The sequence below is a fragment of the Dysidea avara genome, chromosome 10, assembly GCF_963678975.1.
Source record: "Dysidea avara chromosome 10, odDysAvar1.4, whole genome shotgun sequence".
Lineage (NCBI taxonomy): Eukaryota > Metazoa > Porifera > Demospongiae > Dictyoceratida > Dysideidae > Dysidea > Dysidea avara.
The window spans coordinates 1-288,358 of NC_089281.1; the positions used below are offsets into that span (position 1 = coordinate 1).

Sequence of the window (288,358 nt, forward strand, 5' to 3'; positions counted from 1 at the left end):
CCATCTTCTCAGCATAGAAAGTGAGTTAATGGATGCATGAGCTTCGGATGCATCCGACACATCCATGAGTTCATATGATAGTGAGACAAATGCCAACGGGAAATGCCCTGATGTGTGAGACAAATGCCAACGACAAATGCCCTGATAGTGAGACAAATGCTACCCAAACTTGAAGACCCAAATGAGTTTTTGGAGCATGAAACGGTATGTGTGCATGCATTTCATATTTTGGATTTTTAATAATGTCTGGTCTACAGGTAAAGGAAAGACTCGCAGATGCCTTCACAGATGTTACCAACGGGATCATAACAAAAACCACTGTCAACATCATTACTGCATATGCAGCAGCGGCTGTTCTATATGGAAATGGGCAAAGATCGGGGGTAATAACTAACCTAGCGATAGAGGAATACAACATGCGAGAAGAAGGTGATGATGATTTAATCATCATTCCATGTCTACACCACAAAACAGCTGCACACAAACTAGCTTTGTTGGCCATCACACAAGATGTCGAAGATGTGCTGGAATACTACTATGAAAACATAAGATCAATGATTACACCAGAGGATCCCTCGTTCCAACACAATTTTTTTTGACGTACAATGGTGGAGAATATATACAGGTGTATAGACATATCAAATTGTCTCTAGCTCCAAGTGATTGTGTGCCACCACAACCAGGCTTGTATAGGATTCTAGTGTCATCTGAAGCAAGGCGCCACTTGGATGCAAGAAAACACCAGAACATAGTAAAGCATCTGAGCCACTCTATGCAGACCAGCAAAACGTATTATGAACTCATGGATGTGTCGGATGCATCCGAAGCTCATGCACCATTAACTCACTTTCTATGCTGAGAAGATGGGGCCGTGATGAAATAGCCAAGATTACAGAGAAGTGGCCGTTGTCTTTGGATACGCCTCCAAACAGCCGGGAATGCAGGGACTTCATTAAAACATCTGGTTTGAAAAGAAACAGTAGAGAAATCATTCTTAAATGGCAACAACTTAAAACGTTTATAAAGATGTATGTACACTTGTATGATATTAATGACCTAATCTGATATGGTATTAGAATGAAATACACTCAACATACTTATCTGAATGTTTCGTTCCAAAAAACTTTGAGCATCATCAATCTAAAGCAAGATAACATTTGTTACAACTGAAAAAATAAACAAGTTTAACATAAATTGTAGTACGGAATTCTAAATAATAATTATCAAAATCACTTTTAGTATTCTACTTCATACGCTTCCACCGAGTACTATACTTTGTGTGTGTGGTATACAAGCAGCAACTATGCAGCCAAATACTACACAAGTGAAACACACATACCTTTAGAACACTAATCGGTCACTAGACAAAAGATATGCACATACTCGCAAGGTGTCATCCGATAAGGTTCACTATGATTCAGTCCTTTCCGATATTCCTGCCCAGGCTTAGCTACTATTCATTCTATGAGGAAATATATCAATTTATACAAACAATGTAATTAAGTTGCATCACTTTATTTCATCGTGACCCCTCTATTAGAGTACTTAATTCTCTTAGATGCACTAGTCTACTGATGTGCCACAACTGAACAGAGGTCCAAAGACTAGGGTGTACATTGAATGAAAGGAATTTTACTAATGGCTGATACCTGAATTAACAAATTTAAATGGGTTCACTCTCTACTATGTCACACTCATACATACGATTTCACTACAAAATGCATGGTCACAAATGGTCAGTGCACAAAAATGTACTTACTTGCATGGTGTCATCCAATAAGGTCCTCTTTTCAAATGACGTTATCTCCATGATCCAGTCCTTTCCAATACTCCTTCCCAGGCTTAGCTACTATTCATTCTATCAATTTATACAAACAATGTAATTACGTTGCATCACTTTATTTCATCATGACACCTCTATTAGAGTACTTAATTCTCTTAGATGCACTAGTCTACTGACGTACCACGACTGAACAGAGGTCCAAAGACTAGGGTGTACATTGAATGAATGGAATTTTACTAGTGGGGGAATTAACAAATTTAAATGGGTTTACTCTCTACTATGTCACACTCATACATACGATTTCACTACAAAATGCATGGTCACAAATGGTCAGTGCACAAAAATGTACTTACTCGCACGGTGTCATCCAATAAGGTCCTCTTTTCAAATGATGTTATCTCCATGATCCAGTCCTTTCCAATATTCCTGCCCAGGCTTAGCTACTATTCATTCTATGAGGAAATATATCAATTTATACAAACAATGTAATTAAGTTGCATCACTTTATTTCATCATGACCCCTCTATTAGAGTACTTAATTCTCTTAAATGCACTAGTCTACTGACGTACCACGACTGAACAGAGGTCCAAAGACTAGGGTGTACATTGAATGGAAGGAATTTTACTAGTGGCTTATACCTGAATTAACAAATTTAAATGGGTTTACTCTCTACTATGTTACACTCATACATACGATTACACTACAAAATGCATGGTCACAAATGGTCAGTGCACAAAAATGTACTTACTCGCACGGTGTCATCCAATAAGGTCCTCTTTTCAAATGACGTTATCTCCATGATCCAGTCCTTTCCAATACTCCTTCCCAGGCTTAGCTACTATTCATTCTATGAGGAAATATATCAATTTATACAAACAATGTAATTAAGTTACATCACTTTATTTCATCGTGACCCCTCTATTAGAGTACTTAATTCTCTTAGATGCACTAGTCTATTGACGTACCACGACTGAACAGAGGTCCAACGGCTAGGGTGTACATTGAATGAAAGGATTTAACTAGTGGCTTATACCTGAATTAACAAATTTAAATGGGTTTACTCTCCACTGTGCGCTGGAATATAAGGGGTAGTGTGTTTATACAATCACGTTCAGTGTGTATGTGAAACCGTACCTTCGTGTACATTTTTATGCAGCTGTGACGTTTTTTGGTTGTTTATCCCAGTGCGTTATTAACAGGAACCTAAACAAAGCGATTTTCACCCATCCGTAACTTTGTGCTGCCTGCTCCAAATGAAACGATTTTTATAGTGCAACTGTCAGCCTGTTTGTTTATTTTTTTATTATTAACACTTTACAGTGACCAGCACTGAAGGTCTACAACAACATGTGCTGCAGCCTTAGGATTACCTAACCTAGTTTCAAGGACTTAGACTTAATGACTTATACAGAGCTGGAAAGGTGTAACAGAAAAGGGGCCAAAGTAAGGAAAAAAATCCCTCCAACCCCAGGAATCGAACTGCAGGTCACCCAATGTCTTTGGGCAGGCTATATACCAAATTTGAGCAAAACCACCCCAACTATTTCTGAGATATTTGTGATCGACCACGAATCAGTACAGCCAACTCCGAGGCCAACTCAACAGCAATACTCAACGTTGATATTTGTAGCCAACTCCGAATCCCAGAAACTACAATCCTGCCTGCCAACACAGTAAGAAAACTTCTGGTCCTGTAGCTGCTGTGTTGTACACAATCACGCATCTCTGTATGTATTCTGGAGCTCAACCATGATGCCCAAAACATCATACGTATTAGAGTGATCGCCACATAACTACGGCCATATTATGCCATACAGTGGTGTACGGCCGACATTAAAAATGTTACTTATGTACTCACTTGTCTTTCCAACAGTAGAAGACCAAACGTTCTTCACGTTTTGAAATTATATCAACAGCTGGGGGGGGGGGGGGGGGCACGTGCTTTCTGTTCATGTCGCATCGTGTGACGTCATTGAGAACGCGTGATACATAATAGTACGCTATCTGCTACATAGCTACGCGTGCCGCATTCTGCTCATTTTGTTCACCTATTGGAGTTCGTTATTAGTCCTAGTTACTTTTAAAGCCGTCAAATCAACTCATCTCTGCTTCTAAAACCGTAAGGATCACAAATTGTGGGAAGTCTCCTTGCCATATCAAAACTCATGTCAAATTAACCCATACATTACAATTTTCCGTAAAATATTATTATGCGTAAAATCAATGTACAGCAGCCATGGAGGTAAGTTAGTTTTAAGTTACATTATTCATCATAACTCTGGTTCTGAAGGCGGTATCAAAATTGTTCGGCCGCCATTATACACGCATAACACTCCTCTATCCGATAGTAACAAAATTTATTCGAAGCTAAAGTGTTTACAGCTTGCAAATTTACAACAAACGATGGTAAATAGCAACTTACGCAATACAAAATCCATTGGAGAGCAAATCACGAATTTCGCGTTCTAATTAAATAGCGGAATCACGCCGTTATCATAGCGATTACGAATTTTGTTCGGCCGGAATCGGATAGAGCAATTCATAAGGAGTTGAATGATATTAAGTTTTATGGTATTTGATCGTGTCTAGTGCTTGCAATTATTGAATATACAAAGTGATGTAAAATGTATGGAGTTTGTATTGGAGAAACTGAAAAAGTGATCCATCCATCCTGAAATCTTTGAAAAAATCAGTGTTTAATCAGTCCATTTCATGATCTAAGGGCAGAAAACAAACAAAGGACACTGGTAATGTACAATATTGTTGATAAAATGATTACTGGCTGTAAATTTGATTTAGCCATTTTTGCAATTCTGACTTTACAAATCCCAATAACATGTTTTGATATGCAGAAACTAATACCACTGACATAATGCTAGGTGGTTAGCTATAACATGAATAACACACTTACAGGGTCATAGCAATGGCTTATCCAGGCATCATCCACAATCTATAATGTCCGGGATAACCGTTCCTAAGCATTAATGCCAAGAATTGTTGTGCACTCAAGCGAAATTCAATCATTTTTACCAGGGATTCTGAGGGATTAACGCAACATTTATAGGGAACTAAAAGGACATAGGTACATGCCCTAACCCTAACCCTAACTCTAAGCTTACAGAGAAAACAGTGAGTCCCAATTTGCCATGCCAGCTGCCAGTGGATGCGCTCTGTGTCAAGAACAGGAGTAACAGTATGTTCCTGTTTGTTTGTGGCTTGTTTATATATCTGGCTTCCAAGCCACTTTATCAGTGCTTGGTTGTGTGTTCCGAAGGCCTAGTAATAAAAAGAATATGAACAAAATTGTATATTTCAAAATCTTGAAAATACGGTTTTTTCAGTTCCTTTAGTCTTCAAACTTACTAGTGGACCTAAAGGCCATCCAAATCCACTTATAAGGCTTCTTTTTGTCATTGTGGATGATTACTAAGACAGTGTTTAGGTGTGTGTTCTATTAGGATTTTAGCTTAAAACAAGCACAATCTCTATTACGTACCACTACCGTGGTACATGATACAAGCAAAATGATAACTAGCTACTTTGTTACAACAAAGATGAAAGGTGAGATCGAACATCATCCTTAAAATCATCATATTGCACATAATGTTTAAGACCTGTTGGTAAAGAGTTCCAATACTGTGTAGCTTTATTTGTTGCAAAAATGACATCATCTCAGCAGGTGTCCAAAACTTTCCTTAGTTTTAATCTTGGTTCTAGTGTGGTACATATAGATAACTGAGACAGGTAATCCTGAAGCCACCTCAATACAGCATTAGACAATCCTAAACTTGATAATTGAGTCAGCGAGATGCAGTGATCAAGACAGTGAAACGCTTTTCTCAAATCCAAAAATGCTGCTATCCAAGTACAAAAAAATAAATAAAAATTGTACTAGTTCTTAGTCATGTTTCATAATGCGATACATTAATTTTAGTGCGTGATGGTACTCTTTCCTTGTAATGCTGAATTCTAATCTTAAAAATGTTTATGATACATGCATGTACAGTGGTCCCTCAAACTCATTGGACGCTGGGAAGTGAAAAGTTCGGATAATAGTAGCCCTTTATGTGCCTCCCCTTCTAAAAACACTTAGCTAGTACTTGTGACACAAATAATAATAATTAATAACAGCTTCCAGTTCAAGCATTTTCAAATTCAGTAGCTCATAACTTGCCAATTACCCTAAGTAGCAGACAATCACCAAAAGGAATAGTAATCAAAGCAGTTTCCCATGCTGTTTGAAAACTTGAATATCGAATATCCTCTTCAGTTGGTAACAAAGGTTTTAGTGTCTGTGGTTGTCCATTGTCCAATGGTTTTTGTAGCTAACCACAGCATCCTGTATTATGCAATAGCAAATACCACAGCAATTAAAATATTTTCATCTGAAATGATCTGGTCCATTTTTATATACTCTGCATGATTCAGTGTCAACACAACAAAGTGATATCATCTTAATGAATGTAAATTCCTTGAAATGAACCAATTAACCAGCTAAGCAACCTTACAAAAACTGTGATGAGTATAATATTATATTTAATGTGTTTTAGCTAGAAGAATTTATAAGAGCTTTAAAGTGAAAACATATTTTTATTATTGCAAAATTTTACTTTTCAAAAATAATTATCTGCTGTAAGAGACCAAGAATGCTGTCACAATAATGTTAGTCATACCAATGTATATGACAGGTGGATTGTCACTCTAAACATTGATTGTGCATACAGTGAACGATGACCTTGAACTGCTAAAAGGCTTAAATTACAGGATAATTGCATGACTTTAGGTGCTCTATTCTGTCATAAACTAATGCACTCACTCACTCACTCACTCACTCACTCACTCACTGAAATTGTCTGTTTACGCCAGTCAGATGGTCGGTCAGTCAGTCAGTCAGTCAGTCAGTCAGTCAGTCAGTCAGTCAGTCAGTCAGTCAGTCAGTCAGTCAGTCAGACAGTCAGTCAGTCAGTCAGTCAGTCAGTCAGTAGAAAATTTCATTAAGTATACATTTTTTAAAATTCTGTAGAAACTTTTCAAAAGTGTTTCAGGTCAATCTGAAAGCTTATTTGGGCTTAATTTTACCTAGCCAATACTGACTCATCGTCGTCAGGGAAAATTATATTTGGTCAATTTTATTTTGTGGGCCACACCTACTGCTTTATGGTCCCTACTATACAGTACTATCGCTGTATGATATGTGTGTGACCGAGTTTGCGACAAGGTGCCTTTTCCACACATTTTACATATTAGCAAACAAGCTTTTATAACAGTTGACTCCTTGCACTGATTAGATTTTTTTGTGTCACTATGTAGCCAAATAATGTAGCATTATTCATTGAAAATTTCAGGCAATTACATAGAATGGTACAAAAGGTATGAAGCTTTAAATGTCAAATTTTGTGTGTGATAAAGGTACCTTTTCACAAATCCGGTCACATAAAATATGTGACCGGATCTTGGAAAACCTACCTTTTTGGCACAAGCAAACTGTTTGGGAAAACTCAAATGAAAATTTCAACAAATTTTTTAAAATTAATTTTTTTGCACATTTGGATAAAGCAACTATTAAGCCTTCTTGCTGTGAAGTGTCACACCCATAGCTTCTTTTTCCTAGGAGGTATGGATGATTATATCAGACTATGTAGTAATTTAACATGCGTGGGATAACAATTAACTTACATATTGGGTGATTTGTTCAGCTGCTGGAATGGCTAAAACTTTGTCTTAGACAATGATACATGCCATTTAATTGCTGAAAAGTACCAAGAATATTTCATTAAACTATCAAAAATGTCTTTTAAAGTATTTTAGATGGTAAGAATGAAATTATTGGTAAACAAAGTGATTTGTCACTATTTTTCACCCTTAATCACTCACAGAACTCAATACATTACCATAAAAGTTAGTTTGTAATGTATAGGACAGAAAATTGGCCATATCTCAGGAATGCTTAAAGATATTAAGCTGAAACTTTAACACAAGATAGATGACTACCCAGTACCTCATTTATGCTATAAAACAGAAAATTAACCAATGTGCCAAAGGGTAGGTTTTCCAAGATCAGGTCACATATATGAATACTTAAAACAGGCATTCATGGTGATTATGATGATATCAATCCCAGAAACTTAATGAGACCGGGCATATACATGTACAAGACCAGTTGTAATTTGAGGCAATATGGTGATTGAATCACCATCCTCATGCAATAATAGGCACTTAACTTTATGATCCTTTACACTCTGCAGATTCACAGCAGTTCAATGATGACTTCAGTCACAATGCAACAAGCTATGTCATCACAATGTGAATTCCTTGAAATGAACCCATCAAACATATACCTCAACAAAGTTCTGAGTGTATCTTTAAATGTATTTTGCAAGAATTTTATTGTACAAGGAAAGGAAATACTTTACAAGTAAAGGAAATACTAAAACAGTATAAAAGAGACGCATTCAGTCGTATTTTCTATCAAGTTTGCAGCGTTGACTCATTATCTACTAGTAAACAGCTATATATCGTTTCCAAAGAGAAGTCAATATGGCAGGTGACCTTTTAAACAAGGGTTTAAAGACTTATGCGGCAACCTTCGCTGCTACGTTTGAAGTTCCAGTGATCGGCAGCTTAGTTAGTACACTGGTGTCTCTCTTTTGGCCTGAATCTGGAGAGGATGTTTGGGATGATATCAAAAAGAAAGTGAAGCAAGAAATAAAACATGCTTTGGATGAGTATGCCATGAAGGAGTTAAAGGATCTGCTCAATGGCACAAAAATTAATATGAAAGAGTACAGTGGAATTGATAATCCCAATGGAGACGAGAAGAAAACCCGGTGCAGCGCTATTGATGTGATGCTAAATCAGTTACAGCCAAAGTTTATGAAAGAGGACATCAATGTTTTAGCGTATTTGCCTGAATATGCTGCAATGCACCTCGCTATTAATATTGATTTATACAGATTTTACAAAACCTCTGAAAACCAAAGAGATGTTCAAAAGCTATATGACAAATACAGCAAACTATTACACAAGCTTGTCTCCATGGCTGTTGAAGCTCGATTAAGTGAAATTGACACAGAGCCAACTTTTAATACTGACGACTATGGCTGCAAATCAGAAGTACATTCAGATGATGACTTTTCAGTAGTAACTAAAGTAACACAGTGCGCTGAAGCCCGCGATCATCACACAGGTAAAACCATAAAGCTTGCAGCATTTGAATATCACACTAGGTGGGCAACCGCCATGTTTTATTCCCATAAACATAAAGTTGCAATACCTGGAGGACGTGAAAAAGTTGGCAAATGTTGGCAGCATACAGGAAAAGTGTGCGACAGCAATCTACACAATACTGGGAGGAAAATGCTATTAAACCAATTGCTTCAATGAAACATTTCATACCTTCTGATGACCATAATCCATACAACACAGAAGGTGCCAACAATCACCCGACATCTACCCCACCTGCTACTGATCATAACCCAGGAGGTGCCAACAATTACCCGACATCTACCCCACCTGCTACTGATCATAACCCAGGAGGTGCCAACAATTACCCGACTAATCATGTGCATTAGTTTTTTCCCAGAGGAGTTCAAGATGAATTTCCAAAGTACCAGTAGCCTAGAACTGTTAACTACTTAGTCACGTCTTTTTAGCTATGTACTTAGGACTTTTGTTAATTGCTGCATATTTATATTAAGTCAGTCAGGAATAATGCACCTATCAATATTATCCCCCACCTCCCCACTCCCGGGCGTAGTGTGGAAATGGGGGTGGGGATTTGACTTTTTCAAAAATCAAATTCTCCACCCTGACGGCACAACTAGTGGTCAAATCCCCGCATAGTATGGCTGGAATACACTTTAGGAAACATGTTAATTCTTATGTAGATCGCGATTTAAAAATCGCCAAAAACTGATTTCGAACGATCAAATGCCCCACTAGTGGGGCAGAATCTGAATTTGAGATCAAATCGCGCTATGCAAAATCCCCCACTAATCCCCTAGTAAGCGGGGAGGGGGGTAGTGGGGATTAACATTGATAGGTGCATAACTATCGACTGTCGGCTCAATCATCAGTGCTAGGCAGATATAGTGCTAGGTAGTTCTATACCACTGCGGCGCTGCAGGCCACAGCGCAATGAGAGCCATAGACTGATCAGTAGAGCAACGTCTACAACAACCTATATAAACAAAGCCTATCATATTGGTGCAGCGTCATCCCAAGCGTATGTAGCTAGTCAGTCTAGCCCGAACCTCAGTGGACTCTTATAATTAACTTAGACGGACTGCTGTATAAGCCAGGTGTACAATCGGCGTATTATAGACCCACATTGAGTTATGCATACCTCAATGCGGCTGCATACTATCCTCTATTCGCTATATACGTTTCTCCTCTGCCGGCCTCTCGTAAATGACCCTGCTTTGTCCCATCCAATTAATCAATGACGTTTCTGTAATATTTTTGTTATTTCACGTGAGTCAATTGGAATAAAGTGACATCAACAATTATCTTGAGAAAGGAAAACAGTAAAAATCCCTCAACCAAATCAAGAAAGAGAGTCAATCAGTTTTGTCTTAGACCACTCCTCTTCATGATCTGCATCTGAGTGAGCTGCAGAGCTAATGAGCTTGATGACATCACTATACTCAGTGTCCTTGCCTTCTAGGGATAGAACTTGGAAATTGTCGAGCACAATGACCATGTTGCTGCATCGATATCTGTGTAAACAGTAACATTAATGTTCATGCTTTACATTTTATGCGTACATACCAATGCCATTGTTAAAGGGTGGGTAGATGTACCACTGGTTTGAACTTGTGGTATTAATTGACGACACTGACCCAGGAGACTGTTTGTCAGATATAAAAAGACATTCTTTTAGTACACTCTGCTTACTTTGGTATCTCTCAAAACTGTTGGAGTGTTCTACATACACACATGTGACTAGCAAGGCACCCTGTATGTATACCACCCTGTCAGTGTGATCATCGGCACTCGTCTGTAGTACTACTCGTCTGCAAACTTTAGTCTAGAAGTACAAGGTAAAAGTTGCACAAATAACTAACATGGCTTACTGGAGTATGTTACTAAGTAGCTGTTCACGTCCTCAGCTATTAAAAGAATATGTATCCAATCTTGCACTATCATTTTTCTTTTTTTTCCCGGGGTAACCAGCACCCCTTGCCACCACCCCTAGCACTAGATGTTGAAGTGCTAGACAAAAATTGGACTGAGAATAAAGGGAGCAATTTAAATAATTAGGGGGAAGGCACCCGACCCTCTGATAGTACAAGGTCAAGTGCCCTATGGCTGATGGGACAACCACTGTGGGAGCGTGCCCCCCTAAGGCACGCAATCGCTGAGCGGAGCAACGAGAAGCTGATGCGACAACGTAGCCAAGACATCGCGCTGCTGTAGGGAACTTCTCTCTTCAGGGACAGTAAGTAGGCTAAACGTTTGTAAAAGATGCTGGTACATCCACTGATTCCACCAAACGTTGAAAAGACTAATGGGGTAAATGAACCCATCTCAACCTCCCTAATCCTCTGCTCATATTTCCTACGTTTCTCCTTTTCAAATCTCCGATACAATGAAGCCACTGGTGTAGCACGGTATGACGAAGCAGTTGGATTAAACACCTTAACATCAAAGAAAGCCCGTTGGTGGTGACCACCCCAGAACCCAACAGCTGAAACATCCAATCGTGCTCCATCCTCACGATTTGCAGTAGCGTATGTGAGTGTTTCACCAGAGAGAGACTGTAAAGGGGGCTCAACACACACATCAGTACAGACTTCTGACAGGATGGCAGCAGTAAAATCCCTAAGTTCGTTGTGCCAAAGGGTGGGGTAGCCACCTGTAGGGCAGTTCATGGAGTGGTCCACAGAGAATCCTTGACCACAAACACACTGGGTTGGCAATCCAGATGGGAGCCACCCATAGCGTAAGCAGAGAGCATCACGGAAGGCACCCTTATGCAGAGCAAAACCATGCTCCTCTACAGGCAAAGCGGAAAGCCAAGAGGAGGCCCCTTTCTCGCTAGACAGTGCCACAATCCTCTGCAGACCAACTGGTAATGATCGACACAAAGTGGCAGCGACCTCATCATACGCTCGATGCTTCATTCGTACAACTTCACACTTAGCCGAGCGTTGGGCCTCCAAGGTGTCAATGCTAAATGTTAGCTCCTGCTGAACAATCAAAGCAACAAGCGCAGAGGTAATCTTCACAGAAGAATCAAACTCAGCATCAGAATGAGATTTGGGATCACAGATACCAAGACCACCCAGTCTAACAGGTAAGGAAAAAAGAGCCCTCTCCACATCACTAATAGATCTCCCAGTCAGTGCGGGCAAAAGTTGAAGAGAGATGATGTCTTCCAGTGGTCCGAGAAGGGAGGAGATTGCTGGGATGGTACGCACAAAATAGGTCCACTTGCTACACAAGCCATGCGTAAATGCAGCATACGCAGCATGAGGGTGAGTTTTTGCAATATTAACCAGCCGGCGAACACAACGGGACCATGACTCGACTTTCTCAGTAATGTATGCCTCAGTAAAGGCGCGGGAACCAAGAGCAGCTCTAAGATGACGTTTGCCCTCTACAGTGATGCTCACTCCCGTGCCAGCAAACTGTTGTTTGGCTTCATCTAAACGTTCTGGTTTAACAATCAACCATGTCTTCGCAGCATTAGGAAAATACCCATACATGAAGCCAAGGTCCTTGAGCTTACACCACCAGTCATGCAGGCCCCGCAGAGTTCCCCCAGCCGTCGCATCATCGGCAAACCAGACTTGTGCCACATGGGGATCCTGCAGTGAGGCAATTAATGGTGTAACGCTGATGGAGTACATAGCCATGGCTAAAGGATCGCCTTGTGTGGTTCCCTCAGAAGAAAGTATATGGCAACCATCAATGAACAGGGGATGTCTTTCCGGTAAGTGTTAATGAGAATGTTGGCAAGAGGAGGGCACAATGACTGCATATTATGGAGTGACACCTGACGATTAAGACAATTGAATGCATTTGAAGCATCCACTAACAATACCCCTTTTGTTGATGGATCAGAATAGATGGATCTCATGGTATGGACAGCCGCCTCACAGCCCGCATCCTGCCCCGCACACAGCTGAAGTGACCCAGCTGCCTCCAAAATGTCCAGCTTAATGATCAGCAAAACAGCCTTGGCAATGATCCGTCTCACCACTTCGCCTATTCCAATAGGACGTACTCCGGGGCATTTGTTGAGGGCAATGAGACGACATGCCACCAAAGCATCGATACCACCAGTATCAACACAGGAGATGCACAAACGGCGAGCAACCAGTGCCAGAGAGTTACACAGATCATCAGATGCCCGCTGGAATGAGGTACAAAGGTGTCTCCATCCATAGGCATCCAGTCCAGATGGGCCTGCAGAACCCTGAGTTCGAAGGGCAGCACGACGAATCACAGTCCCATCCAGGGCATCAAAAATCACTGGATGAAATTTTTCATCATTATTTTGACAATGGCTTGAGGATATCAGGGTGAGCAGGCTAACACTGAGGATGTTTCTTCAAAAGTTCATTATAAACGGTCCAAGAAGGAGAGTCTGGATCCAGAGGTGTATCTAGTTTCATCGGAGCGCCGGAACGCTCGGTGGAATCAATGAGATCGATAGCAGCCTTCACATTGCCACGCAACATGTGGTTAACGGCACAAATGTTCAGTGTTATCTGTAGAGTTCTTAGATTGTGCACAAAGACGTTGCTGTATAACTGTTCCTTCATTCAGCAACTCAGCAATCTGGCCTTGCTTCCACAAATCAAGACGACGTTCCAAACAAGCAATAAAATCCTTTGACTTAGCAGATCGATGTGGTTTCTGCAGTAAAAGAGCACACATTACCATAGCAGCCTTAATAGCAATACACTCAAGAGAACTACCCTCCCCATATGCAGCATATAATCTGGCCAATTCCTGAACAAAGGCTTTGCCAACCCTCCCAAATGGGACCACAAACAGGTTACAGCGCCAGTGCACTAATATATTGTATGCGGATGAAATCTCCTGCACAAAAACCTCACCTTCAACTTCATTCCACTCAAAGGAGGGGGAGGACATACTTAAAAACTGAGGCAGCTGGGCCACCACGGAGGGGACAGGCTCCACTCCCTCCTCTGCTACCTCAGAGGTGGCAGAAAAGAACGGCAAACAAATTGGACAGATATATTGCTCTCCATTTCGCACTATTCGCCTCCCTTGAGCCTTGGTAATCCCTATACAGTCTCCATGGTACCAAATCTTACAAGCCTCACTACGAATATCACACGAAATCATAAAACGATTGTTCTCTGGTTGTTGGCAAGAACACCACAGCTTGTCTGGAGCGTTGTTCACCTCCGCAGCAGCAGCCACAGCAGCTTTACGTCGTGACGAGCGACGCATTTCCAATCAATGCCTCCTACAACCCTGCAGAAAAGCGACAAACGAGAAACCACGCGACAACAAAGCATTGGCCAACCTTTCGTAACACCGTGCGTCGGTGAAGGCAGTCGAACAGCGTGCCTAGTAGCTCGCAGGACGCGGCAAGACAGGAGGCACTGAAGAGCCAATCACTCGAAATCACGTGAGAATCTTGCACTATCATTATAACGCCATACTAACTGTATGGGCTTGCAAAAGGCTCAACACACATCCAATGCTTTGAAATACCATAGATCGGGAAATGTTCGACAATAAGAATATTTCGTGGTTGCCTAAACCAACGAAAATAAATTACACGAAATATTTACGCTTGTGAATATTTTCTACTTAAGAAAAATTGCTTGGCAGCGGATAGTGCACCTGGCCATGCACATAACAACAGCAATTCAGTTCCCACCATCACGGAGCAATTGTATCGAAGGGTGTTATGTATCTTGTCATTTATTTCTGGCGCACGAGACAGGTCACTGGCAGGTTAATTTAGCAGCGCGGAGCTGTATGGCAGTATGCGCTTCTAAAATTAGCTAGATAATCCAGCTTTGAGAGATGCAGTAAAGTATTCAACTTCTAAGCAAACTCCGAAAACGGCCGGTGTGCTGACCGTCGAGGTAAGTCTACATGTTTAATTATTTGTTGTGTAGAAAAATTCGCTAGTAAAATATTTTCGTGGTTTAGGTCGTCCACGAAAATAAAACACATCGAAAATATTTTACAACTAATTTATCTCGAACGAAAATTTCCCGATCTACGGTAACACATGATACAATATGAAGTTTCCTTAAACTTCTGCTTTGCTTGCCAAATGGCTTACACTCCTTTTTCTGTGTCATTACTGATCTAATATCTCGAGCCTTATGCTTTTTTCATCAAATTTGGTAATTAGAATGTATTAGATGTCTTTGGCAAATTGTTGACGCAGCCACATATTAGACCAGAGCAAATACTATTACAGAGGAACGTCTCTATTACGGACAATTTGGGACCCAGAATTTTTATATAGAAGTTTTCCTCTGTCAGAGGACCAGACCTGTTGGGACCAAAATATTTGTCCTTATTATGGAGGCTTTTAATGTTGTGTCCTTAATTTGGAGAGTTCGTTAAGAGAGGTTCCACTGTATTTCTAGTGCAACTAAACCTTATGCACAATTTAAGAACACAAATAATATTGTATTTTGTTGGAAATCTATGTAGATACACACACACAAGAAAATATGTGACCGTATCAGCAAAAACCATACCTGTTCGCACCAGCATGCATATTGAGAAATTACCCATGTTACAAAGACAAATACGCCATTTTTCATTGGCATAATTTTCATCGGGATATTATTTTGAGAAGGAAGACTCAAGTCAATTAAAAGTATATTATACCTTCTTATTTGCCTGCACATGGAGTGTTCAAAAATATTTTGTTCCACTTTTGCAGCCCCAACTGTATGCATGTCACATGCATTTGCTTATGATGTGGTGAACATTAGCAAGATTGTCATTTCTTCACTAGAATGATTTCCTATAATCCACGGTGAAAATATATTTTAGGCCGACTTGCAGTGTTGTAAACTAATACAAATGGGAGGTACGACTGTGAATGTAAATACCTAAGTGAAACCTGTATATTAACGACACCTTGGACCAACAAAAAGTGTCCTGATTATCAAGGTGTTCTGGTTTTCCAGGTCAGTTTACATGCAAAGGTACCATTTACTAGGGGTCCAAGCATCCTCATTTTAGTTTGCTTCAAGACTTCCCACTATTTTAGTGGCAGATTTAGGGGGGTTTCAAGGTTTCCACGGAACCCCCTTTGAAAATATGTGTGCACCGCATTTAATTAACGAGTGGATGGGTGGGAGATATGTTACTAGTGGTGGATCCTGAGAAGGAGTTGTTGAGTGGTGATAGGTCGATTTTCAGCCTCAGAATACCTCTTGAAATTGCTGAGACCTTCTTTTTTTGGTCTCAGTTTTATAAGTGTGGAGACATCTGTATAAAATGGAAACCCCTCTGAAAATTTCTAGATCCACCACTGTGTTTAGTACTATCATTCCAACCTATCATACTGCAGAAGGTAGAAACTTTGGCGATCAATTCCTTGGATAGTGCCGAGAAATAAATTTCTGTAGGAAGTTGTGAGGTTTTTGCTCAGACAGAACACATAACTCACTGGTATGTATGAAGAATAGGCTTTTCTTTCATGTCTTTCCTAAAGTCAGTTAACAGTATACACAAAACAGTGTAACTAACTCACGTTAGCAGTACACATTGCAGAGATGCTGAAGGTATTGCCGATCAACAGGACTGTGATCCTCCTTACATTGGTATCTAACTGGTGTTGAATTTCTCTATAATATATATCAAGAGATTGATGTCTATGAGCACAGGTTGAAAAGTCGACGTACTCTAATAATAGAATGTTCAACTACTCTAATAGAGCAGTCAAACAGTGACGTCATCAACTTACTGTAGGAGTGCACTCATGTGATTGCCTAATATCGTGGTCGCACTTTTAGCATGAATATTAAAATAATCTTGAGCTACAGCAGCATGCAATGGCTAACAATGAGAATCAGTAGATTATTTGTGACATAATACATAAGAAGGCCCTCCAAGCAGTAATACAACAGTCTATGGCAATTTAGAAATATTCTAGTCCTAAAGCTGCTTATCAAGCAATCAGTTACTCTCAATAGATCTTTTTGGCATGTGATTGTGTAGATTGGAACATTTACTTTGCCTTTGTAGTTTGTGTGTGTGTTGTACTATAGCTTATTTTATTTTTGTAGCTTCCTACATCTCTATTGTTGCATGTGTCCGAGGTGTTGTACTTATCTGTTTTGAACATGTTTACTTTCTCTCATACAGTATAATTATCTACACCACTAGTACAATCAATCTAATAACATGTGCACGTACACATGCACCAAATACACACAGACACACTGCTCCTGATTAATTCAATATGGAACAATAAAAACATAGTTTAAAATCATGGCTAAATAGACATATATTTGACTATACACAATAAAAAAAATCAAGTTTAGTTTGTTCATTTCAAATGGCTACCTGCAACAAAAGCAAAATATGTGTAGTGACGTAGAGGCTTATGCGAGACAGTGACACACTCATCACAATACACATCGAGACACACTACACAGGTAGACTCACACACTACACTACACAGGTAGTAGACACACACTACACTACACAGGTAGTCACATACAACACTACACAGGTAGACTCACACACTACACTGCACAGGTAGTAGACACACACTACACTACACAAATAGACTCACACACTACACTACACAGGTAGACTCACACACTACACAGGTAGTAGACACACACTACACTACACAGGTAGTAGACACACACTACACTACACAGGTAGACTCACACACTACACTACACAGGTAGTAGACACACACTACACTACACAGGTAGACTCACACACTACACAGGTAGTAGACACACACTACACTACACAGGTAGTAGACACACACTACACTACACAGGTAGACTCACACACTACACTACACAGGTAGTAGACACACACTACACTACACAGGTAGACTCACACACTACACTACACAGGTAGTAGACACACACTACACTACACAGGTAGACTCACACACTACACTACACAGGTAGTAGACACACACTACACTACACAGGTAGTCACATACAACACTACACAGGTAGACTCACACACTACACTACACAGGTAGTAGACACACACTACACTACACTACACAGGTAGTCACATACAACTACACAGGTAGACTCACACACTACACTACACAGGTAGTATGTATCAGAAGCCATTAACAAAGTTTCCAAGTGTTTTAATCTTGAAACTCCAAATGCCACAATCCATTGCAAAGTTGTATCCACGGAAACCAAGAAGCGCAAGACAAGTTGCATAGATGAGGTATGTGATCAGATGAGCCACAGCAGGGCAACCTGTGAACGGTTTTACCAGGGAACATCCAACGAGCAATCATTTGCAGCACAAGAAACCATATAAGAGCTATGCTCTAATAAATACTTTAGAGTCACATACAACACTACACAGGTAAACTCACACACTACACTACACAGGTAGTCACATGCAACACTACACTACACAAGAATATCTCAATCTGGTAGCTGTGTTAGAATGACCATTCTATTTAGAGTATCTCAATCTGGTGGCTGTAATAGAGTGACTGTTCTATTAGAGTATCTTGATCTAATGGCTGCATTAGAGTGACTGCTCTATAAGAATAAGAGTACCTTGATATGTCGGCTGCATTAGAGTGACTGTTCTATTCACCATCACTTTAGAGTACATACTAAACACACACACACACAGAGGACAGATACTAAATTCGTACCTGCATTTTCAAACAACTCAAATCCGATACGTCTCCGCTTCACTGCTACAGTAGGGTACCACCTGTAAGTACACATCAACAGTACAAATTTCAGATATACAGAATCACTTTAAAATACATACCAAACACACATAAATATCAATACAGTACAGTATAGTGTAACACTATCATGTACCTTTATTTAGAAATAACTCCAACCCCCAAATATCTTCACATGGCTCCGACTCAATACCAATACCTGTAAAATTATAAAGCAACATGAATCATTGATCCAACATTTAGATGCATATATTATCCCTGCAGAGAATATTAAACACACATATACCATTTTCACACCTCAGATCAAAGGGAAAAGCCAGTGTATATATCACATATTGCACTAGTTCTGGAATGTTAATGAGATATACGCTGTGCAATAACATTGATATTGCACAGTTAAGTGTGCATATATCTCATAAAACTTTCCTAAAATTCATCAGATTTCTTTGATGCACCATTGTGCTCCCTTCTGTTATATATGGAACCAAAAGTATGGTGATTGTGGGATTGAATTTTCCAGTTCTCCTGTGGTTTACAATTGAGTCTCCTGTGGCTCCCAATTGAGACCAACTGAATCGCACAATCAAAACTGTCTCTTGGTGATGTAGGTTTGTTAAAAACATTACATAGTATAGTTGGAACTAATAAACTTTGATATAGTAACCATAATAATATATTAAGCCACTTCAAAGGAGTTTGACATAATACCAGACCAAATCAAAGGCACTCTCAAATACATCAAAGGAAAGTGGTATATTTATTTATTATTTATTAGTTTTACAACCACACCGTACATGTACAAAATTATAGTTGATTACAAGAGTGTCGATGATAATTGGTGATTGGAGTGGGGTGGCTGATAGCTAAAGGCACGAACTGCCAATAGCTAATTACAAAAACTAACTACCTACTTAAATATACTACTTAATTACATATAGAGTAAAAAGGGGTAGTGTGTGTGTTGTTTGTACATGAAGAACAGGGACAGCAAAAATATTAGCTATACCACAGGCACAAGTACATTTGCCTCATATATACGCACTCGTGCCTGTGGTATAACTATTACATATACGTGTAATTAATAAAATTGGACACCACAGCTAGACACACACTACGCTACACAAGTGTAGGCTTGCACCAATTATGCTGGTATACTTTTGACCATAATAGGCTAGCAAAAGCATCAAGCATTATGCCAGCATAATAGGAAAAATTGTAATTAAAATGTGCAATGCGCACTCCAAAAATACTGCACAACATGAACACACTGCACCTTATTACTGCATTTCATATCAAAAACCTTGTAGTGTTATTATTTTTACCATTTCTTGTCTGATTATTCACACTTCATGGCAATAAGATCGAGGTACTCTAATACAGCAGTCACTTACTCTAATACAGCAGTCAGGAAATGCAGATATACTCTAATAAAACAGTCAGTGCTTGAGCATAATCTAGATTTTGATTGAGAGTATAATTTTTAGCATAATAGGCTGGATTTTTGAGCACTGCTCAAAAGCATAATAGGCAATTTTCAAAGTATAATTGGCTCAAGCCTACACAGGTGGACACACATCACACTATATACACAGGTGGACACACATTACACTACACGGGTACACACACACACACTACACTACACACTGCGAAATGTTTACACAAGAAAGAGCCAAAATAACAGATAAAAATCCGCTTTTGAGGGACACCAGTTACAGCCCTAACCCTTACCAACTATTTTATAATGAGTAGAAGACTGACATGGAGAGAGAGACACAAGAAAATGGATTTGCCAGAAGAAATACCAAAACTAGTGTTTGCCTCAGATGTGTTTAGAAAGTCAGAGACCACAGAACAGACACAGACTATAGCTACAAAAGGAAAACAACCTCAGAAAGAACTAAGCACAGAAGAACAGACCCCAATGGAAATGACCCAGAGTGAAGATGTAGTAAAGGCGAAGGAAGCAACCAGGACAGATGACATCAACCTCCCTAACCATAACCCTTCTCACACGATTGTTATCCCTGAAAGCTCTGCCTCAAATACCACCAACTATCCAGAATTACAAACCATGTCAACTGACCAACTATTTGAATCCTACAGAATTAACCAAAGCAAATTATTTAAGATAGCCCACCACCTAGACTTTTTGAGAGAATCCCTGAAGAAATGCAAAATACCTAAAGGACTGCAAATTAACAAGGAGTACCAAGTGATAGATGAAACAGAAGACTTCAGAACAGCAATAAGGAACATACTGATGAATGCAGAAATTGACACAACGACAGCCATTATTGAACATTATGAAGAACTTGAACAAACAATTAAGCACAAAACACAAGCCCTTATGGATAGAATCAAACAACTAGAATCTAATATCGCTAACTACAAAGAGAAAATTGAAGCAACTGATAAACCCATTGAAGCAATGAATAATAAACTTACACAAAGAAGAGGAAAGAAACTGACAGAACTAGAAACACACATTCAAAGAACAGAGAAATACGTTACAAAGAAGAAAGAACCTAGTAAGCAGAAATACAATAAACAAAGAAGTCAACCTCAACACCATCAATTCCATTATAAAGCAAGATATCAACCACCACGTCAATCACTAGAACAACAACCTCAAGAATATCCCTTAGCCAAAACTTATGCAGCCACTGTAGCAGCAAAGCCAAGCACCACCCAACATGTCCCCCCCCTTCAAACATCCCTGGATCCTAAACAAAATGATTTAAACCTTGTGGAATTGATAACAAACATTGTTAAAAGTGTAATGACTCAAATGCTGCCATCAACAACCCCATCATAGACAGGATTAAACATGCCCTAACTGACTAAGCCAAAGAAATGATGACTAAGCTGACAAGCTACAGAAAACGTTTTTTTTAAACCCACAATCAAACCCTACATGTACACATATATAAGCAATGCATACACAAACACTGACACAAACTGAAGAAGGCGATAGGCCGAAACCGGTATCTGTAGATTAGTTTAAAGTTTTGCTTTATTGTTGTTTTGTTGTTGCTGTTATTGTTAATCACTATTATTTGTTATTAAGTACCTTTTGTTACCAACTATTTTATAATGAGTAGAAGACTGACATGGAGAGAGAGACACAAGAAAATGGATTTGCCAGAAGAAATACCAAAACTAGTGTTTGCCTCAGATGTGTTTAGAAAGTCAGAGACCACAGAACAGACACAGGCTATAGCTACAAAAGGAAAACAACCTCAGAAAGAACTAAGCACAGAAGAACAGACCCCAATGGAAATGACCCAGAGTGAAGATGTAGTAAAGGCGAAGGAAGCAACCAGGACAGATGACATCAACCTCCCTAACCATAACCCTAACCACTACTCTGGCAATACTAAATGCACGTCTAAGGTTGCATGATGAGTTTCCGGCGTAAAGCTGAAACGAAACCGGTCGTGACCAGTACGATGGATATTTATAATGGGAAATTCTCAACCCATTTGGTCTCCGTGTAGCTATTACACGACGAATTAAACTTGCCAGTCAAATAATACAACTACACATATGGCCATACAGCTATAAACCACAATAGTGAAGATTGTGTGAGTGGCACTCCCACTTGGTGAGACTATATATAATAGCCACCAGCACACAGTTACATACCATAACCCAGGATAGGTACATAGTTGCCTATACCCACTGTGAGCTACAATTACAATACCACAATCTGAGGTGTATATATATATATATATATATATGTATATGTGTATATATCAAAACAACATTGAGCTACTAAAGAAATACAATCTTTGTTACTATACAGCTACCAAGCTCAAGCTTTGGTCAACAACTGACTAATGCATCTGTGCAATATGGTTCCTTTGCCACTTCAGCTGAGCACAACTGAATGTCTCCACTGTTTGGAGCCTATGGGACGAGCCCTTATTTTACTGTATTATAACCCTCTTAACCAAGGGTCTCACCGGGGCTTCTCTCAGTGTGAGACTTCACCTGTAACAGTGCATGTCCCACTTTGGCACAGACAAACTGTGAATAAAAACCCGACACTCCAGAGCACTATGTCTGGTACCAAGCTGATGAAAGCTAGCACAGTTAGCAATTCCCACATCGGTAGCTCTCTCCTATCACAAATAAAACACACATATATACCCATACATACAATACACAAAACAGAGCTCACTGTAACTGTTTTACTTTACAATCTCTATATAGCTGTAGCTATACACATACTGAAGTAAACTGCACGTCAACTGGGACTATATGCTCAGTAGTGTGCTATATAGCTATATGCTATGTTACTATAAACTCCTGAAACACCGCAGGCAGAATAAAAACATCACAATAAAATGGCAGTTAACACAAACTCCTGAAACACTGCAGGCAGAATAAAAATGGCACTTACATAATTCTACAAATGACACTCCTTGACTATATCTATGCTGCAACTGCCCTACCGCACTCTGAACTTATACAGATGTGCATTATTTTGGCAGTGAATACAACCAGTATTATATGTCTGACAATGACATTGTTGCTTTCGTTTACATACTACACTATCAAGTCAACTGACATGCATAGCATTCTAACGTGTAGAGGTGCACCTATCATTGCTGCTACATAACAATGGGTAGCTACCCGTGACACCATAAGCATGTCATACTTACAATGTAACAAAACAACAATACGATGCAACACTTCTCTCACTGCAATTCAGACCATAGGCAACTCAGCACACAGCAAAATAATTCACTGCTCAGCTCTAACCCTAGCTCTAAGAGTGTCTCATGTGACCACTGTCTAATCCAAACCCTACACCTAACTCTAACTTAGTAATCACGTGATCTGCCTTCACACAGTCCTAACCTAACTTGTACTCGCGTGATCTGTCTACTCACTGCCCTAACATAATCTCCAGACCCCCTGTGTTCTAACCTAACTATAACTATACCTAGCTAGCTATACACAGTCAGGCTAGCTCATACAAAGGTGTTTCATTCTAATTCTATAGCTAACACACTGAGTATATTGACGCTATAACAAAGTAAACCCCCAATCTTGCGATACAAACTACAATTCTACATATTCCAAAACTTGGAATAAGTGTTATCAACAAGTGTCACCATATCACGTGGTATTCACACTTCAAAACACTCAGAAACAATAGCGTCCCCACGCCGTGACGTCAGACGCTACCTAACGCGTCGGCCCGAGTATCTCATACCGGGCTACCAATTCTTCACCATAAAGTAGTACAACACTACTCTGGCAATACTAAATCCGCGTCTAAGGTTGCCTGATGAGTTTCCGGCGTAGAGCTGAAACGAAACCGGTCGTGACCAGTACGATGGATATTTATAATGGGAAATTCTCAACCCATTTGGTCTCCGTGTAGCTATTACACGACGAATTAAACTTGCCAGTCAAATAATACAACTACACATATGGCCATACAGCTATAAACCAAATAGTGAAGATTGTGTGAGTGGCACTCCCACTTGGTGAGACTATAATAGCCACCAGCACACAGTTACAGGATAGGTACATAGTTGCCTATACCCACTGTGAGCTACAATTACAATACCACAATCTGAGGTGTATATATATATGTGTATATGTATATATATCAAAACAACATTGAGCTACTAAAGAAATACAATCTTTGTTACTATACAGCTACCAAGCTCATGCTTTGGTCAACAACTGACTAATGCATCTGTGCAATATGGTTCCTTTGCCACTTCAGCTGAGCACAACTGAATGTCTCCACTGTTTGGAGCCTATGGGACGAGCCCTTATTTTACTGTATTATAACCCTAACCCTAACCCTAAGAACCTCACCATCGTTGAAAGAACAACACTAAACAAACTGAAGAAGAGAACTGATATTGTTATTAAAAAGGCAGACAAAGGAGACACCATTGTAGTTGAGACAGTTGAACGTTACACTGTAGACGGAATGAAACACCTGAATGACCCAACAACCTACCTACCAATCCCAGAGGACATCAATCCAAGAATTAGTGCAGCCATTGACAAGTACCTGAAAGAAGCAATAGACAAAGGACTACTAGACAGAGACACCTACCATGCCATTAAACCTCCGACCAACCCAAGAACCCCTATCATTTACTTTCTGAAGAAGCTTCACAAAAATCCAATCTCAGTGAGACCAATTGTTTCCTCAGTACAATCACCGACTAGTAATCTATCCCACTTTATGGACCTACTGCTTAAACCTATTGTGAAGAACATCCCTCAAATCCTGACAAATTCAACTGAACTTCTCCGAGAATTACAAGCCATTACCATTCCCGACAATACCATTCTAGCCTCCCGTGATGTAAGCTCACTGTATACCAATATTCCAACAGATGAAGCAATTGACATTGTCCTAAAGTATCTAGAAGAAACCCAATCACCGCAACAACCACCGAATCAGCTACTCAGAGAATTATTAAACTTTATCCTCAAGTGCAACTGTTTCACCTTCTGTAACCTTTTCTATCTACAAATACAAGGCGTAGCAATGGGTACAAAGATGGCACCCAACTTTGCGAACATCTTTATGGCAAACTTTGAAGAAAAACACATCCTACAACGACCAGACAAGCCTTACTTTTATAGAAGATACCTGGACGACATCTTTATCATTTGGACTGACACCACCTCAAAACTACAACAACTTGTCACTGACATCAACAATTGCCACCCTACGATCAAACTAACAAGTGAAACATCTACCGAATCCATAAACTATTTAGACTTAACAATCACTATCAACAGCAAGCAATTGACAACCAGCACTTACTTTAAACCAACCAAAACACATTTAGCTACCTACCAGCAAACTCTCACCACCCAAACTCTACCAAACAAGGAATAGTTAAAGGAGAAATGATCAGAATGTTACGTAATAACTCGGACCAAACAGGCTTTACAGAACAATCAGACTTCATCAAATACAAACTTGTACAAAGAAACTACAGTAACACCACCATCCAACAGCAAACACCTGATTACAGCCAGAGGACAAATTACCTTACTACAACCAGCAAGAAATCATCAGAACACAGAGTCACCTTTATCACAAACTTTGACCCATCCATACCAACAGCAAACATCATCAGAGAACACTGGCCCCAGTTACTATGTGAAGACAATCTCAGACGTAGACTTACCACTGGACCGCAAGTATGCTACAGAGCCCCACCTACAATTGGAAAATTATTGACAAGAGCAGCAATTAACACCACACTTCCAAACAATGAAGCTTCAGTAACGCCTACAATTTGGAAACCACCATCGCTACCAGCAAGAAACATCAAATGCAGAACTACAAACTGTGCCACCTGCCCAACACTGACGAATAAAAGCCACTTTACTAGCTACCAGAGAAAGTCTTACCACACATTTGATAACATCTACTCCTGCGACACAACAAATGCTATTTACCTACTTGAATGCTCTATTTGTCAAAAGCAATACATTGGAGAAACAGGTACCACTGTTAGAATAAGAATGAGACACCATCGAAACAAATTTACAGCTAAAACTGACCTACCGATCTACCGCCACCCCTTAATACACAACAAAGATTTTTCCATCTACAAACTTACCATAATTGACAAACATGATGACAGAAGCACAAGAAAGAAGAATGAAATGGACTGGATCACAACATTAAAGACAAAGATACCCTTTGGACTCAACATCATAGCAAAAAAGCCACCTTGATCAAAGTAATTAGGATCAAACAATTATTGACTACATAAGCTCTTTCCTGACTGATCATGTTTTTGATGACTAGGCAACTTCAAGATTAATCATGCCCCTACTGACTCAGCCATTCCCCACCTATATAAGAAACACACATTGCACACAATCTCACAGAATTGAAGAAGGCTTTAGGCCGAAACCAGTTTTCTGTTTGAGTTTAGTTTAGTTTATTTTAGTTTGTTTTATTTTACCTGCTATTTTTGCTATTGTTATTGTTATCGTTTGTTTATTGTTCATTATTAGTATCTTAAACAGATAGTTACACTAAGTTTATTAGTTACTTTTAAGATGAGCTCAGAAGAAGAGACTGGAGAACAGAGAGAGAGGAATAAAAGGGATAGATCAGAAGAGTGTGAAGATGATGTAAGTAAGAAAGCCAAGGTAGCTGAAAGGTCAGATGACAACCACAACTCTAACAATAACCCTAACCCTAACCCTAAGGTCAAATGTTACCAGCCACTGCAGATTTGAGAACACTTCCAGCAAAGTAAGCCATTTCTTGATCAAACACGTTCTGATGACTAAGCCAGTTCCTGATTTGACATGCTCCTAATGACTCAGCCACTTCATACCTATATAAGAAACACACACACACATACACAACAGAACTGAAGAAGGCTTTAGGCCGAAACCGGTTTTCTGTTATTAGAGTGTTTTTATTGCTGTTATTTAAGTATTTTGTCTTTGTTGTATTGTTATTCTTCATCACTATTTGTTCTAACTGTGAGTACTCAAGATGGATAAGTATGTGACAAAACTAACTTGGAGAGAAAGAGCAGAAAGAATACAGAGAGTATCTACAGACAGGTCGCCTGCCCTTATGGAGATCCCTTGGGCATCAAGTATAATGGCTACTAAAGAGAAACCCACTGAAGAACAGAAACAATCACAGATCCCAGAAGAACACCCCCCAGAAGTTAAGATGCCACACGAACAGCCCCAAGAAGAGCAACCCCCACAGAGACAGATTGACAGAAGCAAAAGAGATAGATCAAATTCAGTAGAATGTCTAGAAGATGAAATAAGTAAGAAGGCCAAACTAGCAACCAGGACAGATGATAGCCACACCCCTAACAATAACCCTAACCCTAACCTAACCCTAAAGATTGATTGATTGATTGATTGTGAAAAGTTTGTATGTACTGTATGTACTGTATGTACTGTATGTACTGTATGTATGTATGTATGCATGTATGCATATAAAACTGAATATGTATGTAGAAAAGTTTGAAAGGCCATAACTCGGTCATCTTTGATCCGATGACTTGAAACTATGTATCAAACAACTCAGCTCGATGAGCTGAATCAGATGATGTGTAGAAAAGTGGGTGTCGATTGTTGAGGACGTATGGAACCCCCTTGTAACCCCGTACATTTTGGCTCAACCACTAATTTTTGTGCAAGTTATAGGCACCCCACAGCTGGCCTGTCATTATTATTTCCAAATATTGATAGTTGGGCTTAAAATAGGTTGTCTGAACTTCATCGGGGTCATAATGTGATACCAATGGGTGATTGCTATTTAGAGTTACACCCACCGAAGCCCGTGGCTAGATCCCAAACTTGCACAAGTTACAGGCACCCCACAGCTGGCTTGTCATTATTATTTCCAAATATTGATACTTGGGCTTAAAATAGGTTGTCTGAACTTCATCGGGGTCATAATGTGATACCAATGGGTGATCGCTATTTAGAGTTACATCCACCGAAGTTTGTGGCTAGACCCGCTTTGGCATATTTAACATACTCTACTTGTAGCCTTTAATATCAGGATAAGGGAGGTTCCACTGTATGATGAAATATTTCCAGGCTATCTACACTACACACATAGTGTTGGGGTGCTAGTTGCCTTTATCATAAAATAACCAATGTGTGTGCTGTATGTATACAATTACTGCTAACTCTGTAACTACATGCATCTTTACCAATTCATTTGATGGCAGGCTCTCCTTCAGTGACAGCCATAGGAGATTGCAGTACATTGAATGAAGGTATGTTTGTATTAACACATGCAACCTGATATACATGTACTGTACAAGATTTGTTGATCATTTGGTTAGATGAAACTGATAGATGTCTCACTGACAATACTTGTGCCATACCCCACAGCCAGGTTTCACTTGGGTTATATATTATATCCATTTTGATTCTTGCACACAATAAAATTAGGTTCAGAGCAAAAGCTATATAACAACTAGCAAGAAGCATAGAAGATTTAACATTGACTACTAAAACATAAGTGTCCACAAGGTGCATCATGTGCATGTGTTTGTTTTCAGATGGTGACTCTGATTCTGGCCCTAGAGAGGACATGACTGATTCAGACTCTTCGCCTGCACCATATGCCACAACAAAGGAGAAATATTTGAACGGATTATTGAAAGGACCTGCCCTATCAAGAAGAAATGTAGATGTTGGATATGTACATGGCAGGGGTCGGACTGCATATGCTGCTAAGCATTTCCACGCAGGAGATTTTGTGTGTGAATATGGTGCAGTGTGAAGGGTCTACAAGAGTGGACAGGTAGACGAAGGAGAAGAGAGAAATGCCGAACTTGGGTTGGGCTGTTACTGCCTGGATGCACCATACAAAGGTGTAATGTACACGTTTGATGCAGCACCAAAGTGCAATGACCCTGGCAGGTATCAATGTAGAGTGTATTCTCTTTTGCTATAGTAGGTCTCTCTAAATAGCATCAAAAACATTTAAACTGTCACACAAATTAGGCTCCACCAGGGTTTCATGCATTGACTGGGTTTGGTTCAGCCAGTTTGTTTTGTGGCCGTGAGAAGTAAGGTCTATTTTAACTGATAATCTCCTGTGATAATACTCAATTGACGAGACAGTTAGTCTATAACCATCACTACATGTACTTTCACAGTGTGAAGTGTTTACATACCTGCATGTATAGGAAGCTAGCCTGTGAGTTCCTCCATCTGTAGCTGCCAGCAAAACGCAGCTACTTGAACAGTTCACACCACTACCTACACGTAGAAGTGGATATAGCTTTACTTACAACAATTAACCTTAGTACAATACATGAAACATGGAAATCACAGTTTATTGCGTGGTATAGCTGACCGTCGATCAGTATAGTTGTTGCAAACAGATTTTTAGTTTCAACATAGGTCCCTATTTCACTATTTAAATTCTCACAATGTATTTGTGTAGAAATATATTTCTACATAGAGCATGACATTGTATGTACATGTAATATACATGCATATGTTGTTTTAATGTACATAGGTACATAAACCATGCAAGCCACCACCCAAATCTCCGCCTCATGCAGCCAGTTTTGATTGGACAGCAATTGAGAATAGGATTTATTGCTCTGAAAATGATTCAGAAAGGGGATGAGCTATTCTTTAATTACCACATCAAAGATAAAGACATCGAGTGGAGGAACGCAGATGCTAAGAAAATTGGAACAACACTGCAAGATGGTAAATGCAAAAACAAGGAAATCACGTATACTTACACTTTGTTTAAAACCGTGTAGCTGACTTGGGGCCATCCTCAACTAGGAGCGAATGGGCAAAAGCAATAGACATAGATGAAGGGCTGACAGAAGGTAATGGTTACAATTATACATGGTGCATGACTACTAGAAAACAAATATTCTATGTTTTAACATTTAGCTAAATACTCCTAAGCCAACCCTTGTAATACATAACAATGAAATACTCATGGTCTAACCTAACAGCTGTCCTGACACCATCCTCCACTGCAGCTGAATGGCAAAAGAGAATAGAGCCAGAAGAAGGTAAAGCTAAACAGAGAATTTATGTATATTGTACTTTTTCTATTTGCCATGGGGTTACCTGTGCATTGTAGTTATCAATACCTTGATCTTGTGTTGGGGTTTTACAGCATAACAATAATTATATACCTGTACCTGAAGTACTATACACCTGTATTTCTTCTGTGGCAGAAGCATTACAGACAGAAGAAGGGACAGAAGAAGGGATAGAAGAAGGGATTGAAGAAGGTAATGGTTACATGTAAAAGATATTTGACATCTTTCCGCGACTATATATAGCTCAACCAGGACCACTACTAACAGAAGAGATCCATGGTCAATATGAATATAGAAATAAGTCAGAAAACAGTGAGACACTGAAGATGGCATGCTTTTACATTTGTAATACATATTTTTCAAGATAAAAGATTGACACGGAAAAGACAGAGATTTCGTAAATATTGTCCACTAGAACAGTGCCAGAAGACCCCTTTGAAACTATCTCAACATTTAATACAGTTCCACAAAATAATGGACGCAGATCTAAGACACAGATTATGTAAATCTGCATTGAAAGTTAGTTAGCATGATTTACATTGTTAATCATATACATACATACTGTAGGTAGAAAGTGATACAGAAGAAGATAGTGCTGATGATAAAACATCGTGGTCTTCTAGGAAGGTAACTATACTTAAAATGAATTATAGGCAATGCAAAAAAAATTGCATAGTGGTGCCTATAACAACCACCCCAACATGTTAGACCATTATTATAGCAAGCAAGTTCAGATGAATTTTACAGTAGACACTTATGCAAATAACTGAATGTATGGTTTAATTAATGTGCCTACGTAGTATGCATGAAAATACATGTTAATGCATGTATATTCCTGCAATCTATAATCATAAATTCAATAATTCATCATGTGTTTTCTTTTTTAGGTGAGACAGAAATTGTCCCGACATGATTACAGTGATAAGGTCAGCTTAAATTTATTCTGAGTTATAAAAACTTGCATGTAAAACAGGAAACCATGAGTCCACCAACAAAAAAGTACAAGGTATGTCGATAAAAGTATTATGCATACACTACAGTATAAGAGGGCCATATTCACACATCGTGTATACTTAACAAATAAAGTTAGCAATTTGACAGACTTTGAAAAGGCAGTATAAGTACATAGAGGGCCTCAGAAAACCTTACATTTAGCTATACATGTAATTTAATTACAGAGAGAAAAGGATGACAGCGATAGTGACTATGACGGTGACTACAATGAGTTTACAATTAATGAGGTACAACGTATTACTACAATATTGATTACACATACACTATCATAATAGGATCATAGCAAGAACACAGATATCACATGATAATACATGTGACTGTTCTATTAGAGCATATTGATCGTCAATTACTTTTCCATAACAATTAGCTATAATATTTCTTGTATGACTGTTCTATTAGAGTATCTCAATCTTTTTTTGTGCAAATTTTATTTTTCCAAATGTCCAATTCACACAAATTTCACCTATTTAGCCAGCATTTTGCTCATTGCTTTTACTCACCTATTATTCTAATTAATTTGCTGGCAAAATTGATGCATCTCTAGTATTAGACACCAATTTTCATTTTGATGTGACTTAAGTCTTTTGCTCGTGTACCAATTTGTTTCTGTACTATATTGTACATGTGTAATCATTTTAATGACAAGCAGTAGTAGTATAGTAATTGGTGTACCTGTGTCATTTTCTTTATTAGTGTTTCTTTATACTTTAATTCTCTGCATATGTAGGCACAGCAAGATGAGTTGCTTTTGGTTGAGCAATACCACCTTGGAACATGTTTTGCAACCGACTTTTGTCAAGATAGCTTTTTTGAATATTTAACGAGTGAGGGAAGAAATCCAGATACCGCAAAAACTGCAGCACGTAGTGTGAATTATTTTTTTACTTACAAACAATATATGCAAAAGACACCACTAAATATCATATTGAATAAAGCAAATATACGGGAGTACATTAATCATTTACAGAAAGTAAAGATGTATGCAGGAACAACAGTGCTAGAGAGGGTCGGATGGCTGAAAGCTGCTGTAGATTATCTAACTGAGGACAACAGTGACAACATCAGACTACATCTAAGGGTTCAGGAGGTCCATAAAACAATAGCCAGGCTGAAGTCAACTATAAGTAAGAAAACCATCAGGGAACAGCGTGCTACACAGGCAAGGCTATCAGATGCAAAGGTAAAATAATTATAGAGCTGTACCTAAGGTGTGCTTAAATGTAACTTTATAGCAATGAGATAGTATTATAAGTACAGTGTACATAGGCAAGCATGTGGGCATACATGTACTCTTTGAAATTTTCATAACTCACAAAGTTTCATTATTATACATTGTTACACAATTCATCTATTTATTGGCTTTATTTTAAAAGCTACAGATTGTACATATTCTGCTTAATGCAATATTGTGCTTATTTGTAGTTTGTACTCACGTGCCCAGTTTTCATGGGTTCAGTCACTAATACAAGCACAATGAAAATTTTGGAATTTCAAGTTTGATTAGGGATTGTAGAAATAAAAAGTAAGGAAACAAGAGAGGTTGCTTATACCTGCAGGTATACAAGTGGACATTTACTCCCTAATTCACTCTGTATACCCATGACTAAATTAGGGATTAAATATCCAATTATATACCTGCAGGTATAGGCAACCTCCCTTGTTTCCTTACTTTTTATTTATGATCCTTAATTGAACTTGAAATTCCTAATTTTTCATTGCACTTGTTTGTTTACATTTTTGCAACATAATTATGACTAGTGCACCTGCACATACCACATCAAAAGAATGAATGATGTCTGACATCAGCATTAACGTACAAATATTAATTAACGAAAAGTGAAGTATCTGTTATGCTTCGTTCAAGCTATGTTCAGCATGTTACACAGCATTTCAAATGAAAACGATACAACAACTGCTCCTACAAGCAATCCACTCACTATGGAAAATACGGATGATTTTTGCATAGCAAACTATCGAGAACCCATCATGTGCTACCGCGAATTGACATCTTGCAGTACGAAATAGGACACATAGGAGCACAAAGGTATGCCTACGATGCACTAAATTGTAGCTTCTGCGGTTGACAAAAAGGCACATCTCGGGAAGAAGCGATGTCAAATAGTAAAGAAACCAGTCACGTTATGCTTGGCTGAAAGCATCAGTCAGGTAGTCAGGTAGTCAGTTAGTAGAAAATTCTGCTAAATACATTTTTTTTTAATTCATAGCAACTTGTATGAAGGGTTTAGAGTGGCTCTGAAAACATGTTTGGGCTTGGCTATGTCTAACCAATACTGCCAAGCTGTTATGGATATGAAGAGAGGCTGGTTTTGGGGTGATATTAATGGGCAAAAAACCCTATTCTCCATGATACCTAATATTCAGTAGTACCATATGATATAGTACAATATAACAAAGCTATATGCATTGTTTTATAGATACAGACTGAAGAATCACCTAAAGTGTTTATAGAAAGTGATGAAGTGGTCAATGCTGTCAATAACGCTATCAGAAGAGCACAAACAACAACTTTATCTTCCCATGATCACAAACTAGTGATTGGATATTTGGCTGCGAATCTCATATATGATAATGGACAAAGGCCTGGTGTAATCCAGTACATGGAGATAAATGAATACCTGGAGAGAAGATCTATTGATGGGCACGAGATAACGTTAGTTTGCAAACACAAAACAGGAATTCAGAGAGGTCCAGCCAAAGTTGTAGTGAGTAACCAAATGATCATCAGCCTCCTACAGGCATACTACGAAAACATTAGAATGAAACTGGAGGCTGTTAATCAACAGATGACAAAACGATTTTTCTTGTTACCTAGTGGCAATGAATTTCGTAAAGTTTACGAATTGATGAATGCCATCGCACTTGAATTTAACATTTCACTACCAACACCTACATCACACCGTAAGCTTATCAGTACTGATGCTAGTGAGCACTTAAGCGCAGAAGAAATGGCACTCCTTCACAAGTATATGAGCCACTCAAGCCAGACCTCTGACAAGTACTATCAGAAAACAACATTTACGGCAGCAATAAAATCCCATAAAAACATAGAAGTTTTATCTCAAAAAAGAAGAGGGTTTACCGCAAAACAAGACAAAGACCTCCTGATGGAGTGGCCTAACACAAACACACCTCCTCTATCTGTGTGCAGACTGATTGCTACAAAGTATAGAATTTCTAAGGATGCACAACAAATTCAGGATAGACTGAAATATCTATTAAAGAAAAATATGTCATAACTATCAATATAAATTACATTGTCATTGTATTTATGATGAAACAAAATTATCATGTTATTAGTAAATTTTTTTTATCAATGCTTTACAGCACAAGTGCTGCGGTCTGTAGGACACCTGGCTCTACAAGTATGATTTGGTGGCCTTATTTGGTGGCATTTCTATGGTCAGTTACTTTGACATGTTCAACATACCTGAGAAATATACTTGATTGATGTAAGAGTTATAAATAGTCACTCATCATTCTTGGCCCTGGTCTGGTTTTATTGGAACACATACGTATGCGACATCATATTCCGGAATTGTCCACTTGTCTGTCATCAGAGTACGAAAAGTGGCTTAATCTTCCAGCTGCACATGTATGTTGAGTGTAGTCTGTGGATATCTACAATTATAGTACGTATAACAATAATATTATGCAATATAGATGACAAGATTTTGGAAAACCAATTCTGTATTAGTAGTCCCCATCAGCCCTTTTGACCAATGTCCATTATTCCCAACATTGTTCCAATAATGCTGCATTACACTTTGGATTCAAGTGTAATACTACTTCTCTATTTTCCTTTATTAGAATACTATATTTAAGTGTGTGATGAGTATTCTGACCATTATATTAGAGTACTATGAGTGTGTTTAATGGACGTGTGCAAATTTTGAAACTGCTGAAGCTTTCTATTTTTAAATAATGCCCACATAGTGCCAGATTCCTACTACCATATTGGTATTATGCCGTGATGTGTTTAACGTTCCAAAATAAATTCTTAGAATGATACTCCATCACTCGTAGTTTTAATTTGTGAATGCTGTATTAGAAATAATTTATTACTGCCTAAATTTGGCTTTCCAATATCTTTAATATTGCTTGAAGTTATGATAATAGAAAGGCAGCTCTGGATCCAGCCTTTTGCTATATATACAGCGAAGCCTGCCTTAATGGCTACATCAACAACACTTTTCAATTACATATTCACTTAGAAAATGCATCGCTACTAAACCATAAGTGCATTAACGTATCAACTGATTTGTCACCAAGGACTGTGCTTGATGTATAATACATTACTACAATTTTTATGTACATACATTGCCATATAGCTGGCCAGAAATCAAACACTCAAGAGTACAGAGGTAACCCCTTAAAAGTGTTGATATCTGGGACTATATAAGACAATGTCTATTCAGACTGCTATAAGATAAACAACCAATGTGGTAATTGATGCAAAAACTTATAAAAGTGCATTGAGCAGCCTCCTTACTAGACAAAGGCAAACAAAAACTATAAATTGAATGAGCCAACTCTTCATTGTGACCACCCTGCAGAAGCAAGTCAAGAATGATGACAAACCAACACATTATGTTGACAGTGAAGTAGAGAAAATTTTGTGAGATGTTGAAAGGTATTCCCAAGCAGGTAGTAGGAACAGTGTTTTGTTTAAGCAGACTAGCTTTCGGTGGCTTTATTGACTGGCATAGTAAAGAAAATAAGGCACATGACTTCACGTATTGAAAATGTGTTACGTTTCTAGGAGACTAGGATTTCTTTATGTGGAGCTGTACTTTACTGCAACAGACTGTTATTAATGCAACAGCAAGCATAGTTGCTTTGATTGGATCTATGTGCTCTGCTACCCAGGACAGTGCATAATAATGTCTATAAAAATAATTTGATTTTTATTTTATCCTCGTGCTATTCGGCAATAGTCATTCTTCCATAGGCAAGCAATTACAAAGAGATTGTAAAAGGTAAGTGGAGATACAAGAAGTAAGTATTTGTCCACACACCACACAAGCAGTATATTATGTGACATGAACCTGAACTATCTAGCTATGGATTTATGTGTTTTTAATGCGAGACCTGATAATGACTTTGACAGTGATTGAAGAAGATGAACAACAGATGATTGGCTTTTATTGCAGATGCATCAAGTTGCAAGTTATTGAAGTGGAGTTCACTTTACGTCATAATGAATGTTATCTATGTGAAGATTATGATTTTAACTGGTTGATACTGGGTCATTTTCCAGCTGTTGAGTATGTATACTCTCATGGCAGACTTGTACGTACATGTCAGTTAACTCTGTATCTACTAATGGGATTACCAGTCTTGTTATGATTCAACTGGACTGCTGACACTGCACATTTTCCTTGGTAAACACAATGTGGATGACAATTTAAGATTAGGTACTGGGCAGTCAGCTCAGCTGGTTTGCCCAGGGGGTGAAAACCCCAAATGGTACAATCAAATACATACATACATACATGCAATTTGATAATTAATTACAGTAGTGAAGGTTAAGTACGTAAATAAATTCATCCAAGTTTCTTGATTCTATTATATTAATTGTCAACTCATTCCAGTCTTTAATAGTTCTAGGATAATAACTATATTTATAGGTGTTGAGGGTTGCTTGTGGCAGAATGAAATGATTAGGGTGATGTTGCCTGGTACAAAATTGAGTTCTTTGATAATGTGAGGGGATGGAGATCGGTAGTGTATTATTAATTATTTTATAGAATAGTGTTAATCTTGATGACTGACGGCGTTGTTGTAATGTAGGTATACTAAGAGAGGACAATAATGACGTAACACTATTTCTGGAGTAATCTGATAAAATCCATCGAGCAGCTCTTCTTTGCACCTTTTCTAACTTATAAATGTCAGTGTTATAATACGGATCCCAAACTGGGGCGGCATATTCCATAATTGGTCGAACTAATGTTAAATACGCTGTTCTTTTAGTATCAGATGGGCAGTTGTTTAGGTTTCGTTTAATAAAATTTAGCACTTTGGTTACTCTGCTATTTAAGGAATAGACTGGAGCAGAAGTTTCCTACCAGAAATCTTTCCATGCTGGAAGTTGGAAAATAGAACAGAAATTTTATCATTTGCGTAGCTGTGAGTTTATACAAGGGATGGAACTCTCTCCATTATGGCCACTATACAGAGTTGGGGTAGTTACTTCAGAAAAGTAACTAGTTACTCGTTACTCGTTACCTTTATCCCAAGTAACTTAGTTACAGTTACAGTTAATTTTCAAAAGGTAACTAAGTATTCTAGTTACTAGTTACTTTCGTAGTATAAATTATGACTTGTTTTTAGCTTTTTTAACATGAATTTTGCTCAGATACGCATCAGTAAGGGATGCAATACATGTACATATGTTCACTTAAAATAACAATTCTGTGGCTATTTCAGGTCAGTTTTAATTATTGCTACATCTGTTACTCAAGCTGAATCATAGAGAACAGTACACAGAATCCGTCTATTTAATGTGGCTGTAGTATATGTGGCACAAAAATTGAAGGTACTTGCTTTTAAACCATAATTACCTATAATTAAATGTAACTATTGTAACTAGTTGCTATTGTAACTTAGTTACTTTTCAGACAATTACTTCCAGTTACAAGTTACTAGTTACAAAGCATGTAACTAGTATTGTTACTAGTTACTATAAAAGTAACTAGTTACATAACTTAGTTACAAAAGTAACTAGTTACCCCCAACTCTGCCACTATATAAATTGAGTAAACATATACAACACATGCAGCATATAGAGAAATTGAAAGTTCATAGATTTGTCGCGTAGTGAAAATGTTCTACGTTTCTAGGAGGCTAGGAGCTGTGAGTGGAATTAAAACTATACAACACATGCAGCATATAGAGAAATTGAAAGTTACATAGCTTATATTGGACTTAGAATGAGAATTTCATTCAGGGACCTGGAGGAGCTAGAAATGGCATGTCCTAGTTTAATTTGAAAGTATGTAGTTTAGTACGTAGGCTGCTACGTACCATGGTGTATAGCCTAAATGGTTAAATGGTTACTGCAGATGTGCCAGGTTACAAAATTCTGAAGTTAATTTGAAGTCGATATTCAAAGGTCTGAGACATTGCTTTCTGTGGAGCTGTAACTTACTACAACAGACTGTTATTAATGCAACAGCAAGCTGGGAACAGCACACACAGTCGCTTTGAGTGGATCTATGTGATCTGCTACCCAGGACAGTGCATAATAATGTCTATAAGAGATAGTTTTTAATTTTTATTTTATCCTCGCACTATTCGGCAATAGCCATTCTTCCATAGACAAGCAGTTACAAAAAGATCGTAAAAGGTAAGTGGAGATACAAGAAGCAAGTATTTGTCGACACACCACACAAACGGTATGTGTATAGGTGAATGTAACACTGTAGTATCTAAGTTATCCGTACTTGTGTTGTGGCAGTAGAATCGAATACGCACTTTTCATGCATTGTAACAATGGATTCTTGCCAAACGCTTTTAAGCACGTCTAATGTAATTATTTGTGCAACCACTCTATGCAGATATGGTCACATTCAATATACATACAAATTAAGTGACTTATCTTATATGTCTCATCTCTAGTTCAGCACCTTAGGTAGCTAACCCTAAGAAATAAGCTGTATATAGAAAAGAAGAATGTAACATAAAGGTGAAAAAGAAACCAAAGCTGAACCCTAACCCTAACGGTAATACTCACCCCCACACCCTAAAATTAATGCTTGGGGTAACTACTAGACATGTGCCCTAAAGTCGAATACTGCAACTACTATGTGTGCCCTTTATGTGTCATCCGCAAAAATAAAACCTTTCGGTTCAGTAACCCCTTACTGGATAAGGCTTTGTGGTTATAGCACGTTCACGTTGAGCTGAATCCTCAAAAACATTTAATAACTCATGGATGCAATTACATACGATCTTGAAATTTGGCTCATTTGTAGTACTGCTTGATCCGCTAAAAATATTTCTAAATCTTTTTGTTCAAATGTTTGACATAATATTTATGGCCAATCAAAATTTTCACAATACATTTCCTATGAGGAAGCCATATAAGTACAGTGTCCATTACAGCCCTTTCCCGAACTTGTAATGGAGCCAAACCATACGTGTCTGTTGTTGACACCTTTGCTGTTACCAATAATCATCTGGTTAGCAGAAATGTTAACTCGGTTGAGAAAAAATCCACTTTTAATTTTTAGCTGTTTTTCAGGATTCAGCTCAACATGAACATACTATAATATACTTCTTTAACTTATCACGTCACGTAATACCTTCAGTAGCGGTCATGCGACTTCAAAACTTCTGTGAAGCCAGATCGAATGATCGGCACGCACGACCCGCGCACACAACCACCTGAAAAAAGAAACAGTCAAGTTATTACGACTCTCTTTCATAATCATCAACATCATTAATACCTCAGTCGACCTATCCGTCACACGGCTTGCAGCTGCTGCACCTGTAAGGTTCCTTCCTATAATAAGAGAAAATAAATAAAAGGTATGCGGCGCGCTCTCCAACATAATGGGCCGCTTTGTTCAGCTGCACACCAAGTTATTAAGATGCTGAATGCAAAAACACACACAATCCAACACTGGTATTATATCCCCCCAATATATTAGCTGCACGGATGATTATGGTTTGTTTCTACAGCCTGGAATCATAACAATCACCAGAGCCGCCATAGCTACATAATATTACCACATATCTTTGATACGCATCACGCCGCGGCACGCGTCACGCCGCGGCACGCGTCACTATAGCTAGCTTTCTATTCCCCTATTATAGTAAAGCACAGAATTGAATACGAATGTAACGTACGAGATAAGATAGTCCTAAAAAAAGATTAGCTACTGTAGTACTAACTCAGTATATAAGATTGCGACTCGATGGAAAGGAACCCTTTCGAGTCTAACATACATTGTCATGACTTGATCGATTATGCTGATGATCAGAGCTCTACCAATGTTTACTGTACAACTGATCATTCCCTTACCAGTGTTGAGCAATCCCTTACCAATGTTGCGGAGAGTCCAACTACTACTGCTAATGTAATAATTGCTGTTCAATCTCTTACCAATGTTGAGAGTCCAACTAGTACTGCTACTAATGCTCAGAATCCAATAACTGCTGTCCATGATCAATCCCTTACCACCGATACACAGAGTCCTATGGCTTTTCAATCTCTTATCAGTGTTGATAGCCTTGCTACCAATGTTCACATTCCTATGGCTGTTGAGAGCCCTACTACAGTTAATAATAATGTACAGAGTCCAATGGCTGTTCAAACCCCTGCCAATGTTGAGAGCCCTACTGTTACCAATGTTCAGAGTCCTACAAGTGTTGCAGCCTGTTGCACACATAAGAGTAAGATGTGTTAGCCTAACATTACACATTAGCATAATATGTATGTAGCTATTTTAGGCACATCAATTATTCATTGCAAGATTACAGCACCTTGTGATATTCTACATGGAGACAAAATAGTGCTAGAGTGCAATCCAGTACTTATGCAATGTACAATGAAGTTACAAGCCAATCAGAGGTTGTCAATGGTTAAAACACTAGATTGCCCTGTGAAGAATTGCCTTTCATCCAACTTGAAAAAACTTTCCAACCACTTGATTCAAGTACACCACATTAAAAGTAAAGCAAAACGAAAAAAACTGCAGCAGAAAGCGAAAAGAGTAAGCTCCAAACCCAATCCATGTGAGTAGCTACATATTATTTTCTTATAGAAAAGAAGAAACTTGGAATTATGCAGTGACAAACACCAATGTGCAACCGTTGTTAGTAAAAATATGCCAGCATAATTGTATACATATTCATACTTTATTACAGGTGCCTCAACTGCAATTGGCAAATGATATCAGCATTCACAACACTACAATTGACAGAAGAAGTGATATGGTAAATGTATATAATATATATTCAGTGTATGTATCAATGTAATTCCTCAAGAATGCAGCTGTTGAATCATCACCTGAAATACCTTACCGCAAACCAGTTTGCCATGCACGTATCCTTGATTCTGGAAGTGAATCTGACTGTTGTGTAAGTACTCATCACTGCATCATGTATTATTGCACAACAGATTTACACACCTTTGACATGGTATATTATCATCTTGTAGGGTAATGGAGGAGAAATACAGACGTCATCGCCATCTGTCTTCGATATAGATGGATTCATCGATTACCTACAGAGCTTATCTGGTGGCAATAAATCTTATGATGCAGCAAAAGCAATTGCAGCAGATATTTCATCATTTTTTGAACAAACAAGCCACTCATCAACCAACACATATTATGATATTCTGCTTGATTCCAGCAATCTTTACAACTACATTAACCATTTGCAAAACAACAAACAATTTACAGCAAGCACTGTTTCTGAGAAGCTAAGAAGACTGCGTCAAGCTATTGAGTACACCGAGGCTAGGGAAAACAACCTTAAAGTTAACCAAGAATTGTTTAGTAGGTGTCAACTGATTTCAAACCTTTTGGTTAAGTGGGGTAAATCCCTACACAAGGACATAGCAAAACAGAGGAGAAAACAAAATGTAATTTCACAAGAAGGGTTAGGAAAAGAAAATGTAATTTCACCCTAAGTGTAATTTCATACACTTAGGGTGTTCAATCACTGAAGAAAACAAAATGTAATTTCACCCTAAGTGTAATTTCATACACTTAGGGTGTTCAATCACTGAATGAACACCCTAAGTGTATGTATCAATGTAATTCCTCAAGAATGCAGCTGTTGAATCATCACCTGAAATACCTTACCGCAAACCAGTTTGCCATGCACGTATCCTTGATTCTGGAAGTGAATCTGACTGTTGTGTAAGTACTCATCACTGCATCATGTATTATTGCACAACAGATTTACACACCTTTGACATGGTATATTATCATCTTGTAGGGTAATGGAGGAGAAATACAGACGTCATCGCCATCTGTCTTCGATATAGATGGATTCATCGATTACCTACAGAGCTTATCTGGTGGCAATTAATCTTATGATGCAGCAAAAGCAATTGCAGCAGATATTTCATCATTTTTTGAACAAACAAGCCACTCATCAACCAACACATATTATGATATTCTGCTTGATTCCAGCAATCTTTACAACTACATTAACCATTTGCAAAACAACAAACAATTTACAGCAAGCACTGTTTCTGAGAAGCTAAGAAGACTGCGTCAAGCTATTGAGTACACCGAGGCTAGGGAAAACAACCTTAAAGTTAACCAAGAATTGTTTAGTAGGTGTCAACTGATTTCAAACCTTTTGGTTAAGTGGGGTAAATCCCTACACAAGGACATAGCAAAACAGAGGAGAAAACAAAATGTAATTTCACAACAGCAAGTAAGAGTTGCTCACAATCCAAATGAATTCCTGGAGAGCCCTACAATCAATGTCAGTGTAAGAGAAATTTTAGCCAAAGCTGAATCCTCAGAAATCACCAGTTTCGAGCATCTTACAGTAATAACCTTCCTGGCAGCAAATGTGATTTTCTCTAATGCACAACGTCCAGGTGTTGTTCAGTATATGACAGTTGAGGAGTTTGAACAGAGAATAGAAACAGGAAATAAGCAGATTTTAATAGCAGTTATGGAACACAAAACAGCCGTGCTGGGACCAGCACATATTGTCATTAGTAGTGAAGTAGAAAAACTGATGATCGGGTACCTAAACAATGTGAGAGTGCGGGTGCATGCTTCACAACACAGTACAAGATTTTTTCTAACCTACACCGGAAATGAATTCTGCAAAATCAGCGAGAAGATAGCTCATGTAGCTAAACAATTCAATGTTAAAACACCAACTGCTTGCTTGCATCGTAAAGTTATATCAACAGTTGGATATGAGGAGCTCAATCCAAAGGATTATCAATCACTGAATGAACACATGTCTCACTCACCACATATGGCATACAAATACTATCAGTTTCCAGAAATGGCAACAAAAGCAGCCACAATGCATGATCATATAGTAAAACTGACAAAAAAGCAATACTTTACTAAAGAAGAGGATGACTTACTACTGGCAGAGTGGCCGCTAACAGTTTCCAACACTCCATCATTGGCAGTATGCAGAGAAATAATATCAAGACATAATATCAAGAAATCTGACAAACAGCTACAAGATCATTGGAGAAGTTTAAAAAAGTGTTGTCAGGATGTACAGATGGAGTAACTGTATTGGAATACCAGTATTATATACCAAAACATGATAATAACATACTAAATTATCTGATTTAATTGATTTGTATAAAGGAGTTATCTACTGTGACCAGATCTGCAAAAATTAAGAAGTCTTATAGCCTTTCTAATATTCCATGTTTAACGAGTCATCACTCATCATGTGTTTAACGTATTGTCTTACAATTACACTCAGAAATAGTGCTACATTGAGAGTGTAAGGTGACCAAAGTTTAGGCTGGTACCATGCTCACAATTCAAGTTATAGATTGCGAATTACATGCAATTGGGAAGGCTTTAAGACCCCTTTTGCAGATCCGGTCACAAAATTCTATGAGCTTGGAGGACCATAACTTAGTGTTCAAAAAATATGATGATGTTCACAGCATATATTAAACTATGTTGGTGCTAAGCACTGCCAAAATTTCCATTCAATTCTATTATCCAAGTTAAAACTATAAATTGTAAAAATTGGTAAATGGAACATGCATGCTTTTTGCAAATCTGGTCATGTATACTATTCTTTGCTTATATATAAGTACTATTATACCATGAGTATACATGCCTTTTGCAAAATTTATCTACAATAATTATATAAGGCTTATATGCAAGTGCAAACTATACAAATACAGGCATAGTTGCATACATTATTGAGAGGTAAACACAAGGGATTTTCAGGGTAAAGACACCAGGTTGAAACCCTAACCCTAACCCTAACCCACGCCATGACGTCAGACGCTACCTAACACGTCGGCCCGAGTATCTCATACCGGGCTACCAATTCTTCACCATAAAGTAGTACAACACTACTCTGGCAATACTAAATCCGCGTCTAAGGTTGCCTGATGAGTTTCCGGCGTAGAGCTGAAACAAAACCGGTCGTGACCAGTACGATGGATATTTATAATGGGAAATTCTCAACCCATTCGGTCTCCGTGTAGCTATTACACGACGAATTAAACTTGCCAGTCAAATAATACAACTACACATATGGCCATACAGCTATAAACCAAATAGTGAAGATTGTGTGAGTGGCACTCCCACTTGGTGAGACTATAATAGCCACCAGCACACAGTTACATACCATAACCCAGGATAGGTACATAGTTGCCTATACCCACTGTGAGCTACAATTACAATACCACAATCTGAGGTGTGTATATATATATATATATATATATGTATATGTATATATATCAAAACAACATTGAGCTACTAAAGAAATACAATCTTTGTTACTATACAGCTACCAAGCTCATGCTTTGGTCAACAACTGACTAATGCATCTGTGCAATATGGTTCCTTTGCCACTTCAGCTGAGCACAACTGAATGTCTCCACTGTTTGGAGCCTATGGGACGAGCCCTTATTTTACTGTATTATAACCCTAACCCTAAGAGAAGCCCATTGAAGAGCACACTCAATCACAGATCCCAGAAGAACACCCCCCAGAAGTTAAGATGCCACAAGAACAGCCCCAAGAAGAACAACCCTCAGAGAGACAGATTGACAGAAGCAAAAGAGATAGATCAACTTCAGTAGAATGTATAGAAGATGAAGTAAGTAAGAAGGCCAAACAAGCAACCAGGACAGATGATAGCCACACCCCTAACAATAACCCTAAGGCGGCCACCACCACTCAAGATAACCCTAACCCTCACCAGATGGACATTAATTATAACTTGATCTACACATAATAGTTTGCATGATGTAAGTGACTGACTGATTGATTGATTGTGAAAAGTTTGTATGTACTGTATGTATGTATGTGTGTATGCATGTATGTATGTGTATGTGTATGCATATAAAAATAATATGTATGTAGAAAACTTTGAAAGGCCATAACTTGGTCATCTTTGATCCAATGACTCGAAACTATGTATCAAATGACTCAACTCGATGAACTGAATCAGATGATGTGTAGAAATATGGGTGTCAATGGTTGAGGACATATGGAACCCCCTTGTAACCCTATTCTAATTAATGTCCACCATGGGGTTACGTAACAATGTCTAATTAATATTCGAAATCACCAGATAGACATTAATTATAAATTTACACATAATACTTTGCATGATGTAACTAACTGACCGACTGTGATGTGCAAAGTTTGTATGTAATGTATGTATGTATGCTACCATGTATGTAGAAAACTTTGAAAGGCCATAACTTGGTCATCTTTGATCCAATGACTCGAAACTACGTATCAAACGACTCAGCTCGATGAGCCGAATCAGATGATGTGTAGAAAAGTGGGTGTCAATTGTTGAGGACGTATGGAACCCCTTGTAAGCTTGTGGCACTTATGACCTCCTGATTATAGTAAGTGCCTGTAACTTGTTTTCCTTTTAACTATTGTGCTTCTATGTGTTTCATGCACAAGCAATCACTAAATATAACAATCTAGAGTGGTCAATTATTACCAATGTTATACATGCTTTTACAAACACATTATTTTTAATGAAACAAAAAAATATTTAATTCAATTGATTTTGCAGTGAGGCAGATGTTCTTGGAGTTCCTTAATCATCTTCATTCCATCGTTTCCCTCAATTATCAGACATTTCAAATTCCTAAATATGTAAATGAATAATTTGTGCTATTTAATTAACCCTTTAAAAACCCCACAAAAATTCAATTTGTGATTAAAACCAGTTACTTAAATAAATTAGAGTTAACCTATTAGCACGTGTTGCATAATGTAAAAAGAATGACCTGTTCTTACTAAGAATGAAAATTTAGGTATTCTTATTCACTGTGATCATGAACATACAAAGCATTTTGTTCGCATATTCATGCTACCATTTTTTTTGACAACATCCATCTACCATATTAGATTGCACAACAGTATCACATGATAGAATAGATTACCAGATGCAGAATTTAACAGAGTCCGATGGTTTTTACCATTTCTCAATCAATAATACAGCATTTTTGAAAGGTGTGCATCCTTCTCCATTATAGTATAGTAACTTAGATTACTTATGGTGTTGTTTCTAGGGCTCTCAGTTTCGATTAGTTTATTAATCTACTAATCATTGATTACTATTTTGATTAATTGATTAATCTATATGTAGTGAACACCATGCATATAGCATCAGCTGCCCTTAATCAATACTGTATACACAGTATAGTAGTGGTAGTCTATGTACCAGTGCTGTTTTAGTAATGCACTTGACTTTTAGCTGTAGTTATAGCTGCAAATAGAAAAATGTTTTATTTAAAGTTTTAGTTTCCATCATTAATATATAACATATTTTAGTTATACGTTTAGTTATGGATGCTAGATTTTTATAGTTAAAAGTTTTAGTTTTAGTTGCCATCTTCATCTTAGCTTTATGAAATTTTAGATGTTACATTTCAAGAGTTTTAGTTTCAGTTATGATAGTATCTATCATGAACCATGATAGTGGGTTCATAGTAGGGATCGCCCATGTTTTTTGCAAAAATCCTAATAGAACGCACACCTAAAAACCACCTTGAAAAGCATCCTTCAACTCAAAACAACCCTCTGGTGGTTCTTTGCAATGAGTATAGGTCCACTAGTAAGTATCAAGTGAAAAGGAAACAGTACGTGTATTTGGGACAAAACTGAAATTTGCCATTTTGAACCACGATAGTGGGTTCATAATAGGGATCGTAGTGGAATTTTTGAAAATCCTAATAGAGCAGTCACCTAAAACCAGCCTTAGAAAGCAGACTCGAGCATAAAATAACCCTCAGAAGGCTTATTATCAAACACTGAACTCAGAAAAATTGTGATATAGCAGTAAAAATGGTCTAGATGAAATTTGGAACATTCAAAAATTGCGAATATTACATGAATTGTTCATATCATGAACCACAATAGTGGGTTCATACAATAGTGGGTTCATAATAGGGATCCCCCATGTTTTTTTGCAAAAACTCTAATAGAACGCACACCTAAAAACCACCTTGGAAAGCATCCTCCAACTCAAAACAACCCTCTGGTGGTTATTTTCAATTAGTATTGGTCCACTAGTAAGTATCAAGTGAAAAGGAAACAGTATGTGCGTTTGGGACAAAACTGAAATTTGCCGTTTTGTTCATATTATTATTATTCTTATTATTCATAATATTATTTTGTTTCACTCATGTACAGCAAAAGTTATCCACTTTTTCGCTCTAAAAACTATATAGCCATGCTTACTGAGTCCTTCCGCGTGTCCATGACCTATTAATAAGTCCGTATTCCACAGATCGCCAACCATCTTACACCTCAAAAATTTTCTAAGTTCTCTTCGCCATTACACTATTGGCAGCAGCTCCGTATACTAAAGAAGATGTATAACAATAAAATTACAGGATTCCATTGTGTGAGCTTCTTTGGGTTTTGTTGCAGAGTTAATCAAGTACTCAACAGCACTTCTTAGACTTAGATCGCGCATAGCGTCTCTGCGTGGTGAGTATAGTCTACTTCCTGTAAGCACAGTCGCGATTCGCTACGAGCGACCATACAAGCGCTCTCTCAGAGACGTAAAGAAGTGATAGCGCTGACACCAGAGATTATTCATTGTTATGAATATAGTTTCTATAAACCATATTTCCTTTCCACGTAAAGCCTAAAGTTGGGTGGAGTCAGTATTAGTGTTAATTAAAATAGTCGTGAGTGCCATAATTGTCTGAACACATTGTGTAAACAACATGGCTTCATGCTGTTGATAACCCATGGTTTACAATAGGCATTGCAGCTATACACAGTACCTGACTGTTGTTATGAATGATGTGTGTGCATGCACATTAGCTTCAGACCTTCAGTGCTGGTCACTGTAAAGTGTTAATAACACATAATGTTTGTGGGAAGTCATGCATTCATATATACATTTCAGCATAGATTTCTTCACTGTGGTATACTCAATGAATACAATACTCACATGAACAACAAACTCTAGCTACACAAACTATATACTACTGTGCACCAGTGAGCCAATGTTGTAGTCCATGCACCTATGGAAAATCTGTATATGATTCTTCTTATTGTGTACGGTCTTGGCTGAAATAATAAATGCACAGCCACTGACTATTTTAACTTACAATTATATGCTTGTCAGAGTTCCATGTCTTCAATTGCCTTATGACAGGTAGCTATAGCTCAGTATCATACCATTTGGTGTGTGTATATTCATGAACACTGCATTAGGATGCTAATGTGAGTAAGAGACTAGAGTCCTGACACATGCAGTAAGACAAGTTAGACAACAGCTGCTCACTGTTGTGTGTAATGTATAGTCTCGTCCACAGTCAAGAGCAGTCAGGTAAATACTCTAATAATGCAATCAAGTGTGTCTGATAACAACAAAGCTTACACTGAACTTGACAGCCACTAATTGTAAACTGCTCTACGTATATCTACAACAATTATCATTATCAGTAAAACAAATCCATTACTGGATTAATAAAAAGTACACAAGCTAGATGAATAAAAATTGGAAATTTTAAAGTGGGAATAGGGATCGCTGAAAAGTCACCAAACAAGAAGGGATCGCTGGGGTGGTAATGCAAACCACAATTCCCTATTTTGACTCCGTCATAAATATTTAGTTACATGCTCCCCTGAGTCATTTTAAAATGAGTCAAAATAGGGATTTGTGGTTTGCATTACCACCCCAGCAATCCCTTCTTGTTTGGTGACTTTTCAGCGATCCCTATTCCCATTTTAAAATTTCCAATTTTTATTCATCTTTATTATTCATACTATTATTATTTTGTTTCACTCGTGTACAGCCCAAGGCTTCCATTTTTTCGCGATAAAAACTACACAGCCTTACTCACTGAGTCCTTCCGCGTGTCCATGACCCATTAATTAACCCGTACTCCACAGATCACTAACCGGCCTCCACCTCGATAAATTTCTAAATTCTTTGCCATCGCCTGCTGTTCTGTATACGGAAGAAGCCGTAAAAGAACAAAATTACAGGATCTTGTGTGCTCAGGATGCGTATTGTTCAACTATGGTGTTTATAACGTTAATAGATGGCAGATTGAAGTTGTGCAGCACTCTTTTACCTTACAAGATCGCCATAATAGGGTCTCTAGTGAGCTGCCCGTCTTTGCTACAAGCTGTTCAAGCAGGCATCCAGTTTATTCTTCTTCCTAGCCATCACAGTGAGTGCTTTGTTTGTCCATTATAGGTGGAAGATAAATGGTAGCGCTGATATCATGGCTGCTTTTCACACGCAAAAAAGGTTGGGTGGGGTGTTTATTACAACCCTACCATTTAAAATATTTTGTGGTCTAACCACATATCATCAACAACTCTCCCATATGGTATCCATGTCATAAATCCATGTCATAAACAACTTACAGAGTGTGAAGCCTGACAGTCTTATATGGGAGGATTGTGTGCTACTGTGCTTATGTCACTGTAACTACCTACTATGTACTTATTTTAGCACATTCTCCGATCAGCTAGTGACATTGACAGTTGCAAACATTTAGCTATGACCGCATGCTAACCAGACTTTGCTGACTATACCTATGGTGTTCCACTTTATGACACACTGCTGCTAGCAGGCTACACCTAGGCTTTCCAGGGCTAGAGCCCAGTCTAATTCCTGGCAATTAAAACTCAATATGCCAGTTTAAAGTATTCCTGCATGGGTAATGACTGCCAAATCCCTGGTAATCATGCAAGACTGGCTACGCCATGCACTGGCCACTAGTAGTGACATTGTGATTTGTACATGCAGACACCGGCATAGGAAGACTTTTCGGCCAAGCCTAGCCATCTCCTATTTGCTTGATTAATACCAACTCACAGTGTTGCTGCTGTATTCAGCCCTGTTCATACGTGCATTTATACAAAGGTGCTGTAAAGCGTCATCGCTACAATAATAGCACTACAGCTACAATGTATAGCTATCTCTTCACTACCTATTCTGCTAGACAACTCTACACTTATAATGCACATGCTTGATGTATACATCGTTCTTCTCTTTTTTTTTAAAAATGGACTCTACAGGAATTATAACACTAACAGTTACCATTCTTATAAATTGTATCATAGAGTTTCATTCTTGTCTTTCTGTTAGAATAAACACCTAAGACATCTTGTTCTTCTTCAAGTCTCCTGTGCTGTCATGAACACTGTCTCCTGTATGATAGGTGCACAATCAGTAATTCTTCTGACAGATAGGTAGCTCACATAGTAGTGTGTTTTCAGCAATGGCACCAAGTGTGACGATGATGGCTCAAACACTGAGTATAGACTAGGAATTAATGTATCCTGCCTTATATTTTGTGTGTGTACAAATCAGGATGAAAATACAGTCTTTATCATAGATTACAAAATTAATATTGCATTAACATATCTAATGAGTTAGCCTTTTAAACTAAGGAATCTCTGTTAGCTTACTGCACTAATGTATCAATTAACTTATAATCTGTAAATGGATTTGGAATAAAGTACACAAACTAGACATACCGTAGATTCCCTAAAAATTCGGCAGAAATAAATTAATTTCGTTCGTGTCTGGCCGAACAATTAGGAAAAAATGTACCAACCCAGTGCTATTGTCGAATTTTTAGGGATCTATCCCTAATACAGTCTGCACACTTCATGGCTATGTTATTTGCGATCCATTTACTGCTTACTTTATGAATTCTTTCTACAGGAACCAACAGGAATGCCTTGAGGCTGAGCTGACGATACCACAACACTCACTTGGCCGCAGCGCTATATACTATGATTGCCTACATTATCCAGGAGGGATGGTCAATGTCAATACTACATCGCTTTTGAATGCAATCACCCAAACGTAATATTAAGGATTTCAACAAGTAATAAAAAATAGAAACCACAATCAATAATATTATTAAACTATCTCGTGATAAATCTCGCTATCAGATGCTGCATAAAGTGTTCCATGGCTTAACAAAGCGTTATCTGTGGGGGTATCATGTTAAAAGGAGATGTGGGGCCAGGAGAGCTGTGAACAGAAACGAAGATCGTTTTGCAGTAGCCATGATGTCTCACGATGATATCATTGAGTACGTTCCCTGAACAATCTCACACTTGGTACTTCATCCAGCATCGAGGTAGCATATCGTGTGAAGTCACAGGGAATCCTCAGTACTCAAGAGACCTTCGTTAACTAGTACTCCAAGTGCCGAAAAATTAGCACGCTTATAATTAGAAACTATCCTGCGCTTGCCGAAATTTAGAGCACATTGCGTTCAAAGCATGGGGAGTGCCGAATATTTAGAGATGCCGAAATTTTAGGGAATCTACGGTATTAAAAATTTCGCAGGGATGGTAATGTAAACCACAAATCCCTATTTTGACTCTATAAATACAAAATTAATAATGCGTTAAGATATCTAGTTATTGAGTTAACCTTTTAAACTGAGGAATGTCTGTTAGCTTACTACACTAATGTGCCAATTAACTTATAATCCATAAATGGATTTGGAAAAAAGTACACAAACTAAACATATTAAAAATTTAAAATAAGAAATAGGGATTGCTAAAAAAAAGCCACGAAACAAGAAGGGATCGCTGGGGGTGGTAATGTAAACCACAAATCCCTATTTTGACTCTCTGTTGGTGGTAATGTAAACCACAAACTCCTATTTTGACTCACTTCAAATTGACAGAGCATGTAACTAAAAAATTATGACAGAGAGTCAAAATAGGGATTTGTGGTTTACATTACCACCCCCAGCAATCCCTTCTTGTTTCGTGGCTTTTTTCAGCGATCCTTATTTCTTATTTTAAATTTTTAATATGTCTAGTATTATTATTCTTATTATTCATAATATTATTCTTTCACAGGCATAGCGAAGTTTACAAGGAGAATCCTGGATAAAGGGTAGCAAGGCTTGCTGAATGGATCATTGTGCATGTCCATGACCTATTTTGATTTCGTTTTCAAATGGAAACAGCCCAAACCAGGCCGTTTCTTCTTGCCAAAATGCCATTACACTCGAGAAGCCATATAAGATCACGCTCAAAGTTTGGTTTTTTGGTGTGCGCTGCTTGTGGCTAATAGAATCTGTCTTTATTAAACTCAGTATGGGCCAGAAAACTTAATCTTGGCTGATGACTTAGTTGCAAGGTGGCTTTTTCACTCCGTGATTATTGTACGTGGGCGGGTTATCCAGAATAAGAAGAGCAGTCATGTAAATACTCTAATAATGCAGTCAAGTGTATAACAACAATCCTTGCACTTAATTTGACAGCTATTAAAGGCACCAGTAATGTAAATTGTAGCTCATATTAGGAGACTCTCAGTCTGTATAATAGGGATCGCCCATGTTTTTTGCAAAAATCCTAATAGAACGCATACCTAAAAACCACCTTGAAAAGCATCCTTCAACTCAAAACAACCCTCTAGTGGTTCTTTGCAATGTGTATAGGTCCACTAGTAAGTATCAAGTGAAAAGTATGTGTATTTCAGACAAAACTGAAATATGCCCATTTGTTTATATTAATATTATTATTATTCCTAGGACCGCGTCACATACAACCAAGTACATACACCAACGTGACAGCCCCCCGGTGAGGCTATTAGGTGGTGAATGCATTATCCCCAAATCAACTCAATATGTCACAGTAGTGACAGATATAACACAATAGTGGTATCGTAACTAAAGGCCACCAGTAGCTAAGTGCCAGTACATCATTGGTGTGGTAATGGCACAGTGATGTGTACAAAGTATATGTATACAAAACATACAGGAGAGAACTATACATTATTGCAGTATTGTATGCAGCAATACATTATAGGCAACATCACCATGCAGATAAAAATTATTAGCCAATATACAGCAATGCATATCAACATCAACTAGAGCTAAGTAAGGTTCATCAGTGATGTAGCAATGGCACAGTGATGGGTGACACACTATAGTTATGCATACACAACTTTCAGGAGATAGCTACACAATGCTGTAGGAGTATGCAAACCAGATGAACCAGATAAAGGAAGATAGCCAAGCCACTAGAGCCTAGTAGCTACGCCAGGTAAGGCAAAAAAGATTAAGCACGTATTGAATTGCCTGACACCAACACAAAGAAAGTTCGCCATGCCAGCTGCACAAGACAAAATTGTTTACTTGTAATTTATATGTAACTGTAAGCTTATTGTAAAGAGCGTGGCATATGTCAGTTTAATGTTTTCTTGTATTGTTTATTTACGTGAACGAATCCACTGGCAGCTGGCATGGAGACTTGAGATGTTACAAACATAAAAACTTACTTGTAATCTTCTTGTTTACACAAGTGGCTTCTGGCTCTCCTGCATGGGCATCACTAATCTTCTTCGGCAATATGTAAGTAATTAAGCAAAGGTGTGGTACTGGGCATTATATAGAATTACACGTATGATCAAGTCATCAGCACAAACAGGAGCGACGATTATACGTTTGTGCCTTCATTCACAGGCGAATCTATCCCCGGTTAGTTCATGTCTCTAGGCCTCGTAGTTTTCTCAAACATTATTATTAATTATTTATGACATAATTTTAACCGCGTTTCGTATTATTCTTAGTACTTGGTTGTATAATTATTATTCATAATATTATTATTCTTTCACAGGCATAACGAGTTTACAAGGAGAATCCTGGGATAAAAAGTAGCAAGGCTTGCTGAATGGATCATTGTGCGTGTCCATGACCTATTTTTGATTTCGGATGGAAACAGCCCAAACCGGGCCATTTCTTCTTGCCAAAACGCCATTACGCTCGAGAAGCCATACAAGATCGTGCTCAAAGTTAGGTTTTTTGGTGTGCACTGTTAGTGGCAATAGAATCTGTCTTTATTAAACTCAGTATAGGCCAGGAAGCTTAATCTGGGCTGATGACTTTGTTGCAAGGTGGTTTTTTCCGTTCCGTGATTTGGTATAGGGGAAAGCTTGAGCTAAATTCCTATCAAAAACCACGAACAAACAGCCAAAGCGTTAGCGCATAGAACTGTTAACCCAGAGGTCCAGGGTTCAATTCCTGCCCATGACAACTTTTTTTCTTCTCAGTGCCACCTTTTCGTGAGACACTTTTTCATGTGTCAATTGTTGATGATGATTACTCGGCAATCTATGCACATATCAACATGATTCACACGCAAAATGAAACGCTCACCATCTGGCTATGTCGCAAAATTTATTGCAAACTTCTACATGCATTCCTTTGTCCGCTACAGCACCTTGAAGGCCATGATGTAGAGAAACTTCAGCCATTGCTAACTACATGATAAACAGCTCAGCTGGTAAAACACTTCCCTGAAGTTGTTGTGGCTACTGCTGTGTAGGGTGTGGGTTTGAATCCCATCAGTGACAAAACTTTTTTTTTCTTCATTTTATACACCTTTTTGGTGCATACTTTTTCTAACTGAACTTTTTTTTCTCATAGTAAGTTCATAGCATCCAGGTATTGCTACACCACATATGGACTGTTGGAAAAAATACAGTAGCACATTTGATAAGTATAGGGCAGGCATGGGCAGGCCAATTAGGTGCAGTCTGTATGTTTGTCCCATGTGTTCTATTAGAGTAAGAGCATCCTTTTTGTTACTTCAATTCTTTGTGATGTGATGAAGTGTGTACCTGTGTATTTGCTCAAACCTTCAGTTCTTTGCAGTATACAGGGCTACAACTTGCTTTAAATACTGTTGACCACGTTATTGCAGTGACTGAATGATAGGATAGCACCACATAATTCTGCTGTTTAGTTACATGTTCACATCACTTTAATTATTAGGCTTGCATGGTGGTGAAATCAGGTTCATGATATCACCGTGCATGCTACTCAGAAATGGTCCTGCACATAGGGCAGGTACCATGAATATAGGTATACGTATTGGTTTGTCTGTGTGTTTGTCCCATGCACAGTAAGTGTCTTCTCTTTGTAACTCCAATTCTTTGTTATGTTAATTCCTAAATTATAGCCAGTGAGTGTGTACCTGTGCGTTAAGTTTGCTCAAACCTTTGCTTGCAGTATAGCTACAACTGCTTTAAACTCTTTGTTGACCACGTTATTACAGTGCCTGCATGATAAGGACAATACCACATAATTTGCATGTATGTCTTGATAATTATTGGTTTAGCAATTCTGCTGTTTAGTTAACCCCATGTTCATATCATTTTAATTAGTGCTTGCATGATGGTCAAATAAGGTTTATACAAGAAATCACCATGCATGCATGCTACTTTAGGACATGATCTTTAATGTTTCATTCCCAATGTAGTTCATGCTATTGTGGTTAATGTGGAATGTGAAATGGTCCTGCACATAGGGTAGGTACCAATGCTAGTACTATGATATAGGGATCATGAACATTTGGGCTTTTCTGGGAAAAATTGCACCATTGCAACTAAAATTCAACTTACATATTTGTACCAAAACTATAAATCCTAAAGCCATGTTGGTATATTAAGTGCTACAAATAACACAGCTGCAAATTGAAAAGCATTATAATATTGTTTGTTGTGGTAAAATATATACAAAATGTTTCAATTGGTACTCAAATAATACAAGATACACAGTGTGACAATTAAGGTGCCAAGATAAACATGGTAAAAACAAGACCAACAGAATGCTCCAAGGTACAAAAATAAAAATGATCAAGTACAAAAAATAATTGTAGACCGGTCTTCAGTATATGAAGAACAATTTAGCAGTCAGTGCATTCAAAAATTTGATGCACAGTTACATACTTTCAACCCACCATGTTTGGTTTATGCAATAATGAATGCAACTACCTACATGATTCTTTTTAAAGAACAAGTATAATACAGTGCATGTGATTTCACTATAAAGAGCTAATGAACAGTCAATTCACCAATCGTGGCTCGGTTTACCACTGCAACACGAAACAACAAACTTCACAATAGCCAAAGAAAAATCACAACATATTCCAGTGCACTTATTTATTAATATAAATTTAAAGGAATTTGTTTAAGACAGAAACAACTACAAGCTCCTCTATTATCTCTGGACATACTCACCTAGTTTTGTGTGGCTAGACCGCTTTTTTCCCCTTTTTTGAGTGATGGTAGGCAGAAAAAAACGATCTGGTGTAACTTCAAATAGTCGTTCGGTTCTGGCTACTATCAGGGGCGGAGAAGAAGGGGCAAAGGGGGCTGTAACCCCTGTCAAAAAGATTATGGAGGGGCTTGGCCCCCATAAAATTATCTATAGCTGTCATTGAAAGCCTATAACAATAGCATCAATAATTCGAGATACTCTAATAGAGCAGTCAAGATCAAGATACACTGAATAGAGCATGTACTGTAGCAAGCTATTGTTACCTGGTAGTTACCTTTTTTTTGGTCTTTGACTTAAAACTAAGTCATGGTATCACTAGAGGTGTACCGCTAAGGATTTTTCAGTTGTACTGATATCCGATTAACCTGTACCTAAAAGAGCCGATACCGAATATACCGTTCCGATTATTGTATATTCTGTAACATGTAAACCAAATAGAACTACAGGTGTAGCTGATGCATATCATTCTAATGATTTTTAGAGAATACAGAAGTGATGTATCTATAGGGCTGTTAAGGCACAGCAATACCTGGTTACCTATAGGGTGTTGCCTCTAATACACAACCCAGACAATTAGGCACCACAAATATTTTAATACACGCTCCCTTGTCCAGATTACTCTGTGTTTTGATTGGTTTTCAAGATGGCTACTATACACAGATTATCAATTCAACTTTCCTGTGGTGCAGTTCTTTATTCTTAAAGTGTAACAGCTACCGTTTTCAGAAGATCTGGGTAAGAATATTCTAACACAAATAGCACTACTTACACACACAGTCATACGGCTTCTCGTCACTTAGCGTTTTCATGAAATAGTATAGAGAGACTTTCTACTTGTTTGTAGTGAGTAAAAAGGCTTTTCATTGCTTTGCTGGTATTAGCCATGCAAACTATCGGTAGCGATATTGGTTCTCAGAGCATTTGTGCCGATTATTGATATAGTAGAAATTGCCATATCGGCAGCCGATCTGATCACCGATCCAATTATCAGTACATCTCTAGGTATCACCAAGCTAGACCCTCAGCCCCTACCTTAAAGAAAGGTGTCTCCACTGACTCTGGCTACTATCCAATTTTTAAAGATGTTGATTGGCCAGAATGGCAAATAAAGAAAGAAGTAGTGACCAGCTATGAATCATTTAATGGCTGCTCTTTTAGTTAGTGTGTGCTAGAAACCTTAAAGACGTCTCGTCAATACTTCTTTATTCGCCAATCTGGCCAAACATCATCTTCAAACACTGGATAGTATAGCCAGAACCAAACAGCTATTGGAGTTACACCAGACCCTTTTTTCTGCCAATCATCACTCAAAAAAGAAAAGAGTGCTTTGGCCATGTGAGACTAGTACTCACCATTTTCTCTACCTTTCAATTCTTTTAACAAGAGCTGGTACTGTAGTATAGGCAGTGGCGTGGCTCCTCCACTTCAATTAGTCAAGGCTTGAAATAGATCAAGACACTCTAATAGAGCAGCCAATCACTCTAATAGAACGAACAGTCACGTTTCTACAAGTGTTGTGTTTTTATATTGTAAAGTCCGTAAGTAGCTAGCAATTTAACTTCCTGTAACAACACAATGCAATGCTAGCCAGAAGTTATAACTAAACTGTAACTTTGATTGCTTTAATAGAGCTGCTTTGTTACTGCTCTATTTACCACTGGAGTATTTTGATCGTTCTTCATAAATGCCACTCAAATTTGAAGCAAAAAAGTGTATAGATTCTCTGATATCAATAAATAGTTCAAGTTTTGCCGCCTTTCCTTTGTTCATAGCATTGTCGTATAGCAGCCAAACTCGAACTATTTATTGCTGTCAAAGAATCTATACACTTCGATCATTACTTTTTGTTACAGTTAACTCTGCTTTACTTGGACGCTTTTTTACAGCTGGTGTTTTAGATGGGATTATTGTTACAGATGCACATGATGATATGATGAAGACGGAGTGTCCAACACTTATGCATCACTCTCATGAATGTTGTTAGATACTTTAGGAACTTTAATTATTTGTAGGAAAATTTTGTAATCAATCACGTGATAATATAGTTAAAAAACACGTGTTAATCGAGTTGGTGTGAAATTCGTCTAATGAAAATGAACATTTGGTGCCCAACGTGGGGCCCAAAGATAGCTACGAAGTAAAAACAAGTCAAAGACTGAGCTACCATACTTATTGGAAGTGTTATTTGTTTCATTCCTTTTACAAAATAATCCAAGAAAAGAGACACTCAAATTATTGGGAGGTTGTGAAACATGGCGGATGAAGAAGCAGCATGTGAGCTCGAGAGAGCACACACTATTAGAGGTGGCCATCAAGGTGTCGTGACCAAACTTATCCGCGAAGCTGAGAAAGTATAACTGCTGCAACAGAGCCTTTAGATGCTTCAGTGAAAAACAGACTGAATGTCATTAAACAACAGTTAGAAGGAAAGCTTAGCACATTAGATGGTATGAACAAGGATATTTTAGAACATTGTGATCCTGGTGTTATTGTCACTGAGATTGAAAAATCAGATGCTATTGTGACCAAGGTGATCAGTTGTAAATTGAAAATAGATGAACTTCTAGCTGTAACTTCAAGTAGTACAAGTGCCCACCCATCTACAACTCCTGTTGCTCCAACTACCATCCCAGTGGTAACCTCTAAACCTTGTCTGCCCAAGCTGACCTTGCCCAAATTCAGTGGAGATGTAGCAAGATGGACTACCTTTTGGGACTCTTTTAAGTCGGCTGTTGATGAAAATACACAACTTACTAAGATTGATAAATTCAATTACTTGTATAATCTACTAGAGGGTAGTGCCTTTCGATGTATAAAGGGTTTGCCCTTAAGTGAAGACAATTATGACACTGCGTTAGACCTTCTTAAGCAGAGATTTGGTAAGAAGCTACAAATTATTTGTGCACACATGGATGAGATTGTCAAATTGCCAAAGTGTGCAAATTATCTTCACCATGGCTTGCGTTCCTTGTATGACCAAATAACTGTGCATATAAGAGGTCTTGAGGCACTCTAAGACCTACTTAAATCAGTATAGAATTTTGCTGATTCCTATTGTAATGGCGAAATTACCTAAAGAAGTCAGACTCAGAATAGCTCGGGATAGTCAAGATGAAGTTTGGAACATCAATGACTTAATGAAGGTGGTACTATCTGAAGCAGAGGCCAGGGAGGCTAGCGAAAACACCAAGCTTAAGCCAGCTATGCCAGGAACTGGAAGACATTCTCATGGAGGCCATAATTATACCGCAAGTGCCTTTGTGTCTCAGAATTACCACATCAGATGTGTATACTGCAATACACCACATTACTCGGCTTCTTGTGATAAAGTTTGTGATGTGAAGGAACATAAGGACAATTTGATAAAGACTGGACGTTGATTTAACTGTCTAAGGGCCAACCACAAGACAAGGGAATGCTTGAGTACAAGGACGTGCAGACTGTGTCAGCAGAAACACCATCAGTCAATATGTAGTTCACTCTCGCAGAAGATAGAGCCATTCATCCCTTCTTCAGTGTCACCAACTTCTCCAAATGCAGATGATGGTGTTGAAACCTCCAACAATACCAGCAGTAACAAGAATACGGAGACTATTTTATTGCAGACTGCTAGAGCCATTGCCTACAATCCTGAAACTGGTTCCTCCTCCAGAGTCTGAATCCTTTTTGATAGTGGAAGCCAGCTGTCATACGTCAGTGAGCAATCGTGTTCTAGACTCAAGTTGAGACCTGTTCATACTGAAAAATTGCAAGTTAATACATTTGGTGGTGAGCATTTTAAGACTAGAAGCTGCAAGCTGGTCTGATTTGAATTGTGTAAGCCTGGATTGACTGAACGCCATTCAGTAACTGCTGTAAGCTATCCTATGATATGTTCACCTTGCCTTCAGCAACAGCAGTGAGAGAGTATGCTCACTTGTCCGGCTTAGAGCTGGTGGATTACTCTGGAGGAACAGACAATGATGGGATAAATGTGTTGATCGGCTCTGATTTTTATTGGAAGCTTGTAACTGGAGAGGTACGTCATGGAGTTGTTGGTTCTGTAGCCATATATAGTAAACTAGGGTGGCTTTTGTCTGGCTCAAATGGTCCCTCACAATTTGCTGGAGATACCTGTACACATCTGATCTTAACTAAACCCAATATGACAAGTATTCCTGAAGTTCAGGATCTTGTTCAAGACATGCTACGCAAGTTTTGGGACACTGAAGCAATTGGAATTGTAGACACTGAGCCAGAGGTGACAAAAGAATTTTTGAATCACATACAATTTCATGACAATCATTATGAAGTATCTCTACCATGGAAGGAAGGACAATTTAACCTCCCTAACCATTTTTTTATCAGTATGAATCGTTTGAGGCACCTTCAACATAAACTCCTGAAAGATCCAGATCTACTCACAGAATACAATCATATCATACAGGAACAACTACAGAAGGGCATAATTGAACAAGTTGACTCATCAATGCCAGGACCATTGGAGAAGTGCACCATTAATGAGAGAGGTGAGTCAGTACATTACTTACCACACCACGCCATCATTCGCCGGGAGAGAGCCACCACTAAAATTCGTATCGTTTATGATGGCTCTGCCAAGCTCAGCAATTCAAATCTCTCTCTCAACGATTGTCTCCAGACTAGCCCCAACTTAATTCCGAAGTTGTTTGATGTGCTAGTTCAATTTAGATCTCATCCTGTAGCCATCACTGCAGACATTCAGAAGGCCTTCCTTATGATAGGCATAGTTCCTGCTGATCGCACATACTTAGATTTTTGTGGTTTCAGGATCCAAGTAAGCTAGATAATCCCATATGTCAATTCCGTTTCACTAGAGTTGTGTTTGGCCTGAAACCATCCCCTGCAATATTGGGAGCGGTAATTCTTCACCACCTTGACAAGTACAGTGGTGAACAAACTCAGTTAATTGAACAAATGAGGAAGGCACTTTACATTGATGACCTTATTACTGGCACTGACAATGTTGCCTCAGCCTTTCAGATATATTCTAGAGCTAAGCAAATTATGAGTGAAGGTGGCATGAATTTGAGGAAATAGAATAGCAATTCTCCAGAACTGCTTCAGCAAATAAGACAAGTAGAGATGTCACATGACGATGGTCCTAGTTGTAACTTGACACCAGTATCTGAGGAAGAGCAAACTTATGCTCAGTTCCACACTGGTTTGTTGAACCCTGCAGAAGGTCAGCCACACAAACTGTTGGGTGTCTTGTGGGATAGTCTACTTTTAGTTGACCTTGCAGAGTTGTTGAACTATGCTATCAGTCTTCCTGTTTCTAAACGATCCATTCTTAAAAGTAAGTGCAAAATATTTGACCCTTTAGGACTGCTCAGTCCATTTGTTGTTAAGCTGAAGCTGTTGTTTAGATCCTTGTGTTCTGATGGAGTCAATTGGAATGACCCAGTAGGATCAGAAACCATAAACCATGGAGACAGTATGTTAGTCATAGGGTGAATGAGATCAGACATTACTCACTTCCAGAAGAATGGAATCATTGTCCAGGGACGATCAATCCAGCAGATATGCCATCAAGAGGACTTACAGGTTGTTACAGTGGAGTTGTTCCAATAGTGACTGGATAAGTTAGGGAGATAGTCAAGCGATTTCTTCACGGTTGAGACTAATCTGGTGAGTATTAATGCTGCCGACAATTCAAGTCTGGGGATTGTCTGAGTCTTCAGTGGGGCTACGCGCGTCTTAGAAACAACAATAGTTGAAGATATGCCCCTATTTTCATAAAAGGTTCTCAAATAAACTACAGCTCCGTATGCTTGGGCCGATGCATCACTAAAACCATGTAATTCAAACAATACTGGTTTACGGGAACTGTCAAAGTAACACCTGGGCACTCTTATCTGGCCAAGGGATTTGAACTCATGAATTAGCGACCTCCACTTGATAAGAATTTCTCTTCAAGCCTGAGACTGAATGGCCAGCTACTGCAGATGTTGACAATGTAGAAGATGCTAAGCTAGAATTGATCAAAGATGTGCCTATTTTTTCACATTCCTTTGCTGTTTTGAACACTCAATTTAGACTACAGGAGGTCATTGACCTTAAGAGATTCAGCAATTCGCGTAAACTGTTTAAACACTACTGCTTACGCATTTTGTTTTATCAAGGCATTACAAACTCAAAGTGACGACAATGGTTCTTCCATGTCACCAAGAGGTAGTTTTTGTTCTTTGCCTACTGGTGAGGAGATTAAGGAGTCAGAACTGTATTGGATAAAGTCGGTTCAGGGAGACTCATTTTCAAACGAAATCAAACATCTCGCTGCTAGTCACCATAGCAAAGGTTCTACTCATGTTAGACAATTTGGACTGTTCCTTGAAGGAGGAATCTTGAGATGTACAGGAAGACTAATTCAACATTATCCCTCAGTGCTAAGAACCCAATTCTCTTACCTCATAATCATCTATTTGTAAACTTGCTGATTCAAGAGTACCATGAGAGATCAAAACATAGTGGGGTAAATGATACTATGACGCTGCTGAGGGAAAATTATTGGATTCTCAAGGGTAGACAAGCAGTGAAACAGGTGATAAATAAAAGTGTGACGTGCTTGAAATGCGAAGGACTACCTTACAATGTTACCACTACACCTGACTTACCTGCAGAGGGTGTCTGATGACCCTCCTTTCGCTCATATCGGTATTGACTTTGCTGGTCCTCTCTATGTCAAGGATAAGTCATCAGATCTATCAAAGGTGTATGTTTGCTTATTCACCTGTTGTTCAACCAGAGCACTCCACCTGGAGCTTACTAATCTACTTTCAGCTGAGTCATTCTTGTTAGCATTCCAACGTTTTGTAGGAAGAAGAGGGTTACCATCTATTATATGGTGAAACAATTAGCACTAGTGAAAGTTTGTCAAAACGTAATAAGTGCCATCAAACCCTGCTTAGACAATTCACCAATCAGTGGAGACGTCAGTTCTTATTGAACTTACAAGAGGCTCTTTCCACTACTTCTAGATCATCAGTAGCCAAACCAGTGAAAGTTGGTGCGGTTGTGATACTACAAAACGAATTGACAAAGCGTGCATTTTGGAAATTAGGCATTGTGACAGAACTTCTTACTGGAAGAGAAAATGTACTGTAACCAGGGCAGCAATTGTTAAGACAATGAATTCAGAAAGAACTCAATTCCTCCACCGCAGCATCAAACATCTTATTCCAGTTAAGTTGAACATTAATATTGAAACTTCTGATGATAGTTCTGTGCCAGTAACTAACAATGAGCATCAAGATCCCTCTTCCAGTTCCCAACTTACTCAAAGATGAGCCACAGCTATTAGTGGAGAGAAACGAAGACGACTTAACTGTAACAATTAGTTGTTTTTTTTGTATACATGTGTGCTTTTAGGCCAACTTTTTAAACCAGGTGCACACCCACAGCCGGCCAAAGGCCGGCTGTGGGCGCGTGCCTGGTTTACTGAAATTGTTTTCGTAAAAGTGTGTGTGTGTGTGTGTGTACCTATGTTTGTCCATACGCACCCACGTGAGCAAAATCGTTAAATGGAAAAGCAGCTTTTACGTAAGAAGTAAAAGTTAAATGAAGTCTGTATTAAACTTCCGCACAGGTAAACTATGCTCTGGGGTGGTTTCTTTTCGGTGGTGTGAAATACGGGTGTGGCGACTCTCCTCAGACTTTGTGAATTACCTTCCCTTTGGGTTTTACAGGCGTTTAACAACTGAAAAACAACTGTGCGGGGCTCGCAGACTACCAGGAATAGCCTATCCCTTCAAGTTGGAAAGGGGGCGTATCCCCTACGTACGCGAACGAAAATGAAGAACAGCTTTGAGGCTTTGTCGAGAGAATTTGTGGGAAAAAACATGATAGTCAAACTATAAAACAGTTTAGAAGATAGAACTGTGCGTAATGTGTTAATAAAAGCGGTTTGTTTAATAAGTGCTTCCTTAGCAGCGCATAGCAACATAATTGAAGAATTACAAAAAATCATGAATTACGAAATACAAGAATTACAATAAATTAATTATGTATTATTGCACAACCAAAAAGCTATATAATACATGTAGTTGGTTAATAATTTAATTTCAGATGGGTTAGCTAACTGCATGGCGCCTGGTTTTTAGAAGTAGCATAACATTAACTTGTTCATATTGTAATAGTTTTGGTTCACTTCCATGCACCAACCGCTGGGAGTGTTAGATACTTTAGGAACTTTAATTATTCGTAGGAAAATTTTGTAATCATTCACGTGATAATATAGTTGAGAAACACGTGTGAATCGAGTTGGTGTGAAATTCGTCTAACAAAACAAACAAATGTGACAAGGGACTTCATAGTAACGATGCTAATTTCAGGCGCAATGTTTTATTGTGTAATAACATGTAGTAGTACACCATAGGGCTATAACGCGTGACCAACCTCGTCTGATAATTCTATGAAGTCAAATGCTTCAAAGTATGGGATAGAAGCCACATCTGTACTTGTAGGATATGTTATCAACACCTCGGCTTGGATACCCTACTCATGTCAAAACACCCTAATACAACAGTCAACTACTCTAATAGAACATCCATAACTAAAACTCTTAAACCCGCATGCACCGATAAATCGGCATTTTTTTTATAAAGCTCAACTAATGGATGAATCTGTGATGGCTTCTAAACGGCAGTGTATGAAGCTTGTCTAATTAAATTAGTCCAAAAACCACCTATCACTGGAGAGTACATTCATTGGGCTACTTAGACAGTGATGAATAGCCATTGTAACAACATTCACTCACTTGTTATGACGAGCTGAAGATCGACATCTGGTTTCCCCTACCTCGTGAACGCATGGTCTAGAAGCCAATTTTATGAATGTCTGACTCACGTGACCTTTATATGCCGTGATTCTCCAATGCATGGCGAATCTCCAATGCATGCGTTCAATGCATGCGTGCATGCGTTCTTGATTGCGTCACATGCGTTCTTGATTACGTGCATGCGTTCTTGATTGCGTTCTTGATTGCATGCGTTCTTGATTGCGTTCTTGCATGCGTGCATGCGTTCTCCAATGCATGTGTTCATGCGTTCTTGATTCTCCAATGTATGCCGTGATTCTCCAATGCATGCGTTTATTTCAGCTCGATACAATGAACTGGGATCCATTTTCTGGAGGTATGTATTGGAATGTGTTTTAATTGCGTACATGTTGTTTCTTGGCAAGTTTTGGCCCCATACATTAGTCGAAGGGTAAATCCCTTGGTATCATATTATTCCTTATTACATCACAAATATAGCGGCACAAATTGCATAGCTGTAGAGTTATTAGTTCAACAGCTACAGTGTTTTGTTTGAAGCCATGCGTAAAAGCCGATTTATCGGTGTATGCGTTTTCAGTGTATTGCTACTAAAAATTACGTGCGGGTTTAAGGGTTAAACTATAAGACCAACTCCTACACCCCTTGAATTTCAACTTTGATACTGTAGCATTTATGCTGTACCCTTTACATGAAAGCTAGTTACCACTCTTAGAAAATAATGTTTCACTTAGGCTCACAATGCCTATTCATTAAATATTATTACCAAATTCGATCTCATCAGGCAAAATTTTTGCTGTAAGGGCATGTCCCTCATGCTGGAGTGTTTCTCACTGCACTACTAGTTGTATCAACCAGTTTCCACATTTTCTATCCCCTACTATAGATGCCCAAGCTTAGCACCCACCCACCCCCCGAAATCCTAGATCCACCCTAGTCTCATCCCCAGACCACAAGGGTCTGGTGACATGCAATACAAACTCGTGGCAGTGACGTATACGACTGAGGAATTCATCAGTCACCAATCAGATTCAAGAACGCCTCTGATGTCAGTTGTTTCTTAGGCTTCACGCGCTGTGACCATGGTTGTGGACAAAGTAGTGCGTAAACTTGGCTTATACAAGAAATTGAAATTAGAACAGAAGGACACAAGTACAGCTTTTGTACAAGGAAAGGAAGAACCAGTTTAGTATCTGACTCAGTATGTATGGCTGCACTGTCAGTGAAGATTGAATTAGCATGCGTAGTTTACACAATGTGTGATGTCATATAAATGTTGTAAGGCTCCACATAGCAGCCACAAATTTGTATTGCGTGTCACCAGACCCTTGTGGTCTGGGGGCAAGACTAGATCCACCCCTTTCATATCAAAACATGCTATTGGGATTTGTAACATCAAACTGGCAAAAATCGCAAAATCTAATTTACAGCCAGTAATCATTTTATCAGCAATATTGTACATTACCAAGTGTCCTTGGTTTGTTTTCTGCCCTTAGATCATGAAATGGACTGATTTCTTCAAAGGTCTCAGGATGGATGGATCACTTTTTCAATTTCTCCAATACAAACTCCATACATTTTATATCATTTTATATATTCAATAATTGCAAGCACTAGACACAATCAAATACCATAAAACTTGATATCATTCAACTCCTTATGAATTGGTCTATCTGATTCCGGCCAAATCACCATGGTAACGGCGTGATGCTGCTATTTAATTAGAATGCAAAATTCATGATTTGCTCTCCAATGGATTCTGCATTGCATAAGTTGCTACTTACCATCGTTTGTTGTAAATTTGCAACCTGTAAACACCTTAGCTTCAAATAAATTTTATTACCATCGGATAGAGGAGTGTTATGTGTCTGTAATGGCGGCCAAACAATTTTGATACCGCCTTCAGAACCAGAGTTATGATGTAACTTAAAACTAACTTACCTCCATAGGCTGCTGTACATTGATTATACGCACAATAATATTTTACGGAGTATGGGTTAATTTGACATGAGTTTTGATATGTAACCTAACTACCTAATATCTGTAAATTCTTTTTCCCCCTCCGGGCATATCCTACTACAATGGACGATATCCGCAATGACAAAATTTGATGTCATAATTAGCAAAATGGCCGTGCTAGTGTGGGTGCTTCAGAGATTTTAGCACGCAGTATTCGAAATGAATGTTGTCTGTAGTTTTCTACACTTGAAGTCATGAGATAATAAAGGTAAGAAGTACTACACGTACTGTGACAATGCAAAACACGTTCCAACAAGGAAAGCAGACTAAAAATTTTAAATTCGGACACAACTAGGCTTATCTGTATTGCATTATATACTATATCCCTCACCTTCACCCTTTTTCGAATTTATAAACGCTATCATAGGGAAACACTACCTCGCCCAATACCTCCCTGTACAAAGTCCCCACACTAGCACGGCCATTTTGTTTTGTGACGTCAGAAAACATCATTGCAGATATCGTCCATAGCCCAACAGTATACATTTACTAGTAGCTCACTTCAACTCATATAAAGCAGGTATTCCATCACTAGTAATACTCTGACAATAGCTGATGTCCAGGTGGCATAATGTATCACTTATACACATCAAATGCGTTAGGCTGCCATCCAGCAAATAGTTGCACTTGGACAGGTTCACCAGCCAGACATGTTCTAACCCATCTGAGGTGCAAATAATAGAACAGTTAATCCTCTATATTACCCACCCACTCAAATGTTCTAATCCAATATCAATTATACTGGTCCTACTCATGTCTATAGCTTCTAGTAGTAAATCACGTCTTGGTCTAATTGGAATCTTATTGTAGTCACGTGTCCAATCCTGCTGACCAATAAACTTCACAGCTCCCCCCATGCGCAGTGCCCATTCTGCAGCAGCTCTGTCCGCTCCTACCTCCTTCACACGGTTGTAATCTACCCTACATCACGTGACTTTACAAGTTATACCTCGCGTTATACTCATAATTCACCTATTAAACACGAAGTTAATCCAAGAATAAAAGCTTTGCTTCGTCGCTCTAATTGCGGGTCGCAGTGACATTAGTAGGCCCTAGACATTAGTGCATCATATGTGCGGATCTCACGTGAGAAAATAAAATGGCTGCGTTACGGGTTCTTCAAAAGTCGCTGGAAGAAGCGCAGAAGAACCTCAACGTGACAGATGATACGATACGGAAGGTAACCGGTAGGGATCCTAATGAGTCACGGTGAGTACCAAGCAGCTTTAACCGTGACATGCGCATAATGAAATAGACCGAGCAAGATTGCAGCAAGCAGCGTTGGAGGAAGACCACGTGACTCTAGGCTACGATCATCGTATGTGTAATGCACCTATGAATGTCACACCTACCCTAGTGCTGGACAGAGGGATTTCCAATTTCTCACCCTTTGAAACAAGTTTAATAAACCTCAGTAAATGCTATCATATTGCAATTACCCCTATGGCCACTCCAACTTGATTTCATGTTTCCCGTCCCGGCCAAACAAGTTTGTTTTTTTCACAAGTAACAAGAACCAAAAATTTAAAGTACATGTGATGGAAGCACCTGACCCTCAGATATTGCAAGGTCAAGTGCTCTGATAGTCACAATGAGACCTGGCTCCACGCAAGCAGGTTACAGTAAAGAAAAACTGGTGGAGCATCTAATCCAGGACACTACACTACTGTAACTGTGGTCTCTCTTAGCAGCAAGCAGAGATGCCAACCTCTTGTAAACAGTAGTGGCCGCACCTCCCATTCCCCCAAAAGTAGAGAATACCAAAGGGATAAAAGAGCCCATTTCAACATCCCTTACATGCTGCTCACAAGGTTTGCCATGTGGCAGGCAAAAAATTCGATTGTCTAAACTGCTACCCAATGTTTTGTACATGTCTATTACACTAGCTATTAAAATTTTTTAAAGGAAGTAGGGATTGGTATAATATACACACGCTACAAAACGTGAAGAAACCAGCTCAAAAATGTTACAGCTGAAATGAGAAACGATCCAGCAATAAAAAGTACAGGAACAAGATTAGATGACTACTTGCTAATGAGACGCACTTTAATGCCTACTTTTAGGTAGCATCTTGAAATGATACCATCACATTAGCCAAAGTAAGGATTAAAGTGTGTCTCATTTTAGCAAGTAGTCATCTAATCTTGTTTTACAACAACTGTAAAAGGCTTCAGCTGCATTTCTAAATGTTGATGATTTAACAGTAAAACATCGCTGGAGAGTCTACCATTAAGGGTGGAACCCTCACTTTTAAAAGTCTGGATCCCTAAGTGGATCCGCCCCTCAAAGCTAGCTAGCTACCTCGCCGAAAAAAGCTAGACTGGTAAGACTATAAAACGGCTATCCAGCGTTGTTAAATGCTAGAGACAACTTGGATACTACACCCGTTCACCCTCGTCTTATGCACACATAGTCACACTTTGTTAAAATCACATGCTTAGGTTGTGGCACGTGCTGCAACTATTAACTACCCTTCGAGAAGAACAAAGAAGCGAATGAATGTGAAAGCAAACAGCATAGTGCAGTGGACAGAACGTAATAGGAACAACCGATTCATGAATCCGCCGTCACTACCTTGGCTTTTTAAGTGCAAATAATTACAAAGCCATGTGATTTCTTACCAATCCTTACTTATTAAGTACTATCGTACTTAATGATAGCTACAAGGTGGGCAATTCATGTAAGCATGGATAAAATTGCAGTTAGATTAACCTGCTAGAACAATCACATGATACTTAAAATACATCAGTCAGTTTATGGAATAATGGAATTTTCTGGCTTGATTAAATTACCATGTGGGTGGTGGACAGGAAATCAAGTTGAATGGCCTATCCTGTGAGGAGTAAACTCCGTCTGACCTGTAGCAATGATAGTGCATTTCACAACATCACATGATTGTGTTCAATTGTAGGGAGGAGCAGAACGATCTCCCCAGCAAGAGAAGAAGAGAATCAATCAGTTCTTCTGGGAGGTGTGTCATATTAAGGCACAAGTACACATGCATGTGACTATGACATGTAATAGGAGACAGGACCACCTTAGCGATGAAGAAAATGATGACAGTGGTAAAAGAAAGGTTAGGATATACTTGATTATACAAGTGATTTTACTATGACAACAACACAGTTGTCTTCATCGGTGCAAGTCACAGAGGTTCCACCTCGTCCCCATGGTGACATCATCCCTGAGGACACTAAGAAGAAAGGGAAGGACAGGTAAAGTCATTTCGTTATTATAGATGGTGTTGTTATTGTTTCATGGTGTCATTATGTGATACTGTCCATGTTTGGTGATGTCACTAGGAACCGACGCATGTTGGGGGTACTAATGGGTACTCTTCACCAATTTAAGAAAGAACAGGATGCCATTCAGCAAACTGGAAGGGTATTACATCATCTTGTGTTGGTCTCCAATTTCATTGGCTATATACAGGACAGACGTCGTGTTGAGATAGAGCAAAAACTTGATAGGGAAGCTCAACAAGAAAAGGATGAAGCAGCTCGGGCACGTAAAAGCCTTTTCCAACAGAGACGTAGCCAACAGGATGAAGTGACAAAGCTCCAAAAGAAATTGATGATAGCTGAAATGGTGTGTTGAGAATAATTATGGGATGGTATATTCATCATTGGCTCCAAAAAGTTTATGTTTAGAAATTCCAACTTTTTGTTTATGCTGTGTGCCTGGGTGGGCCTTCTGGTAGTTACAACTTTCTAAGCTGAAAACTGTCTCTATCGTATACCCAGGCACACATTTTGAAAATGGATGTAACTTGTTGACACATGCTGCCAGAAGGCACACAGGATTTCTTCTAGGGTGCATTCTGCTTGACACTCAATATGGGATTCAATGCCAGCCGAGTAGTACTGAGACTCTGTGAAACACTTGCCATTCAAAGTTCTCTCTGAATAATGATATTAGGCCTGTAGAGCTATTATGGCAGCTCAGAAAAAAATATATTCAGTGGCCCACACAGATAGCCCTTTTTTTAATTACGGAAATAGATGCAGACATTGCTATCCTACATCCTGACTATTGCTATCTGAGCTTGAAACTATGCCAGATATTGTTGTAACAAAGACAAAGTGTTAGATTAGGTTTCACTTTGCAAATACAATCCCTAGCAAATGTGGGCGAGCCAGTTGGTTCATATGCTCATTGAACAGCACAAGACTGTACCACCACTTGAGTATTCAGAGATGAAGTTATCATTAACCACAATAGTGGGTTCACAATAGGGATCGCCCATGTTTTTGCAAAAAATACATACCTAAAAACCACCTTGGAAAGTGTCCTCCAACTCAAAACATACCCTCTGGTGGTTCTTTGCAATGAGTATAAGTCCACTAGTAGGTATCAAGCAAAAATATATTAGTACCGTGTATCAGGAAATTTTTGAATGGTTAAATTTGAAATAATGTGTTTTGTTATTTTTTTTGTTTTTTCAGAAATAGCTAGCTAGCTACAATGACCAATATTACATCTTAGCTATACAGTGTTGGGCATAACGTGCTACGTTTGTAACGCGTTATGTAATATTATTACTTAATGCAGTAACAAAGTAATATAACGCGCTACATTTCCAAAGCAGTTACTTTACATGAGTAATGCATTACTGAAGTAGCGCATTACTACTCGTTACTGTAATATTATTACCTAATGAAGTACTAACGAGCTACTTAATCAGCATGTTACTGTAATATTATTACTTAACAAAGTACTAATATTACCTAACGAAGCAAGGGGTGGTCACTACCAATAATCCTGTAGAACCATCTGCAACCAGGATCAAGGTTTTTGATCGATGAAAATATACCTTGATCGCTTGATTTTGCCTTCAAAACAGCCTCGATTTCTTGATAAATTACCACATATTTTTGTAAATTCTCGTTTTGGTTGTGAGCTAGCTTAATTATCACTTTCTAGGACATCTTGATCGCTTGATTCAGTGCTAATTACCTCTTAACCGCTTGATTTGGTTTTGATCCCGGTCACAGATGTTTCTACAGGGCTATTAGTAGTGGCTACTCCTTGTAAAGTACTAACGCGTTACTTAACTAGCGCGTTATTGTAATATTATTAGCTAACAAAGTATCTTTATACATTGTGTAATATGTAATCTATTATAAGACTGAAAAGCCGTCCGTCCGTCTGTCTGCATTCCATTTGATGTCAGGCATGTACTCTTGAACCACTGCACGTTTCGAAGTGTCTTTGTGTCTAAATAATCGCTCATTATCCAGCTCTACAATGACGAAAAGTTCGTGCAAGCTATCGTTTGTCCGTTACCGCTCTTTAAACGCGAAGGTGTAGAAGAAAAATGGCTTAAATTCTTTCTATAAACCGCAAGTAGACACCTATCTCAGTCCATTTGTACAGGTCTTTATAACACAAAAATAAATATGTAGTCTTGGGTGTAGGACTGGTAGGTGAATGGGTTAGACAGCCACCGTACGTGTAGAAGTTGTGGGTTCAATTCCAGTTCGTGATGCATTTTTTTTTTTCGATTTGGGAACTTTTTCAGTACACTTTTTTTTTCCTTCAGGTACCTTTTCAGTGCACCTTTTAATCACTCTGGGTACCTTTTGAACTATTGGCCATTGAAGTTTATTACGTAATTCTTAAATATAATTTGCACAATGCTATTCACCTGACATCATCATTCGAATACATTGGAAGCAGTAAGCTTCCACATTCGAACACATGTATAACCCCGATTGTCAGTACGTATATCTTCACGGAGCTTCAACAAAAAACCAGAAGCACGCGAATGTCTAAATGCAGTATTCAAACCGTGGATCAGGGAAGCCCCATGCTAAGCTGGCAGCCATAAGGCAAGTAGTAGTATAACCTTAGGTGTCACTAAAGATTCATTCTTATTTACATGTCTATTTTTTTATTAAATTAAGTATATCATTGACAATTATGCACTATCAGTATTTGCAAATTAAATTACAACAAAGTATGTGATTGTTTTGTTTATGGTGAAGTTTATGGTCTGCTAATGCTCTGGATGATTTCATCACTGCTGTAGTAAGTGGCAGGAAAAGGCCTTGCAGTAAGAAGTACAAAGGGCCTGTTTACAGCAGTTTCTGCTATTTCTTCCAAAACAGTAGTGAACGCTTTCAGTGTAACTCTTTTGTCACCACTTTTCACCATCAGCTGAGCAACCACTTCAGACTCGCATTCCTCCATGCATTGTGCTGTGCTACATTTCCTACAAGTATCATAATCATCGCTGCTGTCAATTTTCGCATTGCACTTGATGCATTTCAAATAAGCTTCAAGTGACACCACTCCAATTACTTTAGCATTCTCAATGATACATGGGAAAAGATCTTGAGCTTCTTCACCAACATCCGAGTCAACATCTACATCCTCAATTTCAGTGATAACAGTATTGCCCTGGACTGACAAAATACTTTTGTCCACGATATTCTTTGACAGACACCTTTTCAAATCGATAGGACTTGATAGCAGCAACTTTTTTTAATGTCATCTTCCCAAAAGTTCATTTTGACAACACCACTTTGGTCAGCCACAATGACATTCTGTAGCATTTTACCACTGGATGTACATACAGGCTCATCCACTTGCAGGACTTTGACTTCACAGTTAATTTTATTGTACTCTGGTACATCGTTCAGCTCACTTAGTGGCGTTATTGTAACATCTTTCTCCAGGCCAACATTATAAGTTTTATCAGTTTTCTCAACAGTTGTTCCTTTGCCAACTAACACCTATCACAGAACAAGGAGTCTTATCTGTAATACATACTAACTCTACATGTTTACCTCATAATCATTGCTGTAGCGTGCCTTCTTTACTTGGCAGTTAGTCAGCACAACTGCATTCCCCATCTCTTCACTAAGTCTCTTTCTAATGGCTCCATCAAAACCATAAAGCTGCACTCTTCGATTGTCATCCAGTATCTCTCCGTGAAAATGTGATGCCCCCCTTCCCTTTTTCATAGGAGAGATATCTCCCAAAACTCCAGTTATTTGAGCATCTAATGATTCATTCACAATACTGCTCACATCAATTTCTTTCGATGCCATCTCTGTGTCTTTACCAATAAAAATGCACACTACAACAGCTACGCTGCCTTTTATAGTGCAAAACTAGCTATGCTGGAGAACTGGTGGAATTTCTACAATATCCTATTGTTGTTGACAAGTGTACTACATGAGAAAGTACCACCCATAGGGATAACTGGAACATCCTATTGTTAAAGTGTGTGTGTGTAAACAACCCATGACCAGTGGCCAGAAGTGTCAGAAAGTAAAGCCTATCATCCATGTAGAGTACTAACACCCCGTTCACACTAGCCCGTAGCATGATTCGGAACGGTACGGCTCGATAAAAAGTGCAATGTGAACACCGTCTGTACCGGGCCCAACTGAACCGAGCCAGCCCACCCGATTGAACCAGGCCAGCACGGTACGGTACAATAATTACGTCACCAGGCATACTAAATAATAAAATCATCCAATGAAGAAGGGCTCAGAAACACTGTTCGATGCGAGGTTTAGCACGAAAGAAAGTCTAGTGACAGTTATGAACTACTTGTCCAGCGTGGTGCCAGTTACTGTTTCACTCACTTCGATTCGCGACGCAATTTCTGCAGCTCTACACAGCCGCCTATCTATTGCTGTCTTGTTGAAATGAAAGAATTCCAGCACAAGAAACTTGAAGGGCAAGAGCTGCATCCAATTTTAGTAAGCAAAAATTAATAAATATTTAATTATCTATGTGCTTATGGAAAACCGGATGACTTAGCGAGCGAGACTGCGTAGTGTGAACAGAGGCAATAATGGGCCATACCGAACCGAGTCGAACTGAACCGTGCTATCGTGCCAATGTGAACGGACTGTAAGGTATTGCTCCGACTTCCAATGTTACAAATTGTACTGTATGATAGTAAATGTAACATCTCCAACTGCATACATACTATAAAGGGTTGCATTCATACTCTAGCCTATGTTTTCAAACTCCTTTGCCTATGGTAATGGTATGATCATAACTATCACATAATTACAAAGTCTTTAAGTAACACTATTCATTTGCCAGTTTGTTGACACTAATGCCTACTAAGCAATGCCAAAGATCAGAAGTTCTGTATAATGCTATATGATAAGTTGTACATACTAGCTATAAAAGTTCTAATGCAAATGACTTCAGGAATTCAAATCCACTTTCCAATTGTACACTGCATATTACCAAGAGTTCATAATATATATATATATTTAGGTATTATGAACTCTTGATATTACTTATTGCTTTAACCTCACAATTTAAAGTTCTTTCATGCCAACAACACAAACCATCTACCACAGCACACCATCTGTTAGTGCTTCAGTAATAGCTTAGTCAGCATTGATATAGTATAATACTTAACATTGCAGTGCTGGTGTTAATACTTGATGGCATTCTTAATGGCATTGTGCTGGTGTAGCATTATACTGCTGGTGTTAATACTTGATAGCATTGTAGTACTGGTATTAATACTTCATAGCTTAGTTAGCATTAATCCACCTATTGTTTCTTTATGCCTGAAGTATACATTCCCCTATAGCCATGTTTTTCTGTGTCTTTGTCCCTGTGTATTCAATTAGAGCATAAAGCTCACATGTATTGAATGGTAATGCTTGATTCCCTTTCATCTGTGAATTGTAGTTACTATAGAAATGATCCTGCACGTAGGGCAGGTACCAATGCTAGTATAACATATTACTAGTTACTTTTAAACTTTTAAACTGAAGTAATATATAACTGTAATGCATTTCATCACAGTGGCAGTAACGAGTATTAATTAATATATTACTTTTTAAAAGTAGCTGCCCAATACTGAAGCTATAGCTTCAGAGCTATACTGTAGCTAGCCACTGTGGCCACAGGAGTCTGGGCAAACATGATGCAACTTCACCGGACTGTAAGCCTGATCGTGAGTGACACTACGAGTCTTGAAGTCTAGTTATCCTAGCCTGAGTGAAATTAGCTGGAAGGGCTAAGAAAACCAACTAGCCATGACTCAATCTGCAGGCATTTGCATGGTTCAGTGCCTAGAGGAAGGGGTAAATGAAATTCACTGAATGCCATTCTACCAAAACCAGATAGTTGTTAATCTATGATTTATCAATGTTTAAGCTTAACTGTAATGTATTCTAATGTACATGATCAATGCAACCATTGTTAGCTTCCTCTAATTAACTAGTTCACAAACCCTTCTAGCTGTGACGCAGTGCGGTAAAGAGGATTTTGAACTTATAATCAAGCACTCTTTTTTAAGAATTTAGCACTTCCCATTATACGGTATGTGTATTTGTGACAAAACTGTTTTACTTTGTATTCATAATATTGTTGCACAAGCATAGTGAATCCTAGGAGCAAGGCTTTAACTTTCATCTCCTTTTCTGCTTCTTTACTTGCTTGCTCTCCTTTTCTGGCTTTTTCTGCTTCACTTTTGGCTTCCTCTACCTCTTTCTCAGCTTGTTTCAGCTTTTTTCTCAATTCTGTTAATTCCATTCGTAAGTCATTTGTATTTCTAGCGAAAAACTTGAAAGAGTCCTCTTCTTCCTGTTTTTCAACAACATTCAATAAAAATCTCATACTATTGTTAACTGCATCCTTGATTTTACAATCCTCAGCAGTGGATTGGTTAGTAGCAGCCGCAACTTGCATTCTTTTTCTCTGCTGAACCATTCGCTGCTCATAGATTTCTACCTTCTCATACTGCTTAGCTATCTGATCTGCCGGTGTATAAGGTAACAGCAAGAGTTAATAATAAGAGAGGATTAACTATTATTATTAACTCTTGGTAACAGTGATGGCACAAAATCTAAATGGTAAATGTTGTCAGGGGCTACACACATTACAATTACATATTTGTCACTGTTAATCACATGTTTAATTACAATTATGTTTTACCACAATAATTAGCACTGCAGGATATGTATAAAATTGAATAGGATGATAACACAGTAACTTACCTCTGATGAAGTGGGAACCGCAATTCTGCTGAACTCTGTTGCAGACCATTCTTGCCGAATAGCTGCTTCCCATCGCTTGTGTCTCTCCCTCGATCTCTCATCATTTCCAGCCGGGAAGCGATGGAATCTGTACTGACATTCGCCTTGCATGTTGTCACAACTAAGTACTACACAATTTATAGGCATTGTTGAAACAAAACTACTGCTATATAGCTACTGGCACTACACGACACTACAAGAACAACTGCACGCTACAAGACCACAACTCATCCAATACGTCCAAAATGGCAGATAGTATCACAATTAAAAATTACCGAGTTATGTGCAAATTGCAAATTCCCCTATTCGTGCTTACATTCAAATGAATAAACTTTTCATCCACTTGAAGGAGTATTACTTTATAAAAATTGCTGGAGTGACTAGAACAATAATCAACAGCTATGAAGACCTTTAGACAACTACTAAGCTAGTATTTGTTAGAATGTTTGACATTCTGTTTGACATTCTGTTTGACATTTGTTAGAATGTTTGACATTTGTTCATGCCTTAGTCCAAATTCGTTAGAATGTTTGATTAGCTTAACATTCGAATGTAAATTTCAACATTCGAACATTCGTTATCTCACCCACGCCCAATTATTATCATTGTAAGAGTAGGTTTTACTTTTATGATTGTTTTTAACATTAATTTGAGGTAAAAGGTTCTAGAAATGTACACAAACCTATCTTTGGTACAAGTTCATAATGCAATATTATTATTGTTGTACTAATTGAGTGGGTGTAACAACATTCGAACATTCATTAAGAAAAATTAAAGAATGTTAAAGTTTAGCATTCGTTCATGCCCTACTTGGGACTAATGTCACCAGATGACCTTCGCATGATCAAGTGCGTGGGCAGGTGGTGAAGAGACTAATTGCTAAAACCAATGGGTCTTTCATATGAAGATGCTGGGGTACCAGTTCAACTGATTTTATAGTGAAGTAAAATGAGTGTTTTTGTCACTTGCACTCAATACTTAATTTGACTGATAAACTGGTTTAGTGTACTGAATTAGAGAGAAACTTGGCAGCAGCTCATCAAGTAATATTAGGGCTCCTCCAAAGGGGGGGGGGGGGGTTCCATGGAACCCCCCTGTAGGTGAATTTTTTAAATGGAAATTCCAAAGGGGAATAGGGATCTGAAAAAAGCTATGAAGCAAGAAAGGATTGCTGGGATAATAACACAAATCCTTGTTTTGACTAATCTCAAAATGATGGAGCATGTAGCAATCCCTTCTTGTTTTATAGCTTTTTTCAGCAATCCCTTATATCCCTTTTGAATTGGAGGTTGTTATGTACCAGTTTGTGACATATGTTAATTACAGGTTACTGAATGGGAAGAACATGACAAGTTATTATCAAACTTCATCCGCACCAATGCCACTCCTGCTATCTATTACATGCCCGCCCACCATAATGTCCACACGATAAAATGTCTGCAAGACAGCAAACAAGTATTAGAAGGTGAGATCATGCCTCATAGCAACGTGTTACATCTTGTATGTATTACAGAGAAGATACAGGCCAGAGAGAAGGAAATATTAGAAGACAATGTCTCCATGGAGACCACTGATAGTGTAGTAAAGTCACAGGTTGTTGTACCTCCTAATAAGGACATGTTTGAATTAGGTAATAATGAGGGTAAGGTTAGCTCTAGGGTGTGTGAGGTGCATCCCCTACCACGGGATACTGAACAGCCAGTGGTTTCCATGGAGATTAGCAAAAGGAAACTAGACGGTTCTGACAATTTATCTAATGACTAAAAATATACGTAATGTGATCATTTAATTCATCTGTATAATGAAGTTTTACATGTGTATCACTGAGTAGTAACCTTCACTTGAAATGTACCTAAAATGACAATATAATTGTGTAATATCACATCATTAGCTCACATGATGGCATTTCAGTGACATCAGCAGTCACATGACAAGTTATACCAAGTGTAGTTAGAGCTCCTTTGATCAGACCACAAGGAAATGACAGATACTAGAAATGGAGGGTACATTACACTCAATCAATAACAGATTGAGAGATTGGTCACCTGTCATAATCTATGTGTAATCACATAAACTTCACACTTAAAATTAGCATCCTTGTTTAAAGTCTTCGTCACGTACGTCACAGATAGGGTAAGGTATATATCTATGGTCACATTTACAAGAAATATGCATAACGTAAAGTTTGCTTAGCTAGGAAATCCAAACAGAACATTGGGTGGCTAAAAGGAATTGTTATTTATCATATTACAATACTTTTTATTGATTTTCTTTGAGATTACAAGATAGTTTAATGACTAATGACCAACCTTCTCTGACTCAACACACTCACTAAAGCTGCCTGTGATTTGTACTGCTCACTTGTTGACATTTTTGACAACAATTTGAAGCTGTTGTCAAGCAAAACATACACGTCCTGTGCAACCATGGTAACTACCTGTCATTCAAACATCACGTGAAAACTCACCTGGTGATTCGTTTTCAAATTATCCACAGGTTTGTGCCATGCCTGTTGCCAGAATTGTTTGCATACAAATACTAGTACATCTAATTCATTCTTAAAGCGTGGAATATCCCTCGTCATTTGTTCCGCCATGGTAGCACCTACACGACGCCCCAACTGCTCTAGCTTGCTCTGCATAAAACCTGTCCATATTTCAGTTCTCACGTATAAACTACAGTATACTAACCTGGCATTCTTTGTGATCCAGGCTACTGAAGAGCGACACCATCTCCATGTGAAGCAGTTCCAACATTACTGCACTGGAATCGCTACTTATCTCGCCCTTTCCTTCCATTCTTATTGACGCATCACAAATTGCTCGTTTATTTATATCTAGACGCGCTCAAAATCAAAACGAAGTGAAATGCGAGCCGTTTTTATCCACATCTAGTTATTAATTTCATTGTATTGTTAGGGTGTCCTGTAGCAATTATTCTGATATGACATTTGAACAAGATACAGAGACACGTACGTAACTTTCATTTGGCGCCTACTCTTATGAGGCGCTTAATCTACATAGTTAATCACGATGTTCTGGAACTTTCGCTATAGGCACTTCTAGCTCGACTTCTAGTCATTTCTATTTGAGATATAATACATGAAGTATCACTGACACGATCTATATTATATATACAATGGCGAAATGGGGACAAGGCGACCCGCGGTGGATTGTAGAGGAGCGAGCTGATGCCACAAATGTCAACAACTGGCACTGGTGAGATTTAGTATGTGCATACAAAATCCGGGGATTTAATATACTGTCTGGTTCTACATGACGTGTTTCTATACTGGGTACTGGTGTAACACCTGGCCATGATGAAGAACCCTCAGAGTGATCCACTGTACAAACAGCATATTGGTTGAGGCTGATTTCAATTAATAGGCAGGTTTGGATGGCAATCCTGAGCTATAGACATGTTTAACGAAGATGTGTGGTCATAAAAATGTGCCGCTTGCGCAAATTACCAGCCGTTTTTGTACACTATACACTCACTTCACAGTTGTTGTTGTTGTTTGGTACAGGACTGAGCGCAATGCCACTAGTTGGTCAAAGAGCTTGTTGGAGTCATTGTTAGTTGATTTGGTATTTGATGGAAAAGAAGGTTAGTGTTTTGTATTAAACAATTAGAATCATAGCTATACAGGAACTTGTAAGACAGTCAAAGTCACTGAAATTACTGGAGAAGCATCAGCTAAGTCAGTACAGTTGTGCTGTGTATATCATGTTATTTTATGGTACCCTTACAGTAATCGCAAAGGAAAGTTGTTTTTCTTCTACGAGTTTGTGATCAAATTGAAATGGTCAGGTCACTCACTTGACAATCAAGAGGACAAGTGTACAGGTACCATGGAGATAGTTAACCTAAGTGATGAAAATGATCTGGATAGCATTGATGTGAGTTGGTAACTACAATTGTCATGGTAACTGTGTCAATAACAGGTAATTGTGGAGACAAAAAAAACCACAAGTGAAGCATATGCCTTAAAAAGTTTAGTACTAAGGGAGGGAGTTCCCGTCGTCAAGGAACAACTGGGCGTGTACTTGAAGAAGCTGAAAGAAGGTGGGTGTGTTGTAATTGGATAATGTAATCTGCTTTTTGTAGAGTTCAGTCAAGGTATGGTTCTACCTCGACAAAACTCATCCAATAATCCACCAGAGAAAGTTGTCACGGCAACACAACCACAACAGGTATGCTAAATGGCTCATGTGATGTTCTCATGTTCTCAAATCCGATGGACAAGGTATACAAAGGTTCAAATAGTTCTTGCATAACAGTAATAACAAGTGAAGTAACATGCACAAGATTTCGACCAATCAAATCAATTCATTTTTGAACCTCAAACCATAATTACTACACATGACTTCTGCTTTAAAATTTAGATTTGTTTTGATGCACAAGATCTATGTACAGTATTAGAATCTCTGTATCATCATAGATGAATAGTATTTTAAAAATGAAGTAGGGATCTGTGCAATAAAAAGTAGTGAAACAAGAGATGAATGATGGCATTACAGCATGGCTCAGTGGGAAAGTCCCTACTTTGACATTGAACGAAATTATAGCTAATGTGCCAAAGTGGGGACTTTCCCACTGAGCTATGCTGTAATACTATCATCAAGAGTTAATAATAGTAGGGAAGGAGAGTGTCTAATGCTCAATAGGCCTGTATAAAATGAGCGCGTAGAGCACCCCGCTTATTATCGTATACCTTTGTAATTTCCTATAGTGCTGATGACCGCAATAAACACGTTATGTCACATTTTGTATGGCCTTGCAAAATCGATAGTTGGTGAGAAAGCAGTGATGCGAAGATGGCTACTACAGGGAGTGATGGAAGAACCAGAGAGAAATCGTTCATAACTTTCATCTGGCGCTTTTTCTTAGGTTGGGATTCTTCAGGCTGTGTTTCATCGGCGCCGCTTCTTTTCCTTGCCATTGCTTTCGTCTGACACTTCTTCTTCGTTACTTCCGGCTCATCACTCCTCGACTGACGCTTCTTCTTGGGCCTTATACCTCGGGACGTGGCTGAACGGTAGATTCGTGATGTAATTCTACCTGTGCTTCCGAGCGTGCTTCATCTCCGCTTTTCCTCATTGATCTTCTCTGACGCTTCTTCTTGCTAGGCTGCATGAACTGTTTCTGCTTCAATTTCGGCCAGTAGTATACCTAGGGCTGTTCATCACAAATCGACATGTTTGATTGCACACGTTGCCTCGCACGTTGCTCACGAGACTGATTCGTGAACAGCTAGTAGTATCGATAACGTCCTTCTGCGGCGTGCCTCATTTCACATCTCCCTTCATGCAATCAACACGTCTGGCCAAGAAGCCAGATTGTCTTACGCGCTCATTTTATACAGGCCTATTGAGCGTTAGACACTCTCCCTCCCTACTATTATTAACTCTTGCTATCATTCATCTCTTGTTTCTAGAATATCATACATGACTGTTATATTAGAGTGACTGTTGTGTTTGAGTGACTGTTCTATTAGAGTATCTCGAGTCATATACTGCTGAAAGAAACAGAAAATTAATGCTTCGATATGGTGTCATTGGATCAAGAAGAAGACAAACAGCCTGATTGAAGATAAAAGGAAACACAAGGTGCAGAGGGCCTACACTGGTTGGAATCCCAAAAGGCACATCCCAGTGGTGAGTTTATTATTGTGGCATAAAATGGTGGCCGTGCACTGCTTTGTTTGGCCTCCAGCCTTGCGACTGGTCAGGCAGGCAGGAAGTGAGACTAAAATTCGAGTTTTGGTGATTTTTTGTTAAAATTCCATATCTGGCCAGGGTTAACCCTAACCCTTCCATATCTGTAAGTGTTTTGTTGTATATTATATGGACTAGTACTATTCCATAAAGGTGATTTTCGTCGCATATGGTATCTCTAGGATGATTTCGAGGATAGAATTTTGGGCGACGTGCAAAATTTACAGGGTGATCTCTACTTAAACGGTACAATATGATATCTGTCTTATGTCTGGGGCTGACTGCCCTTGCTGGAGGTGCAATTGTGAGCAGTTGCCAGTTATGCTAAATAAGGCAACCATTTACATACAGTTAAGAAAGTCTCAGACACCAAGTTGTTTACATGGTACCACAACCATAAACTCTACATGTTACATGCGACAGTGGCTATGCTGTTCAAAAAATACATTTCCACAACACTGTCCAATGATGAGAGTTCAAATCTGGGTATTCCAATTGCAGCAAGTGTAACAGCTCTGATGGGATAGCTATTGATCTATGTGTTGGAAATAGGAGAAAGTGAAACAGTATATGTGAGAGGGCATTTGCCATCCTCACTGAAAATGAGCAAGTGTGAAGGTTAGCAGAAGACGGTCATGTTCTAGTTTGTGGATGTTAATTGCTGTTATCTTGGAATGATAAGTAAGGCTTACTGTTTGTTACATTCCTACATCGGCCACCTTGGTATCCAGTTGTGCCATATGCTGATGACGCATCACTTATAAAGGCAAAGGAGTAAGGTTGCTGAAGAGGTGAATGCTGATTTGAATGGTGTATACTGGTGTATACCGGTGTATACTGGTGGGATAGACAGTGAAACAAATTTTGAGCCTGTCACTCATTGTGTGCATAATACTGATTGTCGTTTATATGGCTTCTCTTCCTATCAAGGAGGTTGAGAGTTTGAATATATTAGGATTCCATCTTGATCATCAGAGTACTATGATTAACCAATTATCTACTTGCCGTCAGCAGTGGGTGAGAGCTCTATATTGTGTGAAGGACTGGTTAGGTCCAAAGAGCCGTGTTATTGTTTCCAAGTCTTTTACTGTATGTAAGTATGGCAGTATTGCTTTTATGGGTGCTCCATTTGTCCGAGTTTGACATGGTACAGAAGACAGCTGACAGATTGTGTGAATGTATGTTTCCTACAGCTTTCTTGCCGTGCAGCTAGTGCTATTGGACAACTATGTAAATTGTTGATTTCTGTGGCCAAGGACCATTACAGCCTTTTGTCCAACCTTTGCTTCTCCTACTTTCATATGGGCTGAAAAGCTTTACTGATGACTCATTAACTTGTACTATTTATTTAAGAGGAATTTATTGGTGCAATTCCTAGTATCTGGAGACTTACTTCAATTGAAATCAGGCAGAGGGGCGCAGAAGAGTATTAACTATTGTATATGTTACTGTAAAACAAAAAATCTCTCTCATCCATCTAAGAATTTATCTGTGGGCCCAAGCTGACTTTAACATTATTTGAAACAATATGGAATGTATAAATCAACTTGTCCTTCATATATTATAAGAATTTTGGGTTTAACTTCTGTACCCGGGGTTTAACTACCATATCCTCCTACTTTGATGTAGTAGGGCTTCAGTTGGATAGAACGTGCATTCAACCAAGCTTGCCATTCCACTCTGCCAACAAACTGGTCCAAGTACTACAACCTTAAATGACAGTGTCAGCACGAAGCTTTTAACATATACGCATCAAACCTTGTTGTTATATGGCCCTTCATTAGAATAAAAGACAAGATCATGTTAGAGTTGGCACCCTCAAATATCAGGGTTTAAATGTCCACTAGTAAGTCTGCTAGGCAACCTCCCTTGTTTTCTATGATCCTAGTCTTTATTTCCTTATACTTCTGCATAATTTATAGCATTGTTATTCTGTCTATTTCAATAATTATTCCATAATTCATTTTTACCACTATTGTGTTGCTAAGGAAACAAACTGCTCAGAGCTATCTTCTTAACTGCTTTATAGTTTGTCTATGGTGTTTTCTTACACAAAGTCTCTTGACAAAGTCTCTTGACAAAGTCTCATGTCTGCTGCTCATTTTATGTACACCTGTGTAACTATGTAATTTCTGTTAGCCTACATGTTGTTACGACACCTATACTGCCAATTAGGAATGCAGTTCACATTCAGAAACTGTTTCATACTGGAAGCTGGAACAATAAGTCACACATGTGACCATCCATGAGTTAGCAAACAGAGACAATATGACATCATTGATTTAACACCCCTATGATGTCATATTATCTGATTAGTGATGTAATGTCATTAATTTTATCATATTGTCTATTATGTCATATCATTAGTAATGTTATCAGTGATGTCATATTATCATCAATGATGTCATCATTAGTGATGTAATGTCATCCATGAGGTCATCTCATTAGTGATATCATCAATGATGTCATATCATTAATAATGTCACATTAGGTATCCACTACTGTTACTACAAATGGAGTGAAAAAGAGTGGCCAAGCAAACTCCAGTAACCATGGCTACAGGATACACACTAAGAAGTTATCACTAACAGAAGATTTCAAAACAACTGCAGAAGATCTCTACTATACACTGACCAATATTGAGGTTTGTTTGTATGTGAATATGCTAGAACATCGGTCTGGTAATTGAAAGGCCACAGCCCATTATGCCAGCTTGCTGTTGTTTCCTTGAGCAAAAACTTCACTACTTTGCTCCAATATACCCAGCTGTATATTGTGGACCTGGTGGCCTGGGAAAGCCACCCACGCAGCTGTCACATCAATGGGTACCTGGGGGAAGCACATATCCGACTGGCCTTCTCTTGCTTAGCAGTGTTGGGGAATTTCAGCTTCTGTCTGGACAGTCCTCCTGCAGGGCCCCAGGAGGATTTTCCTGCACAAACTTGAATGCCTCAGTGGTACAAAGGCATCCCAGATTGTGTGTGGGCAAGGGTTGGGCAATAATTCAATAAATCGCCAATATTGCCTAAGCAATTGCTCACAAAACAATTATCACATGTATTTTGCCTTCGCAAAATTTATCACATTTCACAATAATTATTGCATTTATCATCTAATTTTTGTGTCCTCTAGACCTCATATTTTACACAGTTTGTATTATTGTTAACTATGTCAATTGGTTAACTTGTTAGCAAAGTTGTATTTGTAAACTAATTAAGTCATACAGACTTTTCAAACTATGTGGTTGTGTTTCAATTTTCACATGCAATATTGCAATAATCACACGTGCAATAACCGCATGTCACAAAATTCAATATCGCCCAACCCTAGTGTGTACCTGTCATCTTCTATACTAAATAAATACACATCACATTTCAGAGAGTAAAGGCATTCACAGACTCGACAGTGATACTGGAGCCATTCAAGGGTGGAAAGTTTCAAATGTTTGGTGGAAACATTGAAGGAGAATTTCTACAGTTGGTAAGACACTGTCACCGTAGCACCATTACCATGGTAGTGGCACTGCCCCCTAGGAGAGAAACAAGAAAATAGTTCAAAGGTGGAGATCAAAAGGATGGCCAGAAGGTGTGGCTACTTGTCATGTGATCTTATTAATTGCTTGTTTAGGTCACTTCTCAACAGTTACCATAGAGATATTAGAGCTGGACGATCATACTCAATTACGATTGGTTCAAACTGAAGTCCCCGATGACCAGCTAGAAAGGACACAGCAGGGTTGGAGGAGACACTATTTTGAGTGTATGAAGAATACCTTTGGATATGGATCTCGGTTATTATAAAACAGCAGTAGGCACTAATTTGCATTATTTATTTGCTTTACCCGCTGGTTACTATGACAACATCATTAAATTCAGTCAGCATACAACAAAATTCAATGTTGCTATGGTGATGTAGTCACTAATAGAGTACTCCAGTGACCACACTGCACATTTATAATTACAGTATCTTGTTGCCATGGTAATGGCAACTGATTGTATTTGTTCCATCCCCAAGTAAACAGTTTATTAGTGTTGCTAATAGCAACAGTATGACGGCTACCACAACTGACCAGTTTGAACTGTACGCTGTCATCAGTAGCAACAAGGGTGGGTTGTGTTACTATGGCAATGTCATCACTGTGTCCCAACTGTCCATCACAGTTCCATCCACTAGTATAGACATCGTGACAATTAGATAACATGGCCGAGTGCCAGCCACCTGCAGATATCTTGATCATTGTCACAGCCACTGTCAGATCTATTACCATAGGGTATGTTCTATTAGTAGTATCACCTTGACACAGTTGTCCCCTGTTACCATGGCCACAACTGTACACATGACCACTGGTATCCAATAGCAACAAGTGATTATGTCCACATGTGACCTCTTGTATTAGGACTGGCAACCTTACATGCTGGATCATGTGATTCTCCTTGAGAAACAAAAGTTGACCTTGTTGAAGTAATACACAGCACATGTTACTATTTACAGCATTACTACTAATAGTAACATTACAACATGCTATGCTTGTCACATTGCTGGCTACAACATTACTGGATGATCCCTTGAGGTAAATGACATTACGAGATGTTGTCAATAGTAATGTTATATCACGATCTACCAGTGCCACACTGCACACAGAGGACAAACAAGTTGTCAACTTCTTCACTAACTTATCACTAGTCCAGTATACCATATGATTGGCGCCATCTGCCAAGCAGGCCAGCACGTGATCCCAACCTATTGACACACCCAACAACTGGAGATTATCATAATCACCACGCGATACAGGCTGCAAGTCTGAAGCACGGTAATACGACACTTTATTATTTCCAAATCCAAACAGCTTCAGATAATCACAAGCTTGGCTTCGTGCTGTAGTCATTATGTACACATTCGATTGTGGTATTGAATGAACAAGCCACACATGAGACTGCGATTGAACTGTATCGTGCTGGGTGGTATGGTAGCATTAGGTGTAGTGGTGATTTGTATCAACTATTATGAAATGAGGGAACTGAGAAAAGCAGTAGAAACTAATGCACGCGCTGCCACAATTAATAAAGGCGCGGGCGTCAAGTCGACTGGTTATTATGTATGGATCCATCCTGAAAATGTAAGCATTTGGTGACACGTGATCCTCTGTAATGTTCCTTTTGTATAGAGACCGCACCTGCATCATGTGACCACTGTGTTTCAACGAGTTGGCTACGAATTGAGCCAGGTGGGCTGGCATGTGATGTGGTCACACGATTATCCCTTCGGCAGTCGTCGAGCAGAAATGATGAATTTGAAGGAAAATCAAAAGGTTTGGCTTCTGGCTCTATTTGTATCATACCTCAGTGTGGCTTATATCCTGTATTAGTGTGACTTGTATCCTGTATTGCATGGTGTGACTTGTATCTGACTTATTGTATTGATATGGTTCATAACATAGGCAGATCTAGGAGAACTGGGTCGGGGAGGGGATGGGAGGATAACAGTGTTCAATTCACTAAAATGATATACTCATTTGCATAACTTTGTTTGGTAAGAAGATGCACTTTCTAAGACTCTAGTTGAATATCTTCTGAGATTTTTTAAATAATTAAACCTCCTATATAGGTTTGAATTTGGGAGCATTTTTGACAGCTATTTAACTAACGATTTGTATGCTTTGCAAAGCATATGAATTGGTCAGATAAACCTGTTTGATGGTAAAGGGTACTAAGGTAGTAGCTACCGTTGCATTAGAATTGTGACTGCTCTATTAGAGTATCTCCATCTTTGACACAAAAATTAAAACTTATTTGTCTTGTTTTTCTTCTCAGTGTCTATAAAGTACAATTATAACTGTTGTCTTCTGTTTACCTGTTGGCTTTTTGTACTGCTGAATAGAATGTGAATGTATGATTCCTGTTTCTGGTGCAATATAGTCCTGTAAGATCAGGGGGGGCAACAGAAAGGGGGGTGGCAAAACACCCCTTGGCCACCCCCCAGATCCGCCTATGATGTGTTTTACATCCTGTATTTGAATCCTGTGCTGTAGGTGAACCATTTTGCAGGCACCGGCTACTTCACGAATAAGGCCAGCCTGGCAGGTGCTAATTTTTCATTTATGCCGAAATCTTTTCGTCTGCCACAAGAATCTGCCTTGTTTAAGAAAGAGGTGTGTCTAGTGCGTCACATGATGTAACATGTGGATCACATGATCTTAGGCAGTTGCACATCCAGAAGAATTGTGGGTTATGAAAAGTAACGAACATCGAGGAATAAAGGTGCTACGTAGTCCTGACCTCAAGACTCGGAATTCTTTCTTGCAACAATTCATTCGCCATCCATTGCTTATTAGTGGAAGGTATGGTGTATCTATAACAACTGCTTATTGTTCATGTTTCCATAGGAAATTTGATATTGGTCTCTATGTTGTGATCACTTCAGTTGATCCCCTAAGAGTGTATGTGTACAATGAAGAAGTGTTGTTAAGGTGAGTGTTGTCTGTCTTGTGTATTAGCAGATATTAATGATATGACAGATTCTGTGCTAAGGATTATGAACCATTTGATCCTGACAATGTAGACTCTTATGTTGTTGGTGATGATTACACACCCACTTGGGAGGTGTGGTCATAGTGTTGATGTCATAGTTACCATTACCATGGTTACACAGATACCGTCACTACAACAGTTGTATAATCGTAACAAGTTGAGTCACAAGGAAACACTATCTGTTTATCTGCAAGGGCAAGGTCAGTGATACCAAATCTATTGTCTCAACCCACCCACCTCTTCATATATTTAAAAATTGAGCTACAATTTTATAATCCTCGGAATATTCTTCTCCAATGTATTTAACGAGTAGTGCTGTGCGGTATTGAAAAATAGTAAACGGTATACCTTCCATAAAAAGTATCATGGTATTACTAAATATTGTGGTATTAATATCACGGTATTACTAAATATCGTGGTATTAATATCACGGTATTACTAAATATCGTGGTATTAATATCACGGTATTACTAAATACCGTGGTATTAATATCACGGTATTACTAAATATCGTGGTATTAATATCACGGTATTAATGTAAAAGCCATTGGTATTAAAGTAACTGTCATTTACCTCAACAAAAGCACCAAATGCCCATGGTAGCTCAGCAAACCTCAGGTACAAATTACCACAAACAAATTTGTTTACATAGTTTGGTCATCAGCATCTGCCTACAAACATTGTCACATGTCTGGTTACCTTCTAAATATGGAGCCCACAGGGAGGCCATAGTTCCCAGACAGTATGGCAGTATAAAAAAACAGGCGGTATCAAAACCAGTATGACTTAAATATCAACGGTACCAGTATATCGCCCAGCTCTATTGACAAGTGTCCACTTTCAGGTGCTTTTCAAATACGTTATGGCTATAAATTAGCTATTATACTATCTTGTCCCTTTACTCCTTTTGTGCTGATTTCTGTTAATATTTTTAAATACTCTTGATTCTTTATTGTTGATGATGTCACCCATACAACACGTCAGAGAAGGTTGGTCATGCGCTATACATGGAACTTGTTACCATCCTTAATACTACTGATGTTGGGGTGAATGGGATGAGATTATATGTGACCTAGTCTGACAAAACCGGGCTTATCGCCTATTTACAAAGTAAAGTACGCCAGTTTAAGTTTTCAAAGTGTTGTAGCTCGCCAATGGCTTTAGTTACATGTACAAAATTTTCACGTTTTTCACCAATTCCTTACCTTTAATACCATCCGGTGAACAAGTAGCCAACAGCCAAGTTTCCCGCCATTTTAGATAGTTTTTTTACCGAGGTTGACCATGGCTCAGCTGTATCAGGTGAGCATTACAATGGGTGGTGGCTGGGGTGCGATGGGAGAGCAAGGGGTTAATGAAAAAAAATGGAAGAGGAAGGCGAAGGAATGAATAAGACCTAGTTATGGGCCATTCAGGGCTCAAACTTGAAAATAAATGAACAGTTCTAGTCTTTATCCAACACCAAGGAGTTGTACAGCCACACACAGCCACCTACTTGTTGGCCAGAGCTCCATTTAGGTCCAAGACCACTCATACAGCTTACCACTGGGTTTGGAAAAAGCAGCCAGCATAAGTAGACCAGTTAACCCAGTGACAGCGAAATCTGATAATGTGTTCATGTAGCTTTGTATTTGTGACAAAAAAATCAAACCTGCTGTTGTGGCCGATAAGGCTGGGTTTGCCAGACCAAGTCACATATGATGATGTGTGACCAACCTATGTAGGTCATGACACCCATCAACTGTGGTCCGACATGTACAAGGTGGTTGTCATGGTGGTGTTAAAGTATGAATCATTAGTAGCTAAGGCTACCAGATCATTTGCAGACCCAAAGTAAGATTACTACACTCTGATGTCGTATGATGTATTATGATGTTATGTTATGTAGACACTTTTTTGAGCTGGTGAGGTTTGATTTTGTCATTGATAACAAGTTGAGGGTATGGTTGATGGAGGTATGTTGTTACTATGGTAATACACTGCCCATGTCAATCAATCAGTATAGGTTAACATGTCCCCGAATTTGTCATCTGCTCATTTCCCGCCGAACGCTGTTTTGTATGAACAGGTTAGTTAGTCACCATAGCAACTACCATTAATGTCCTTGCTCAGGTCATCTTCAACTTGTTTAGTCTAGTTGGTGTTGCCAAGTCAACACACAATCTAAAGTAAGTAGAACATATATCCTTCCATCACATGTATGGAATTACTATACATTTATACATTGAAAAGTATTTCAGTGAAGTTTTGATTTACTTAACAAGTACATATGATTTTCAAGGGTATGTACTTAAATACAATATAAGCACTTTTGATAGTATTTAATTATAAGTACACATTTAAAGAGAAATTACAATTGAACTACTCTTATCATTTAGTGTTCAAAATCTGATTATGCATGTATTGCAGGCTTGGGGTCAAATACATGAGTATTTGTATTTAGCTGTATTTAAATACTATTTTTGAGTATTTGTAATTTGAAGTTTTGGAACAACATGTATTTATACTTCAAATACTTTTGCTTAGAAGAGAATCTGTATGTAAAATGTATTTGGTTGGATGATGATCTCTTTGACTTATTGACACCTTAATCTGTAAAACATATCAAATACTAATTATTTTATTTTGTTTTCTTTGAATGGGAAGAGTCAGGGGGTAGGACCAGCCCACGTGAATTGATGTACATTACGCAATGCACTTAAGTGATGCTTGAAAATATTTCATGTGAGCGAATGGTTACTGTACAAAATATCAATGAAGAGGTTCGACAAGGTTTGATAGATATCTGAGTTCTACCATGTTTGTACTTTACGAAGGTGTGATTTTTGTGAAGAAATACAAAACCGTTGCTAAGAAATCAGTGTTCCAAAATGACGACACGTGGCAATCACCAATTCACCACTAACAGTCTCCACATTTATCAAACAACCACAAACAATCGTCTGTTCAAATCAAAGGATCAAAGTACGGAAGTATTTTAAAAGTATTTGTATTTGAAATACATCCTGGATATAAGTATTTGTATTTTGTATTCCATACTTTCAGAGTATTTGTATTTAAATACTTTTCAAAGTATTTGACCCCAAGCCTGATGTATTGTGTAGTTTCTACTAACATCAACTGTTCAAACCATGATAAGTGGCCCCAAGCCTGATGTATTGTGTAGTTTCTACTAACATCAACTGTGCAAACCATGATAAGTGGCCCCAAGCCTGATGTATTGTGTAGTTTCTACTAACATCAACTGTTCAAACCATGATAAGTGGCCCCAAGCCTGATGTATTGTGTTGTTTCTACTAACATCAACTGTTCAAACCATGATAAGTGGCCCCAAGCCTGATGTATTGTGTAGTTTCTACTAACATCAACTGTTCAAACCATGATAAGTGGCCCCAAGCCTGATGTATTGTGTAGTTTCTACTAACATCAACTGTGCAAACCATGATAAGTGACCCCAAGCCTGATGTATTGTGTAGTTTCTACTAACATCGAATGTGCAAACCATGATAAGTGACCCCAAGCCTGATGTATTGTGTAGTTTCTACTAACATCAACTGTTCAAACCATGATAAGTGACCCCAAGCCTGATGTATTGTGTAGTTTCTACTAACATCAACTGTGCAAACCATGATAAGTGACCCCAAGCCTGATGTATTGTGTAGTTTCTACTAACATCAACTGTTCAAACCATGATAAGTGGCCCCAAGCCTGATGTATTGTGTAGTTCCTACTAACATCAACTGTGCAAACCATGATAAGTGGCCCCAAGCCTGATGTATTGTGTAGTTCCTACTAACATCAACTGTGCAAACCATGATAAGTGACCCCAAGCCTGATGTATTGTGTAGTTCCTACTAACATCAACTGTGCAAACCATGATAAGTGGCCCCAAGCCTGATGTATTGTGTAGTTTCTACTAACATCAACTGTGCAAACCATGATAAGTGGCCCCAAGCCTGATGTATTGTGTTGTTTCTACTAACATCAACTGTTCAAACCATGATAAGTGGCCCCAAGCCTGATGTATTGTGTAGTTTCTACTAACATCAACTGTGCAAACCATGATAAGTGACCCCAAGCCTGATGTATTGTGTTGTTTCTACTAACATCAACTGTGCAAACCATGATAAGTGACCCCAAACCTGATGTATTGTGTAGTTTCTACTAACATCAACTGTGCAAACCATGATAAGTGACCCCAAGCCTGATGTATTGTGTAGTTTCTACTAACATCAACTGTGCAAACCATGATAAGTGACCCCAAGCCTGATGTATTGTGTAGTTTCTACTAACATCAACTGTGCAAACCATGATAAGTGACCCCAAGCCTGATGTATTGTGTAGTTTCTACTAACATCAACTGTGCAAACCATGATAAGTGGCCCCAAGCCTGATGTATTGTGTAGTTTCTACTAACATCAACTGTGCAAACCTTGATAAGTGACCCCAAACCTGATGTATTGTGTAGTTTCTACTAACATCAACTGTGCAAACCATGATAAGTGGCGTATTTGTGAGTGAACACCATCAGATTAAAATTTTTGCTATGCAGTGGTGTGAAAAGTTAGGTTAGGGTGCAGTGGTGTGAAAAGTTAGGTTAGGGTGCAGTGGTGTGAAAAGTTAGGGTTAGGGTGCAGTGGTGTGAAAAGTTAGGTTAGGGTGCAGTGGTGTGAAAAGTTAGGTTAGGGTGCAGTGGTGTGAAAAGTTAGGGTTAGGGTGCAGTGGTGTGAAAAGTTAGGTTAGGGTGCAGTGGTGTGAAAAGTTAGGTTAGGGTACAGTGGTGTGAAAAGTTAGGTTAGGGTGCAGTGGTGTGAAAAGTTAGGTTAGGGTGCAGTGGTGTGAAAAGTTAGGTTAGGGTGCAGTGGTGTGAAAAGTTAGGGTTAGGGTGCAGTGGTGTGAAAAGTTAGGTTAGGGTGCAATGGTGTGAAAAGTTAGGTTAGGGTGCAGTGGTGTGAAAAGTTAGGTTAGGGTGCAGTGGTGTGAAAAATTGATATCGTGATCATTTCATGTTGGTTGTCGGTTGTCCATAAAATCCAAATTTTTAAATTGTCAAGTTTATGAAAATGAACTTGTCAGACTATAGTTAGCTGTGCTACCGACTTTCATTGGCTATACTCTCAAGTATAGAGTGTTCATGGTCAACCCACCTGAAACCAACTGTAGCTAATATCTCAACAAACTAATCTAGAAATAGAGGAGTCCTTATTGCACTTTGACCGTTAATTCCAATCTCAGCTTCTACATTTCACAAGTATATGCAGCTCTATGCTCCTATGAGAGGACTTTATTGTACAGTACTTCAAAGTACTTATAAGTGCTTCAAGTACCTTAAGTGACTACAAGTACCTTAAGTGACTACAAGTACCTTAAGTGACTTCAAGTACCTTAAGTGACTACAAGTACCTTAAGTGACTACAAGTACATTAAGTGACTACAAGTACATTAAGTGACTTCAAGTACATTAAGTGACTTCAAGTACCTTAAGTGACTACAAGTACATTAAGTGACTACAAGTACCTTAAGTGACTACAAGTACCTTAAGTGACTACAAGTACCTTAAGTGACTACAAGTACATTAAGTGACTACAAGTACCTTAAGTGACTACAAGTACCTTAAGTGACTACAAGTACCTTAAGTGACTACAAGTACCTTAAGTGACTTCAAGTACCTTAAGTGACTACAAGTACATTAAGTGACTTCAAGTACCTTAAGTGACTTCAAGTACCTTAAGTGACTACAAGTACCTTAAGTGACTACAAGTACCTTAAGTGACTACAAGTACCTTAAGTGACTACAAGTACCTTAAGTGACTTCAAGTACCTTAAGTGACTACAAGTACATTAAGTGACTTCAAGTACCTTAAGTGACTTCAAGTACCTTAAGTGACTTCAAGTACCTTAAGTGACTACAAGTACCTTAAGTGACTACAAGTACCTTAAGTGACTACAAGTACCTTAAGTGACTACAAGTACCTTAAGTGACTTCAAGTACCTTAAGTGACTTCAAGTACCTTAAGTGACTACAAGTACCTTAAGTGACTACAAGTACCTTAAGTGACTACAAGTACCTTAAGTGACTACAAGTACCTTAAGTGACTACAAGTACCTTAAGTGACTTCAAGTACCTTAAGTGACTACAAGTACCTTAAGTGACTACAAGTACCTTAAGTGACTACAAGTACCTTAAGTGACTACAAGTACCTTAAGTGACTACAAGTACCTTAAGTGACTACAAGTACCTTAAGTGACTTCAAGTACATTAAGTGACTACAAGTACCTTAAGTGACTACAAGTACCTTAAGTGACTACAAGTACCTTAAGTGACTTCAAGTACATTAAGTGACTACAAGTACCTTAAGTGACTACAAGTACATTAAGTGACTACAAGTACCTTAAGTGACTACAAGTACCTTAAGTGACTACAAGTACATTAAGTGACTACAAGTACCTTAAGTGACTACAAGTACATTAAGTGACTACAAGTACCTTAAGTGACTTCAAGTACCTTAAGTGACTACAAGTACATTACATTTGTACAAAAGTATTTAAGTTTAAGTAGCTACAAGTACTCTGGAAGGTGTACTCAAGTATAAGTACCAATGTACTTTGCGTGAGTGAATGAATCCTACATGTCATCCTTACTAGTCACCTTATCCTCCATGTCATCCTTACTAGTCACCTTATCCTCCATGTCATCCTTGCTAGTCACCTTATCCTCCATGTCATCCTTACTAGTCACCTTATCCTCCATGTCATCCTTACTAGTCACCTTATCCTCCATGTCATCCTTACTAGTCACCTTATCCTCCATGTCATCCTTACTAGTCACCTTATCCTCCATGTCATCCTTACTAGTCACCTTATCCTCCATGTCATCCTTACTAGTCACCTTATCCTCCATGTCATCCTTACTAGTCACCTTATCCTCCATGTCATCCTTACTAGTCACCTTATCCTCCATGTCATCCTTACTAGTCACCTTATCCTCCATGTCATCCTTACTAGTCACCTTATCCTCCATGTCATCCTTACTAGTCACCTTATCCTCCATGTCATCCTTACTAGTCACCTTATCCTCCATGTCATCCTTACTAGTCACCTTATCCTCCATGTCATCCTTACTAGTCACCTTATCCTCCATGTCATCCTTACTAGTCACCTTATCCTCCACGTCATCCTTACTAGTCACCTTATCCTCCATGTCATCCTTACTAGTCACCTTATCCTCCATGTCATCCTTACTAGTCACCTTATCCTCCATGTCATCCTTACTAGTCACCTTATCCTCCATGTCATCCTTACTAGTCACCTTATCCTCCATGTCATCCTTACTAGTCACCTTATCCTCCATGTCATCCTTACTAGTCACCTTATCCTCCATGTCATCCTTACTAGTCACCTTATCCTCCATGTCATCCTTACTAGTCACCTTATCCTATATGTCATTCTTAATAGTCACCTTATCCTCCATGTCACCCTTACTAGTGACCTTATCCTCCATGTCACCCTTACTAGTCACCTTATCCTACATGTCATTCTTAATAGTCACCTTATCCTCCATGTCATCCTTACTAGTGACCTTATCCTACATGTCATTCTTAATAGTCACCTTATCCTCCATGTCATCCTTACTAGTGACCTTATCCTATATGTCATCCTTAATAGTCACCTTATCCTACATGTCACCCTTACTAGTGACCTTATCCTACATGTCATTCTTAATAGTCACCTTATCCTCCATGTCATCCTTACTAGTGACCTTATCCTACATGTCATCCTTACTAGTGACCTTATCCTATATGTCACCCTTACTAGTCACCTTATCCTACATGTCATTCTTAATAGTCACCTTATCCTCCATGTCATCCTTACTAGTGACCTTATCCTACATGTCATCCTTACTAGTCACCTTATCCTACATGTCATCCTTACTAGTCACCTCATCCTATATGTCACCCTTACTAGTCACCTTATCCTATATGTCACCCTTACTAGTGACCTTATCCTATATACATGTCACCTTTACTAGTGACCTTATCCTACATGTCACCCTTACTAGTGACCTTATCCTCCATGTCATCCTTACTAGTGACCTTATTCTATATACATGTCACCTTTACTAGTGACCTTATCCTACATGTCACCCTCACTAGTGACCTTATCCTACATGTCATCCTTACTAGTCACCTTATCCTCCATGTCATCCTTACTAGTGACCTTATCCTATATGTCATCCTTACTAGTCACCTTATCCTATATGTCACCCTTACTAGTCACCTTATCCTCCATGTCATCCTTACTAGTGACCTTATCCTATATGTGACGGGTATAGTGGCGTTACCTGTAAGGAGTGATATCCTGGTTACAGCATCAATCTAGCATTCGAAGCGCAACGGCATGACCTCGCTGTGGACGTACACGTGTTCACTGCTATTCTATTTAACTGACAGCACACGTGAGCATACATACAGAACCCACAATACAACATCATACAATACTACATAGTCAGTCAATCACTGTCCGTGACATCCTCCGGGGGGGGGGGGGGGGGGGGGGCACGTAAGGAATTCACCCACCCTCTCATCCGTTCTTTCCCTCTTCTAGCTGCTTTACGAGTTGGTCTCCTCAATGTTGCAGGGCGGTTCTCATTCTGGGTATCCGAAGTTTCCACATTGGGTGGCTTAGCCGTTTCTTCAGTAGCTGTCACTTCAAGAGGATACAAACGTGCAATAGGACGATTTGTCCTTCCAGTTGCTGTACGGATGTTTGCGGAACGAATCAAACCATCGTTTCCCTTATTTACAGACTCAATGACCGCTAGTTTCTAGTTCACTCTTGCCGAGTCATCGTGAACCAATACAACATCACCAACATTGACTTGTTGCTCATTGTTACCAGTGGTCTTGTGCGTTTCTCTTAGATATTCGTGTCTCCATCTACTCCAGAAGTGTTTGATGATGACTGCGTGTACTCTCGCTCTGTGTTTGACCTGTGATGAATCTCCAAAATTGGGGTCAGTGATCTCATCATCCTCAGTTGTAACGTGCGGCAGAGTAGTGATTCTCCTACCGTGGAGCAGGTGAGATGGTGTAATTGGTTCTGGGTCACCAACATCTGGAGATGAGTAAGTGAGGGGGCGGTCGTTCAGCAGTGCTTCCACTTCCACAACAATAGTTTGTAGGCTCTCCATGGTGGCATGTGTTCTGCCTAGAGTTTTCCGGTGGACTTTGTGAGGCCAATTAGTCGCTCCCAAAAGCCACCGAACCACGGAGCACGCTTCGGGATAAACTGCCACTGAGTACCTCTGTGAGCAAGTGCTTCTGTTAGATCAGTAGATAAGAACAGACTCTTAAGTTCCTCCGCCGCAGCTAAGTAGGTAGAGCCATTGTCTGATATGAGAAACTTGGGAACAGATCGGCGGCCAGCAAACCTTTGAAAGGCCAGCAGAAAACTCTCCATGCTGAGATCAGAGACAATCTCTAGATGGATTGCCCGTGACACTGCACAAGTAAAAAGGCAGAGATAGACCTTGCATTCACCCTCTGAAGCTCTGACATATAGGGCACCAGTGAAGTCGACTCCAGTTACAGCAAAGGGATCTGTGGGGCTGACTCGCGACTTCACTAGTGGGGGAGGATCAGGGATGGTGTATGGTTTTCCAGTCATCCTTCTGCATACAACGCATTTTCTAATGATAGATTTGATTCTTTGGCGGCCAGCTGGAATCCAATAGGTTTGTCTCAAGGCTGTAAGGGTCGAATTAACTCCACTGTGAAGTTGAACTGAGTGGGCATTCTTGATGATAAGAACTGTAAGAGGATGACGTGATGGTAGAAGATATGGGAATCTAGCCAATTCTGACAGTGGTGCATTATGAATGCGTCCTCCACAACGTAGTAGATTGTTACTGTCTAGAAATATTCTTAGTTGGCGTACAAGTGGTGAGCGATTGCCACGAGATTGCAAGTTCTGTATTTCATCTGAAAACACGGTATGTTGTACACTGTGTAACCATTTCAGGTTTGCTGCTTTAAGCTCTAGGGCTGACAGTGGTCCGACTGTTTGTGACGAGATGGGTTGTCTACAATTATGTATAAATCGGAGCACGTAGGCTGTAACAGACAGAAGCTTTGAGAGGCTATTAAACCTTGAAATATCAATATGGCCAAGAATACCGACTGGTGCAGTGACTAAGGTGGTGGTTTCTTGCACTACTTCTAGCTCTTCATCTGTAGTCTGGATGTGTAGAACGTCAGACTATTGCCATGTTGGCCATTGTGTTGGTGAGGAAAGCCATTTTGGGCCATGCTTCCACTGCATTGAGGAGTTGAGAACATCATATGTTATGCCTCTTGTGAGTAGATCGGTAGGGTTGTCAGCCGATGGGCAGTATCTCCATGTGGTTGAAATGGAGCGTATCTCATTCACACGATGACTGACAAACGGTTTTAGACTCTTCTTACTATGGATCCACGAGAGGACAATCTGGCTGTCAGACCAAAGGCAGACAGAGAAACTGGTGTTAAGTGATGTCAAAATGTATGAGCACAGTCGTGCAGCTGTCACAGCTGCCATCAACTCAAGTCTTGGTAATGAGTGTGTCTTGATGGGTGCAACTCTGGCCTTTGACATCACGATGTGTGAACTGGATCCAAATTGGAAGTATGCGGCTGCGCCATATGCTCTTGGGCTGGCATCTGCAAAGACGTGTAGAGTTGCTTCAGCATCATGTAATGTAGTGATGCACCTTCAAGGGTATGGCAATGTTGTAGCATGGATTATATCACTAACAATGGCACTCCAAACTGCATAGAGTTCCTCATCAAGATCACTGTCCCATTCGTGATGTTGTTGCCACAGTTGTTGTATGAATAACTTGGCAGAGATGGTCACTGGAGTGATGAGTCCCAATGGGTCAAAAACGCTAGACGTGCACTTCAGGATAGCACGTTTTGTCTTAGCAGAAGTGAAATTGACAGTTTCTGGCTTGGGTGATGGGTAGATGAGGTCCAACTGTGCATCCCATACTAAACTAAGGACCTTCACTGGATTGCTGGTTTCCATTACATTGTGTTCCCTTGCTACACTCATCAGATGTCTACTATTGGAAGTCCAAGATCGCAGGTTAAAGTTGGCATTGTTTAATAGCATCCTGGACTCCAGGAAATACTTCATAGCACCTTGTTCAGTGTGACAGCCAGATACCACATTATCCACGTACAAGTTGTGCAAGACGTCATGAGATACTTCTGAGTCCTTCTCTGACAGGTGATAGGTGATTGCGGCATGCAGCATAAATGGAGAGCAGGTGGCTCCAAAAAGTACAACTCTAAACCTGTACGTGATAAAGGGGCTACTTGCATCAGCTGGATCTGATAGCCACAAAAAACGTGTAACATCTCTGTCCGGCTGGTCTAGGTGGACATGTAAGAAGGCCTTCTCTATGTCGGATGAGAAGGCAACTCATGTTGACGAAATCTGAGGAGAATAGTACAGAGGTCCATCAGAAAGGGAGGTCCAGGATCAAGGCAATCGTTCAAGCTGGGAGAAAGAGATGATTGCTTGCAGCTACAGTCATATACGATCCTGATTGGTGTGGTAGAGGACTCCTTTTTGACAGGATGGTGTGGAATGTAATGTGTAGTTGTGGCTGTATGTTCAAGGTTATTGACTACCCTCTCAATGAACCCCCTCCTTTCCTGATCCTCAATGATGGTGTTATACATTCTCAGGAGATTGAGTGTCTTCGCTAGTCTGTAAGCCATTGATCTGGTTCGTCCAGCACAGATGGCATAATTGGAGGGGAGAGGTGGGTGATCTTTCTTCCACGGAAACTTAAGAGTGTAGGAGCCATCCATCTGTTTAGTCACTTTAGTGTTCAGATAATTCCGTAAAAACTCTGCATCTGAATTCTGTGTAGTAGTAGTTCCCATAGACTCCACTTTCCAGAAGGTATTGTAGTCTGTGTCCTCTGTGATACATGAGAGGCTTGAAATTTGGACGCATGATGTACTGACAGACTGAGGGAGGGGTAGTGGGCCTGACAGGAGGTAACCCAGTGTGGACTCCACAGCCGTTGGGCCATCACCACGAACCACCGTGTCCTGAATGAAGCGCCAGTAAAAGTCTGCTCCGATGAGTACAGAGATATCAAAGTTTTCATCATTTGTCACTGGATGAGCTAATGGTAAGTGTTGTAAATACGAGAGCTGGTTCAAGTGAGTACGTACAGAGTTTCCTACTGGAGCAGCCAGTTTGGGAATGATTAAGACACTCACTAATATTTTAGTGTCGTTCAGTGTATGGACAAATATGGGTGCTACTGCTAGACTCTTAACGGCAGACACTTGAGCACCGAAGGAGAAAACAGATATATTCTCATGACCAGTTGGTTGGAGTTGAAGTTCATCAGCAAGGTCCTGCATGATGAAGGAACACTGAGCACCTTCGTCGAAGAGAATATGACCTTCTACTGTGAGAGATCCACTTGATACATCAGCAATGGCAGTCTTCAGTAAACAAAGTGCAACACTGATAGTGATGCGGTGGTCACTGCTGTTTGTAGCTGTTCAGTTGTGGTCGTAGCATTAGCTGTCTGACTTTGCTGTGACGTACTCTTGGGTGTCACATCTTTGTGTGGAATTGAAGGTGGCTTGTCAACTGTTGTGAAGGCATGGCATAAACTGGTATGATGTTTTCTGTGGCAATCCTTACAAGTGAACTTCAAAGTGCACTGGGACACCTTATGACGTGCGAGACAGTTGTAGCAGAGGTTGGCATTTTTGACGATAACCAGGCGTTCTTTATGACATGTAATTGTAGTACACGATCCAGGTTTATGTGCATCCTTACAAAAAATACAACTGGGACTCTTTCTAGGCCTTTCCTGAGATGCTCCTCGGTTGTAATTGGCACCAGTGTGAAAGGAGCTTGTAGTTGGCAAGGAGCTAGCATGAGAATTGTGTCTACGACCAGATTGTTGGCCTGCTTCAAAAATCCTTATCTCTTTTAGAATACTAGCCAGCAGCTCATCAATAGTCCATTGCGAACCATAATGGTCTCGTGCCATGCGTATCTTCATTTCAGGTGCTAGTTTATTCAGGATCACAGATGTTAATAGAGCACCATATGTCTCCGGGGGCTGATCAGGTGCAGATAATGCTCTCATATTGATGTTGATCGTGTTGTAAAATGACTGTAGGCTGGTTAGATTGTGTGAAGGAGCGGAAATGTTCAGCAGGACATCCATATGTGCATTAACCAGCTTGAAATTTTGGCCATATTTCTCCTTTAGAAGTTCAACTGAATGTCCGTAGTTGATGTCTGATAGTGGGAAGCCATTAATGACGTCAGCTGCATCCCCTTGCAGTTGAGAACGTAAGTAGTTGAGTTTCTGTACACCTGAGAGATGTGGGTTACAGTCAACCGCAGCAGAGAAACTGTCCCAGAATGTCTGCCAGTCCAAAGGGTTACCGCTGAATGTCGGTAAAGCGAGTTTGGGAAGTCTACTGTGACTGTAGTGAGTACTGTCTGTACGTGCAATCTCATCCCTATTGTGTGTAGTGGAAACAGAATGTACTGGCTTCTTAACTACTTCTGATTCATGTGTAAGGGTGTCTACAGCGGCACTAATTAATTCACGAGACTCACGTGATTGTGATTCCTCAGCAGTTCCACGTGGGGCTGGTGGAGGCTGACTGGCTCGCTTGACGAACTCCTCAAGAAATGTGATGCGCTCCTCCAGTGTAGTCAAGTACGTGTCGGCGTCACAAATTTCTGTTTCCAGCTCCGTTTCTTCTTCAATGGCTGCCACGATCGTATCATCTAGCTTTTCAATCTGGCCTCTCTTTGCCGTTAGTTGCGTGGCAGTTGTGGCGGCTAATAATCTTCGGGATTCTGGGGTTGAGTTGAGGTTTACAGTCTTAAGCTCCGCGGAAAGAACGTCGTCCACCTTTGTCAGGAGTTTAGTCACACTTCCCTTGAGTCCACGTCGTTTCGCTCGGAGGCATTGCGCTTCATCCATACTGACGAATTTCGATCACAGCACCAAATGACGGGTATAGTGGCGTTACCTGTAAGGAGTGATATCCTGGTTACAGCACCAAATGACAGGTATAGTGGCGTTACCTGTAAGGAGTGATATCCTAGTTACAGCATCAATCTAGCATTCGAAGCGCAACGGCATGACCTCGCTGTGGACGTACACGTGTTCACTGCTATTCTATTTAACTAACAGCACACGTAAGCATACATACAGAACCCACAATACAACATCATACAATACTACATAGTCAGTCAATCACTGTCCGTGACAATATGTCGACCCTTACTAGTGACCTTATCCTATATACATGTCACCTTTACTAGTGACCTTATCCTACATGTCACCCTTACTAGTGACCTTATCCTCCATGTCACCCTTACTAGTGACCTTATCCTGATAAAGCTGAACACACTTGTGAGTGTATGATTGGGAGTGCATATGAAAGATTTTTTAAAATCCAAGTTAAGCTATCTACTTGCCCCAAACCATTTAACAATCACAATTTAGACAAAACTAGATCTTCTAACTCACCTTCAACAGGCTAATCAGATGGTATATGGTTTTATTGCTTGAGTTTTTTTAGTATGTACCGAAGCAATTAATATTTTATGTAGCTTGCGTATTTTACCTAGGACATTTCAAAATATGTTTTTATATTGCAAAAAAAACTTCCAGTTTTCGCTAAGCAGGTCATATATGTGATATATTTTGTGTTTTTCATTGCTGCTGTATAGTGCATGGAGAATAATTGTGATAATATTGTCTATCCCTACTAATCAACTATGCTGCCACAACATTTTGTATTCTGCTATCCCATCATGTTTTTGCTTCATAAGCATAGCAACAACAACCCAGGGGTGCAAGGGATTAATTTTTTTTTTTTTTTTAGTTTGCAATACCATCAAAATACTCTCATAGAGCTGTGCACAATCATTTTTCACATCACTGCTATGTGTAGCCTTTAGATAGCCCAACCTTAAATCTTTGTAGTTACTAGTTTTTCACTTTATTGCAGCTTCGCTATAAACAAATTGTCCAACATTTTGAAATACTCTAATAGAACATATTTTTATTTATAGTAATCAGTTGTCAGGCAACATGGAGGTTAGTGACAGAGATGTTCAAGTAGCCACATCTGAGTGCCTTACATCAACATGTGATGATTGCTCTTCATTGGTTAGATATTGGTGGTGTAGTGATATTGTTATTACAAGCTGTCAACAGTCATGTAGGTTATGTTATCATTGTCGATCACAACAGCTAACAAGAGTACTCAAGTCAGCCTTCTTAGAACATGTCCATCGTCGTAGTTACAAAAGATTGTTCCCTCCACCTGTGGATCATGTGAGCCAGTAGTATCCACTGCAATATTGTTTCATGAACTAATTACAGGAAAAGAGGTGGGGCTCCTTATCACCTGGCAACTATAGTGACACTAACAAACTCATAATAATGTGGTTTATGGAAAAATGTAAACAGGACACCCACTGGTGTACATAATGATCTAACTGGTGTAAACAGGTCACCCACTGGTGCACATAATGATCTAACTGGTGTAAACAGGTCACCCACTGGTGTACATAATGATCTAACTGGTGTAAACAGGACATCCACTGGTGTACATAATGATCTAACTGGTGTATACAGGTCACCCACTGGTGTACATAATGATCTAACTGGTGTAAACAGGTCCACCACTGGTGTACATAATGATCTAACTGGTGTATACAGGTCACCCACTGGTGTACATAATGATCTAACTGGTGTATACAGGTCACCCACTGGTGTACATAATGATCTAACTGGTGTAAACAGGTCACCCACTGGTGTACATAATGATCTAACTGGTGTAAACAGGTCACCCACTGGTGTACATAATGATCTAACTGGTGTATACAGGTCACCCACTGGTGTACATAATGATCTAACTGGTGTAAACAGGTCACCCACTGGTGTACATAATGATCTAACTGGTGTATACAGGTCACCCACTGGTGTACATAATGATCTTACTGATGTAAACAGGTCACCCACTAACTGGTGTAAACAGGTCACCCACTAGTGTACATAATGATCTAACTGATGTAAACAGGTCACCCACTGGTGTACATGATGATCTAACTGGTGTAAACAGGTCACCCACTGGTGCACATAATGATCTAACTGGTGTAAACAGGTCACCCAATGATGTACATAATGATCTAACTGGTGTAAACAGGTCACCCACTGGTGTACATAATGATCTAACTGGTGTAAACAGGACACCCACTCAAGGGCGGATTTAGGGGGGCGCTCAAGTACCCCCCCCCCCCCCCCCCCCCCCTTCAAAATTTTACCACATGCAAACTAGGAAGCTTCTAGAAGTTGTAGTATAGATGCAATTGCATCTTATACGTATGCATGGGCAATGAAAAGATGGAAAGAGAAGGGAGAATGGCTAATCTTTACTTAGAATAATAATTATTAAGAGGGGTTCAAAGTATACTTTTGGTGTGAGACTTAACCTAAAAGCTGCTAAAAATTGAAATACTCTAATAGAACAGTCAACTACTCTAATAGAACATCCATCATAATGTTTTTCAAGAAGTTGCCAGGGTGTTTTCTTGACCTGTGCACTGCTATCTTACCATTGTTCCAAACATCCTGTCATATACTAATCACTTTCTGAGAACAACTTCTGTTAAGTAGTTTAATATTGTAGTGGTTATTTTCAGTTTTTTCTACATTGATGCTTGGGTTGACATGCTTAAGTAAACAGTTAATTTCTTAGCATGTATGCAGTTAACAAGGCTGTAGTATCTGAGAACTGTTTGTTTTTGCTTTATCAGTGCAAAGTTCCATGCTGCATTTATCTGAATCTAGCATCAATTGAAGCTAATAGAATTTAATGTTATACAGGGTTTGCACTCCCAAAACCCTTGAAACTCAACTTTATAAGCTCAATTGATACCACAGCATTTACACTGTCACGTTATAAGGGGGTTAGTTGTGGCTAAAAACTAGTTGTATATGTATCAGGCGATTCGATCTGACATGTTAAAACTTAAAAGTACCGGTAATCATGCATGTGAATATCAGAATCCCGCCGCGAGGCCATGCTAAAGAAATCGCAAAATTAAATTACGCATTTATTTTGTGCATTAACTTATTAGAGTAGTACAACATGGCAGATCCGATGGTTAGACGAAACAGACCTGGGACGAAGCGCCAGGTACAATATAATACAATGTTAACCCGTGAGTATTATTGGCGCACTTCGTGTAGGATATGTACTCCTGGCCGAATCAAGACTTTAGCGAAATGGAGAGTACTTTATCAGTACAGCAGGTATGTTATGCACCCATCAATGTAATCCCCGACCACCACTGATATGGGCTGAGGTGGGGATTTGCATCACTGAAAATTACAATTCCCCACCTACTGGGGAAGTACTGGCGATGCAAGCCTCGACTTACAAACCCCGGGAATGGTCGTGTGGCGTTGGTCTAGCGATGAGTTGCATTGGTGGGAGTGATTCTTATGAATGTAGTAGTTAGCGCCCCAGACACTCCTTCCAAATTGAAAGTTGTTTTTTTTTGCCGCCTGAGTGAATTTCTTTAGTGAAGACAAATCCCACTAGCTACATGTATGTCGGGGAAATTTAGCGATCAGTCCCCCCCACCATCCCCGACCTTTCCCCACCCTCAGCCCGTATCAGTGGTAAGCAGGCATTACATTGATAGATGCATTATAATCTTCTGCATTCACTTATACTGATTCTTGGTGAAATCTGCCCATGGTAACTCAATAAGCACCCATCAATGTCACTCCTACATTCCTTCTAACCCATTTTTCAGCCAAATGGCTGTTAGCAAAGTGGCTATCACTAGACAACCTCCATGGTATTCACTGCAGTAACAACGAGCCCAAAGTTGTAGATCTAGCTGCACAAGAGATCCACCAGAGAGTTTTTGATAAGTATTTCTACTCTGAGCCAAACTGGCTCAACCCAGACATCTACTGCTCCACCAGTAGTATACCACTGGACAATCATGTCAAGTTTTATGCATATAAACCACAAAACTGCACAAAACTGAACTAGTGCTGAGAAAATTGGAACAGCCTGTTTACACTAGACATCTAGTCAAGCTTTCTTGTATCTTGAATCATAACAATTTCCAGATTAGTGTAAATACTTACCGTATCAAACGAATTGCTCTGAAATGGACCTGCTAGGGATGTGGGTCCTAGTTCGCTCCGGCTTACCAGTATAGACAGTTGTGACCCTGCAGTTAAATTTGGCATTAGTAAGTGGAATAAAGATATCGAGAACTACAGCTAGAATGACGGCTGTAATGATGAAATGAAGCGATGGCAAAGTATTAGGTGACAATAGAGAAGGATGGCCTCAAGAACAACTAGAGGTGTACCGATAATCGGATCGGCTATAATATCGGCCACCAATATGGCAATCTTTACCAATATCAGTATCGGTACAGAACAGCAGGAGGACCGATATCGCTACCGATATTTATACAGTAGCAATAGTTTGTACATAAACGGATTGTGCATTGGTTTTCTACATTATTCATGTGGCTCTTTAGTGCCAGTGGCTTATTGTTCACTCTGGAACAAGCACTACGCTACAAGAAGTCATATAAATACACACGATTCTACTGTCTGTTGCTGGAAAGCTTATCACAGACACAGTCTTTATAAATGAAGCAGTTATAGAGTAGCTACCTTGTAATAAAAAGAAGGGTCACAAGATAACCAAGGAAACTTGCTGTCACAGTACCAGCTTTCTCACAAACCATAAGAATGCAGAAATATCCCTATAAGGCTTCATGGGAGTATACATAAAAATGTTTGTGGGTGCCTAATTGTCTGGATTGCACAATAGAAACCCAAGCTGTGTACCACCACAGGCAGAGTATAGCAATGAATACATGCACATGTTGTTGTAGGGTAGGTAAATGTACACTTTTAACTATAATGCAAATATCGGATCGACTATCGGTTATCGGCCTCTTTTGGTGGCACCAATATCGGATATCGGTACATGCCAAAAACCCATATCGGTACACCTCTAAGAACAACATATGGAACAGGTACGCGTGTGAGTGAACAGTCAACCAACTCCACGGAATTGAGAGGTTGTCGTCAAAACGTAAGACTTTGTCATGCCTACTAACCTGACAATAATAGAGAGCAGAAATCCTTTAACTCCATCAACGATCTCTACTTCGATAAAAATTATGATTGTGATATTAGGTTTTTTGCTGATTGGGTCGAGCCCGACCTTCGTAGTATAATAAATGCTGCTCAACAATTGATCTAGATCGCACTGCAGCAAACTCATCCAAAGCGATATTGTAGTATAAACAGGTTGTAAGTTACTCATTAGGTGGGTGCTGATTGGAGTAGTGGTGCTGTCTTATTGTAGCCTTGAGTATTAAATTAATTGTGGTGTCACCAATTCCCTCCTAAACAGCAGAAGTCACTACTGTGGCCCAAAGTCATTTTGCATCTTTCCCAGTGGTATAAAGGGCCTTTCATAAACCTGTTATAAATTGTGTTGCTGTGTTACCGAGATAACCAATTATGGTATGTGATATGGAATCGTGATACTAAAATGGCTTATTCTTATTAGTGCTCCTTTTCCAATTTGGTCAGTTTCAGGTGGACAAACAGAGCTATACCCCCAGATACTGTTGAACTGTATGCAGTACTGTAAAGTCATAATCAAATCAAAAAGCTGTGGTCCTTTGACACACTATATTGTACTTTACGTGGGAGGATCAAAGCGATGCTGCATATCGTATTGTCCATACAGTACTAATCAACTGCGTAACTGTACTGTACAGTTATGCAGCTAATTGGGCAAGTACAGTACAGTTATGCACTTAATTGGGCAAATACAGTACAGTTATGCGGAGAATTTATTTAAGGAATGTTACATAAACAACACTGAATCGCTAAAACCAGCCAAGCTAATCCTATGAGTTCGTTCTACAACTAGAAATAGATTATATGAACGCTTACTGATATCCTTATCACCGAAAATTGCAGCGGTTTGAGTACTAGAGAAAATCGCTCCGAGCCAGACAACCAGGAAGTACAATATAACACTTAAAGCACCGCCTATGCTTGTGTGTATGAAAAATACAGTACTCGGTGCTGTATTAGCCTCTCGACACACACCCCTCGTGCTGTATTTTCCGTACACACGCGCAGTGGTGCTTTAACTCTAACATAATGGAGAGTACCTCAGGTGCCCACTATATACCATACAGCAGGAAATTTTCAAAAGGTGAAAAAGAGTGCTTCATTGAAGTTTGAAAAAATGTTTTCAAAACAGTTCCTTTTTACCGTGCCGCACCATATAACTAGAAAGATTCACAAAATTAAGTGGAGGAAGCTAACAACAGTTGCATTGATCATGTGCAATAGAATTTGCTGCTTTGGTTGTTCAGCATAGATATTGATGAAGTTCCATCTGGCTTTGGTAGAATAGCATCTAGCTATCTCTTCCTCCTTCATAGCTTACCATGTTGTTTGGTGTTAATCCAAATAGCAGTGCTTGAAATAACGATCAGACATTTTCCGACCAAAACTGCACATTGTCTGACCATATTTGGAGTTGGTCGGACAAAATGTCCAATCAATTATTTTAAGATTGTATTGCTGTATAAATAACTTTTATTGTGATAATTTTATGCTCAGTATACCTAAACTTAACTAAGAGACGCAAAGTGCACGTTCGTACCATGGCACAGCCTATGAAGAACTCTTTTTAATGCCCATCAAGGGTTTAATTGGATCACGTGGTTCAACCGCAATGAAACGTGGCAGTACATCATCGTCGAGCGAAGACTCCCAGCCGTCGTCAAAGCGAAGAAAAGTTAAATATGACACTTTCAAGAACTGGGTTAGTTCATTAGATCGAGAGATACAAAGTATGTCATGGCTGGACTGTGACACGGAGACGGCGGCTGGGATTAAGTATGTGAAAAAGCTTAATCGAATTTGCACAAGGTACAAGGACAGAATCATTAGACGAAGGAATTTTAGCAGCAACTGGATTGAAGGGGCCGACACCGTTTGTACCACTAACATTCGTGACCATGCAAAATCTGAATAACATCTACATGCGATGAATTTAAAAAGGAAACGACTTTCACAAAGTATTGATGAAAGCCCTGCATCATATGCACCAATTGCTTGGGCATTGACAACTATTTCACCAGAAGAAATGGACAGATTAAAAGTTAAATTTGATATAGCGTACTTTATTGCTAAGGAGAACATAGCCTTTACAAAATATGGTAAGTTATGTGAACTGGAAGCAAGACACGGTGTGAAAATAGGAATGTCTTACCTTACTAATAATGCTGCGAAAGACTTTGTTCACTTCATTGCGGAACCGATGAAAAATGGTGTTGTTGCAGAAGTTGCCAAAGCAAAGTTTTTCTCTATATTTCTTGATGGTTCAACTGACAAAGGAAATGTAGACAATGAGTTGATGATGGTTTGTTGGTGTGATACAAATGGTGAAGAAGAAAAGTTGCACACAAGAATTGGATTTTTGGCCATTGACCGGCCAACTACTACAAATGCTGAGGGTCTATATAAGTCACTAATGCATGGGCTTCAGCAGCTTGGCATCAAGGAGATTAACAAAGAAGAATGTTGCCGTCTAATTGGCATTGTAACTGATGGTGCTTCAGTAAATATTGCGTCAGGAGGCCTCAAAGGTTTAGTGGAAAAACAAGTACCATGGGTATACTGGATGTGGTGTATGGCACACAGGCTGGAATTGGCTATCAAAGATGCATTGAAAGGAACAAGTTTTGATTTAGTTGATGAAATGTTACTTCGCCTATACTACATTTATGACAAGTCACCCAAAAATGCAGGGAACTAGAAGGTTTTGTCAATGATTTAAAGGATTGTTTTCAGTTTGATGACGATGGTGTGAGACCACTTAGAGCCAGTGGATCTAGGTGGGTATACCATAAGCTTAATGCCATGCGACGGGTTCTGTCAAAATATGGTGCCTACACATCTCACCTGGCTACACTATCTGAGGATTCTTCAGTGAAGTCTGTAGATTGAGAGAAATTGAAAGGATACCTGCGCAAGTGGACCAATGCTAAGTACCTTCTCAGGTGTGCCATATTTATTGATGTTCTTACGCCTTGTGCTATTCTATATAAGACCATGCAGAGTGACAGTTTAGATATACTGGGAGCTCTTACCTGTTTAATTAGAACTACAAAAGAACCAAGCTAAGTTCAAAGCCTTTAGAACAATGGAGCACTTATTCCATCACTCTTCAAAAAAATAAGTGAAGATGAAGGAGAATCAGTGTATCAGTGTCAATCATTGAAGTGCTTCTCTCAAGCAAAGCAACACTATGAAGACAATTATTCTGTCTACTGCTCAAAAGTCAACACGTGCATAAAGGTAAGAATGCAGTGGTCAGATTTACAAACCATCCTGAGATATTATTTTCGTACTTGGTACCCAAGGATGGCAAAAGTCATTAGACAAACATCGAGATGTTTTATCCACACAGCCTAGCAGCTCTTCTGCCACAATTGATGTGGACCTAGTTGTGTAGACAGTTACAGTGAGTTGGAAACTATCAATCGCCTTGTGGAACGTTTTGAGTTTCCCCTTTAGAGTGCTGGTGCTGATACAGATTTAATCAAACCAGAATTTGAATCATTGCTATCCTATGCTGGTCACTTCATTCAGTTATCAACAGTTGACTACCAATCTGTGTGGTGGCGGATTTTTCACTCTCCTAATTGTAGTGAATAGACCAATTTACTGATACTTATTCAACTTCTTTTTGCTTTGCCAGCATCCAATGGGAAGATAGAGAGTTTTTTCCCAACTAAATGTCATTAAAACAGAAAAGAGAACAGCTCTCAGCAATGACACAGAATGACTTGCTAGTTATAAAAACAAGCAAGTGTGAAGTGAAAGATTTTTCTCCTGAATCATCAATTAGACTTTGGTGGGAAGCGAAAACAAGAATACCAAACCAGCGTAACAGAAAACTGTATGCTGCTCGCAAGAAGTCAACTGTTAGTAGTAGTACTAGTACATCTAGTAGTAATTCCACAGTTAGCCTGTTAGACTCTGAGAGTACTGATAATGATGAGGAAGAGGAAGCCAAAGATGAAGCCATTTGCTTGATGATTGGGATCGATGGGTGACAATGAATGATGAAGATCATCTCGATTAGTTGACTATTTCTTGGTCTGACTATATATTTCACACCATACAATATACAAACAAATTATTCATGTAATTATTATTGAGTAAATTATTATTAACAGGAATGTACATGTGTTCATTAAAATGTTCAAATATCTTATGTTAGCTAACATAGCTGACATTCATGTAGATATGGCATCAATCCTTCACTGTAAATTAATAGTTTTGTAACATCAAGATGTCCAAATAGAGCTGCCACCCTAGCCTAATCCAACAGTTAAAACCACTCTCAGATTCAATTTCAAATGATCTAATTTTCAAAATTTTCCTAAGGGGGCATGCCCCCAGACCCCTCTAGGTTGACATGCTTCGCATGCTAGTGTGCGAAATGCACACTAAGGTACGACTTGACAGTTGACACTTCTTGCATCATATCTGTAGAATGAAATTGCTGTCAGAAAAAATACACACATGTCTGACCAAAGTCAAGTTTGGTCTGACCTTATGTCTTAGCATATATTTCTTCTTATTTCAAGCACTGAAATAGCCTGCGGATTAAACCACAACTAGTTGGGCGTTTTAGGTATTTGCTATCATTTCACTCATGCAAGGTTAATGATTTTTCTTGAACTCTTAGGCTTCAATTCAAAACTTGTAGTACCACTCGTGGGATAGCTTGAATCATGTTTGCCTTCCAGTGGTCCTAACTATACTGAGACAATAACTACACTGAGGCTATAGTGAGACTACTGAGACAATAACTACACTGAGGTCTATAGTGAGGCTACTGAGGCTATAGCTACACTGAGGTCTATAGTGAGGCTACTGAGGCTATAGCTACACTGAGGCCTATACTGAGGCCTATAGTGAGACTACTGAGGCTATAGTGAGACTACTGAGACAATAACTACACTGAGGTCTATAGTGAGGCTACTGAGGCTATAGCTACACTGAGACAATAACTACACTGAGGTCTATAGTGAGGCTACTGAGGCTATAGCTACACTGAGGCCTATAGTGAGACTACTGAGGCTATAGTGAGACTACTGAGACAATAACTACACTGAGGTCTATAGTGAGGCTACTGAGGCTATAGCTACACTGAGACAATAACTACACTGAAGCCTATAGTGAGGCTACTGAGGCTATAGCTACACTGAGGCCTATAGTGAGACTACTGAGGCTATAGCTACACTGAGGTCTATAGTGAGGCTACTGAGGCTATAGCTACACTGAGGCCTATAGTGAGACTACTGAGGCTATAGCTACACTGAGGCCTATATAGATTGAGGCTACTGAGGCTATAGCTACACTGAGGCCTATACTGAGGCTACTGAGGATATAGCTACACTGAACAATTGAGAAACAACGGTGCAGGCCTCATACACTACCAGGAATAGCCTATCCCTTCGAGTTGGAAAGGGGGCATATCCCTTACTTACGCAAACGAAAATGAAGAGCAGTTTTGAGGCTTTGTCGAGAGAATTTGTGGGAAAAAAACACTATAGTCAAACTATACAACAGTAGTTTAGAAGATACTTCTATACGTAATATGTTGTTAAAAGTGGTTTGTTTAGGAAGCGCTTCCTTAGCAGTGCATAGCAACGTAATTGAAGAATTACAAAAAATTTATGAATTACTAAATCCGAGAATTACAATAAATTATGGATTATTGCACAACATAATAAAAATAGTAATACATAGTTTGTTAATTCCAGATGAGTTAGCTAGCTGCATGGCGCCTGGTTTTTAGAAGTAGCACAACATCAACTTGTTTCAAAAGTTTTCCGCTGTGTGGTGCTACTGTATACGTGGTACATTTGGCACTGTGAATCAGTTCAAATTCTTCTAGGACCTTTGCTGCTGCCCCTATTTCTTTTGGTTCAATGTTGGTTCACTCGAAATATTTCTACAGCGCCATGTGCGTTCACCACAAAGTAATTATGGTTGCATACAATTACTGGACTGGACTGGTGGACTCAGGTGTTTTCCCTTTCTTAAACCAAATATTTGGCAACTGGTTGTGTAAGTATGCTAGTCTCATGTAGTTAGACCAGACTTGTCAACATGTCATCAGGCCAGACTTGTCAACATTGCCCAGCTTCAGCTATGTACAGAGGTTCTAATAGTCAACAAATCTAAAACAGAAGTCATATGCGGTAAGTATAGTTTAAAGTTCAAAATGAATCAATTTGATTGGTTGAAATCTTGTGCACGTGATTTCGCTTGTTATTGCTGTTGTGCAAAAACTGTAGAACCTTTGTATCAGCAGTGGAATAGCAAGACAAGTTAACCAGTAATTATTGAGATTATCATCGAAAATCCCAGTTTGGCAGTGATTTTAATTTGACGTATCATACTACGATTTGCCAAACCTCCAAATGTACCATGTGTATTTTGCTCCTTAAATATTCAACTCTATAAATTAACACACAGCATGCTATTAATTACTGTTTCTTGCCTTGTTTTGTAGCATTAAATTAAACGTATTTCATAATTCATCAGTTGCATTGTTATGGAAGTGCAGCTCGAGCAAATCACTTTAAACCACAAATTACACACAGTATTTTCCCAACTGTTTTATGATTGTCCATGGTGCTTTTGTATGCAAATTCTCTGCGCGAAGGTTCTCCTCATGATTGCTCTTAATTTTTGTTTGCATACAAAGAGGACATACCCCTTAAAGATATCCCTTTCCTCTGTTACGTTATTTTTCAGTTATTAAATGTTACATCACATGGGCTAACCCCTACTGACCTGTTTCACCTGGTGAAAGTGATTGGCAACATCCTTTAAGTAAACATGGTAAACACAGAAAGCTAACCTTTAGTATAGGATATAAACAGCCTTAATACATTATCAGGGACGAGAGGTTTCCATAACAGCTAAGTGACTGATATTGTCTGACTGCTGCTTTATTAAAGTATCTTTTTGCCAAATTCATAATTCAGAACAATGCTATAAGTATTGCTATCATGTGAGAAACTATTATTTAGAGTTTAAAATATGTCCTGTTCCATGATTAACTCCAGATTCTGGAACCTGAAGTTTCAGTTTCTTAATGTTTCAAGTAGTGTGTAAAACCAAAAGGGGTTTCCTGAAACCCTCCTGGTTACACCCCTGATTATAAGAAGTTGTATTTTCTATAGCTCAAAGCCTATTTGCTTACGTACATGGTGGGTGCTGGACAAGCATACTAACACACATGCAGACACATGAAAATTATAGGGTTTCAGCAATAAAAAAATAGTGAAACAAAAGATGGGTGGTAGTTATGAGGGAAAATCCCTACTTTGGCATTGAAAAGATGGTGCCAATTTAGGGATTTTCCTGCATTGCTACAATGCCAAGTAGGGATTTTTCCCTACCATCATCTCTTGTTTCACTCCTTTTATTATTAAGTACGGTAGTACTTAATGGTAGGGATCGTCAAGGTTCACGATTTCCCGCCAAAAAATTACGCACCAAAAGCAGACTTGCAAAACCATCTCGGCGATTCAGCAGTATTGTATTACAAAAGTGAAGCACGATTTCGCCTTCAAAACGACACGAAATGCATCCTATGAGTTTCCACGAATTTTTTAAAAAATTCTATCTGATCGAATTTTCTAGTGACTGACTCCCTAACTGATGCCTTTAGCCAGGCCTAGCGGGAAGATGGCAACAGCTACAGTCCTACTTCTTGCATGAAAACGGCTCGCTTTGCCTATAGATTAAACCTTTCCTACACTGATAGAAATACAATCCTTGAGCTAGGGTCTTACCTTTCATCGTTCTTTAATGTCGCCATCGTCCTGGATTCACTACAGGTAGTGTTAATAACTCCACAAATGGCTTCAATGTACGGCGCCGTCCGTTTCAATAAGAGTGCTCGCTAAATAGAGTAATCATAATCTTCGCGGTAAAATATTCGAATACACGTGGTTGAAAGTTCGAAGTTGATTTTGAGCAGGAAGAGCGAGCTGTTAACAATCGGGAAGCTTTGTACGTGTAAGTGAATATATTTAGCGACTTATATCTTTTGTTTCTGGCAAAGTTAACCGGCAAAATTAATATTGCTTGCGTTTGTAAACGCATTTCTTTGCTGTAAACAACGTATCTACCTCAAGTATTTGAGCGATATTAGAAATAATTCGTAGCAAAATAGCATTAGCTTAAGGGTATTGTGGCTATTATTGATTTGTGTGTTTTATCTGAGGCAATATTGGGTGCGGCAATGCCTTCGAAGGAAGCGGCACGGAAGAGTAGAAAGAAGGAGAATAACAGGGCGTACTGTGAAACTCATACAGAGTCTATACTCTCAGAGAGAAAGGACAAGTACAGCAGTGAATGCCGATCACAGCGTCATGCTAATGAGTACTACAAAAATGTAACAGCGTCGCGTGAGAAATCAGCTGAAGCCACCAAAACATCATTTAACAAAGATTTGGCAAAGTCTCGCATTGAGTCAGCGGAAAGGCAAAGGGAATACTACCATCAAGACTTGGAAAAGTAACTTTAGTGTCCTGTGTAATAAAAACTGCATGCACATAAAAGATAAGATTCATGCAATGTTTGTAAAAAGTACACAAACAAGTGGAACAAAAAATTAGGAATTTTCAATATGAGTAGGGATCAAAGTAATAAAAAGTACTGAAACAAGAAAGATTATCTACCACCTGAAGTCATGCTAGTACACACGTAATCCCTACCTACTTCAGTGCCATTATATCTTAAATCTTGGCAACTGAAGTAGCGATTACATGTGTACTAGCATGACTTCAGGTGGTAGATAATCTCTCTTGTTTCAGTACTTTTTATTACTTTGATCCCTACTCATATTGAAAATTCCTAATTTTTTGTTCCACTTGTTACTAGAGCCCTGCTCATTTTTTAATTAATGCACTAGTTTATTAACTTTGTGAAAAGATAAACACTAGATTGATAAAATGAGGCGATAATTCTTAATCACATGATTCAACCATGTGCAGCAATTGGAATAATGTGAAAATAGGATATTAAGATATTACACACCTTATTAAAGAGTTGATACAAAGAAATCAAAACATGCCATACAAAAATCAGGTAGTTAGTAACCATAGTAACCCACTCTCGACCACTTCTGGTATTACCTAACAACAGGTTAATTGTCTGCTGGGACCTTGACAATTCTCTCATTGTCATCATTTGAGGGAGAATAATGAAGGTGTCTCTAGGAAAGTGGCTCCACAACTGTTGTGTTCTCCTGGAGAAAGGAACGAATCCAGTTGATGTGAAACATTGGATTCCCATATCAGTGCAACACTGCTTAACTCTACAGTAAAAGCCATTTATTCCAGCTGCAAATTAAGCAATATTGCTAAGCAACGAACAGCACAGCAAATGCACCAGAACATTTTTATTTTTACCAGTGTTCTTCGGCTTGTAGCTCACTCTTGCCTCACACATTCTTGGAGATAACAACCTGTGGTTATAGAGAAAATATTTTAGTGTGACATCAAATGGATACCCTCTATATAGCCGACAAATTCTGCTGCCTCCGGCACATTCTAGTTTGGGGTAAAGTTGATGGTGGGTTGTATCCAAAGAGCACCTCATGAGGTGACAAGCCTGTGAAGGAGTGCTTTGTTATTCGATATGCAAACAATAGCAGTTGGAAATTCCTTTGTGTACAGGAGTGCAGCAAGCTCAATAAAGTTCTATTCATTCTCACTACACCAGTCAATCTCCCTGCAGGTGTTTGCAATGTGCCCTTGCCTTTCACAAACATATCAATAAGTAGGCCCCTTCTGGTGAGTGTTGAGAGCTAGTAATTGCTCAGATAGGCTCTGTAAGGTTGTCTTCATACAGTCCAGACAAGTGGATTCTGTAACATGGTGGATTTGCTTAGCTACACTTGTAGCATCTGCCCTGCTGTAGGTTAGGCAGAGCTCTCTTCCCTTTGCAATAGTCTCTACAAAAGAACCTTTTCAGAGGAGCTTCAGCTGCAACACGGCTCTTTCTGGAAGAGAATGGAAACACAGCTCAGAGTCTCTCACAGCTGCAGGAAGTCCTGGGGAAGCAAGTGATTTCTCAACATCACAAGCCAATTCATCTACACTCTCTCCATCCTCTCAAAATTTTCTCTGAGATAGTTGCTCACAGCTGTCAAACGATCTTCTTCCATGTCTGGGCTCAGGTGCTCATACAAGTTGTTTCTCCCAGCGAATCAAATATCACCCAGGCACATCCCTTTAATAGGGTGGGGAGGCGTAACGACATCTTTGCTGCTTCCCAACCATTAGCAGTCCCGCATACTTCAAATCTCTTGAGAACCTAGACCACAAGTTTCGTCCTACAGGTGTTCTGGTAATGCTAGTCATCTGCCAATTGCCATAGCTACTTTCTCCTGGGTTTCAGCACCAGTGTGAAAAGATCAGCACTAGAATTGATAACACAAGGTAATAATTGGGGCAAGCCTTAACAAGCCCCACCGTATGAGGATAGCTGTGATGGTTTCATGTTGTTTGCTTGTATGTTCATTTCCCTTATAAGGGATAAAAACTAGTACACCAAACATTACAACTGATACCTCACCATTAATTTAGTGCTAATCTCTAGCACTTATACCTATGTATGCACTGGTACATGTAACACTTGCCTGTCAACCTTGATTCTGTGGCTGACTGGTATATAACATTATACAGTATACTATGTTCCTATGTATTGATGTAAATTTGATATGCTCAACAAAATATTATTGTCCCTCACATAATAATTTTGTGCCAAGCTCTGCAGTTGAGATTATGTACAGATAAGTCATTACTATCCTTGCAAGCAAATGTGCTATAAAACTACCTGTAGATTGTAGGCTTGCCCCATCAATGCTTCTTAATTATGTGTGCACAATAATCCAAAAATAATATTATTACAACTTTAGAATATACCATATAGAGGGAATCTTTGGCGGGAGAAAGCTTTGGCGATTCGCTACAAATTCGCCATAGTTTAACTCGCCAATTACTCGTAGTGCCTGAGATTAGCCATAGATTGATCTTGAATTCGCCAAAGTTTATTTTGCTAAAGTTTCCCTCTATACGGTAGATTGTGACTGCTGTATTAGAGTATTTCAATGTTGCTACACAGTAGAGGGTGTGGTACAATACCTTGTTTCTACTGAGCTAGATTGTTGAGGGGTGTGGCCTCAGCACTGATTACTAGAGGGTTCTGATCATTTAAGGGGTGTGGCTCATTGCAATCATTTAAAAGTTACCTGGGATACTCTAGTCCATTAACTGCCTCAAAAAATTTGTGGAGTCTAATTACATTAATGTCAATAACACCTTGGTATGGTTTCATGGCATGAATTCCATTTTCTTGAAGATAAAAGGAATGGCAAAGTAAAAAGTAGTCTCGTGTCCAGCTGGGCTCGCTCTAATGCGCAAACACCGCCTGATGACAATGCTCGAGTTTCTTGGGCCCAGAAGTGCAATCCAGCCAAAATATTGGGTGGCCAATGAGAATCGATGAGTTGCACAATTGCATGAATGTATTGGAAGTAGACAAAAAAGCAGACAATTTAAAGCCATTTACCAGAAGTTAATCACTTAGGTTGTTCAAGATGTTTGTTGTCAAGTTGTGTTTTTCGATCTCACCTTATGAATCGTGACTTGACATTTCACCAGAAATGGAATGCTATCCTCTACTAATACAATAAATGAAGAGATCGCATCTAGTAAATGCTGAATTTTACCCATTTTTGAATGGTTTTTCACTGTTTTCAAATGATTATGCAACTCCTCGATTCTGATTGGCCAACCAATATTTGGATTGCACTTCCAGGCCCAAGGAACTCGAGCATTGTTACCAGACGGTGTTTGCGCATTAGCGCGAGCCCGGCTGGGCACAAGACTAAGTGAGAAGGTAGACCTTTGTCAGAACCAAAAATGGCACATCCCACTTGTGAGGTATTGTGGCATAAAATGGTAGCTATGTGTAAGTGATAATTGGGGCGAGCCTGAGCGAGCCCCACAAATGGCAGTAGTCATTTGTACGTCTGACCATTCCCGAGAGTTTACGTAACAAACACGGACAGCCCCACACTGGTAGTGCTCAACTGTACGTATGACCATACGTCTGATCATTCCGGAGAGTTTATGTAACGAACACGGACAGCCCCACACTGGTAGTGCTCAACTGTACATACGACCGTACATCTGACCATTCCCGAGAGTTTACATAACGAACACGGAAAAAAGCCCCACATGGCTTAGAATTTGTAGCTTGTCACTTGTCTCACAATTTATTCTCATATACATTGACATGGACAAAGAAGACCGTCTTGGAAGAAGGCTGGGAGAGAACGAGACAGGGCGAGGAGGGAACACTGGCTGGTGAATGCCCGGGTGAATGGTACGTGCGTCACGTTGACGAAAACTTCTTGTATGAAGAAGGCCATATTTATGCCACTTGGCTTAGAATTTGTCACGTGGGTTACAACTTCTTATCTACGTAGACATGGACAAAGAAGACCGTCTTAGAATAAGGCAGGGAGAGAATGAGACAGGGCAAGGACGGCAGCAGAAATGCCAGATAAAGCAGAAGCAAGTAGACACCTGATAGATGCCATGCACACTCGCAGAAGAGAGCATGGAGTTGGCCAATGAAACTGCAGAAGACAGGAAGATAAGTCCTAGCTGACTATGCTTATGTAGCTATATACTGGCAGGCCACTGATGAGCCTCCCAACTTGAACTTTTTTCACCTTCCTCCAGCTACCTCTAGAGTAGCCTGAGCATTTCTGTATGTATAGCTACAAACACACACACATTAAACGCTATTCATGGAAATACAGTTGATGCCACATCACTTTTTACACAACTCAGGCTCATCCCATCATGCTTTTAGCATCTGTCTAGTATTATAAACAGTACCATCTGTATGTGAGGCCAATGCTTTGTTTGGTCTCTAGCTGTCAGGCAGTGAGGCAAACAGACCAAAATATGGTTTTGATGATTTTTTTCTTTTAAATTCTATAGCCACCTGTGTTTTCTTTTTCTTTTTTTTTATTGCTGTATTTAAATGGAATAAGACTATTCTGTAAAGATGATTTTCATCACGTATGATATGAATACCCACTAAATATGTGTAAGCTTCCAATAGCCTCTACCCACTCTTCAAGTGGGAAAACAAATTGGAGATGTTAGCAGGTGTATCCATTCACTGTACTGGACTTACTGGACTGAAGTTTGTTTTTTTTTGGTCTTCTAGCCAGAGTTAACCACAATAGTGTTTAAGAAATCAACACCATTCACCACAAGACATAAAATTTGCACATTATTCACAAAAAACTGTACTAAATAGTTTGTTATCAACAATAATTTACCTGCTGCTAGCAACAATACAAACACTGCAGTGGCAGATCTAGGATTTTTAAAAGGGGGTTTCTGAAAGTTGGTATAGCTGAATAAGGGATCCGATGATATTTCTCCAGAAATTTTTGAGATTTTAGAAGCTCTGAGATCGGATTTTAGGCTACTTTTAGTTAGCTATTACAATAGATCTAATGCTTTAAACTGCAAATACTATAGCAAAGATGGGAACTGTAGCTTTGATTGTTCTATTAGAGTAGTTACTTGACTGCTCTATTAGAGTATCTCGATCGTTTTTAACACAGTGGCAGATGAAAAGTGAAGTGTTGCTGAGGGTTTCATAGCTATAAATGGTGTCAGTAAAGTGCAACTGCATGCATGCTACTGCATGAAATACAATAGTATAATATTATAGCTGTTTGATATGACAAATTGTCAGTACAACAATGTTTATGTATTTAGACTGCCACTGAGCTAAATTTAAAAGGGGGTTTCTGTCGAAACCCCAGAAACCCTTCTAGATCTGCCACTGCACTGTGCACACTGTTAACACTGGTAATACATCTGTATGTATTCCCTAGTCTTCTTTTGCACACATTGATATAAGTTTTATACCTTGGATGCATTTACGTTAACTAATGGTATAGCATCACCTATAGTCTTTCAGTAGTTTAAGCTTGTTTACTCTAGCTTTTCCAGCTCTTTGCATTATATTGCTTGTAAATAGCAACGAGTGCAGAGTTGCAGTTAATCAAGAGAAACGCTTTCCAATGCACACACTTTCAAACAGGAAGGTGTTAAGGCCGCACATATTTGGAAAAGCTACGTTAGGTGTAACAAGAGTTAATTATGCAGTCATGCCATTAAAAGAGACCACTAAAACTAAGTTATAGTTAGCAAGGCAAGACACGTAGAGCCCTCTCCATGTAGTATACTAATCATTTTATTGGTTGGGAAGGCTGTTTGAGCAAACTTTATATGAGTCCAGTCCAGTAGTCCAGTCCAGTGAATGGATACACCCGATGTTAGCTAACAAACTTTTTTGACAGAGGTGACAAATAGCACTCCCATATTGGACTGGTCTCCCGTTATCACCTTTCCAGTAGTCCCATACTAACTACCTCCACTTTTGTTAACAAGTTCTGCCATAATACTATCAGAATAATATGAAATAATTAACTGTATTCTGTCAGTAATGTGATATTAATGAATGTTAAATGTTTAAATTTTTGGTTTAAAATATATGATCAATTAAATATTGGTATATTGCCCACCCCCACCCTTATTATTGCCCACCCTTATTGTAGTACATACAACAACAAATCAGGACTGACTATAAAGACATAGAAGCCATATTGGAATCACCACCTGGACAAGATGAGGGTGCATGGAAATATGAGCACCTGAGGTCAGTGTTGTCATAGCAACTAGTGTTGTTCATGTATTTATATAGGCAATTTTGTAATGAGATGAATGGACTGGCAGTAAGACTACAGGTCGGTGTGGGTGTGGTGTAGGTGTTTGCATGTGTGTGTGTGTGTGTGTGCGTGGGCAGATCAAAGGAATTTTGGGTATGCATATCTGATATTACCCTGTGGTCAGGGCATTATCTGTATAATGTCCTGTGGTTAGGGCATTGTTTTTATAATGCCCTCGAGCTACATAACAATATCACCCGGTCTGTTTTATAAAAGCTCAGGCTGAAATCGATTATGGAAATAAATTAAGGGTGCTAGCGGTTTTTGAAGCCATTCAAGGGACAACCCACATAACCACATGCCACTATTGCATCATAATTGGCAATATTATGCATATTCAAAGTATCTGTGTTAGGTAGTTGTGTTTTGTGCCAAAGAAATTGGCCAAGAAACAGCCTGTTTCATTTGAAAACCATCACGAAAATGATCATCTGAGTGACAATAGAGTGAATTATCCTGAAAGTAAGTGCTAGTTGTGAAGATACATGTGAACACAAGCTGATTTGTGGCCAACACACATTCTTCCTGTGTTTTCTGGGGTGATAGTGTATGCTGGTAAGTTATATTTGTATTGCACACCTGTTCTCAGGTAGTGATGATGTTCCAGCTGGACTTATCACACATAACAGGACACTGACTGTGCATTACGAGGCGTTACCTATCGAAGAGCAGGCTTGGCGACTCCACAAGCAACAGGAAGGTGTCCCAGTGTGTACAGAAAAGGAACAAGAGCTTTTCTTTTATTTATAACTTGTTATTTGATAAAGTTAGCATTTGTGGTTTATTGGAATTTGTTCTAACACAGATACTGTAAATACAAAGGATTGGCAATGCACATAACAACCGTCGACAATCCTTGTTATGGTCACGTGAGTTGTTATGTAAGTGAGCACGTCTATTGTCATAGATACGGCTGAGACGACAGCCGTTCCCAGTGCTGTTATTCGTTATCTACGAGAGGGGAACTACTCTTGCAAAAGATTTTTGTAGTGAGTTATGACCACAGGTCCATTTTGTCATCGCCAATGGATTTATACGAGAGATCCGGTAACTCGGCTGCAGCTGAGCGTGACGGTGGAATTAACACTGTAATCCGAGCTGAAATCTCACCTGAAAGGTCCACGAATGGATTATACCGTTGGTATGTGATATCAATAGATGATGTACTACTAATAAACCATGATAGTGCACCGGCAATTGTATGGAGTAAAATGAATTGAGGTAAAATCGATCAATCTGCCTCTGTATCACTTGTAATATTGCATACTCCAAGTTTTGGCAAACTTCTACTCCCTGCAGTCTATTTCCTATTGAGTAGTTTCACTATCAGATGAGTATATGAAATTGTCATGCCTCTACTTGTGAAAGATTCCATGGTTTTTCCCATTTTCATGAGTACTGCACCTACGAAATCTCTAGTGCCATGAAATTCTGATATGCATATGCATTTCATGGCCTATGAAAAATCATGAAATGACTTTCATGTTACATTCACGATTTAACTTCGATGGCTGTCATAAGCATTTCATGGTGTAATGCTCTGGTATAGTGCGTTAACTACAGTATGTGTCTGCATTGGTTAAGAGGTCAGCAACCAAGTAATTCAGTAGCACCAAATCTGGAGTGAAAGATTTCAGATTTCAAGAATTGATGTACGAGATTTAGAGTTTGTTGCTGGCCCCTCGGCACTGAGTAGTTGCAACTGATCACACAAGCTGTGATAGATGCGATTGTTATTAAAATGCTGTGTCAATTTCATTACCCTCCCGAACTAGTGATTTTTATGTGACCATGACATCAATTCTAAGAGAGAATTCAACAAAACCATCTATGACATGTCTACATTTCATGTCTGTTCCTTAAGAGTACGTGGCTATATTGATCTGAATAATATGTCAGGTTTCGTAACAGAGTAACAGCATCTTAAACAGCAATTTATATTATTGTTACAACAATAACCACTTGTTTGTCACTTTTCTAGCGTTTCTTACAGTCTACAAAAGGGTGGAAACATGCTATCAACAATAGTTGGTATGTGGTTGTGCTATTCAGTATACTGTGCTTATTTTGTACTGATACAGAGTCTGAACTGCAGTGGAAAATACTGAACATGATGTGCCAAGATAGTATCAGGCAAACTCATTTCGGTTCATGGCTACTAAATAACAGTTATTGTATTTGTCTATAATGTATGGTGTGCGTATACGTTTTGTTCATGATTGATACTGGCGACTCCAGGTTTAGATACTACCTTCAGTGTGACATGGGTACATCAATTCGATATCCAGTGGACCAATTGTTTTGTTATATCCATGTAGGCTCATGATTCACTACTGTATACACCAATATAAACTACGTTGATGTCTTACATATAGTGTGTGCTTCACTACTAGCAGCTTCATTTTGTTTCCACTACTGTCTCTCTTACTGCGTCTAGATAAAATGACCATCTCAACCAAGTGGTGGATAGCTATACACCAGTGACTGTGACTTCAGGGCAATACATTGAGCTGCTGGATCACATGTATTGATGGCTAATGCCACATCTGAATTTGAGCTCATGCATGTTTGCATTGCATTACCATAACATTAAGCTCTCTTATGCTGTATAGTAGCTTGCTGTTTCTTCTCCCACTACTACGACAAAACTCCACAAATCAACATGACAAAATGACTTCAAAATGAGCTTCAAATCACAACTTGGGAAGTAATTTTAGTCTCTATAAAACAAAGCACTGCACTTTACTAATGGTTTCAAGTATTCTCTTATAAATTGTGTTCAACAAAGCATTTTTGTTTCTTTGTAAAAACTCCACAAGTGTGAATAGCCATGAGTTTCAGAACTTCTTTACGCTAGGTTGAGGTTTTAGGGTGTGTTACGCTATTTTCCTTTATCAGTTACTCATCTAGTAGTGCTGGGCTCTTTTGAAGAAGGTTGTACATCAATAAAGAGAACTACCCGTGCTATGGAAGAAGAAACAAAGAAGTTTGTGCGTCTAGTAACCGGGTAGAGGGCCCGTAAAGACCATAACGAGGATTGGATATGATGTCACTATTGTTTTGATCGCACGTTGCCAATCCTTTGTAAGTATAGTATCTGTGGTTATAATAACTGGTCGGCCTGCGCATGTTCTATACTGCATTGTAAAAGGCAATATTCTGGAATACACAATAGTCGGATCTCTACCAAACTTTTGGTGGACCATCAGTGATAAATTTGCAAACTTTTAGCACATGGAATTATAATTGCTGTGATCTAGCATGAAGTTACAAGGCCTGGAAGTCGAAGTTTGCTCGCGGGCACTCGCTCTTTGTTTTATAACTCAAGAAAGAAGAAGTGCAAAGACAAATCCATGTGCTAAGTTTCCACAAGTTTGTTGAAGAATCTTTACAGCGAATTTGATGCCTGTGCAAGCTGCCAGTATCTCGGAATAAGAAAAATGTATGGATTAACTTTGAGGGACTATACAAGGTACAATCTTATACTTTGGTCTCTGTATAGTAGAAAGTTAAGTCAATCTTTGAAGCAGTAGTTTAGATTCCTGTAGCTTCCTTTTTGCCTGTATCAAAGGTAAAAACAGCAGCATTTGTGTGGCTTCAAAAGGCGCTAGCACTCTTCGTGCTCACATGACTATTACCACGAGCTGGAGTTTGGCTACAAGAAGCACTCAGGTGGAGGTGTTTCAGTATCCTTGCCATTCTACAAGTTGGGAAAAGATGAGAACTAGTCTTATTGCGCATACAGTGTTTAGGCACATTTTCGAATATGGACGATACCCACATTACAGACAACACGAGTTAACCATGCTACAACAAAAGCTTACCCCTTTAGTATATATTGTAATTAGTCTTTAAACTTGATAAAATTAATATAACAAACATATCTGTAACATTACCTGCTGTCAGACTAATACAGTATATAAAATGAACCCAGTGGTTACACTCGTATTGTACAGTATATACCAGTGGTTGCACTCGTATTGGTGTGGGTGGTATGTACAGTATATACCCGGGTTACACTCATATTGGTGTGGGTGGTTAGAAGTGTTACATAATAGTCATAACATGGACACGCCTATATAAGTATGTGTGTAATGCATTCAATCATCACCATGGGTGTATACAGGTGGAGTGTGACCCGAAGGTTTGTGTTCAAATGACAGCAACAGAGCAGTGGATCTTCCTTTGTGCTGCTCACAAGAATCCTAAAGAGGTACACTTCATCATCCATCTTGTGACATAATTATGATATATCATAGTGTTCAGCCATAGACTATACACTACACACACTTCATGGAGCAGCTTCACTACTGAACAGTAATAAACACTTTCCTAGCAGGTGTGGATTACATGATGTGACAGATTACATCATGTACATGTAATGTCTTAGGCTGTGTATTAAGGAGAGCTCCTTGTCCAAACTCAGTTCAGTTGCTAGGAGGATTTACCGGATATTTTCTCATGCCTACTTTCATCACCGAAGACTTTATGAGGAATTTGAGGTAAGTTATAATCTGTGTGTTATGAGTCATGTGATGCATGGTGTAGGAGGAAACGTATTTGTGCCGACGTTTCACAGCTTACGTCACCGAGTATAAATTGATGTCACCAGAGAACCTTAATGTTCCGATCAGTGGTATGGGTAATGATGATCTCATTGAGGATGATGTCATTGATGATGATGATGATGATGATGATGATGTCAATGATAATGAGCTTGATGAAGAGTCATTGATCATGATAGCTGAAGACCCTGACAATGAGAGTACTGTCTAATGACAACTATTCTCTTGTATTATAAATATTATCATGGTCACTGAGAATAGATTTATCAAAAGTGTATTGTCAGCACTTCAAGCTATCCTCATGCAGTGCTAGTATTGCTTATCTTGAGGGTAGCTGCCTCAAACTGATTGACAGTAACCAGCTATCTCCTGTAATTTGTCAAAGACATGTTACACCAAAAAGTTTAGCTGGCAAGATGCATATGTGATCATAGTAATAGAACAAGATCCAATACAAGCACTAAAAGAATTCCCCATGATAAAGAAGCTTGTTGAATCCACACCTCCTAATCAGGACTGACCAGTAAACGTTGGCCCTTAAAACTGCCAGTTGTCAAAAGCCCCAGATATCAATAGTATATGGGGGTGGGGCTTGGCAGTACAGTGCTTAGTGTATGAATCATAATAGTATTTCTATCATTCCTTACCGAGGGGGGGGTTCCAGTGGTTTCGGAAAGTTTAAAATGTGTCCTGTTCCATTGCAGATTCCACGAACCTGAACTTTCAATTTCTAGCAGTGTGTAAAATCCAATTGTTTCCATCTTAGTTATTATTTTCTTACATGATGGCAACACTTATAGCATTGTTCTGAATTATGTGTTAGGTGAAAGGATCGAGATACTTCAAAAAAAGCAGTCAGGCAATCTAAGCCTCTAATATAACAGTCACTTAGCTGTAGTGGAAACTTCTTTTCAAAATTGCTGCGTACATCTATTTTTTACTATAGCTATAGACTTCAAGTGCAAAGTGTATGTTTAGTCCATCCCTTTGCAAGGGTCTGGTCACTCTAGCATTCAAAATTAATTTTATTACTATATTTTAAATGTACAAAATTCAATCAGTGTGTATAATCATACATACAATTTAAATGATCCTTAAATTTGTAACATGTTTCAGAACAGCAACAACTACTTTTAAATTTTAATATTCTCATTGCAAGAAATGACTAGTTACGCCAAGAATAGTTTTAAAAGTCAGCAACACAAGTAAGTAGCTATCAAGGAGCTGTACATCAAGAGTTATAAGTGAACTTGTTTTGTATGTTATATTTTTAGTGTGACAGGTGCAATGACTAGACTGGTATAGTATTTGCAGCACTCGTGCAGCTTTTTTCCATCTGTTAGATGCTTAATGTTGTTTGATTGTTTTTTTTTTCAATTGGCAATATAATCAAATGCATAACTATATATACACATAAATCTAATTAAAGTCTCTGTACTGGCCACTGAACTGCTAAATGCAGTTCAGTGGCCTTCTGCAGAGGTGGCCAATGTTGCGAGATATTTATAACAAAGGTTCAAAGTATTACTTGCAAAGGTGAGTTATAATCATTTGTTGGATTGGACCGGATTTGTGGTGTGGAGAGCACATCTGCAGACATAGGTATGGATCTGAAGGGGGCCTTGCACCCCTGGCCCCTCTCTTGGGCCTACAGGACTATCGGAAACAGGAATCATGCATTCACATTCTATTCAGCAGTACAAAAAGCCAATGGGCAAACAGAAGACAACAGTTATAAATGCACTTTACAATTATAACTGTACACTGTGAAGAAAATGAGACAAATAAGTTTGAGTTTTGTGCTAATGATCAAAATACTCTAATAGAGTAGTCACTATTATTAAACACCATCATGAACAAAATGAAAATAAAGTACATGTGATTAGGGACCCGCCGATTATGCTGGCATAATTATGAGCATAATAGGTGTCTGAAAGCATTGAGCATAATGCTACCATAATAGGTAGAATATTTGTGTAATAGTATGAATTCTTGCTTATTAAAATGGCTATCACAGAAAGATCGATATACTCTAATAGAACAGTCAGTAACTCTAATAGAACAATCACATAGCTGACTGTTCTATTAGAGTATATCGATCTTTTCTGTGATATGCATTTTGACAAGTAAGTTTGTGCTTCAGCTACTTATTTTTTATCCATAAACTGGAAATTATTAGTAGAGTATGAGAACTGAGGCATAAATAATTAGGCATAATCTAAGCATAATAGGTAAAATTATGAGCATAATCGGTGGGTCCCTACATGTGATCCTCGGTCAACATGCGACCACATATCTGACCAACTTGGGTGGGTTAGCTGTGGACATGGCAAGGAAAATAAACTCTCACTGATTATAAAACTAAAATTACAGCTAACATACAATTTAAATAACAGTCTGGGAAGTCCACTAACACTTATCCAGACACAGAACACAACTTTGATGATGTATCAGTGATAATGTCTGTCCATACATTTTAATGATTGAATGTGGGTTTAGGTTATCGACAAATAATTTCCTCTTCATGGCCAATACCAATACTTGTGAAATCACCTTATATCGGCTATTACCGATTATTCAACCGATTATCGGTGCAATGGATTGCCTGGCTCTTAACAACGTCATTATGAAGAAATAACAGTCTGGGAAGTCATCTAACACTCGCTTTAGAAATAGGGGTACTTGCTGGATAAAAAATTAATTACATCTTTAATTGCAAGAATATAGAATTAGGTAGAAAATGACCGAACACACTAACTTCCACACCCCTGTAGCAGTGAGAAATCTTCAAACGATCAGCCAAAGGTTGTACATATTCAGGTTTAAAATCATGTAAGCTCTACAATACTTGATGAAGCAAGTCTCTTATAGATAACAATATATCAGGTTGACTATATAAAACAGTCTAGATGGGGATGGTTTCTGTAGAATCATTATAGCAAAATCCCTGCAGGTCCACGTAGACACTGACTACTTGGCAATCAGTAAAAAAGGTAGTTAACTTGGAAACAATACTTGATTATGCCTATGCCAGTGATGCAGGGACGCAGGTTAACTGCAGTAGGCAATGTATCCGAGGATGCTCTTAACAAGAAAGAAAGTTGCCCCTGAGGGTGAAAACCAGCCAGAAACTCATTCCATATTCTACAACTAGTCTCTAATCTCGCAGAATCCAAAAATTTGCACTTACAGCAAGTTGGTTGAGATGGGCTTCATTGTCTGATACAATGTTACTTGTTAATTGGTCCTTAGCTCTCTTGTATAGAGACCGTGCTGATGGCATAGCAGACAAGCTAATTTGGCAGCCGACAAGATGAAATAATCCTGACTCTGGAACTGCAGGAAATCATTGCCAAGATGGAGCCCAATTCCTGCAGCCGGGGATCACATGATGCACAGATACAGGAATGCAAGTAGGGATGCGGCGATTATGCCGGCATAATTTCGGGCATAATAGGTATGTGGAATTATGCTAGCATTTTGAGGTGATTATAAAGCTTTAACAGTAGGAAACTCTGCAGATTGCACAATTCTGTTAAAAAAGATCGAGATACTCTAATAGAGCAGTCAGAAACTCTAATAGAACAGTCACTGAAGATTATTTACTCTAATAAAGCAGTCACATTGAAATGAAATACTCTAATACAGCAACCAGCTAAAGAATTAAAGACTATTTGAAGCTTAAACATCAATGAAAATGGCCTGATACAGCAATGAACTGGCATTATTAGCCAATTATGGTGGCATAATTTTGGGAATAATGGGCAATTCTCAAAAGCATAATAGGTGATTTTTTGAGCACTGCTCAAAAGCATAATGCTCAATTTTTGGAGCATAATAGCCTCATGCCTAAATGCAAGTGAGAAACACTAGAACAACAGATTCCAGGATAGTATAAGATCACTCTAGTAGCATTTCTTGGAAGCTGTAACCATCTCTTAAGGTAACGAGTGACCATAGATTCAAGTTGATTAATAGTGTGGTTAGTAATAGACAAATTTTATAATAAGGCTTTATAGCATATAAATAACCATTGCCCCCAGCAACCTGAATTTCCCATTATTTTTAGGTGATAATGTCTAAAGTAACTTCTCCAAATTTTGAAAGGATAGCATATATATGTCATAAGATATGACATTTGGTTTTCCCATACATATCTACGTGAGAGGACTACAGTTGCCCCTTCTGGGCAATCACAAAAATGAGGTATTTCAACATATGCAAAAACAAAAGTACATATATCTCAATTTTACATAACTTGTAGGTGTGAATGTCAACAATAATCTCTCCAAGTTGTAAATGAATAGTGTATATAGGTCATAAGATATGACATTCTTTGTAGGGACCCACTGCATAATTAAAAGCATGATAGGTGCCTGAAAGCATTGAGCATAATGCTAGCATAATAGGAAAAATATTTGAGCCATACTACAAATCCTTGGCAGTCAAAATAAATTAATATCACAGAAAAACTAATTTAATAGAACAGATTTACATACTTGTCTTTCTTTTTTTGTTGTACACATTCATCATAATCATGATATATGGTCAAAATACTGTCAATAACTCTAATAGAACAATCAGACAGCTTACTGTTCTATTAGAGTATAATTATCTTTTCTATCACACACATTTTGAAGAGCAAGGATGTGCTTCAGCCACTTATTATGTGCCCATGGGGGGAGGGGGCATGCCCCCAGATCCTAAAGGGAGCATGTTGAGTAGCCATGCTTATAGCCACTGTTGTAATCATGGGAAATGAACTTAATGAAGCTTGAGCATAATTTGAGCATAACTCTGATAGGTAAAAAAATTTGAGCAGTGCAGCATAGCATAATAGGTGGGTCCCTTATTCTTTGAATCCCATGATTTTTGTGATCACCGGGAAGGGACAACTGTTGCCCCTCTCATTGACAATACAGAGGCGGATCCAGGAGCTGGCAAGGGGAGGGGCACAAACAGGCTAAGTGGTAGGTGGTTGGGGAGAAAAGATTCTCTTGCTAGTTGCTGCATTTTTGAACAGATGAAGCAGCAAATAATTATCTCTTAGTAGTGTCTCTGTTAATTTTTGCCATGTTGGCCTTTGCAGATGGTTACGAAGTCTTTAAAGCTGTTTAAAAGGCTCTGAATGTCTTAATAACAGCAACCTGATAATTATTTTTAGAGTTGCTTTGGTTTCAGGTGAATTTGTAATAAATGCAAGTAAAATATGCATATTTTCATGAGTTTTATAAACTGATCTTGGCCTTAGTATTTACTAGAAGTCCTCCACAACTGAGGTCAATTGGGAGGGGCATTTGCCCCAAATGCCCCATCCTGGATCCGCCATTGCAATTTATGGGAAAATTGCAACTTCAAAATGACATATCTCATTACTTCTATATGCTATCCTTGGAGAGGTGACTTAAGACATTGACACCTACAAATAATGTAAAATTTAGGTTGCTAGGGGCAACAGTAGATTTTTTTCATTATTATGAAATTTGTCCATTGCATCAATACATAAAATGAAATCTCAATAGGGATATGATGTATAGTTCCTGTAAATCCACAGCTTATACTCTCCCCTAATAGGAAGAGAGTCAGTAATCCAGTCAGTCATTTTCTTGTTTGCAATAGATTTGGTAAGTGACAAAGACACATCTATAAGTACTGTAATAGAACAGTCACAGTTCTAATGTCATTAACTGACAATACAATAATACTAACAGACTGTTTATCAACAAAATTTCATCAGTATACTTTGTAAAGCATGCATTTTGTTAGCTAAAAATGCTCCCAAAATTAAACCTAGGAGACCAAGTTTTAAAAATTTTCTCACAAAATATCCAACTAGACTATTAGAAAGTGTATGCTCTTAATTCAGCCAGCTATACCAAGTTATGTAAATGAATATAACTTGTGTTACTGTTACAGAGTGGAGGAAATGTTCCCACGTCAGTGAAGGGGGTGTGTGCCAACCATGCAAGTCACTAGATTCTTTCCAGTATATAAGTAGTACTAGAGTTCCATTCTTCTCCTAATAGTGGATTTTATTTATTTTTGACTTTACAGCATACAGACTTACAATGATACATGGTTACAACAGATTAGTGGCTACAGGTATGCTGAAGGTCCACTGGCAACCTGTACCATGCAGTGGCCTAAAATAATTACAATTGATTAGTTATAGTTATATAGTGATTAGTTAGGAAAAAAAATTACGTAGCTATATTACAAAGGTGATTGTTTATTACAAGGGCTACAATGCTTCAAAATTAGATGGTTTGGGGGACTTGTTACAATGGCTATCCTATAACTTCTTGCCCCACCTCTCAGCCCCCCCAACAGTGTCTCCAGTGGCGGATCTAGGATTTTTAAAAGGGGGTTTCTGAAAGTTGGTATAGTTGAATAAGGTATCTGATGCAGGACATTTCTCCGGAAAATTTTGAGATTTCATAGAAGCTCCGAGATCAGATTTTAGGCTATTTTTAGTTTGCAATAAATCCAATACTTTAAACCTATACTATAGCTTACTAGTATGGGCAAACGAGATGGTGACTACAAGCTGTAACTTTGATTGCTCTATTAGAGTAGTTACTTGACTGCTCTATTAGAGTGAGTCGATCGTTTTATGAAGTGGGAGATAAAAAGTGAAGTGTTGCTGAGGGTTTACTAGCTATAAATGGTGTTAGTTAAGTGCAACTGCATGCATATTATGCAGCTACTGAAATACAGTGATACATGTTTGCAGGCCACGTACATTCTGTGTACCCACGTCTTATGGCAAGATTGATAATCTGATGCTGTCTCCCTACATCTGCTACATGTACAAAGACGATAACCTGGACTATTCATACCTTCTCCAATGCGACCCGAGTTTCATTACTGTAAGGCCAGCTTTTGTGTGGGGCTGTTAGTCTCGCTCCCCAGGGCGAGGCTAGGGCTATGTAGTGTAACATTAATGCTAAACCATCTGAACTGGCCAACTTTATGCACCTATCAATGTATTGCCCCCCCCCCCCTCGGGCGTAAGTGGGGCTTTACAGGGGGAATTGACACGAAACTGCTGCCCCACTATGGGGCATTTGACGATCGTTCAGTAAGCACCCAAATATTTTTTGTTGTAACTTCCTCCGCTATGTCAAATCCCGAGTAAACTCTGCGTTGCAACTGGGGCCAACGGTGGGGATTTGACACGATAGGTTTGCCCTACTATGAGGAATTTGACATTCGGCTGTGTCAAATCCCCACTATAGCCCCATATATGCCTGAGGGGGGGGGGGATAGTGGGCAATACATTGATAGGTACATTAGAGTTCAGAAGAAATCAAGCCAAGTTACATATGTTTTATAAAATTATCAATAATCTTATATCAGTACCACATGACCATCTTATTCAATCATCTACAACCACCCGCGGTCACAGTGTGAGATTCATACACCTGGCAGCCAGAACTAACACGTACCTACACTCCTTCTTTCCCTCCACCATCCGACTTTGGAACACCCTCCCAGAACATATTGTTACATCACCAGACTTGCACAAATTCAAAGAACTTTTAGAAAATTACTTATTTAACTAATCACTTGCATGTTTACATGTACCATATACTCAATTCTGAGTCCTGTACATTACAAATAAATAAATAAATATGGTGAGGGCGGAGAAAACGGCACGAGACTAGTTATCTGGTGCGCTATAATTAGGAATGGACCAGTGCACGGCTCATAAGTTATTCGCAGAAGGCGCATTTCTAGTTATGCTAGATGTACCGCAGAATACTGAGATTGGAATAGACTACCATTCGTGGCGAAGTGGTCCAAAGTTTATGGGAATTAAAATGATTCCACCTGGCTTGCACTTCGTGTACTACAGGTACAAGCGTATTACATATGTAATGCTCGGGCTTCAGCATCATGGGATGTTGAACTGTTGATATAATTTGATAAGTAGCTAAAATTCTATTTTTTTTTCTTTTTGTCTTGCCAAGGCTTCAGTTATTAACTTTTTAAATCATTATTAATTGTGTGTGTGTTTTGTTTTTTGTTAATTGTACTCCTTGCCATGCCCACCTGTGGGGCTTTTTATGCCCTATTTTTGTGGTAGCATGTGCGAGGACATTTGATTGTAATTGTTTGTGTCATCAATAATACTGATGGTTCTTCTCTCATTGGTAACCCCTCCTGACCTAGTCTCGCGTGGCCTGGCCAAACCACTTTTTTCCGTGTATTGGATGGGGAAAAAGGGTCTGGTGCAACTCCAATAGCTGTTTACTTCTGAGCCATCCCCAGACTCTGGGGACATTAATTGAATAACATTGGCCACAAAGGAGGCACCATGATGTCAGTAAAACAATGAAGTATTCCTACACTCCTGCTCCGGTTGTGAGTCTTGTTATAAAGTTTCAAGACACTATGAAAGAGACATCGGAGCAAATTAAGATTCGTTTGAAGTATAAATAGATTTCGAGATTACTTACTGACGTCATTGGTGCCTCCTTTGCGGCCAATGTTATTCGATTAGCACACTGGGGACGGCTCAGAAGTAAACAGCTATTGGAGTTGCACCAGACCCTTTCCCCCCACCCAATACACGGAAAAAAGCGGTCTGGCCACGCAAGACTACTCCTGACCCCTTTAGTCTATATTCTACATGTAATTGTCAACTTATGGCATTATCATCATCACCCAACCATTATTTAGTCAGGGAAAGGTTAGGCCACATAAACTTAATTATTAGTTTCTTATCCCTGCCCACATCGCCATTTTTTCTTACCTCATCAAAGATTTTTTGTACCAGTGGTGGCTAAGGGAGGCCAATTGGCACCTTTTATAGCTGGTACCTTGCTAGAGCAGTCTGAGAAAATTGCATTCTGAGTCATTTTAACTAGCTAGTTCAGCTTAAAATAAAATCCACCCACCCACACTGCTATTTTGAGTACAGGAGGATGAGAAACTAATATTTATATGGCCTTAGAGTTAGCTTTCTATGTTGTGCGTATGGAAATGTTCCTGTGTTCATCTCGAGGTCATTGTTGTGGTTTATTTTGTGTGTTACTGGTTGGATGTGATACTCCTCCTCCCAGTGCAGTTAACAGTAACGGACAGGCAGCACCAAGGACTGGACTCTTCCATTCCTTTAAGAAACAAGAGGTGTGCAGTATGAAATGATGGGATATAATATCATTGCATTATGTGACAGGTACTTGTTTATCGATGGGATGTAACCAATGAAGATGTAACTACTGATGGTGTCACCATGGAAATGGTTGATAGGATTACCTCAGGTAGCTATAGTAGGGGTGGGCAATATACCAATATCCCACCAGGACACCCCTACTATACAGTTGTACTGTATAATAGGGGTGTCCCTACTATACAGTACAACTGTGTGATATGGTATGGAGCAGAGGTTTCAACATCTCTAGCCTACCAGAAGTCAGGCTCTTAATATACAAATTGCTCTAATGGAGCTGTCACTGTATGTGCTGACCCAGTTAGGTGAATTTTAAAAATGGAATTTTCATTCAAAAGGGAAACTGAAAATAACCACAAAACAAGAAGGGGTCATATCCCTATGAGAAATGTTGTAAGGATGTTACATGAAATTTATGTATGCAGGAGCCCTTAAGTACCACAAGGTGTGTGTGTTAGGTGCTAACCAGTATTAATACATTACAAACAGGTATAACCAGTTTCAGCTAGTATCATTACAAACAGGTATCAAAGACTTGGACAATCAGCTAGGCTGTTATCCATATGAGTCACTAAAGATCTGGTACTCTTTAACCAATCATATTAGAGAACCACTATTGAAGAGGTGTGGTCACTGTATCATGTGATCTACTGATTTATGATGTAATGACAGGTTACAACCAATCAAAACAAAGATCAGTTCAGTGATGCAACTTGTCAGTTCAAGTTAGTAGAACATGTTGTACCTAGCAAGTGTCCCTTCTGTGGTGGTACACTCTAGTGCTGTTCTGCCTAGGTTGTACCTTAGGTGATGTCCTTTTTGTGCCTTGGGCAGGATGTCCCTGTCGTGCTTAGGGGATTCCCTTCTGTCCCTAAAGGGTTTCCCTATTGTGTTATACCTCCTAGTTATTGCCAGTAAAAGTGATCAGTAACTATCTACAGGTGAGTGGGCAGGACCATGCTAGGCAGCATGTATACTATCCCACCTGGGTTGTGTAATGTACCCCTCTAAGGGGTGTAATCTATATGTGTGGTGTTGCTATGACAGAACAAGATCACATGATGCAAGGCGTGGAGCAAGATCACATGATCACAGGTGGAACATTTGCCGGAGTAGGGGAATTCCCATCACTTCCTGCTCCCACGTTTCCTGTTGACCAATGTGCACTAGTGGCAGACACTGATGCCTCTATCAGGTAACCATATATGATAGCAACACTGTATTGAATTTTATTAACAGGTTTACTTCATTTCCTACTCATAAACATCCCCAGGGTAGTTCCCCTAGTGACATCACACGGCATCATATGGACCTCACCTATACACTGTCAACCATGTTGGACAGTTGCTATGACAACAGTAGGTGGATATTGATATAGCTTGAGCCATAAACACTGTGCTTAAGGTTAAGGCTCTTTGTATTATAGAAAATAATACCAAAGTAGGGACTTTTCCACCGAGCTATGTTGTAATACATTCATCGCTTGCTTGACTACTTTTTATCACTTGGATCCCTACTTCATTTTTAAATTAGTAATTTTTAACAATCCAGTTTGTTTGGTTTTTTTGTTGTAGCATACTGTAACAGCTATATACACGTGTGACTGTTCTATTAGCAGTGTTGGGCAAGTTACTTTTTACAAGTAACTAGTTACATATTACATATTACTTGCAACTGAACTATTTAGTTACAGTTACATATTACCCATAAAATAAAGTAATTATAATAATATTACATATGATATTACTTTGTGTCCACAGCCTTAAGCTGTCACGTGTGAAACTACCACCTTATCACGTGACATGATTTCGTTGTTGGGCAATGTGCAAATCTTGGTTATAAGTAAGAAGCTGGTGAATAAGCTTCATTCAGTAGGCCTCGTTACTTCGTTGTGGCTAGGCGTTACTCAGTGGATTACTAACGAGATTAGTAACTTCGTTACTTGTAGTAATAATATTACGTAATATTAGATTCGTTACAGTAACTATATTACTTAGGTAACGCGTTACATTTGTAAGTAAAGTAACTTGAGTTGTATTACCTGTTTTTATAGTGTATTTCGTTATATTACTTAGTTACCACAAAAGTAATAATATTACGTAACACATTACATAAGTAACGCATTACTCCCAACACTGTCTATTAGCCAAGCTTTATGTTCACACCTTAGGGTGTGGTGTCAGTGTTTGCTATAAGGGGAACATCAGCTTGAGATAAGCATCTATCTGCAACCTGCATGTCAGCGTGGCCACACCTATGTAATCACAGAGATTTACAATACAGTGGAACTTCAGTTATCCGAACCCCCAAGGGTGGTCCGTAAGTCCGAAAAGTCCATATCTCTGAAAGTGTGTATATATAAAGCTGTCTGTTTGTTCGACTGTCACATTGCTTGCTCACCAAACTTGGCACAAATCAACACAATCTGTGCTGATAATGAAGCACTCATCATCCGGCTACTCTAAGATTGTTATCACAAGTTGATGTGTGCTTCCATTTGTTCTCTACAGCACGTAGAAGGCCATGGTGTAGAGAAAACTTGAGCAATATTCCTTTGATAACCATAGAACATACTGTTCAAGTGGTAGAACGCTCGACTAGCATGTAGGAGGTTGTGGGTTCGAATCCACGTGTTGGCAGATTTTGTTCATTTCTACTCAGTACCTTTTTGTGCACACCTTTTTAATACTCGACCTTTAGCTCATCATATCTTGTAAGCCCGTATCGACGCAGAATTTTGGCAAAATTAAATGCCCATCATCTGGCAACTCGAGTGTTGTTGTAGCTAATCAATACGTACTTTTGTTTGTTCTTTTAATATAGGGTGATGAAGGCACTGGTGTAGGGAAGGATCACTGGAAAGTTGAGCTACATTCCTGACAAAACCACTGATAAACAACTGTGGCGATTTGCGCACCTCCCTTAACCCCAAGTTATTATAACCAACCTGGGTTCGATCCCGACCTAGGTCATAATTTTTTTTTCACTTTTGAGACATTTTTTGTTGCACCTTTTTGTTGTATCTGTTCCATGCAAGTCTTCATCTACAAACTCTTATGCTCAGTTTTCAGCACTGGCATTTAACTGCCTCACATCATAGGGACTCTTATAGCACTTTTAGGGTAGGACAGGCGAATTTCCAACATAATCCAGGGGCAGCTCGGGGGGGGGGGGGGGGGGGGGGTTCTGAGGTTTCCAGAAACCGGTCACGTTCAGATCAAGATACTCCAATAGAGCAGTTGATCACTCTAATAAAGCAGTCGCAGTATTCAGAGCAGCAGTCTAGTAAGCTATGTAGCTATATATAGGGACTTTTATGTACTTTATCAGTGGTATTAATATATAGTTAGTGGAGGGCAGTTACTTTTTTTTTTGGTCTTCACCAAAAATCTAGTTATGCTCTTGATCAGAAACCAGTCACCAAAAATCATGGAGCCATCCATCTGTGTATTGGTCCAGTGTGTTGTATTAGAGTAGGTAAAAGCTTTCACACTTACAGCTGCAGTATCCAGAATATCTACATTTTTGTTTTAATGGCTTTACATTATTCCCAAGTTCATTTCTCTTTGTTGACAGTAAGGTAAACATCATGTGTACACCACCTGTAATGTAGGTACGTATATTGTATATACAATTGCCTTAGCTCGCATGCAGTTTAACTAATTATCCCTGCATGCTCATTATTTCACTATATGTACTTTAAAATGGCATAAGGATCGTGTACTTAATAGCACTATCGACATGCACGCTACACAGCAAGTATAGGACCTAATATTTATGCTTGGTTCCCAATATATTAACTATTGTCACATTAGTTGTCCTGCATGTAAAGCAGGTACCAATGCTTTTGTTTGTTCTTTACAGCACGTTGAAGTCACTGGTAGGGAGGACGTACTGAATAATTGAACTACATTCCTGTCAAAACCACAAACAAACAACTTTAGTGTTTTGCATCATTAATTTCAGTGTAAGGAAACCTCATGCTCTTTAAAAAGGTGACATCACTGTGTACTCTACATAGCTACATGAGCAGTGCTGGTGTTTAATGCTTGGTCCCTCTTCCTGGCATTATATATATTTTTAAATGTTTAATGTAAAGATGGTCCTGCATGTAAGGCAGGTACCAATGCTAGTAAATAGCTAACCATAAAGAACTTTTTTTTTAAATTAGTATTATCAACTACTCTAGTAGAACAGTCACTACTCTAATAGAGCAGTTGTTTCTGTAGTTTGGTTAACTGACAATCCGAATAACTGAGGTTCCACTATACACACAAATTATCTGCAAGCATTGTTGAAGCTATGTAGAACATTGTCGCTAAAGGCCAGGCAAGAGATATAATCCCTCCTACGTCAGAGCTTGTTGGAGTAAAATTTCAAAAGAACAATCAGTAGGGATGAATAGTTGAAACCAACAACATTACCTGAAGCCAGCTGTTTATCCAGAGAGCTATTGACACAGTGAAACGGACAGTACAAATGTAATAAAGTAGTCATGATACTATTGTAATATCTAGGGTGAAATGGTATTAATACCCATGTGAACTGACAAAAAAGTTATCCATAACGAAAAAGAAAACAATACACAGACTAACAACTTCTGTGTTGTCAATACTGACCACAATACAACAATTTTGGTAATTACTGCACTAAGTTTGAGGTGGCTCCACTTCTACTGGGTCAACTTCTACCAAGTTTCATGCTTGTCATAATTTCATAACTGTTTCTAGCAGTGGTCTGAAAATTACAGAAGAAATTGATAGAACATTCAAATACACTAATGAGGTATCCCTAATCTTGCAATTAAAAATTCTCTTAGTGGAAATAAGACCACTTACTTCTCAATTTTATATGATAATTAGGCAATGTATAACACTAGAAACATTTTCACCACCAATTATCACTTCCATATTAGGCATTGATGATTTGTTGGGGGAAATCCAGTTTGCATTTGTTTGTTTCCTAATAGGACATGGTAAGGAGTGATGTAACATTAACACTCGTGGTAGTGGGTCATGCGGCCAAGAAAGTAAAGAGCACATGCCAACTAAACGTGTGAGCCACTGCCGTGAGTTATTTACATGTACACAATCTTCACCACAATTCTATAAATGTGAAACTAACACACACAGTCACTGAGGCAGTGCCAAGGGCAACTCTTTGTCATGCATACCCTACTTTTACGTATACGGTATATCCCAGTACGTAACAGTTTACGGATATTATAAGTTCTGTTTGAGTTCCTTTGTATTGAGTTCTAGTTCCTGTCAAGATTTAGTTCAATTGGAGCTACAGTGGATCCTCAGTTATCCGAACACCTTTTAGAGTTAGACAAAAGTGTTTAGATAAGTGAATTTGTTTGGATAGACATTGATTTATATACAGATAACTGTTCAATAGACAGAGGTTTTATAGCGCATAATAATAACCGTTGTTCTGAACTGCCCATTATTTTTAGGTGAGTGAAGTAACTTCTCCAAATTTTGAAAGGATAACATATATATGTCATAAGATATGACATATTGAAATTTGTGGTTTTCCCATACATATCTATGTAAGGGGGCTAGCTACAGTTGCCCCTTCTGGGCAATCACATATCAACATATGGAGAAACCAAAATTCCAGAGTTCATAAATCAATTTTACATAATTTGTAGGTGTGAATGTCAACAATAATTTCTCCAAGTTTTAAATGGATAGTGTATAGGTCATAAGATATGACATTCTTTGAATCCCATGATTTGTGCGATTATAGAGAAGGGGCAACCAGTGTCCCTCTCATAGACAATGTATGGGAAAATTACAACTTCAAAATGTCATATCTCATGACTTAATGCGCTATCCTTTTAAAACTTGGAGAAGTTACTTTAGACACTGATACCTACAAATAATGTAAAAAATTAGGTTGCTAGGGGCAACAGTTAATTTTTTCCTTATGAAATTTGTCTATTACTCTAATAGAACAGTCATTTACTCTAATAGAACACACACTAATGACAAAGTACTCTAATCGAACAGTCTTAGTGTTCGGATAAACTGAGGTTCGAATAAGCAAGGATCCACTGTACTAGATATAGACACTATATAAACTGCAATGATGAAAGTGGATTTTTCTCAAGAGAATTAACATTTCAGCCATTATTGGTGACAGTAAAGATGTCAACAGCAGACACATGCGGTTTGACACCATTAACGGATGCTGTACTTTTATGGCTTCATAGAAATTGTGAAGCGTTTGATTAACTCTAAAATATTGTGTAAGGCATTTGAACAAAAAGATTTTGAAATAATTTTAGCGGGTCAAGCTTGCAGTGCTAAAAATGAGCCAAATTTCAAGATCGTGTGTAATTACATCCATGTTTTTTAGGATCCAGCTCAACTTATACATACTATAAAATAGTATAGTGCCACTGTGTAAAGGATTATGTAGAATTTAAGTGCTGTACTGAAGTATTAATGTTTCCATGTTGGGCTCCATTGGTACCATTCACAGGGAAAATGTTCATAATATATATACTGAGGAGTGTCCTACTCTCATATACCCCTGTAGAAAGGCGTATCGTGAATTTATGACATAACAACAAGATGTTGTGGTTTGTGACGTATGGGCAGCCGTAAAAGTGCAAGAATCGTTAGCACCATTTCACACTCACAATGTTCGGGATAGCCGTATTTGCAAATGGCCTAGCAAGAAATGCTTACAAAGCAGTCTTAACCCATGAAAGAACAATTGTAGTTTGGTGAGAAATGCTTAGAACTGGAGTTAATTTGGTTGCTAGCGACGTTGTTAGGCACATGTTCAATCGATACCTAATGACATCATTAATTATACAAAGAAAAACGGGTGAACTCAGAAGTGCTACGTCATAACTTCACGATACGTCCTTCTACAGGGGTATATGAGAGTAGGACACTCTCCTCAGTATATATATTATGAACTCTTGCACATGGTCATGAACTAGTTTTCACCATAGGGTGATAAGTTATCACACAGCAGCAGCAGAGCTACTCTGTCTAGCTGTATCACCCACTAGGATATAATGTATGTGATATCCTTGTGCTTAAAACTTGTTTGTATACAGTTACATCACTGATTAGATTTGTATCACTAGACAGACTCAAGCTATACTATAATTGTGGTAATTACCATAATATTTATATGGATCACATGATACTATGACTGATCATATGATCTGTTACAGCGGTTCTAAGGCCTTGCGTGACAAGACGTCACGTGCGGTAATTGTAGTTTGAACTTCAACAATTAATTGATTGGATTGGATGAAATCTTGTACACGTGATTTCACTTGTTTTTGTTGTCGCGCAAGGTCTCTTAGAACCACTGTATTCCAACTGTTTGCCAGCTGGTTATCTGGTCACTATGGTCACACAAGTTGTGTCTTGCAGTATAATAATATGAATCACATGATACAATTTATGTCAATGCACTTGATCCACAAAAATAAGAAATCCTCCATGCAAAAACAGCTTAGCTATAAAAGGGTGCATCCGTAAAATGAACTGACATCTGAAAGAGCTGATATATCTGGAGTAGCTAAGAAATTGGCAACAACCTTGTATGTTCGGTCTTGTCGAATTCCTTTGATTGGTCAGTACACTCTTTTACAGCCAAGCTGTTTTGCATGGAAGATGGTTACACGTTGCAACATACAGTACGATAGTTTTGTATGTTCTAGTTAAAGCACCACCACACATGTGTATGGAAAATACAGCATGAGGGGGCGTGTTGAGAGGCTAACACAGCACGAGGCAAAGCTGAGTGCGGTATTTGCCTCGAGACACCCTCCAAGTGCTGTATTTTTCGTACACACAAGCATAGGCGGTGCTTTAAGTGTTTTATTGTACTTCCTGGCCGTCTTGCTCGGAGCGATTTTCTTGGGTACCGAATTGCTTTAATTTTCAGTGATCAGATTATCAGTAAGTTGGCATATAATCTATTAGTAGTCGTAGAACGAACTGGTAGGATTTCTATGACTAGAAATAGATTATACAGTGGAACCTCTAGCTCTATTACAGACATTTTGGGACCCAGAATTTTTGGCCATTTTTTGCTGTAATGTAGAGGTTTTCCTCTTTCAGAGGTACAAAATGTATTAACCAGACCTGTTGGGACCAAAAATTTTGTCCTTATTATGGAGGTGTTTTCTATTGTGTCCTTAATTCGGGCAGTTTGTTAAGAGAGGTTCCACTGTATACACACCTACTGATATCCTGATCACCATAAATCGCAGCAGTTTGAGTACTAGAGAAAATCACTCCGAACCAGATGACCAGGAAGTACAATATAACACTTAAAGCACCGCCTATGCTTGTGTGCACAAAAAACTACAGCACTTGGGGGTATCTCGAGGGTAATACAGCTGTATTAGCTTCTCGTCACACACCCTCATGTTGTATTTTGTATACACACACGTGGCAGTGTTAACATACAGTACAGTTATGCAGCTAATTGGTACAATATGGAAAATACAACACGTGGCGGCACTTTGATCCCTCACGCAAAGTACAATAAATTAGATATCATGGAGGGCTTTCTAGCCAAAAATATCACCCAAAAACCAGCTTCTCAAGTTCACAGTACCTTCATTGCCACTTCATTAGCTATGTGTTGGCAGTATTGGTTATAAACCCAAAAGTGCTGATCCAAAATGCTTCCAATAAGTTGCCACAAAATTTTAAAAATTTGTATTTGGTGGAATTTTCTCCTTGCTCACTTATTTTCTAATTCCTTCATACAAGAGCATTAACTCAATAATGACTATATAAGGTTATCAGTTTGATTTTTCACTGTTCAACGTTGCTTCAGCCCTATTAGTGCCCTTTGCATACCGCAGTATGTACAATACATGCATCATATTTTGTCTCTATTTCTTTTGGCTGACAACACAAGGTGTCAGTAGCACAATATGGCTTCCCTTGTAGCTGGCTATAACACTTCAAGAGGGTCCTTCACTAAATCTCATTGAAGAAATTTCAACTCAGCATGTAAATTACCACATTTCTACACATTGAAGAAATAAAATTTCCACCTTTCCAAATACATTTCCGTACATTTCTGCTTGCTTTCGACTGCTGTCAAAGTGGCGAGCAAAGCAGTTTCGTTGGCTAGGGAACTAGGGTTGAATGGATTGCCAGCAGAAATGCCTCATATAGTTTTGAAAACTCCACAAACAGTACCCAGTATGCTCAGCAGGTCATAACAGGTGTGTGGTTTTGAACTGTGTCATGCTGTAACAAGCCTGCTGGCACATGAACTGGACTAATTCATCTTATAAAGGATTCACCAGAGTACAATTGAAGGGGCCAGCGGCAAAAGGGGACAAGTGCCATTTGAAAATTTAGGTGACCACATATATTAAACATAATTTAGGGACATAATTGAATTATTGTGATACTTGCTAAAAATTTATTTGAGACTGCCATGAACTTTTAAATTCTGTTGTTTCATTAGTGACAACATTATTCATGTGGCTAAAACAAGCTATTCTAATTTTTAGAAAATGGAAAATCTAAAGTGGCACATGCCACCTATGCTTGCTAGATATTTAACCCCTGTACGTCATAATTTATGTACATCATGGCAAGAATTCATAATATAAGTAAGGGAGAGAGTATCCAGCTTCCAATATAGCCTGTACAAAATCACTGTGTTAGCTCAGTGAAGTTTACCTTTGATCAAATTAACACTTCTTCTGGTGATAGAGAACTGTTGATTGGGGCTTATTGGTGTTGATAAGGTCAAGGCTTTATTCTGTGAACAGGGTTAATGTGTTACTTGACTCAGTGATTTTCCTGGATGTATTCCAGTTAGATACTCTCTCCCTTACTTGTATTATGAACTCTTGATCATAGTACAGGGATTAGTATATCTGCAAGTAACCTCTCTTGTTTCACAACTTTTTAGCAATTTCCTTGTTTCACTACTTTTTTCATTGATCTCCCATCCAACTTAGTGTATGAAGCATTCAACCAATGGAAGAAGTTGATCTGTCTGTTGTGTTCATGTGAAGAAGCCATTGCAGTGCACACTGATCTCTATAGCAACTTTATTGGTACTGCTGTCATATAATGTTACTATAGTAACAGGGACATCATTATCATAGGTGTACTACACTTCCAATTAAAGCATACCCCAGACGACTTCTTTATAGACAATATATCAAAGGACAACTTTGTCACTGTTAGCCTGAAGGTATGTATGAGATCAAATGACCTCATGTAATTTGTACTGTTAGAACTTTTTCAGTAATTTGGAGGAGTGTCCAGGGGCATGTAAGGATCTGGTGAGCAGGGGATTACAGTTCCGAGATACTCTGGCAAAGAAGTACTCTTGGGACTTTAATAGTGAACTGGATGAATTTGCTCCTACTGTAATTGACTAATTATAATTACCACCTTCAATGCAACTTTAATGCTTCATCATAACGTTCATTACCGTGCTGCCAACTGTTTGTTTCCTTCAATGTGCTCATACAGTTCATTTAGTGATGTAATGCTTCATCAAACTGGTTCAACCGGTTCTCGTACAACTGACTTAACAGAAACTCAAATTGTATCATTGGGATTGCCGTAGTAATGACGACCTTCTTTAAGAACAATTTCCATTTCATGAGGGGAATTTTGTAGGGATGAGGCTTTTACTAACATAGCATCCAATAGCTGAGGTGTTTTCCCTAACAATTCTGTAAGTGCACAATGATTACACCACTGCTGATCACATGGCAACAATACCAGTAACTTCTTGTGCTTGTTCTAGGCAGTAAGCTCATATGATTCTCCTTTGTTAGAGTAATTGAGTAGGTGTTTCCCCATCAGTAGTAATAGAGTATCCAGCTGCTCACTGTTGCCTAGGTGACGGTGGTACTGTATTGACCTATGGATTATGTGATCATTATTGTCACTTATGAAATGGTACTACTGTAGGGATCCCCAAAAAAATTGCACACGCTTCCCAAAATTCCGCCTTTGAAAATCATCCTAGAGACATCTTACGAGACAAAAATCACCTTTACAGAATAGTACTAGTACCTATAATATATAATACAGCATTAATTGTAACAAAACACAGGGGGCTGGATATAGAGTTTTTAAAATCGCCATATCTCAAATTTTAGACTGACTGCCTGACTGACCACATTCGCAAGGCTAGAGGCCAAACGAACCAGCACACAGCCACTATTTTATTCCACAATAACAAACTCACCAGTGGGATGTGATTTTTGGGAGTGTAGGCCCTCTGCACCTTGTCTTTTTTTTAAATCTTCAATCAGGCTGTTTGTTTTCTTCTTCATCCAACGAAACCATATCGAGGTGTTGATTTTCCGTATCAACACTTTCTTCAGCTGCATAATATTTTTTTTAGATGCCACAATTATTTCAGAGCTGGATTTCAGAAGTGCTTCAGTCCTGGCGCTACTATAAGAGGTATACTAGCTAGATATCTGCAACTTCGCAATTGAGATCCCGTTCGTGACCACACCCATCAAATAAATGGACTAATAGCGATAGAGTATGGAGACCACACCTCTTAACAATCTAGCTATTTACTTAACAGTAAGCAAGATGACCTCACCCTTTATTAGTCTAGCTAACTGCACACCACTTGGCTGACTCGTGATACTCTAATACAACAGTCATGTATGATGTTCTAATAGAATAGTCACAAGTTACACTGTAACTAGCTGTGCTACAACAAAAAACTAATAAACAAACTAGTATTTTTTAAAAATGTTAATTTAAAATTGAAGTAGAGATCTATGCAATAAAAGTAGTGAAACAAGAGATGAATGATGGTATTACAGCATAGCTCGGTGGGAAGTCCATGCTCAGTGCCAAAGTAGGGACTTCCCACCGAGCTATGTTGTAATACCATCATCATTCATCTCTTGTTTCACTACTTTTATTGCATAGATCCCTACTTCATTTTTAAATTAACAATTTTTTAACTACTAGTTTAAAACCACTACATCCCTGAGGGTAATTATGGACACCCTTTTACCTAGCCGAGGATAAAGTTAGTAGGATAGGTGCAAGGAGCCTACAGCCACAACATAATGCATTACTCAATAAACTGAACTGATGATAGATGTAAATACACACAATAATAATTATTATGTCCCTCATTGGTTACAGGCAGACAAGAACTGCCTGGCTGATCTATAATGATATCTCAATGTTGGTGTCTAGTGCTTTCGTGTAACATCACAACTGCTCAGGCCACAATTAGTACTAACAAGGGTCAAGGGTGTCCCCATTACCCATAGCAACAAAGATTACCTGCTTGCATACTGCAACACACAATATTCAATTCCATCAGTTGCCATGGTGATTTGTGACAATGTTGTTCTACACTGTTACTAAGGTAACAAGTCATCAAAAATGCCAACTCAGTCATTTCATTAGCTTGACCACTGAGGTGCCATTCTGCCTGCTCTGTGGCTTCTACCTGTGATGGGAACTATAAAAACAGAACAATGCCCCACCCACCAATATCTGTTGAGTAGTATATCCCTTTGTATAAGAACTTGGCAACCTGCTGCATCAATGCAATGGCTTCCTGCCAACTAGCACCAGTGTTTTGTATCCAGGTTAGTTCTTGACAATACAATCTGGCTGCCATGGTAACACCACCCACACAATTACAGTAGTGTAACATCTATCACCTAGGATATGTTGGAACATTAGGAAATTGGTGTACTTAAAACAAACTTTACACAACCAGCTGGTGAATGAAAAATTAGGCTGGATTTTTGGTGGACAAACCTCACTATTGGGCCACTACCTATGTGGGGAATATGCCACCACACAATATGACATCACATCCTCACACCCACCAGTAGGATTCACAGCATGTCCTGTGAGCTGCCATGACCATCTCATTTTCTACAAAATTATGATGTTCAATCCATCCTAGCAACTGAATGTCACGAGGTGTCCATCCAAAGCTATTCTGACTGGTCAGAAGTGATAGGCATGACCACTCCTGTTAAGCACACACACATTATCAGTTCCCATATAGTAACAGAGATACACACCTCTTCACATACACAATTCAATGGCATGTGTGTGGACCATTGACAGTGGCATGTGTGGGAATGTTGTTAGGCCCTGAGGGTATTCCATGTGATCAAATGTAACACTCACTAGTGGCTTACAGTCTCATATTAATGAGCTGAACACCGTCATTGTATATAACTCTGGCACTAAGGTAAGTGCGCCTAATCCGTATCCGGACAGTTCCTAACTCCGGACAATTCCAATGTTTTGCATCATATCTCCAAAACTATCTACAGCATTTACTTGAAATTTTAGGTGATTAATGCTTCATATACAATGATGCTGTGATCCTAAAATGTGACAGATTTGCGAAAAGGTACCTTTTTCACACAAAATTTGACCAATTTTTTGAACTTCAAAGTTTCATAATTTTTGTATCATTGCTTATAATTGCCTGAAATGTTACACGAGTGCAGCTAAAGTATCAGGCTACATTTTGAAACTAAGAACAAGTTAACCAGTGTAAAAGAGTCAAGCGTTACATCATTTTGTTTGCTGGCATGTAAAACGTGTGGAAAAGGTACCTTTTCGCAAATCCGGTCACAAATCAGCTTACAGGTCCTGCTGGTTTTTCTAAACTAAGTGATTATTTATTGCCATGAGATGCAAAATTATCAAATATTCTTCGATAATCGGTGCTTATTCCCAAACTCAAAGAGCTATCTGGCTGATTTTAATAGTGTAGAGGGACAACTATGACTTACCACTGTACCAAGTTTCGTTTGCAAACAATCAGCCAAACACTTGCTATGGACGATTTTGTAAGAGCCAGTCTCATTGAAGCTGCATAAATATTTGCGTAAATACACCTAGATTTGAAATACCCAGAACTCGGCAACGAAAGGTACCATGACTCTCAAAATAGAGTACGAGGTGGGTAATAGATGCAAGTTTAACGTGGTGGTGTTTAAAATTCGAAATCAACCTTGGAAGTGCTGTATCAGGCGTGATAAAAAGTGTCCGGAGTTAGGAGCATGCGCGAAATTTACACCTAGTTGAATTTTGAAGCGCAGCTCCTCGACGGATGGAGATATTTTGATGAAACGTGCAGGACTGATGCGCCATAGGATAGGCTTTATCACCATATTTTAATGATTAAGTAATTCACTTGCATGGCGGAGATAGAGCACCGGAAGCAAAAACTGTCCGGAGTTAGGCGCACTTACCTTAGTTTTTGAACACAAATTTCGCGTTCTTTCCTTCACATACGAAACGACAGTCACATACCAACAAATAGCTGAATCCTTTAGCAATAATTTAACGCTTTATAAGACCTGTAATAGTAGTCTCAGTGTTAAGAACAGCTGCAGCTTGTACACTTGGTAACGTTGATATAAATCCCGTAACCGTAAAATGTATTGCGTTTCCAATCCATTATGTATTCTAGTATCTATGGTTGAACCGTAAGTGCACTGCCTCCCTAGTCTCGTGTGGCCAGACCCTTTCCGCGCAGCCGCTTATCGATTGGAAATTATAAGCGTGTAGCGCGGCGCTTATAATTTCCAATCGATAAGCGGCTGCGCGGAAAGGGTCTGGCCACGCGAGACTACTGCCTCCCATATTTCCTTTAGTGACCCACAATATCCAGTATGTGGTGCCGATTCGAGAGCCGGTTGTATTTTATTAGAACACCCACAACCCATTCTATTTCAACCCATTCCATTCATAGAGGAAGGGAGCGCCATTAGACCATCCTATTCTAATCAATGTGCATGGTGTGCATTAGTTGGAGTGTAGTTAAAGATGTCACGATTAAGACTTTTAGTAGCCGTGTTCATGTTGATATGGCTGTGTGTTATGGTCTGGTTCATGTCTGACTTCTCTCGTGAAACAGAAACGGTTAGTACTACTCTTGTTTAATACACAACATGCACCAGCGTTGTGTGTGTGCATCGATTGTACAATAATACATCCTGACACAATGAGGGGGTGGGGTGATACAACCTGCTGCTGGCAGGAGTTTATTAACTATGGACCATCTGCAAACCCAAAATCCATTATTCTATCACCATAGTTGATACCAGTTTGTAGTGTAACTGCATAATTATGCTGTTGCTATTGTTCTGGCAGTCATGTGAATAAAATAAACCTTAGACAAGAAACATACTGAAACAGAAAAGAAAGTCCCTACCACTAATGTAACTGTGAAATTGACCTATCACTAACATAACTGTGAAATTGACCTATCAGTAATGTAACTGAAATTGACCTATCACTAACGTAACTGCAAAATTAATGTGTTCCACTGTCTGTGAAGGGAAGTTTCAGGGTGAGTTTGAAGGTTCATACCCCTTCTAACATGTTTGATTATCTAGTGCTTAATGTAGTCCATTACATGATGACACACATACACACTGACAGGTTTGTTGTGGGCCTTGTTATGTTGTGGGCTTCTGTCACAACATTACAACCTAGTAGCCTATATAAGGAGTTTGTTAAGTCTTGTGTCATTAGCCATAGTGTTTGCTGTGTAGAGGTGTGGTCTACAATGTGTGTATAGTGAAACCTGTGTATTAAGGACACCTTGGGACCAGTGTAATTTGGACACCTGGGGACCAGTGTAATATGGACACCTGGGGACCAGTGTAATTTGGACACCTGGGGACCAGTGTAATATGGACACCTGGGGACCAGTGTAATTTGGACACCTGGGGACCAGTGTAATTTGGACACCTGGGGACCAGTGTAATTTGGACACCTGGGGACCAGTGTAATTTGGACACCTGGGGACCAGTGTAATATGGACACCTGGGGACCAACCAATATTGTCTTGATTGTAATGGTGTCTGGGTCAGTTGCATTCAAAGACACAATAACTAAGTCTCATTTTCAAGTACCCTGGTTCCACTGTATATTATATGAGTGATCAAATGGTATTTATACTGTGTGCAGGGGTAAGGTGCTCCCCTACAATACATGGTGAGTGAACCCTCAAACTTTTAATAACTCACGAATTTGGTACATGCACACTGTTGCTATGGTTTCTATTGGTTACTGCATTTGTCAATCCCCTGGAACACATGGTAGTCCCCATGAAGTAGCTACAGTATGTTAAACAGCCATACATGTACACAATCCAAAATCTGCAATGATGTTTTTGTTGATATCACAAAACTAAATGGTCGTACGAGTATGGGGACTTTGTACAGGGAGAGGTAGTATTTCACTATGATGGTGTTTATAAATTTGAAGGTAAGACATAAAGACTATAATGCTATACAAATACGTGCATTTCCCATTTTGCAATGTCACAATTTACTTCTGAATCGTGTGTAAAACAATTCCAACACTTCATACCAAAATCTCTGTAGCCATGACATTTTGTCCATTGTGACATCACATTTCATCATTGTGGATATCACCTATAGCATTGACTCACCACAGCCAACTATTCCTCGTTATCAAGCACAGTATGGTAGAACTGTTTAAGTAGGGATCCACCAAAACTGATGCATGTCACCTAAAAAAAAAATCATCCTGGAGACATCCTACGTAACGAAAATCACCTAGCATTTTTAAAAAATCACCAAAAACTCAAATTTTCATCTGTCAGCCTGCCATACCACAGTTGCAAGGCTGAAGGCCAAATAAAGCAGCGTACAGTCACCATTTTATGCCACAATAACAAACTCACCAGTGGGATGTGCCTTTTGGGGTTCCAACAGGTGTGTGCCCTCTACGCCTTGTTGTTTCTTTTATCTTCAATCAGGCGGGTCGTTGTCTTCATGCAATGAAATCATACTGAGGCATTAAAATTCCCTATCAACACTTTCCTTGAGCAGCATATTTAGTTGCCACAAACTTATTTGAAGCACTTACCCTCAATAGATACCTGTAGGTTCAAGACCACGTCCATTAACGATAAATAACTACTGAGCAATCGATTTACTGTACTTGATAATGATGACCACACACCCTTATTATTGGTCTAGCTGTATTCGTAATGCAGTGAAAGTATACGTATGAAGTAGTGCCGAAAGGCTGACTCAAGATACTCTAATACAGCAGTCACCTGAGTATAAATTATTAATTCAAGTGATAAAAAGTTGTAAAACAAGATATTACAGCATAGCTCAGTGGGAAAATCCCTACATTGGCAAGCTATGCTGTAATACCATCATTCATATTGCCTACTTCATTTTTTAATTAATGTAACAAACGAGTGTAAGGTGGGATTCTTACATACTAAGTAGGATCCATGGGATACTAAGTGGGTGAGATTTTTTAATTTTTGTGGGATTCTTACATACTAAGTGTAACATCACTGTACCTAGTCTGGTGCCCAGCTGGGCTCACGTTAATGTGCAAGCACCGTCTAGTGACAATGCTCGAGTTTCTTGGGCCCGGAAGTGCGATCCACCCAAAATATTGGCTGGCTAATCAGAATCAACAAGTTGCACAATTGCAAACAATGTCAACAATGTGTAGACAAGATAGTCTTGCACAAACAGGCCCAATATAGTATCCTGCTATGCAAGGCATCCAACATGAGCTTTCTCGGAGAAACTAAAGATCTCACTCAGAGCCATCTATAAAAAGACAAGACAATACTGACAGGTATTTTAATAATTCCACGCTGTAGATAAATATAAAGGGCGAATATTGGAGGAGTGTATTGTCAAAATTTTGCTGGTCAGATTCTCAGAATTTTAAATTTTTTTCCTAAATCTAAATGTTGTACTCATGTGTAGTGATACGAGACATTATGATAGTAACAACTTGCCCTACTCAAAATGTGTAACAGTGCACAGATACAGTTATCTACATGGTGCCATGTGACATGCATGTGATAGTGAGGGTCAACTGCTCTTCCAGCTCCAAAATAGATATAACTCTCCTGAGGATAATCACAATCGTATTTTCACTCCTTTTTCATTAACATCAGAGATATATCTGACAGTAGCTACTGCAAGATCGACTTCACACAAAACAAGAACTGTAGCTATAAACTACAAACGAATTGTTAAAATTCTCCACACAAACACACCACATGTTTGTGCAGAGAATTTTGGTTAGCTTCCACCTGTTCATTGCTGTCATTAATGATTGATTGTGAGTTTCAGTTAATCTACAAATTATTTTTGCTTCATTACCAATACTGATACTTGTAAAATTAGCTAATATCAGCTATTACCGATAATTCAACCAATTATTGGTGCAACACTAACACACACACACACTACTGATTCAGTGAATGTTCTCAATTGTTCTAAAAACATGTTCAAAGTGTGTAAAAAATTGACAATCTGCAAGCAAATTGTCTAAATTCTCCACACATGCCTGTGCACGCACACACATTCACCCATCTTTTTTTCTGTAGTACAACCACACTAGTCAGCGTGGTCAGGAAGTGGTTGTCAAGGAGATACAAGACCATGAAGCCATAGGGGTGGTCAACCACGAGCAAGGACATGATGGAGCCACAGAGAATGGTCACCCTGAGGCACAAAACAGCAATGAACCTACTGATATCTTCACCAAGTTTGATGAGCTCCATTACATTTATGAGACTCGTCTAAAGACTGGGGAAGATGCTTACAAGAGATATGCATTCAACCAGGAGGCTAGCGATCGTATACCCTCTGACCGAGCTATTCCTGATTCCCGCCATTATATGTAAGATCACATGATCTGCAGTGGGTGTGGTCCATCAGTACCCAGGGGAGGTTGGTCACAATGTTAGCTCAAATTGATACCAAATGTTCCAAAGGACATACCACCAGACAAAGGGTTAGGGGTAACCCTATCAATTAGTCAGAAGGTGTAACCTGTAAATGTGATCCCCATGTTCACACTAGTTAATTCATATTGCTTGCAAAATGCAATCGAACAATTCACACACACTAACGAATGTACATGTGACAGGTAAAATGTTCAGTATGCCCCTGGCATTGTCTAACAATCTAAGGTGATAAGTTGGTTGTGTTATTACAAGGAGCTTGGTTGAAAAAAAAGAAATAGCTCACATGTGTGCGAATTGTTAGCAATCTGAAATCAAACGTACAATATTATACAGTATTGGGTATGTTAGCTGTGCTATGTACTCCCCAAGATTGTGGCGATTTGGTGATTCCTGAAGTAAACAACGAGATTATTTACTAAATTCATCCGAATGGAATTAAGATTGCCACCTCTCAAGGGAACAACCACTGAACTACAGCAAGGAATAATCCATGAACTATACACAATTTTACTGAAATTCTTGACGCGTTTTTATCCTCATTCATCCCAATGTGTTAACATCAGCTTTGTTGTAGCGATAAGTCTTTCACTGTCTTTTTCATTACAGGTGTCGATCTCAGACGTATCGTGGCGACTATCCTGCCACTAGTGTCATTATCTGTTTCCACAATGAAGCGCGCTCCGCCCTACTACGGACCGTTAGAAGGTGAGTTACCCACTTATAATAACTCGCGTGACTCTTCTCTAACAACTCTTCTCAACAGTGTTATCAACCGTTCACCTCCGGAACTGATCAAGGAAATCATACTCGTGGATGACTTCAGCGACGATCGTAAGTTGAACGTTGTGTAGTCGTAATATAAACGTTTTAATACACAATCCCACAATCGAATGTAATATACGAGGGTATATATTGTGAACGGCGAGCAAAGGGTGTAGCCTTGTGCAGTGGTAGTACCGTAGCCAGTGAGGTCCAACCGAGGCGCGGTTATTGCTAATTGAAAACTTTTCCCAATATCCCGCAATGACCACGTGAAATACCGTGGGCTTTGCAATTTTTGGAGGCCATTGCGGTGGCCATCATAAAAATAAATGAAATTAACATTCTTAAGATGGTAGCCTACTCCAAGTTACTATAAGAATATTCTGTAAGAAGGTATCAAGCAACAAGGCAGATGACCTGCACAGTTGCCTGTCAGTCATGTTTTGGGTATTAAGCAAATGAGTATCAAGTTCCTGAATGAATAATACCAAGCTCATTAAAGAAGTTAGAATTGGTCTGAAATGTAATTAGCCACCTATTCCTATTTCACAGTGCCAATGTTGTCCTTCCCAGTGTCATTATACTCAGCACTTGGAGAATAAAATGTTATTGCTTTCAATGTGGCCATAGAAAGTTGTCCTGAAACATGGCTGCCTGACAACCATTGCTTTCTCATGTCATCATACGATTCAAGCATGCAATAAAGGTTTATGGCAATACCACAGAGCCGTACCCCAAGTGAAGATATTATCTTTATTAGAACTTTGCGTTGGCGAAATCAACGGGAAAAGTGTACCTTAAATTTCATAAAGTACACTTTAGGGCAAACAGTGGTTTATTTCACCGCAAAGAGTGCTTTATTGCAATAAAGCACTGTTTGTGAGCAATAAACCACAATTGCCCTCGTGCTTTAGTGCAGGCTAATAGCCTGCGGGGCTCACTGCCAGTACGGCTAATCACCCAAGCCAATGAGGGCTGATAGCCCTCACCACGCTGAGTGATCAATCACCCCAGCCAATACGAGTTGTGCCACTGGATTGCCTTTATAGACATACCTAAATGCTTTGATGATGGGTGGGAGAAGGTAACGTTGCTGTTATGTTTGTTATTGTAAGCGGACAAATCCTGGAGATATCACAGAAATACTTCACCATGTGTCACAATAGAATCGATTGTGGGCTGTGACAAAAACCTGCCAAAATACGTGATGAACGTCTACTATGCCAAACTGTCGTGAAATACGCGTGAGTTACTTTGTTAAACTAGTTTATGTGTATTCAAGCTGCTAATAATTCATGCAACGCGTGTTAATTACAAGTCGGTGAAGCTACATAACTAGAAATTAAGTTCCATAAATCATTTAAAACATTATCTTGCTTGTGTTATATGTTATTAGCATCTCGGCTGTTTACCTCTTGCTTTTTATTTTTCATATAGCACTCACTGTAATGCTTTAACATATATGTACGGTAGTACAGTTTAATAGGGATTAGTGTTGTTTTAGTACAGCAAATTCATTTTAGTTTAGTTCTAGTTCTAGTACTCCAATTCTGCCATAGTTTTAGTTAGTTTTAGTTCTAGTATCCCAATTCCACCAAAGTTTTAGTTAGTATTAGTTCTGGTACCTCATATTTCTGTAATTTTAGTTAGTATTAGTTTCATTTTAGTTAGTGTTAGTTTTAGTGTTAGATATCTTCACATATACTAACCTTGGTAGCACCCCCTAGACTTCCAGAAACTTTAGATTTGGTGTTTTGATGTTCAGCACTATTTCCACTTACCATTGTGCACAAATGAACAAAAGCTCTAATAGAACTGAGCTTAAATAACCTAAATAGGCAAAATTAATGCTGAATAGCGATGTTTCAGAGGAGGTTGGACACAATACAAGCACTTCTGAAATTTATTTCTGTTTATTGCATAATTCTAATATATGACGAGGAGTAAGTGATAGAAGAAATGTTTAGCAATATTCCCACTACATGTTACCTTGTGCTTCTTAAGATGAACAGCAAATTCTTATTGCAAGGTGGGTGTGCGAGTTTCTAATTCTCTTTTCGATTCTCTGTAAGGCCAAACTAGCAGCATCCGCTCTTCTTTTTCAATACTCTGAGAGGCTTTGTTAGCATGCACATTGCTTTCTTCGACAACATTGTGTTTAAATACATGTACATAGGGCGTCCCTATAGTATTACACATGGATTCCACCCAGCGAATGCTTACACATGTGATCCTATAGATTTCAAGAGCAATTTACGTGCCTGGAGTAGTGGGGTTGAATGGGGTTGACCGGCGGAATAGACTAAACTTGAAGTGCACTCTCGAATGGTACTTGTGAAAATTTTTGTGAATGCTTGGTTAAACTTTCAATACAAAATGTATGCACTCACATGTGCATGTCCAACCTCCTCTGACAATGTTTATGGTAGCATTTGCAGGCATTTGCAGGCATTTGCAGGCATCACCATCTTCAAAGAAAAGTGTAAAGTGGTTATAGTGTACAATATCCTTTTATGTAGGATTGCTTGACAAACCTTTTAGTTCTTGAACTAAAAGTTTTAAAGGTTTTGGTTTAGTTCTAGTTTTTGAACCAAAACTTGAAAGAATTTTAGTTTAGTTCTAGTGTACTAGAACTAGAATTAAATTGCTGTACTAAAACTAGATTTAGTTCTAGTTCCTTAGAACTAAAACAACACTAATAGGGATTGCCCCAAAACATGGCTTTGGTGTATATATTTAAGATACATTATAGAACTTACGTGGGCGAGATCAAAGGAAAAAGTGTGCTTTAAATTTCATAAAGTACACTCTCAGCCGGCCAACTGCTTCATCGACCACAAAGAGTGCTTTAGAGTGCTTTATTGAATGAATAAAGCACTCTTTGTGGGCAATAAAGCACAGTTGCTCACATGCCTTAGTGCAGGCTAATAGCCTGCGGGGCTTGCGCCAGTATGACTAATCACCCAAGCCGGGAAGGCTGATAGCTTCGCCACGCTGAGTGATCAATCACCCCAGATGATACGAGTTCTACCACTGGATTGCTTTTATAGACACACCTAAATGCTTCGATGATGGGTGGGAGAAAGTAACGTTGCTGTTACGTTTGTTAATGTAAACGGACAAGTCCTAGAGATATCACGGAAATACTTCACCATGTGACTCACAATAGAATCGATTGTGGGTTGCGAGCAAAACCTGCCAACCAAAAGACGTAATGAACGTCTACCATGCCAAACTATGGTGAACTATGTGTGAGTTACTTTGTTAAACTGATTTGTGTGTGTTCAGGCTGCTAATAGTTCGTGCAATGCGTGTTAATTACGAGTCCTAGTGTATGATGAAGCTACACGACTAGAAAGTTCCATAAATCATTTAAAGCACAGCCTTGCTCGTGCTATATGAAAAATAAAGTACTCAGCACTTGCCAATGGCCTCGTAATCAAATTTTCATGTGCCAGCTTGCCTGACTGCAGTCGCAAGGAAATGAAGCAGCACATGGCCACCAGTTTACACCACAATAACAAACTCACCTGCCTTTGGGGTTCCAAATACTTCCAACAAGTGTGTGCCCTCTGCATCTTGTCTTTCCTTTTATCTTTAATCAGGCTGTTCTTCATGCAATGAAACCATATATAGGTGTTAATTTCCATATCATCACTTTCCTTGAGCAGCATATTTAGATACCACAAAATTATTTAAAGCTCTTCTGCTCGGTAGGTACCTATCTTTTTATTGCTTGGATCCCTGCTTCATTTTTAACAATATGCAAGTAGTACTGATATACACTTTGTTACCAACTTATTGTCACAGTACAATATTGCACATTTATTAGCTAATGATGGGCTCTTATTGGAGAAGTTACCAAAGGTGAAGGTGTTGCGTAACAACCAGCGAGAAGGTCAGAAACTATGACATCATTTAATGTAATCAGGGATCACACAATACAGGTCTGGTGAGGTCACGTGTTAAAGGTGCCGACACAGCTACCGGTGAAATATTGACATTTCTTGATAGTCATTGTGAGTGTAACAAGGACTGGCTGCAACCATTACTAGCTAGGATTGTTGAGGTGGGTGTGGTTGATGACATTACCTGCACTTGGTAGTGTAGCTTTGATAGTCAGTTTCTTTGTGGTTGATATCACACACACACACACACACACACACACACACACACACACACACACACACACACACACACACACACACACACACACACACACACACACACACACACACACACACACTACACGCACCACACACACACACACTACACGCACCACACACACACACACACTACACGCACCACACCCACACACACACACCCACACACACACACACACACACACACACTACACGCACCACACACACACACTACACGCACCACACACACACACACACACACCCACACACACACCCACACACACACACTACACGCACCACACACACACCCACTCACACACACACACACTACACGCACTACACACACACACACACACACACACACTACACGCACACACACACACACACACACACACACACACACACACACTACACGCACCACACACACACACACACCCACACACACACACACACTACACGCACCACACACACACACCCACTCACACACACACACACTACACACACACACACACACACACACACACACTACACGCACTACACACACACACACACACACACACCCACTACACGCACTACACACACACACACTACACGCACTACACACACACACACTACACGCACTACACACACTACACGCACTACACACACACACACTACACGCACTACACACACACACACTACACACACTACACACACACACACACTACACGCACTACACACACACACACTACACGCACTACACACACACACACTACACGCACTACACACACACACACTACACGCACTACACACACACACACACTACACGCACTACACACACACACACTACACGCACTACACACACACGCACTACACACACACACACTACACGCACTACACACACACACACACTACACACACACACACTACACACACACACACTACACACACACACTACACACACACACACACTACGCACACTCTAAAAGACTATATGTGGTTGGTGACATCACTACAGGATGAACATTGTGTGGTTAGTCCAATAATTGATGTTGTTGATATGGACAACTTTAACTATGTTACATCATCAGCTGATCTTAGGGGAGGTGTGTCTGCTTTCATAGTAACTGTTGTCATGGTAGCCTACATAGGGTTTGACTGGAGTCTGCACTTCAAATGGGACACAATGACAACCCAAACGAAAGCCACGAGGTCATCGCCAATTGAACCAATCAAGTTAGTCCACTTCATAGTGTACAAGGCATCACATGATCTATGGCAGTACCCCAATGATTGCTGGAGGACTGTTTTCGGTGAGCAAGAAATGGTTTGACCACCTTGGAAAGTATGATGAGGAAATGGACATCTGGGGAGGAGAGAATTTTGGTGAGGAAGTGGGAAGTGACCCCACATGCCTGGCATGCAGTAAACCTTTTTCACACTTTACAATGCTTTAATATGAAGCAGTATAGTAACATGTCTAATCTGGTGACATGCACCTGTGTACTGGTTGTGAAGGACATACCTGATTTCCTTAGAAACATCTGTGTGTCTGTATAAAGTTGCATGTATGTCTAAAGTAGTGCTGAAACGATTATTTGGTTATTTGACTATTCGGTCATCATGACACTATTCGATTTGTTAACACATTATTCGAATAATCGTTAGCACTTTGTACGCTGTATTCAGATGGAAAAACCAGCCTTGAAACTTAAGATTGTGAATGAAGTGATGTATCTATGCTGTAAAAATTCTATTTTAGAAAAGATACTGTAGAAATAGCTCTTAGGCTTTAGCTACCTTGCTCCCTAACAAAAGGTTTCAGTACTTATTCAATAGAAGTATAGGCTTAAAGAATAATCGAATATTCGGTCGCTTGGTTCACAACTATTCGAATAGTAAAAATTGCTATTTGTTTCAGCACTAGTCTAAAGCATGTTTGTGTGTGATAAAATTTCAAGCTGAAAGAAGACTCCATTCTACTACTATCGTTTACTCATGTGTATGAGTCGGTTATTATGGAGTCTGCAAGAACTATAAAACACACAGAGTTGTCTTCTCGGCTGTTTACAGTTTTGTTATGCAATTCTTTAACTGGCTGACACTCATGGCTACAGACACAGAGTATATTTATGACACCATGTAAGTCAAGTGTTTGCAAAGTAAAATATAGCACAAAATTTTCTCATAAAACAGAGTGAGTGAAACGGCTGCCACACCTTTTAATTAGCAAGTTTTTTAGTTGCTCGCACTCCGTGAGACAACGTTACATTTGAGCAGTGAGGGTGAAGATCTGAAGAACTAATGGCAGTAAATACCAAAAGCTACTTAACTACAACTTAAAATTATTTACAATAAATACTAACTACAAGGGTAAGGGAGCTTAGCACAATTACAACAAGGGTAAGGGATCTTAGCACAATTACAACAAGGGTAAGGGAGCTTAGCACAATTACAACAAGGGTAAGGGAGCTTAGCACAATTACAACAAGGGTAAGGGAGCTTAGCACAATTACAACAAGGGTAAGGGAGCTTAGCACAATTACAACAAGGGTAAGGGATCTTAGCACAATTACAACAAGGGTAAGGGATCTTAGCACAATTACAACAAGGGTAAGGGATCTTAGCACAATTACAACAAGGGTAAGGGATCTTAGCACAATTACAACAAGGGTAAGGGAGCTTAGCACAATTACAACAAGGGTAAGGGATCTTAGCACAATTACAACAAGGGTAAGGGAGCTTAGCACAATTACAACAAGGGCATACAAAATGAAAAGTACACAGTAAATTCAAGTAGATCGATTCAACCTGGGTAGACTTTTGGACTAAATCGGTCAAAATAACTAGGGTAGGTCAATATAACTGTTCACTTAGGATGTTGAAATAACATATTTGGGTAATTTCAGTATGTATGGTCAAGTCTACTATGGCACAGATTAGATGACCAGCTACATGGTTAAATTTACAGTACACTAGCCATTATAACATTTGTGTTACATAATTATACATCCCACAATCAAAAGGGAACATGGAGAACATAGGTTTTATATACAATTTGAAAACTCTATAAGATCAGGAGTGTTTAAAGTGTTAAGATGCAGTATGCAACAATTATTGTGAATATGTGTCACAGATAGATTAATGTATGTCATTACTAATGATGACTGACTTGTTAATTAATGTAAACAAACAAATAAATGAATATTTTGTGATGTAAGTTAATTTTACCACAGATGGTTAAAATAACCATGATGGTAAGGTTATTTCAAACACTTGGCTAGAGGTTGAAGAGACTTTAGGCATAGATAATATAGTAAAGGGATTCGCAACGGTGACGTCCTTTCCGTAGGAACTAATAGTTTTATGTACGGACAATCCTCGTTACAGGTTTCATGGGTCTTGGTTATGCAAGGTTACGGGCTCAGAATTAGCCTCGCCTCACAAAATATAACTTTTATACAAATCTTCAGTCATTGGGGACTTAGTTGATGCTTAAAAAATTCTCGTACCTTGTCACAATCCTTAGTAATAGCGCCACAAAAACTATTGGTGCCACGCCTGAGCAACCAAAGCGAAAAAGTTCCAAGACCAACTGGCTGCAAACCACCGTGATTTGATAACACTCACTTAATCTAGTAGTGAATAGGAAAGTGTCAAGGTAAATTCAAGAAGAAACAAAGTAGAATTAATGAGATATCGCCACTCGAAAGTCCCTACCCGTAATGAGGATTGTCCGCAGTGACGTCACCGTTGCGAATCCCTTTACTATATTATCTATGCTTTAGGGCATCTGGGTAATATGACTATATCTTACAAAGTTAAAATAACCAAGTACATTCTTGGGTCATTACTACCAAAAAATCGGTCATTTGAATTGCAGGTAAAACAACCCAAAAATTTGGGTCATTTGTACCCATTTGAATTTACAGTGTACAGTTATTGTGTGAGTTAAAATGACCCCATAAATAGTTCTTTATCTTAATTGTGTCGAAGGAAAGGGTAAGATCAATTATTTGCAGAGCATTTCATAATGTGGGAAGTCTATAGGAGTTAGCAAATTTTGAGTTACTTGAAATCTTGTGATGTAGTAAGACCTTGTGACATAGTAAGACACCTTGTGAAGTAGTAAGACCTTGTAACATAGTAAGACACCTTGTGACATAGTAAGACACCTTGTGACATAGTAAGACACCTTGTGACATAGTAAGACACCTTGTGACATAGTAAGACACCTTGTGACATAGTAAGACACCTTGTGACATAGTAAGACACCTTGTGACATAGTAAGACACCTTGTGACATAGTAAGACCTTAAGACACCTTGTGACATAGTAAGACACCTTGTGACCTAGTAAGACCTTGTATTAGAACTGTTGAAAGTAACGTAATTAGAAGTATTAAAACTGGGGGTAGGATGATTTAATGATCTTATGAAAAATAGAATGTGTTGTAATTCAAATACATACATTAAGGGTAATAATTTAAGATTCAATTAGTCTGCCTTATAATCCATAGAAAAATCATTTAAATGAATTTGGTTGCATGTCACTGAATTCTTTCCAATAACAAAATATCCTTAATGAGAATGGGCTGCCACAAAGGAGAACAATACAATAAAGTTGATCTGACTAAGGTTAATTTGACTTGTATTAATGTGGTATTTTTGTATTAGAAAATCATTGCACATTTTCCAAAGATGGACCATGCTCTCCTTCAAGTATACTTTGAAATAGCCACTTACACAATAAATGAACAGCCTCAGATTTGATTGGTGAATTATTCTAATAGAACAGTCACCTTAAGGGTAGTCCTCTACTATATACCAGTAATACCGTTTATCATGATAAATTAATTATCATAACCAATTATCATACCGTGACAGCCTTTGATAACCGCAATATCGGTTTATCAATGAATACCAGTATAGGATTGCTTTTAACCCAGCCTTTGGTGTTTAATTACCTAATTTGTTGATGGTTTAGTAGACATGCCCTAAACAAAAACTTGAGGTTGTCACATTACAACACATGCCTGCTTGTACTGAACTATATATTTCTAGTTTTGGGGATGCATACCGCTTCATACTAGGCCCAAGAAATGATGCAATAGTTACGATAACAAGCTAACTATATACTATGATATTTCCTGTTACTAATACCTTGTATTTAAATTTCAATACCGCCAAACACTACTTAAGGGCCATCTTGTTAGGATCATATTGTAATGTTATCATTCCAGAGATCTCATTCAGAGTATGGATGTGTGGTGGTAGTATGGAGATCATCCCTTGTTCTAGAGTAGGTCATGTATTCCGTAAGAAACATCCTTATGTCTTCCCAGCCGGTAATGCCATGACTTATATCAGGTAGGCAGGGATATATTGTGTTGTTATGGTAACTGGTGCTCTATATTAGGAACACACGACGAACAGCCGAAGTGTGGATGGATAGCTACAAGAAATATTTCTATTCAGCACGTCCATCAGCTAGGGGAAAACCCTATGGCAGGTAATTACTAATGATTACATGTTCCTCATTACCTGATGCTTGCAGTATTGAGGATCGTCAGCTGCTACGACAACAACTCAACTGTAAATCATTTAAATGGTACCTGGATACCGTCTATCCTGAACTGGTGTTAGTTGCTATGATGATATAGTCATGTGAGGGCTTTAATGATGTCATTATAGTATACCAAGTGACGCCGATGTAAATATCGGAGAAATTAGACAGGACACAAAGTGCCTGGATACCCTTGGTAACCAACACTTGGGGACAGTTGCTATGTACAAGTGTCATGGTAGTGGTGGTAACCAGGTGAGCATGTCTGATGATGTCTTTGTATGTCATGTGATATGTTGCTAGGCATGGGCCTTACCACAAAGCAGTACAAATAGTGAGCACAAATTGGTGAAACATGAGTCACTGTGTTTGACTCTAACCAATCATGTTGCAGGATTACCAGTTAAGTGTTATATAATGCACTGTGGGTGGGAACATGTTATTATATAACTCATGTGATCCTATTAACACCTTAGTTCGAGGTTGCTATGACAGTACAACTAGCTACATGAGGTGTGTGACCCAGTATCTTCCAAATAAGGACACAATAGAAAACACCTTCATACTATGGGCAAAGATTTGGTCCCAAAAGGTCTGCACAGCAAAAATGTAATATTTTATTATTATATGGGCCAAAAGGCAAAAGTGTTCATTATACAGAGGTTACATGTGGCCATGGGCAGCTCCAGGAATTTTAGTTACTGTTTTCCAATCCAGACATTTGGTGGTGAAAGGAAGGCATATACCTACATGTGATGATTCTATTTAATGCTGATCAAAACAGTTAGTACGTTATGCCTGCTACAAAGGAGGGAGACATGATAAGTGAGATAGGTCCTCTGAAGTTGAATTTGAGAGCAATTTCAGCCATTTATTAATTAGTATTGCTAAATGAATGACAATATGGGTGACTGCTCTATTGGAGTATCTTTGTTAACCAGTTTCTGGAAACCCCTGGAGCCAACCCCAGTGGCTATAGACTCTGCAGCTATAAACTGAACTGTTGAGCTGTTCATAGGTCTGGTCTCTACTGGGATGAAGTCACACCCTCAAATAAGTTACTTTCTGGCATGTTCAGCTATTCATCACACAGTTATTAATCATCCCCCCCCCCCAAATAGGTTACCCTCCAGTTATTAGTCGCACCCTTCGTATGACAGGAAATTTGATGGAAGGAAAAGTTGATGATTCTACACTTCATCGGGCTTTGCAAATTAAATTTTGGCTAAGATCAAGAAATCAATGATCAAAGTGTGTACTTTTAAGGGTGCTTATGGACATTTGACAAATTATAAGTTCTTTTGATTTACCTGATTCATCATGTTATCTTTTCCTTTTGTCAAAATTTCCCGTCATACGGTACCCTCCAGACATGCTTAATTATAAGTCGCATCCTCTAATAGGTTACCCTACAGACGTGTTCAGATGACTCCTACCAGTGGTGGGACTACACCCACCAACAATTCATCCATTTGACTAGTGGACTATGTCTCCATTACCATGACAATGGGCAAGTGATAGCTGAACATTGTGACCAATCGTTACCACAGCAACAGTGGCTCTTCTCGCTTCTACAAATTGATAGATGAACATTTTGTATATTTCTTTAGAATTTCAATTTATACTATCAGACATAGTGATGGATCCAAAGGACCCACCAAACAACTGAATTTCACATACAAAAGATTAAGATACTCTAATAGAGCAGTCAGTCAAATTGTATTGCAAGACCATTAAAGCACTGTACATGGATTAGAACTTGGAATGCTTGCTAGAAGATGAGGCTTAAAGGGAGCAGGTGTGAGTGTACATCAGTATGCAATGGTGTGTATACCCTTGGTACACACATCAATGTTGTACAGGGATGTAAAACAGTGTACAACAGTTTACATTGGGTATACATGGAATATGTTATAAGAGTATATACAGTAGCTACATACAAACAGTTTACTTTCACATCATACAATTATTTCTTGGTAAAGGTAACCGTCATGCTGTCTGTTGATATGCACTTGTTGCCATCAACTTTATGAACAGTTTTTTTTGTTCAAATGCTTGAACTTATATAGTTGTGCAGCATACTCTCTATAGGATGGTGTCATGTTGCATATGCCTGTAATGGTAGGTCTATATGCAAAGAATTTACTTCCTTGTCCCCAATTTGTCATTATATATAAAAGTAGAGGGCCGGCTAGACACTCAGTTAGACTTCATATGATGTGGTCATCATTTATCACCAACTTCTATAATTATGCAAGCAGGGCATACTATCCATGTACCATGCATGGCAATGAGAGTTCACCATACTCTGCACCGGAATATACTTTACTAAATAGTGTAAAATGTTATCTTTGCATGCATTACATTATACAGAGCATGTACATTGGCTGGAATAAATAATGGTAACTACTTTATAGTCTAGGGCCCAAATGAACTTGGACACCTATGTACACTCCTGTATACCCATGTAAACTCCTGTATACCCATGTACACCCCCGTATGTTCATGCACATTCGTGTACGAAGCATTTACAATATATAGTATCGATGGTAACCATTAACAGCTGTATGGTCTTAATGAGATGTATGCACACTGATATGGCTAAGAAGGTGATGTACGGACTCAACTGCTGTGCAACATCTTGGCAATAATGGAAACCACTCAAAAATTGATTTTCTTTTACACCACTTGTAAATAGGAATAACATTACAATGTTTTCAGAATGCCAGCTTCTAAAGACTTGTTGAATACTTTAATCAGTGTAGCTAACTGCAGTTTCTGCAACTACTTCTTAGAGAAACTTAGAAGAAAATAGTGGTCTTGCAGGGGCGGATCTAGGATTTATAAAAGGGGGGGGGGGGGCTAACTCAAGGTACTAATCTCTTGGGTAGAGGTGTGCTTCGTATGCTGGAACTAGGGGGGTCTGGGGGCATGCCCCCCAGAAATTTTTGAAAAATAGATGCTAAAATACTGCAATTTGGAGACATTTCCACATAAAATTCATAATATTTTCTGCCTGTAGATATTTTATATACTACCTTTAGATCATAGGTATGGCTCTCTGAAGCATTTTGTTAATGGAAATGTTTGGGTAGGTACAGACAACCAAGTACATGATGCACTCCTCTCACAATTTCCCAACACTGAATAGGTGCATGTTAGAATAATAATGTTGAAAGTGGAAAATTTTGAAATTTGAACAATACAAGATTGAACCTGAGAGCATTTTCAATGGAAATTGTGTACTTAAGTATTGCCATACATATTAGCTACACAAGTAGATGAATGAAGCCCTTTAAACAGACCAATGCACTTCATTGTATGTATAGGTACAGACAGATTTGGAAAAACTCCATAACAGAACCACTATATGTTTCCAGTGAATGTTCTATTAGAGTAGTTAGGTGACTGCTCTATTAGAGTATCTCGATCTTGTACACCTCCAATACTGATCCGGGTCCTTGTTGCGTAAACTTTAGCATAAATCCACTGATAATACCTTGGAAAGATGTTTATAAGATGGTTTTATGAGTATTTGTATTATTAGTAATCGTATAATTATGCTAAGACAAAATTTCATTATAATTCTCAGCATATTGATCAAGTAAAGCCTAAAAGTGAAGGGGGGGGGGGGCTTCAGCCCCCAAAGCCCCCCCCTGGATCCGCCCCTGTCTTGTTATGTGAGACTAAACCCTAGCTGATGTCCTAGTCACTGTGGTTAGTTTACATTCTAAGAATCGCTTTAGGGCCATTCCAAGTCTCCACATATATCAGACCTTATACCCCTGAGCTCTGTATATTATCAAAGATGTATCCATTCCAGCATAGATAGTAGACACCTATGATTCCAGGAATAATGGCATTAACTCAACTTGCAAACTAGTAGCTGGGATGGATCTTGAGGTGTGAATGTGGAGAGACTTAATTGACTGTTTAATGAGATATAAACCAGTTAATTAAAGCCCCAGTAATGAGGGTAATTTTCCCTCCAATTAATTCCCCCACATAAGGCTACTTATTGTTGATTGTATGTTTTAGATCTTCCATCCACATTGCTAGCCTAAATTTGGCCATTATTGTGATCATCTTAAAGTTTGGGTGATGATGGGAGTAATAAACTACCTTGCTTATATACATACATAGTAAGACATAGAGGTGATGGGCTGAAGGCCAATGTGGGCTTTTACCACTTAAAATATATACCAGTAGCAGGATAGTGATTAATACAAAAATACCATCAGATGTAACATCAAAGTACTCCAATAATGCTAACAGTCAGGTGCACGTAAGATTGCAATAAAAAAAATGAACTGCATGCCCGCCCACTATAGGTTAACTTACATAATCTGAATCATGACAGCTACAGATTATTTACAGTAGCAACATTTATTAGAATGACAGCTTATATTCTACAGGTAGTATAATTATTATATGACATGAGACATCTAGAGGGTCAAATACCTGTGGTGTTAGCTACTATAGGAGCATAGGCAGATCTAGGAAACACTACTAGGGCAGGGTGGGACTACCCACTAACAAGAAGAGTGGGACTCTAATAGTATACATAAGTTATAGTCATTTGCAAAACTTGTCTGGTATAGCTGGATGAATGAAAGGCATAAACTTTCTAAGACTCTGGCAAAAAATAAAAATTTGGCCTCCTATAGGATTGGGAACATTGCATAGCTATTTAGCTAACAAAAATGCATGCCTTGCAAAGCATATATATATATAAATTGGTTAGATAAACTTGTTTGATGCTAAACATCAGTATAAGGTATAGTATTACTAAAAAATTGTCAGTCATATAATGCATTAGAATTGTGACTGTTCTATTAGAGTAGTGACTGCTCTATTAGAGTATCGAAATTTTTAGTGCAAAATTTTGCCTCACTTTCTTCACAGTGCATGTACAGTTTATAACTGTAAAGTGTATTAGCTGTCTTCTATTTGCCTGTTAGCTTTCTGTACTTCTGAATACAGTGTGAATTCCTGCCAATATAGTCATGCAAGTCCAAGGGGGCCACCCTCACATCTGCCTATGTATAGGAACACACTTGGAATAGAAGTAATTTTCTTGAATGAAAAGACAGTGTTAATATTATTGGAGTGGACAAAGAACATCTGTGTCCCTCTAAGCCTAGATTAATTATAATGTTACAAATTATAGTACAGCATTCTTAAACTATAAGAATCTGAAGATTGCAGTTAACTATAATTATCATATTACGTTATACCAACTAACCTGTTATACTTCTTCACTATATACAACAGCTAGTGTTAGCAAAATGTATTTAAAACCTGATCTACAAGTGTAACATTACATTGTAGGATCAGTTTCACTCAACTTTTACTAAATAAGAGTATTTAGATGCAAATTACTAATAACTATAGCTTAAACACTAAGAAATGTATTTATTGAAGGTATCTAGTCCAAAACAGCCAAGCTGTAAAAAAAGAGTGCAGCCCTCAAAAAAGGCTATGGTGAAAAAAGATGTGAAATCCAAGGTGGCGGCCAAGAAATGGCTGTGATGGTAGGTTAATGGTAAAAATTTTAATAACGACAATTCAGGTGAATTTGGTGCCGCTTGGTCTTGGCACAAAATTCACCTGAATTGGCGTTATTAAAATTTTTACCATTAACCTTCCATCACAGCCATTTCTTGGCCGCCACCTTGGATTTCACATCTTTTTTCACCATAGCCTTTTTTGAGGGCTGCACTCTTTTTTTTACAGCTTGGCTGTTTTGGATTAGATTTCACTTCTTTTTGTATTTGTATACCCCAAAACTGGCCATAGGCCGGCTTTGCTATAACCTATCTTTTTTTCTTTACCACAGGAAGAAGAAAAGATGAAGCAGATGTGCTTTAAATATTTCTGATTTTATCAGTAAATGTACATAAATTTATTACAGAACTCTCCATGGTGGTTTCTTTGTAACTGAACACTCTACAAGGTGACTTCTTCTAGCTGCTCTCTCTAAAGGGTGAATTGTTTGTAGCTGAACGATCTACAAGGTAACTTCTTCTAGCTGATCTCTCTACAGGGTGATTTGTTTGTAGCTGAACTATCTACAAGGTAACTTCTTCTAGCTGATCTCTCTACAGGGTGATTTGTTTGTAGCTGAATTCTGTACAGGTGATTTGTTTGCAGTTGAGCTCTTTACAGAATGGTTTCTTTGTAGCTGAACTCTTAATTATACAAGGTAACTTTTTCTAACTGATCTCTCTACAGGGAGATTTGTTTGCAGCTGAGCTCTCTAATGATGGTTTCTTTGTAGCTGAACTCTCTACAAGGTAGCTGAACTCTCTACATGGTGGTTTCTTTGTAGCTGAACTCTCTACAAGGTGACTTCTTCTAGCTGATCTTTCTACAGGGTGGTTTGTTTGTAGCTGATTTTTTTACAGGGTGATTTGTTTGCAGCTGAACTCTCTACATGGTGATTTGTTTGTAGCTGAACTCTCTACAAGGTGACTTCTTCTAGCTGATCTTTCTCAGAGTGATTTGCTTGTAGCTGAACTATCTACAAGGTGACTTTTTCTAGCTGATCTCTCTACAGGGTGATTTGTTTATAGCTGAATTCTGTATAGGTGATTTGTTTGCAGCTGAGCTCTTTACAGAATGGTTTCTTTGTAGCTGAACTCTCTACAAGGTAACTTCTTCTAGCTGATGTCTCTACAAGGTCACTAGTTTGTAGCTGAACTCTCTACATGGTGGTTTCTTTGTAAGTAAACTCTCTACAAGGTGACTTCTTCTAGCTGATTTTTCTACAGGGTGATTTGTTTGTAGCTGAACTCTCTACAAGGAAACTTCTTCTAGCTGATCTCTCTACAGGGAGATTTGTTTGTAGCTGAACTCACTACAGGTGATTTGTTTGCAGCTGAACTCTCTACATGATGGTTTCTTTGTAGCTGAACTCTCTACAAAGTAACTTCTTCTAGCTGATCTTTCTACAGCGAGATGTGTTTGTAGCTGAACTCTCTACAGGTGATTTGTTTGCAGCTGAACTCTCTACATGATGGTTTCTTTGTAGCTAAACTCTCTACAAGGTAATTTCTTTTGTTGATCTCTCTATACAGGGCGATTTGTTTGTAGCTAAACTCTCTACAAGGTGATTTCTTATAGCTGAACTATCTCTTTCTATAGTTACATGAACTCCCTACAAGGTAACTTCTTCTAGCTGATCTCTCTACAAGGTGAATTATTTGTGGCTGATCTCTCTACAGGATGACTTGTTTGTAGCTGATCTCTATACAGGTTACTTATTTCTAGCTGATCTCTTGAATTCTCTTCAGGGTGACTGCTCTATTAGGATGACTGCTCTATTAGAGTATCTCGATCTCGCACTTGCTACACCAAGTTGGATTTTGTGTTATAACTCCGTGACTTTAAGTCTGATTCTTCTACGCCATTGAAGAGCCTTTCTAAGATGATTACTCCATCTGTATAGCAATTTTCAAAGCATTACCCCAAGCGGTTTATCTGGTAGGCGTGGCAAGCAGTAGTTTTTTATTAGCTAATCTCGATTGCATAATTGTTACACACTGTTGGCTTTTTCGTTGTATCTTCCTGGTTTTTAGCTCGATTTCTTTCAAACCACAAAAGATTTGAGGTTCAATAGTTAACCTATTCATCCACCAATTTTCAGCTTCTTGCCATACGTGGTTTACCCTGTAGGCGTGACAACATATTGGTGTTTTTTTTCGTGAATAATCGCTCATAACTCTTTGCCTGTTTATCGTATTCCAGCCAAAGTTGGTACAGAGATTTGCCTTTATACCCCCCTTCTGTGTACCAAATTGCAAGGCGATCAGATATGGCGTTCGCGTTTTATAGCAGTTTTTGTAAGTGTGCAAAAAAAGGAAGAAAAATAAGAAGAAAAAAACCGAAGAAACTAAGCCAATTTTTGAAGTCGCATATCTCCGGAACGCTGGAAGCGATTTCGCTTAAATTTGGAATGTGGAGTGCTGAAGTTGGAGGGAGTGTCCACAGCAAAAATCGTCTTGTTTCATCAAGGCGGCACAGAGCTACGGAGGTGCGAAAATTGCGTTTTCTTTCTTCCTGTCAATGTACTCACGGGTGTTGCGCGCCGGCTTCTTGGGCCGCACGACAACTACCGTGTGTCTTGATCTAATTACTATTGATTATTTATTTTATTAAGCAAAAACCCTTGGGGGTATCATGCTAATGTACAATTCAGTACTAAGTAAGTATAGCTATGACAGTATGACTTAAATGTCTCAATCTCATGTAGATCAGAATGGGGAGCTAGGGAATTACATTTGGCGATAGTCTTGGGGAAAAAGGAGTTGAGATATATTTCTGTTCTGGCTTGATAGTGAGAGCTGATGATTGGCTCTATATAGTGTTTGGAATAGATGGTGACAGCAGGTAGAACAAGTAAATTATTTAGTAGTTTGAATAAAAGGAATAATCTACTATTCTTTTGTTGATCTTGTATAGTAGGCCAATTTAACTGGTCTAATAGTGCAGTATACTATCGTGATGATCTCTTCGTCATGGGATTTTGTAACAAACCATGTAGCCCTGTGTTGAATCATTTCAAGTTGTTTTTGATTGTGTTATGATGGTAAAGGTTTCATATTATGGAGGAGCAGTAATCTAGCATTGATAGAATCAGTTGTTTGTAGCTATATATGTTCACGGAGGTATCTTAAAAGATCGTATGATTTACGTTTAAAAAATCCTATATAGTGTACGGTTGGCTCATTGGGTTGGCTTTATGACATACCGAGTCAATGTGATGATGCCAAGAGTGTTTATGATCTAGAGTTATACCTAACTAAATATGGGTTTTGAGAAACAACATTTAAGGTACCCTTCATGGTATATTCAAAAGTACTTATCTGATGGTTTGTAGTTAATTACTTGAAGAATGCTACATATTGCACAAGAGTGTGTTCCTTCAACCAGTATACTTCCTGGAATCAGTTGTGTACAAATGATTGTAGCCAATTTAATAAACTGCCCCTTATTCCATAATAGTCAGCTAGCTTGTGGATGAGGTGATGGGGAGAGACTTTGTCAAACTGAGTTTTAGCGAAATCTTAGATTGCAGAATCAACTTGTAGTGACTTTAACAAAGTCATCTACAGTGAGGAACAATTGTGTCTTGCATGGATGATTGGGCCAAACTGTGTGTCAAGTAAAACATAGTGATGGTCAAGGTGGTGCATGATTTGATTAGATAATATTACTGATATATGTTCCATAATTCTACAGATAGTGATGTAAGCAAGACTGGACGATAATTCTTTGGGTCAGATTTGCTATAATTATTTCTTACAGATGGGTAATGTTACTTGTAATGAGAAGCTATGTCATTGTATATGTATGACTGCTCTATTAGAATTGCTGACTGCTCTATTAGAGTGTATCTTGATCCTTTTAACGGAATTGCAAAGTTAACTTTATCATTGCTTCAAAATGCTAGCATATATATAATTCTTAATTCCCACACATGCATAAATTGTGCTGGCATAATGACAAGGGGGAGGGGTGCTTATGATGGCCAGGGTAGTAGGTGCCTTCGTTCAGTTACAAATAAATCATGCTTTATACTAAGAGCAAGCGCTGCATGTATGCCATGTAGGGATTAGTGACAATCATGAGTTCAGTTGTGCCTGACATGAGCTTAAATTGAATTGCCATATACAAAGGAGTAAACAGTCTCCATAACAAAATTCCTAGCTAAGTGCAGCCATGGATTATATGCAGATGAACTTTGTCTTCAGTTCTATTAGTATAGCGGCACAACCAAAAAATTGTGCACTTTTTCATAAAGCCATGAAACTTTCCACATAAGTCGTACTCCTCAATAGGTGTATTTTCAGATATAGTGCCATCGCTGATTTGACCTTTAGTGACGTTTACTGCCATTTTTGTACAGAAAATTAATCATTTTTGTCTTTAACTCCCTGAGGTAGTAATTAACTTGTTAAACATGGTACCAAACAAAAGATCTTGCTGATAGAAACAACTTGGTTTTATTTGAAGTCAATAGGTGATTTCATTCTTAAGTTATGAGTATTTTATTAGTTGCAAAATTTGATAAATTTATGCATAATTATCTGTCCACAGATAAGAATTCACACCTGGAGGTAAATTTATCAAATTTTGCAACTAGTAAACATGATCATAACTTTGTAATGAAATCACCTATTAACTTCAAATAAAAATCAAGTTGTTTCTATCAACAAGATCTTTTGTTTGATACCATGTTTTAACAAAGTTAGTTACTGCCTCAGGGAGTTAAAGACAAAAATGATCAATTTTCTGTACAAAACTGGCCATAAAGGTCATCAAAGGTCAACTCAGCAATGGCACTATATCTAAAATTACATGTCATGAGGAGTACTATTTATGTGGAAAGTTTCATGGTTTTATGAAAAAATTAACAATATTACCAATTTTGGGGACTATGTCGCTATACTATATAGCTACTCAACAATAATTGTTGATGGTGTTACATGCAGTGACTTGGAGCATTTGACTTTCCGTGTTAAGGCTCAAAATACAACCATACATAATTTCATGCAAGTCGTGCAATACATCAGTGCACTTGGTGTACATGTTACAGGGTACCAGCATGATATTGTGCATGTGTGGAAATAGTGTATATATGTGTGTACAATATAATGGTGTACATTGTATATACGTGTATGTTATGGCAACTTATGGGCTAGTTGGAGATTTTATGGTTCTAAAGCTATTTGTAGGGACCGCCGATTATGCTCATAATTTTACCTATTATGCTATGCTGCACTGCTCAAAAATTTACCTATTATGCTTAACTATATGCTCAATACTTACCCATTATGCTCAAATTATGCCCAATTATTTATGCTTCAGTTCCCATGCTCTAGTAATAATTTCCAATTTATGGATAAATAATAAGTGGCTGAAGCACAAACTTAATTGTCAAAATGTATATCACAGAAAAGATCGATATAATAGAACAGTCAGCTATGTGATTGTTCTATTAGAGTTACTGACTGTTCTATTAGAGTATATCGATCTTTTTGTGATAGCTATTTTGATAAGCAAGAATTCATACTATTACACAAATATTCTACCTATTATGCTAGCAAATTATGCTCAATGCTTTCAGACACCTATTATGCTCATAATTATGCCAGCATAATCGGCGGGTCCCTAGTTATTTGTCTGATCATCTTCAGCATGTAAAGCACTTTGGATGTTGTGCACAAATGTGATTGTCTGAAGTTCTGTGCTGCCTCTAAACAGAGTAGGATGAAAACATTACCGTAAAGTGCAGTAAAAGGTCTTGATCCTTAATGAATATTACCCCACGTACCCAATGTGGTGATTAATGATGCTCCTTGCATAATGTGATCAGGAATTATCTTTGACAACTAGATGAATTGGTCCTTACATTTTGTTCAAAAGATTTCATTTTGTGTATTCTGTCTGGCTAAACAGTCATTGAAGAAGCCTCCCATCAGTTGTAAGTAAGATTTTAATTGACTCTTCAGTTTCAAGAGCATATTTAGGGAGACTTCCTGGGGTTCTAAACCCCCTTTGAAATTTGAACTTGTGGGCTTGCAGCAAGAACACCAAACCACCATATTAGGCTGTACAAACAGAAAGATGGGAATAGAGCAGGGCTATACAGTGTAATAGAAAACTTATTCAAAATGCAGTGCTGTGTTTTTGTTTTGTAATGATATTGTGTTGTAGCTAGCTAATGTTATGTTTCCTTATGGTAGCTATGTGTATGTAATGTGTTCCTCTGGGCAAGGAAGAATGGCTGTAGCCAATTGCCTGGAGGTTAAATATATAAAGCTATAGTCAAAAAGCAAGACTAGCTTGAAACATTAAATTTTGAGTTTTTGGAGAATTTGGATAGCTATCAGTAGCACTACAATATACTCCTGACCAGCCACAGTTAAACTGGCCATACTTGTTGGATACTGAGGACTTAAAGGGAGTTAAGCAACCAAGCACACAATTAGTGTATTATCCAGCCATATAGAGCATGAACTAGTAAATTTTGAAGCATTTGATGTTCAAAATCTGTTAGTAACTGCATGGGGGCTGTGCCCCAGATCTTGCATCCAGGGTTGGAGCCCACAGTCCGCTCTGGGCGAATTTTTTTGGGCAGACTTACAACTAGGGGTGGGTGATACAAGTAATAAAATATCGATATCGATACCAGAATGTCTGATATTTTGGCATTGAGTACTTTTTATGAAGAGCATTTGGCATTCTCTAGCTAATCAGTTGTTTCACGCAATGTTTTAACACATGCATACATGGTTGTAATACATACAGCTTTTCATGAAGTTATATACCAGTCTATGTTGTGTATTTTTGTCAGCAGAAAAAAATCTGGTCTTTTAAGAGCATAGAATCTAATTGGCAAAAACTGTATGGTTCTATGACCAATTCCAGTTCCAGTATTAGTTCCAGTACTTGATGAAATTCTTTATAGTTCTAGTTCCAGTTCCAGTCTTAAGGAAAACAAAATTGTTCCAGTTCCAGTTCTGGTTCTAGAACTGGAATAAAAAGGGCAATTATTTTAGTTCCAGTACTGACTGGAACAACATTAACACTAATACAAACACTAATGTTTCAGCCACTACTGTATTACAATGCAATTTAACCCACCAGTCATCACTGAGAAATTTTCAGCACTGTGAGGTTCACTAATTGGCTACTATAAGCACAAAAATTACAACACAGCATAATTCATACACAAATACTGACTGCATTTATTCCGTCTATGTTTAGGTGTTGGAACTAATAGTCCAAATATTCTACCTTGGCTCAAGCAAAAACAAACCACAGCCCCCAATAGTGAATAACATTAGAGTCATTTATAGATTTGAGGTTCGTTTTGTCTCGTTATAGGGAGTTTTTTAAAGTAGTTGTTCCAATACTGAATAAAGATGGGATTAGAATATGTAGTATTGGAACACTATTTTTGCTGTGCAAGTACTCAGTATTGGTATCGATACTCATCAATACCATGATAAAAGTACTTGGAATCGTATCGAAGCAAAATTTTCTGGTATCTCCCACCCCTACTTACAACTTAGAAATTTTTCACACATTGTTTTTCCAGATAATATTGCACACGTAACACCAGATACTAACTTGATTAGAGAGAGTGTCTGGCAGTCACAACATGTACAAAGAAGTGTGAAAATGACTTCAGGCCTAGAGGAGACCATTTAGAAGACTTCTTTGTCAGTGGGGTTAGTAGACTCAGTACCTCACAACACAGCTATTGGTGATGATTCTAGTATTACTGCCAATTTATAGAGATCTGACCATGTGACTCAAGAACTGATTATGATCTGTTTTCATCTTTGAAGTATGTTATGTATCACAAATGGACAAAATCATTGTTACACCAAATGCTCTCCTATATTATGCATTCACCATAATCTTGTAACTTATAGCACACTGTTTCATCACAACAGTTCCAATTAAATGGCATCATCTAACTTTCCAGCCACTCCAGGGGTGTACACAGGAACTTTGAAAAGGGGTTCCCACTACAGCTAAGTGACTGTTATATTAGAGTAGTTTATATCATGGCTCTACTTTGTGCATGTTGGCAAAACTGTTTCTAAAATCTTTTCTTGGGCTACACAAGTGATTTGATTATTTTACAGATCACTTTACACATTTACAAAACTAAATAATCACAATACTCTAGAATAGAAACTGAACTGAATATTTGATCTCAGTGGGCTAAAATGTTCTACAAGAATGCCATGGTTACCAAAAAGAATAACAAAAAGCATTGATAGTAGAAGCAGTCTTAATGTTAGGGAGTGTCATCTTGTACACAATTTGTTGAATTCAAAGTAAAAAAAAAAATGTCCGGTAGCTATACCCCTAAGCCTTCCAAATAGTCTTGTAGCTACCCAACCCAATTTTTTTTTTGTCCTTTATGTGTGGGAGGGCAAAAAAGGGTCTGGTGGATCTCCAATAGTGGCTCCCAAAATCTGGGAGTGTTAAATGGGTGTTGAAATAGAATAAAGGCCAGCTCCAGGATTGTTAAATTGGTGTTGACAAACTAACTAGTGAAGCAGATTTATTCTATTTGAACAAGAAGATTACATAACCGGCACTATTCTCACTATAGTTTCCCATCCAAGAAAGACCGAAAAGAGAATTACTAGTAGAAACAGATGAAGATTAGTCAAGGAAGAAAGCCAGAGTGGAAGGAAGGACAGATGTCCCACAGGCATAAAAAGAAAAAGTGACAAACGGTCTGGGTACGGGACTACCCGGCTTCCAAATGTCAAACAAGATTGACAGCAGTGTTTTCAGATGCCGAGTTGAATGCTCCAAATTTTCAAGTGAAAAAATAAAATTGTTCACAGAAAGTTCGTAATCCAATGGTCATCCTCTGAAAACAGCATGTATCAAGCCCACACATTATAATATAAATAGGTGGATCTCTGGGTTAGTAAGGCACTAGAGAGAAAAAAAGGTCACAGCTTTAGATTGCCAAAAGTTCATATCCGGATTATTTCAAGTTCACAAACAAGACAAAAGTTCATAACTTTATTTACAACATGGCCGCGGCAACACTGATTGACAGTGACAAGAGACTGCAGGGATGGCCACTGCAGCTCACTGATACAATCACCCGATGACTTGGACCACTGTGAACCTCACTGTGAACTTTATGGAACTAGAATTGTAAAATTGTTAAAATTCCAACTAAACCACACCAACTCTTAGAATTTCGCGCGATACACACATGTTAGATATTAATATTTTAGCGAGGGTCTAGGGATATCCTTACGATTGATGCTAGACATGAAGGGACGGTTTACTACGGTGGATATCATCGCTGTATTGAGCGAAATGCGCCACAAGTGAGTTAACGCCACGTACGTGGACCGCGGTGGGAATTGTATTATGAAACCTCATATGATTGAATGAGTATATCCTAGCTGTGATGACCATGTCTTCTGTACGTGTGTAGTGTAGTGTGTGTGTGGTGTACATGTATGTGGTATAGGAGAGGCTGATTACTGATACAAATCGATGACATTACAGGGTGCTCGGAATGAGGGTAGTGAACGTGTACGACATTGACCACAAGACCTACCTAATTAAAGTCTCAAGGTACGTCACGCAGGGGTGTGTCACTATGTGGGGGACCTACCCTCATTAAAAGGCGGGGGGGGGGGGGGGGGGGGGGAAGCTGTGTACAGAGAATCAGTTCCTGTTATTGGGTCTGACACTAGATCAATAACTGCTGATAAAGGCCACATGAAGGGAGTGCTAACAATTTCATGATAATCCAGTTCTTTTGAGTTGGGTAGGATACATTACCACCCCAGTGATCCCTTCTTGTTTTGTGGAAATCTCAAATATCTACTTTTATTAATTGATTACTGGATTTGAAATTTTGCATTCTTATGAACAGGTACACTTAACTTAGCTGTTCTGTTAGAGTATTTCTATGAATAACTCATCTGTTTGGCCGCTTACACTAATCATAGCTGGGAGAGGGGCTAACTAAAGGTATTAATCTCTCATGTGAATGTGTGCAAAGCACACCTCTCAGCACACCAATATTACCGCCTTTAAAAACCTAGAGAAACATTACGTGACAAAAATCACTTGTGGAATAATATTAGTCCATCTAACATGAAAACACTTGCCAGTGACCGGATAAAGAATTTTTTTTTAATTGCCAAAACTTGAATTTAGTCTACCTCACTGCCTGCCTGACCACATTCACAAGCCTAGAGGCCACCAAAGAAGCAGCGCATGACCACCATTTTACGCCACAATAACAAACTGACTAGTGGGATGTGCCTTTTGAGGTTCTGATGAGTGTAGGCCCTCTGCACCTTGTCTTTTCTTTTATCTTCAATGTCTTCTTCATCCAACGAAACCATATTGAGGCATTAATTTTCTGTATCAACCGTTCTTTCAGTAGCATATTTAGACACCACAGAATTATTTCAGAGCTGGATTTCAGATCCCGGTGCTACTATAAGAGGTATACTAGCTAGATATGTACAACTTCACGATTGGGATCCCGTTTGCAATAGGTTCATGACCACACCCATCAAATAATAAAGATCTGGGTGGACTAATAGCGATAGAGTACGGGGACCACACCTCTTAACAATCTAGCTATTTACTTAACAGTAAACAAGATGACCTCACCAGCTAGCTGCACACCACTTGGCTGACTCGTGATACTCTAATACAACAGTCATGTATGATGTTCTAATAGAACAGTCACAAGTTACATTGTAACTAACTATAAAACTAGTATTTTAAAAATTGTTAATTCAAAATTTTAAGTAGGGAGTAGGGATCTATGCATTAAAAAGTAGTGAAACAAGAGATGAATGATGGTATTACAGCATAGCTCGATGGGAAAGTCCCTACTTTGGCATTGAACAAAATAATTGTTATAGCTAATGTGCCAAAGTAGGGACTTTCCCACCGAGCTATGCTGTAATACCATCATTCATCTCTTGTTTCACTACTTTTTATTGCATAGATCCCTACTTCATTTTTAACTTAACAATTATTTAAAATATATATACTAGTGTATAGGCACATCTTTAGGTGCAGACAGATACGGATAAATTCCATAGCACAGTGGCGGATCTAGGATTTTTAAAAGGAGGTTTCTGAAAGTTGGTGTAGCTGAATAAGGCATTTCTCCAGAAAATTTTGAGACTTTAGAAGTTCTGAGATTGGATTTTAGGCTATTTTTAGTTACCAATTGCAATAAATCCAATGCTTTAAATAATGGTGACTACAAGCTGTAGCTTTGATTGCTCTATTAGAGTAGTTACTTGACTGCTCTATTAGAGTATCTCGATCGTTGTTAATGCAGTGAGAGATGAAAAGTGAAGTGTTGCCGAGGGTATAATAGCTATAACTGCATGCATGCTACTGAAATACAATGGTATATAGTTGTTTGCTATGACAAATTGTCAGTGCAACAATGTTTATATATTTAAACTGCCACTGAGCTAAATTTAAAAGGGGGTTTCTGTCGAAACCCCAGAAACCCCTCTAGATCTGCCATTGTAGCAGAATCAACAATTGTGCATCTGCTGAATGTTCTATTAGAGTAGTTAGATGACTGCTCTATTAGAGTATCTTGATCTCATGCACTTCCAATGCTGATCCCAGCCCCTTGTTGGATAACCTTTAACTCATACAGTTTAACTCTTACAACTGACAGCAGGTGTTTTAAAATACTTTTGATACAAAGTTCCATAACCAAAACTATTAAGTTATCTAAAATGACAAACGCCATCTTACTCACCAGTAATTGTGTTTTGATGAGAAAAAGTTGGCAAATTTGTTTGCTTAAATGTCTTTGTATTAGAATCAGTATTCAGTTTAGTGGAGGACTGCAGGCTGTCTATACAGTACTGTATTTAGACAACATGTTGTCATGGTTACAGGTCAGAGGAGAAGGCGTTTATCTTATTTGAGTCAGGTGTTCGTATCCACCTGACTGAGTTTGAGTGGCCCAAGAATATGATGCCTTCTGGCTTCTCCATGAAGGTATTGTGTTATTACCATGATAACTTTTGTGTTAGTGTGCGGTGTATATAGTGTCGTAAACACCTCAAGTCTCGTCGTGTGGTCTCCATCCAGCAACTAGGAGTTGATAGGATCATTGATATTCAGTTTGGTAATGATGAAGCTGCTTACCACCTCATTATAGAGTTATATGATAAGGTACAGTGTGTTGCTATGGGCATGTTCTGTTGTTATGGCTGGTTGCTAAGGGTAACATCATACTGACGGACTACCAGTATGTCATACTGACATTACTAAGAACACGGACAGACCAGGAAGCTGAGACTAGATTTGCTGTTAGGGAATTGTACCCATTATCAGCTGCCAGGCAACCTGAACCACTCCCTACAGCCTGCAGGTATAGCTTGTGGGGGTGTGTAGTGTATTGTGTGTAATGTATTGTGCGGTATGGTAGGGTAAATCACGATTTAGGGACATGTAGGCAACTGAGTGACTCCAAACCAATAAGACGTGACTTTGGTTCCATTGAAGTCATTTGGATCTCTACACTAGTATAACACTATACACTGAGTATTACATGCTCCTACATAAGTAAGTAAGTAACCATGGTGATAACTTGGGGTCTTCAAACTAGACAAAGAGCATGCACTTGTTATCCGCCTGCTACTCTTGTATGCAGACTGAACTGCACTCAAGCCTCCATCCCAGCAGCTGTGATCCCTTTAGTGATTCCAATACCCATATAGGTCTCAATGACATGATTTATGGCTGTCCCTTTCACCTTCGGTTCACTAGAATCGAATCTGACTGACTAGTTCATTCAGTTGTGACATCATTCAGGACAGAGGCTACTGCTCATTCTGATGTGCTGTGATCTGGTCCTATATGGAGTCTCATGCTTTTGCTAGCAAGCAGATGTCGCTGCAGGTAAGGAAGTCTCACTGTTGCCATCTATTTTGCCTGTGAATTCACACCCTTTCTGAACACGTCACTTTCATCTACCGTGCATTATTTAAATTAATAGTTCACACACATCAGTGTGCCTTCAGATAATGTTTTACTATATGTTTACCGTCCCCATGAAACTTACTCAGTGAAGCGTTTTGTTCTGTAGTGACATCTTAGAGGAAGAAATCAACATGTAACTCTCACCAACAAGTGTGACATAACAACATAGTCTACTACTGCAGTGGGTATTTACAGTGTAAGTGTGAGTAGCTGCTTGAAAAACCTGATTACAAAAGTGTGAAAGTGGCAGTTTTTCGAATCTAGTGAGAACAGGACGTGCTAAAAATATATTTGCAGATGCTTACATGTATCAGTATAGCTGTTAGACTATCTTGATCTTGCTGTTTATCTTGATCTTGCTGTTTATCTTGATCGTGGTGTTTATCTTGATCTTGTTTATCTTGAGTGAGCTACTGTGACTATCTATATAGGTACATCCATAAATCACTCTCTGAGTTCCTATGGATACGTATACTTGAAATTGACAAGGAGAAAACATCCTGACCACCTGGCAGACTCCCGTTAGCATTCGAGTGTTAATCGGATGGCACAGGTTTGAGGTCCAGTCATGGATTTTTTCTCCTTTCTTCTAAACATAACAACTCTTAAGTCCCTAAACTTTTAAGAAACATTTTCACTTCTTCAGTTACCATTTGTTCCCTTTACTGGTTACATCATTAGCAGTTTACTAAAATACAGATATTTTAGATAATTGAGATAAATTTAATAGAAAATATTGAGATATGCTTTAATTATTGCACACCTCTAAAAGTTCCAGGTTGATTGGTGGGGGGAATTACAGGTAGCTCACTTTTGTACTGACAGACAGATGTTCAGCTTTGTATAGTAAATTAATGTTTTTAGTATGATTGAAGTAGAAATTAGATGTTCACTAGTATAGCCGCAGGTGTAGATGACCTCCCTTATTTCATGTGCTATTTCCTTACACTTGTTATATTACAGGCTTACAGAGATCCTTGGGGCAGCCAGTGTAGGTGATCAACTCAAGAAAGTGCTGATGCCACATTTTGGTGGGTGTTGCTAGAAGTGTGGTTAGTAATCATGTGATTACTATAGTGTATGGTCCTGCACTGTTGAGCCATGCCCTCATAGGAGCTGGGTTTGTTGAAGGAGCACTAATTGGAGACATTGCTGGTTAGTATGACCATTACTTGTAATTTTGTCATGGTGATGGTGCCATAGAGATGTTGCCACAGCTGCAGACAGCACTGGAAGAAGCTGAGATGATATTTCAACAATTGTCAACTAAACAGCATCAGGTGATCTTGTCGTTACTATGGTGATTGTGATGTATTCAATGGCAACTGCAGGGTTGCATCATTCAGAAAAGAGAAGGTCATAATGACAGTGTTGCCGGGGCAGCTTCTGATTTGATAATGTATGTTACTATGGTGTCAGTAATGTCATAATAACATAATGTATAGCAACATGGAATTTCATCCAATGAGATATCGTCAACATGATCACATGTTGAGTACGATGTACGAGTCATTTAATAAGGTAAAGTCACACTGTGAGTCGTGTCTTCCTACATCACATGATCCAGGCTGTGGATGAATTTTTCTCAAAACTCAGTAGTCAGAAAATTGACATCAAATTACATCAGCAGGTAATTAATGTAATCATACAGTACAATAGTGCTGTATAGTAGGGTTAACATGCAGTTTGCTCACTTCAGGTCGTCCCCCATAGAATTCGGTGGACTTTGAGGACCAGATGCTGTACTGGGCACCCTTCATAACTCAGTCATAAGCACGGCGCCTATAAGTATTTTACAATGCCAAACTCCACTTAGCGCACAGTGTTTGCCGTATCCGAGGCTGAGCTACACCCCATCAGGGCTGCCAAGTTAAGTCCCCTCTAGATGATTCCTAAGCTTAATTTTCCAGTCACACCCTTTTGTGATTGCTAGAAAGTTATCACTGACCCCTTGTTGTTCTATATACCTTTCTGGGAGTGTCCCTCTAACCAACACTCCCCAGAAGCCACCCCAAGATGAAGTCCCCCCAAGGTCATAAGGGTCTTCGTTGATAGCCCGTCCTCCCCTCCCGGGGGGGGGGGGGGGGGCAGTTCCCCACACCCACCAGCCGTGATGGCCCCATGCGTGAAGCCGCCCAACTCCTTGCCCTTATGAATTGTCCTAATCAAAATACCCTACCAATTATTGTATTGCACAGACCAAAATATAACATTACAATTTAATCACATACATGCCACTACAAATGGATAGACATTTCAGTTTGCTGCCGCCAGTTTATCTGCCATCATCGTTAGTTGTTCCCACAGGGTTCGTACATAGAGCTGATAAGCAACACTCTCCCAGCAGCTCATGGTTTTGATCAGCAAATCATGGGTGCCTTGAGCAGCCGTTGTAGTGGCAGCTCCAATTCTGAAGCTGTGGCCTGAGTACTTGCTACAGTCAATCCCCACCCTTGCAGCACCACCCGCAAGCTTGAGACCAGTGTTTGACATGTCAGGGGTCGACCATCTTCGAGCCGGAACAACAGCTCAGGTCCTGGCCCTCTTTTTGCCATGTAGCTCAGGACAGCAGCCATGGGGCATAGTTCCTCCTTTGTACAATCAATAATTATGTTCATCCCTACCCTAAATGGGTCCTACTGGATTGCTTTATCCTCACTCTGATGAACGATGGGTGAGTTGTGCTGTCCTCCGCAACATCTGTGAAAGACAGATTCCGGAATGGGTCAAAGCTGGAGTCGCTTTCAATGACTGCCTCTCCTGTTCAAAGAAGCACAAGCATATGCAAGCCCACAACATTGAGTGATCCCAGCTGCTGTCTACCTTCCACTCCTTGTATATCATCCTTAGAATCACTGGGGTGATTGGCAGTCTTGTCTTTCCTGGAACACCAGCCTGTTCATGGTTATCACCAGCTCTAAGCATGGTATTGAAGACATCCTCGAGTCTCCCAGGCCTTGTGAAATCTGTAAGTGTCATACTGCCAACACGTATGGCTTCACTGTTTGAAATCTGAGGCCCTCCAATTGTAAGAATGCTGTAGTCTCTGTTCTTTAACTGGCAGAGGAGGTGCTCCCACCCGGGGACAGAAATCAAAATACCGCCTCTTCCTTGCTTGGTATGCCTTCTGAGTAGAGGGGGCTAGACATACTTGGTACAGGCTACAAAGAACTCCATTCAGTTTGTTGAGGTTCAGTCTGGCTGCTCTCCCACCAGTAGCTCAAGAGCTTGAGCTGGGATTGGGGAGGGATTCGGTGATGCCCCAGGTGATACCTGCAAGAAAAGTGGCAAGTTATTATGGGACAAGGTATCTGCAGCTTCATTTATTTTTCCTGGTAAGTGTACTGCTTCCAATGACATGTGGTGGTGTTCGGTTATAAAGAACAGGCAGCGAACCATGTGCATCGTGACTGGGTCCTTGCTATAACTGTTGTTGAGTACTTCAACCACTGAGCTGTTACTGCAAAAGCACAAGACTCCTGCTCCAGCTAGCTCCTCCCTCACAAGAGCAGCCAGAACTATTAGGAGGAGCTCCTTTGGAGCAATGTACCATCCACATGCCTGATGCCTCCACTGCCACTGCAACCACTGGTTCTCGAACACTGCTGCGCATCTCCAGCCCCAGAAGCATGGGAGTGTACTTTAGCAGTTCTACTCTGTGTTAGGCAGCAGGCCAACCCCATTCCAACACTCCAGAAACTTGTACCACCACAGGAAGTCTGATTTTAACTCCTTGTTGTGGCAAACATGGTGGTTTCTTTTCTTGGTTCTGGCCATCTCCTCAATAATTCTCACAAAACAACGGCCTGGCCATACCACTGAAGAGGCGTGCTAAATTAACCCTACCAATGACTAAAGGTCTTTCTTGCGACCTGAGTCTTTCCACAACCACTTTCTGGACTGTCTTCTGCATCCTCCCAAGCTTGTCTGCTGGCAACCGTAGTTCCATGGGCACTGTGTCAATTTCGATCCCTAAGAATTTTTGGCATGTGGATGGACCTTCACACTTGTGTGGGGCTAATGGAACCCCAAGCTATTCACAAGTGTGGGATAGGCATGTCATGTTGTCTTGACACTCCCCAGTGGCTGGGGCCCCCACTGTAATGAAATCATCCAAATATTGTCGGAGCATCCTCACCCCTCAGGCTTTCACAATCCACTCAAGGGCATCTGCTACAGCTGTGAAGATAATGGGAGCTGACCACAAGCCAAATGGGAGGCAAGTGTCCACATAAACTCTACCCTGCCACTGAATGCCCAGGAGCCATGGTACTCTGGGTGAACTGGGATTATTCTGTACGCACTTTGAACATCCATTTTCCCTAGTAGGGAACCTACTCCCAGTTTGGCTACTACCTTAGCTACATCATCGGTGGACATATATGACAGGGAGCTGGCTGCCACACTGATTCTGTCATTTACGCTCTCTCTTTCCGGGTTGGGCAGGTCCACTATCAACCACCATTTTCCTGGTGTGAAACCCTTTAGAATAACCCCAAAGGGGCTGGTGTGGACTCACCTTGCTAGCTTTAGAATCAATGAGCCCACCACTTTGCCCCTACAGTTCCTCCTGCAAGTAGTTTTCCACCACCACCGGATTGTCCAACGTTGAGGACATGTACCTCCTTAGTTCTGTAGTCAAAGTTGATCCTGAAGCCACATGACATTCCCTCTAGAACTAGTTGGACAAGGTCAGTGTCTTGGTGACTCAACAGGGCTGACCTCCACTGCTCTACCTGGAGAGGGGTTTGGACTCTCCCCATTCCTCCTGGTATTGCTGCTTGTTCAGGTTCACCAGGCGAGGTGTCAAGAAGGATCCAGTTGAACTGGGCGAGACTACATGGGGAGACACAAGGTTACCAAGTGGTCTCAAGTAATGGCCCCTGACTATTATTTAATCTATTGTTTGGCTTACTTGCCTAAATGGGGAATATGGCTAACAGATACCCAGAGACTCCCACTGAAACACACAAGAGGAAAAACTATGAGGGGCCTGGTACCCCCTAACTATCTAACCCATCTACTAGACTAGTGGGAGATGGGCCTCACAACACCTCGGTGGCCCCAGTGTCACACTGCATGCGGGACGCGTCGTTTTCCCGCCAATGATTAGCACCATACCCTGTGAGACTGCCTCTAACAACTAGCATAGTACAGTTTTTAATATTTTTTTGCAATAGGATTTGTAACAGCATAATTAAACTCGAGATATACAGTACACAACAAGACACTGACAAAGCCGAGGGCCTATGAATTATGCCTACACTAAATCAGATTGTTCTCCTGGAGAATAACCCCTATGGGGAAGGTCCTGAGCCAGCTGCCAGGTCTGGACATCACAGCTTGCCATGATCTGTCCAGCGACACAGTGAGCACCAGTGGATGAACTTGCAAGTCTCCCCATACAGACACCCTGCTGGGGCTGTGTTGTTCAGGCTGCAACTGGGAAGCCAGACCGGGATACTGCCTTCCATCCTTGCCCCCCCCTCCCCCCCTTCTAGAGCCTACATCATTTTATTGGAGGGTAGAAGTTCTTCCAGTTCAATGAAGTCGAGGTCCCGTATGCGTTGGGCCAGCTTCCATGGCACTGTAGGTAGCCCCAGTGCTGCCAGAAAGTAGGGTGGAGGAGGTTTTTCCTTGCTGCCTTCCAGGTCCTGGGGAGGGATCGTGCCAGCTTCGGGAGGAGGGGTGGATGATGGAACGTGGCTCAGTGGGAGGTACCATAGTGATGCCCACTTGTTGCAGCTGGCTGCTCTCAGACATGTCTCCTAGCCTCAAGCCTACACAGAAATAACAAGTGGGCAGTATGCAGCCCATTCCCCTTTGGCCCTGCCTACCTCACCCAACAGTTAGTTGGATCCTGGGCCAGCTAGACCTCAACTAATCCTTGACATTTCTGAGGCTTTTTTTTTGTACAGAATCAATTCAGGCCGGCCTGAGGTCATTTAAACCCTTTGTTAAACCCCAATCTTGGCTATTGCTCCAACCGCTGCAGCTGCTAATTGCAAATGACTTTGTGCCAGCTTGTGTACGTACTATTCCAACTAGCACCCCCAAAACCCAGCCCTTGCAGGCCATCCCCAGGTGCTCAGTACAACCCCCCCTCACTGCCTTATGTTAACTCCTAGGTTATTCTGCATACCACAAAGGTGTGGGCATGTCCCATGAAAAAAACATCACCCAAAAACCTGTCTCACTTTCCCAGATGACTATTGGTGAGGTAAAACTAAGCCCAAACAAGCCTTCAGATCAACCCAAAATGCTTTCGACAAGTTGCTATGGAATTTAAAAAACAATAATTTAACGGAATTTTCTAGTGACTGACTGAATGACTAACTAAGTAACTGACTGACAGACTGACAGACTGATGCCTTCAGACAAGCGTAACTTGGTAACAGCTAAGGCTATGGGCTTGATTTTTTCACTGTTTGATGTCGCTTTGGCCCGAGAGGGCATAATGCAATATGTACAATGCACTTACCAGTATCCTCCTTTGTGTCCCATTTACCTTTGCTGACAGTGAAAAGTGTCAATTTGGTGGTGGGCGGTGGCACATGATGGCTTCCCTTTGTAATGGAAAGCATCCATATTTTTCATAGTTTCTACTTTGATTGTAGAGGTGCTTTTCGAGCAGTTCTTGATTCGTACTGCTATGTAATGAGTTGACCATAGCTGACAATGAAGCATAATGGATACTTCACTTTTCAGATAATAATTGATATAACTGGGGCGCATGATGCCATTTCTTTTGGTGATGTGCGTGCATTGCAGAGGTGCTTTTCGAACAGTTCTTGATTCATAATGCTGTGTAGCGGGTTGAACGTAGCTGACAACGAAGTGTAATGGATGCTTCCCTTTTCAGACGATAATTGATATAGTCGCGCACCATTTCAGATGCTGTGTATATGTGTGGGTTCACCAGTCATAATAATTATTATACAAAAAAAGTTAGCAAGCAAGTGCACAAAGAAATTTGGAATTTTCAACTAGAGTAGGGAACCATAGCACATCGATAATAAGAGCTGAAACAAGCTGGAGTAGTGCACAATATTAAATCACAGTTATACATTTAAAATGTTATATCCCTACTGTGCTTAAGATACCATACACAATAAGGATATATCACTTCTTTTTGTTTTACTGTTTATTTACTAGGCCTGGGGCAAATACAACCAAGTACAATTACCAATGGGACAACCTACTAATGGAGCATGTACAAACAGTGCATGGCCAACACAGTGTGTGCAGGTAGAAAAGATGCACAGTAATACAATTCTAGAAGAATTGACTGGCACACGTAAGGGATGTATTAGTAGTGCTGGGCGATATAGCCGACATATGACATATCACGACATATATTTTTTATATCGTGATACGATAGCTGGAAATTATATCGCGATATAGCGCACGTGATCTAAGTAGTACAACGTGACCTCATAAAATGGCATCTCCAGTTTCGCCATTACTCCTGCTGCACCCACGTCTTGCCCACGTCAATGGTGTGACATACTGTTGGGTATTTTGAAGGTGCTATCTACTTAGATCTGTGTGCAGCGCTTGGGACATGTAGGAACCAGTAGACCAGTGAGAAAAGTCACTGTGATTAACCAGTGCCAATTTTCAGCTTGGAGTTTGTAAAAGATCGAAATACTCTAATAGAGCAGTCAGTGCGATACTCTAATAAAACAGTCAGTAGAATATACTAATTATAATACTTGCTCTAAGTTATCTTGATATTAAAAAAGAAACATGTAAAAAAGCCATTTCAAAAGGATCTATACATGTTGTTTTTTAAAATTCCCTGGAGGAGCATGCCTCTCCTAGTTAATCTCTAATTTAAATATCATAATAGATCAAGATGATGAAGGTATCGCAGATTAAGTTGTAGGTGAACTGGAAGACTAAGTGTTGTAACTTGCCAGTATGCAAATCAACATTTCATTTAATTATCATGTAACTAGCTGTATAAGTGCATATGATGTATTAGCTAATAAATGATCTTATTCCTGTTTTGTGTACTGTGTAATAGAAAACCATCTGAAAAAAGAAAATAAACATCAAGTTAAAATATTGGTATATATCGTGACATATATTCATATCGTGAATAAATTTTGCCATGACATACGACATAAAAAAAATCTATATCGCCTAGCACTATGTATTATTATGCAATTACAATCAGTGATTATCCAACCATGGAGATGTGAGGCTTCAGGTGGAGAGCTATGCATCATCACACAGACTTACCAGCTGGAAGCTGCACCTTCTTCGCACCATGGCCTGCCAGGTGAAGCTTTCTCCCATCCCATACACAAGTGAAGGTAGCCTAGTTACGCGAGACTAAAGAAACAACACTATCAAAGTGTTGTAACCAACACAAACTAACCTCCAGCAATTAGTAGCAACTTCCAATCATTAACAGGAGTATCAGCCACTCGTCTTCTAATCGAAATAGTCGCTGTCACCCACTCTCAAACACAAAAGAACAGTAGTTCGCTTGTCTAGAGCCCGCCTGATCTATTAATAGTGGGCGTCACGTGCTAGCTGTTTTGATCGGCGTTGGGGGAATCGTCGTACATTTCCATCGCCTTCACGATAACACCCGCCCATTATACGATTGTCTCTTCAGACGACATGGATTCTATTCCCAGTGAGTGTGAAGCCTTAGGCCTTGTAGTTTTCTCAAACATATTATTTATTCATTGTTGATGTAATTTTAACTGCATTTCGTATTATCTTTAGTACTTCATTGTATAATTAAGGCTTTACAGCACGTGCTGAATTGCTGAAGGTCTGTAGGACACCTGGTCCTACAGCCTGTTTAAAGTTGTTACATAAAGTGGGTTTGAAAAGGTGGAGAAAGGAGAAAAAATCCATTGGCAGCCTCGAACCTGCAGCCATTCGATTAAACCTTGAACGCTTACAGGAGTCTCCCAGGTGGTCAGGGTATTTTCTCGTTGTCAATTTCATGTATATGTATCCGCAGGGACTCTTGTATATCCCATGTGGAACCAAATGGACATTAGTTTATTAGGCTTTACAGCACAAGTGCTGAAGGTCTGTAAGACACCTGGTTGTGATTTAATATCGTGCACTACTCCAGCTTGTTTCAGTACTTTTTATGGATGTGCTCGGGTCCCTACTCTAGTTGAAAATTCCATTTTTTTTGTGTACTTGCATTGTGTAACCATAGTGCCAGGTGATTAATGTAATTATAATAGTGTCAGGTAATTAATAATGTCAGTTTCCTAGACTCTTTAAGCTTGTTATAATAACTGTGTAGTTTAGTTGTTAATGGCAATTATAAGTGCATAAAAGATCCTGAAAAATTTCCCCTCGAAATAAATATAGTGGCAATACTGTGTATTTTTGGGTTCACGAATATTTTCGAGGGTAAATTTGTGTGTATGTTGGCTGTATCTCCTTTACTGTATAAGCTATAACAATTCTGTAAAATTCGGGAGAAAATACATTACATAGTGGTTAAAAATGTTACTAGTACATTCAGTACATTAGTGGTTAAAAATGTTACTTTGTATCATGTTCAGAGAGAAAGTTATTTTAACTTTAAAATAGTGGTCAAAAGTTGACAGGCGCTAAGCCAGGACATATATGTAGGAAAAGCTGGAGTGAGCTATATAGGAGAAAGTCCCTTATATTGCTATAGGAGAAATCTGGATTACAGAAGTTGGATAATGTTCGTAAGGATCATAGTCGTCGACTACAAGAACTTGAGAAGATGCAGGTGAGCACTTAATAGAGTAATAACTACCACATTATCTCACTACTCAGACTGAGGATTCCTTCAAAGCTGAACTGATTGAGATGAATATCGACCTAGTAAGTGGTGTGATCACATGATCCAGTCAATGTGATCACATGATCCAGGTTTCTAAGGCTTGTGATGTCATCAATGGAGCAATAGCTACAGCTATGGACTGGGGGGATATTGTTGCTATGGTGAAGGAGGCTCGTAGTCATGGTGACCAGGTGGCTTGTGCTATACATGAACTACAGCTGGAGAAGAATCACATGATCTTGTTGCTACGGTAACATACTGTTATGGGGTATGCTAATTGACTGTACACTGTTTCCACAGTAACCCTTATGAGGATGAGAAGGTGTGTCATTGTATCATGTGATCGCACACTACAAAATATTACAGATCAAACCAATCAAAGTGGATATTGATCTTGATCTCACTGCATATGCTAATGCCCGAAGGTCAGTGTACATACTATGATCTCAGTATGGACACATGATCACTTGTCGTCAATACATAACTCATTAAATCCCCCTTATAAACATTATTTCCTGTTATCAGCCTTCTGCAAGCCTGTCAATGTAATAATGCCACCTAGAATACACTGTTGTACCATTCCTGGGGCAGGCCTGTCTGGCAGGATTGCTGCAGGATGGTAATAGTATTGTGGCCGGTATGTAATTTCAATTTACAGGCCTATCACAGTCAAGGACCAGGGTATCCTGAAAAAAATTATATAACAGGCCTGTAACATATATGTAATTTGTTGCTATGGTGACCACTGTTGCTACTGGTTACTGTATTGCTTAGCTCACTTGGTAGATTTCCACGTTCCCTGAATTATACATTATACCATACTGACTAACTTGCCTCTCCATCTTCCTATTATATTAAAGATTTCATTTTGTGTTTATAATCTTGCTAACAAGTAAATTATTCATTGTGGGATTTTTTCACAGGCTTGTTACCAGTTTATAATACAGGCCTGTATAAAATGCAGCACAGACCTGTTGTACACAATAGAGCAGGTTACATGCCTGCTAACATACAATAATGACTAATTCCATGCCTGTACCAGTACTAAATTTTGTAAGGGATCACATGACTAGGTCAAACTCAAAACTGTAAAATGTATTGCATTCCTAACACAGTTACCATGACAACAGTGGTGCTTAGTGTAGCATGTGACTGCGGTCAAACTGTTACCATGGATACTTGTTACCATGGATTCTAGTTGTTACTGTTATGTCATCAGACACTTCTAGACTTGCTCTTAACTACGCATGTATGTGTTCAACAACATATCAACAATAATAAAAGTATAAGTTCTCAATGTTATATCACCCTCCCCTTGAGAAAGCTTGTCCTCAAACATCTTATTATTTATGTTGGAGGGGAGAAACAACTGTTCATGCTGGGTTTCATCCTCTTCAGCTTGGTTAGATACATTGTTCCTGTTCATCACCAGTTGTATGAGATACCATAACTTGTTTATTGTCATCCTCTGAAGGCTCAGCATGGTCCGGTGTCTGTTAGTGAGATTATCTGAAGCCACGTCACATTATATTGTGTGAGAATACTGTCATCTGGCAGAGAGTTGGCAGCTAGCAGTCTATCAAGGGTGGGTAACCAGGGCCCTCAACCATATAGTTTCAGGAAATATGCTTTGCAGATAGTGTCTGTATCTCTCTTTTCCAATATGCAGTGTGGTCTGTGTCATGGGCAAGACAACTTGTGATTTCTGCCTGTTTCCAGTACCCAATTACCAATCTATGTTGATGTGCTTACTTGTCATGCTGCTGCTTGTATTGCTACTGGGCCGTAAGCAGCTTTCACTCTAGCAGATATTAAAGTAACAACAATTTCTTGATCATAGTCCATGAAATCATTAACCGAAAATCACAATCAGTTGGAGACAGTAGTGCTGCTTCAGTCGGGGAGTGGCAATCACGTGGTCACCAGCAGCAGTACCTTGCAGGAGTAATTCAATGCTCACTTGTTTGATTGATTTATCAACAATTGATATATTCTCTTCTGGAGGTGGTGGGTGCATTTGGCGTCTCTACCAGCTCAATGGGTGATCTGTAAAAGATTATCACATTGTGACCATACAAATATAGTGGTGAAAATAGCTCATAGCCCACATGACTGCTAGTGGGCTGGAGACCATACATTCTTGTGAGTAATTTGTGGAGCGGATCTACCAACTTGGTGAAGCTTGGAACAAATCTTCTATACAATAATATTAGACCCAAAAACTGTCATAGGGTTTTCACACCCTTTGGAACTGAGAACTTTACTGTTTCAGGAAGTAGGTTTTAGACCATGACATTTGGTTCTAAGCCTACAACTTGTAACCTCTTTAGTACTTGGTGTTTTTCAAAGGTACAATTAGCACATCATCCGGTTGTACTGACACAAACATCTGGTCTTCTCCCATTGCAACAGGGCAGGTAGGTATTCCTGAAGACCACCATTGGTAATGAAAGCAGTTTCATTATTCAGGGTGACTCCTTTCACTACAGCTGGCCCTCCTTTCACTGGGAGTGTATGAACAGTGGAATGGAATGCTGGAATGAATTTTAAGTTCGATATCATTTTTACATCCAAATAAGCACAAATCCTCTCCCTAAAGTAAGCAAATAAATAGAATTCCCTTTGAAGTGAGGTCTTTTGGCATACCTTTCCTCACCACAACACTTGTATGACTTATAACTCAATACTTTATTAATTGTCTGAAGCTAACTGTCTTTCAGTGTAGTGTGTAATGTGGCACTGCCATAACGAACTTCATTGTTTTCTGACATAATCGTGGAAAGGGCTCATTGTAAACGCTTACAGGACAAGTACGCCACAGTAGGGATATAACACTTCTTATTGTTTTACTGTGATTTAATATCGTACACTACTCCAGCTTGTTTCAGTACTTTTTATCGATGTGCTATGGTCCCTACTCTAGTTGAAAATTCCAAAAAAAAAATTTGTGTACTTGTTTGTTAACTTTTTTTTTTTTTGTAAATAATTATTATGACTGGTGAACTCACACATACCACATCTGAAATGGCACTGTACACCCCAGCTATCAATTATTGTCTGAAAAGTGAAGTATTCATTACACTTCCTTGTCAGTTATGTTCAACCCGTTACACAGCATTTTGAATCAAGAACTGTTCGAAAAGCATCTCTGCAATCAAAATAGCCACTATGAAAAATATGGACAATTTCCATTATGAAGGGAAGCCATCACGTGCTACCGCCAAATCGACACTTTTACTGTCAGCAAAGATGAATGGGACACAAAGGAGGACACTGGTAAGTCCATGAAGAATGCATTGTACGTACTGCGGTATGCCAAAAGGCACCTCTCGGGCCGAAGCAACATCAAACAGTGAAAAAGTCAAGCCCGTAGCCTTAGCCGTTATCAAATTACACTTGTCTGAAGACATCAGGCAGTCAGTCAGGCAGTCAGTCAGTCAGTCACTAGAAAATTCCATTAAATAAATATTTTAAAAAATTCTGTAGCAACTTGTTGAAAGGGTTTCGGGCCGATCTGAAAGCTTGTTTGGACTTAGTTTTACCTAACCGAGGTTGGGTTTTGGGTGATGTTATTTCATGGGCCACTCCTACTCCTTTGTGGTCCCTACTATACAGTACTGTATGATAACAGTGCACGTACTTTTACAATGCAAACGTAGAGTACATGTAATCAGCTATACTATGTACAAGTTAAGCTGGCTGGATCCTTTAAAAAAAACAACAGAAAAGTGTTGTTTTTTTCTCTAGAGAAATAACATTCAGCCAACCAGATGATTAAGGTGTCGACAACAGACACATGTGGTATGGTTTTACTAGCTGGTGTAATATGCACTATACTTTAATGGCTTCCACCATAGGAAATGTATGGTGAAAATTTAGATTGATTACCAAATATTGTGTTGGACATCAAATTTTAAAATTGTGTGTAATTGTATCATCTATGAGTTATTAAATGTTTCTGAGGATCCAGCTCAACACATACATAGCTAACTTTTTATCATGATTTCCCATTTGGGAACAATGGTTAAGTCAGGAGTCTTCTTGGTATTCCCAATAAACTGTTATTGTGCATGTTCATAACTGACTTTACAGTACATTACATTAGTAAACTTTGTCTATGGTGAGGTGAATTATGCTAAAAGAATTGACTTCAAGGGGAATCCTATTTATTTGCTTACTTAAGGGGAGGAGATGTAGATGCAAAAAAATCTTACTGAACTTTAATAAAAAATTTCATTCCAGTTAGTCCATTCCACTGTTTATACACTCCCCACTTCACTCATCTGTTTGTTATCAACCTGAGGAGTGAGCTTAACTTGTCTGATGGTTTGAGGTTCTTTTTCTTTAAACGTGCAGTAACACTTGTTACCTTACAAAACAGCTTTTCTACGAAAATTGTAGCATCTACAGCTGTGTCCAAGATTACATAAGCCGGTACACACTGCCTTCATCTTTCACTCTGATTGCCTTGGCTCCATCATCTAAATCAGAAAATAATTATTCCATAAAGGCAAATTCTTTGTCCTTTGACTGTCCTTGCCAGAGTCTGCTATAACTTTGTTGGCGCCAGTAATTTTGATCCCGCCAGGGAATCACTTCAAATTACAAAATTTGGCCAAGTGGTTAGCTCCACTGTAACTGTAACACCTCCTTTGGACTTGCACACCTCCTTTGGACTTACAAATTAGATGAGGTATAAGTTGACTGGTGTGACTGTCTATACTTGTTAGTTCTGTATCACTCCCTTTAGCTGTCTGGCTGTACTGGTATTGCTGCCTCTTTGCCTGCTTACCCTCCTCGTTATGCACAACTTAGGTTTGGGCTCCAGACACTGCAGGGGCAGATATGATACTATATTTCAACCCTTCTTGTAGCTGCCCATGTAAAAAGGTGTAACATGTCTTTTCGCTTACTTCATCAAACCCGTATATTTGGTGAAATGTTTGTTCCAGTTGCAGGATGAAGTCTGCAACAATTTCATTCTTCCATGGGTCAGATAACTGAAATCTTGGGTGCTAACACTTTTTTTGCTGGAGTCTAATTTCTCCTTAAGGGTTGCAGTGACCTTCACGTAGATCAACTTATCTGCTCCTCCAAGCAATGACCATGTGCTTTGTCTCTTAAGTAGCCAGCCAGTTGGATCAACTTCTGTGCATCTGTCTACTCGTTCCATGTAGCCATATGCTCAAATGCTAGAAACCACTCAGATTATTCACCACAAACAAGTCCACTGATGGGGCCTTCCCTTCCCTTGCCACTGGCCTTACTTACAGTCACCTGGCGACTGAGCTGATACTGTCGCTGTTCAGGGTACAGGCGGGCATAGTCACTATCAATTGTTCTATTGAGCTTCATGTCAATACGTCCAACGATCTACACAGACGGGTTTTCAACCTCTCAATCTTTCAGTCTTTAGTTCGATTTTGTCTTTGTGCTTCCTTTGTAGGTCACAGTTCTCTCACACCATAGGTCCCTTCCTTTGTAGGTCACAGTTCTCTCACACCATAGGTCCCTTCCTTTGTAGGTCACAGTTCTCTCACACCATAGGTCCCTTCCTTTGTAGGTCACAGTTCTCTCACACCATAGGTCCCTTCCTTTGTAAGTCACAGTTCTCTCACACCATAGGTCCCTTCCTTTGTAGGTCACAGTTCTCTCACACCATAGGTCCCTTCCTTTGTAAGTCACAGTTCTCTCACACCATAGGTCCCTTTACTCGTGTTGCTGTTTGTCTTCAATGATATGATCTCTGTAGTGGCAGAAATTAGTTCAGTTCTACTCCTGCCTACTCCATTTGACCTTTTATCCCTGGGGATCAAAAATTGAATTGAATTAATTGTTCCACAATGAATTGTTGCAGACTTCATCCTGAGACTTCATCCTGAGACTGGCACTGGTAGTGCATCACTCATGTGATCACTTGTCACATAACTCTAATTTGTTCATTAATACCACTATCATCAAATATAGCAGATTAATTAGTCTTAGGGGAGTTTGGACTGAGCAATACGCTCAAATTTAATGGATCAATGAGTATGCTGTCTTCTTCCTTGTCTGACATCATCGACAGAAACTCACATACTGTGTGTGGTTCAGTGGAGAATCTGCAAATCTGTTTATCAGTAACACAATACTAGTGGTGTATCCTTGCAGCTGATTTTGGTAGGACCTCCACTGTTACGTCATTAAACACTTTTAGTTACCATGAGGTCACTATTATTAAAACACACCAAAAACTACACATGCATGTGTACAACAACATAACTATATAATAATAATAATAATTAAGTATCAATGTTATTGATATATGTTACCATAGCTACTTGTTACCATGGATACTTGTTGCTACCACGGATATTTGTTACCATAGATACTATGATCACAAGAGATTTGCTGCTACTAAACAACAAAAGACAATTGATGCTTCAACTAAGGTGAGACATCGCATGATGTCACATGACATCGCATGATACACATTATTAGGCACTCAAGTCAGCAGAGAGGAAAACAAGACAGGCAATGAAGGAAGCCTCTAAAGTGGCTACCATACGTAAAGCGCGCAAAGTGTACTGGTGAGGAGATCATGTGATTTCACTGAGTGATGTCACAACTACACAGGTTTGAGAAATTCTATTGGTTCATTAGTTCTGAGAATTACCTCATTATTGGTGGGCGTGACCAACAACAGAACGAGTTGATTGTGAAGAGATATCTTAATGATGGTAGGGTATTTTTCCTGATTGTAACCCTATTAGGATATCACAGGTGACATATATGTACATGCTGATCTCCATGGAGCTTCAAGCATTGTCATCAAGAACCCTACTAGTAAGATGGATAATGTGATTTTGTTCTCTATCATGTTATCCCAGGGGGTGTGGTCTCTGCTCGTACACTGTCAGAAGCTGCTACCATGGCAACTTGTTACAGTAGCGCATGGGAAGCTAAAGTTACCACAAGTGTTTGGTGGGTGTGGCACCATCAGGTGAGCTGCCACTGGATCATGTGATCAGTGTCTGTTATCCATGGTAACAGGTATCCAAGACTGCACCTAGTGGGGAATACCTGACTACAGGGAGTTTTATGATTAGAGGTATCATGTGATCTCTTGTGATCATATTACATCATGGTTTTGTATAGGGAAGAAGAATTATCTCCCACCAACCCCTCAATTAATGCTCTGCTTTGCCTTCATGTTTAAGGTAGTCATGGTAACTGTTTAATGTTATCTATATACCCTATGTGCTGGGTCTGGTGATGATGACATCAATGTAGGTAACAGAAAAAAGGGAGGATAGGGCTGAGGCCCCCCTTAGAGTGATATAATATTTCTTTGGTCTGAAAACTGAAAAAAGATTTGATATACAGCAATAAAATACTTGATACAGCAGTCAAACTGTTTCATATTCCTAAAAGCAAAATAATTTTTTTCCCTCAACAGGAATCAAACTACTGGTGTATAATCGTATACCTAGTAATGTATCTCACCACTCTACCAATAGTTTGCTTCACCTAAGATCTATAATGAGTTAATCGTTCATTTTTGTGGGATTAGTAGCATGTGTTTTGAGAAGGATAAGCACATGAAAAGTCCTTTGAACTGTATTTTTGGACTTTGTCTATGTAGAAAACGATCAATGTCCTCTTGGTTTCATGGTTTGGATTAAGAGAGAGGACAGCCTCTACCTGCCGTATTTGTGATGTCCTCAGGATCAGGAGTGCTTTAAATCTGTACTTTATAGACTCCATTAGAGTACTTATAGGGCGGTAGGGGATGATGTTGGTTCTGTGTAGGATCTTGAAGTACCCTCAATCCTGTTCAGGTAGTGGGTTGTTGACGGAGTGCTCCTGCTCTGTTGGGATAGGGGGGATGTTTTCTAAGAAATCCTCCATGTTGATATTGAATTCATCATCATTGAGTGGGTAAGAGTTCTTAAGGTCAAATTGTCATAGGAGTGGCGCTATGATGACATTGAACCAGATTTGGACATTCTGTGTGTAGCGTGTGTGTGGTGTTTGTGTGTGTGTGCGTGCGTGCGTGCGTGCGTGCGTGCGTGCATGTATGCGTGTGTGTGTGTGGTGTTTGTGTGTAGCGTGTGTGTGTAGTGTGTTTGTGTGTGCGTATGTGTAGTGTGTGTTAAACCACATCGACCAGCATCTCCCATGATGTGACCCACGGGCCAACAGCTTTTAGCTGGCTAAGCTGATGACAATCACAAGGTTAGATTACTGTGTGCCAAGTCCAGGATACTACCTGATGGTATCACTTGGCACACACCAACCTGATGCCCCTGTGGAGGTTTTGCAAGCCTCCTGGGGGGAAAATGAACTCTGCACTTAGGAAAAGCACGGCTTGGTGGACAATGAATTGTGAATAGTAATCTACCACTAATAGATATGTAGAATTTTTAAACTCAAGTAAGTCTGTTGCAACACGTTCCTAAGTATAACTGGGTAACAGTGTACTGAGCAGTGGCTCTCGATTGGGTGGGGTCGTCTTTTGATAGGTCGGACATGATTTAACAAAGTTCTCCATCGCTTTTGACACTCCTGGCCACCACACTGAGTAAGAAACAGACAATCTGCATCTTTCTATGCCTTAATGGCCATGGTGGATCCTTTCCAGAATCATTTGTTGAATGCTTGCAGGGACAACTATTCTGGAGTGGTATAGTAGCATAGTACCACTAAGTGTAAGTTCACCCTGAAACTTCCAAAAATCCTTCAGATCTCTAGGTAGTTTGTTTCTCACAGGCCATCCAGAAGTGCAATGCTCAATGAGCTTTGAACAGATGGTGTCCTTAGCCTGGGCCTTGTGGTAGGATTCCAAACAATCCTGGTTTGCTGGAAGGGTAGCTGTAATAGTTTGTATGAAGCATTCTATTTCATCTGAGGATGAACCAACATTGCGATCTGGTATCTCTTTGAGTGGAGTCCTTGATAATGTGTCTGCAAATCTTTCCAGGGACATGTCGGATGGTATATTGGAACCTCATCAATATATCGAAGTATTAATGGAGGCAGTAAACCCAGACTCTTGTTACCTAGCAGTGGTACCAGGGGCTTGTTACCCAGCAGTGGTACCAGGGGCTTGTTATCCGTTTCCAATGTGATGCACTTGCCAAGAACATAATCAGCAAACTTTTCCAATGCCTAAGTCAGTGCCAACGTCTCTTTCTCTATTTTGGCATAACAGGTTTCTGTGTCACTAAGTGTACATAAGGAAAACGCTACAGGCCGCCAGAATCCTTGCTGTAGCTGTAGCAAAACTGCCCCAAGCCGATTTGCTGATGTGTCTGCACTGACTTTGGTAGTTGCTTCTGTATCATACAAAGCCAAGACTCAGGGGGAACATATCTCTTCTTTTAACTTACGGAATGGATCACTGTGCATGGGGGTCCATATCCACTCTGTCTTGGAATTCAGTAACTCCCTAAGAGGTCTTGATATTCTGGCAATATTTGGGGAGAATTTACACATCTGGTTGAGGAGGGTCATCTCTTGAATTTCTTGGGTGAAATTCCATTTGCGTCAATTACATGACCTAGGAAGGTAACACATGGCTGGTAAATACATTAAGTATAATTCCAGCTGATTGAATTCTCTTCAGTGTGACCTGCACTCTGGATTCATGTTCAGCAGCAACTCTTCCATACATTAGAATCTAATCCAAAACGGCCAAGCTGTAAAAAAAGTGCGGCCCTCAAAAAGGCTATGGTGAAAAAAGATGTGAAATCCAAGGTGGCGGCAAAGAAATGGCTGTGATGGTAGGTCAATGGTAATAACGACAATTCAGGTGAATTTTGTGCCAAGACCAAGCGGCACCAAATTCACCTGAATTGTCGTTATTAAAATTTTTACCATTAACCTACCATCACAGCCAATTCTTGGCCGCCACCTTGGATTTCATATCTTTTTTCACCATAGCCTTTTTGAGGGCCGCACTCTTTTTTTACAGCTTGGCTGTTTTGGATTAGATTTCACTTCTTTTTGTATTTGTATACCCCAAAGCAGGCCTTTGGCCGGCTTTTTTAACCTATTTTTTTTTTCTTTACCACAGGAAGAAGAAAAGATGAAGCAGATGTTTAATACTTTAATTTTATCAGTAAATGTACAAATTATATAAATACTTTAAATATTTCTAATTTTATCAGTAAATGTACAAATTACATATATATATATAATACGTATGTTTATTACAGAATTATCTACATGATGGTTTCTTTGTAACTGAACACTTTACAAGGTGACTTCTTCTAGCTGATGTCTCTACAGGGTCACTTGTTTGTAGTTGAACTCTCTACATGATGGTTTCTTTGTAGATGAACTCTCTACAAGGTAACTTCTTCTAGCTGATGTCTCTACAGGGTCACTAGTTTGTAGCTGAACTCTCTACAAGATAAATTTTAGCTGATCTCTCTACAGGGTGATTTGTTTGTAGCTGAACTCTACAGGTGATTTGTTTGCAGCTGAACTCTCTACATGATGGTTTCTTTGTAACTGAACTCTCTACAAGGTAACTTCTTCTAGTTGATCTCTCTACAGGGCGATTTGTTTGTAGCTGAACTCTCTACACGGTGGTTTCTTTGTAGCTGAACTCTCTACAAGGTAACTTCTTCTAGTTGATCTCTCTGCAGGGCGATTTGTTTGTAGCTGAACTCTCTACACGGTGGTTTCTTTGTAGCTGAACTCTCTATAATGTGACTTCTTCTAGCTGAACTATCTCCTTCCGTAGTTGAACTCCCTACAAGGTAACTTTTTCTAGCTGATCTATCTACAGAGTGAATTGTTTGTTACTGATCTCTCCACAGGGTGATTTGTTTGTAGCTGATCTCTATACAGGTTACTTGTTTCTAGCTGGTCTCTTCAGGGTGACTGCTCTATTAGGGTGACTGCTCTATTAAAGTATCTCGATCTCGCACTTGCTACACCAAGTTGGATTTCGTGTTATAACTCTGTGGCTATAAGTCTGATTCTTCTACACCACTGAAGAGCCTGTCTAAGATGATTACTCCATCTGTACAGCGATTTTCAAAGCATTACCCTAAGCGGTTTTTCTGGTAGGTGTGACAAATAGTCATTTTTATTAGCTAATCTCGATTGCATAATTGTTACACACTGTTGGGTTTTTCGTTGTATCTTCCTGGTTTTTAGCTCGATTTCTTTCAAACCACAAAAGGTTTGAGGTTCAATAGTTAACCTATTCACCCACCGATTTTCAACTTCTTCCCATAAGCGGTTTACCCTGTAGGCGTGACAACATATTGGTGTTATTTTTTGTGAATAATCGCTAATAACTCTTTGTCTGTTTATCGCATTCCAACCAAAGTTGGTACCGAGATGTGCCCCTTCTGTGTACTAATTTCAAGGAAATCGGATATGGCGTTCACGTTTTATAGCAGTTTTTGTAAGTGTGCGAAAAGAGAAAGAAAAATAAGAAGGAAAAAAAACTGAAGAAACTAAGCCAATTTTTGAAGTCGCATATCTCGGGAATGCCTGAAGCGATTTCGCTCAAATTTGGTATGTGGGGTACTGAAGTTGGAGGGCGTGTCCACAGCAAAAATTGTCTTGTTTCATCAAGGCAGCACAGAGCTATGGAGGTGCGAAATTTGCGTTTTCATTCTTCCTGTCAATATACTCACGGGTGTTGCACGCTGGCTTCTTGGGCTGCACGACACACTACCGTGTGTCTTGATATCATCAACATGGCAGAGGACTCCTGGAAGGCCTGAAAGATTCTCATTCAGGAAAATCTCTGGTGCACTAGATATATCAAATGGAGCTTGTTGAAACAGAATCTTCTAAAGGAAGTTATAAACGTTAACAGCTTTGATTTGTCAGATAAAGGGATCTGCCGGAATCCACTATTCACATCCAGTTTGTTGAAAAGTTTGGCCCCTGATAACTGGGCTAGATTAGTGTCCACCTTAAACATGGTTATTCAGTGGCTCAAGGTCGACACAAATCCTTACAGCTCCTTAGTCTTTAGGAACTACAACCATAGCTGCGCACCAAGGTGTGGGCTCTTGTACTGGTGATATTACCGCCAGGCTTTGCATACGCTGTAACTCAGCTTGCACCTTAATGGAGTGAATATTGATGGAGAACTAAGAGCAAACGTTTGGCTATCAGGCTTTAGTTTAATTTATATTCTTGAGAGAACGTCCCCAATCCCATGAACAAAGCAGGATATTGTGAAATGATACTTTTCATATGTGTGACAACATTTCTAGTTTCTTAATGGCTGGGAAGTCTCCCTCAATAAGCAAGGTTGAGAGACTTTTGTCCTAGGACATTCAGTTGCCTCTGGTCAGGACCAAGCAGTGATATCTGTGCTCTTTTCAATGATATTCAAGGAATTCCATGCTGTCTCTGATAGTGCCGTGACCTCTGCTCCAGTATCTACCTTGACTGTGACTGGATGGCCATCAACTCCAATGGATGACCATCAACTCCAATGGTTATAATCCAGGTTTCTTTTCTGGCACTGTCGACAGTGTCAAGGTATCTGTCAGATGTTCCTGGGTCATCATTAGACTATGTTGTCAGTTCACTTAAGTTCCGTTTAGGTTCGACAACAGTGGTGGATCGACATTGACTACTGTAGTGTTTGCAATGGAAAAATGTCACTTCTCGTGCTGGACAAGACTGCCTGAGATGAGACCATTTCCACATCTCCAACAGGTTTAAGTTACTTGTCTCATTGCTTGAGGGGTAATGCTGGTAGTTTGTGCTCTGCTAGTTACTGAATCTAATGATGTCTCTTCCTGTATGGGTGGAGATTTCAGTGCTGCCTGCTGCACCTGTTGTCGGATAAATTGTTTGGCCTTGTCTAGTGTGAGTTCTGCCTCCATCTGCAAACTCTCAGATAAGCTCTTGTCACGTATTCCAATCACAAGTTTATCACGAATGACTTCATCTTTCATCCTGCTGAATTCAGTTTTCTTGCCCTCCTATGTATTTCAGTGATGAGCTGTTCAACCAATTCATTGGACAATTAGTTCCTCTTTTTGAAGCAGACTCTCTCAAAGGTAATATTTTTGCACACCTTGAAATAATTATCGAAAGCTTCGACTACTTTGTCATATTTCTTCTTGTCACCATGGGTGAATCTTGTGGTTTCTAAAACATCTTATGCATCTTCTCCCAGGCAATATAGGAGGGTGCTCACTTGCCATTGTTCATCTCTGCCTGCCAACCCGGACGCCACACGGTATTGTTCAAAGCGGCGTTTCCATTTAGGCCACTCTTCCGTCTTCTTAAAACAAAAAGGGTTTGGCAGCTGTAAGTCCATCGTAGCCATCTCTACGGAACGCTCATGATCAATCATCCCAGATCTGTTACCACGTGCAATTACGGCACGTGCGCAACCTTATCTCAAATATAGCACACCATACATATAGGTACAGGACAATATATACATACGCACAATCTATATATATAAATTGAAAAGCTATCTATCTGCTTGCATTCCATTTGAGTTCACGCATTCTTCTCGCCAATTGCCGCATGTATCAAAGTGGTTTTAGCACCAAACAAAGTGCTCATCATCTAGGAATAAGCTAGCGTTTAAATGAAGCTTCTAGCTGCTGTCATTCGTTGTTTACAGTACATTTGATGTAGACAAAAATTGGTATAAACCACATGCAAACCGCAAGTAAACATGTATTCCATTCAACTTAAGCATGCCTTTATAAACAACTTTTAAAGTTGTTGTAGCCACAAGTGACATTTAGTCCATGTGGTAGAGTGTGACTTCAAATCCCAGTTGTATCACTTCTTTTTTTCTCCAAACCTTTTGGTTGCAACTATTATAACCTTTTGCTACTACTTTTTTGTTCATTTTGGCAGCCTTATGGTAACAGGTTTTTCTGTTATGCTATTTTTCTCACTCTGCAGTGAAACCTGTTTATATTGGGTACTGACCAAAAGTGTCCTGATTATGCAGGTGTCCTCATTTGCAAGTGTCCTAATTAACAGGTTCCACTGTATTGGTTGACAATAGTCAGTAGTAGCTTACTCAAAATATCATACAGTACTGTAAATGTAGGGTTAGAGGTGATGACAATAGGTATAGGTTGTAGTGTAGTAAAGGGAACAGGAGGGAGTGTAGTATTGTTAACATACAAAGTTCAGCCTACACCATAGGCATGTACTGTACCCTTCATTATGTAGTTTCTTTTTGTTGTCAGTAAGTTAAATGTCATATATGTATGGCCGACATGATAGGTACTATCATAATATAGTTTGCACCTGTGTGGTAGACATAATATTATAGGTATGCCAGGGCCGGAGCCCAGAGATTTTGAGTGGTCCGGCCATCCATGGACTGCAATGGAGGTCATACTACTTATTGATCTGATGTGATTTTTAGATCATGTGATATTCAACTGCATGTGCTAAGCACACACTGCATGCCAAGTTAGGGGGATCTGGGGGCATGCTCCCCCAGGAAAATTTTTGAAAATAGATGCTCTGAAATGGAATCTGGAGCTATTTTACTTGCAAAGCCTCTTTCTCCTTTTTGTTAACATTAAGGATATATCCTGGTAATTTTGAGCTACAGTACCAATTAATTCAATTTCATAGCTAATTTTACTTTCAAAGTTTTAGTGAAAGCTTAGTTTTTGAGATACAGAAGTCATTGGGTTTGTAATTGCTAATGCATGCATGACATGCTCACATGCATGATCAATTTGCCCAATGCAGTGAAATGCAGATGACTCACTGGAACTTTTGAGTGATTTGAGCACAATTAACATGCATGGCTTAGACTAAGTAGAACAGTGGCTATTTTCTATACCAAATGCTCTATTAGAGTATTGCGATGACTGTTCTATTAGAGTATCTCGATCTTTTATCAAATTCAAGTAGCTGAAAAGTGGTCCGGCCAATGCCGGACCGGCCGGACCGTGGGCTCCGGCCCTGGGTATGCACAGTAGTACAATATTACAGTTGTCTGCTTATGTAGCTACAGCATACACATTACTGTGTAGTTTTTAGCTTAGCTACTGCAATTCTGCAGGTTATGCCTCCCATCATTTTGGTATACTTTGCAATATGTTGGTATTAAAAATGATATCACCATGCATGTACAGGGTATGAATGGCACTGATATTTAATGTGGTCCCTGCATGTAGGGCAGGTACCAATGCTAGTACTACAGTCTGTCACAGATCACCTTACAAGTAGAATGTGTTGTAAGGGTTCTAAGTAACACTAGTATATTAAAAATTATAAATTAAAAAATGAAGTAGAAATCCAAGCGATAAAAAGTAGTGAAACAAGAGATGAGCGATGGTAGCTATTGCAGCATAGCTCAGTGGGAAATCCTTACTTTGGCATTGAACACAAAATAATTGCTATACCATGCCAAAGTAGGGATTTCCCACCAAGCTATGCTGCAATAGCTACCATCGTTCATCTCTTGTTTCACTATTTTTTTATCGCTTGGATCCCTACTTCATTCTTAAATATTTATAATTTTTAATATACTGGGTTTAGTATTTTGTTAAGGCATGCAGCTAGCTATGAACATGTGATTGTTCTATTAGGGTGACTGTTGTATTAGAGTGTCTCGAGTCAGCCTGCAAAGATGTGCGCTTGCCCAAAAGGGTGTGTGGTCATCTTATTTTCAATCGATTATTAGAGTATCTCGAGTCAGCCTTCCAACTTGAAGGTGTGTGGTCACTGAAATACAGCTAGCATAAAAGGGGTGTGTCATCTTGGTTTCAATCAATAGATCGATAATGCGTATGGGCGTGATCTTGTGACCTATCGGGAAAGTTATCTATTACCGGTACCTCCATACAGTAGCGCATAGTCTAAGCGTCTTAAATAATCTTGTGGCGTCTATTATGCTGCTTAGAGAAAGTGTTGATACGGAAAATTAACGCCTTGATATGGTTTCGTTGGATGAAGAAGAAGACAAGCAGCCTGATTGAAGATAAAAGAAAAGACAAGGCGCAGAGGGCACATAATCGTCGGAACCCCAAAAGACACATCCCACTGGTGAGTTTGTTATTGTGGCGTAAAATGGTGGCCATGCACTGCTTCGTTTGGCCTCTAGGCTTGCGACTGTGGTCAGTCAGGCAGTCAGTCTAAAATTCAAGTTTTGTCGATTTTTAAAAGTTCTATATCTGGCCACCTGTAAGTGTTTTGTTGTATTTAATGCTGTGTTATGTATTATATGGACTAGTACTATTCCGTAAAGGTTATTTTCATCTTGTAAGATATCTCTAGGATGTTTTTTAAAGGTGGAATTTTGGGCAGTGCACGAAAATTTCACCAGGATACCTACTTATACAGTACAACCGTACCGTTTGAAAAAGTAGTGAAACAAGAGATGAATGATGGCATTACAGCATAGCTCTGTGGGAAAACCCCTACATTGGCATGTCATAACAATTATTTTGTTCAATGCCAAAGTTAGGGAATTGCGACAGAGCCATGTTATAATACCATCATTCATTTCTTGTTTCACTATTTTTTATTACATAGATCCCTGCTTCATAAATATATTAGTTTGTTAGGTTTTTTTTGTTATCAACTATGTTATATATATACACGTGTGACTGTTTTAAAGGGGCAATGCACTGTTTACATGCTGTATTATGTTTTGATGTATGGAAGCCACTCAACACTTGCAGCTGGTTGCATTGTGTATCTTGTCAAGTTCATGTTGCAGGTGGTAAAGTACAAGCATCACCTCAAGCATCACATGATTTTATTGGGCCCTAAAATAATCAGATGTTGTAAACAGTACATTGTCCCTCGAACATGACTGTTGTATTATTAGGGTGACTGCTTTATTAGAGTATATCGAGTGGGCCTGTCAATTGGACTATACGCAAGGGGCGTGGTCTTCTTTACTGTGCTACCAATAAGAGGCGTGTATTTATGATCAATCACAAAAGTCATTAAGGGACATGTCCGACTAGGTTGTCTATCATGAAGGTACAGTATCTACTACCAGTAATATCTTTTAAAGCAGCTGAGCACTTTAAATAAACTTGTGGTTTCTATAAATACAGAAAGTGTCAATGCAGAAAAGTAATGCTTTGATATGGTTTCTTAGCATAAAGAAAATGACCAGCTTGCAATACAAAAGGGAAGACCAGGCGCAGAGGGTAAGCCCTCGTCAGAACCCCAAAAGGCACTGAGTCTGCTATTGTGGCAAAATGGTGGTCTGGTCATATATGCGTTGTTAACCAGTAGCCTTGTGACTGTGGTCAGGCAGAGTGAGGCAGAAAGGGTTTGGACATTTTTAAAAATTCTGTATTGATGTCTGTATGAGATTTAACACTATATTCGATGTAAGGTACTTTTTGTCACTCAAGATATTTCTGTGGTAATATTTGGAGGTGGAATTTTGGGGCATGCATCATTTTGGGGGGATCCTCTACTGTATGCACTTGTGAAGCAAACCAGCAGTTTCCCCACACATTAACACATATTAGTTATATCACAGGAGCTCATGCTTTGCCTAATACATACACACTCAGGCCTGTGGCCCTTGTGCTTGTACATATGTATCAGGCAAAGGACTTGTACCCATATATGGTGGTATAAATATCCCAAGAGTAAGAATAGTGTTTATTTCATGCCATTGATTCCAAGTAGACAGCTATTCCATTGATATCTGTACTACAACAGTCATTTTAGAATTTAGTAGATAAACTTTTCCTTTTGTCGAGTATCAATGGGATGATCGTCTTTCTTAGCCTGCACATCAGTAGCATTGAGATCTACGTTGTTCTGCCTCAATCCTTGTCACTATACCTTGATAAGACTTCTAGTGTAATGTACAAAAAAAGTTAACAAACAAGTACACAGAAAAATTTGGAATTTTCAACTAGAGTAGGGATCATAGCACATCAATAAAAAGTACTGAAACAAGCTGGAGTAGTGCATGATATTAAATCACAGTAAAACAATAAGAAATGTTATATCCCTACTGTGCTCAAGATACCATAATGGAAATGCACAGTAGGGATATAACACTTCTTATTGTTTTACTGTGATTTAATATCATATACTACCCTTTTTCTGTAAATAACTATTATGACTGGTGAACCCACGCATACCGCATCTGAAATGGCACTACGTGCCCCAATTATTGTCTGAAAACTGAAGTATCCATTACGCTTTGTTGTCAGCTATGTTCAACCCGTTACGCAGCATTTCGAATCAAGAACTATTCGAAAAAAGCACCTCTGCAATCCAAGCATACCGAAAGAAAGAAATGGTGCCGCGCCCCAGTTATATCAATTATCATCAGAAAAGTGAAGTATCCATTATGCTTCGTTGTCGGCTATGTTCAACCCGTTACACAGCAGTACGAATCAAGAACTGTTTGTAAAGCACCTCTGCTATCAAAATAGCCACCATGAAAAATATGGACAATTTCCGTTATGAAGGGAAGCCATCACGTACTACTGCCAAATCGACATTTTTTGGACACAAGAGGACACTAGTAAGTCCATGAAGAATGCATTGTACGTACTGCGGTACACCAAAAGGCACCTGTTGGGCTGAAGTGACGTCGAACAGTGAAAAAATCAAGCCCGTAGCCTTAGCCATTATCGAGTTACGCTTGTCTGAAGGCATCAGTCAGTTACTCAGTCAGTCAGTAGAAAATTCCGTTAAATAAATATTTTTAAAAACTCCATAGCAACTTGTTGAAAGCATTTCGAGTCAATCTGAAAACCTCGTTTAGGCTTAGTTTTACCTATCCAATACTGCCTCATCATCGTCAGGGAAAATTGGGTGATGTTATTTCGTGGACCACACCTACTCCTTTGTGGTCCCTACTATACAGTACTATTGTACTGTACGATTACCTCATGTAGTTGCTCTAATTAATGACTCCTATTCTTGGTATTTGCAAGACAAAACATTTCATGTATAGCCTAGAGGAGGGGGCAATAATAGGACAATACCTTTATTGTATAGCTTGATGATTCTAGTGTGGCTAATCACCGTGACGACAGGAAGATCAGGGGTGATGACAATCTTTCCATGGTAACCAACAAAGTGTTGATTGTCATGGTGATTATTCTACTATATAGGCTAGTGAAGAGGCTGATGTTACCATGGAAACTATTGCCACGTCAACAGGATCATCAGGTTCTAGTGATGAAGGGGAGCATATAGTAACAGCCAGTGAGTTTGTTGCTATGGCAATGTGGTGATGTCACTCTTCAAGTGTAGGTAATTCCACACCTGATGTTGCCATGGTGACATTTCCAGATACAATAATAGGAATACCAAGTAACCATGGTTACAGGTAATGGTGTAATCTGATTGACTAATTTAAATCTTTTATTGCTAGGCAACCAGCACATCAGCAGCCACAGGTAAGGGTGTGTAGTGGGTGTGGTTTAATAATTATACAACCAAGTAATAATAATAATATAATCATTTCAGAGAGGGGCTCAAGCACAGTACAAGGATATAAAGTGAGTCAGTTGTGGTGTGGTAGCCAGGTCACGTTATGATTCTTAGCCCTTCGTGTAATCATATCCCATTGTGTGATCAAGCCGTTGGTAGCCCCATGTGTGATCAAGATGTCGGTAGTCCCTTGTGTGATCAAACTGTCATTATTCCTTTGCGTGATCAAGCCATTGTTAGCCCCTTGTGTGATCAAGCCATCATTAGCATGATCAAGCCGTCATTAGCCCCTTGTGTGATCAAGCTGTTGGTAGCCCCTTGTTTGATCAAGCCATTGTTAGCCCCTTGTGTGATCAAGCCATCATTAGTGTGATCAAGCCATCATTAGTGTGATCAAGCCGTCATTAGCCCCTTGTGTGATCAGGCTGTTGTTAGCCCCTTGTATGATCAAGCCATCAGTAGCCCCTTGTATGATCAAACTGTCATTAGTCCCTTTTGTGATCAAGTCATTGTTAGCCCCTTGTGTGATCCAAGCCATGGTTAGCTCCTTGTGTGATCAAGTTAGCTCCTTGTGTGATGAAGCCGTTGGTAGCTCCTTGTGTAGTACAAGCTACAGATAAGCATGTATTGTTAGTACTGGAGCAATGGACAAGTATCACTGTTGGACAGCTTGATCACACAAAGGCATAATGACTGCTTGATCACACAAAGGCATGATGACTGCTTGATCAATGCTTGTAATGCGTATAGCACTATTTGTCTTATGGTACCACCAGTGTAGCCAAGGTACCACCAGTGTAGCCAAGGTACCACCAGTGTAGCCATGGTACCACCAGTGTAGCTAAGGTACCACCAGTGTAGCCATGGTACCACCAGTGTAGCTAAGGTACCACCAGTGTAGCTAAGGTACCACCAGTGTAGCCATGGTACCACCAGTGTAGCCAAGGTACCACCAGTGTAGCCATGGTACCACCAGTGTAGCTAAGGTACTCTTTGTTCATTCATATCACATCATAGTCAAAAGTTGATCTCACCTCCTGAAATGTAACAGTCAATTACCCTATTTTTCTGAAAAAGGCTATTGGCAGTAAAGATCTCCTCACCATGTAGCTTGTTACTGTAGAAACTATTCTGAGCCTGTAGATGAGATGTTCTTAACTGTAATGGTATACATTACTAGGAGGCAGTCCAGTAAAGATGGACCACAGCAGAAGGTAAGGATAATGACATCATAACAGATTACACCATGTTATTGTTAGAGTTCAGCCAATAAGACTGCTCCAAAGAGGGGCCAGAAGGTAGATTGGTGACGTGTTGATTACACAGACCATTGAGCACACATTGTAGTACAAACAAAAGAAGATCAAAGAACGCTACAAAGATCAAGATGATGATGATCGGCAACTGCGCATGCAGTTACTAGCGGTAACCATAGTGATGTCATCATTACCATGTAGAACTACATGTGTTATAGTCGGCAGGTGATCCCCAGTCTCCTAGCAACAAGGTAGATGGTGGTAAAGGCAAGAAAAAGGGAACTAGCAAGATTGCCAGTAGTAATCCTAAACACAAGTACTATTATCCTAATAAGAGCACACCACAGTTAGTGTTGACAGCTAACAAGCAGCATGATCCTATATTGGCTCGTGTGACATCACCTGATCCCACCTCAATAGATCTTGTGACATCACCTGATCCCACTTCAATAGATCATGTGACATCACCTGATCCCACCTCAATAGATCATGGCACATCACCTGATCCCACCTCAGTAGATTGTGGCACATCACCTGTTCCCACTTCAGTAGATCATGTGACATCACCTGATCCCACTTCTATAGATCATGGCACATCACCTGATCCCATCTCAATAGATCATGTGATATCACCTGACACTACTGTAATTGATCAACAGGAAGTGTCAAGGAATTGTGATCAGGATCATGTGACTTCACAACAGGATCATGTGTCCTCTCAGGGAGATATACACTTAGATCATGTGAGCAGTGTTAAGTATTTGTTGTTGGCTACCATAGTAATGTAGGGAGAATCAGATCAAAGTGATGAAGATGATGATAAGGTAGCACTATTAGTGTGTTGTCATTTCAACTTCATATTAACAATTGTGTTGTCATCCTCTCATGTTGGCAAGTGTGTCATGTCATCCCCTCCTCCTCATGTTATCAAGTGTGTCATGTCATCCCTTCCCCCCTTGTGTTAACAAGAGTGTTGTGTCCTCTCATGTTAGCAAGTGTGTCATGTCATCCCCTCCTCCTCACGTTAACAAGAGTGTTGTGTCCCCTCATGTTAGCAAGTGTGTCATGTCATCCCCTCCTCCTCACGTTAACAAGAGTGTTGTGTCCCCTCATGTTATCAAGTGTGTCATGTCATCCCTTCCCCTCTTGTGTTAACAAGAGTGTTGTGTCCCCTCATGTTAGCAAGTGTGTCATGACATCCCCTCCTCCTCACGTTAACAAGAGTGTTGTGTCCCCTCATGTTAGCAAGTGTGTCATGTCATCCCTTCCCCCCTCATGTTAACAAGAGTGTTGTGTACCCTCATGTTAACAAGTGTATCATGTCATCCCCTCCTCCTCACGTTAACAAGAGTGTTGTGTCCCCCTCATATTAGCAAGTGTGTCATGTCATCCCTTCCCCCCTCGTGTTAACAAGAGTGTTGTGTTCCCTCATGTTAGCAAGTGTGTCATGTCATCCCCTCCTCCTCACATTAACAAGAGTGTTGTGTCCCCCTCATGTTAGCAAGTGTGTCATGTCATCCCTTCCCCCCTCGTGTTAACAAGAGTGTTGTGTCCCCTCATGTTAGCAAGTGTGTCATGTCATCCCCTCCTCCTCATGTTAACAAGAGTGTTGTGTCCCCTCATGTTAGCAAGTGTGTCATGTCATCCCCTCCTCATCCCCTCCTCCTCACATTAACAAGAGTGTTGTGTCCCCCTCATGTTAGCAAGTGTGTCATGTCATCCCTTCCCCCCTCGTGTTAACAAGAGTGTTGTGTCCCCTCATGTTAGCAAGTGTGTCATGTCATCCCCTCCTCCTCACGTTAACAAGAGTGTTGTGTCCCTCTCGTGATAGCAAGTGTGTCATGTCATCCCTTCCCCCCTCATGTTAACAAGAGTGTTGTATCCCTTCATGTTAGCAAGTGTGTCATGTCATCCCTTCCCCCCTCATGTTAACAAGAGTGTTGTGTCCCCTCATGTTAGCAAGTGTGTCATGTCATCCCCTCCTCCTCACGTTAACAAGAGTGTTGTGTCCCCCTTGTGTTAGCAAGTGTGTCATGTCATTCCTTCCCCCCTCATGTTAGCAAGTGTGTCATGTCATCCCTTCCCCCCTCATGTATTGTGTGCCTCAAGTGTGTCGTGTCATCACCTCCCCCCTCCTGTTAACATTAACAAGTCATCATCTCTTCCACTTTAGGATGACATGACATCATTACTGGATACCCTAACTGGTTGTCCTAGCGATGATGACATCATCTTGTTTGCTGTTCCAGTGTGTGCTCCTTATATGGCAGTGACAAACTACAAGTGAGTACATCCTGACTGAGATGTACATCTCTGCACGTGATTCTCTACTCAATGTACTGTATATGTACAAATTTTCGAGGTATGTAATTTTCATAGATTAAGGATTTTTTGCGGTTTATTTTCGAGAATCACTCATTTTTCACACAGATTACTATTGCATAGCATATTTTTGTATTTTAAACCATTGTAACTTATCAGCCCTGGCAGCTACACGTATGGATTTTTCACCAAAGATAGATGACTCTTGAAGAGAATCTGGTGGCCAAGGTGATCGTTGTAGAGTTTTTTGCAATTTTAGATAGGTACTTTCACCTGTGTTGCTGTACCAAAAGTCCTCAAAAGGGGCAGGGGGTAGGGGTGGCGGGGTGGGGTGGGCAAAAGGTAGACTACAAAATCAACGAGGATGGTAACTGAAGGTACCAGACCACTAAACAGCCTGTCAGATGTAGGAAATAGGCTGAAGTATCACAAAGCAGACATCTATCACAAATTCAGCTCCCTGCTTCTCTGTCTGGAGTGCCTGAACCCTCGAGTGTGCACAAAAAGAAACCCATTCTGTCCGGTGATTATTCCAGGGAGGGATTAATCATTTTTAGTGATGCACCGATAAGAGATTTTGCCGATTAGCCGATTAGCCGATATCAAAAATCATATAATGGCCGATACCGATAACCGATCCGATGTTTATGTTTACCAAAATTTCACACATATTTTGTAAACTTGCTGCTTTTAAACTTCATATTTGTCTTATTATTATGAAAACAATACCATCGGGGTCAGTAAAATTAATCGGCTAACTAATCTACTAATAATTACCGATACCGATATTTCTGAAATGTGGCCGATAAACTGATTTCCAATTATTTACTGATTAATCAGTGCATCACTAATCATTTTCCCCATCAGTAAAATTGTGAGTGACAATAACTATGCTATATTTGGTAGTGACAACTACGCTATATTTGGTAGTGACAACTACCCTATATTTGGTAGTGACAACTACGCTATATTTGGTAGTGACAACTGTGCTATATTTGGTAGTGACAACTACGCTATATTTGGTTGTGACAACTACCCTATATTTGGTAGTGACAACTACGCTATATTTGGTAGTGACAACTACCCTATATTTGGTAGTGACAACTACGCTATATTTGGTAGTGACAACTACGCTATATTTGGTAGTGACAACTACGCTATATTTGGTAGTGACAACTACGCTATATTTGGTAGTGACAACTACGCTATATTTGGTAGTGACAACTACGCTATATTTGGTAGTGACAACTACGCTATATTTGGTAGTGACAACTACGCTATATTTGGTAGTGACAACTACGCTATATTTGGTAGTGACAACTACGCTATATTTGGTAGTGACAACTACGCTATATTTGGTAGTGACAACTACCCTATATTTGGTAGTGACAACTACGCTATATTTGGTAGTGACAACTACGCTATATTTGGTAGTGACAACTACCCTATATTTGGTAGTGACAACTACGCTATATTTGGTAGTGACAACTACGCTATATTTGGTAGTGACAACTACACTATATTTGGCAGTGACAACTACACTAGCTTGTTCTCAAAGTAGTACATGCACAACTGTCCAAATTCAATCTCAGAAAATTGTAATGTTCAATTTTTTGAAGCAGTTTGCTTTTAAAAATAGCATGCTGCACAACCAACAGGCTTGGCTAGAAAGGTGGTCTCAATATCACCCTCTTCATCTTATTCAATTTCAGTTTTATTGGGAGGCATCCACCCAGTTGTTGCTGCATGGTGAAGTCTCACTCAAATTGATTATTCAACAAACTCAACATACACTATAGAATTGAGGTGTTTCCGGATCTAAACAAAACCTTTTTATACCATTCTATAAACATATCTGCAGTGTCAATCAGTCAGTCAGACTTGGCAATATGGTATTCAGTGCAGCCACCTATCATTGTCAGCTGCAATTGGCACATTTCCAGTACTGAAATTGCTTTGAGGAACCCATAGCATTGGGGGTGGAGTCAGTAATCACTTTGGAGTGACAAGGTGTTTTCTTAGTTAATAGTTGACAGACTGGCTAGTCAACAGAGTTTTGTGAATGTATGGGTGTGGTTAGATCACATGAGCTTGATGCATGAGTGTTGTAATGATGTAATATGTAGCAACGAGCTAGTAGTATAATAGTGTGTCATGTGGCCAAGGAAATTGGGAATGTGACAGACAAGTGTGTATTTTACAGCTTTTTACACATTCGTACCTCAGTAACAGCTAAACAGCCTAGTTTTTCTGTGAAGCATCTCTTGTGGTGGGACATCTTTGGTTCCAAATTTGAGTTACATGGTTCAGTTGTCTTTAAGGTACACGTCTTTAAAGTTCATTTTATTTTCTTCATAATTTTCTTTTTGCAACACTTACAAACAGTGCCATTACTCATGCAAGTCTTAATGGATTCTTTTTAAATTTGCTAGGGCTGTGCAATAATAACGATAACATGATTATAACTAGAGGTGTACCGACAATCGGATTGGCTAAAATATTGGCCACCAATATTGTAATTTTTACCAATATTGATTTCAGTACAGAACAGCAGTAGAACTGATATCGTTACTGATATTTATACAGTAGCAATAGTTTGTACATAAACAGATTATGCCGTTATCCACGTGGCTGTGTAGTGCCAGTGGCTTATTGTTCATTCTACAACAAGTGCTACGCTACAAGAAGCCATACAAATACACGCGATTCTTGCTGGAAAACTTATCACAGTCTTTACAAATAAAGCAGTTATATAGTAGCTTTGTAAGAGTCACAAGGAAACAACTTTCTCACCAGCCATTAAAAAGCAGAGTAATGCAGAAATATCCATTTAAGGCTTCATGGAGTACTTATACATAAAAATTGTTTGTGGGTGCCTAATTGTCTAGATTGCACGACAGAAAACCATGCTACCACCACAGGCAGAGTATAGCAATGAATACATGTTGTTGTTGTTGTACACTTTTGTTTGCTTAAAACTGTAATGCAAATATCGGATTAACTATCGGTTATCGGCGTCTTTTGGTGGCCTCTAATTATAACGTGATTATCATGATGCCTATGTCATTATCGTGATAAAGATAATGAATTTTCTATTCTCAAGATAATAGTAAATCCCTGTAGACTATTGTATATTAAAGCGAGTAAGGTCACAATTAGCTGTGGTAATGCTGAAACAGGTAGCCTTATTATTATACCAAACTGTGTGTGGATAAGTACTCTATTTTATTATCAAGTTAATATCATTTATCGTGATAAAATGGTTTTGTTATCGAAACTTATTGAGACAAAGGTTTTTTCATTATCGCACAGCCCTAGGTTAGTCTTGTACCTTTTGTATTTGGTTGGGGGGAAAGGATCTGGTGTAACTCCAATAGCCATTTCATTCTGAATCCCCAGATTCTGGGGGGGCTGCAAGCAAGCCGCAAACAAAGTAAAGCTAATGTTTATGCACCTGTTGCAGAAATCACTCAGTAGCTGCAATAGGTACAAAAAAAAAACAAAAAAAAACATCTTGTTTGTGGCTTGTTCGTGGCTTGTTTGTGGCTTGTTTGCCACTCTTCAAACAATCCCCAGAATCTGGGGGTTCAGGCTATTGGAGTTATACCAGACCCCCCCCCCCCCCCCCCCCCCCTAAAAAAATGCAAATGGGAAAAAAGCGGTCTGGGTACGAGACTAGCCCTAGGCCGCTTTCATCTTCCAATTTGTCTACAGATTGGTAGAAGTGGAGCAAAGTTACAAGTGATTTTACAAAATTGCAAGTGCCATTTTTTGTCACGCCTGTAGGGTAAACTACTGGCAGAAACAACTTAATCAATCGCTATGGAGATAGGCTGACCATCGTAGCACAATCCTTTTGAAGTACTTGTCCTTTACTTAAATACTTTCTTAATTAGTGTACTTGTACTACACTGAACTATTTTGCCAAAGTATTTGTGCTTGAGTACTGAAAGTACTGCAAACATTATAATTTGTACACAGTGAGTGTCAATGAAAATATATTTGATGAAGTTGTAGTTTTCAACTTCTATAGTACTTTTTACAACCTTACTAATTTTGCTATGTATCATGTAGCCACAAGCAGCTGGTATTCTGGTTGGACTTCTGGTATAATAAAAAAACAATGCTGTTGAGAGTTGAAGTAGAATGGTTGACAAAAAACTGAAAGTACCTGTTGTCCTAAAATATTTTTCAATTCCTGAAGTTTGAGACTGCAAGGCTTAGTGCAACTACTGTAATGATGGTTTTGTTGAATTGGTGATATGAAAATATTATTATTTATAGTGCATGCATCCTTCTACATCAGACACCACAACTTGTGAAGAAGACAACTCAACTATGGTAGCTGAAATTACTTTAATTACTATACATACTGAACTTGATGACTACTTGGAAACACCATGTGTACCGAAAAAAACCAACCCTGTAAACTTTTTGGAAGGATAATCACAAAGCATATCCTTACCTTTCCATTGTGGCAAAAGATGTTCTTTCAGTAGTTTAAGTGGTTATTTAGCATCACGGGAAACCTGTGTATAGTAGCTTGAGACTTACATTGATTTAAAACTTAAATGATTATTTGTGCCATGTAATGGTTCTGTGAATATAAAAACTGTACCTTGCATGTTTGTACCTCAAGTTATTATGCACGGCTGTGTAAATTTTGCTACAGGAAAATTTACTGTACTTGTAAGTACTCTCATGATTTCAGTTGGAGTACTTGTACCAAGAGTTCATAATATAGTATGAACTCTTGCTTGTACTTATACTTCAAAAACTCAAAATTACTTGTACTTTACTTAAGTACTTTTAAATGTACTTAGCCCCATGTCTGGGTGTCAGATTGGAAATGTTTCAGTGTAAATGAAAGTTCTAGTTCACTGCACCAGATATAATTTCAAAGGTGTCTTTGAGACATTCTTTGTGTGTTGTATAGAAGTGCAAAGAAAAAATTGTGCGTACTACAAAAAGAAAATTTTAAATAAATAGTCAGGCTACGTACCGTATACATACAAATTTCCGAGCTATATAATTTTCTCAGAATAGCAATTTTCAGGGTTTTCCACTTAGATGATCTATCGTATAGCATTGAAATCTGCGAAAATTATGTCCCTCAAAAATTTGTATGCAAACATATACACAAGAGCAGGACAAGAGTCATGCAATCGAGATACTCTAATAGAGCAGTCAGTTCGCTGTGATTTATTGTCACACCTACCAGCTAAACCACTTATGCAAACTAGTTGCATTTTATTTCACATATCAGGTAACTATCACACGTCAGGTAAATAAAATGATACAAAATTTCACAATATAGCAGCTTTTGTTTACCTGTAGGGAAAAAAAGGTAGACAAAAGCCAGCATGACTATACAAATGCATTTCATAACTGGGCTGTTTTGATTAGATGTTTATCACAAGTGCTAATGATTAATATGGTGGTGAGAGAGTGTTTACATAATCATCTTAGTTTGTAATAAAGTAATCCTATCACACAATATGGTAGTACTAGGGATCCCCCCAGAAGTGACATGCGCCGCCAAAAATGCTGCTTTTAAAATCATCCTAGAAACATCTTACGTGACAAAAATATCCTTTACGGAATAATATACAATCAAATATAGCAATAAAAACAAGAAAACACAGGCACCGGATACAGAATTTTTTTGTTTAAATCACCACAACTCAAATTTTCATTTGCCTGCCTGCCTGCCTGCCTGCCTGCCTGCCTGCCTGCCTGCCTGCCTGCCTGCCTGCCTGCCTGCCTGCCTGCCTGCCTGCCTGCCTGCCTGCCTGCCTGCCTGCCTGCCTGCCTGCCTGCCTGCCTGCCTGCCTGCCTGCCTGCCTGCCTGCCTGCCTGCCTGCCTGCCTGCCTGCCTGCCTGGGATGTGCCTCCGATGAGTGTGTGCCCTCTGCACCTTTTATATTCAGTCAGGCTGGTCATCATCTTCTTCATGTAATAAAACCATATCAAGGCATTAATTTTCTGTATCAACACTTTCCTTGAGAAGCATATTTAGACTCCACAAGATTACAATAACAAACTCACCAGTGGGATGAGCCTTTTGGGGTTCCGATGAGTTGTAAGCCCTCTGCGTCTTGTCATTTCTTTTATCTTCAATCAGGCTGCTTGTCTTCTTCATCCAACAAAACCACATTGAGATGTTATTTTTCCATATCAACACTTTCTTTCAGCAGCATATTTGATGCCACAGAATTATTCCAAAGCTGGATTTCAGAAGTGTTTCAGTCCCGGCGCTACTATAAGAGGTATACTAGCTAGATATCTGCAACTTCATGATTGGGATCACATTCGCAACCACACCCATCAAATAAAAATCTAGGTGGACTAATAGCGATAGAGTATGGAGACCACACACCTCTTAACAATCTAGCTATTTCTTAACAGTAAACAAGATGACCTCACCCCTTATTGGTCTAGCTAGCTGCACACCACTTGGCTGACTCGTGATACTCTAATACAACAGTCATGTATGATATTCTAATAGAACAATCACAAGTTACACTGTAGCTAGCTTTGCTACAACAAAAAAAACTAAACAAACTAGTATTTTTTTAAATTATTAATTTAAAGGATCTATGCAATAAACAGTAGAGATGAATGATGGTATTACAGCATAGCTTGGTGGGAAAGTCCCTACTTTGGCAATGAGCATGTAACTGTAGCGTGCTACATCGCGTAAAAGTAACGAGTAATATGTAACTTGTTACATTATGAGTGTAACGACCCCAACTCTAGTAGCAATAAAAAGTAGTGAAACAAGAGATGAATGATGGTATTACAGCATAGCTCGGTGGGAAAGTCCCTATTTTGGCATATGATCCCTACCAGAGTTGGGGTCGTTACACTCAAAATGTAACGAGTTATATGCGTTGTAGCGTGCTACAGTTACATATTACTCACTGAAAAAAGTAACGAGTTACATAATACTCGCTACTCTGAGGGCTGATAACATTACATATTACATTTGTTCGTTACAAACTATAAAGTAAGTCCAACCTTCTAAATATAAGCTACCAGCCTACAACTACAAGTGACATGAGCAAGACACGTGATTCTGGTGTAGTTCAGCCACAAATACATACTTTGTTGTTGCATCTTGGCCTCAAGGGTACTCCCCATACGCTATCATTCTTTGTCCATGCCTATAACGCTATCTCCAGTCTTGTCTGGACCTAAAATGCAATCAATCACGTGCCTAGATACTAAAAGGAATTAACTCATTACATTCGTTACAATTTCCGGATGTAATATCCGTTACATATTACTCGCTACTTTGTCGTGTAACGTGTTATATTACTCGTTACTGTAAAAGTAATATTATTACGTAACGCGTTACATTTGTAACGCGCTCTGATCCCTATGTCCTTTTTTTAAATTAACAATTTTTTAAAGTACTAGTACTATGTAGCTGGTGCGTAGTTGATATGATACTGGTACTATGGTATATACTCCTGGGACTAGATGATGTGATACTGGTACTATGGTACTGGTCTGGTGATAAGTATGGGATGACGGTCCAGACAGACCATGTGTTAATTGCTAATTAGTGTGTGTAGCATTGGCATGTAATAGCTAGTTAATGGTGTTCTCCTTATAAGGTCATGACACAGTAGTGTGTCAATTTGTTACTAAACATTACCAAATCTTTGCTATGCACACAATGTATTAACTTGTGCGTCCATACCTGTGACATGTTATGTATAGCTAACTTGTCCAGTTATTAGTCCCAGTGATAAAAGGAAGAAAGTGACATGTTTTATTTTGAACTTTATATACAAAGATTTGTAACTTCTCAGTAATTACAATGATCAATGTTCACCATGACAAGTGCATCACATGATCCGCAAGCATGATACATGAATATTGTCCCATCTACATGACTATTGAACTAGAGCCTCTGTACCATGTACCACAGGATCATGTGATGTCACATGGGATAATGTGATACACATATTACATCATCATTATTAGGTTCAAAGTTCGGATCATTCCTGGGATGCAGAGAAGAGGGAAAGGTATGTGTAGATCATGGTGATTTGGGATGTGTAAACTTGTGATTTGAGGGATATAGATTTGTAGGTGATTTGGAGCAGTAAAGGATTATTAATGATACTATAAATTGGCATTAGTGTCTTGTAGAACTGTAACGATCACGCTACTTGAAAAGCTTTATCCAGCCTTGCCTATTTGCAAGTATCAAGAAATGCCAGTTTAGTTTAAAGTTGCAGTTCATCAACAGTTGAAGCTACATATACCAAATTAATTTTCACATGTTTATTACTTTAATCCTACAAGCAAGTACCCACTGTTTTATTCTCACATGAACATATCAGGGGAGGTTGTTGGCCAGAACTCCATCAAGACCTCATATGAGTTGCCACTTGGCCAACTAGACCACTCGATTTGTTGTTAGCATGATCTGGTGAAAAATCAAAACTTGCAGTTACAATTAATCCAACCAGTTGGTCCGGTTTTCCCAGACCCAGTTACATTTGCAATTGTTTGTGTATGCACGAGTGATTACTCAAGGCTTGTTGCCAAGTTACAAGTTTATGTGCTCATGTTGTCCATTACAGCTGCCCGTTCTGCTCTACACAACTTCATACATAACAAAGAGGTGACATCAAGAGAGAAAGACCTTCTGTTGAGCGTTAAGGTTAGCACGGTAATTCAGTGTTGGAGATATCAGCCAGGGTTAGGGTTAGGCCCAACTAGAATCCATTAAATTTTTCTAGTAAGCTACAAAATAAGTTTCTACTTTACAAAAAAAAAAGCTTATCAATTTCTGGTAGTATATATATGGAGCTGATACCTCAAAGACACTAACTGCTCAACCTGATTACTATGTTGATGTCTCACTAGGATAACGACTTGTCAAGATATTTCCCAGGAAAAGTGAAGATGTTAGCTTTGCCAACTGTTATAACTAAACACAAACAATAAGTACAAAATGTCACTATAATTATTATTGTATACTGTTATTTTTTGCTTGGGAGAGGTGGAGCTTCCAATAAATGATCATAGTTCCCCATTGGTCCGATTGTTGATGTTGAATTAGTTCCATTGGTTTGTTGCTTGTATGATTTAGGAGGGAGTGAAGGGGGAGCGGTTGCTAATCCCGAACATGATGAAGTTTGTTTACGAGGCTTGAATGTCATATTTGTGTAGTTGGCACTCACTTTCTGCAGAGCTGTTTGTGTCTTAACAAAATCTGCTACCGCCAGGTAAATAAATTTGTATTGTGCCTCAGTCTGCACCATGCCTGAGCGTTGTGACCTCAATAACTGCACACTCTTCTGAATATCAACTTCTGAGTCAAAGCTGTTATGGGATATCAAGTTGAGCAAGATGTCTATGACAATGAAGGTACCAGTACGACCAATCCCAGCACTACAATGGACAACAATGGCACCAGGTTTGATGCCTGTACTAACAAGCTCTCGATACTTCTGATTCGTGTCATGCAGGAAGGCTAGAACAGAGCTAGGTTCTGAAGGGACTCCATAGTCAGGCCAACTGGTGAAATGATAATGGAAGATCTCATACTTGTTAGGATTATCTTTCTCATGATAGACAGTGAAAATCCTCAGAATGTATTGTGGGTTAGTGGACTGAGAATCCGTATGAACTACCAAGTTACCATAAACTTGTGTCCGTCCTTCCTCCGGCCAGTAACACGTACACTTACTACGACCACGCTCGACCTCATTGGTTGTCATGATGATAATCCTGGTGTTCTCATGATATACCATACGCCAGAAATCATTCACTGTACCAGGCAGACAGCCTTGTGTGGCAATATACTGGTTCTCACTGCCCTCAACCTCACCATTGATATAGTTAGCATTGATGTAATCACTGCCTGGCACTTTGGGGTTGCTTTCCTTTAGAACAACTCTTGAATGATCATAAGGTAAAATGTTCTTCCATCGGTTCTTCACTTTGCACTCCGGCCGAGCCCCTTCCTTGCGGTTGTACAAGTGCCTACCTTCTTGTTGTTGAATCTGTTCAAACTCCTCCCAGAAACCACTTTTACCGTACGTGTCCTTGTATGTCTTTGACAGAGCTTTGATTCGTTCCTCAATCGTGTTGACAACAATTCTTGATGATTTAATGGGGCTGTTGAGATAAATTACAGCACCAGTTGACTCAACCATAGGATATTGCTTATAATATTCTACTAGTTCTTGTAATGTGTCAAATGCCTTACCGCCGCCAAGATCAAACTTTCCCATGCGATTCTCAATCTTCAAGTGTACCACTCGATCACTTACTCGGGCAGAAATGGCATAATTTCCTGGACTGTGTGTTGACTCTCGTACTAAGAAGTTTCCATTTTGTCCTTTGTCAATTAGCAGGGTCTCGGCTTCCTGTCCCCCTATTCCTCCATGATACCATCGTTCTGTCGTAACCTCCTGTGATTTGATTGGCTGAAGAAGTTCAATAAATTGTCCATCCTTTTCTCTTAGTTGACGAGGGTTATCAATGTAATGCTGAATTAGTTCAGTGAGTGACGCAAACTTCTCCCCTCCATAGAGGTCATAGAATTCACCTCTGTTCTGTATCTTAATGTGCGTAATCTCTACACCTCGTCGTATTGATAGTGTGAAGTCTCCAGGAGTGCTCTGACTGGGCCTGACCAGGTAGCTGCCATCTTGACCTTGTTTCATTAGCATCTCCTCCGCCATGTAACCAGTAATGTAAGGGTGAAACCATCTTTGTGCTGTTGCCATGTTAACCAACTTCAACACTAAAGAATTTAATACTCCACGTCTCTACCCTTGACGGATGAATCAGTCTGCGACACAAACTACTATCATCAAGATCTACAATCATTAATAGACCAGTGACACTAAATCATCCACAACACAAACACTTCCACTCACTTAACTCAAGCGATAATCAGTCAGAACTCGGAATGTGCAAAGTGCGGAATGTGTCTTTATCACGGGCAGGATCACCAGACGTCACGAGACAATGACGCACTACCCTACAGATCTACACAAGGCGGTAGAAGAGCGAAACTACCCGAGATTGTCTTCCCTACTCGAGTCTGGGGCGAACCCTAGTGTCAGTGGGTGTATTGGTGACTGGATAAGAGGAGCATGCGTGAACAACAGAACTCCACTGCACTGTGCATCTCAACGGATTGATATACGAAGTACCGTAATACTACTAATGTGGCGGGCAAATCCGGACAGTAAGGATGACGATGGATATACTCCGTTACACTATGTGTGTCAAAAGTATCCGGATGACAACAAAAATAGTGAAGTGGAATGTGTGGAGGCGCTAGTAGATTATGGTGCTGACATTAGAGCATTAACTAGCAGTAGTTTATCACCATTAGATGTTGCCAAAAGAATGGGAAATGACGCATGCGTGCAGCTACTGAACATTCACTGTGAGTTGCTATGGTAACAAAATGTTTAGTAGTCTCACGTGATCAGACCCAAAAGGTCATTTGTTTAAAATTAAATCATTAACCGCAGCCATTGAGATGTCAAATTAGTACCCAATATCACCTATGAATATTAGCAAAGATTTCTGAATGTTTTAACACAGATTTCCCATACTTGGGAAGTTGGGATTGATCGCCTTCCAAATGACCAAAATGGAATGAAGAATGCCACTCAGCACCATCCCTATTCTGTGATGCATTGTTTGGTGCTGTTAATACATTTCATACAGGCTGTAGTGGAAGTTGCTGTCAGACCTCACTGTAAAACTTTGATAATAAAGAAGCCAACAAGATTTAAGCTTGTCCCTTCCTAGTCATGTAAGGTCATGTTCACCTACTAGTGTGATTTACTACCCAAGGATGGCTTCAGCATACTCACTGGTGTACTATTAAGACAAGTAACTTATAGTAATATCTAACCCTTGGTGGTGGTTCCATCATAGTAGTACAAGTGTACACCTGAGCATAAAATTACTGTTATGTTATTGGCACAGTGTGTTTTGTTATTTGTGCTTGTAATATTGCCTACACCTTGAAAGATTATATATAAAGGGGCTGAATATACAGAGCCTAGAACATACCTCTTAGACAAAATGTTCTAATAGAGCAGTCATTTCTACTGAAATAACCAAGCCTTCAATGAAGGGGCCAGCAGCAAAAGGGGAAAACTGCCATATCAAAATTTAGGTGTTGTTTATTTTGTGACATTATTCACATGGTTAAACCAGCCATTCTAACTTGAAATGGCACATGTACCCTTTTAATACTGACCCCTTCAATTTCAGTAGGCTAGCTTATTTTCCTGTGGAGACATGAGACCTCCCATGGTGAGTGCTTTGGGCTAGCTGGCTACTAGTTGTATCGACCAGTTGTCACTAGCTCCCATTATCACTATAGATGCCCCCCCTTAGGATCCACCCCTGGTGTAGATACACACTACTGAGGTTCTAACATGTGTTCTTTTAGTGTGTCAAGTAAAATCACTCTTAGCAATGAGCAGGGTTGCTGTGGCAAAGTTGATGAGGAGAGGACATCAATTAGAACTACATGACCTACCTGTGTCATTATGGAGGTTAGTAACCATGGTTACTTGTGTGGTTGTTATGACTACACAGGTATGCACGATACGAGGATATAACAAAGAAATGGTTGGGTTACCATGACAACACATGTACCCCACCCACCCAGCTCACATGATTTACTAACAATAAAATAATTCATCCTATTATAGAACTGATTATTTGTCTAATTCATAAAATTATAACATCTTTATTCCAAATTTTCCATGTCTTACACGGATGACTCGTTAACTGGTCGATGCTAGATAATAACAAGATCACATGATCCAGTTACTATGACAACACTTACAGTTGTTAGTACAGCAACTTGTTCATTAAGTTGTTTACACCGTGTAGTCAGCTACCATGACAATGTTATCATAACAGCTGATGACATCATAAATTGGCCCACCTGATCATTATTCTTAATACAGTCATCTCTCAGTGAGGTCATGTGAGCTAACTGATCTTCTAGTAACTTGATTTGCTATCAATAGTACCACGATCACATGATCCATTATGATGTCATCATTACCTCATGTGACTGGGTTAGTTGCTCATGTGATGCTTCCTGTGCCGACTGTTTCTCTCTTTTAGCTGCCTAACAACACAAAACATGATGACATGTACAAATGGAAAGTAAAAAAAAATTTGATGCACACACTCCTAGTATCCATAATAATAAACAGGTCTAGCTACAAACAATTTTAAAACTTCTGAAAATTTACATTGTAATGTAGACCACTTTAGCGTGGGCGTTCAAAGGCACCGCTCAACTGGCATATTCACTGGGTAGTATCTAGATATTCACCAGGTAATATCATGGGAACACGGTTTGCTCATGGCTTTGATGCCCCAACCAGTTCAAATATATGATACACTTTGACTGAGCAACACAGAACATTTAATTATGGGTTTGGGTTTATAAGTTAGGCTAGGCTCAGTGTAGTTGCTAAGTTTAGATCATTTGACAGTAACTAAACTATATTCTAAGACGAATAATCTGTAAAACGAGTGCATTTTCTACCCTCGCATGGGGGGCGTGTCAGCCATTGAGCAGACCACAAAGTAAGAATATGACAGTAGCTTACAGTCCTAAGTACTTAATGTATTAACTTACTTACTGCCACAATAGCAAAGGTTTAATGTATGAAAAACTTTGCATTACAAAAATCAATCCCAAAATCAAAAGTTCCTGCCTTGTGTTGAAACTTAATGACGTAGGAATAACGTTCTGAGAGCTATTTGCCCATGCAATTGAAACCACAATCGATCATCAGATGCAAGTGTATAAAACAAATGAGGTGAGTGTTCTGTAGTTCTTTCACCTATCAGGTGAGTGTGCCCTGAGACTACAACTGAACTCTCCAATTAGTACTTTTGGCCCAACATTTCTGGTGAGTATTATAATATAAGTAATGGCAGCAGCTGGGTAACTACCCTGAGATTATGTCAGTAACATACCTCTAACTGTAACTTGATATCAACTATTTCTTGTTGACTTTTTGTGGCTTCCTATGATGTCACACACTACCATACCCTATCTATTTTAGCCAATCACATACCTGCAATTGTTTAGCCAATGAGGAAGACTTATTTCTCTCAGATTGTAGTTGATGAGATAGCGACTGGTTGGCAGTCTTTTCATGTTCCAGCTTGTTATCAGCTTCTCGTAGCTTCCCTTGAAGATCATCATCATGGGTCTCAAGCTCTTCTTGAAGATCTTCCAACATTGTCTTAGTTGATTGAAGTGTTTCCATTAGCTTCTGTTGCTCCTCTCGCAAGTTAGCCTCTTGTAACTCCTTCTCACTAAGTTGGGATCGTACTGACTCCACCTGTGAAGGGTAGTAGAGGTGTTAATACAGGACATATTGGGGACAGTGTTTGTACAGGATATAATGGACCAGCACAAATTCCCAATTGTATTTATTGGCATACAGTGGAACCTCTCTTATCCAGGCAGTCTGGTAGGGAGGTTCCACTGTAGATGCCAATCACTATGGCTTCCATTAGTTGTAGTAATTAGCCTTGTTCATTGTAATCTGTACAAGAACTTACATTAAGGTGGCGGTATACTGGAAGCCATTGAAATTCCGAAAGTACGCATACTCTCCTAAATTTAGTTCTAGCACACAGACCTTACAGGTTACACACACAAGTCAAATTACAATTGAAGTAATGTACCCTCTACTACTGGCTACAAGTTCAGATAAGTGGGATCTTTACTTACCGATTCACGCTACAGGTAAAATGCGCCTTCAAAAGAACCACTTGGCATCAAATTTCAACGAAGGGAGCAGCTACAGATCTGTGATCACCACACTGTACATTAGTATAGGCTACTAGCTAGTGCCCAGTAACAGAGAAGACTAGGTAGCTTTTAACACACAAGAGTTATTAACCATTATAATTTTCGTGGCATCGCAAAGTTGTGAAAACATTGTGAATATTACTCACTACAGCAATAGAAGCCGTTTCTTTACACTACTGGTCACTATGCCTACGTAGCTAACACAGAGGTCTAACTCACCAGTATACTATGAATCCCCTTAAACTAAGTTTCTATACTACTCTACTTATTTTGTGAATGTCTTCTTTACTAAACAACAACAAATTTCTTCTTACAACTATTACATAAGTGTAATCGCATGATCTACTAAAAACAAATTCTTATGGTAATATTATGGCTTCACTTCATAAGGCTTCTCATTAGATGGGTTTCTGGTATACTGTCACCTTAAGGTAGCAATACTTCCAGGCGGACCCAGTGTTTATTTGAACCCAGATTTAATATGGGTATTTCCCAAGTATTACATAATATTACCTCATCTAGTTTGCTCAGTACTTTCTCCATAATTTGTGAACGAAACGAGTCTTTCCAGTTTGACAGGTCCTACAGTGAGACATAACAACACCCATGTCACCATAGATACACAATTGGAAACACTCACCTGACTGTTGCCAATGGTTACAACAGGGAACAATTTCAACAAGAAACTCTTCCACTCTGTCATTGCCTGTCTGTTACCATGTTCACGACTGGTACGCTACACAAACACCATTAAAACCAGTTAAGTGACTGTCTACACTGTATTAGTTGGTGATTGGAAAATGATATTATCTGCCACCTGCCAATATGACTCCATTGCCAGTGAATAAGGACAAAATTAACATGGTATAATAAGGTCACTAATTTTATGTTTCACATCCCCACATTGCTATGTACCATGCCTAAATTTGGTCACTATTATGAGTTGTCACCATTTCATCATCTCAATGTTATCAATTACATCACTAGGCATAGAGGAAGGGTTAAGACCAACGTGATGTCAGACTTTCACTTCTAAGATAATAATAGACAAAAGATTGAGATACTCTAATAGAGCATTCAGTTGACTGTGAGGAATATTGGAGTATTGAGGAATATTGAACAGGGGGATATTGTTTTTGTAGATGAGAACCGGAAAAACTTCAATTTTCCATCCCAAAGAAATCGATGGCCACCTGCAGAGGAAATCTTGATGCAAAGCCATAAATGTCAGTCTCGTGTAAAAATATGAATTGATTATGGTATCCATGCCACATACTAGCTTTATATTTAAAATTTTTGTGGCTGTGCTTTCAAAATCAAAATCCTTCGAACAACAGATACCTCGCTATACTGGACACTTGGATTGTTCGTCCACTAATAAAGAAATTGTCCTCTTTAAGAGGTAAAAATGTATGGAGCCAACCTGTTGGGTCTGTGTCCTTATATGGAGGTGTTTTCTATTGTGTCCTTATTTAGAGAATTTGTAAAGTGTAATCACCTCAGCTGTAGCCACTTCATCCTTCAACTTCTGCTCATAATCCTGCTTTATCTTGGTATTAGCTTCTTTCAATTGCTATTTAACATGACAGGGATCACGTGATCAATACTACAGCAGTAGCCACACCCACCACAGTTTGCTCCAGTAGTTCATCAATCCTCTCCTCTGAGTGTTGTTCTTGTTCGGACGTTTTGTCTGTTAACTGTTTGTATTGTGTGCCTAGCTCAGCTAGTTTCTGCTGCAACCTGGATTCAGGGGATGGGGCTTGTACAAATTACAATCAACTTACTCTTTGTTTTGAGCAGTAATTTCAGCTAACTCAGCCTCTCTTTTCTGCAGCCTACAAGAAGGAGTGTGGCTGACAATTAGCTGTGATGTTTAGCCAATCAACTTACTCCTTGCTCTGTGCTAATACCTTAGCTAACTCCACCTCCTTCTTTTGAAGCCTGCAAGGAGGGTGTGGCTGGTTATGATGAAACTACTAGCTAATCATAACTTACAAATCATTATGGACAGCTAATGGAATGTTATCAGCCTAAACAGAAAGACAAAATGTCACCACACACGCATGCACGCACACAAAGTAGTACAAACCAGTAAGAACAAAGACCTTAACACTTTATAATTGTCCTAGTGGAACCTTTACTGAAAATATAACACACACCAATTGCTCACCTTGCCATTAGCCGCTGCTGTTTGTAGTCTTACTCTTAGCTGCTCACACTCTGTTTCTTGTTGTTGTATCTTGTGCTGCAGGTCCGTCACTTCTTCTCCTTTTTGTTGCAGCTGCTTCTCCACTTCTGTCAGTCCTGCCCCCTTTTGTTGCAGTTGCTTCTCCATTTCTGTCAGCTTCACCCCTTTATTCTGCAGCTGCTTTTCAATTCCTGTGATTTGCTCAGTCTTCTGCTGCAGCTGTTTCTCCATTTCACTGAGCTCCACCTCTTTATTCTGCAGCTGTTGCTGTAGAGCTGTGAACTCATTGCCTTTCTGATGAGATTGTTGTTCAATTTGTTCCTTCAACTTTTGCTCTACTCTTGCAAGCTCCTCCCCTTTTAGCTGCAGCTGTTGCTGTGCTGATTCTCTCTCAATAGCAACTAATGACTTGGCCTCTTTTAGCTGATCTGTGTGAGGGAACATTAACCACACCCACTAGAAGCCACACCTACTAACCTGAAAGCTGCTGCAGCTCCTCCTGGTGATGTTTCATCTCTGAATCTCTCTCCCTCCCTAATCTGTCCAATTGTTGCTGAAGGTCTGCCTGTGCCTGTGAATTAGTCGCGCTGTCCTATACATAGGTCATTGGTAACCCCTAAATAATAGTCATCATACAATACCTTCACAGTATCTAACTGATCCTTGAGGGATTGTATTACTCTATGAGACTCTTGTAATTGTTGGTCTTTCTGTGCTGAACTGGTTTCTAATTGTTGCACACTTCTCTCCACTTGACTCTTCTCTGTCTCAAGTTGAGTAACTGTATCCCGCCACCTGATGGACTAGCCAGTAGGATTCTGTCAGTATACTAGTCAGGATACTATCAGTATACTAGTCAGGATACTATCAGTATACTAGTCACTATTTCTTAATACCAATTTTAAGAAAGGAACACAATGGGTACCCCTGGGGACACACCTTATCATTGTACTGGTGTTCTTGAGTTGTTAGTATGTCTCCCCCAACCCACCCTGGCATACCTCATTATTGTTCTGGTGCTGTTGAGTTGTTAGTGCTTCCTCTAACTCCTTTATCCTAGCACTGTCATGATCACCCCCGTTAGTCTTAGCAGACAGGTGTTGAAATGATGCTAATTCCATTCTTGTCTGGTGCTCCTTCTCAACTCTGTGACATCACATCATGTGATGTCACATGACATCACATGATAACTTACGCAGCAGCTAATTGATGCTTCATTTGACTGTGTTCCTATGGTAACAATTTATCATAGTGCACAACACAAGGTAGCCACACCTCCTGCAGTTGCTGGTTATTTTTGTTCATAGTACGAGCCATTGCAACCTCTTCTTCCTGTGATGTCAATCTATGCTTCAGTGTGCTGACCTCTTTGCTCTGTGACATCACTATAGTAAAGTGTACACACTACAAAGTGAACTTACCAGTCGCTGCACCTCTCCTTGACTCTTAGCCCGGGAAGTTCTCAACTCTGTCTGATAATTGGTAATCTCCTGCCTGAGGGCACATGTAGTACTGACACTGAACTAAATGTTAACATGTTATTACCTTTGATCCTTCACCCTCTTGTTGAGGTCTGCCTTCTCTTTTTGAACTAAACAATAACAATAAGTGATCTCTGTACCTATTGATCTCTGTAGCCAGTGACCAGTTTTAGCTTATAAGTAGTTGTGTTAGTTTTGATCAAACGCAGTTGAAGTTTAGTTTGTGATCTGAGAACTTTAGATTCACAGCTACTATAGTAAGTACAATATAGCTTGTTTTAGATCAGTGGCAGTTCAAGAGCTGACACATAGCACAAAATCTACCATCACACCTAACATCATGTTTAACATAACTATCTCTTGTGTTCCTTGTTAACATGCTAATGAATTAAATACTACAACCTAGCTGGTGCTGGTGCTGCTGCTACACTGGTTTACATCATTTCACTCATCATGTGCTTGCAATTCATCTGATATATCTTAAGTGGCTTCATTATATCGTGTTCTTTGATAAAATCCAGATTTCTAAGAGACTGGACTATCATTTCATGAGATGTGCCTGTTTTGAAACCAGATATGTAAACTCGCAAAACTATTGTGCAGTTATAGTTTGCTTTACTTCAAATTCAGTTTTCTGGACTAAGTGACTTAACTATTCTAATTGTTATTGTATATACTGCCTGATGCCTTCAGACAAGTATTGGCTACGGGCTTGATTTTTTCACTAATAAACATCGCTTCAGCCTTAAAGGCGCCTTTTGGCACACTGTAGTACATACAATGCACACATCATGAACTACTTTGTCTTTCTTTGTGTCCCATTTCTTTTTGCTGATGAAAGCACAAAGGTGTTGACTTACAGTGGCACGTGATGGCTTTCCTATGTTTGTAACGGAAGTGACTGGATTGATTGCAAAGGCATTTCTTGTACTGTTCTTCGTTTGCAACGCTGTGTAATGGACTGAACATAGCTGAACATCATTTGTCAGTAATCTCTTTCTATTAATGCGGTAGGTATGTGCTGGTTCACCAGTCACTAAAGTAGATAAGGAAGCTTAAGAATATTAAGGATCACAGACATACAAAAGTAGTGAAACAAGGAAAGTCTGAAGATATACTAGTGAACATTTAATCCCTAATTTAGTCATGGGTATAGACTGAATTAGGGATTAAATGTAGTATACCTCCCTTGTTTCACTACCTTTTATTACTTTGATCCTTAAAATTCCTAATTTTTCCTTGTGTGTGTGTGTGTGTGTGTGTGTGTGTGTGTGTGTGTGTGTGTGTGTGTGTGTGTGTGTGTGTGTGTGTGTGTGTGTGTGTGTGTGTGTGCGTGCGCGCGCGTGCATGTATTACTTTGAAACTCTAGTATGATACAGTGGAACCTCTCTATTATGGACATTTCGAGACCATGAATTTTTGGCCAATTTTGCTGTAATATAGAGGTTTTCCTCTTTCAGAGGTAAAAAATGTATTAACCAGACCAGTTGGGACCAAAATGTTTGTCTATTGTGTCCTTAATTTGGGGGGGGGGGGTTGTTAAGAGAGGTTCCACTGTATACATTTTTGTCGTGGTTCTCCTAATAGTGAATACATTACAATTATGATGGAACATGAACAACAGTGATGTAATGTAGGGGTCCAGTTAGGGTGTGGCCATCACATGACCACACCCCCGTAGTAAAGATTATCCCATTTGATGCCCCCTCTTTGTATAGCCATGAACACAATGAGTTAGTGAGCATGGTAAAGTATAGAGGGGAGTGACTGTTGAGCCAATACCTCAAATTTGTTTGGGTACACTTGTCTACTCTTCACACCTTTACTGCTACACCCTCAGATGATGCAGAGAGCAAGCCACACCCCAGATGATTCAGAACAAGCCACACCCCACTGATGCAGAGAACAAACCACACCCCCAAGAGCAAACCACATTTGGCAACTGTAAGTAGGACAAGAAGGAGGGCTAGGCCAAGTCCTACCCTGTTAGACTGTATGGGCATAGGAGCAAGCCACACCCCAGATGATTCAGAACAAGCCACACCCCACTGATGCAGAGAACAAACCACACCCCCAAGAGCAAACCACATTTGGCAACTGTAAGTAGGACAAGAAGGAGGCCTAGGCCAAGTCCTACCCTGTTAGACTGTATGGGCATAGAATTATCAAGGGATAATAAGTTCTGAAGTTGGGAAATTGGGGACATATTTAGAGGAAGTACAAAGTATTCAGTACACAAAGCACTGAGCTAGTCTGCCAGCGCTTGCCCCTTCGCTTTTAGAGTAAGGTCTAGTGACCAAAGTATATGGTACTTGTGCACTGCCACTATAGTGGTAGAGCCAATCAGACCCTTACTCTAAAAGCAAATTAGCTGCCTGACTAGTACTGAGCTTGACACACCACACTCACTACACAGTACATGAATACTCCATACACCACACTCACTACACAGTACATGAATACTCCATACACCACACTCACTACACAGTACATGAATACTCCATACACCACACTCACTACACAGTACATGAATACTCCATACACCACACTCACTACACAGTACATGAATACTCCATAGGTGCACACACTACACATTACTCCTAACACATTACCAACTAATGTTACACAACTCACCATCCTCAAACTGTTCCTTAATCTCTTCATATTTCTTCTTCAAAGCAACAATACTGTTGTCATTCTTGCTATTAGCACTTTGCCATTCTCCATCCTTGCGTGTCAGTAACATGTCAACCAAGTCTTGGATTTGGTCATCTCTCAGAGGTGACGTCTCCAACAGACCAGACAAGTCCGAGAAAGTTGCCGTGTGATCACCTGTAAACAATGTGCTGTAACTATAGTTACCTCTAATATGAGATCACTCTACTGATTTCATAGCTGTGCAACGTATTATCTCAAATAATGTCTGTGGCATTAATTTCTTTCAAGTAATTTTTGGACCAGGCCACTGAATGAGACCAACAATTGCAGTTCTGTGGTAGGTAAGTTCCTCCCGTAGTAATAAACAAATTTGAAGGCATCAGTCGGCAGAAGAACATCCATTTAAAAAAATCCCAGAGTGACTTGTTTAAAGTAATTAAGCATATATATTGCCACGAATTGTACAATATGATTTAATGCGAACAATCATTATTCCTGTCCTTATTAGTGAGGTGTCCTGATTTCAGGGGTCTAAATGTGTGTACACTAATACAAATGGGACCATGGACAAGTGTCCTGGTTATAATGTGTCCTTATTAGTGAGGTGTCCTGATTTCAGGGGTCTAAATGTGTGTACACTAATACAAATGGGACCATGGACAAGTGTCCTGGTTATCAATGTGTCCTTATTAGTGAGGTGTCAATTTCAGGGGTCTAAATGTGTGTACACTAATACAAATGGGACCATGGACAAGTGTCCTGATTATCAAGGTGTCCTTATTTCAGGGGTCTAAATGTGTGTACACTAATACAAATGGGACCATGGACAAGTGTCCTGGTTATCAATGTGTCCTTATTAGTGAGGTGTCCTGATTTCAGGGGTCTAAATGTGTGTACACTAATGTCCTGATTATCAAGGTGTCCTTATTAGTGAGGTGTCCTGATTTCAGGGGTCTAAATGTGTGTACACTAATACAAATGGGACCATGGACAAGTGTCCTGATTATCAAGGTGTCCTGTCAAAGTGTCAAGGTGACTACACTTCTGGTTCCACTGTACATCACACACTGCTTGTTACCATCTTTCTTTGCAGTCTTTTTCTTTGGCTTAACTGGTTGCTGTTGTGGTTGTTGGTCCTTAGATGGCTTCTTGGGTTTACTAAGTGCCGCTGCTTTGACAACAGGCCTGTATGGATCACATGACTTCATACCATACCATTAATATGACTTAACTCTTCCTCAGGGGTGGTAACAGGGGGTGGTACCTCCACCGGCAAATCAGTCATGCGAGCAGTGGTAACTGATGGCGACGGGGGCTGCTGGCGTTGCTGTTGTTTCTTTTTGGTTGGCTTGACAACTGGTTGTTCAGGTATTTCGTCAATAATGGGTTCAACAGGCTCAGCAGACATAACCGGGACCTCCACTGACCCTTCATCACCTTTCTTCTTACGGGACATCCATGGCTTGTACTGGCGACTAGCAGCTACCTTGCTGCGAGGAGTACTGGATAACTCTTTAGATAATTGAATGTCAGCCTTGATCTCTTCTTGTTTAACCTAAAGTGTAACACAAACACTAGGGACTTGTGACAAGGATGTGAGATGAAATCTTGATAATGCTGAATACAGAAAACAATTCCAAAGCAGATATTAATCAGGTTTTGAGTATAAGTATATACTCTGAGCCAAGGTCCCTAACCCAGACATCTACTGCTCCACCAGTAGTATACCACTGGACCAATCACGTAAAGTTTTGTGTATCAGCCACAAAACTGAACTAGTGCTGAAAAAATTGCCATGGGGTGTGTGGGTCATTTTGTGTTCACATCAGGACAATGAAATGCCCTGCAGGCAATCCCACTAGGCAGGTACCTAAGGTACAGACCAGGGATCACTTCTACATTCAACCTAAACAACTTAACAAAACTAGCAACATATTTACCTGTTCATAGCTCTTCTGTCTTCTCTTAGCAAAGTAGAACAATGATAGCAGGGTGCACATTGCAGCAATTACACACAATAGGATAGTAAACAATATCTCCATGTCCATTGTTGTCCTACTGTAGCAGCTGTAACAAGTCACAATACAATTATTAGTTAGTCACCACACTGCTTTGTGCGGCTTCACCACCACCATGCGCATTAATTGGAACAATGGCTTTTCGTGTAGTCCTGTATACGATGTTAAATTAGCACAATGTTTTAATATATCTATTTAACAATATTGACACGAGTATTACTTATCCCATAACATTCCACGTGTGCGAGACCTCTAGCTCGCCCGTACACCCCCAATAACTGTTATAATCACGCTAGGGCTCGCACTAACGTAGTATGTTAATATGATCACAACTTACAGCAATAATTCTCCAGTAACAACACGAGATCACAGGATAAATGAACACGTGATTATAATAGGTCAGTCTCCTGACTAATTCATTTTCTACGCGCTAGCTGGTGTACACACGCATAAATTAGAATAACAATAACAATTGTCTAACACACATTATAAATTACACACGAGAAATTGTAAGAAAACATACTAGCGGTAAAATCTCAACAATTCCAGTTGTTCTATACCACCATATCGACGTGACATAGTCAGGAATATCACAGTGCCTGTTGCTAATAGCAACCAGAATAACCAGGAGGTTGCCATTAAATAGAATAGCAACATATTCATCACACACCAGAACACAAGCACACCAGTTAGGTGCAATCTACAATGATCCCCTGGAAGATGAGTGTACTTGTCGGTAAACTTTCCGTTTTGATAGAAATCAGCCAATAAATCTTCCTTTCTTTGCCACCTGTCCTGAATCCATTGTTCTAATTGGTGCTCATCATGAATGGGTAGTTCTGATATTGGGAACATCTTGACATTAAAATGAACTTCATTTGGCCATCGTCCTGCAGCTAAGTCACTCTCATTTTGTGGCATGTCACCATTATATGCCACTGTAATATCAATAACTGATTGCAAGTAATCATTTTTAGTAAGCTCCTTTATACACTTGATAAAGCCCTTGGTGCGAGGGTGTAACACGTTATTATAGACCTGTAATTGACGTTCCTTAGCGAACTGTTGACTCTTAGCCTTGTTGCTAGGAGACAAGTCAGTCCCCTCAGGAAACAATAACAGCTGCAGGGGGTAGGAGGATTTCATATAATAATTCAAACCCCTTGTGATCAGCTGTTCATCATTAGTCCAGCTACGAGACAGGAACAAGAATCCAGCACACTGTGTGCCCCAACCTGTAATGATGACATCATCGTACAGCTACAATTATAATAGATTTTCTAAATAAAGGACACTGTATAGAGGTAGTATTGTGCCCAGCCAGGCCCACATTAATAGCACAGACAACTACGTATTTGTACTAAATTCAGTGTTGAGGTAGATTAAAAGTAACTCATTACTTATTACTTGCAACTAAAACTATTTAGTTACAGTTACATATTACTCTTAAAATAATAATATTACATATTATATTACTTTGTGTGCACAAAGTTGTCACATGCGTAACTACCACCTTCTAACATGATATGATCGCGTTGTTGACAATGTGTAAATCTTGGCTATGATTGTACTCAAGAGAACTAACTGGTCAGTAAGCTTCATTCATTGGTGTACTTTGTTGTGGCTATCAGTGGATTAGTAACAAGATTAGTAACTTTGGTTCTTGTAGTAATAATATTACTTAATAATTGAGTCGTTACATTTTAAGTAAAGTAACTTGAGTTATATTACTAGTTTTTAATAGCATATTTCGTTATATTATTTAGTTACCACAAAAGGTAAAAATATTACATAACATGTTACATATGTAATGCGTTGTTTGCATTTGCACTGGTGTTTGCCTTATCAGCAGTCCAGCTGGGCACGAGACTACTGACCCTTACAATAAGGACAGTGTGACCCTTACAATAAAGGACAGTGTGACCCTTACAATAAAGGACGGTGTGACCCTTACAATAAAGGACAGTGTGACCCTTACAATAAAGGACCATGTGACCCTTACAATAAAGGACCATGTGACCCTTACAATAAAGGACCATGTGACCCTTACAATAAAGGACAGTGTGACCCTTACAATAAAGGACAGTGTGACCCTTACAATAAAAGACAGTGTGACCCTTACAATAAAAAACGGTGTGACCCTTACAATAAAAAAACGGTGTGACCCTTACAATAAAGGACAGTGTGACCCTTACAATAAAGGACCATGTGACCCTTACAATAAAGGACCATGTGACCCTTACAATAAAGGACCATGTGACCCTTACAATAAAGGACAGTGTGACCCTTACAATAAAGGACAGTGTGACCCTTACAATAAAGGACAGTGTGACCCTTACAATAAAAAACGGTGTGACCCTTACAATAAAAAAACGGTGTGACCCTTACAATAAAGGACAGTGTGACCCTTACAATAAAGGACAGTGTGACCCTTACAATAAAGGACGGTGTGACCCTTACAATAAAGGATAGTGTGACCCTTACTGTGTGACCCTTACTGTGTGACCCTTACTGTGTGACCCTTACATAAAGGACAGTGTGACCCTTACAATAAAGGATGGTGTGACCCTTACAATAAAGGACGGTGTGACCCTTACAATAAAGGACGGTGTGACCCTTACAATAAAGGACAGTGTGACCCTTACAATAAAGGACAGTGTGACCCTTACAATAAAGGACGACCTTTACAATAAAGGACAGTGTAACCCTTACAATAAAGGACAGTGTGACCCTTACAATAAAGGACACTGTTATGTACACTTCTGAGGTATAAATTTATCCCTACTACTGCCCTTAAATTCAGCTGGCCCTATAGGTGAACAGTCGTCACCATACTTATTGAGAACCAGCAACTTACTGATCAGCAGTGAATTTCACCAATACAGATAATAAACAAACGTATGCACATACGTACATACAACTGTACATATGCACATCCGTATTTGCTTGGATAAATGCCACAGCCACTATTGGTCTAGCAACAAAAATCAGTGCAGCTACTATTTGAGTGTGGTGTTTATAGCATATGCAGGTCTTAAGTGCAGTGACTATTCAGTATAGCCAACACATACACACATGCGCATGCAAGCACAGTTTTATGGAAACAATAACTTTTAGGAATCCAGGAGCACATCCACAGCCAGCCGCTATGGACATACGCCTTGTTAGTAGTTAACATGGTGCTTACAGTTAATACTGTTAACAGTTAACATAGTGTTAGTGTTAACAGCGTTAACAGTTAACATGGTGTTAGTGTTAACAGTTAATAGTGTTACCAGTTAACACTATTAATTGCTAACACTTAATTGTTGACACCATGCTAACTGTTAACATGGTGGTATTGTTAACAGTTAATAGTGTTACCAGTTAACACTATTAATTGTTGACACCATGCTAACTGTTAACATGGTGGTAGTGTTAACAGTGTTACCAGTTAACACTATTAATTGTTGACACCATGCTAACTGATAACATGGTGGTAGTGTTAACAGTTAATAGTGTTACCAGTTAACACTATTAATTGTTGACACCATGCTAACTGTTAACATGGTGGTAGTGTTAACAGTTAATAGTGTTACCAGTTAACACTATTAATTGTTGACACCATGCTAACTGTTAACATGGTGGTAGTGTTAACAGTTAATAGTGTTACCAGTTAACACTATTAATTGTTGACACCATGCTAACTGTTAACATGGTGGTAGTGTTAACAGTTATTAGTGTTACCAGTTAACACTATTAATTGTTGACACCATGCTAACTGTTAACATGGTGGTAGTGTTAACAGTTAATAGTGTTACCAGTTAACACTATTAATTGTTGACACCATGCTAACTGTTAACATGGTGGTAGTGTTAACAGTTAATAGTGTTACCAGTTAACACTATTAATTGTTGACACCATGCTAACTGATAACATGATGGTAACAAACATATAATTATGACAATTACCATAGAGTGGCACTCTTTTTATTCCTTCCTTTAGTATAATCTTCTCATAACTTAGGCAACCTCGTCTCATCAGGAAACACCATAAAAACAACCAATCAAATCTTGTCCGATGGTTCATAATGATGACACATGGTGAAGTCAATACCTTATGATCCCCACATATGAACACTTTCATACCACACAACAGCTCTGTAATCAGTTACAATAGGTGATCTGCTATCATACATATGATCAACTTACCCATCACTACCTATTAAACCATATATACATTGCAGTAAACACATTGGGGTACACTCACTGGGATCACAGTGTACCACAATTTCAAGCAGAGGTCATTGAGCAGGCGATAAAGTGGCAGATTGATAAACAGCAGCGGAAACCATGGCAGCATCAGAAAACTCCAGCCGCTTAAAGCAGTTAACCCCAGCGCCAGCCCCAGCAGAAAGGCCTTCAATGATAGCATTTCAGGGCATTTCGTGATGCGCCTTTATATAGACCTTATTCATTTAGAACAGTAAGCGCCCTCTGATGTCACGCAAAGCCATACAAGGGTCCACATTCACCATGACGATAGTGTTTTGGACGCCATTTTGAGTTCTAAAACTGGGCGAGCACGACCGTTGCTATCATGTTACCATAGTTATGGTACTGCAAATGGCGAATTTGGCGGAGAATTGTGATGTTACCATGGTTTAGGTACTGCAAATGGCGAACATTGGCGGACAACTCCTTCGCAACGGGTTATAAGCGCTACGAAATTAATTCAGTGAATAAGGTCTATTAACGACACAACAAATACATTCTACAGGTGCTTATACACAAGTTCGAGCTACGTACTTAGCGCAGAACGGCGCCCAACTTGAACTTTTGTATGGCGAGTTGTATGGTCTGTAAAACGGGGATGGCAGTTCCGAGGGCAGTTCACATCGATCACGAAGGATTCCCTTCTCCTATCCGTCGTAGTAGCTGGGTTCGTGCACGTCAATACTTGGGATTCTTCGTCTTGGCCATTTCTGTCGTGTTTGTTGGAACTATTCCGTTTGCAACGATTAGTCCTTTACTGGTTGTGGCGCTGAGCTGGTACCCACGAGCTACACTCCTCTTTACTAACTGGGCAATAGGATGTTGGCTAATCATGACCTCTGTGAGTATACCAGACTGTTTAATGTACGCCATCAATTATATTTGTCTTCCCGCCTTGCAGTTTCTAATAGGTAAGTGTAAATACTTCACTAATACCATGGTAACTACAGCTGATGTAGAGACATGTTTCAACATCAATGTGAGAATGTTTGGTGATGTTGGGGAGTTTGGTGATCGATGTTTACTGTTGATGAATCACCGTACTCATTTGGATTGGCTATTTCTCTGGTCTGTTGTGTCTCGCTATGGCAACTTGTACTGCTGGAAAGCAGTGATGAAATCTTCATTAAAACACATTCCTTTATATGGTGTGTGTGTGTGCGTGCGTGCGTGCGTGTGTGTGTGTGATATCTTACCCAACACTATCGGGTGGTACTTTGGTGCTACATGGTATAGCCTCCTGTGGGGTACCAGATAGCATGGACAGTACTGCTGTACGCTTTGTGTGTGGTGTGGCTGACACATGATGGTATATATTCTACAGGTTGGGCACTCCAGTATGGTCTCCATGTGTTTATCAACCGAGTGTGGAGTGACGATCAAACTGAGCTACAATCTAAACTACAAATCTACAACACTTATGATTTACCTCTTCAACTGCTACTCTTCCCAGGAGGTGGAGATCTCACATTGAAGACAAAGTCTTGTAGTGACAGTTACGCTGACAGTAAAGGCTATCCACATTACAACTATGTGCTGCACCCAAGATTAAGAGGTTTTCTTTACACTGTTAACAAACTGAGGAGCCATAGGCTAGATACCATTGTTGATATCACTGTAGCTTACCCTGATGCCTTGCCCAAGACTGAGCTACACTTTGTCAGAGGCCATGTCCCCATTGAAGTACATTACTATATTAGAAGATTTCCCCTCAAGGGGATCCCCCAGTCAGACGAGGCTCTAGCTGATTGGATAAAGAAGATCTGGGCAGAGAAAGAAGACAGGTTAAAATATTTTTATACCCACAGAAAATTTCCAGACAATTCGGAGAATTACAGGTCTATTTTACAACGTGCAGGATTCTATCACACAGTATTATTTTTTACGCTAATAAACTATTTTATTTATTCGATGTTCTCTTATTGTTTCTATACCACGTTACTCTACTTCGCCTTATCATTGTTGTGGTTGGTACACAAGATCCAAAAACACGGAGCTATTGATAAGTTGCTACTAAGTTCTCTCTACATTAAACCTGACCAGGACCATACGTGCCTCTAGAACTCATGAAGTGAATTTGTGTGTATTGTCATTTAAAATTGTGTTTATAAGCTTAGTATATTTCGCAATCCGTTTAATCACGCGTCTCTATTCCTTTTCGATTGTGGTATACGTCTAGCACGTGTAGAATGTCGAGCGATAGCGAACCCGCCAATACGGTACAACCCACCACTCCTACTGAAGATACTCAACAACGGCCACAGCAAAGAGGATGGGGCGCCACACTTCGTGCGATGTTGTTTCAGATGATGATATTTTATGCCATTTCTAGTTTGTTTCGCTCTTCCCGCACGAACACTGGTACAAATACTACCTCAGGCCCCGGTAGAAATATGTTCTCACGTGGGCAAGAAATGGTATGATGTTGTCTGGTAACCATTAGTTTCTATTGTTGCCATAGGAACTGTATGTATTTTTATCTGAACAAGAAACTTTTACTGATTTTCATGATAACAATGCACTGATATGGTATCTTGATGACTTGACATTTGGGTCATGGACAGATGGTCCTGATCAAGATGGGAGCAGGTTGACTGATTTTGATCTTGATGTACCAGAGGTATTGATGACATCATATTACCATTGGTGTTATTAATTAATTTCTCAGGCTGTACAAAACAATGGTAGCTGGTTTCTACATGTTTACCTCACTAAGAGTGGGACTGCCCCTAATCCTACTGATGACAATTACCATAATGACAGTGTTGTTTATCAGAGGAAATGTACGTGTTGTTGTTGTCATGGTGATGTTATTATTGTTATGGTGACAGTGTTGACATCATATCGCCGACGACGAGTAAACAATAAAGTGAACTTGTTGACAGGAGAGAGTGATGCCCCTGCCACATCTCTTTCTGTAAGTATGAATGTTGTCATAGTTAGCTACCACCGTTACCAGCTAACTACTGCTACCAGTTAACTACCCCTACCAGTTAACTACCCCTACCAGTTAACTACCCCTACCAGTTAACTACCCCTACCAGTTAACTACCACTACCAGTTAACTACCCCTACCAGTTAACTACCCCTACCAGTTAACTACCCCTACCAGTTAACTACCCCTACCAGTTAACTACCCCTACCCTTAACTACCCCTACCAGTTAACTACCCCTACCAGTTAACTACCACTACCAGTTAACTACCACTACCAGTTAACTACCCCTACCAGTTAACTACCCCTACCAGTTAACTACCCCTACCAGTTAACTACCCCTACCAGTTAACTACCCCTACCAGTTAACTACCCCTACCAGTTAACTACCCCTACCAGTTAACTACCACTACCAGTTAACTACCACTACCAGTTAACTACCCCTACCAGTTAACTACCCCTACCAGTTAACTACCCCTACCAGTTAACTACCCCTACCAGTTAACTACCCCTACCAGTTAACTACCACTACCAGTTAACTAGCCCTACCAGTTAACTACCCCTACCAGTTAACTACCCCTACCAGTTAACTACCCCTACCAGTTAACTACCACTACCAGTTAACTACCACTACCAGTTAACTACCCCTACCAGTTAACTACCCCTACCAGTTAACTACCCCTACCAGTTAACTACCACTACCAGTTAACTACCCCTACCAGTTAACTACCCCTACCAGTTAACTACCCCTACCAGTTAACTACCACTACCAGTTAACTACCCCTACCAGTTAACTACCACTACCAGTTAACTACCCCTACCAGTTAACTACCCCTACCAGTTAACTACCCCTACCAGTTAACTACCACTACCAGTTAACTACCCCTACCAGTTAACTACCCCTACCAGTTAACTACCCCTACCAGTTAACTACCCCTACCAGTTAACTACCACACAGCAGCTTAGTACTATTATGTTGTTAATAAGGGGACCCAAAGTGAGTGGCCCTGTTGATGGGATGACTTCATTATTGAAAACTTCATTAATGGGACCATAAGGAAGGTGGCCTTGTTATTGAGGTTTTCAGCAAACCAACAATTAATCGGTTGTTGTAACAATCAATTTATGTTTTAGCCATATACCGTATAGCAGGAAGAATGAGAGGTGTTTTGCCAAAGTCTCCTCTTGCCAAACTTTCAGGTAGTGTATTTGTGGCACTCAGAAATTACTTAATGATAAGTTGTGGTGTTGCACTGATATCTGATTTTAAATAATATTTTCAAGCTAGCTGATCTTATACTGCATGTCAATCTGTCAGCAAATTCTACTAGAAATGTGGACCAGTTTAGCTTGTTGATAGTGGCAGTTAATAGTGGCAGAAACAATAGTTGAGACATGTACAGTGAAGCAGTAACAGACTTGAGGGTCAAATAGATGAGTAATTTGTATCATACAGTACAGTAGTACTGTATATTAGGGTCATGAAGAACTGGGCTATTCCACCCAAAAATATAAAACCAGCCTCAATTTCCCTTCATGACAACTTGGCAGTATATTGGTTAGTCACAGCCAAGCCCAAAAAGTTTCTATGAAATTTTAAAAAATTTAATATCAAACTCACAGTAGTGAGGCGCGCGGCCAAGAAACTACAAAGCGCACACCCACCCAAATTAAAAGACGCAGCCACTACTCTGAGTTATTTACGTGTAGGGATGGTTTTGCAATATTAGCCCTGGATTATGCAACATCTCTCAATGGATTTGTATTGTGTTACGTAGTTAAATATCTTTAAGAGTCATCATCATATTTTTCTTGCGACCTCACTAAAGTAAAAGTAGGCCTCGCTAAAATAAAAAAATAAGCATATTTCACTTTATTTCTCTACCTTATGTTACACCTACTGTCACGTTATACCAGCCAACATAGCCGTGTTTGTACAGTCCATCTAGCACTGACATTATCTAATTCTGGTTTGCCCATATGCGTATTTTCTTCAATCAAACCTCTAATCCCTACAATAACTTTTAAAGACACGACGTGGACACAAACTCTAATGTCTGATAAACAAGTTGTGACAGCTTGCAGAACCGTAAGTTCCCTAGAGAATGCGTTTTAAGCAGAAATATTTTAAACTCCATTTAGTGTCACGCCTCGTGCGAACATTTATAATTGGCAGATGTCTTATAAACAAGGTGCGGAAGCGTGAAAAATGTACAGTCACTAGAGAAGATGTTTCAAGCATAATTCTTGTATTGCCACACCACACATGGTGTATTAAAATTGCTCAACCTTTGTGACTTGTTACTACTAAGAGTGTAAAACTTCTGGTAGTGCTCAAACCAGCTTGTTACTTAGCATTACCCATCCTAACAACAAGCAGTCGATCACTCCCATTGTGGCTTTCATCATGCATGTCACCTAGTATACATGTTACATAACAAAATACATCACATTAATTGTTTGTGATATGTGACAATAAAATGGGATAGTGACGTAACCTACAAATTAGTTTAATCCCATCACAACTGTACGCCTCATCCTGTGAACTACAAAAAGAACACATATAACAATAAAATTCCTCTGTATGTAAACTGACCTGAATCTTCAATCCCAAGTTACGTATGTACCACAACTGTTAGTGAGTGAATCGCATGCAAATTTAAATTCACAAGCACTCTTTGATGTATGGTCCCAAGTTATGCATGACCATACCCAACTACTAGTGGGTACCCAGATGGCCTGCAAAAAATCAACAAGTGGGCATTAATTACAGTATGGACACTGGAAAATATCACAAGCATGCCATGTAAACTGACCAGGGTATTAGTTTGGTCTCACCATAACAGTATGCCTGATCCTGGAAATTCAGATCTTGAGATAATAAACTACTACCGTATTGCCTCGAATAGTGGCCGGTCTCAGTAGTCTGGTCTCAAATAATGGCCTCCAGGGATAAAAAAGTTGCCTACATTCACCCAGGTCACTGCGTCTGAGTGAAAGTTGCTCAAAAGAAATAAACGCCCAGGCCAATTCGAGACAATACGGTATATTCCTTAGTATGTAGACTGACCTGGAAATTCACGACACCCTTGAATCAGTCCACGTACAGTTGACAATTGAGAATTACAAAAAAATGATATTATAATTCCTCTGTATGTAAACTGACCTGAAATTCATGGCACTCTTTGATCTGAGTTCCTGTCTGTTCCCAAGTTATGTATGTACCATGATCACATCCAACTGCTAGTGGGTTAACTGCATACTATGACCAGATTACCTGTAAAAACCAACAGGCGGGCATTAAATACACCTAAAATCTATGTCACTTTTACGTACACTAATGACACATTTGGGGATTTACAAGTTGGCTGATTTTAACAGGTAACATCATTACACAATGACCTAATTAAACAGACTTCACTGTACATAAATTCCAGTAGTTATGCGGTGTGATGAGTACTTTTCTGTACAAACATTACACATGTACATACACCTACCCCAGGTCGGGCAGAGGTGGGGATTTGCAAATGTTAGATGACAAATTTCCCACCCCTGGGGACAACTTCGAGTTACAAATCCCCTACCAATTCGTATTATTTATTCCAGGAATCACTAACAATATGGCCAAGTATGGCTGTTTGTGTTGCAAATGCTACCCTGGGAACGAGTTTGGGTGATGAATCCCCTACAAATCTCCACCCGCTGCCCGACCTAGGGTAGGTGGGGCGTGACATTGATAGGTGCATTACACACTATACTAATACATCTTTCACTCTTCATTAACTCCACGACTATTCTTAAGACTCTTATCCATTCGACTTCTTCAAGCGAGGATGTATGGCATTTTAGTTTGAAAATAGCCATTGAAATCAGTTACAATATGGCTAATGTTTGTTATCTCTCAAGATGCGGACTGCCATTTTAACATTCAATAATTAAACCATGTATCACGTGTGTCCACTTGAGATGTTTCAGGGACTTTCCAAGAGTTTTCCCCTATATAGATCACGTGATAATTGTCAGTCTGGTGGTACTTGTTCTTAGTCATGGCTATATGTGGTATGTGTACTTTACTATAGTATAGGCTGTCAAAAATTGTTTGTGTGCTGCTACAGTTTTTTGTGTGAGTGTTTGAAAGGATTTGATGATAGTCGGGAAACTCTATTACTATCCCGATGCTGCACCAACAAATGCGTGAAATTGTTCAGGGAACGTGCCCAACAATATCATCATGTGACATCACAATTACCGCAAAACAATCTTCGTTTCCAAGTTCCTGTTCACAGAATAATATCTCTCCAATAACTGGAACCAAATGTCCTTATAAACATGATACCCTAATGATGTTAAGCCATGGAACACTCCAGCATCTGACGCCATGGTAGCAAGATTAATAATAAATTAACTATCACATGCAAATTGAGATAGTGTATGATTATCAGCCAGGGTTAAGTAGTCTACTTCTGCTGGCAGTGGCAAGCCATATGAGTGGCCTGGGGCCTCAATGGAGCTCTGGCTAGCCAGGTTGTACAGCCCTGTGGTGTTGGGTAAATTTCCTTCCAGTTTAGCTAACTGGTGTTCCTCTATAAAAATTATTGTAAATATGTGATAAGACCAGTTTTCCCAGACAGTCACATCAAGAGTTCATAATATAAGTAAGACTTGAATTATGAACTCTTGGTCACATAATAGCACTACACTCACTCTCAAATAACTTATCACTGACCGCACACGCACACGCACAGAGCATCAGTTCACTAGCAGTTCTGCTGGATCAATCAGAGTGAATAAGCCCACCCTACCCCAACTTGATGATACAAAGCTCCTCATGGTGCATGTGGTAACATCATGCCGTAACATCACATCATGATGCAGTAACATCATGCTGTAACATCACCATAAATAAGACCATGTGGCAGTAGCATGATAATTCTGTAGATTCCCTAAAAATTTGGCAGAAATAAATTAATTCTGTTCATATGAAGCTTTGTGTTTGTGATAAAAAATCAAACTTGTCGTCATGGTGATAAGACTGGTTTCCCCAGACCTAGCACTTGACAGTAACAGTAGGCCATTGACAAATGTACAATAGTCATCAAGTGAACTGTTATTGTTAATACAGTACAGCTTTAATCCAACGTCGCTCGCGATTAAATAACTTGCTAATTAAGGGGCATGGCTAATATTTTCCTCACAAGTCTTCATCCCTCTAGTAATAAGATGAAGATTTGTGAGCGAAACGGCTGTCACGCCCCTTAATTAGTGAGTTATTTAATGGCGAGCAACTTGCTCGAGCGATGTTAGATTAAAGCTGTACCGTATATCCTGCTATGCCACTGCTACTTTCATTGTACCATTTGACTTTGTTTTAATACCTACACTTTGTGTTAATTGTGATACTGATCACTAGAAGTACTTGAGCATATGCATGTACCTTCATATGACTCTTATAGTGTATAGCAGCTTTGTTTGAATTCGATCCCCTATTTCAGAGTTAGATGTTCTGTTGTCCATAGTATTTACCTGATACTATATAGCAGTAATTTTGTTCTAATTAATCCACCCCATTACAGGACAACTCTACAACTGAGGTCATTTCTTACTGGCACCCAAACTTGACTATTAGTGTGGTGGATGATCAGTCTCCATGGCAACAGGGCTCCATACCTCCTCCATTGGATAAATGTATGTCATCTGATTTTGGTACATGTGCTGCTGCTGTTACTATGGTGACACACATGTGTAGACATAGAGTTTGATAATGCCACAGGCGATTATTGGCCAGTCCTTTACCTTAATGACTACTGGAACCTTGCGAAGGACTATCAGCCATTGAATGATACTACCAAGTGAGCAGTGTGACAGTTATTGTGTAGGTAGTGTGTTGTAGCTAAACTGGTAATGTGTTACCAGCCTCTGAACGAGTACTGAGATATTGAGTGTGTATGTGTGGTGTAGTGTGTGTGTGTGCACGCGTGCGTGTGTATGTAAGAGCAAAGAGATTATCAACTCGGCGAATTGGAACTTGGAACACCAGTTCATTGGTAGACACTGAAGGATCAGTAGAGGTGGCTAGTCAAACTGTGAGTGGAGAAAGTTGAAAAGTAGACCAAATAATACATACTATTGGACAGTATAACATCAAGATCAGTGCTTTGCAGGAAACCAAATGGTTTGGCTCCAATGTTTATCGTGTAGCAGGTGCAGTTGTGTTTACTTCAGGTAAGGAGGTACCACCCTCAAATGAAGCTATGCAGAGGGGTGAGGGAGTAGCCCTTGTACTACTTGGAGATGCTGTTTCTAGTTGGGAGGCTGGAGGGAAACAATGGAAATCATGGAGTGCTAGGATGGTATGATCAGTGTCAGCTTGTTTTAAGATTGGAGAGAAGCAACATGACTTTTTAAATGTTGTGTCATGTTATGCCCCTACATGGTACAGTGTGTAACACCAAGAAAGATATTCATAAACAGACTTGGACATAGCTGTTTGGATGTGTCAGTGAAAAGGGGAGCAGTGTGCAACACTGACCACAACTTGGTCTGTATGGAATTCCAAGTTGAAGAAGCCATATAGGAGAAGACGTGAATGCAAGATGGAGAAGAGGAGGTTTGATGTGTCACAGTTAAGGTCTGGGGCTGATGGTGATACTGGCTGTGAGGCACCAGTAAGTATGAGGTTTGTGGAAGAGGTGCTGGAGAGGGCACATGCTGTAAGGCCTGATGATGGTAACATTGATGAGCAGTGGTCTGTGTTTTGCACTGCCTTGACTGAATCTGCTGCTAATGTGTTGGGTTATGAGAAGAAACACCAACCTGATTGGTTTAGAGGGTCTTCTGATACTTTAAACCCATTCCTACAACGTAGAAATGATTTGTACACTACTTGGTTGGCTACTGGTAAAGAAGATCATGTTAAATTTAAGCAAGCAAGAGAAGAGACAAGAAGAGCAATTAGGAATGCAAGAATGATTGGTTTGTAGCCAAGACTACTGAGATTGAACGAGGGAGTTTTGGTGGAGTGGAAGTATGGTGAAGTATTAGAGACTTACAGTATGGAAGGAGAGGATTAATTCCATCTAGAGTAGTGACCGTTGATGATGGAAATCCATGCTGTGATCCTGCCTCTCAACAAGCTCAATGGAGGAGACACTTTACAGCTGTCCTCAACATTTGTAGCCGTTTTGATCCCCAAGAGTTGAACCTTGTGGAGCAGAGATCAGTGTTTGAGAAGATTGCTGCTATTCCATCTAACAATGATGCTGCTGCTGCTGCTCTTGCGAAGTTAAGAATAGGAAGGCTCCTGGTAGCTCAGGGATTTTACCTGAGATGGTTAAAATGGGGATGAATAACAGTGAATTTTGTGATTTGCTAGCCAACTTGCTGAGAGCTGTGTGAAAGGAAGAGCAGGTGCCTCAAGAATGGGTTATATTTGTAGATTTAAGAAAGGCATATGATTCAGTGCCCCGTGAAGCCCTTTGGAAGGTGCTTGGGAAGCTTGGAGTACCATCTTGATTAACATTATGAGGTCCTTTCATGAGAACGTGACTGCTCAGATTAGATTGTATGAAGAGTTATTAGAGGGAATTGATGTGAACAGGAATGTACTATTGCTCCAACACTATTTAACTTATATTCTTGTGTTGTTACTGAGCGATGGTTTTCCTGAATAAAGAATGTAGAGGGTGTAGGCACTAGATAATTATATAGACTAGACCACAGCTTTTCTGAAGGTCCAGAGGAATTTGATATTAATGAGTGCCAGTTTGCTGACAGTGCTGGAGCTGAAGAGGCCATTAGAGAATATCATTCTGCTGCACCTGTCTTGGATTGTCAGTTAGCTTTATCAAGACCAAGTTCATGGTGGCTGGACATGGTATAACGGAGGAAGATAATCAGCCAATGGGGGAAATGTGGATTGTGTGTCTGAATTTGTATATCTTGATTCCCAGATGACATCTGATGGGAAGTTGGACACAGAGGTGGAGAAATGTACGGCTGCTGCATCCAGAACATTTGGTGCACTACGCCGTGCAGTTTTCCAAGACAGAACCCTGTCAGTTCTCACCGAGAGACTTGTGTATCAGGCATGTGTACTCAACGTATTATTGTATGGAGGGGAGTGCTGGACACCATATAAGCGACACCTTGTTCATTTGAATCATTTTCACCATTGATGTATTAGGGCTATTCTTGGGATAAGCAGTGGGAGCAGCAGCATATCACTTCTGAAGTAACCCGTCAGATGTGGGGTGACCCTGAGACCATCAGTGAGAAACTGATTAGTTAGGGCATTTAGCAAGAATGGGAGACAATAGGACCCCTAAAAGAACATTATTTGGGTGGTTACTCAAGAAACGACCACCTGGTGGGCCAAGAAAGAGATGGAGAGATGTTGTGAAGGCAGACCTTCAGATGACAGGACTATTGGATACTTGGTACACCTCAGCACTCCACAGAGATCAATGGGACAACCTATTCTGTATGTGAAAGATCTTTTAACCGGTCTAGTGATCTGAAGCGATACAATTGTCTGGCAGAGAGATCACTGCCAGCTATTCAGTGCTTGTTATATCACCGTTGGTTCCGTGGCATAACTGTTCACAAGTGTGTGTGTAGTGTGTGTATTTGTGTGTGTGTGTGTGTGTGTGTGTGTGTGTGTGTGTGTGTGTGTGTGTGTGTGTGTGTGTGTGTGTGTGTGTGTGTGTGTGTGTGTGTGTGTGTGTGTGTGTGTGTGTGTGTGTGTGTGTGTGTGTGTGTGTGTGTGTGTGTGTGTGTGTGTGTGTGTGTGTGTGTGTTGCATAAGGCACTAAATCTGAGGTGTGTGTGTGTGTGTGTGTGTTGCATAAGGCACTAAATCTGAGGTGTGAGTCTGTGCTGGGATTTAGTGCATAAGGCACTAAATCTGAGGTGTAAATCTGTGCTGGGATTTAGTGCATAAGGCACTAAATCCCAGCACATCACATATTGAAATGAAGAAAATTAGAATAAATGTGACTAGATCTGTGAAAACCCGACACAATTGTTCATTTTTCAAATTCCTGTATATTACCAGGAGCTCATCAAGTCCGTAGGACGAGGGAGCATGTAACTCCGTAAACAGCGAAATTCAAACATGGCGTCGCAAATTATTAATAGTAATTTAAACAGTAACCGTATAAGGATAAACACATACCGTGCATGCTCGCTAAACCCATTACTACTGGCACAATACTGTAGTCTTCTTACTCCAGCAGTGAGCTATGAAACTCGATTCCTTCAGTATTTACTGCAGATACTCTGTGCTGCCGCCGTGGACTGATAGCCAGCCCACTTACATTACGCGGTAAGCAAGAATGTTTCCTAGCAGTCTCCAAAACATCTTGTCACTATTTCACTCCGTTAGTTAAGCCCTTTCCTCGACGTTTCCTTCCTTGCCATCTCTTTCTTTCACGAATTAATCCAGGCGCTGTATATTTGTGGCATGATTATTACGTAATTCTTTACCCTACGATACAACTTTTACTATATAAGGAATATACTAGGTTAAGAAATGTCCGCCATGTTTGAATTTTGCTGTTTACGTTGTGAGTATGCGGAGTTACATGCTCCCTCGTCCTACGGACTTGATGAGCTCCTGATATTACGTATTTGCATACTCTGGCAAAGTTTCTGCTTCATAACTTTTGGAGTTACAGTACAAAGTAGAAAGATCAATTTGTACAGCAAGTATAGGGAAAATAAATTACAAGTGCTTACTAAAGTGGTTGTAACTTACAAGCAGAATGACACACTGAGGTGAAATTTGCACCATCGTATTCACCATGAGTAGGAGAATCAATTAGGACTGCAACGAATGTCAAATTTAGTATCCGGATATTTGATGTCTTAACGAACATGTACTGAACTATTTGGTAACATTTTGATTAATGCAAAAGTGCTAGAATTCAGCTACATGTTACCACATACATGACCACTTTCTCTCTGAAATATATGCTAAATTAATGGTGGTTGTCTTCATAATCAGAACTGTCCATCTAATATAGCTGGTAATCAACACCATTTCACTTGAAATTTATGAATATCCAAAATGGTAAATTTAGTATCCGGATAAAATCTTAACAAACAAATATCCGAACAAATCGAATATTTCCTAGTAAGATTTTCCTTAAGAATCACCTTTCATACAAAGGCAAAAGTAGTGAAGAAAGATCGATCACGTACTATCGTTTCGACATGATGTAAACAAACACCCATATCCTGCAATTAAACAAAAAAATTCGATCTCCTCTTTGAGTAGGTGAATAAGATGACATCCAGGTTTATATTGTTAGGCCCTTTCGTCATAACAACAAGCGTTCAAAAATTTACAGAAATTTGTTTTTTGTAATAGTAAGCAAATATTTCACCCATTGCATTCAATGCTTTGTACTGTAAAGTTAGGCCTGCACGATTGTGTCGGGTTTTCGCAGATCCAAAGCTTAGTCCCAGTGGAGATCATGGTGTGACCAATTAGCATTTCTTAACCATATTAGTAATTGATCTATTTATAGTATCCTGTAACTGTGTTGATTGAATAGTTACGTATTAAATAGTGAAGGACTTCTGTGATCATTTCTGTAGGTCCCTGACAATTCATCTAACATACCAGCCACTGTCTGTATTCCGTTTCCAACTCTACATCGCCGTGACGAACCGCAACCAATGGTGGGACATGCTCGGACACCAAGATGAACAAAGTGATGAAGAGCAGGACACTCTAAAGGTGATTTAGTGAATTACATTGCATTATTATTGTATTTCACTGAATTATATATTGCATTACTATTGTATTTCACTGAACTACAGGAAACTCTAATGGACACAAATCCCTACCTGTTGGGCTTGACAATGGTCGTCACTTTATTACACACTGTATTTGAGTTCCTTGCTTTTAAGAATGGTTAGTAATCATGGTTATCACATGGTTAGTGATCGTGGTTGTTACAGACAATACTATCAGGAGCCCATAAGAGCCTTATGGGCTCCTGATCAAAGGACAGAACATTCGTCTGTCTTATTGTGTTTAGCCATGAAATTTTCTTCCCTTGATAGGACTGTACTTGTAGTGTATCATTGGTATCGATGGTGACATCGATGATGACATCATTAGTATCGAGGGGCTCACTGTGTAATGGTTAGGGACTCACTGTGTAATGGTTAGGGGCTCACTGTGTAATGGTTAGTGACTCACTGTGTAATGGTTAGTGACTCACTGTGTAATGGTTTAGGGACTCACAGTGTAATGGTTAGTGACTCACTGTGTAATGGTTAGTGACTCACTGTGTAATGGTTAGGGACTCACTGTGTAATGGTTAGGGACTCACTGTGTAATGGTTAGTGACTCACTGTGTAATGGTTAGGGGCTCACTGTGTAATGGTTAGGGACTCACTGTGTAATGGTTAGGGACTCACTGTGTAATGGTTAGGGACTCACTGTGTAATGGTTAGGGACTCACTGTGTAATGGTTAGGGACTCACTGTGTAATGGTTAGGGGCTTGCATGCATTGTACTGTACACGCATGTCTCTGCCACTTATTAGCAGTGAAGTTTGCACAAGTGCAAAAGTCTGACAATTCATCTTCAGTTCTTCATCTTGTAGATGTTCAGTTTTGGCGTAGTCGTCGCAGCCTCGAAGGGCTGTCTGCCCGTTCAGTACTGTTTGGAATGTTCCAGTCGGTGATAGTATTCCTCTACATATTGGATAATGATACTAACATGGTGGTCATTATTAGTGTCTTTATCAGTTTGTTGATCGACTGCTGGAAAATAACTAAAGTGGTCGTGTTTACGGTGCGCTGTAATAAGAGTTGTAGTGTTATTAAAGTTATTTTAACAGCTGGATAGGGAGAATCCCTTATTAGGGGTATTTCCCCAAGTGAAGATGACATACAAGTCATCATACAGTGAGTCCCCTACCAAAGAATATGATATGGTAAGTGTCACCATTGACAACCATTAACAACATGTGGAGCTAGTGCTTAGTTTTTTGCCCTCCCTACCAACAGACTGTTGTAACCATGACATTGTGTTGTGTTCTAGTTGGCGTTCAAATACTTGTCATGGGTATTGTTCCCACTGTTTTTATCCTACGGTGTCTACTCATTGCTTTATCATGAACACAAAGGATGGTACTCCTTCATATTATCAATGTGTTATGGCTTCTTGTTGACCTTTGGTGAGTTACCAAGCAACTACTATTGCTTCCATCATCACCATGGTGACCTTATAGGGTTCATTATGATGACCCCACAATTGTTCATTAATTACAAGATGAAGTCTATTGCACACCTTCCATGGAGAATGCTGACGTATAAAGCTCTTAATACTTTCATCGATGACATGTTTGCCTTTGTCATTAAAATGCCATTCCTCTATCGGATTGGCTGCTTCAGAGATGGTAAGTAATGATGACATCATGTGTAATGACATCAATGACCACGTCCCTTAGATGTAGTGTTCTTCATATACTTGTATCAGCGATGGATTTATCCGATGGACCCGCATCGTGTGAATGAGTTTGGAACTAGCGCTGATGACCAGCAACCTCCTCCTGCAGCAATAGAGGGAGTGGCTTCAGAAGGGGGTGTGGCTCCTGAGGAGAGTGGAGACACCATAGAGCCAGCTGCTTCCTTCTCTAGTGCAGAATCTGACGTTTCATTGGATGAGAACAACAGCAGTGAAACAGCAGAGTTACGCAGGAGGCTACACAAAAGAGAAGATTAATAGTATTATTGTTGTGTTGATAATGAAATAATAACAATATTGCAGATGAAGGTGGTAGCCCAATGGCTACAAAGAACAGTTGTTCAGTCATGGACAGATATTGTAGGTAGTGGTTCTTATTTAAAGATAAGCTAGAGATCTAGGATAGAATGATAAAAGCAAATGCCTGTGCAAGGTAGTAAATTACCTGATTTCATATTATCAAGCAACAAGTTCAGTTACTAAACTAAATCACTCAATTACACCAGAGTGAAACTTAAGCTTGTCTCAGCTTTGAGCTAAAAAATTTGGGATTGTTCCATACAAAAAAAAGTGACAAAAAGCATTGATAGTATAAGAGTCCACCTGTAGTGTTAAATAGTTTGTGGCTTTGTGCAACATATTCAGTAGACCCTTTCCAAGATTGGTAGTGACAAGAGCTACCATCTAGAGTGTAATGATGACCATTGTAGTTTACTGGTACAAGCACCTGATGATAACTTGGAGATTGTTTAGAGAAACTATAGGTGACAATTAGTGTCTACCAAGTTGCTTATCCAACTACAGTACAAACAATACCAGTTAGACTTCCTATATAGTATCAAGAGAATGTGTATCTAAGGAAATGAGACTGGAGTTACCAAGCAATCCATGAAATGAGTAACCATCACAACTTTATTAAGTGGCTAATTAGCTTTTGCTATCAGACAAATAATAAGGATTGAAGTGATGCTGTGATAATGACTCATTTAACATGACCATATATAGCAGCCCTCTATTGTATAGTACTAAATGTGTCACTAGTCAAGTGTTAACAACATCTACTGAGGTCTATCAGGAGATGTCAGCCACTATTAATAGAATTGGACAACTATACTCAAGAGGTGGTAGCTCAACCTGTGACTGTTAATCTATTTTGTCACTGGATTTCACTCAGGTTGCATAATTAATTTTTTAAAGATGAAAATTTCACAGAGCAACTATGTGATCTGTGAAAACTACATCTCTTGAAAATTTGTCCTTCCTGAGGTTGGTGTTTTACCTGAATATATCTTCTGTAGACAATGAGTTCACGAGGGGTGCCAACTTAGGGTAACAGCTACTGTTAGTTGCTATAACACTGCCACATCCTGGTACTACCTACAACAGTAGTAGTGTACACTGCATACTACTCCTTCACACCAAAAAATTCATGGTGAACCTCTCTGCAGGGGTATACTTAGTATGTTATTATGGCATTGTTTTAGCATGCTGCTTGTTAATCTAACACATTTAAATACTCTAACAGAACAGTCACAATTGTTGCATAAACTCTAATAGAGCAGTCACCATTGTATATAGACACAGTAGTCATAGCAACAATATTGATATCAAATAACTAGCAGTTACAGTTATAACGTGATTACAAGCCTTAATGTCAGTGAGGTTGCTACTGGATAACAAGCATACCCTGTAATGTACAGTCTTTATACTGTGATAAGTAGCTACTTGACAACACACAAATTTAAATGTCTTCTTAGTATATATCCGAGCTGTACTCAGAAGAACAGACTTCTGCATTGTTGCCACTGTGCTACTAGATATATTAATAGTTGATAAATAATGTACTAAATCAGATAGAATGGAGCCAAGGGCCCCAGGAACAGCCCTGGATGATGTGTGCCCACGTTTTATCTGGAGATCCCAGTACTTAGACTGTTTCTCTGAGGTATTCTTGAGTCCCCAGGTATAGAGATATCAATAAGGTATGTTCTCTTCTGCTGTGGAAAAGATAAAACTATATCTGTCGGAGACTCCTGTCTATAATAATCATGAAATCCCATAAAATCTTTCAATAGGAGTTAGACAGCACTGTCACTGCTAAATGATTCAACCACATCAAATTCAATAGATCTACACAATTGCCAGTGTACAAATGCGAGTCTTATATTGGGCTTGTGCCAAATATGAGCAGCTAATAATGAGGTGGCTCATCACAAAAATGACATAATATAGTCAACAGACTCGACATAAAGGTGACACAGGTAAGTTATGGATTTTTTATCATATTAGTAGTCAGAGCTTGCTCTTGAGTAGCCATGATAAATCCCTCAGTTTCTTTATCAAGATTATCCCATTGCAGCCTGTGGTCACATTCAGTGCTGACTTATTATACTAGCACTGGTACCTGCCCTACGGTGCAGGACTGCTTACAATTAGTGATGTGCAATATTAGGATTTTGGTTGCAGTACAGTATCAATATGATAATTGGTAAAATATTGAAATTTTGATACTTTTTCGGTATGTTTTCTTTTGATTAATTACATGGGGCAAATGTTTATAATTAGCAGCTATGCTTTATAGAATTTGTGATGAAGGTAATAACAAGCCTTGGAAACTGGTAGATGCTTTTTAAAATGGCTAAACTGTACAGAACTGAGCTTCATTTCTACCGTGATTGCACAATCACATACCAAAAGTTGTAAATTACCAAAATATTACTCAATATATTCAAAATTGTAATATTGATATCAGTTATAAAAATATGTAGATTCGATACGATATCAGTACTGAAAAAAATATTGCAATGTCGATAATTTTATTGGTATATTACACATCACTACTTACAATGTCATGCACTTTACACTAAGTTTAATCTTGTAGCTATCTAGTGACAAAAATTCGTACACAGCATTGGAAACCCAAGTATAAAACAAAACATTATTTGTCTATACTTTGACTTAATTTAACCATATAGATAATGTAAATTATTATGCTTCAAGGCACACATTCAAAAAAGAATGTTGCACCAATAATGTTCAGAATCAAACTGTATGTAGTATATCGTGTATACCTATAGTGTTTACCACATGGACACAAATGGTGCTAGTAATACCTGCCCTATTATGCACACTATATATGTAATTTTGATGATGTTTAAAATGCTGACAACAAAAGACATGAATTTGTACATACCATTGTAGTATTGGTACCTGCTTCACAGTGCAGCATTTGCCTTACTGTGTATGTTATGTGTTAAATGTGCATGCAGAGCCATTAACTATGCAATGGGAACCAAGCATTGAACATCAGTGCCATTCATGTAACTATATGTAGGTGATGTCACTTTTAAAGAATGTGAGTTGTGTGTAGCTAAGCTATAAGCCCTGTATTATCCCACATGCATGTTTACCACAAAGGTGTGAACTATAAATGCAGTGTTAGTAGTAACTGTCATACAGGTAATGGTACCATTTCAGATTTTACATGACATTTGACTTACTGACTACAAAAAGAAGTGAATTTGTACATAATGTAGCATGTGGCATCAGTATACACTGCCCTACAACACTTGTATGATGCACATGTTATGCATTCAAGTAAGGTGATAGATTGTTGTGACTGATACCTGTGCATTCCTTACATGCCATTAGTTACACTATTAAATCTGTATACTTAATGGGGCGTCTAGATTCAGTGGAATGGTGGAATGGAACGGTACTTAGGTAATTTCAATTAATGGTCATCTCTGTATAAAAACCACAAAGATATAAAAACCATTTTACTTTAATGTTTAGATTGTTGCTATCTTGTTGTTTTAGAGTATCCACATAGGATAGTTTTGTTGATCAGTTGTGTGCCACATGCCTAGAAAAGTGATATCTGATTTGTAATACAGCAATACCCCCATATAAAAACAGCTTGGCTGTACAAATATGGCATGCCCATCAAATTAACAACTAAAGGGGCTAATATCTGATGAGGCCAAGAAATCAAGAAATGAATGTTAAAACGGCAGCAACTAACTCGCTAAAATTTATAAAAATTTGGTCTTTTATCATTGACTTGTACAGTCTTGCTGCAATCCTAATTAATTCCCTGTAACTCTAATTGGCTAGTAATTTAGCTGGCTTTTTTACTAGCCTATTAGATTTACAGGGAATTAATTAGGAATGCAGTGAGACTGCACAAGTCAATGATAAAGGACCAATAATGTTGCTAACATTCATTTCTTGGCCTCACCAGATATTAGCTCCTTTAGTTGCCAGTTGCTTTTAGTTTCGTGGACATATCTGTTTGTTTTTTTTTTTTTTGCATAGCCAAGCTGTTTTTGTATGAGATAGCTATTACTGTATCATATCATAAATCAGATATCACTTCGGCTTTTCTAGACATAACATGTGGCACACAATTCATCAATAAGACTGTCTTATAGGGATACACTCTAAAACAACAATGTAGACATTAAAGTAAAACGGTCTTTGTAAAAAGATGGTCTTTGTTATAGTATGTATGCGTTGAGCTGAATCCTCAAAAACAGTTAATAACTCATGGATGCAATTACACACTATCTTGAAATTTGGTTCATTTGTACTACTGCTTAACCAGCTAAAAATATTTCAAAAAAAAAATGTCTGACATAATATTTATGGCCAATCAAAATTTTCACAATACATTTCCTATGGGAAAGCCATATAAGTACAGTGTCCATTACAGCCCTTTCCCAAACTTGTAATGGAGCCAAACTGTACATGTCTGTTGTTGACACCTTAGCTGTTACCAATAATCATCTGGTTGGCTTTGGCTGAAATGTTAACTCCGTTGAGAAAAATCCACTTTTAATTTTTAGCTGTTTTTCAGGATTCAGCTCAACTTGTACATACTATAGAAGGTGGTCTTTATAAAGAGGTGACCACTAATTGTAATTACCTAAGTACCATTCCATTCCAGTCCACCATTCCATTCCATTCCACTGAATCCAGACACCCTACTTAATGATATCTTATTCTTATTGCTTTCAGTGGCCAGCACTGAAGGTCTGACAGGAACATGTGCTGCAGCCTTTGGATTACCTAACCTAACAAACTAGAACTTATATACAATTACTTAACTTGGCTAACAATAAGGTGAAATAAAAAAATGGGCCAGAGCACTGAAGCAATTAATGCTATCCTATATAATGTACTAAAACAATACTATCTTGTCATCACCTCAACACCTTCCTCAGTAAAGTATAAGCTGTATTGATTGCAAGCACAAAAGCACTAGGAAAAAAAGCAATGTTAGGTAAGCAGGTGCCAAGTGAGAGAATAATGGTATGGTATGGTATATATGTACATGTAACAGAGTAACCAAAAAGGTTGCCAAAACAGAATTCTTAGTTGTAACAAAAAAGTTGTTTGAAGCAAAAAATAAAGTTGTAACCAAAAAGATCAGGTAAAAAGAAAAAATAGGGGCAATTCTACTGCTGGGATTCGATCTGGGGACTGAACACTCGCAAGTTCAATGCTCTGTTGCTTTGACCAAATGTGATCTGTAGTTATAAAGCGTTTATAAAGACCAGCTAAAGGTAAATGGAAAGCTGCGGTTTGCATGCAGTTTACAGAAAAAAATCAAGCAAATTTTTGTCTACGCCCTTGCACTAATTGCGCTGTAAATGACTAATGACGGCAGTTAGAAGCTTTATTTAAAATGATGTAATTCTTAGATGATGAGTGTTTTGTTTGACACAGCAACTGGTTCGATACGTGCATCAGTTAGCGAGATAATCGTCTGACGTCAAAGGAATGTAGACAGACAGACAGACAGATGGCTTTTCAGCTTTATATAGATTACATCATGTGCATACATGAGGGGAGTAAATGAATCTATACCATATGGATGGTACTCTGTCTGAAATCTTCAAGTAATATTCTGCAGAGCTTAAAATAACACTATTCTGTATTTCCTTTGTAATGAATGTTCAAAGTTTTCAAATGATTCTCCAAGCACAAAGGGACTGATCCCAGTGCAAGGGGGAGAATGACAACCCGCATGTTCCACATTTTCTGGAATTCAATCTTTAGATCCGTGTACCGTTGATGTTTCTCTACAACTTTCTCTGTAATTCTACTGTCGCCTGGAATAGCCACATATCAATTAAATAAGTTATATCGGTTAGGTCATAAGCGGATCTAGGAGACACTGTCAGGGGGGAACAAAGGGCAAGAAGTTTTAGTGCACAACAGTGTTTATTCCACTATGAGGATAAGAAAGGAGTTCTAGTACACAAGTTATATTCATTTGCATAACTTTATTCAGCATATAGCTGGATGAATGATGGACATACAGTTTTTAGACTGTAGTTGGAGAAAAATTTTAAAAATTAGACCTCCTAGGTTTGAATTGAGAGCTAACAAAGTGTATGCTTTGCAATGTGTACAAAGATTGGTTAGCCTATCTGAGACTAAACCTGTTTAATGGTAAAGTGTATATTAAATTAAAATAAAGAGTAGCTAGTTTTGTTATAATTTGTAAAAATTGTATTAGAATTGTGACTGTTCTATTAGAGTAGTGACTGCTCTATTAGAGTATCTCAATCTTTGCACAAAAATTCAAAATTTGTTTGCCTTGCTTTTTTTTACAGTGCCCGGTACAGTTTAGCTATAGCGTACATTTATTACTGTTGTCTTCATTTGCTTTCTATACTTCTGAATAAAGTGTGAATGCATGATTCTAGGTTCTGGTATCAATATAGTACAGTAGGTCCAAGGGGGCAAGAGAAGGGGGGGCACAGCTCCCCTTGGCCCCCCCTCAGATCCACCTATGGGTTAGGTAATCTACACATACAACATCTGGGGCATATATATGCAGAGGAGGTAGGACAAGCCCACGTGATCTGATGTACATTACGTCCTTTTCCATAATGACGTCAGAACAAAAAACGGTGACCTCTATTTGGGGGACTCTAATGTTTTCAAGTACAGGTGATCGATCGTTTGTGTGATTCAGGAAGAAGATATCGAGCTAAAACTAACAGGTATGGGTACAACGCAGCGAAAATAATAGTTTACGTGGGTTTTGAAAATTTTGGCTGGTTTTGAAGGTTGAGTAGAATTAACATTCCTTTATATACGTCGTAACCATACCTGGTAACTTAGCTTCAATATCATCCTTTATTAACACGTTTATGAAAAAACTTGTCATAAGATGCGAGTAGCTAGTAATAAGTATATAGTTAGGTAATAAGTAGTAGTATGGTGTGGTTTTCAGCATGCATGTGTGTTTCTAGTCCATAATTAGAAAATGCTATGCATAGCATACTTTGATCTTTGGCAGATAATGAGGTCTTTAAAAACCATGAAGAAACCTGCTAGTAGGTTTCTAAAATGGTTAGAAACCTGCTAGCAGATAGACCTCAGCATTGCAAATCTCACTTTTGATCATTGATTGCTATGCATACTCTGCAAAGTATATATAGGCTAAGAGCCCATAGCTTGACCTACTCCATTCCTTTTATAAGCACACCTACGCTAATTCGATTATGGGATCTAGACTATAACGTTGTAGGTACGTTTGTTATCATGAGCAGAGAATTCCAGAAATGTAACGGAGTTCTATTTAATGCCCATCAATGTTTCAAGCCTGTTTAATATGCTTTTACTGTACTTTAAGCGGACTCCCTATTAAAAGAACTAAATAGGTAAACTTTCTTGTAGAATGTTTATTTGTTTCTTGTAAAAAAAGTTATGTAGGTGTGAAATCGTGTATACACTGGTTAGTCACAGAAGGCCTAGCGCCAGACCAAGGGAGAAGAACCATCAGTATTATTGATGACACAAACAATTACAATCAAATGTCCTCAGACACATGCTACCACAAAAATAGGGCATAAAAAGCCCCACAGGTGGGCATGGTAAGGAGTACAATTAACAAAAAACAAAACACACACAATTAATAATGAAAAATGTCTTGCCAACATAATGTTCAAAAGTCCACACACAATTCTTAACCATTGACAACAATGTTACCACTTTCTTTAAACCCTTGGTAGTGCTGGCTTTAACTTTATTGTCACAGTAGCTATCACTCTTTGTTTGATCCACCAGCTAACAGAAGCAGCGATAATGTAGCTAGTTACAAGCTTTAATTCGAAAACACGTTCAATCCTTCTCTACTGGCCATGGTCGCATGACTTGTTTTAACACTGTGACGATTTTGAAACGATTATAACTCAATCCCACAATGGTTCCACCTACATAGCGATATATATAAAGCCCGCATTTTCTAAGTCGGTTAGGAACCACGCCCTCGGCTCTTCGTAGTTTAGAAACCTCGCTTCGCTCGGTTTCTAAAATCACGAAGACCCTCGGTCTAGGTTCCTAACCTATACATAGAAAACCGATGTGACGTCATTAAGGAAAGGCTTATTACGTCACATTTTTATTACGTCACATACACACCCTAAAAGGAATCGTGAAAATAAGGAATAGTCAACACGTAGTACGTTAGAATGGTGGACTGAAGAGTTACCGAAATGGACCCTATGAATCTTGAGACAAAGTACTCCGAAGACTGCTCGGAAGTGGAGGAAACAGGGCCTTCTGCTTCGCCTTCTATCATGTGTCTACCATCCACAAAACCGCCTACCACCCTCGCTATCACAGCCGCAGTCGATTATAGCCGTTGTGTCGCTGTTTCCAACGCGCCCCGTGTTGTGTACAAGTCTGGGGCTAAGTTGTCCTTCTGGTCGGAGAACGAATCGCCCGCGAAACGCCACGACGATTGCGGGAAAACCATGACCAAAGAAATGATAGAAGAATCACTAGACTACTCGCGTGATTCTGTTCATCAGGTTCGTGTAAAGAGTGCAGCAAATGTTCCGACTAATATGGTGTATTCTTAGGTGGTGTCCGGTAGTGGCAGAGATGTCAAAGTTGTTGTGAAGGGCGATAAGAATGGACTGGATTGGTCCTTAATCTGAAGATTACCACGTAATTACTGTTATGTAATTGTTAATATTAACCTCAATGAGGTTATTTAGCTGTTCTATTTGTTGGACTCTTACATTACACCATCTGGTGTTTCTTTTAACTTGTGCATTCCATTGATGTGCTCTTTTTTTACTTTTGTATTGAGAGTGTAAACTTAACGTGTTTGTACACTGACATTTAGCTAGAGTAGCAAACTGTATTATTTATCCTGTTTTGTGTAAAAGTTATAATTATTGCTGTATATAAGTAATCCCTTGTTGCTTAAGTCAACGTACAGTGACAAGGACATAGCTTATAGAAAGATGTTGTAAACAGCTATAGTACAGGTTTTGTCTTGTGCAGTATTAATGGGTCATGCTGCTGCTGTTTACAAAACTCTTACAATTGCCTTCCTTGTCTTTCTGAAAGTTGTCATATAGTTTTGTGATGTCATGGTTGTGTTGCAGGATTAGTTATTCTTTGTTACCCTCCACTATTATGTGTTTGAGAGGAGCTAGATCACATCAGGGCCATCCAGGTATTAGCTGACTCTAGCTCAGCATCTAAGTGCTAGGGGTAGCAGCAAGGCATTTCACCCTCTAATGTTCAGGATTGATTCTCTTAGTATTCTCTTAGTACACAGTTTTACTGTTTGCTTAATACTGTATACCCAAGGGAGAAAAATTTCATTGAATTTAAGGTTTTGGGGGTTAACAGCAAAATTTATATTCCTGAAATCTTCCATTATCATGGTCTAATAAATTTGGAGTAGCAAAATCAGTTTGGAGATGTCCCATGGGTTAGTCTTGTCCCCAGACCAATTAGAGACCAATCAGTTCAATGGCACAAACCCCCCCCCCCCATAATTATGCTATCAGAAGAAGTATATAATATTTTTTTGTCTGTCACTAAGTAGAGATGGAGTAGTTAACAACTAGTTCTTCAAAATCATTACACACACACACACCAATAGTACATGCTATACACTCTCATATTAGCATATCACTACGCAAACTAAACTAACATCGGGAATGATGGTATGTGGCTTATCATTGAGTACAAATATCAGTAACAATATCACTAATACAGACATTACACATAACATGTTACAAATCTTCCCTAACACCAAACCCTGGTCCTTTGGGTGGATCAGTTAAACTAGTCAGTCCTCCAGTAGGTTCAGCAGCATAGCGACCATTCCTTGGACCTTTTTTAGGTACCTTGCCGTTACGTAGGTCACTCAAAATTTCCTTGATATCATTAGGGCTCAGGTCCTCATAGTAATCATCATTAATCTGAACCATTGGAGCATTAACACAAGCACCAAGACATTCCACCTCTGATAAAGTGAACATTTTGTCACTGGTAGTCCCCCCTATGTCAATATTAAGTGTGTCACAGATAGTGTCCACAATGCCACCACTGTCACACAGCATACAGGGGGTTGTGGTGCATACCTGCACGTGATACTTGCCCACTGGACTTCTCTGGAACATGGTGTAAAACGTAGCCACCTCATAGACACGCATGCGTGGTACACCCAACACTTCAGCCACATGGTTCATAGCAGAGATGGGAAGCCATCCATGTTGTCTTTGAGCTAGGTCCAGTACTGGTATCATGGCAGCTACTTTGTGTCCCTCGGGATAGTTGTTCATTATAACCTCCACACGGCGCTTATTTTCAGGGGTGAAAGCAAACGGCGTATTTTCATTATTATCAGGGGAGTCGCGGTGACTGAATATTTGATGAGAAGAATACCTCGCCACACCACCAGTAGCTCTAGTCACTGCTATGGTCTTCGTTAACAACCTGCCAAGCACGCCCGCCATACTGGTACGCGCTATATATATATATATATCAAATTAATTTTCACGATTTCTCATCGCGGATTGTTCGCGAAAATTTGTACTGTGACATTCAGTTTTACGGTATCAGTACTTTTGCTAGTGGTATTCGTCAGGTGGCGCCATGTCTGGGGTTAGTTAATCCTTGTGTGTAGTTGTGATCATGAACTACATGGGGATATTATGAGGGCGAGGGTTACTGTATATTCGTGTATTATCTTTTCTTGTAGACTCTATATACCTACCTCAATCCTGAGAGTTTTCGCGCCTACAAGATTTTAATTGCTGCAGAGTACAGTGGCGCAGACGTGAAGGTGGTGTCAGAGCCGCCAGAGTTCCGTCTCGGCGTCACCAACAAGTCCAAAGAGTTTCTGGAGAAGTTTCCTTTGGGAAAGGTGACTATTTATGTAGTGAGCTATCACGTGATTCTTGTCCCTGCAGGTTCCAGCATTCGAGACTACATACGGAGTAGCGATATACGAGAGTAACGCTATAGCTTATTATGGTTAGTGTAGTATAGTGTGGAAAACTGTTATAATGTCTCCTATACTAGTTGCTAGTGAGACATTGAGGGGTACCACCGTGCTAGATCAGTCCCTGGTATTGCAGTATGTCAACTTTGCTGATAATGAGATACTCCCAGCTGTGTGTGCATGGGTATTCCCCACCTTAGGAGTGATGCCACAGGACCAGAAGGTGTGGTAATGTAATGTTGGTTGCTGGTACACTAAATATTACACGTGCAAATATCCATGCTGTTATTTTGTATTGTCTGTTGCTGTCCCCCCACCCGTCCCCTCCCCAGCATTGGTACACTTTAGGCAGAAATTAGTACATTTTCTGTAGTCGTCTGAATTCAGGTCAAAATGTGACATGGGTTATAAACTCCACTGGTACTAGGTCATATCCACCCATGTAGCAGCTAGCTGACCAGCACCTTGTAGTTATGTCTTTTAGGAACATACTAGGGGCTGGTTGGCAAAGCAGCCTGAAAATGGAACCTTCTAGTAAACTAGAGTTATCTATAATGATGCAGTGTTTGAGAACTACACGTTTGTGTAGAGCAATGGGATGGGGTCAGTCATTGAAGGATGATCAGCCAACCAATTACCATATTATATACACAAACTTCTGAGCCATGTAATTTTTACAGATGAACAAGTGAGTATTCAATCTCAATGGATCACAAGACTCTCCTATTATAGTAGTTGGATTTTGATGATAAAATTTGAACAATGGACGATATCCGCAATGACAAATAATTTGATGTCATAATTGATAAAATGGCCATTTTAGTGCAGGGGCTTCAGAGACTTTGGTACACACTATAAAGGTGAGTAGTAGTACACGTACTGTGACGATGAAAACGCACTTCAACAAGAAAAGCAGACCAAAAATTTTTAATTTGGACACAAATAAGCTAGCTTATTTGTATTGCATTATACAAGTGCGCAAAAAATTTTGGACTTTCAAATAGAGTAGGGACCATAGCACATCAGTAGAAAGTACTGGAACAAGCTGGATCAAGCCGCTAAACAAAGCCGATCTAATATGGTAGCATAGACTTTTTCCACTCTGCAAAGTGACAGTGTGAGACTTAAATCAACATTCAACAATACATAAACAGGCACTGCTTAGATATTACTAGAACACAAGTCCCATAAATAGTTGTTTATATCTGTATCTGCTACTTATTTACACATGTTAATGATCCAATGCCGATATGCAAAAACAAGGCCAATAATCGATAGCCGATCCGATTATTGGTGCACGTGTAAAGACAATAAGAATTGTTAAATCCCTATTGTGCATTTCCATTATGGTATCTTGAACACAGTAGGGATATATCATTTCTTATTATTTTACTGTGATTTAATATCGTGCACTACTCCAGCTTGTTTCAGTACTTTTTAACGATGTGCTATGGTCCCTTTGTTAACTTTTTTGTAAAATAAATTATGACTGATGAACCCACGCATGCCGCATCAAAAGAAAGAAATGACACTGCATTCCCCAGCTATTAATTGCTATTAATTATTGTCTGAAATGTGATGTATCCATTATGCTTTATTGTCAGCTATGTTCAACCTGTTACACAGCATTATGAATCAAGAACTGTTCGAAAAACACCTCAGCAATCAAAGTAGCCATTATGAAAAATACGGACGATTTCCGTTACAAAGGGAAGCCATCATGCGCTACTGCCAAATTGACACCTTTTGCTGTCAGCAAAGATGAATGGGACACAAAGGAGGACACTGGTAAGTCCATGAAGAATGCATTGTATGTACTGCGGTTTGCCAAAAGGCATATGTCCGGCTGAAGCGACGTTGAACAGTGAAAAAATCAAGCCCGTAGCCTTAGCCGTTATCAAGTTACGTTTGTCTGAAGGCATCAGTCAGTCAGTCAGTAGAAAATTCCATTTAATAATTTTTTTTTAAAATTGTAGCAACTTGTTGAAAGTGTTTCGGGTCAATCTCAAGGCTTGATTTACCTGCTTCATTGTCGTTAGATAAAAGTGAAACCTTTGTGGTCCCTACTATACAGTACTATCGTACTATATGCCTCACCTTCACCATTTTTTGAATTTATAAACAGAGACATTATCTCGCCCAATACCTCCCTGTGCAAAGTCCCCGCACTAACACGGCCATTTTGTTTTGTGACATCAGAAAATGCCATAGCAGATATCATCCATTAAGCAACTGCAAATTTTGTAAAATTTAACTCCCTTGAAACACGTATAGTAGCAATATCCTGCCATAAAGTATCACTTGTAAACTATCTTCTTCATGACAACTTGGTAGGTACAATCAAGCCCAAATGTGCTTTACAGCAGGAGCTTATAAGTTTCTGTTTACAGTGACCCTAAAGGCTTCTAACGAGTTGCCAGAACTTTAAAGCACACACCCACAGCCGGCTGTGGGCGCGCGCCTGGTTTACTGAATTTGTTTTCATAAAAGTGTGTGTGTGTACCTATCTACCTATGTTTGTCCATTCTCAACCACGTGAGCAAAATCGTTAAATGGTAATAGAAGCTTTTACGTAAGAGGTAAAAGTGAAATGAAGTCTGTATTAAACTTCTACACAGGTAAACTTTACTCTGAGGTGGTTTATTTTTGGCGGTCTGAAATACAGGCGTGGTGACTCTACTCAGACTTTGTGAGTCACCTTCCCTTCGGGTTTTACAGGCGTGTAACAATTGAGAAACAACGGTGCAGGCCTCGTACACTACCAGGAATAGCCTATCCCTTCGAGTTGGAAAGGGGGCGTATCCCCTACGTATGTGAGTAGCTTTGAGGCTTTGTCGAGAGAATTTGTGGGGGGAAAACACAATAGTCAAACTATAAAACAGTTTAGAAGATAAATATTATGGGTTGTGCAACATCCAGTGTCCTTTGGGAGGCCTTAAAATGTATTGAAACATATGGGACTAAGACCTTTACACTTAACAGGAGCCCAAACCATACCGTTTATTCTTATTATAAGAACGTACTTTTATAGCAGCCACTATACTACAACAATGACGTGAAAATTGGAAAGATACACTGTGTTGTGATCGAGAAATTAGTGATCTTGTGTCAAATGGTAGTGATATCTTAAGTTTTAAAGCCTGCATCTTTCCTAAAGTGAAGTATTTTTACTCTTACAAGTATAGAGGATTGTTAGGCAACAAAACATGGCCACCAAACCTACTGTAACGGGTGAAATAATCGCTTAGTATTGATAGAATCACAGTGGTGAAAGATTGCCTATTCTGTGATAAAATATTGCATAGCGACGTTCCCAGCCTTGTAGTAACAATGTTTTTCTTACTAAGTACACTCTCTAGATGCTGAAAACGAAGTCACTAGAGTGTTAAAGTCACTCATTTCTGCTTTACAACACAGTGAATCTTCACACAAACTATATACCATCGTGATCGATGCTAATACCCTGAAGATTGCAATTTCATTCTCACAAAAATACACGATACAGTTGAGGTTCCCGTGAAGATTTCTTACCTCACTCCCATAGGCTTCAATACATTTTAAAGGACATCGGATGTTGTGCAATCACAATTATTAATCACCACATTCCTTAGCCCTTATGTGAAAATGGGCTATATATTCCCGATGAGTTAGCTAGCTGCATGGCGCCTGGTTTTTAGAAGTAGCACAGTTTCTGTACTAACAACTCAACTGGTGGTAAATGCTATTGGCTTGATATCTTCACTGTTTGATGTCACTAAAAATCCAAGATGATCTTTTCACTACACTGCAGCTACATGCGTGTCCTCCTTTGTGTCTGATTTTCTTTTTGCACCATGGTAATGGCTTCAGTCATGTTGGCTATCATTACAATTGTGGGATCTACACTAGTTGTATCTACTGTATAAAAAGCTGTCTGTCCATGGTTGAGCTAACTTGCCAATAGTTGCAACAAAACTGTACTTTATAGCCCACAGACTAGACTTTATGAAACTTCAAAGCTTAAAATTAAGTGCAGTTATGAGAAGGAGGTGTCAACCCACCCATAAATGGACCACCAGGTTGTAACACAATTAGCAGTGACAAAATGATAATTAACCACGATGTGATCATTTGCCAACTAAAGTTGAAGCCCTTCAATCTATGGAAGCCAAAGTGTGCACCGCAAAAACTCAGTAACGCTCTAACTGTCAGGTTTTGCGGCAGAATTTACCATGGACTGAAAATGGGGCTGTAGTAGCCGACCTGAACGGATATTCACTTGATAACTATATTTGGCCGTCTCAGTGAAAACCCGTCTAGTTCGCACAAGCATGTGTTTTGAGAAAAACAAAATTTTAAAAAATTGGTAAAATTATGCATGTTACAAAGAAAAATTTTAATCAAGCAGAGAAGGAAGACTCAAATCCATTAAACCTATATACCATCTTATTCGCCTACTCGTGGGGAGTTCGAATATCTTTGTTTAATTTCTGTAGCCCCAATGGTTTGTGTGTCACGTTCGTTTGTTTACGATGTGGTAGATGTAAACAAAATCATTCCGTTTCTTCAATAAAACCGCCTTCATATGCCTATGCGCAAGTAACTGCAGGGCTAAAACTATACCTTGGTAGATCTGCCAATCCATGGTGAACATTTTAAGCAAAATCCCAACTCTATAGACTAATCCAAATGGAAGTTATGGTTGCAAATGTAAGTGCCTGTGGTTTATTTTTAGTATAGTCACTGTACAAATCGAATTCCTTGCTCTTCCTACTGTCTAACATGTAATTCCAAAACTACTTACCATAATCAACTTAAACTTTGGTGAACCATTCCTTGAGCAATGCAGACAATGATGAGAAAATAAAAAGAAATTCAGAAGTTGTGCAAACTAGACGGGTTTTTGCTGACATGGTCACATATATCAAAACACTCCCTATGGACTAAGCAACTCAATTAAGGTGTTTTTGTTTATACAGCATAAACCACAAACTTGTTATTAGACAATAACATCACAAAATCAGCTGTAAACTCGATAGTGTTGTTTTACCACTGCAAATCATAGTTCTAGTTTTAGCACTCAATTTTAAGAACAGTATTAGTTCTATTACCCTCAATGTACAGGAGTTTATTTTGTATTAGAAAATGGTATGCATAATATGCTTTGATCTTTGGAAGATAATTAGGTCTTTAAAATCCACTAAGAGACCTGCTAGCAGGTTCTTAAAATGGTTAGAAACCTGCTAGCAGAAAAGACCTCAAGCATCACAAATCTCACTTTCGATCATTGACTTGCAATGCTCCCTCCAAGCATAATCAGGCTGATAGCCTGCAGTGGGTGACCAGTCACCCAGGCCAACATGTGGTTAACCACTCTGTTCATTTTATAGGCATACCTAAAAGAATTCGATTATGGGAGATACAATCTAGCGTTGTACGTATGTTTGTCACGATGAACGGAGAAATCCAAAAATATCACGGAAAATTCTGTTAAGTGCCCATCTGTTTGAGTGTTTTATGGCTGTTTTTGTTATTTATTGAACTATGGATAGACTTTACCAAGACCTAACTAGGTAAGCTTCCTTGTAGAGCGTTATTTTTTGCTACGTGTAATGTGGGTGTGGTCCATATTAGAAACTGTGCCTGTTCTTCGTGCTACTGAAGGCACAACTTGTGACAACTCATTCCCATCGTATAAATTCACACAAACTGCTTCTTTGACACACGTGTTCTTTACATTGCTGTGATGCCATAGGCACTGGCTACCGCTAACCCGACTCGACGTTATCGATCACTGCTGTTTCCCAGCTGTGCCAGATCCAATTAGTCTAACTTGTGAAAGGAAGCAGTGCGAGCTTCAATTTTTTTTCACCACTTCAACAAAAACATGTTCAGTCTTCCGTGATTATTTAACATTGCACAACAATTTCAGTACGACATATAACCTAATCCCACAATGACTCCACCTATATGCCCATATATATAATGCATACATTTTCTAAGTCAGTTAGAGACCACGCCCTTGGATCCTAACCTACACTTGTTGACAACTTACAAAGAGTAAATAAGATAAAAAAAGATTTTTTATGACTTCACTTGCAGACATAAGCAACTTCATTGAACTATGATAGTGGTCTTTACCTTGTAGAATGCACTGTCAGGTTTTGCTTTTGTCTGAAACCTGTTAATTTAGTAGAACCAGAAGTTCAAGAAAGTTTCCAACCAAAAAATCTGAAGGTTTTGATTTACATGTAGCTTAGTTTTTGAACCAAAAATTCCATAGGTTTTAGTTTAGTGAACCAAAACACCTCCTAATTTTGATGTAGTTATAGTATACTAGAACTAACAATAAACTAGTGAATTTAAAAATTGTTAATTTAGAAATGGAAGTAGGGATCAAGCGATAAAAACTACTGAAACAAGTGATTTGAATGATGGCAACTATTACAACATAGCTTTGTGGGGAAATCCTTACATTGGCATCTCACCACGTCACCATATATGTTCAATGCCAAAGTAGGGATTTCCCCACAAAGCTATGTTGTAATAGTTGCCATCATTCAAATCACTTGTTTCAGTAGTTTTTATCGCTTGATCCCTACTTCCATTTCTAAATTAACAATTTTTAAATTCACTAGTTAACTTTTTTTGGTATAGGTATATAGCTATTATTGATCTTTGGCACTGACTGCTCTATTAGAGTATCTCGATCTTGCTGCTTGCTTTATGCAAGCTGCTCAATTACTAAATTGAAAGGCATGCAGGGTTTCTATCTCCTGTTTTCTACAATTAGTTACTGCTGGACCATTAATAATGGGCGTGGTCCACTGATCGTTAAGTACGAGCGCGCGCTCTGATTGATAAGGGCGTGGCAGTGTGTTCTTACTTCACTAGGCTGTTTGATCGCTTTGCAAGTGTTGCTATACAGGCATCTACTTGCCCTTACAGTACGGAATCCGTTATTAGTTTTGTGGCGTCCGAATACGGCTGCTCTAAGGAAAGTGTCGATACGAATTATTAACGCCTCCGTGACTGGAAAAGAAGAAGACGATCCGTAATTGAAGATAAAAGGAAAGGCAAAGCGCAGAAGGCAGACACTCGTCGGAACCCGAAAAGGCACATCCCAGCAGCGAGTTAAATATTGTGGCAAAGAATGGTGATCCTTCGCTGCTTCGTTTGGCCTGTAGCCTTGCGAATGTGGTCAGGCAGGCAGGCAGGCTGGCAGGCAGACGAAAATTTCTGTTTTAGCGATTTTTTAGAAATAAAATTCCAGCACTTTTCTAGTCGTTTCCTGATATATAACGCTAGAAATAAAGTTAGAAACTTGAAGACTCTTTAGTAAAAGGTTTATTTGCTGTGTGAGATATTTCTAGGATGATTTTTGAGGGATCGAAATTTGAGGCGCGCGCCAAATCCACCCCGATCCCTACTTAAACAGTACTATCGTACTGTTTGATTATTGTACTAAAGGTACATTTAGTTCTATTACCTTAGAGCAAAAACTCCCATCTCTATCAAACTAGCTGAGAGTATGTAATACTACTTAGACAATGGTATGCATAATATGCTTTGATCTTTGGAGGATAATGAGGTCTTTAAAATCCACTAAGAGACTTGCTAGTAGGTTCTTAAAATGGTTAGAAACCTGCTAGCAGAAAAGACCTCAAGCATCACAAATCTCACTTTCGATCATTGATTTGCAATGCTTCCTCCAAGCATAATCAGGCTGATGCCTACAGTGGGTGACCAGTCACCCAGGCCAACATGTGGTCAACCACTCTATTCATTTTATAGGTGTACCTAAGAGAATTCGATTATGGGAGGTACAATCTAACGTTGTACATACGTTTGTCGCGATAAACGGAGAAGTCCAAAAATATCACGGAAAATTCTGTTTAGCGCCCATCTGTTTCTAGAGTGTTTTATGGCTGCTTTTGTCATCTATTAAACTATGGATGGACTTTACCAAGATCTAACTAGGTAAGTTTTCTTGTAGAACGTTATTTTTCACTACGTGTAATGTGGGTGTGGTCCATATTAGAAACTGTGCCTGTTCTTCGTGCTACTGCAGTGGTGCCACTGAAGGCACAACTTGTGACAACTCGTTCCCATCGTATAAATCCACACAAGCTGCTTCTTCAACACACGTGTTCTTTACATTGCTGTGACGCCATAGGCACTGGCTACCGCTAACCCGGCTCGACATTATCGATCACTGCCGTTTCCCAGCTGTGCCAGATCCAATTAGTCTAGCTTGCAAAAGGAAGCAGTGCGAGCTTCAATTTTTTCAACACTTCAACAAAAACATGTTCAGTCTTCCGTGATTATTTTAGCATTGCACGACGATTTCAGTGCGACATATAACCCAATCCCACAATGACTCCACCTATATGCCCATATATATAATGCATACATTTTCTAAGTCAGTTAGAGACCACGCTCTCGGATCCTCGTGCTAGGTCTCTAACCTACACTACTAATACTGTTATAAGGTGTTACCTCACCGAGCGATTCACATCAGGTCTAGTTTCTTCGAGTTTCCCACTGTCACGCCCAATGCGCATGCGTAAAGTACCGACCGCATGGCCACCATGCCGTGTCTAGCTTGTATCTGTCCCCATTGTTACAGATCGTCTTCTTCTTAATGATTAACAACTCAAATAGCTAACAAACTGGTCTTCTTTTACGATGAGACATTTTCTGTACTTTCGCACAATAGTCCGTGTGGGATCTGTTTACCCCAGTTAGGCCCAGTAACCAGGACCCTGTGGGCGTGAGGATTTCAGAGTAAGCGCACTGCATTATTAAACGTACAAACAAGCTGTAGCAAAGTCAAAATTGTACTCAGCGTGTAAGTTATTAGACTCGATCAACCAGATGACGGTTATGATGATTAGAGGGTTAACTGTACCACATTTCATAATACACCATAAAATTTAAATAGAGATTGTGCCAAGGCTAGCTATTGTTTTTGTTTTTTAGTGCTATTGACCACTAGGATAATGTGTAAATTAGAGGTGTACTGATCTACAGATCCAGTATTGGATCAGTGCCCATCTGGACAATTTGAGCAAAATTAGTTGAACCAATTTTCTGTAGAAGCCACCAGTTTGATACTAATCACCATGTCTTCAAACGTACTAGACTTATTTTCTGTTGCATTACAAAATAAACTAAATGCTGGTTCTCAAGCTCATTGTCTAATATGAGAAGCCATATAAACACACTCTAGTTTATTTACTGGAACTTGACTGCCCTTGAAAACTTACCAGAGATCCTTAGCAGGACAATGAATCGACTACCATATAGAGGGAAACTTTGGTGGGGGTAAACTTTGGTGAATAGCAAGCTAAATTGCATTTGGCAGAATAAATTTTGGCAAATTCCAGCTCAATCTGTAGCTATGAAGATGCTAATCTCAGGTGCTACGAGTAATTGGCAGGTTAAACTTTGACGAATTTGTAGCGAATCACCAAAATCACCTATAAGCTCCAACTGCTTGCAGGATGGGTTCAAAGCCAATAATTCGCACAATCAAGGAGAACAACAGATTTTTAAGGCACTGAATTACATGATCAGCGTACATAGCAATATGTACACTTGCAATTTTTAATTACAAATTTAGTTATACAATAGAGCATGTGTGTGGATATATATATATAGACCTTATTCCAAATGACGTCATGAAATAAAATGGCTGCGGCTATTAGGGGTATTCTAACAATTTCGAGTGAGAGTTCCATTAATAAGTACTACTATTCAATCCTGGAAGAAGATACTGACCTAAAACTAACAGGTACAGTTATAAAGGTATAAATCTATTCTCTAACGCCGGGTTAGAATTTTTCAGTTGGTTTTCAGAGTTTAGAAGATATACTATTGTTTCTTTGCTGTAATAACTAAACCTGGTAGTTTCACCTTGATATCTTGTTTGTTAGCCTCAATATCAATCTTCGAAATCTCAATCACTATTAGTGATAACACTCGAAAATATAAGAGTCCCTCAAATAGAAAAATTCGTGTGACGTCATTTGGAATGTGGTCTATTATTAAATGTACAATGGCGTGCTATAATGGACTTTATATCCACAATGACGTCACGAGCATAAGATGGCCGCGTTATTTGGGGTACAAATGTTTAGGCACCTATGGAGAAATTTTTTTGATCTATCATATTTCAGCCAGGGAAGGAGATATCGAGCTCTAAGCGGTAAGTATGGATACACAAGACAACACAATAAACGATTTGTATCACATGGTGGAAAATTTTCAAGGTATAACACTTGTTTGCAATAGTTTTTGGTACATTATACCCATAGCTGTTGGCTACTGTATGGTCAGTATCTTTCTTCACAAGTGAAATATGATGGATCAAAACAATTTCTCCATAGGTGCCTGTACAATAGTACCCCAAATAACGCGACACATATTGTGCTTGTGATGTCATTGTGGATAAAGTCCATTGCGCAGATGTCTGATTGTGCTTGTGATGTCATTGTGGATAAAGTCCATTGTGCAGATGTCTGCATGTATCATCAATGTGTCAATGGGGAGGTAGACTATACAGTAACTTTCATCATTTAGTGTTGTAGTTGGTGAGCTAGCAGGATTTTAGACATGGACAGCTTTTTAGTGATGCTAATATAGGCCTACCATTTACTTAGTTCAACCTGTACAAAGGGCAGGTACTGCTGCTAGTACAATATTGTGGAAAGCTCTAGTGGATTTTGTGTGTATATCTTCAACTGCAATATTGTTCCTATGTGGTAGTACAATAGGTTAACTGTGTACATTGACTAGCACAAACCTGTATAACCGGTTTTATTACATAACATTGTAGGTTGTCAAACAAGCTCAGGAGGACATTAAAAGGTCACTGGAGGTGTTGAATGGTGTCCTAGCAACAAGGACCTTCCTTGTAGGAGAGAGAGTTACACTAGCAGACATCACTGTAGCTTGTAACCTACTACTAGCTTATAAACAGGTAACACTAGTTACTAGCTTATAAACAGGTAACATTAGTTACTGGCTTATAAACAGGTAACATTAGTTACTGGCTTATAAACAGGTAATACTAGTTACTGGCTTATAAACAGGTAACACTAGTTACTGGCTTATAAACAGGTAACACTAAACAGGTAATACTGGTAACCTGTTACTGGCTTATAAACAGGTAACACTAGTTACTGGTTTATAAACAGGTAACCCTAATTACTGGCTTATAAACAGGTAACACTAGTTACTGGCTTATAAACAGGTAACACTAGTTACTGGCTTATAAACAGGTAACCCTTGTTACTGGCTTATAAACAGGTAACCCTAGTTACTGGCTTATAAACAGGTAACACTAGTTACTGGCTTATAAACAGGTAACACTAGTTACTGGCTTATAAACAGGTAACCCTAGTTACTGGCTTATAAACAGGTAACCCTAGTTACTGGCTTATAAACAGGTAACACTAGTTACTGGCTTATAAACAGGTAACACTAGTTACTGGCTTATAAACAGGTAACACTAGTTACTGGCTTATAAAGCATTAATACAATACAATAAACAGGTAACCCTAGTTACTGGCTTATAAACAGGTAACACTAGTTACTGGCTTATAAACAGGTAACCCTAGTTACTGGCTTATAAACAGGTAACCCTAGTTACTGGCTTATAAACAGGTAACACTAGTTACTGGCTTATAAACAGGTAACACTAGTTACTGGCTTATAAACAGGTAACACTAATTACTGGCTTATAAACAGGTAACACTAGTTACTGGCTTATAAACAGGTAACACTAGTTACTGGCTTATAAACAGGTAACACTAGTTACTGGCTTATAAACAGGTAACACTAGTTACTGGCTTATAAACAGGTAACCCTAGTTACTGGCTTATAATAAACAGGTAACACTAGTTACTGGCTTATAAACAGGTAACCCTAGTTACTGGCTTATAAACAGGTAACACTAGTTACTGGCTTATAAACAGGTAACCCTAGTTACTGGCTTATAAACAGGTAACACTAGTTACTGGCTTATAAACAGGTAACACTAGTTACTGGCTTATAAACAGGTAACCCTAGTTACTGGCTTATAAACAGGTAATACTGGTAACCTGTTACTTGCTTATAAACAGGTAACATTGGTAACCTATCACTGGCTTATGTAACCTCAAACCCGTTACTGGCTTATAAACAGGTCAGAGGAGGTTGGAAGCGTAATAAGCGCTATGAAAATTTTTTCATGTGAATTGCATTTTTGAGATTGTAATTAGGTGGTATAGCTATAGCTCTGCTGGTGGTCCATTGTTGCTATCGTTCGTCTGGAAGCTTTCTTCATGTTTCTAGTCTCATGTGATCCCCAACCTAGGGCGCACGCCACTACAGTCTTAGTGAAGTACATCAAAGAGGATGACTTCTTGGGTGGTTTATTCATACTGTTTTCTTGAGTGGGACTCCTCTCTCTATCTTTCTAGCTCGTCAACGAAGGCATTTACTGCATCTGTGGCCTGGCACGAGTGATTTATACATAGCCCAAGTTTTAAATACTAACCTATTCAGTGGGGCTAAACGGGGCTCATTGTTGCCAATACCATGTACTTGTCATATTTCATCAATCAGGAGGTATTTCAGCACCCAAGAAGGTCCAGTACACTTTTCAATACAAAACCATTGGGCTGATGTGCACGCTTCCAATCTCCTCTGTAAACAGGTAACGTTGGTAATCCGTTACTGGCCTATAAACAGGTAGCACTGGCCTATAAACAGGTAACACTGGCAACCTGCTTAACCAATACCACTGAGCTGGTTTGCAGGAAATTTGAGGCTATTTTCAGGTGATTTGTAGGGCAAGAAAGTCCAAAACTCCATGATCCCTAATATACAGTACTGTATGATAATGGTTTTGTGATATGATAGTGTTTTCTGTTAGAATAAAGATTTATTTACTTGTGAAATCTCCATGAATAGAGTAGTTTCCATATTATAGATGATCACTTCATATGACCCTCTGCAGGTGCTGGAGCCAGAATGGAGGGCACCCTACACCAATGTTAACCGATGGTTTGTGACATGTATCAACCAACCACAGTTTAAACAAGTCATTGGAGAGTTCCCCTTGTGTGAGAAGATGGCCACATTTGATGGTCAGTTACCATAACAACCATATCATGTGCTGTTGTCATAATCATATATAGCAAAGAGGTACAATGAGCTGTACCCCAAGAAGGAGAAGGATAAGAAGAAAGATAAGAATCCTCAACCAACAGCAGCTAGTAAGAAGAAGGAAGAGACAAAGAAGAAAGAGGAAAAGAAGGAAGCAGCAGTTGATGAAGATGAGGCAGACGATGACATGCCAAGAGCACCAAAGTTTAAGGACCCATATGTAGACCTGCCAAAGAGGTAAGGGACCTCTACAATGTTTGGGTAACCTCACGTTGATAATGGTCGGTAAATGGCTGAGTAATGTTTCTAGCTTTTTGTAAAATGTGCTGACACAGAGACCTGAGGATGATTGGAGGTAATTGGAAACTGGAAATGGAATTGGAAATGGTCAAATTGTTATATACGTGTACCCTAGTCACTTAGTGGTCACCTCATAAAGACCACCTTTTTACAAAGACCACCTTTTTACAGACACATTGTAATTAGATTCTAATGTTAGTTAAGGCATTAATTGATTTGACCACTTTTTGGTCACCTTTTATAAATAACGACATCTCTTTACATAGTAATATTTGATTAGCTCCAAACATGTATTTCATAGAAGGAGTCAAAGTCATCTCCACTACTTTAGTCATCTGGCTATAGATCTGTATCACTTAGTTTGTACTAGAATGTGTCATACAAATACAGTCCGTGCAAGTGAAGTGTAGCTAGTAACCTAGTGTAAAATGAGGTCTTGTAAGGAGACCACCTTGAGAGCCTACTAGCGTAGCCCTTTTAGCTGATCTAGCTGTTTTGATAGTCATGAAATAGATGTTTGTAACCTAGAATGTGAAGAGGTGGTCTTTATAAAGAGGGTATAAATGTGACCATGAAGCTTACCAGAAACGCCTTGCGCATGCGTAAAATACCACCCTATAAATAAAGGTGGGTGATATCTTCAAAAACAATTATCGATGATTTTTTGGCACATCTCATAACCACTAATATTACAATACGTCACTTGAATAACTCATAACTAGTCCATAGCAACTGACCTGCCTGTCCAATTTGTTTTCAAATTCCAAGAACACTGATTCATTGCATAGTAGTCATTGTAGCTGTACCCATGATGTTTTATTTGTACAAGATGTTGCATCATACTTACCAAGGTAACAGCAACTATAACACATTGTGCTCGTTACAGTGTATCTCAATATCATTTTTGCGTATCAATATCAGTAAAATATTGATCTTCTCAATATATTGCCCGCCCCCTACCTATAAATACCCAACTGCATGGTCGACCTTTTTTCCAATCCTACTGCAGCTGTTGGCTGTATCTACTTTGTTCAGTACTAATTGAAAATGGATTCTTTGACAGCTGCCGGCCTTAGCCATCTTTGAGATGTAATTACAGTGGGGTCCTTTACGGAGGGGTGGTCTTTGTATGAAGGAGGTCTTTACAAGGTAGCCACTAAACAGGTTTTTATGATGATTTGACCATTTCCACTTTCCGTTTCCATTTCCACTGCTTCTAATTACTCATCATGTGGTCTCAACTACCACAAATTAATTACCGGCTAGTAGGTATGTAACAAGATGAAGTGCTAACCCACTGAAGTAATTAACCTTTGAACATCAGGATTTCATACATCTTCTAAAAACATGTAAAATATAAAACTTAAATTTTTGCTCAGGTTTGTGGTAAGTTTGATTCCCCATTTTTTGTACAGTGAAATCTCTCTTAGCAACCACCTCTTTAATAAGAACTCCTCTAGTGTATCTTATTATAGGCCATATTAAATATTGTATTCACCATACTCCTTTACTTATATATATGCATTGTTGGGGGTAACGTGTTACATAATAGTTATTACTTATGTGGTAACAAAGTAATATAATGAAATACGCTATAAAAACTGGTAATATATCTCAAGTTACTTTACTTACAAATGTAACGCGTTACCTAAGTAATGAAATTACTGTAACGAGTCTAATATTATGTGATAATTATTACCACAAGTAACAAAGTTACTAATCTCGTTAGTTATCCACTGTGTAATGCCTAGCCACTACAAAGTAACGAAGCCTACTGAATGAAGCTTATTCACCAGCTTCTTACTTATAACCAAGATTTACACATTGTCCAATAACACAATCATGTCATGTGATAAGGTGGTAGTTTCACATGTGACAGCTTAAGGCTGTGGACACAAAGTAATATAATATGTAATATTATTATAGTTACTTTATTATATATGGGTAATACGTAACAGTTGCAAGTAATATGTAACATTAAAAAGTAATTGCCCCAGCACTGTATATATATATATTAAAATATGGTCAGTTTAACATTTACTGGCACCAATTGTATTATGATTAAAGCGGTAAAGGCACAGCCTGTATTGTCACCCTTATTAGGTTGTATATAAATCTCTTGTTAATGTCCCTGTAGTTCATTTGTGATGGATCTATTCAAGAAGTCATATTCTAATGAGGACATTTTGACAAAGGCTATTCCCTTCCTATGGGACAATTTCGACCCTGAGGGCTGGAGCATTTGGCAGGCCAACTACAAATACAACGATGAACTGAAGATGATTTTTATGTCTTCAAATCTGGTCAGTGGCATGTTACAGAGGATCGACAAACTTCGCAAGACAGCATTTGCCAGTATTCTGATTCTAGGAGAAGATAAAAACAACGAGATCTCAGGAATATGGATTATGAGAGGACAAGAATTGGCATTTGATGTAAGTGGGTATTAATTAGAGTAACTAGTTCAATGTTGTCAGTTCACTAAGAGAGTAGAGATTTTCCCAGCTACCATCATTCATATTAACTATCTCTGGGAACATCACACATTCATGTGGTGTGTAAATGGTGTTGTAACACTTAAGGTGGCGCTAAAGCAACAACGCGCATTCTTGACAACAATCTGCTGTATCTCAACATGATCTCAACTTTAAGACATATTGAAAGCTAGTACTTAATTTTGCATGCAAATAAACTACACATACAGGAATCTATCATTCGTAGAGAGTATAAAGCATAGAACTGCACTCAAACCAAGAAATCAGTGGTACTTAGTGGACCACAGAAGACGCGTTATCTCCCAATAACCTCAAGTTATAGCTCCAATACACATGATGAAAGTATATTATTACAAGAATCATTCTATGTA

At 39.3% G+C, this 288,358-nt stretch overlaps 22 protein-coding genes, 6 long non-coding RNA genes and 1 other non-coding gene across 52 annotated transcripts in view; 16 read left to right on the forward strand and 13 right to left on the reverse strand.

Annotated features, from left to right (window-relative positions):
- Positions 1-25: 25 nt before the first annotated feature.
- On the reverse strand, positions 26-3,711 carry LOC136236905 (uncharacterized). 3 transcript variants are annotated; one of them, XR_010692228.1, is made up of 7 exons: positions 3,643-3,711; positions 2,533-2,631; positions 2,137-2,235; positions 1,760-1,858; positions 1,384-1,462; positions 1,098-1,140; positions 26-961 (listed from the first exon to the last, which is right to left on the reverse strand). It is a non-coding gene; the product is annotated as an uncharacterized lncRNA (long non-coding RNA). The 3 variants fall into 3 exon arrangements; XR_010692227.1 differs by having other exon boundaries at positions 1,340-1,462; XR_010692226.1 differs by lacking the exon at positions 26-961 and having other exon boundaries at positions 1,019-1,140; positions 1,340-1,462.
- A 6,519-nt stretch (positions 3,712-10,230) lies between these two features.
- LOC136269257 (uncharacterized) lies at positions 10,231-13,710 on the reverse strand. Its single transcript, XM_066064784.1, has 4 exons — positions 10,859-13,710; positions 10,680-10,812; positions 10,554-10,632; positions 10,231-10,501 (listed from the first exon to the last, which is right to left on the reverse strand). The coding sequence occupies exon 1, from the start codon at positions 12,641-12,643 to the stop codon at positions 11,042-11,044; it is 1,602 nt and encodes a 533-aa protein (XP_065920856.1). The 5' UTR covers positions 12,644-13,710; the 3' UTR covers positions 10,231-10,501; positions 10,554-10,632; positions 10,680-10,812; positions 10,859-11,041.
- Positions 13,711-17,080: 3,370 nt separating this feature from the next.
- LOC136268217 (uncharacterized) lies at positions 17,081-39,785 on the reverse strand. 4 transcript variants are annotated; one of them, XR_010706921.1, is made up of 8 exons: positions 39,728-39,785; positions 39,584-39,665; positions 34,705-38,920; positions 29,343-29,427; positions 22,629-22,787; positions 18,800-18,862; positions 18,625-18,686; positions 17,081-17,312 (listed from the first exon to the last, which is right to left on the reverse strand). It is a non-coding gene; the product is annotated as an uncharacterized lncRNA (long non-coding RNA). The 4 variants fall into 4 exon arrangements; XR_010706923.1 differs by having other exon boundaries at positions 22,657-22,787; positions 34,705-38,932; XR_010706920.1 differs by having other exon boundaries at positions 17,082-17,312; positions 34,705-38,932.
- Positions 27,554-34,594, forward strand: LOC136268216 (uncharacterized). 2 transcript variants are annotated; one of them, XM_066063494.1, is made up of 15 exons: positions 27,554-27,573; positions 28,386-28,433; positions 28,722-29,085; positions 29,690-29,889; positions 29,946-30,017; positions 30,150-30,209; positions 30,378-30,434; positions 30,486-30,554; positions 30,607-30,761; positions 30,810-30,869; positions 31,130-31,168; positions 31,216-31,248; positions 31,421-31,483; positions 31,984-32,436; positions 33,692-34,594. In XM_066063494.1, exons 3-15 carry the CDS (start codon positions 29,042-29,044, stop codon positions 34,511-34,513), a joined length of 2,127 nt encoding a protein of 708 aa, XP_065919566.1. In that variant the 5' UTR covers positions 27,554-27,573; positions 28,386-28,433; positions 28,722-29,041; the 3' UTR covers positions 34,514-34,594. The 2 variants fall into 2 exon arrangements, with proteins under 2 accessions (XP_065919566.1, XP_065919567.1); XM_066063495.1 differs by lacking the exon at positions 27,554-27,573 and having other exon boundaries at positions 30,378-30,420; positions 30,484-30,554.
- A 394-nt stretch (positions 39,786-40,179) lies between the features above and the next one.
- On the forward strand, positions 40,180-41,919 carry LOC136268738 (uncharacterized). Its single transcript, XM_066064196.1, has 6 exons — positions 40,180-40,676; positions 40,725-40,996; positions 41,048-41,098; positions 41,151-41,219; positions 41,271-41,363; positions 41,443-41,919. Exons 1-6 carry the CDS (start codon positions 40,199-40,201, stop codon positions 41,917-41,919), a joined length of 1,440 nt encoding a protein of 479 aa, XP_065920268.1. The 5' UTR covers positions 40,180-40,198.
- Positions 41,920-45,908: 3,989 nt separating this feature from the next.
- Positions 45,909-68,456, reverse strand: LOC136236571 (ATP synthase subunit s, mitochondrial-like). The gene is made up of 4 exons (XM_066026784.1): positions 68,300-68,456; positions 68,040-68,248; positions 67,829-67,991; positions 45,909-46,085 (listed from the first exon to the last, which is right to left on the reverse strand). Exons 1-4 carry the CDS (start codon positions 68,368-68,370, stop codon positions 45,995-45,997), a joined length of 534 nt encoding a protein of 177 aa, XP_065882856.1. The 5' UTR covers positions 68,371-68,456; the 3' UTR covers positions 45,909-45,994.
- LOC136236567 (pinin-like) lies at positions 68,377-79,199 on the forward strand. Its single transcript, XM_066026781.1, has 9 exons — positions 68,377-68,536; positions 68,583-68,645; positions 70,239-70,298; positions 70,352-70,403; positions 70,454-70,542; positions 70,630-70,711; positions 70,760-70,915; positions 78,679-78,817; positions 78,866-79,199. The coding sequence occupies exons 1-9, from the start codon at positions 68,427-68,429 to the stop codon at positions 79,114-79,116; spliced, it is 1,002 nt and encodes a 333-aa protein (XP_065882853.1). The 5' UTR covers positions 68,377-68,426; the 3' UTR covers positions 79,117-79,199.
- Positions 73,218-74,629, reverse strand: LOC136236570 (uncharacterized). Its single transcript, XM_066026783.1, has 2 exons — positions 74,119-74,629; positions 73,218-74,064 (listed from the first exon to the last, which is right to left on the reverse strand). Exons 1-2 carry the CDS (start codon positions 74,380-74,382, stop codon positions 73,780-73,782), a joined length of 549 nt encoding a protein of 182 aa, XP_065882855.1. The 5' UTR covers positions 74,383-74,629; the 3' UTR covers positions 73,218-73,779.
- LOC136236572 (trafficking protein particle complex subunit 6b-like) lies at positions 79,092-80,341 on the reverse strand. Of its 3 annotated transcripts, XR_010692180.1 has the most exons (6): positions 80,043-80,341; positions 79,820-79,987; positions 79,662-79,768; positions 79,398-79,498; positions 79,249-79,342; positions 79,092-79,204 (listed from the first exon to the last, which is right to left on the reverse strand). XR_010692180.1 is itself a non-coding variant. In XM_066026785.1 (5 exons), exons 1-5 carry the CDS (start codon positions 80,148-80,150, stop codon positions 79,173-79,175), a joined length of 486 nt encoding a protein of 161 aa, XP_065882857.1. In that variant the 5' UTR covers positions 80,151-80,332; the 3' UTR covers positions 79,092-79,172. The 3 variants fall into 3 exon arrangements, 1 of the variants encoding a protein (XP_065882857.1); XR_010692181.1 differs by lacking the exon at positions 79,398-79,498 and having other exon boundaries at positions 80,043-80,337; XM_066026785.1 differs by lacking the exon at positions 79,398-79,498 and having other exon boundaries at positions 79,685-79,768; positions 80,043-80,332.
- A 6-nt stretch (positions 80,342-80,347) lies between these two features.
- Positions 80,348-86,943, forward strand: LOC136236566 (activator of 90 kDa heat shock protein ATPase homolog 1-like). Its single transcript, XM_066026780.1, has 10 exons — positions 80,348-80,570; positions 80,879-80,958; positions 81,001-81,052; positions 81,104-81,251; positions 81,297-81,417; positions 81,460-81,545; positions 85,561-85,713; positions 86,448-86,549; positions 86,603-86,654; positions 86,697-86,943. The coding sequence occupies exons 1-10, from the start codon at positions 80,491-80,493 to the stop codon at positions 86,867-86,869; spliced, it is 1,047 nt and encodes a 348-aa protein (XP_065882852.1). The 5' UTR covers positions 80,348-80,490; the 3' UTR covers positions 86,870-86,943.
- Positions 86,890-88,005, reverse strand: LOC136236569 (E3 ISG15--protein ligase HERC5-like). Its single transcript, XM_066026782.1, has one exon. It carries the CDS (start codon positions 87,952-87,954, stop codon positions 86,971-86,973), a length of 984 nt encoding a protein of 327 aa, XP_065882854.1. The 5' UTR covers positions 87,955-88,005; the 3' UTR covers positions 86,890-86,970.
- LOC136236565 (probable tubulin polyglutamylase ttll-15) lies at positions 87,782-105,164 on the forward strand. Its single transcript, XM_066026779.1, has 14 exons — positions 87,782-88,185; positions 88,234-88,377; positions 89,098-89,217; positions 89,267-89,406; positions 89,452-89,535; positions 89,584-89,668; positions 89,718-89,796; positions 91,320-91,428; positions 91,484-91,550; positions 91,601-91,663; positions 91,708-91,763; positions 104,719-104,815; positions 104,864-104,983; positions 105,032-105,164. Exons 1-14 carry the CDS (start codon positions 87,982-87,984, stop codon positions 105,137-105,139), a joined length of 1,476 nt encoding a protein of 491 aa, XP_065882851.1. The 5' UTR covers positions 87,782-87,981; the 3' UTR covers positions 105,140-105,164.
- Positions 105,165-106,717: 1,553 nt separating this feature from the next.
- Positions 106,718-128,479, forward strand: LOC136268208 (MOB-like protein phocein). The gene is made up of 8 exons (XM_066063487.1): positions 106,718-106,850; positions 106,904-106,966; positions 123,486-123,586; positions 123,632-123,674; positions 127,783-127,869; positions 127,916-127,995; positions 128,047-128,158; positions 128,205-128,479. Exons 1-8 carry the CDS (start codon positions 106,803-106,805, stop codon positions 128,430-128,432), a joined length of 762 nt encoding a protein of 253 aa, XP_065919559.1. The 5' UTR covers positions 106,718-106,802; the 3' UTR covers positions 128,433-128,479.
- LOC136268209 (uncharacterized) lies at positions 124,804-127,546 on the forward strand. The gene is made up of 2 exons (XR_010706913.1): positions 124,804-125,687; positions 125,738-127,546. It is a non-coding gene; the product is annotated as an uncharacterized lncRNA (long non-coding RNA).
- A 7,397-nt stretch (positions 128,480-135,876) lies between the features above and the next one.
- Positions 135,877-147,850, forward strand: LOC136237084 (protein AAR2 homolog). 3 transcript variants are annotated; one of them, XM_066027359.1, is made up of 11 exons: positions 135,877-136,079; positions 137,290-137,356; positions 137,406-137,490; positions 137,924-138,023; positions 138,072-138,124; positions 138,447-138,594; positions 138,639-138,757; positions 142,315-142,374; positions 147,373-147,471; positions 147,523-147,611; positions 147,655-147,850. In XM_066027359.1, exons 1-11 carry the CDS (start codon positions 135,913-135,915, stop codon positions 147,799-147,801), a joined length of 1,134 nt encoding a protein of 377 aa, XP_065883431.1. In that variant the 5' UTR covers positions 135,877-135,912; the 3' UTR covers positions 147,802-147,850. The 3 variants fall into 3 exon arrangements, with proteins under 3 accessions (XP_065883431.1, XP_065883433.1, XP_065883432.1); XM_066027361.1 differs by having other exon boundaries at positions 147,666-147,850; XM_066027360.1 differs by lacking the exon at positions 142,315-142,374.
- LOC136237085 (uncharacterized) lies at positions 145,263-151,935 on the reverse strand. 6 transcript variants are annotated; one of them, XR_010692308.1, is made up of 8 exons: positions 151,180-151,503; positions 150,574-150,705; positions 150,454-150,526; positions 150,253-150,401; positions 150,128-150,200; positions 149,696-150,081; positions 148,151-148,292; positions 145,263-148,101 (listed from the first exon to the last, which is right to left on the reverse strand). It is a non-coding gene; the product is annotated as an uncharacterized lncRNA (long non-coding RNA). The 6 variants fall into 6 exon arrangements; XR_010692309.1 differs by lacking the exons at positions 150,574-150,705; positions 151,180-151,503 and adding an exon at positions 151,703-151,935; XR_010692307.1 differs by having other exon boundaries at positions 150,574-151,498.
- LOC136237083 (polypeptide N-acetylgalactosaminyltransferase 2-like) lies at positions 151,120-168,237 on the forward strand. 3 transcript variants are annotated; one of them, XM_066027357.1, is made up of 16 exons: positions 151,120-151,236; positions 151,289-151,348; positions 155,796-156,091; positions 156,765-156,863; positions 156,922-156,989; positions 160,753-160,818; positions 160,868-160,989; positions 162,060-162,147; positions 162,193-162,277; positions 162,324-162,427; positions 166,283-166,409; positions 166,459-166,551; positions 166,597-166,680; positions 166,734-166,860; positions 166,909-167,007; positions 168,009-168,237. In XM_066027357.1, the coding sequence occupies exons 2-16, from the start codon at positions 151,325-151,327 to the stop codon at positions 168,192-168,194; spliced, it is 1,668 nt and encodes a 555-aa protein (XP_065883429.1). In that variant the 5' UTR covers positions 151,120-151,236; positions 151,289-151,324; the 3' UTR covers positions 168,195-168,237. The 3 variants fall into 3 exon arrangements, 2 of the variants coding, with proteins under 2 accessions (XP_065883429.1, XP_065883428.1); XM_066027356.1 differs by lacking the exons at positions 151,120-151,236; positions 151,289-151,348 and adding an exon at positions 152,019-152,314; XR_010692306.1 differs by lacking the exons at positions 151,120-151,236; positions 151,289-151,348; positions 168,009-168,237 and adding an exon at positions 152,010-152,314 and having other exon boundaries at positions 166,597-166,678.
- On the forward strand, positions 157,095-157,234 carry LOC136237382 (U4 spliceosomal RNA). The gene has a single exon (XR_010692447.1). It is a non-coding gene; the product is annotated as a U4 spliceosomal RNA (small nuclear RNA).
- Positions 168,238-177,642: 9,405 nt separating the features above from the next.
- Positions 177,643-226,988, forward strand: LOC136237165 (ribosome quality control complex subunit NEMF-like). 3 transcript variants are annotated; one of them, XR_010692335.1, is made up of 37 exons: positions 177,643-181,487; positions 181,672-181,740; positions 184,062-184,164; positions 184,216-184,341; positions 184,392-184,540; positions 186,115-186,182; positions 186,229-186,306; positions 186,355-186,431; positions 186,483-186,550; positions 186,597-186,672; positions 186,719-186,781; positions 194,819-194,896; positions 194,944-194,991; positions 195,040-195,200; positions 195,251-195,272; positions 195,317-195,375; positions 201,318-201,381; positions 201,431-201,519; positions 201,566-201,669; positions 201,713-201,775; positions 201,820-201,932; positions 201,983-202,040; positions 202,088-202,149; positions 213,902-213,970; positions 214,018-214,111; positions 214,160-214,235; positions 214,281-214,305; positions 214,376-214,407; positions 215,520-215,553; positions 215,599-215,637; positions 215,687-215,764; positions 215,814-216,338; positions 216,384-216,419; positions 217,769-217,957; positions 218,026-218,145; positions 225,913-225,956; positions 226,518-226,597. XR_010692335.1 is itself a non-coding variant. In XM_066027476.1 (37 exons), the coding sequence occupies exons 1-37, from the start codon at positions 181,420-181,422 to the stop codon at positions 226,882-226,884; spliced, it is 3,189 nt and encodes a 1,062-aa protein (XP_065883548.1). In that variant the 5' UTR covers positions 178,601-181,419; the 3' UTR covers positions 226,885-226,988. The 3 variants fall into 3 exon arrangements, 1 of the variants encoding a protein (XP_065883548.1); XM_066027476.1 differs by lacking the exon at positions 218,026-218,145 and adding an exon at positions 226,804-226,988 and having other exon boundaries at positions 178,601-181,487; positions 217,769-217,878; XR_010692336.1 differs by lacking the exon at positions 218,026-218,145.
- On the reverse strand, positions 226,833-229,066 carry LOC136237170 (tyrosine-protein phosphatase non-receptor type 11-like). The gene is made up of 2 exons (XM_066027484.1): positions 228,828-229,066; positions 226,833-228,767 (listed from the first exon to the last, which is right to left on the reverse strand). The coding sequence occupies exon 2, from the start codon at positions 228,672-228,674 to the stop codon at positions 226,920-226,922; it is 1,755 nt and encodes a 584-aa protein (XP_065883556.1). The 5' UTR covers positions 228,675-228,767; positions 228,828-229,066; the 3' UTR covers positions 226,833-226,919.
- Positions 228,882-230,681, forward strand: LOC136237177 (ankyrin repeat and SOCS box protein 13-like). Its single transcript, XM_066027494.1, has 3 exons — positions 228,882-229,345; positions 230,369-230,474; positions 230,518-230,681. The coding sequence occupies exons 1-3, from the start codon at positions 228,919-228,921 to the stop codon at positions 230,597-230,599; spliced, it is 615 nt and encodes a 204-aa protein (XP_065883566.1). The 5' UTR covers positions 228,882-228,918; the 3' UTR covers positions 230,600-230,681.
- LOC136237166 (restin homolog) lies at positions 230,600-241,593 on the reverse strand. 2 transcript variants are annotated; one of them, XM_066027478.1, is made up of 26 exons: positions 241,457-241,593; positions 241,042-241,168; positions 240,334-240,656; positions 240,180-240,286; positions 239,078-239,275; positions 236,508-236,553; positions 236,384-236,456; positions 236,238-236,336; positions 236,158-236,192; positions 235,964-236,108; positions 235,604-235,765; positions 235,440-235,554; positions 234,945-235,390; positions 234,770-234,804; positions 234,665-234,715; positions 234,559-234,609; positions 234,400-234,514; positions 234,270-234,344; positions 233,412-233,507; positions 233,285-233,353; positions 232,026-232,295; positions 231,925-231,975; positions 231,014-231,061; positions 230,873-230,944; positions 230,771-230,821; positions 230,600-230,722 (listed from the first exon to the last, which is right to left on the reverse strand). In XM_066027478.1, the coding sequence occupies exons 2-26, from the start codon at positions 241,147-241,149 to the stop codon at positions 230,693-230,695; spliced, it is 2,871 nt and encodes a 956-aa protein (XP_065883550.1). In that variant the 5' UTR covers positions 241,150-241,168; positions 241,457-241,593; the 3' UTR covers positions 230,600-230,692. The 2 variants fall into 2 exon arrangements, with proteins under 2 accessions (XP_065883550.1, XP_065883549.1); XM_066027477.1 differs by having other exon boundaries at positions 230,873-230,947; positions 230,996-231,061; positions 241,457-241,591.
- On the reverse strand, positions 241,570-245,507 carry LOC136237175 (lysocardiolipin acyltransferase 1-like). Its single transcript, XM_066027492.1, has 3 exons — positions 245,368-245,507; positions 245,070-245,319; positions 241,570-242,354 (listed from the first exon to the last, which is right to left on the reverse strand). The coding sequence occupies exons 2-3, from the start codon at positions 245,242-245,244 to the stop codon at positions 241,642-241,644; spliced, it is 888 nt and encodes a 295-aa protein (XP_065883564.1). The 5' UTR covers positions 245,245-245,319; positions 245,368-245,507; the 3' UTR covers positions 241,570-241,641.
- Positions 245,508-245,877: 370 nt separating this feature from the next.
- LOC136237173 (lysocardiolipin acyltransferase 1-like) lies at positions 245,878-247,433 on the forward strand. Of its 3 annotated transcripts, none has more exons than XM_066027489.1 (3): positions 245,879-246,283; positions 246,332-246,520; positions 246,697-247,433. In XM_066027489.1, exons 1-3 carry the CDS (start codon positions 245,941-245,943, stop codon positions 247,431-247,433), a joined length of 1,269 nt encoding a protein of 422 aa, XP_065883561.1. In that variant the 5' UTR covers positions 245,879-245,940. The 3 variants fall into 3 exon arrangements, with proteins under 3 accessions (XP_065883560.1, XP_065883561.1, XP_065883562.1); XM_066027490.1 differs by having other exon boundaries at positions 245,880-246,213; positions 246,274-246,520; XM_066027488.1 differs by having other exon boundaries at positions 245,878-246,520.
- A 67-nt stretch (positions 247,434-247,500) lies between these two features.
- On the forward strand, positions 247,501-261,097 carry LOC136237169 (putative lipid scramblase CLPTM1). Its single transcript, XM_066027483.1, has 13 exons — positions 247,501-247,789; positions 247,834-247,992; positions 248,041-248,155; positions 248,204-248,289; positions 253,879-253,990; positions 254,052-254,154; positions 258,905-259,046; positions 259,130-259,223; positions 259,924-260,114; positions 260,161-260,256; positions 260,364-260,499; positions 260,554-260,721; positions 260,773-261,097. Exons 1-13 carry the CDS (start codon positions 247,562-247,564, stop codon positions 261,045-261,047), a joined length of 1,905 nt encoding a protein of 634 aa, XP_065883555.1. The 5' UTR covers positions 247,501-247,561; the 3' UTR covers positions 261,048-261,097.
- LOC136237181 (uncharacterized) lies at positions 250,706-252,542 on the reverse strand. Of its 2 annotated transcripts, XR_010692339.1 has the most exons (3): positions 251,472-252,542; positions 250,902-251,044; positions 250,706-250,851 (listed from the first exon to the last, which is right to left on the reverse strand). It is a non-coding gene; the product is annotated as an uncharacterized lncRNA (long non-coding RNA). The 2 variants fall into 2 exon arrangements; XR_010692338.1 differs by lacking the exon at positions 251,472-252,542 and having other exon boundaries at positions 250,902-251,449.
- A 7,987-nt stretch (positions 261,098-269,084) lies between the features above and the next one.
- On the forward strand, positions 269,085-270,009 carry LOC136268490 (uncharacterized). The gene is made up of 2 exons (XR_010707017.1): positions 269,085-269,620; positions 269,672-270,009. It is a non-coding gene; the product is annotated as an uncharacterized lncRNA (long non-coding RNA).
- Positions 270,010-270,803: 794 nt separating this feature from the next.
- LOC136237176 (NADH dehydrogenase [ubiquinone] flavoprotein 2, mitochondrial-like) lies at positions 270,804-271,643 on the reverse strand. Its single transcript, XM_066027493.1, has one exon. The coding sequence runs from the start codon at positions 271,568-271,570 to the stop codon at positions 270,845-270,847; it is 726 nt and encodes a 241-aa protein (XP_065883565.1). The 5' UTR covers positions 271,571-271,643; the 3' UTR covers positions 270,804-270,844.
- LOC136237174 (elongation factor 1-gamma-A-like) overlaps positions 271,595-288,358 on the forward strand; it is a 17,564-nt gene continuing 800 nt past the window's right edge. Inside the window, exons 1-8 of the mRNA XM_066027491.1 lie at positions 271,595-271,718; positions 271,816-271,980; positions 272,027-272,090; positions 272,139-272,281; positions 282,878-283,021; positions 285,044-285,173; positions 285,225-285,429; positions 287,630-287,927. Of these exons, the coding sequence (XP_065883563.1) occupies positions 271,710-271,718; positions 271,816-271,980; positions 272,027-272,090; positions 272,139-272,281; positions 282,878-283,021; positions 285,044-285,173; positions 285,225-285,429; positions 287,630-287,927 (1,158 nt within the window). The 5' untranslated portion in view covers positions 271,595-271,709. The remainder of the gene's footprint in view (positions 271,719-271,815; positions 271,981-272,026; positions 272,091-272,138; positions 272,282-282,877; positions 283,022-285,043; positions 285,174-285,224; positions 285,430-287,629; positions 287,928-288,358) is intronic.

Coding starts and splice junctions, on each gene's coding strand:
- LOC136268738 (XM_066064196.1), top strand. CDS start 40,199: ATGGAAAGGAACCCTTTCGAGTCTAACATACATTGTCATGACTTGATC. Junction 40,677..40,724: donor AGCCTGTTGCACACATAAGA/GTAAGATGTGTT, acceptor ATATGTATGTAG/CTATTTTAGGCACATCAATT. Junction 40,997..41,047: donor TGCAGCAGAAAGCGAAAAGA/GTAAGCTCCAAA, acceptor ATTTTCTTATAG/AAAAGAAGAAACTTGGAATT.
- LOC136237173 (XM_066027488.1), top strand. CDS start 245,941: ATGGCGAGTTGTATGGTCTGTAAAACGGGGATGGCAGTTCCGAGGGCA. Junction 246,521..246,696: donor AAAACACATTCCTTTATATG/GTGTGTGTGTGT, acceptor TATATTCTACAG/GTTGGGCACTCCAGTATGGT.
- LOC136237083 (XM_066027356.1), top strand. CDS start 152,219: ATGTCACGATTAAGACTTTTAGTAGCCGTGTTCATGTTGATATGGCTG. Junction 162,148..162,192: donor ATCAGCTGATCTTAGGGGAG/GTGTGTCTGCTT, acceptor TAGCCTACATAG/GGTTTGACTGGAGTCTGCAC. Junction 162,278..162,323: donor TCGCCAATTGAACCAATCAA/GTTAGTCCACTT, acceptor GATCTATGGCAG/TACCCCAATGATTGCTGGAG.
- LOC136237165 (XM_066027476.1), top strand. CDS start 181,420: ATGCTAGACATGAAGGGACGGTTTACTACGGTGGATATCATCGCTGTA. Junction 213,971..214,017: donor GTGATGACAATCTTTCCATG/GTAACCAACAAA, acceptor TCTACTATATAG/GCTAGTGAAGAGGCTGATGT. Junction 214,236..214,280: donor CCAAGTAACCATGGTTACAG/GTAATGGTGTAA, acceptor TTTTATTGCTAG/GCAACCAGCACATCAGCAGC.
- LOC136236566 (XM_066026780.1), top strand. CDS start 80,491: ATGGCGAAATGGGGACAAGGCGACCCGCGGTGGATTGTAGAGGAGCGA. Junction 81,418..81,459: donor CTTGAAGAAGCTGAAAGAAG/GTGGGTGTGTTG, acceptor TGCTTTTTGTAG/AGTTCAGTCAAGGTATGGTT. Junction 86,655..86,696: donor ATCAAAAGGATGGCCAGAAG/GTGTGGCTACTT, acceptor TTGCTTGTTTAG/GTCACTTCTCAACAGTTACC.
- LOC136237170 (XM_066027484.1), bottom strand. CDS start 228,674: ATGGCAACAGCACAAAGATGGTTTCACCCTTACATTACTGGTTACATG.
- LOC136237176 (XM_066027493.1), bottom strand. CDS start 271,570: ATGGCGGGCGTGCTTGGCAGGTTGTTAACGAAGACCATAGCAGTGACT.
- LOC136268208 (XM_066063487.1), top strand. CDS start 106,803: ATGGCAGATCCGATGGTTAGACGAAACAGACCTGGGACGAAGCGCCAG. Junction 123,587..123,631: donor TGGAAATATGAGCACCTGAG/GTCAGTGTTGTC, acceptor GTATTTATATAG/GCAATTTTGTAATGAGATGA. Junction 123,675..127,782: donor GACTGGCAGTAAGACTACAG/GTCGGTGTGGGT, acceptor GGGTGTATACAG/GTGGAGTGTGACCCGAAGGT.
- LOC136237169 (XM_066027483.1), top strand. CDS start 247,562: ATGTCGAGCGATAGCGAACCCGCCAATACGGTACAACCCACCACTCCT. Junction 253,991..254,051: donor ACCTCCTCCATTGGATAAAT/GTATGTCATCTG, acceptor ACACATGTGTAG/ACATAGAGTTTGATAATGCC. Junction 260,722..260,772: donor GATTGGCTGCTTCAGAGATG/GTAAGTAATGAT, acceptor CACGTCCCTTAG/ATGTAGTGTTCTTCATATAC.
- LOC136236567 (XM_066026781.1), top strand. CDS start 68,427: ATGGCTGCGTTACGGGTTCTTCAAAAGTCGCTGGAAGAAGCGCAGAAG. Junction 68,537..68,582: donor AGGGATCCTAATGAGTCACG/GTGAGTACCAAG, acceptor ATAATGAAATAG/ACCGAGCAAGATTGCAGCAA. Junction 70,299..70,351: donor TCAATCAGTTCTTCTGGGAG/GTGTGTCATATT, acceptor GACATGTAATAG/GAGACAGGACCACCTTAGCG.
- LOC136237166 (XM_066027477.1), bottom strand. CDS start 241,149: ATGGACATGGAGATATTGTTTACTATCCTATTGTGTGTAATTGCTGCA. Junction 234,345..234,399: donor AACTACTGGAGCAAACTGTG/GTGGGTGTGGCT, acceptor CATGTTAAATAG/CAATTGAAAGAAGCTAATAC. Junction 230,948..230,995: donor AACTAACCCAGTCACATGAG/GTAATGATGACA, acceptor TACTATTGATAG/CAAATCAAGTTACTAGAAGA.
- LOC136236572 (XM_066026785.1), bottom strand. CDS start 80,150: ATGGAAGGAAAGGGCGAGATAAGTAGCGATTCCAGTGCAGTAATGTTG. Junction 79,769..79,819: donor ATTTGAAAACGAATCACCAG/GTGAGTTTTCAC, acceptor ATGGTTGCACAG/GACGTGTATGTTTTGCTTGA. Junction 79,343..79,684: donor ACAAATCACAGGCAGCTTTA/GTGAGTGTGTTG, acceptor CTCCATTTCTAG/TATCTGTCATTTCCTTGTGG.
- LOC136237175 (XM_066027492.1), bottom strand. CDS start 245,244: ATGAAAGTGTTCATATGTGGGGATCATAAGGTATTGACTTCACCATGT. Junction 242,355..245,069: donor AAAAAGAGTGCCACTCTATG/GTAATTGTCATA, acceptor TCATCATTACAG/GTTGGGGCACACAGTGTGCT.
- LOC136269257 (XM_066064784.1), bottom strand. CDS start 12,643: ATGGCTATGTACTCCATCAGCGTTACACCATTAATTGCCTCACTGCAG.
- LOC136237084 (XM_066027359.1), top strand. CDS start 135,913: ATGGACCAGTGCACGGCTCATAAGTTATTCGCAGAAGGCGCATTTCTA. Junction 138,125..138,446: donor GATGCAACTTGTCAGTTCAA/GTTAGTAGAACA, acceptor TTGCTATGACAG/AACAAGATCACATGATGCAA. Junction 138,758..142,314: donor GGACAGTTGCTATGACAACA/GTAGGTGGATAT, acceptor CTTCCATATTAG/GCATTGATGATTTGTTGGGG.
- LOC136236570 (XM_066026783.1), bottom strand. CDS start 74,382: ATGGCATCGAAAGAAATTGATGTGAGCAGTATTGTGAATGAATCATTA. Junction 74,065..74,118: donor GCTACAGCAATGATTATGAG/GTAAACATGTAG, acceptor GTTCTGTGATAG/GTGTTAGTTGGCAAAGGAAC.
- LOC136236565 (XM_066026779.1), top strand. CDS start 87,982: ATGAACAAGCCACACATGAGACTGCGATTGAACTGTATCGTGCTGGGT. Junction 88,186..88,233: donor TATGGATCCATCCTGAAAAT/GTAAGCATTTGG, acceptor CCTTTTGTATAG/AGACCGCACCTGCATCATGT. Junction 89,407..89,451: donor CCATTGCTTATTAGTGGAAG/GTATGGTGTATC, acceptor ATGTTTCCATAG/GAAATTTGATATTGGTCTCT.
- LOC136236569 (XM_066026782.1), bottom strand. CDS start 87,954: ATGACTACAGCACGAAGCCAAGCTTGTGATTATCTGAAGCTGTTTGGA.
- LOC136237177 (XM_066027494.1), top strand. CDS start 228,919: ATGACGCACTACCCTACAGATCTACACAAGGCGGTAGAAGAGCGAAAC. Junction 229,346..230,368: donor GCAGCTACTGAACATTCACT/GTGAGTTGCTAT, acceptor GTGTTCTTTTAG/TGTGTCAAGTAAAATCACTC. Junction 230,475..230,517: donor CTACCTGTGTCATTATGGAG/GTTAGTAACCAT, acceptor ATGACTACACAG/GTATGCACGATACGAGGATA.
- LOC136268216 (XM_066063494.1), top strand. CDS start 29,042: ATGTACACGTTTGATGCAGCACCAAAGTGCAATGACCCTGGCAG. Junction 30,435..30,485: donor AGAAGAAGGGATTGAAGAAG/GTAATGGTTACA, acceptor GACTATATATAG/CTCAACCAGGACCACTACTA. Junction 30,762..30,809: donor TATGTAAATCTGCATTGAAA/GTTAGTTAGCAT, acceptor TACATACTGTAG/GTAGAAAGTGATACAGAAGA.
- LOC136236571 (XM_066026784.1), bottom strand. CDS start 68,370: ATGTCACTGCGACCCGCAATTAGAGCGACGAAGCAAAGCTTTTATTCT. Junction 68,249..68,299: donor ATTAACTTCGTGTTTAATAG/GTGAATTATGAG, acceptor CACGTGATGTAG/GGTAGATTACAACCGTGTGA. Junction 46,086..67,828: donor CCTGCTTTATATGAGTTGAA/GTGAGCTACTAG, acceptor TTACATATTTAG/GAATTTGAAATGTCTGATAA.